At 47.4% G+C, this 268,614-nt stretch overlaps 8 protein-coding genes, 4 long non-coding RNA genes and 1 pseudogene across 25 annotated transcripts; 9 read left to right on the top strand and 4 right to left on the bottom strand.

Moving 5' to 3' along the window:
• The first annotated feature begins 80,520 nt into the window (after window positions 1–80,520).
• On the top strand, window positions 80,521–132,070 carry Slf2 (SMC5-SMC6 complex localization factor 2). 3 transcript variants are annotated; one of them, XM_052185113.1, is made up of 21 exons: window positions 80,728–80,822; window positions 81,725–81,833; window positions 83,799–83,842; window positions 84,293–85,029; window positions 86,813–86,867; window positions 90,718–91,685; window positions 92,711–92,781; window positions 97,275–97,397; window positions 98,420–98,587; window positions 101,080–101,182; window positions 109,992–110,067; window positions 111,934–112,075; window positions 118,387–118,489; window positions 118,904–119,080; window positions 120,688–120,785; window positions 122,753–122,840; window positions 124,344–124,475; window positions 125,008–125,085; window positions 126,853–126,939; window positions 130,159–130,227; window positions 131,939–132,070. In XM_052185113.1, the coding sequence occupies exons 4-21, from the start codon at window positions 84,301–84,303 to the stop codon at window positions 131,972–131,974; spliced, it is 3,303 nt and encodes a 1,100-aa protein (XP_052041073.1). In that variant the 5' UTR covers window positions 80,728–80,822; window positions 81,725–81,833; window positions 83,799–83,842; window positions 84,293–84,300; the 3' UTR covers window positions 131,975–132,070. The 3 variants fall into 3 exon arrangements, with proteins under 3 accessions (XP_052041064.1, XP_052041073.1, XP_052041084.1); XM_052185124.1 differs by lacking the exon at window positions 81,725–81,833 and adding an exon at window positions 82,661–82,692 and having other exon boundaries at window positions 80,729–80,822; XM_052185104.1 differs by lacking the exon at window positions 81,725–81,833 and having other exon boundaries at window positions 80,521–80,822.
• LOC127676643 (uncharacterized) lies at window positions 94,409–94,509 on the top strand (annotated as a pseudogene).
• A 7,899-nt stretch (window positions 132,071–139,969) lies between the features above and the next one.
• Window positions 139,970–153,130, top strand: Sema4g (semaphorin 4G). Of its 2 annotated transcripts, XR_007978301.1 has the most exons (16): window positions 139,970–140,025; window positions 143,024–143,521; window positions 143,610–143,758; window positions 143,982–144,044; window positions 147,183–147,281; window positions 147,394–147,487; window positions 147,631–147,744; window positions 148,001–148,164; window positions 148,238–148,407; window positions 148,568–148,712; window positions 148,839–149,061; window positions 149,280–149,395; window positions 149,487–149,647; window positions 149,795–149,856; window positions 151,756–152,818; window positions 152,947–153,130. XR_007978301.1 is itself a non-coding variant. In XM_052185042.1 (15 exons), exons 2-15 carry the CDS (start codon window positions 143,398–143,400, stop codon window positions 152,583–152,585), a joined length of 2,514 nt encoding a protein of 837 aa, XP_052041002.1. In that variant the 5' UTR covers window positions 139,970–140,025; window positions 143,024–143,397; the 3' UTR covers window positions 152,586–153,130. The 2 variants fall into 2 exon arrangements, 1 of the variants encoding a protein (XP_052041002.1); XM_052185042.1 differs by having other exon boundaries at window positions 151,756–153,130.
• Window positions 153,131–155,844: 2,714 nt separating this feature from the next.
• Mrpl43 (mitochondrial ribosomal protein L43) lies at window positions 155,845–156,851 on the bottom strand. Its single transcript, XM_052185090.1, has 3 exons — window positions 156,677–156,851; window positions 156,476–156,582; window positions 155,845–156,356 (listed from the first exon to the last, which is right to left on the bottom strand). Exons 1-3 carry the CDS (start codon window positions 156,805–156,807, stop codon window positions 156,115–156,117), a joined length of 480 nt encoding a protein of 159 aa, XP_052041050.1. The 5' UTR covers window positions 156,808–156,851; the 3' UTR covers window positions 155,845–156,114.
• Window positions 156,852–156,886: 35 nt separating this feature from the next.
• On the top strand, window positions 156,887–163,405 carry Twnk (twinkle mtDNA helicase). Of its 2 annotated transcripts, XM_052185074.1 has the most exons (6): window positions 156,887–158,524; window positions 158,645–158,771; window positions 159,945–160,185; window positions 160,788–160,895; window positions 161,079–161,220; window positions 162,153–163,405. In XM_052185074.1, the coding sequence occupies exons 1-6, from the start codon at window positions 157,526–157,528 to the stop codon at window positions 162,411–162,413; spliced, it is 1,878 nt and encodes a 625-aa protein (XP_052041034.1). In that variant the 5' UTR covers window positions 156,887–157,525; the 3' UTR covers window positions 162,414–163,405. The 2 variants fall into 2 exon arrangements, with proteins under 2 accessions (XP_052041034.1, XP_052041023.1); XM_052185063.1 differs by having other exon boundaries at window positions 156,887–158,771.
• Window positions 163,406–165,674: 2,269 nt separating this feature from the next.
• Lzts2 (leucine zipper tumor suppressor 2) lies at window positions 165,675–176,889 on the top strand. Of its 7 annotated transcripts, none has more exons than XM_052185031.1 (6): window positions 165,675–165,915; window positions 171,609–171,734; window positions 171,828–172,058; window positions 173,490–174,158; window positions 174,605–174,862; window positions 175,656–176,889. In XM_052185031.1, the coding sequence occupies exons 2-6, from the start codon at window positions 171,651–171,653 to the stop codon at window positions 176,337–176,339; spliced, it is 1,926 nt and encodes a 641-aa protein (XP_052040991.1). In that variant the 5' UTR covers window positions 165,675–165,915; window positions 171,609–171,650; the 3' UTR covers window positions 176,340–176,889. The 7 variants fall into 7 exon arrangements, with proteins under 7 accessions (XP_052040991.1, XP_052040968.1, XP_052040977.1 ...); XM_052185008.1 differs by adding an exon at window positions 170,880–171,025 and having other exon boundaries at window positions 165,677–165,915; window positions 171,609–172,058; XM_052185007.1 differs by lacking the exon at window positions 165,675–165,915 and adding exons at window positions 168,163–168,731; window positions 170,880–171,025 and having other exon boundaries at window positions 171,609–172,058.
• A 356-nt stretch (window positions 176,890–177,245) lies between these two features.
• On the bottom strand, window positions 177,246–194,601 carry Pdzd7 (PDZ domain containing 7). Its single transcript, XM_052172296.1, has 16 exons — window positions 194,376–194,601; window positions 189,381–189,521; window positions 188,975–189,149; window positions 188,354–188,530; window positions 187,932–188,079; window positions 186,656–186,716; window positions 186,127–186,522; window positions 185,422–185,619; window positions 183,387–183,437; window positions 182,769–182,944; window positions 180,033–180,124; window positions 179,804–179,895; window positions 179,548–179,619; window positions 178,517–179,119; window positions 178,183–178,283; window positions 177,246–177,787 (listed from the first exon to the last, which is right to left on the bottom strand). Exons 1-16 carry the CDS (start codon window positions 194,599–194,601, stop codon window positions 177,425–177,427), a joined length of 3,072 nt encoding a protein of 1,023 aa, XP_052028256.1. The 3' UTR covers window positions 177,246–177,424.
• Window positions 194,602–196,594: 1,993 nt separating this feature from the next.
• Window positions 196,595–205,064, top strand: Sfxn3 (sideroflexin 3). 2 transcript variants are annotated; one of them, XM_052184968.1, is made up of 11 exons: window positions 196,595–196,862; window positions 198,003–198,166; window positions 198,645–198,815; window positions 198,971–199,069; window positions 199,376–199,451; window positions 199,594–199,679; window positions 200,839–200,966; window positions 201,151–201,200; window positions 202,429–202,478; window positions 203,078–203,125; window positions 203,364–205,064. In XM_052184968.1, exons 2-11 carry the CDS (start codon window positions 198,006–198,008, stop codon window positions 203,458–203,460), a joined length of 966 nt encoding a protein of 321 aa, XP_052040928.1. In that variant the 5' UTR covers window positions 196,595–196,862; window positions 198,003–198,005; the 3' UTR covers window positions 203,461–205,064. The 2 variants fall into 2 exon arrangements, with proteins under 2 accessions (XP_052040928.1, XP_052040936.1); XM_052184976.1 differs by having other exon boundaries at window positions 196,855–196,894.
• Window positions 205,065–230,060: 24,996 nt separating this feature from the next.
• Window positions 230,061–233,223, top strand: Kazald1 (Kazal type serine peptidase inhibitor domain 1). 2 transcript variants are annotated; one of them, XM_052184957.1, is made up of 5 exons: window positions 230,061–230,206; window positions 230,644–231,193; window positions 232,249–232,409; window positions 232,492–232,634; window positions 232,820–232,874. In XM_052184957.1, exons 2-5 carry the CDS (start codon window positions 230,662–230,664, stop codon window positions 232,872–232,874), a joined length of 891 nt encoding a protein of 296 aa, XP_052040917.1. In that variant the 5' UTR covers window positions 230,061–230,206; window positions 230,644–230,661. The 2 variants fall into 2 exon arrangements, with proteins under 2 accessions (XP_052040917.1, XP_052040907.1); XM_052184947.1 differs by having other exon boundaries at window positions 230,062–230,206; window positions 232,492–232,639; window positions 232,820–233,223.
• Window positions 233,224–233,717: 494 nt separating this feature from the next.
• LOC127686905 (uncharacterized) lies at window positions 233,718–247,006 on the top strand. Of its 2 annotated transcripts, none has more exons than XR_007978266.1 (3): window positions 233,718–234,155; window positions 244,000–244,157; window positions 245,191–247,006. It is a non-coding gene; the product is annotated as an uncharacterized LOC127686905 (long non-coding RNA). The 2 variants fall into 2 exon arrangements; XR_007978267.1 differs by lacking the exon at window positions 233,718–234,155 and adding an exon at window positions 241,264–241,546.
• Window positions 247,007–254,304: 7,298 nt separating this feature from the next.
• LOC127676509 (uncharacterized) lies at window positions 254,305–257,453 on the top strand. Its single transcript, XR_007975988.1, has 3 exons — window positions 254,305–254,366; window positions 255,489–255,642; window positions 256,960–257,453. It is a non-coding gene; the product is annotated as an uncharacterized LOC127676509 (long non-coding RNA).
• A 1,121-nt stretch (window positions 257,454–258,574) lies between these two features.
• Window positions 258,575–261,215, bottom strand: LOC127676498 (uncharacterized). The gene is made up of 2 exons (XR_007975980.1): window positions 260,869–261,215; window positions 258,575–259,009 (listed from the first exon to the last, which is right to left on the bottom strand). It is a non-coding gene; the product is annotated as an uncharacterized LOC127676498 (long non-coding RNA).
• A 1,331-nt stretch (window positions 261,216–262,546) lies between these two features.
• LOC127676487 (uncharacterized) lies at window positions 262,547–266,675 on the bottom strand. The gene is made up of 3 exons (XR_007975969.1): window positions 266,285–266,675; window positions 264,274–264,364; window positions 262,547–262,676 (listed from the first exon to the last, which is right to left on the bottom strand). It is a non-coding gene; the product is annotated as an uncharacterized LOC127676487 (long non-coding RNA).
• Between the last annotated feature and the right edge of the window lie 1,939 nt (window positions 266,676–268,614).

The following is a 268,614-nucleotide window of genomic DNA, read 5'->3' as shown; positions in this document are numbered from 1 at the left end:
CCGCGGCCCCCGCGCGGGATTAATTATCAGAGGAGGAGAGGGCAGCCCGGCCTAGCCCAGCCGTCTGTCACCAATGAAGGCTGGAGTCACCCAGGCCTTGGGCCACCCTGGGTCCACTTCCAAGTCTCCAGATTTCCTGATTCTCAGCTTCCAGGCCTGTCCCAGCTCACTCAAGGCCCAATCACATTTAGTCACGGCCTTGCCACCAGCTGGCCCAACCAGAAAGACCTTCTCAACCACTTAACTGAGTTAGACACCATAACTCCTTATACTTCTGTTGTTACCCTCAGCCATCTTAGGTGACTGTGTGTAACCCAAAGCACAAGCGTCCCATTCATTGATCCTAATCTGAGGGAACGGTAGCACCATCCGTTCATCTGCACAAATCACATTCTGCCAGTCATCCTGACTCTTTCCTCTCACTCATCCCTCTTATCCAATCAGAAGCCAGATCTTAGGCGTTCAATGTCCTGCCAAAGTAACAAATCTAGTTCACTTCCTTCTGGCTCTCTTCTACCACTCAAGGCTGAGCCATCATGGCTTCTGTCTCCAATCCAGACTTAGAACTACTGTAATCATCATAAATGCAAGTAACATCCTGCCATGTCCTTCCATCACACACACACACACACACAAATGCACATACATGCACATGCATACACTAATGCTCTTTGGTAGGCTACCATGAGACTGCCCATTGCATCCTAACCCTTAAACAACATAACCACGTGCAATAGTCTCCTTCCCAAGTCAAACACATCTCTAGCAAGCTTTCCTGTGCTCTCCGCCTCCAGCCCCGCTAACCTTCCTTGCTGGCATTTGTAAGCTCTGTTCTCTTAGCATGAAATAACTCCTTCTGCCCTTGGACACAACCCCCCTTCAGTTAACTAACTCCTAGCTATTTTCCCAAACTCTGATTAAATATTTTGTAGGCGGGAAGTTTTTTCTGGTCCCTTGGTGTACCTTTATAGCTCCCCAGACGGCCATGATTCATTCATTCACTCACTGGTCACCCTAGCAACTGTGCATCTGTTCTTTCTTTTGTGTGTGTGTGTGTGTGTGTGTGTGTGTGTGTGTGTGTGTGTGTGTGTATGATTGCATGCCTTGTATGTGTAGGTCTCCACAGAGGCCAGAAGAGAGCTTCGGATCCCTTGGATCTGGAGTTACAGGTGGTTGTGAGTGTGTAATGTGGGTGTGAGAACAGAATTTGGGTCCTCTGGAAGAGCACACAAGCCCCCTCCCATGTGGAGCAATCTCTCTGGCCTCTCGTTTAGTCTTCTCACCAAAATGTTAAGTTACACGAGAATGGAGCCCATGGTTTTAGTCTCAGAACCCAGCACTTAATGGACATTAGAAGACACTTGGATGAATAAATGTCTGGCCCTGCCTTGGCTCAGCCCCTCGTCTGACATAAGAGCCTGGTTCCTCAGAATCAGGAGTCTATTGGTAACCTGGAACAAGCTCGGGGGCCAGAGACGGTGAGAAAATTTCCGAGACTTTTCAGCCATTTTGTGATTGCATGGCACACTGATCCAAACAACTGTGTTGAATAGGCTCGGATTGATTAGGGGAAGAAGTTATAGCCTCACAAAAAAGGGCCAGGGTTGGAGGTAGATGGGTTGGGGGTAATTGAGGGTAGTCAGGTTGGGAGTGATAGACTTCCTAGAGGAGCAAAGAGAGGGTCTGTGTAGCACAGGCTTTAATCAGAGCCTAGGCCATCTGAAACTATGTGTTGGCAAGAGACACAGTTGAAACATTCCGAAGCTGATGACAGAGTCATCGGCATGTTTTTGCCACTATGACACATGGTGATCTGCTAGAATTTCCTACCCTAAATGGGACTAAATCCCATGAAGCTGTGAGTTAAAGTGAATCTCTTCTCCCCTAAGTTGTTCCTGTGGAATACTGTGGACACAGCAGAACAGAAGTGATCAAAACAATAAGCAAAGAGGAGAGACAGAGAGAGAGAGAGAGACAGAGAGACAGAGATTCAGGTTGGCCTGTGAGCACTGACACCAAATATCTGGGTCCAGGAATGTCTTAGTGCAGACTCACTGGAGTAACAGATCTAGACTTGGTTACCAATTAGATATGAAGATGAAGAAATGAGGCAGAGCAAAAATGACTACCTCCAAGCTGTGTTCCATGAACCTGGATCCTGGCAGACCCATCCACAGAGATAAAGAGAGGGTCTGATTTGGGACTGGCAAAAAGGAGCATGCCTTTGTATATTGAGAATCCCATGCCTGAGTTGGGTGTGCCTGGGTGTGATGCCCCACAGAGTTATAGGAAACTGACTCAGGGGGTTGGGATACCCCAATCTTCTACCCACTACATTTGTATTTCAGTATGATTGGTCCTTATAATTCTTCAACTGAATAATAGTAAAACACCAAAGCACAATAATCCCATAATACAGCAAAGATGTTCCACCATAAAGGGGAAAGGGAAAATGCAGGGTAATGATACATCCTAGAAACAAGTTAACCATGTGGCAATTTAATACTATTAACCAGGAAAGGATGGGCCAATGTACTACAAGCTAACAACTGACAGTGTAATTGTGTAGCTCAGTGATGATGTACTGATACAATGTCATTATGGAAGATACTGTATTAATGTCATGTGACATGATGATAATCTCAACAACAGTAGAATGAAGGGGTTAGATATGTTAGACCAAGGCCCTAGAATCCTAGAAGAAAGCATTTGTAACTTTGGAAAAATGCTTCCTCGGAGTGCAACAGAGGCCTAAAAGTGGTAGCTGGAAGGATTCTCCATCCTGGGACAGAAAAAACTGAGTCAAGAAGAGAATTAGAGGAAGTAAGAAATGATGGTAGCTTTGAAAGGCAGGACCCAGCACTGTGGGCTGGCTGGCTGGGATGAAGGTGGGGCTTAAATCAGGACCATCTCTGCGTCTAAACATCCTTGATGGCTCACTCAATCGCTGGGAGATAAAAGAAAGGGAAAATTGGATTCAGTACTTGTAAGATCCTTGTAATCATCAAATTGACAAGAATAAGAAAGGAAATCCAGCTCTCACGAGAACACAATTGAAAACTTACATTTATCAAACCTACCATGTACTGACAACTCTGCTAAGTGCTCCTCCTGACTCCACAACGATAAATACCCTGAAAGGAGAGTTTTACTATTTCCACTTTATGGATGAGGATAAAGATGCCCAGAAAACCTATTTTGTTAAGTCACCTAGCAAGAAAGGAATAGAACCTTTTTGACATTATTTGCTCTAGGAAGTGTGTGATTGGCCAACATGAGTAAAATCAGGTGGCAGGTTGAGCCATAATACAAATATATAACATATTCTTATACATAACTGTTATTAAACAGCAAATATTAAAGTAAATAACTTATATATAATAGAAACCATTTATCTAAATAGGAGAAATATGAATATACTTATTCGCTTACAATTTATGAACTGAAGAGCTAAACAAAAAATTTTCAATCATTATTAGAGAAGAGAAGATACAAGGAGGAGAGAGGACAGAATAGAAGAGAGAGATCACTGAGTGCAGCTTATTTTATAGATCTGGTTTTAAAAGGATGGAAATACTTTACATGATGGTACAATAAAAATCAAGCAAATAAATAAATAAATAAACTCCAAAGCAAAATGAAATAAATGAACCTAACTATCTATTGAGTTGGTGTCATCATCACGTAGATAGAAACTATTTCAAGTAATTTAAAATCCAATAATTGACTCCACATCCATCCCTGGTGGGGTATGCACGGATAAAGCAAATACGTAATGATATTGATGTTCTTAGAAGCTTTGGGTGTGGGAGACAGAAACCAACAAAAAGAGATGGTAAGTGAGGATTAATAAAATATCCACAGACTTAGATTTGATTAGGGGTGATCAGTAGTAACTCTTGACGCATTTCAGTCTTAGAAGTATCTCTCTCAGCATTGACTCCACTGTGAAGTCAACCAACAGCAATAAACACCTCTAGTTCCAAGATTGTCGCCTTTGAATGCCACTTTGACTTGAAGAAGCCAGAGTTATTTAGGGGAAATGGAGGATTCCAGGTCTAAAACAAAATATGGAGAAGATGGTTTTGGAAGTCTTGTCTTATCAGAAAGCAAAAAATCTTTCAGGAAGCACTAGGGTCAGGTGAAAAGGACTTATTCACCAATTAAGGGCTCCTGTTGGCCAAAGATGAGGCAGAAGAGCATCACCAAGAACATTAACCGCAGTATTTAAATCTGAGCTCTTAAATATACTTAAAAGGAAGATCCTGTTGATCTTCCTCGAAAGGTGCCAGAGAAGCAACTCCTGGTTTGGAGAGCTGGTGAGGAAATCTTGACTGCCCTTCTTACAGGATTGGCATCTCCAGTAAACAACAGACGAACAGTTGCTCTTTACAAAGGTGTTTCAACAGGTGGAGATTATGCAGACAGAATTAGAACATCATCACTTCACACTTCCCAGTGACATGATGGTGCTTTCGGCTACCACTCACAGCTGGAAATTCTGGTAAAAGAGAAACTATAGAACACCAAGTTTCTTCTCCTGGAAACACAAGAGACAAACAGTCTTCTGAAAAATCAAGCCTTCTTTAATCTATTCAAGCCTCCAGGTGTAGCCACCAAATTACAGAAAATCCTATGGAAAAAGGAACCACAAGGATACAATTTAAACATCTCCAGATGATGACAGCACATATAACCTGGCTTGTCCTACTAATAGAAACAAGACAAATGGATAAATTAAAACATAGTTATGAGAACCAGAAATTAATCACATTATTTTTGCATCCTGTGAGTAGTTGGGGGTTGTTGTTATGAAGTAATAAATATATAACTTTAGTTGGACACTATGAAGCATAAAGTGTGCTAGTGATGTTATTTGAAATGTTCTCGTTTTAGAGATAAAACTGAAATATTTGCAGATGGAATGATACAGCATCTGGAATCTGTTATAATGAGATACTAGTTCTGATTGAATGAATATATGGAATGAAACTGGTCACAGTAGCCAGGTGTGGCTGTTCATGCCCACAATCCAAGATCTTAAGAGGTAGAGGTAGGAAGGTCAGGAGTTCAAATTCATACTTGGCTACACAGTAAATTCAGGGCTAGCCTGGGATTCACAAAATCTGCCTCAATGCCAAAAGAAAAACAAATAATCTAACAGGTTATAAGTTGATAATTGTTCACTCTGGGATCACTGTACCATTCACTAACTTTTATATATGCTTGAAGTTTTTAAAAACAACTGTTTGAACTAAGGCTATACTAAAATAAGCTGTTAAAATTTGGGGTAGCCAGGCTGGAGTTCAGCAATGGAGCCCTTATCTAGGATAGCTAATGTCCTAGGTCAAAAAGAAAGGAAGGAAGGAAGGAAGGAAAGGAAGGAAGGAAAGAAGGAAGGAAGGAAGGAAGGAGGGAGGGAAGGAAGGAAGGAAGGAAGGAAGGAAGGAGGGAGGGAGGGAGGGAGGGAAGGAAGGAAGGAAGGAAGGAAGGAAGGAAGGAAGGAAGGAAGGAAGGAAGGAAGGACGAAGGAGGGAGGGAGTAAAGGAAGGAAGGAGGGAGGGAGGGAGGGGGAAAAGGAAGGAAGGAAGAAAGAAGGAAGGAAGGAGAGAGGTAAGGAAGGAGGGAGAGAGGGAGGGAAAGGAGGAAGGAAGGAAGGAAAGAGAAATTGAGAGTAGACAACTTTCTAACATTGACTTTCAGAAAGTTGGCAGCTGCTCAGAGCTAGAGACACTGAAGAGGAGGTGCAAGAGAAAAGATTCCCTATATACTGGCTACGACTGCTCCTACAGATTTGGGTCTTCATCTCATCACTCTCCAGTCATATACAGTAACCAGTAAGTCTCAGACAAACAGCAATCTCAAAGCAATCTTTGTGTGCCTTACTTCTGTATGTTGATAATCAGAAAAGGATACTGTAATGGTTTGTATATGCTTGGGCCAGGGAGTAGCACTATAAGGAGGTGTGGCCTTGCTGGAGTAGGTGTGTCACTGTGGGTGTGGACTTTAATACCCTTGTCCTAGCTGCCTGGAAGGGTCAGTCTTCCACTAGCAGCCTTCAGATGAAAATGTAGAACTCAGCTCTGCCTCCTCCATGCCTGCCTGGACACTGCCATGCTCCTTGATGATAATGGACTGAACTTCTGAACCTGCAAACCAGCCTCAATTAAATGTTGTCATTATAAAAGTTGCTTTGGTCATGGTGTCTGTTCACAGTAGTAAAACCCTAACTAAAACAGATACCAATGATTTAAAAGGAATTTCTAGCATAAATGATAAAGTCCAAAATTAAATATTGCAAAAAGAAAAAAGTTCGAAAGAATAAAGACAATTCAGGAAAGAGAAGAAGACTTTAATATATATTTGACCAGCCCTAGGTCAAAATTTAAAAATAGAAATTTTTCAAAATAGAATTCAAGAAATCATTTTTAAAAAGGAGAACAAGGGGTTGCCTTCTAGTCACTTGCCTTGAGGGACTAATTGAAGGTTGACCCCGACACTCCAGAAAATAAACCTCTTGCTTTTGCATTGATAAATAAATAAATAAATAAATAAATGGAGAACAAGGGCTGGGCAGATGGCTCAGCAGTTAAGAATACTGACTACTCTTCTAAAGATCCTGAGTTCAAATTCCAGCAACCACATGGTGGTCCACAACCATTCTTTTTTTTTTTTAATATTTTTATTTTCTATATTATTTGTTTACATTCCAAATGATTTCCCCTTTCCCGGATCCCCTCTCCCCATATGTCCCATAAACCTTCTTCTCTCCATCCCTTCTCCAATCACCTCCCTCCTTTTTCTCTGTCCTTATATTCCCTTCCCATGCTAGATCAATCCTTTCCAGGATCAGGACCCTCTCCATACTTCTTCATGGGAGTCATTTGTTATGCAATTTGTGCCTTGGGTATTCAGAGCTTCTGGGCTAATTAATATCCACTTATCAGAGATTGCCCCTCAAAGGAGGAATGGATACAGAAAATGTGGTATATTTACACAACCATTCTTAATGATATCTGACACCCCCTTCTGGTGTGTCTGAAGACAGCTACAAGTGTACTTTCACATAATAATAAATAAATCTTTAAAAAATAAATAAAAAGAAGAATGAGTAGCCACAGAGATGAAAAGTGGGAAAAAGAAAAGAATTTAACAGTGGATGAGGAGACAATCAGTTGATAAAACCTTTGCCTCACAAGCACTAGAACATGAATTTGATCTCAGTTGCACTCATGTAAAAAGAGCATAAGTATTGTGGGGCACACTTATAATCCCATTACTGGGAAAACAGGGGCTTACAAATTATGCAGTGTAACCTACTTGTAAGTTTCATACCAGTAAGTCCCTGTCTAAAACAGCAACAAAAACAAAGAAAGACATTGCCTAAGGAACAATGCATGAAGTTGTCCTCTGTCTTCACACATACACATGTAAATGCTATTTTCATTAACATATGCACACACTCAAATTAAACTAGAGTATAAATATAGAAAGTCTTGAACATTTAACAAGAGGAGTGTCAGAAAAAGAACAAAAAGAAATGGGAGTGAGAAGATAAAATAATTCCAGAAAGTCTTACAAATGAATGTATTTTTAAATTGAAATGGCCAGGGCTATAGAGATGGCTCAACAGTTAAGAGCACTGGCTGCTTTTCCAAAGGTCATGAGTTCAATTCCCAGCAACCAATGGTGGCTTACAACCATCTGTAATTGGATTTGATTTCTTTATCTGGTGTGTCAAGGACAGTGTGCTCATATAAATAAAATAAATACATAAATCTTTAAAACAGAAAAAAGAAAGAGCCAAAGAAAGCAAGTACAACAGATTTAAAAATTCTCACACTAGAAGTACATTAGAATGAAATTACAGAACACCAAAGAAGAAATAGAAGCTTCCAGAATAAGCTGGGGATGGTGGCACATCCCTTAAATCCCAGAACTCTGGAGGCAGTGGCAGATGGGTCTTTGAGTTTGAGGCCAGCCTCTTCCACAGAACCAGGGCTATATAAAGAAACCTTGTTTCAGAAATGGGGGCTGGGGACACTTCCATATGACAGTTTGAAATAAGAGTGGCTTAAGGCTTCCCAGTAGCAACAACAGAAGCTATAATAATTAAATAATGCCTTCAAAGTTCCTAGGATGTTTCCTTGGCCTTTGGTAAATATCAAGTGAAAGCTTCTTGGGAAACATTTCAAATAAAATTTTATACCCAGCCAAAATATCAATCAACAGTGAAACTAAGATAATGTCACTAACATATACCCAAACTCTCCCAAAAGTTAACTCTCATGAATGTTATCTTGAAAAATTACTAGAAACAGTCCATCATTGACAAAGAATGGGTTTTCAGGCATAATAGTGCACACCTGTAATCTCAGTATCCAGGAGGCTGCAGCAGGTGGATAGAAAGTTCACCTTGGCTTACACTACATAGAGAAACTTTGTTGCAAAATAAAAAAAAAAAAAGTCTTCATTAACCAAAAGAGAAGACTACTTGAGACCCAATAAATAAATGATCTAACATAGGAGAGAGATGAGTAAAACCCTCAAAACTATGGAAAAAGAAAAGTTCAAAGTAAGAACTGTAAAACATGATTGTATCAAATAAGCTACCAGATATATTTATTACACCCTAAAGTGTCTGGTTCATAAGAGAGAGCCCAAATTCCTTTTTCAGTTTACTAGCTGTGCCAAGGTTCCAATGCAGGATTGCATCAAATTGTAGGGAAAGGAATTTCTTACTAATTTTTTCCTTAATTTTTAAAATTTGTCATCTTAGGGAGCACCTCTTTAAAATTCATTTATTCCTGGCAAGTACTTTTTTCTAGCTCACTCAAAATGGCCATTTGTATAAGTGGCAGCCCTTCATGGAAGTATTTAGGTCCCAAAAATATGCCTCTGGGAGGATTCACAGTTCAAGGCCAATTTGGAGTATGTAGCAAGTTCTACACCAGCCTGGACAATACAGCAAAACAAAGCAATCCCAGGAAGCATCTCACTTTAAATAGAATTATAGTACTATAGAATTAAATATACTATAGTAAATAGTATAGTATAGCAGAGATACATACAGATCAAATGCAGTATGTATTTGACAAAAGCAAAAGGAATTTCATTTCTGTAAGAGATAAATTAGAAATGAGTAGCTAGAAAATTTAACAACAGCAAAAACATAAAGTAATTATCAGCTCTCGGAGAAACAAGCATGAGAAACTAAATGTGACAAGACAGCATGGTGGCACACATCTGTAGTCCTAGCATTTGGAAGGCTGAGGTAAGAGGATTGCAAGTTAGAGGAGAGTCTGTTATAGAGTAAGACCGAAAAGAACAAAAGGAAAAATAGGAAGGAATGAAAAAACTAAAGGAGGGAAAGAAGGAATTAAATGTGATAAAATAACATTGAGCAACTGTTGAAATAGCTTTAATTTATATAAAGATGAAACACTGAGGTACTAGAAGGCCATAAACATAAAATGAATGTAGACAGTAACATAAGAAACTCTCATCTTGACCTTCCATAATTGGTGAACAGATTATATCTAAAAATAAAACATTAAAATGTTCATATAAGCATAGTCTATGAAAATAAGGAACAAAATATCAAATGATTTATCTAGACAATCTAGGAACGGTTGCTGACAAGTAGCTAATAGAAGATATTATATCCTGTACACCCCCCCCCCTGTTCCATGTTGAAATCTTAACAGGCTCCATCTTTTGTGGGTCATCTGCAGATAACAACATTTGCTGAAGTTCAGGAGATAAGTGTCACCTCCAGAAGACACAGTTTCAACTCCAATCCTCTAACTCTTAACAGTCTTTCCACCCTTGCTTCTGCCTTTTCCCTGATGGCCTTTGGCAGTTAACCCTTTAAATAACACTTAAATAATAACACACCACAAACATGTTCATCGCACGTGACAATTCTTGGGGCTATGTTTCTTTAAAGATTTGTTTATTTGTTTTATATTTTATTTTATGAGTGTTTCACCTTCCTGTAGGTACAAGAGTGGTGTGCGATACCTTTTGAGACTGGAACCTCTGAAACTGGAGTTACAGCCAGTAACTCACCAGGTGGTGACAGCCAGTTGGGAGTCACCAGGTGAGTGCTGGAAACCACATTCAGGTCCTCAGCTAGAGTAATAAATGCTCTTAACTATTGAGCCATTCTTCACTCCTCCGTGGGTTGTTATTTATTTGGTTTTCTTGTTGGAAGTGGTTTTTTTTTCTCCAGTGAGATCTCAAAGTTGAATGTCTGTACATTCTAATTATTAATAACATGGTTTTCCCTCTCAAAAGTGTCCTGATCTAAGGTTATAAATTTTATAATCACCCTAATTGTCAGAAGATTTTTAGGTTCCCCACTACTTGGAGTTGCCCTCCCTGGGGCTTGCTCTTTCTAAGGGGTTTCAGGAGCTAGAAAGACAGTCCAACAGACAAGAGAGTACATGCTGTTCTTCCAGAGCATCTGGGCTTGAGTCCCATCACTCACATGCCTGCCCATAACTGTTACTCCAGTGCCAGGTTATCTGACACCTTAGTCAGGCCACCCAGAGCATCGGGGGCATACACAATGCACAGACATATGTGCAGACAAAACACTTACACACATAAAATAAAAATAAATATTTTTGTTCTTGTTTTCTGAAACAGGGTTTTTCTGTGTGTCCCTGGCTGTCCTGGAACTCACTCTGTAAACCAGGTAGACCGCTAACTCAGAGATAGAATTATCTATCTCCTGCTCCTAGAGTTATCTGCTCCTGCTTCTGCCTCTCTAGTGCTGGGATTAAGGCATGTGCCAGTATGCCTGGCTAAAAATAAAATTTTAAGAGAGGGGTTCTCAGCTCTGAACACAGCAATGCATGGGGACCTTTCCTATTTCGGAATGCTTCCCTACTGAGACAGTCCGGGAGTCCATACGCTCCAGGCAATGCCACACGACTGACTCACGATGAATGTGTTTTGAGTGAATTCAGTCTTTTTCCCGTGACCCACCCCCCCAGCCTTTCAGCTCTACATATGCACCTCTGATCTTCGTCTGCCTGCAGGACTCCACATCCACCCTCCCCACACGTCATTTGCTCCTGAGGACCATTGTTCCAGCTTGTCGAGATCATTTCAAACATAACTTGTGTCATCCAATCTATTAGAATCCTCTTGCTCTCGGTGTCATCTGAAAGCACAGTGAACTGGACGCCTACATCTTCATCTGATTCACTGAGAAAGAAACCTCACATGGCCAGGGCTGAGTCCCAGGCTCGAAAAGCTCCTACCAGCAAGACACAAGACACATTGTTATTACTCTTTGGATTAGTTAACGTCTTTCAGGCAAGGCCATCCTGGAGCCCACACTCCTCACATCTACCAGGACAACAAGACAACAGACATATTTCTGCCCTGTTAAAAGAAAAACAGACACCAAAGAGGAAACCTCAGATTCTTTACCCACCATCAGTACTTATTCATCTGTTATCCTCATCAATGATAGAATTTGATAATAATTCCTTTGGTGTTTATTAATGGAGGAACCATTCTGGCTTTGGCCACACATCACTCTCCTTATCTGAGGATGATTTTGAACTTCTGATCATTTTGCCTGTACCTCCAGTGCCCAGTTTAAGCAATAGACACGGGACTCCTTGCATGCTTGGCAAGCACTGTACCAACTGAGCTGGATCTCTAGCCTCACATGGTTCCTGACACTCTACCAAATCTAATGCAAGCTAGCTTTGGATTCTTCTTATACCACTGTGTTTAGAACATCAAACTGAGTGAGATGAGAGGATGCACTTACTGTGCCTACTTTCCCATAAACAACAATCATTTCTAGAATTCTTCCATGGAATGGACATCTTGACAATCTTTTATTTCCAGATCTTATGTTCACGTGTTAGAGTTTGCATCTCCGAAGGCCGGTTCCAAACAATGGTGGTGGGAATTTGAGGGCTAGGATCCAGCTGGAGGAAGCAGGTCACAGGAAGCAAACCCTTGGGGGGTATTTTGAGACTCCGCTCCTTCCTCTGCTCTCCTTCTGCTTCCTGGCTGCCATGATGGGAAGCACATTCTTGCTTCACTTCCTACATGCTCTTCACCATGAGGTTTTGCCTCACCGTGGCCCAGAATCAGTGGAACCAAGTGACCATGGACTTTGAGCCAAAACTTGCCTCCTTTTACATCAATTTCTTTAGGGATTGCATCAAACCAATGAAAAGCCAGCACTATCTTGCTGGCTGTGGTGACTTTTCCATAGGATCCTTCCCATGAGTGTGATGACTATTCTAAGATTCTTCCCATCCCCCATGGGTCCCCAAAAGTCCCAGTCATCAGACTCTCAGTGTCATAGTTCGCTGAACCTTTTTATTTTTGAGACAGGCTTTCTCTATGCAACAGCCCTGGCTGTCCTGGAACTCCCTTTGTAGACTAGGTTGGCCTCGATCTCACAGAGATCCTACTGTCTCTACCTCCCGAGTGCCAGGATAAAAGATATGTGCCCCACCACACCCAGATATGTTTATTATTTGAAACATAGAACAAAGTTAAAGGGCCCTTAATTGTTTGGGATTAAAGATGTGTACTAAAAGTTTGATATTCTAAGTACAGCAGTATCCAGGAAGAATCACAAGCTACATTTCCAATCATTCACCTGAACACTCTGGAAATGTAGAGAAGAGTTAAAGGGCTCTTTCTCAGTTAATCCTATATAATAACCTTCTGTAAAAATAACTTTTATTCACCAGATCTAATTGTCATTCCAGAGGCTTACTGCTAAATAAGCTCATGCTTTCTACTTCTTTCTGAACCCTGATTGTCTGGTTTCAAATCTGCTGTTCTAGCTCAAAACTCCTCTCCAAGCTGACTGATTCAAACTGGCTTCTCTTGACTTCTCACTGAATTGCTCTGCTTGGCTTTATATGAACTTCACCAATATGTTCTAATCTTCTGGCTCTTCCTTATTCTCTGGTCGGTTCATTCCATCTTCACCTGTATCTAACTTCTTCCCTCTGCAACCTGTCTCTATAAAACTGTTGCAATAAACCCGTCTCTCTCTGCTCTACATGAACTGAACATGCTCTCTCACTGCACTAAATGGAACTAACTCAACAGAACTCAACACCACTGTACTGACTCTGCACTTGACTGAACCGCACTGCACTGCATTGCCTAAACTCAACTGACCTGCACTGTATTACCTGAACTCAACTGAACTGCCTGCCTCCCATTCCTGACTCACTCTGCACTACTGGTACCCAGAAAGCCATGTGTTATATACTTTAGATCCTAATGTAAGACTTTGTGTACTGGGGCCAGTGAGACGTCTCATGGGTAAAGGCACCTGACAAGCTGAGTTCTGTTCCCAGAATCCACATGGTGGAAGGAGAGAGCTGAATCCTGCAAGTTGTCTTCTGACTTTTACATGGGTACCATAGTATACACATGGACACACACACACACACACACAGAGAGAGAGAGAGAGAGAGAGAGAGAGAGAGAGAGAGAGAGAGAGAGAGAGAGAGAGATTTTAAAATACTGGTCTTTTTCTGGGTTTTAGTTACACTTTAAGAAGTCAGCTAAAGGATTTGAGCTGACACACACCGTGTTAACATTCTTCCCATTTGTAATAATGGAAAACAGACTCCCAGTTAGTATCTGCACACAGAACATCAATCTGAAGGAATGGATTTAAAGAAGAAAATGTCTTCACATCAATAGATGATTGGTGAAACGAAACATGGCCTAACCATACAACAGGACATGGCTCTGGCACAGGACAGGGGCTGGGATACATCATCCTCTACAGGGATGAACCCTGATGGCTCCAGTACAAAGGACAAATACATGAGCCCATGGACACAAAGTTCCCAGAGTACAAAAATTCAGATACAGATCGTGGAACAGGGATTATCAGGTGCTGGGGGGGGGGGGGGAGGGGATGGAGCAATATTGTTTACTGGGTATGACATTTTTATTAGTGGTGATTAAAACACTTTAGATAGTTGTTGTGGTTTCACAAAACACTAAATAATCAATAAGTCTTAACTGCACACTTTAAAGTCACTAAAATGGGGGCTAGAGAGATGGCTCAGTGGTTAACAGCACTGCACACTCTTGCAGACAACTCTGGTTAGATTCCCAGCACCCACATGGTGGCACACAACCATCTATAACTAGTTTTATGGACTCTGATACCCTCTCTGGCCTCTAAGGGTATGCATGTGGTATACAGATATACATGTAAATAAAACATATATTTTATATAAAATTATATGTGTAATTTAAAGAACTAAAATGGTATATTTCTTCTCTTTTACTTACCACGATGACACACAATGAAAGGGAAGGATTTTTAAAATTATTTTTAGCACCGGACTCTGTAAATAAGGAAAAACTCAAGGACAACGTTTTTATCTCATTAAAAAATTTAATTTCAGTCAGGTGGCAATGACTCACAACTTTAGTCCCAGTGCTCCGAGGCAGAGGCAGTTAGGTCTCTTGAGTTCAAGACATCCTGGTCTACAGAGTGAGTTTCAGCACAGTCAGGATTACATAGAAAACTTGTCTTTAACTTTTTTAAAATTAATTTCCTTGAAAAAAGGATGTATATACGTATATGCATGAATATGTATACACGCATACACATAACCATTGTTTTTTTATTCAGCAATATACTTTGGCAAGCCCTCTAGGTTTGGTCTGTCTGTACTTCTCTTTGTGGCTGCTGTGGAGTCCTTACCAGGGTAGATGCAGGTGTGCATGAGACTGGAGAGCATCCTCTGCTCCTGTCCAGCAGAGCTGGTGCCGGTTAGGCATTCCCTACCTTGGTCATTCATCACTCCTCTCATGGTAGACTTAAAACCTCAGCCAATCTGACCTCACCGGAAAACTCCCCATGCAGTCACGTTGGTTACAGTGACATCCTGTCATTCCTTTCTCAGATATAGACATGTAGATTCAGGAATGTTCCTTACATTATCATTTATAAGAGGATAAAGCATAGACAAGAGTCCACCAACAAAATATTACTCAATCCTTACAAGAGGCTATAATGTATCATTAGTAATAATTACTGCAGAGCTGTATTCACTGAGATGAAAAAGCCTTCACAATGTTATTAAGTGAGAAATAAAGCTTCCCAAACCACATACATTGTATAATCCAATTTTTTATTCGATATATTTTTTATTTACATTTCAAATGATTTCCCCTTTTCTGGCTCCTCACTCCCCAAAAGTCCCATAAGCCCTCTCCCTCCCCCTGTTCCCCCATCCAACCCTTCCCACTTCCCTGTCTGGTTTTGCCCTATACTGCTACACTGAGTCTTTCCAGAACCAGGGGCCACTCCTCCATTCTTCTTGTACCTCATTTGATATGTGGATTATGTTTTGGGTATTCCAATTTTCTAGGCTAATATCCACTTATTAGTGAGTGCATACCATGATTGATCTTTTGAGACTGGGTTACTTCACTTAGTATGATGTTCTCCAGCTCCATCCATTTGTCTAAGAATTTCATGAATTCGTTGTTTCTAATGGCCGAATAGTACTCCATTGTGTATATATACCACATTTTTTGTATCCATTCCTCCGTTGAGGGATACCTGGATTCTTTCTAGCTTCTGGCTATTACAAATAGGGCTGCTATGAACATAGTGGAGCACGTATCCTTATTACATGCTGGGAAATGCTCTGGGTATATGCCCAGGAGTGGTATAGCAGGATCCTCCAGAAGTGATGTGCCCAGTTTTCTGAGGAACCACCAGACTGATTTCCAGAGTGGTTATACCAATTTGCAACCCCACCAGCAGTGGAGGAGTGTTCCTCTTTCTCCACATCCTTGCCAACACCTGCTGTCTCCTGAGTTTTTAATCTTAGCCATTCTAATTCAATTTTTTATTCTAATTTCTTTAACTTTTAATGATTCTTTGTGAATTTCACATCATGCACCCCAGTCTCACTCATCTCCCCGTCCCAGAGTACAGATGTCCTAAAGATGTGTGGTGTCTGCATTGTGTGTCAGCTGACCACCCTGTTCTCACACGCTAGCCAGCTGAGGTCCAGAGAGGGAGAAGAGAATGCCTATTCAATAATATTCAACAGTAAGTTTCGCCAAACTAGACAGCCCTCCGGTACATAAATGGATGAATGAACCAACAATCAAATGAATGAATGAATGAATGAACATGAATAGGGCTAAAGTTCATGGAGAAGCATCATGAAACTAGAGATCGCCATTTCATCTTCTTGGAGGCACCAAAAGGAAATTTGATTAAAGTATTTCCTATTAACCAGCGCACAGGTCTGCAGTCAATGCACAACGGAGTGTGCCCTCACCGCACCCCAAAGCCCTCTGTCTTCCTTCACTAACTCTTCTCTCTTGCTCAGGCTGGTGCAGAAGCCTGTGAGGAAAGCACTTGCCTACCTGAGTCCCTCCTGGAGGACTTGGAGTTCCTCCCTAGAGCCCTCCTCCCAGAAGCCCTTCAAGCAGGAAAACAGTTATGACTGCCTCCCTCCTGCCCAGTTAGAGAGCCAGGCCAGCTATGGCAGCCCCTGGGAATCTGGCCAGCTATTCCATTATCAGACAAAAGCTATCTCCCCAAACCTTTGTGCAGAGACTCTTGGCCTTGCATCCTCTTAGCCATGTCCTGACTTGGTTCCCTAACCTCACAGCCCTTAGCTTCTCGGCTCCTAGGACCCCAGGTCCCAGGTCTAGCCCCTCCCCTGAGATTCTCTGTCATTATCTTTGGATAGTAAGGCTTGTGCATCATCATTAATGGGCTAAACAGCGAGGTCAGCGAGGCAGGTAGCAGTAAACGCGCCAATTACGGCCGCGCCTCCATCCCAGCGCCTTCGCTCCCAATCCATCTCCCCTCATCACCCAGTGGTGCTGAGCCGGCCCTGCCTTCATTACATTAATCAGGTTAATTCTAACTTAGAGTCCACATTCTAATCAAAAGGCAGTGTGGGGAGAGGGAAAAGCTGTCCTCCCAAGGAATGGGGTTGACAGCAGGGTCCAGGCATGGACTCCTAGCAGCCTGGCCTCCGGGGCCCGATCTCTTTCAGGGTCCGTTCCCTCTGCCAGGGCCTTTGCACCTAAGATTGCCTTTGCTTTCCTGATTCCAGGCAAGGCTGAGACTCTGTATTCAGGAGCCAAGGAACAATCCCATTCTTTCTTTCTAAACAAAGCAAACACAGCATATGCCCTTTCCATTTCTCTTTCCCCTGTATCGTTGGCAAGGCTGTGCACTGGGAACTCCCAAGAACTGGATTTGTATTGCAGGGTATGTAAGTAACACATCAGGGTGGTGCAGCTTACGGCTGGTCTAAGAGTGCAAAGAAGCTCGCAGGCCACCTCCAAGAGAACCAAGTGCCCAGGGACAGTGAGAAGACGGTGAAGGAGAGAGACAGAGGCCACAGAGCTTATTTAGAGGTCAAAAGAGATCAGCGGGGCCAGTCCGCACCCATAACTTCTCCACTAGCCCTAACGCCCTTCTCTGCCTCTTCCCGTCAGTCTGCCCTCAGCAATCTCCCTTGCTTCTGTATTTTCAGAGTAACCATGTTAGTGTGCAGCCCTGGATAGCTCAGCATAAATTCCTGTGACTGGGAGATATATATGTGTGTATGATATATATATATATATGCTTATTTATTTGAGACAGGAATTCTCTGTGTAGCTCTGGCTGTCCTGAAACTTGCTTTGTAGACCAGGCTGGTCTGGCATTCAGAGATATACCTGCTTTTGCCTCCTGAGTGTTGGAATTAAAGGTGTGTCCCACCACTGTCCGGCTGTTTTTGGTGTGAGTATGTGTGTGATTTTTTTTGGAGGGGGGAGGGCTGGTTTTTTGGTTTGTTTGTTGGTTTGTTGGTTTTCAAGACAGGGTTTCTCCGTGTAGCCCTGGCTGTCCTGAAACTCATTCTGTAGACCAAGCTGCCCTCAAACTCAGATCTGCCTCCCGGATCCAGAGTTCTGGACTAAAGGTATGTGTGTTAGTTGGAATCTAAAAGTAGAAGCAGCAAGACTCTGGCAAGGGTTACTGTCACAGTGGTGGCAGCTCACTGGGGAAAGAGTGGTCACGTGGTAAGACAGGAAGCCAGTGTGAAGGGAGGGCCTGTTCTTTTTATAACTGCAAGAGCCAACCAAGGGTTCTGGGAGAACTCCTTCGATCTGCTCACCAGTCTGTTCAGGAGGCACTGTCCCTGAGGCTGGGGAGATGGCTCAGCAGTTAAGAACACTGGCTGTTCTTCCAGAGGACCTGGGTTCTAGTCACAGCTTCAGGGGATCCTATGCCCTCTTGTGACCTACTCAGGAACCAGGCATGTAGTACACATATATACATGTAGGCAAAACACATAAAATAATATATATTATTATTATCTTAATTATATAATAATTAAATATTTAGTTAATTTAAATAATTTATTTAAATATTTGGTTACTTAATTATCATATAATTTCATTGTGTATATAATATTTTATTTTATATATATTATATATATATATATGGCAGCTATGAGTAGAAAGCCCACGACTCTGGTAGTTGCTCAGTCCCACAGGGCCTCGTGTTTCAGCCGGTCTTCTCTATAAGGTGGAATCCTGAAGTCGGCTCCACCAGAGTGTGCTAGCACAGTGAGTGCTAGCAGGCAAGAAGAACAACCCTCCTCCCTCCTCCTTCCACTTTCTTTCCATATAGGCCTCCAGCAGAAGGTACGGCCCAGATAAAGGTGTGCCTCACGGTCCAGATTAAAGGTGTGTGCTGATTGATGCAGATCGAAAGCATGTGTCTTCCTGCTTCAAGATCCAGATCACAAGTGTGGCTCCCTTCTGGATTGCCGCTCATCCCAGATATGGTCAAGTTGACAAGTGGGACTAGCTGTCACAGATTCCCTTTCACTTTTTAAATTATTAATTAATTAATTATTACTTTGCTGCTGTAACAGCTACCACATGATTAGTGACTTACCATAGCCCCAATTCATTATCTTTCAGTGTGGAGCCAAAGACATAGCTAGGCCTCACCAAACTCAAGTCAGAGTGTCGACGGGGCTAGTCTTTCCAGGAGGATTTAAGGGAGAACTCCTTCTCTGGCTTTTCGAAGCTTCGGGGGCACCTGCGTCCCTCAACTTGCGGCTCCTTCTCGTCTTCAGAGCCAGTGAAGAAGCATTCCGAGCCATGAGGGGTTCGCTGATCCTGTTTATAAGGGTTTCTGTGACACAGTGACCCTCAGCAGCCTTAATTCCCCCAGCTTTACAAGGTAATCACGGGTTCTCAGGACGAGGCTATTGGCAGGCCATTATTCTGCCTCTCACAAATGCTAACGTGGAGTTTATCTCCCAGTGCAATTCGCTTTATACTTTCAAGACAGCCCTGCCTCTCTCCAGCCCTTCCTTTCTTCATCTTGGATTGCCTAAGTAGTACAGTCTTCTTACTCCACCCAGCTCTGGCCCACTGCTTTTTTGAATGGTTTTTAATTAATATATAATTAATATATTAATATATATTTATTAATTTGTGGGGGGCATGCCTTTGATGCCAGCACTCAGGAGGCAGTTGTCTGTGAGTTCAAGGCCAGCCTGGTCTCTATAGTGAGTTCTAGGATAGCCAGGACTACACTGAAAGACCAGTCTCAAAAAATTAATGAACTTAATTAAGTGTATACATGTGTTAGTGGTGTGTAGCCATGACTGCATTACCACTCATAGAGGGCAGAGATGGCCTGGGATCTCCTAGACATGGAGTTGCAGGCAGTTGTCAGCCACCTGACATAGGAGCTGAGGACCAAACTCAGATCCTCTGCAAGAGCAACACAAGCTCTTAAAGACTGAGTTGTTTTTCCAACCCCTCTAATCTACTTTCGTTTGTCTGTCTCAGTATTAGCAGTCCAGTGGTCCTACTAATTGCTCCCCTCAGCCTACTTCAGGTGCCAGTACAACTAACCCAGGAAAAGATATGCCAAGGCCCAGACAGCAGCCTTCTAATGGGGACCTGACTGAGCAGGTAAAGTCCGGGATTCCTATCCCGTTAAGGGTCAGTTCTGAAGTTCAACCTGCACGCTTCCTCAGAGTATCCCTAACAAGTGTGCTTCAGTTGACTGCATGGGCCAACCAGCTTTCTTCTGTTTTGCTCTTTAATCCCTGCTTCCTGGAATCACCTCTGAAGCACTCTGCCTTTACCCCAGTCCAAGTCTCCAGCTCTGACTTCAGGGAGAATCAAGCAGAGAGTGATTGCTAAAATGTAGCCAGTCACTATCCTTGAGAACAGTCACCAGCGCCTGGTCACAGGTTAAAATACTAATAATGGCGTGGTATTCGAAACCCTGGACAGCCCAACTCACTTTCCAATGCCATCATCACCCCCGCACACCAGCCATGCCAGACTCCAGAGTGAATCTGACCATCCTCAGGCCTTCATGCATGCTGGGAGCTCGGAGCTCCACCTCCTGCCATTGGGAACTGACTCAAGGAGATCTCATGGCAAACTCCATCTGTAGAGTTCTAAAACCGGAGCTCAGTCCGGCTGTGCCATGCACTCCTGTATTCAGGCTGCCTCTGTGCTGTCCGGTTCTGCAGCATCTTCCCTGCCTCCTTTTCTTCTTCCTCTTGCATATCCACCAGCAGTCCAGGCTCTGTCCTGGACTCCTCTTTTTATTTACTTCTTGAAGCAAAGTCTCATGTAGCCCAAGCTAACCTAGAACTTGTTCCATAGCTAAGGATGACCATAAATTTCTTTTTAAAAAAAATATTTTCTTTTTAAAATTTGGGGGCCTGAAGAAATGGCTAATAGGTTAAGAGTACTGGCTACTCTTCCAAAGGTACTGAGTTCAATTCCCAGCAACCACATGGTGGCTCACAACCGTAATGCGATCTGATGCCCTCTTTTGGCCTGCAGGTGTACATTCAGATAGAGCACTCATGCATAAAATACATCATTAAAAAATAATTTACTTATTTTTATTTTATGTGCATTGGTATTTTTCCTGAATGGATATCTGTGTGAGGGTGTCAGATATTGGAGTTACAGACAGTTGTAAGCTGCCATGTGGGTGCTGGGAATTTACCCAAGTCCTCTGGAAGAACCACTGAGCCATCTCTCCAGCCTCTGACCATGACCTTCTGATCTACCTATTTCTACCTTCCAAGTGCTGGGATTATAGGCATGTGCTACTACAATCCCCCTTTTTTTGTGAGGAGCTAGAGGTTAAAACTAGGGCTTTGTGTGTACTAAGAAGCATGCATGCTACCAAACATGCTACAAACCCAGACTCTTTCCTTCTCTTTACTTTCTTTAAAGATTTATTTATTTATCATTTTTATTTTTATTTTCTTTAGTGTGTGTGTTTATGTACCTGTATGAGTATATGTATATTATGAGCAAGGTGCCTTCAGAGGCCAGGAGAGGGCATCAGGTTCCCTGGAACTGGAGTTACAGATAGTTGTAAATCGCTTGGTGTGGATTCTGAGACTGGAGTCCAGTTGTCTGCAAGAGCAATAAGTTTTTAACCGCTGATCCATCTCCCAGCCCCTCTTTTCTTCTTTAAGTCAGATTGATTTGTGAGGCTGTGTCCCTGTCATAGTATGCATGGTGAGATCAGAGGACAGCTGTCCAGAACTGGTCCTCTCCTTCCCTGGTGTGGGTCCTGGGATTGAACTCTGGTCATCTGACCTGGTAGCAAAATGCTTGTACCCACTGAACCATTTCTGACCCTTTCTTTTCACCCTCTGACCCCCAGAAGTTCACAGCCCTCCTTCCTCAGCCTCTTCAAGAAATACAGACACAGATCACCATGTACTGCCCTGGATAGTCTTCGGTTTAGGGCTTGGTTTGGGTTGGTTTTGGACTTTTCTTTGGACGCTGGTTTTTGATTTGTTCGTTTTGTTTGCGGAACTAGGGCTGGAACTTACACACGCCATGCACGAACTCTGCCACAAAGCTACGCACTCACCTTCTTTTGTCCTTTGAACCATGCGCACGCTCCTCTGCCCCAGTCATGTTCCAGTCATGTTCCCAGGCTGGTTCTCTCCGCTGAAGCCCAGTGCTCTATTTAGCTGCTCAGTGAGTCCTGGTAACTTAGGCTGCCGGGGTTCAAGGCTGAGCTGTGCTCAACCTCCAGTTGGCTCTCACGCCAGTGAGCGCCTTTAAGGAACCGCTGAGGCATCTCTGTTTAGAAACCTCTAACGTGTTCTGCCCTTCTCCCCTTCCCAACTCCTGCTCATCCTATCTAATCTAGTTCCTCTCCCCTCCTGTCTCAGGCCATTGTCCCTTCCCCCTGCATCCTTGAGAGATCTTGCCTCTGGTCTTGCTTCCCTAGCCCTCTCCATACATCAGCCCAACCCATCTTTTTAACATACATATCTGAGAGTTATTTCCTGTTTAAAGTCCACATTTTTTTTCAGCACCGTCAAGAGCAGCGGTTCTCAACCTGTGGGTCACAATGCCTCTAGAATCCAACAACTTTTTTGCAGGAGTTGCCTAAGACCATTGGAAAACAGGGGTTTTTTTTCACATTATGATTCATAACAGTAGCAAAATTACAGTTATGAAGTAGTAACAAAAATAATTTTATGGTTGGCGGGTTACCACAACATGAGGAACTGTATCAAAAGGTATCAACTGTATCACAGTATTAGAAAGGTTGAGAGCCATTGATCTAGAGTCCTTTCTGCTCCAGGGTCTGCCCTCCTGAAAAACCTCAGCTTCCTCTCATGCTACATAGACTGTTGGATCTGGCCACAGTGCCTACTATCGCGTATCCCGTGCCCAGCAATCCCGGCTCCACACAGACACTGTAGTGCCTTTTAAGCATCTCTTCTGAGAGCTTCCAGAATGGTGCTACTAGAGCAATCCATACAGTCTGTGCTGTTACCATGGCATTATTTACCAGTCTTCTCTGTGGCACTGCCGGCTTGCACATAAAGACCCTGACTCCTTCATCTCCCTGCAGTGCTGCGCCTGGCTCTGGCAGCAGCTCATTCAGTAGTGTCTGTGCAGCTCACACAGGGGGAAGCTCTTACCCACACAATGACACGCATACAGTCACTATGTTACTCATAGTTCCATGGGCTGTGACAGCCACCCTCTCTCACACCCTCGTGGCGGCATACGAGGAGTCTCTGACAGCCAATCATATGCCTCTAACGTCACATTCCTACAACCAGATACCAGCATTTGCCCACATACCCACCTCCACATCAACCGAATCACCCACAGTCACACCCACGCAAACATGCCTAGTTACAAACTCCCACATAGCCATATACACAAACACACAGAGCCCTGCATCCGCAGCTCCAAACGCCTCGAGGGCACACTTCATCTCCAATTGTGAGCAATTGCTGTTGGTTTTCATTAATCTGCAGTCTCTGTGTTTGCCAGTCTCTCTGGCTCCCCCTCTCCCACTTCTCTCTCTCTCTCTCTCTCTCTCTCTCTCTCTCTCTCTCTCTCTCTCTCTCTCTTTCTGCTCCAAGGCAGGTGAGCGCATCAATTTTCTCCTCGTCTGTGGCAGTTAAATTAAATGGAATCGGCCTGATTGCTGAAAATCAAAGGGAAGGCTGATAAAGCAATTAAATCCCTCTAATTCCTCGTCCTGAAAGGTGCAGTGGCTCTGAAGCTAATTAACTTCATAATGAAAATCCTTCTTCACCCTCTCAGGTTCTTCTCCCCGGGACCTCTCCTCTCCTCTCCTTCTGGGGAAAAGCCTGCTACTGAGGAAGCGCTGGATCAGCAGCATTGAAAGTCAGCACCCTGGAGAGGTCTCAAAGGCCCCTTTATGCTCCCGTATTCTCCTCACCCTGTCCTCACTTACCTGCCCCTAATACCTAGCACCCTGTTTCCTGTACCTTGTTTGCCTCTTAATGGTCCATTTATTTCTAGCATCACACCCAAGGCACCCAGCACTACACCATCACCAACTCCACCCCTATACTCAACCCACCTCCCCACCAGTCCTATTTAAACACCAGTCCTGCCCTTACCCCAAACACTGAGTCTCCTACATCAGCCAATCATGATACTAACTGAATGCCCAGCCTTGATCCTGATACCAGCCCAGCCTCGACCAACTGAAGCCCATTTTCCTACCAGCCTATGCTACTCCACCAACTAGAACTCTGAACACCTTCTCTCTGCCAGGAGCTATAAAGAGGAGCAAACCCCAAGCCCTACCAGAAGGATTTCTTTGCCCAGAGGCAAAGACAGACTCACAAAATGATAATCACTGTATGAACTACTAGGGGCTTCCGAAGAGAAACTGTTCATTTATTTGGGGTAATATTACAAAATGCCATAAATTTAGCATCTTATAAACAAAAATTGAGGGCTAGGTCTATATAGAACATTTGCCTAGCACACACAAAGACCAGGTTCAACTCCCAACACCATAAAAGAAAAACCTAGGTGTGGTAATATGTGCCTGTAATTAGTGGAGAATCAGGACAAGGTTAACCTAGTCTATATAAGCCAGCCTGAGCAACATGAAACCTTGTCTAAACAAGCAAACAAATAAACAAACACATCGTTAAAAAATATAAAAAAAAAAAAAAAAAAAAAGCGGGGCTGGAGAGATGGCTCAGAGGTTAAGAGCACTGACTACTCTTCCATAGGTCTTGAGTTCAATTCCCAGCAACCACATGGTGGCTCATAATCATCTATCATGTGATATGGTGCCCTCTTCTGGCCTGCGGGTGTCTATGCAGGTAGAACACTGTATACATAATAAATAAATCTTTCAAAAAAATTAGGAAAGCTGACATTGATTTCTCACTGCTGTGAAAGCGGAAACTTCATGGTCAGGAAACCAGCAGCTTGTGGCTAGTAAGGGCCTGTGTCTTCCTAAATGACAACTACTTGCTGTGTCCTAACATGGTGAAAGGGGCTCGCTAAGCAGGGAGTTCCTCTCATGAAGGTTTTCCCTTAAGACCTAATGACCAAAATAGTGCTTCCTGCTAACATAATATCTATGAGGGTCAATATTCCCACACAGATACCAGAGGCACTTATAGCCATTCAGACCAGTGAGCAGGAGCAGCAGGGGGGGCGTGCAGGCTTCTAGAGGCACCGGGAGCTTCCAGAGGGGAGTCCCTAGAGTCAGGTCACTGGATCCTCTGGGCTGACTGAAAGAGAGATGGTGTCAAGGGGAAGAATGTAAAATTCTGGGAGCTAGAGAGAGAGAGGCTGATGACAGCTCAGAAGTTGTCCTAGACAGGAATCACAGCCTAGGAGGTCTAGCCGTGGACAAGATGGGGGCCAGGCAGAGCCAGGTCAGTGAGAGCATTGAGGGCCCTACCTGGGGAGCCTTGGTTTCCTTCAGCATTGGGAGTTCGAGAAGGATCTGTGAGTAAGACAGAAACATTTTTGATTAATTCTGTTCTTCTCCAGGGCAGCAGGGAATCTGACCACCTCACAGGTGTTGGTGAGAATCCACAGCGCACTGAAGGAGAACTGGAGAACAGGGACTGCAGGAGATACCAACTCCGACCCTCTGGCTTCGCTCCTGTGCCGCCTGCCGACATCAGTACACGAGCATCTTCTTCACTCTCCTGGGAAGTGTCCCCATAGTCTTAAATATTGCTTATTCACTGATGGCTGTGAGCCTCACAAGGGCACAGGGGGATTCTTACCATAGCAACCTCAGACCAGTCTATTAGAGATATCTGTTGATTAATACAGAGAGATGAGCTGTGACTCCCAAATCTACAATCCCAGGCCCAGAGCTTGAAATCTACCACTGACCGAACATTTCCACATGTCTCCCTGTCTCACTCAACATATTCAAAATCAAACACAGGACTCTCAACCTCAGCCCTAATCCCTCTCTGCTAAGTTTCTCCAGTTAATGAACAGGACCACGTTTCTACTAAGGACCCAGGACTCAATCCTGGCTGCCTCTTCTCTCCCCCCTCCCCCCTTCCAGTCAGTTCTTCTTCCTCTTCATTCTGTCTTCTCTCCAGTTCTCCTCCCCTCTGCCATTGCACAACCCCAGTCATTACCTTTCATTACTTTTCTCTGTGGGTTTTTTTTTTTTTAACTTCTTAGGTCCTGTACTGGCTGGTTTTGTCAATTTGACACGGGCTGGAGTTAACACAGAGAAAGGAGCTTCAGTTTGGGAACTGCCTCCATGAGATCCAGCTGTGGGGCATTTTCTCAATTAGTGATCAAGGGGACAGGGTCCCTTGTGGGTGGTACCATCTCTGGGCTGGTGGTCCTGGGTTCTATAAACAAATCAAACTGAGCAAGTCAGGGGAAGCAAGCCAGTAAGGAACATCCCTCCATGGCCTCTGCATCAGCTCCTGCTTCCTGACCTGCTTGAGTTCCAGTCCTGACTTCCTTTAGTGATGAACAGCAACATGGAAGTGTAAGCTCAATAAACCCTTTCCTCCCCAACTTGCTTCTTGGTCATGATGTTTGTGCAGGAATAGAAACCTTGACTAAGACAGGTCCCAACCACCTCTCACCCATCCTTTAGAATCATCTAAAGAGGGAAATATGACCTCAGCAGTCACCTGCTTAATACCTACTCTTGGTGGGCAATGTTCCCTTGAAGACTGAACTCTTCAGTCAGCGCATAGGGCCCCAGCCTTCAGCTACAGCTTACTTACACTCAAACTTGCAAAATGCTGTCTGGACCCGTGGTCCCATATCTCTACCTGAAATTGTCTCTCCAAATTCCACTGCATCTGGGCTACTCCACCATCACATTCAATGCATAGCAGCACTCTGCCATCTCTTTCTCAGTGTGGCTATGCACACCTAGAACCCCAGCATTTAGGAGATAGAGGCAAGCAGATCTCTATGAGTTCAAACCCAGACTAGTCTAAAAATCCCAGGCCAGCAGGGCTATACAGTGAAACTCTGCCTAAATCACAAATTAATTAGCAAATTAAAATGTAAAACTCCACCATCACTCGAGATTCTCTAAAACCTTTTTTTTTACTTTGTAAACTTTATTTTTATTTTATGTATATATGTGTTTTGCTTACATATGTATCTGCATACCACATCGTGCCCAAGGAGGCCAGAACAGGGTGTCTAATCTCCTGGGACTCCAGTCACAGTATTGAACCACTATGTGACTGCTGGGAATGGAACCCCTCTCTTCTGGTAGATCAACCGGTGCTCTTAAACAGTAAGTCATCTCTCTCACCCGAATTTTTTCTTTAAAATGTTTGAGTCAATGCCGGGTGGTGGTGGCACACGCCTGTAATCCCAGCACTCTGGGAGGCAGAGGCAGGCAGATTTCTGAGTTCAAGGCCAGCCTGGTCTATATAGTGAGTTCCAGGACAGCCAAGGCTATACAAAGAAACCCTGTCTCGAAAAAAACCAAATCCAAAAAACCAAAAAGAAAAAAAAAATTGAGACAAGTATGACAGTGTATGCCCATAATCCCAACATTCCAAAAGCTAGGGTGAAGACAAGAAGACCAGGCTGGCTTGAATGACACAGAAGGTTCCAGGCCAGCCCAGGAGGCGCATTAAGAACCTGTCTCTAAAAACAAGTGATTTGGGGTTTTGTTTCAGTTGATTGGTTTTTTTGTCTTTTTGTTTTGTTTTTTATTTTTGTTTGTTTGTCATTGTTTTGGTTTGGGGGTCTTTTGCTTTGAGCTTTTTTTGTGCCTTTTAAGCATTCTACGTTGAGTGAATATTTGTTAGTAGAAAAAAAGAAATGCCAGGCTGGGATGTAACTCAGTTGTAGAGCACTGTCTTAGTGTATGCAGGGTCCTGGGTCTGATCGCCATTGAAGGGGGACAAGAGGAACAAAAAAATATGTTAAGTGTTTGTTTCTTTTCTCCTTTTGTAAGAAAGAAAATGTTTTAACCAGCGGAGAGCCACCTTCTTTGAAGCTCTCAGCCCCCTTGCTGAGAGCCCTCCTTCCCACCTCTTGGATGAATGGCATCCTGACTTGCTTGCACACATCTCCCTTACAAAGTGCGGCCCTGTGAACAAGGCTCTATCAGCGCCATGTTCCCATTCCCAGGTTGCCTAGCACAGTGCTTGGCTCATCAAATGTGCCCTATGGCTTTTTGTTTTGTTTCATTTTGGTGCTGGGGTTCAAACCCAGGGCCTTTGGGAATGCCTACCACTGAGCTCCACTGCCACTGAGACACACTGCTGTCTTCCATCCACACAGCCATGATTACTAGGGAGAAAAAAATTAATGACCAAGTGGCCTGAGAAGAAGCTCAGGATTTCTTTAAATCACAGCTCCTATGGGGATCGGAATGTTGCCCTTAAAGAAGAGACCAGCAGCCAGTGTGCCTGCCCAGCCCTGTTACACTCCCAACCAACAGCACGAGGTCTTCCTGCATCCTGGTGACTTGAAGGAACTATAAGAGGATTTCCCAAAGTAGAGGGTCACCCTGGGGGTCCATGACCCCACCCTAACCCAACCCTGATTCGTACCTCCAGGGACCCTCGGAAATAAGGCACAAGGAGAAAAAGGCAGGAAGAGAGAATGTGAGAAGGAGAGATAAAACGGGAAAGAGAGAGGCATGGGGCGGGGCAAGGAACATCAGAAATGAAAAGACTGTCTAGGGCAAGGTACCACAAAGATGTGAAAGGAAAACCAGAGTGGCAGCAAGACTCACAGGGAGCTGGGGCGGTAAGACAGCAGTCTCAGCACACAAAGCCAGTGCTGGAGTTGGGGGGTATGGATCATGAGGAGGCGGGAGAGGAAAGAGGGCTCCCAACCCTCTGCAGGTGCCAGCCCCTATTTCCAGAGCCAGCGGGCATCACCCAGCAGGAGGTAGATGAGGCTACAAAGTGAGTGATGGGCGCTGAATTGGGCCCAGATTCTTTGCTTGTGGGGGTTGGCACAGCCTTAAGACTACGAAGGCCCTGGGTAAGCAAATCAAGCTGGACTGGTGATGGGAAAGAGGCAGGTTATCTCTGTGGGAAAGGGCCTGCCACTCTTCTAGGAAGCACAGGCCTAGAGATGAATTAACCAGTGATGTGTGCCTAAAGCTGGGAGATTCGAGTAGGGACACCATGCAAAGTCTAAGGGGAAGTGTTCAAATATACTTTCCTGCACACACATATATACACACACACACACACACACACACACAGCATCCCCCCAGACCAGCATTTGCACCTAGAACAAACTTTTAGGAGATGGCAGCCTCCCCATTCCCAGGCACACTGTTGGAGCAAGCACTGTGTGCACAGCCATCTGAAAGCTCTGTATGCTCAGCTATCACCCTGCACAGCCCTCAACCTGCGGCCCCCACCCCAGATCCACTACCTACACACGGCCACATCTGCCCCATCCCTACCTAAGGTCGTGCTCACACCCATTCACACCCAGAAGTCACAGTCTCACCAGACCCAAGACACTGTCGCCGGCACCACTCAGATCCTCACAGCTACTCAAAGTGAAAGGGGACTTGCACAGATGTCACCCATCACACAGGCACGTGACATCCTCCCATGGACCCACAAGTAGATATGTGCGTGCGAGCACACACACACACACACACAAAAGTTTAGCACAAGTAACAGGATAGCCCCAGAGGTGTCTGGATTTTGGGTTTGAAAAGTGCAAAAGCCACCACTAGGTTACTGAAGACACAGGCTCAGCAACATGAAGTGGTGGTAGCCAAGGAGTCCAGGGCTCTTGGGATAGTTCTTCTCCTGTTTGATTTGGGCCCCACCCACACTGTATTCAGAAGTCCTCTACCCTGCCAGGGTCCAGTCCCCCCTCAGTCTGTACAGTCACCCCCTCCCTGGCCCCTTTCCTGTCATCTCATTCTCTTTCCATCTGCATCCTTTCTCCACCCCCCCCCCCGCAACAGCCCCCCCATCCCCACCCCTCCAGCCTTGGTGATAAAAGAACCAGATTGGAGCGGGTGCTACACAGCTTCATTCTCCACCATATGGGCCCAAAAGCCAAATCGTCAGCTAAGCGATTAAATCAAGTATGTCGAACAAAATGTTATGAACTGACATTATGGGTATATAATTTTATGCCATTTGTTGCCATCTGTTTATCTAAACAGCCCCCATTCCACACAGACGTACAGACTCACACCTTCCCTCCTACCCTGCATTCAGCAAATTCCCCACCCAGACAGGGCCAGAGGTCAGGGACAAGAAGACATGCCCATGGAAGTTAAAGAAGTGAGACATTTGAGAGTCTCAAGAATCCAAACGAATTGCGGGGAGCCAGGGTCCCTGGATGTCTGGGACAGAAGAGTAGGGGGTCATTACCACTCACTGACCTGAGAGCCAAGGCCCGCATATAAGTGGGGGTTAACAGGTCAGAGGTCGTGGCCATAAAGACTGTGACTGGGGCCCCAGCTCCGGACTGTGGACCAAAGCCGGGGAACCTCATTGGCAAGCCTCCAGCATGGCACGTGACACCTGTGTGGGAGCGTGTGTGCTGTCCAGAGCTGGCACAAGAGTGGCAGCTGTGCAGAGCCAAGGCTGTGGGCACTTCTCCGCCCTGCCTGCTCCGGACCTGAGGTCCCCCTCCAGACTAGGGGTCCCAAGACTTCAGCTGGATTCATCCACATCTCACCAGGAAGCCACAGGACAGGTGTCCTGTGCTCAGAAACAGGTAGTCCTTCCTGTACCCGCCCCCCCAGCCCCAGGTAGCCTTAATCAAATGGTCCCTTGGTGACAGGTCTAGATTCTCTGTGAGCTCAAGCATGAATTCCCAGTCACAGATATCCGTCCACTCTCTCCTTCCCGACTGTCCTCCATTGGAGTCCCGCTGCTTGTCTACCCCGTGTCTTACCACCCCTCCAGTGCTGAGTGTCTTTGACTCGCTGGACTTCTTGTTGGCTTTTGCTCTTTCTCAGTTGACTTCTGGCTGACTCTGTTTTGGTGGCTGCCTTGGTATAGACTCGGGCCTTAGAGCTTAGGACTTCAAAGGGATCTCCACGGGGGATATGGGCCCGGGTGAGGAGCCCTGATAAAGTAAAACACAGGGACGCAGGTGGTGTACAATCAGGTGGTCCTGGGAGCATTAAAAAGTCGTGGCGCTGTGCAGAGAGCCAATAGGAGGGTAGCTATGAGCCACGAAGTGTGAGGAAGGTGCTGGAACCTCACCTCACGTCCATATTGAAGTAGACCAAAAGTGCAGGAAAGTCTAACAGAAGAGATGGAAGACAGATTCTTGAACTTACACTATACTGCGCACGCGCATACACACACACACACACCCCGGATCTCTGATGCACACACAGTGATTCCTTCCAGATACACACCTTCACAGCCAAGGACAGGGTCACTGACAACATAGCTCTGCTCTCTGACCCAAGCCCGGCATCCCCAGCCCTTACAGGGCTATGTGCAGGTGTGTAAACCCAGGCCTCCTGAGATCAGCCTCCACTTCCACGGGGTCACCCAGCATGAGCAGGGACCCAAGTGTCCGTCACTGCTGCGGGACTCATTCAGGAGGGAGAAAGCCAGAAGTGAGAGACGGAACGCCAAGAATAAAGCAGATTCAGCCAAAGAGAGGCCTGAGGCTGAACCCAAGACCGAGAGAGAAAGGGGTGAGGAAGCCGAGACACTGGTCAAAGGACGGAAGAAGAACGAGAAAGACAAAGAGAAGAAAGAGACTCAAAGGCCAACCGGGAGAAAGCGGAACCGTAAGCCGCGCGAGGGACGCTGCGGGCGGGCGGAAGGGCGGGCGGGGGCGCTCGGGATGCGGGAGCCGGGCCTGCGCGGGTGGCGGCAGCGGCAGCGGCGGAGGCTGGAAAAGCTCATTTTGCCGGTAATTTACTCTCCTGCTTTTGGGCCGCTCCGCCTGCCGCTGCCGCCCGCCCGGGCTGCCTGTTCCAATATTAGATATAAACAAGTAAACTGTGTAATGGATCACATTAAGCAGGCCTTGCGTCTTGAGGCAGGATTTAATTTGCATGGCAGATTAGCTTGTCTTCCCAGCAAGGCACCCCGGGGCACCCCGAGCTGTAATAGGATCCCGCCTCTTAGAGCCCATTAAGGCAATTGAGAGCGCCTCCTAATCTCCCTCCCCGCCCTGCACCAGAATCCCCTCCTGCCGGACTGGGAGGGACTAGTGGTGGCCAGACCCCATCTTGTCACCCTGGGTGGTGCTCCATCTCAGGCCCCACCTCGCCCTTAAAGTGACAACCCCAAATCTTATGGGCTGCCCCTTTCTACCCCTGGCCTTGGCACCTAACCTCCGAGAAGTTTCCCTTTCCACACTCCCAACACACCTGAGCTAGGGGACCACTCCCATCTCACTTTGTCCACACTCCTCCAAATCTGCCCAAACTTCAAGCCAGCACCCCAACTTTCTTCTCCCCACATGGCTTCTAAACCTTCCACCACCACCCCAAAAAATGGACTTCTTAACTGATGTCAAACTCTATAGAATGTTCTATCCTGTTCTTCAGTTTCTCATAGAGCATCTATTTTGTGGAGGCGCCCTTATCCTCAGTGATGTAGTTAGCTGTCAAGATGGAGGTCAGAGCAGGACTCTGAACCTGCTTGGAAGCCAGTGCACAAGTTACAGTTGGTTCCAAGTTGTGGCTAAAGTGAGTTGTTGGGACTTTAAAGTTTATAAGTGGGAGCTGAAGAGATGGCTCAGTGGTTAAGAACACTGACTGCTCTTTCAGAGGTCCTGAGTTCAATTCCCAGCCACCACATGCTGGCTCACAACCATCTATCTGTAAGGGGATCTGATGCCCTCTTCTGGTGTGCATGAAGACAGGGCACTCATATACATATACATAAAATAATAAAGTTTATAAGTGGGCTCCACACTTGACCGTGAGTCCTCAAAGAAATTCTTTATATCAACCCCACTTTGAAGATAAAGGCAACTAACACTCGGAGAAAAATGACTTGCTCAAGGTCAGACAGCTAGGAATGGACAATTCTGGACTCAACCAGGCCTCCTGACCCTAGTGCATCAGCCTTGTGACACACAGGGAGTGGTAGAGGCATTGGCCCTGGGGTCCAGAAAAGAACAGACAAGTTTCAAGGACTACATCAGGGTCTACATCAAGATCAAGCCATCCATGGATGGCCCCACTCCACTGCAACCCCACCCTCCTACTGAATGGACCAGGCAAGCAGGAGCCCATGGCATGGGTTCCGTTAACAGGAAACGCTTGGGGCTGGAGGCATCAGTCAGAGGTGATTTGTGGTAGACTTCAGTTGGGAAGAGCTTCCTGTCTACGGGTGTGCCCCGCTGTACCTCCTTAGTGCTGGAGAGATGCTGGGATGGATGGACTAGGCTGAAGAACAGGCTATGGAGACTGGAAACTGGGCGTGGTGGCCCAGGGTGGGTGGGATGGAGCCAGGCTGCAGGAGAAGGGTCAGCACAGCTCTGCTCGGCTCACAAAGGGTCCTTGTTGTGGGTAATGGGACTCCCCTGGCAGCTTTATTTGCTGTCAGTGACTTTTATTAAAGTCTCCAGTTTCAGACCCGCCAACCTCCAACCATTGTGTGTGCCCCATGGGCCCTGGCCCCAGCCCCCAGCCCCTGGCTAAGCTGACTCCAAAGAGCCTCCTACTCTGCCCTGCCCTGCCCTGCCCTGCCCTGCCTCCCACCTCTACCTCCCAGGGTGAATCAAAAAAGCTGCCCACTCAGAGGGAACATCTCAGCCTTTACCCTCAACACCCAGACTGTCTCTAATCCACCATAGGTTGGGCTGGCACTGAAGGTTTGCCTGGAAGAATTCACAGTGATATACACATGCGTGCGCATAGATGTGTGTCCTGGAGGGGTGCACACCCTTGTGTTTCCTCTACCTTAGTCTGCACACAATAGGCTAGAATGTATACTGCTTGGTAATTGAGAAAGAGGTGGGCAGAGGTGCTACAGCTTGCTTCTCTTAGCATTTAGGGGTGCCCGCTAGACATACTGATCCAGTCCAGACTACAATCTGGATACCTTCTCCTGTTCCTTTCTCTCCTGCCCAGGGGTAGGAAGGAAGCAGTAGCCTCCTCCACCCTGACCTTGGGTAGCTAAGGGTCTCACATATACTGAACATCTGCCAGAAGTCTTACCTCACTTCACCCAGACCCAGGAATATAACGCAGAAGCCCAGGCTTGAGACCCAGCCCAGAACCCAGGCAGCTGTGGAAGGCCTGGTCCTCACATTCTTCTAGAAAACACACCTGGGGTTTGAGAGTGAAGAAACTTAGGCCAGGCTCTTCAGCATGAGTTTGGAATGAAAATGAATGGTTGGTCCCAGAAAGTCCTTACTAACCTGGGGAAACAGAAAAGGAATGTGGAGGGAGACTCAAACAGTCTCTGGTGAGGCCTGGGATGGAGGTGGAGTCAAAGGTAGGGGCTGGTGGGGAGTGGTCTCAGGTCCCTACCGAGTGCCATGTCCGATTCCACTCTGAAGGACCAAATGGGGAGATGGCTATTTCTCTTTGTACCCCACTATATGAGATATGCAGTGGACCTTGTGCGAAGCCTCTGAATGCCTTAGAAAGCCTTCCTCTGGGGCAGGGCAGACTCAGGGTGTTCCTGAGCTCTTTAAAGCTGAACTGAGGATTCATGCTCCCCCAGGTGGAGTCCCTAATGTCTGTCAGAAAGGAAGACCTTAGCTCTCTGTCCACCTATCTCTGCCCACCCCACCCCCCATAAAGCCCCTGCTTTAGAGAAAGCATCCCTGTCCACAGGCACAGCCTGTAGACATGTATGTAGACATGTATGTGCACATCCACATACATGTCCACATGTATGTGCACTCTGACTATGTATGCTGTAGGGTAGGAACCATGGGCAATCTTGTGTGAATGTGCGTGTGTGTGTGTGTGTGTGTGTGTGTGTGTGTGCATCTGTGTGACTGTTAGTGTGTAGGTGGGAGGTCTGAGTGTTTGGAATGAGTCAGGAAGTCAATTTGCACGCTTGTGTGTGTCTCTTCTGGGAGGTGCTACTTCAAGAGGACCAGTGTCATGTGTTTAAGTGGAAGGTATCTATGTTTGAAGGTGAATACATGTGCTGTCAGCTGTCAGTCGTACATACGTTGGAGTGTGTCAGAGAGGGGGAGGGCCGGAGGACCTGACAGCCCTCCCCAGGGTCTTCTAAGCTCCTGGCTCGACTTGTGCCAGGCCATTTGGGGAGCGCCCGTGCTTTATGGTGCGCGGGTGAAAAATGGGAATGCTAATAAGTAAGTCGTTAAGTTGTCTTGCAAAAATGTTAGATGATAAATTGGGTAATGTTATTGTTGAAATGAAATATGTAAAATAAATGAGTTATTTATTTCTAATAAATATTTTGTTTACGATATATTTGTAGGGATGTTAATTATTTTCCCCCTCAATCGGGGCAACTTATAAATTCTAATAAAGTGCAGGCTGTGGTGAGAACAGGAGGGTAGTGCTGGCTCCTCCAGGCCGGGCTGGTCCTCTCCCTTGATGGGTGTCATCAGGATGCTCTGCTGTCCCTGGCTCCACATAACATAAGGGAGAACAAAAAAGGAAGCCAAAGTAGGTAAGGCACGCCTGTGAACCACCAACCGGGTGGCTGAGGCAGGGGGATAGTGAGTTTTAAAGACTGCCTATGCTACATAGCAAAACCTTGTCTCAAAAAAGGAGAAGGGGTGAAAAAAAGAGAAAAGGAGAGAGACAGAGAAGCAAGCCAGGGAAGGAGATACTCAGACAGGGTCTCCATGATGAGATGATTAAATCTCCCTAGGCTGGGGCCTGCGCCTCAGCGAGCGAGCAAGCTGACGAGGCTCTGGGCTGTTCTGTCAGCACAGGAACAAGAGTCCTGCAAAGAACAGTAAATACCGACAGAAATCAAACAGCAATCCTTGTCACCTACACCTGTCAACAGCACTGAGTACTCACACTAGACTAGGTGCCCTCGGTGACCCCCACTCTCTCCTGTCCCTGCCAGGGATGCCCAGAAAGGCAGACTCTCCATCCACTCCTGTTTTCAGATTCCCCCACCCTCTTCTAATTAAACTTTCTCTTGTCTTCCTTCAAGGAAGCCTCCCCTCCCCCTTGGTCCCACCTCTCCCCCTCAGCCCTTTCTTCCCATCCCTTCCCCCAATGCAGGACTCTCTAGTACTGGAGGTGTCAGTGGCTTCTTCAGGGTAATCCTAGCTGAACCCCTTGAAGAGCCATCTGACCAGAAATCAAGCAAGGCCCAGGCCTGGGCCCCAAAGGCTGGCCCTTGGGGTTGGGGGTGGGGTTGCACATTCTCCTTCAGAACAAGCTAGCCCCTGCAGGCATGATCTCCCCGTGGGTAATAAAACTGCTGAGGCAGGACCACTTGGTGGGCAGGGACAAGTAGCACAGGGACCTGAGGGAGGACTGTTCTGTCCCTGCCCTGAGGCCTATCCAGTTCTCCCTTCAGTCTGCTCACCCAACTCCTGGGGCTCTACAGTGAGTTCCCACGATGAGCCTCCAGGCTGACCAGATAGAGGACTCAACCACTTAGAAAGCCTTCCTCTGGGGCAGGGCAGACTCAGGGTGTTCCTGAGCTCTTTAAAGCTGGACTGGGGATTCATGCCCCCCCAGGTGGAGTCCCTAATGTCTGTCAGAAAGGAAAACCTGTAGCTCTCTGTCCACCTATCTCTGCCCACCCCACTCCCATAAAGCCCCTGCTTTAGAGGAAGCATCCCTGTCCACAGGCACAGCCTGTGGACATGTATATGGACATGTTTGTGGGAGGATAGAGAGACCTTTGACCTTGACTAAGAGAAGGGAAATAATACCAGTCAACAGACACAGGTCACACGCATGGCCATATTCACAACTTCCACAGAGACATGCTTGTACACAACATAGCCTTGTGAGTTCCAGGAGTCCCAGTGTTGTACGAATCCAGCCACAAAGCCCCAGTCCCATATACCCAAAGTCCTACAGTGCTTCTTGTGGAGGAACTCGAATCAGGTCCAGGAGTTGCGAGAGAGGGATGACCAAACTAAAAGGATATATGAAATCATTGCCAACCCACCGAGGTAGAGGTAGGGGGTGTTGACATTGGGAGAGGGCGCCCCCTGCTGGACAGAACAGTCATGCACACTCCCCAAGTCAACCTTTCTCCCTTCAACCCAGGCATACTGAAAGCATTTGAACACCCAGTATACAAGTCCACCACCCAATGGACGAGGTCCAAGCAGACACTATAGCTCTAGGTTCTTTTCAAAACATGCAAAAATTTTGACCATCATTTGTTTAAATTGTATAAATAATTCACTGGGTTTTAATAAGATTTTTTTTCTATGAATCGGCAACAAAGCATGAAATGTGGTATTTTCACCATGAGTTGCTGGGAAATTTGGCTGGACATACCATCTTGTCCCTTCCTCCCTTCCACCTCAAGCTACACCGGGTTCTTCAGAATGCTACCCCTTCGGCTCCTGCCTTCCTTGGCTAACAGAAGAGGGAAATTCCAAGGAGCCCTTGAGTGAAAGTGAAGGTTGGGGACCCTGTACCCCGGTTCACACAGTCTCATCTGAGTTCAGAGCTTGAGTCCTGAGTCCCAGCATAAGTTCCAGTGAAGGCTGTCCCCAAATTCCAGATGAGCAGGCAGTGCAGGGATGTTTGTCTGGGACAGGAGTGTCTGTTGGTTTAAGAATAGAACAATTGGAGGGCTGGAGAGACAGCTCAGTGGTTAAGAGCACTGACTGCTCTTCTGAAGGTCCTGAATTCAAATCCCAGCAACCACATGGTGGCTCACAACCATCTGTAATGAGATCTGATGCCCTCTTCTGGAGTGTCTGAAGACAGCTACAGTGTACTCACATATACTAAATAAATAAATAGTTTTAAAAAAATTATAGAAAGATTGGTGTCCTAAACAGGAAGTATGGCCAAGTATTTGAGGAGTCCCAGATGGCCAGTATCCCCATTTTAGTGGTCAAGGCATACCTGCCTATTAATGAAGTCCTCTGGCTTCACCACCCACCTTTGATCCAATACTGGTGGCCAGGCCTCCCCCCAGTGATCCTGCCAGGCGACCCCTTTGACAACAGCAGCCGCCCCAACCAAGCGGTAGCCGAGACCCACAAGCGCAAAGGCCTGAAGGAGGGCATCCCAGCCTAGGTGGTGAGCTGGGAAGTCTCCTTGGTAGGTTCGTGGGTCTCACTCTCCTCAATGACTAGACACGGGTGTGCAGCACTGGACAACTTTCTGGACAAACTGTAGGCCTCCTGGTACTGCCACGTGCTGCAGAGGACACCTGAGACTGTCCCCAGGGCTTCCCCCTGGAGGCTGCCAGGGTCACCCTGACATCACTCAGCACTCACTTGGTACCAACTATATTTATTTATTTTGGAATTATAAGGGAGCAGGAATCGCTCTCTGCAGGTTGGACTAGCAGGCCGTGGGGTGGGCGGGAAACGCACGGCTCTTAACATTTTCAGAGGGAAACAAGCAGATGTCCAAAAGTCTAAATAAATGCATTCAGAGGTAAGATAAAATAAAATAAAATAAAGAAAAAAGAGAAAGAATAGAAAGATTAAGTTAGTCGCTATTTTCTCCAGGTGCCTCCCAGAGTTCTCAAACACGCCCCCAGGCTGCTGCACACCCGTGTCTAGTCATTGAGGAGAGTGAGACCCACGAACCTACCAAGGAGACTTCCCAGCTCACCACCTAGGCTGGCAGCAGAAGGCGCTGAGACAGGGGAACCACAGTTGGTTACAGGGAAAGTCAGCTCTAGGGAAGCGGAGAAGGGGGCCATCAAAGTCGGGAGCCCAGTAGACATTAGAGATGAAAGACTCGAGACAAGGTCAGACACAGGGAGGTGTGGGGGCAAGAAACTATCCAACACTGGAGAAAGGTTTTCCAGTCTACTTCCAGATGTCTCCTGACTTCTGATCCTTGGCACTGCCTACCACCAAGCCCTGCAGGCCCCAAACATCTCTTCCCTGCCTCGGGGTCCTGTCTGGAAAAGCCAACCACCCATGCCAGTGACCCGGGGCCTAGGAACAGAGCTGGCTGGCCCTGAGGCAGTCAGCCAAAGCCTGGTGGGACTCAGCCTCCAAGTTGGTCATGGGTCATGGGGGAGGGGAGGTGGGCCTCCTTCCGGCACCAAACGACTGTCCGTCCGTCCACGTGCTCCACACAGAGCAGGGCCCCTTCCTTTCTGCTCCCCTGCCCCTAGCCCTAGTTGAATAAAACTCAGGGGGTTAGGGGAGCTATTCATGGAACCAGAGAATGTATGAGCTGCCCAGCAGCCTCCTCTCATTAGGGGACCCCCGTCAGGTGGCGCTCATTAACTTCAAGTTGTCTCTTGTTTTAAAACTCGAGTTGAGGGGGCAGGGTGGCGGGCACATTGTCTGGCTACTGCCCCAAAGAGATTAGGCACCCAGGGGGAGGGGGCAGGCAAAGGCCCTTTAATTAGTTACTTTGAAAGGTTCCCTGTCCTCTTTCTCTCAGGTCCCCCTCCTAACACCCCCCCCCCCACGGCTGGACCCAGCTTCCAGGGGGGACAGTCTTTTCTGCTTAGTAGAGCTGCCTGGTCACTGGGTTTAAATCCGTAGTCTTTGTTCCTGCCTGGACAATGGGCCCAGGACATCAACCACAGAGGCCAGAGGCGAAGCAGAGCCATCTCCTGTGAGGTTGGACCCGGCTGAAGCACTGTATCCTGGCACCAGGGCACAGCAGGGGTTGGACATCATGGACCCTTTCTTGGCAGACAGGAAAAGGACAGGAGGGAGACGGACACACACACACACTCATACACTCACTCCTCAGCCTCAGAGCCTAGCTTTGGCACAGAGTAAATAAGACAGTCCTCAGGCCAGGGTCCTTTTACATAAGGATTTTCTTTAGGGAGGTGGGGTCCTAGGACCTAGCTTGAGAACAGGAAGGTCCTCTGCCTTTCTGTAAAACAGAAAGAATGGCTTGAGTCAGCAGAGCTGGGCTCCAATCTTTCTCTACTATCCCTGAACAAGTAGCTTCCCCAGCCTCTATTTTCCTCCCCATTAAATGGGGGCATAGAGGCAGACACAGTGACACACATCAGTAATCCGAGCACACGGAATGCTGAGGGAAGGGTAGTGAGTTCGAGGCAGACCTGGAATGTAGAGTGATTTCCAGGACAACTTGGGCTATATAGTAATAGCCTGTCTCAAGCCAAAACAAACCAGGGGCTAGGAGATGGCTCAGCAGGTGAAGGACCTCACCACTAAGCTTGACCTGATTTTGATGCCCTGAGCCTGTCGTGGGCTAGAAGAAGAAGACCAACTCTTGCAAGTTGTCCTCTGGCCTCCACACATCCACTGCGGCGCACACAGAGGCAAACACACAAAATAAATAAATGTAAATAAAACAAAAACAGGCAAGGGCTTGGGATGTAGCTCAGTCAGTAGAGTGGCCGACTGCCTGGCATGCAGGGCACCTGGGTTCCATCGCCAGCATGGCATAGACCCAGATGTGGTAGCACATACCTGAGATCCTAGGACTCAGCAGCTGGAGGAAAGGGGATTAGAAAGTCAAGGTCCTCAGCTACACGGTGCATTTGAGATAGCCTGGACTACATAAAACCCTGTCTCAAAAACAATGCCAGTACTAGCAATTTTTAAAAATGTGGAGGGCCAGGCAGTGGTGGCGCACGCCTTTAATCCCAGCACTCGGGAGGCAGAGGCAGGTAGATTTCTGAGTTTGAGGCCAGCCTGGTCTACAGAATGAGTTCCAGGACAGTCAGGGCTACAGAGAAACCCTGTCTTGAAAAACATACAATCAAAACAAAACAAAACAAAAATGTGGAGGAAATCGTGCACTCCTCTTAGGTCCCCAGTAAGCTGTGTAAAGGTGTCTAGCCCAATTACAACATTAATTTTGTAAACATGCCATCTGACCCCACACCCTCAGCTTTAAGGGGCAACCTCGTGGGACCCATTCTGCTTCTAGGTGGTGGTGGCAAGCATGAACTAGACAGACAAAATATGCCACACTTGGGAAAGGCTTACAGGACAGGAGTGAAGAGGAAGGAAGATGTGAGGAGGATGAGCTAGACAACAGAGGGGAGGGTTGAACAGGAGAGGATTTCTGCCTGGTCAGGAGTTGTCTGGGGAGGGGTGAGGCTGAGTTGCAGGAAGAGACGATGAATTGCCTGGGTCAGCAGATTAATGGTACTAACGAAGTTTCCAAGAGCACGGTGAGTTGGGGGGTCGGGGGCGTCCATGTGGAAAGGCACATGACAGGGGGTTGATCAGGCTGTAGATGAAACAGAGAGAGCTTCCCGGGCAGCGGGGGTAGGAAATGCCAAACCCAATTATGCCCCAATCCTTCTGGCCTCCAGAGCCCTCCTTCAGAGAGCTGGGAAGAGGCTGTGACCTCTCTCTGTGGGTGTGTGCGCTCCCTGACACACACGTAGACACACTGCTCACGCGGGTAAGTTATGTCATGTGTGCACAGGGGCAGACTTCTGGTAGGAAGGAACATAAGGATGTTGTTAGTATTAGTTTATGCATTGTCTACACACACACACACACAAACATACACACACACACAGATGCATGCACATTTTTGTATCGACATCATTTGATTCCTCAATGTTGTCCTTGTATATGCCTAAGTGTCTTTGTCTGGCCAGTACATGTGTCACAAGTTGGTGGTAGGAGAAACTAGGGAGTCTCTCCACAAATCTACTCTGGGCTCAGCCCTGGGTTTTGTCCTATCAAGCCATTTAGGTGACTAATTCTCTGAGCAGATAACTGAAAATCTATCAGCCTCTGGTTAATGGGAGTGTACCCTACTTTGGGGAAACCCTCCCTTACGGAAATCATCAATTAAATGGTTCCTTTTAACAACCCAAGTTTGTTGAATGAATAAGTGTGGCAGGCTGGGCACCCGCTCCAGTTTAAAGACTTCACAAAGGATATCAAAGAAGCAGATCAAAGGGTGAACAAACATCCCTTACAGGACCTGGGGAAGCCCTTGGTTAAAAATCAACAGTTGAGAGGCGATTAAGCTTGAGATAAACCCCTGAACTCATAACGGCAGCCCAAGAGCAGCGGCCCAGCACTCGGGGGTCTTTCAGGGAGATGGGGGTGAAATGGTGAACCACAGGCGCATGTAGGCTCGGAATTGACTACTGCATGAAGAGGAACAATTTCCTTTCAAGTGGTGTGTGTGTTGTGTGTGTGTGTGTGTGTGTGTGTGTGTGCTGTCAGCATTGGAACCCTCCAGACACAGGACAGAATTCACATCCTCTGCCATATGCTGAGTGGCGTTATTATAGTTATTAGCAACCATGCCTTATCATAAAGTTACTTTTCCTTAAATATGTAAGAAAAATGGCTATTCTTCAGCGTGAGTTCCAGCCAGCATATTCTCCTGGGAAATTATTTCCAGTTTTCTAACCTGAGAAAGACAACAAGTGCATGATCTAAGCACCCTGGACACTGACAGGAGGCCCTGTTGGAAGTTGATCCATGATGTAAGGGGCTCCCACCATACTGCTAGGATCCAGGATCCACATGGTGCCCTCTTTGGGGATCAAACTCCCAAGGTGCTGCACTGTCTTTGCTCCCCTTCGGGGAATCCTAGCCCATTCTCCTTAAACTCCAGTCTCACAGATTCAGTCACTGGGGCTCCTGACCCTAAGATGCCTCCCCCCATAACTATCCCGTGCCCCCACCGCAATGTCCATCAGGGAGACAGCTCCTCTTGGGGCCTGCAAGCTTTTGTTAGCGTTATGTGAGCCGCTAGTGACAAGGGCCCTGAAACCCAACTCGGCCAAACTCATAAAAGGGGTCACTGTCTCTTTAATTAAAGTTCCCTGTTTGGAGGTTAAAGACAAACCCGTTTGATGGCGCAGGTGTGTAGAGGTGGGGGTGGGGGAGAAGAGTGGAGGGGGCTGGAGGGAAATGGAATTCTATCCTCGGAGAAGAGCAAGGAGGGGCCTCTGTAGGGGCAGACTGGCTGACTGGACTGGAAGGTCCGACGGGGAGCTGAGGGTCCCTGGTGTGGGAAGGGTCACGGGGGAAGAAGCAAAACAGGGGCAGGGAGCCTACGGGGCCCAAGGGCAGCCGGCTCTGATCTCCTCAAGTATGCGTGCACTCCAGGCCCAGAGCCAAGCCTGTGCCCTCAGCCACCCTGCCCAACATTATGTCTCGCTGACCACTCCCCTTGCCCACTCTGGGATTTTCCCCACCTCTCCCACCCCAAAAGTTCTCCATTAAATGAGGGCCCAGGGCCTAATCCCATCTCCACACAGAAGCAACTTCATCACAGTTTAACATAAAAAGATCAGCTGGTATCGACCCGTAATTTGGACCCGTGCCACGCTATTGGCAGGAAGACAGAATAAGTTAGGGTGGCCATGTTTCAAAAATTCTCTGTGTGCACTCAATCACAGCCCAGGGAAGGCGGGCGGGTGCGTAATAACCCAGCCGCGCTCTCCATTTCCCCTGTAGATCAATGCTAATACCGGGAGGCCCCAGAAGATGGATGGAACCGACAGGAACCTTGAAATCCCGACACGGGGGGCTGGTGCCTCAACCGATAAAGGATTTCATTGCCACTGGGGCAGGGACATCAAAACCCTTGGGGTTGTGAGGGGACAGTCTGGTGGGGGCAAAGAAGCTAAAGAAGGAGCAGCTTCCTCCCTCACGATTACTCCATCACTTTCAGGCGTACGCACCAGCCCTGGATCTACCTTGGCTCCCACACTGCCAGCCCGAAGCTTGAACAACTTCTCAAGGAGGCCTAGCCTCTGAGAGGGCACTCACAAGGGCTCTCAGACTCACTCAAACCTCACTCAGATCTGCTGCAGTGAGACACACTCCCGCAGAGGCATCCACAGCTGACAAGGAGACAAGATGGCAAATACCCACGTGGTAGAGGCTTTTCTTCCTCCCATCTCTGCCTTCTGTGTGTTTCCTTCTGATATTGTTCAGAAAGCTGTTGGTTGGTGGGAAATTAGAGACCTTTCTAAGATGTAAAGTGGGAAGACCAAGGCATCTGGACAGGAGCTCCTATGCTGGGGTGAAGGCAGGGGTGCCAGCCCCACCCGACAGCTCAGCTGCAGGCCTCTGGGCCTGTCTCGCCGTCTATAAAGCCGGAAGCTTGCCTGTGCCATTTCCTCGCCCACTCCTCCCAGCCTTCCTCTTTCATTCTAAAATGTCTCCTCATGTAACCCCGAGGCTAGCCTGGAGCTCCCTAGGTAGTCCAGGCTGATCTCAAACTTTGGTGACCCTCCTGCCTCAGCCTCCTGAGTGAAGGGATTATGGGATCACAGGCATAAATTAACACTGCCAACTAGAAGAGAAACATTTTGGATTTTTTGTTTTGTTTTGTTTTGTTTTTGAGACAGGGTTTCTCTGTGTAGCCCTGGCTGTTCTGGAACTCATTCTGTAGACCAGACTGGCCTTGAACTCAGAAATCCACCTGCCTCTGCCTCCCAAGTGCTGGGATTACAGGCATGTGCCACCACTGCCTGGCTTGAACAGAAACATTTCTAAGGCCTTCCAGATCTGAATTTGTCTATGCAGACACAAATACTCGCAACATCCCCCACAAATTCAGGCACCCCAAAGCTGGCATTTTGAGTTTTGTTTGGTTTTAATTTTTTAAATTTAAGTGGTAGACTAAAACATAAAAGTTGTACCTAATAATGTGCCGTATTAATTCAATTAATTAATTAGTTCAATGCATTCATGTGCTGCAAAAAATTTTAAATGCATGTTTATTTCCTCAAAAAGTTATTTCTATATGATGAAAAAGTGTTCTAGTTTTTAAATGATATACATGTAATATATATCATTGTATTTGTGGAATAATAATAAATAATTATTAATTATTGGTTATTATTATTATTGGTACACTCTAACTTTTTAGGATGTCCTGAAGACACACACACACATGTGTGTGAATGTGCACACACAGATACTCACATACAGTGGGGTGGAGGATACTTTTCCACAGGCTCCCTACCTTTCCCAAAGCAAGATGCCAAGGACTCCCAGAAACTCAACCCTCCCATCCACCCCCTCCCCATCTGATGCAAAGAATCAGGAGCATGTAAAGATACAAAGAATTGTCAAGAGTTTGGAGAGGGAGAAGCTGAGGCCGAGGCTGGTACCTGGGCACCAATCAGGGTTGTTCCCCTGCCTGCTATCTGATTTCCTTCCTTCCAGCCTTTGCAGGACAGGAGCCATTTGTATGGCCTGGCACTGACATCTTGTGGCCACCCCTAAGGATTGCAGGCATCTCAATGAGGCACTTGGTCCGGTTCACAGGGGAACTTGGTCATGGTTTGGTCAGGGTTGCAGTTCCCATCCCTGGAAGCTTCCCCCAATTCTTAGCTGCCAGGAAACACTCAGGGGGATGGCATGTACCTCCTGGAGGGTGAGGTGACAGGACTGGAGGCTACCATGCAGAAAGGCTTCACTTGATAACAAAAGGGGCTGGGGAAAGTGGATGCTTCTGGGAACTTTAATCTGTGGCAGAGACAGAACTGTGACTTTCTGTAGCCCCCACCTGACACTGAGCTGGGGGCTGAAGCTGAGGGTGTAGATGGGACTTTCCCTAGGTAACCCTGCCAGAAAGAAGAGACTCCGCCCTAGCCTCGTCCACGTCCAGACTGCAGGGGAGTGTACACCCCGCTTTCAGCCTTAACCTGTTGCAGGGTGAGACAGGAAAGCATGGCTTCATCCTGGCAGAGCCTCTACCCCTGAGGAACAAGAAGACTCGGCTCCTTGCCAGTGCGTCAGCCCTAAGAATAACAGAAGCTGCTTGCCATCCCAGCCCTCTAGTCAAAGTGCTAGCCTGGAAGTCTAAAAGGAAGCTGGCTTCCACCGCCAACCTATGGCTAGTGAGAGAGCTAAAGGTAGAAAACTGGAGTTATCCTGTTCTCTGGAGCCAGCCTCCTCCATTCAGCGGAGATCTAAAATAGGGACAGAGGTAGCCATGACTGGAGTAAGGTCTGACCAGAGATTCCAGAACCCACATTTCCTCCTATCCCCCAGGGTCCCCTACCACCTCTGGAACCAAATCTCGGGCACCTAAAAAGTGACAAACCACACCCAGGCAGGGGCTATGAGTTCCCAGCTGCAGAACCCTGGAGGTGCTGGGGTGTTGAGTTTGTTATAAATTACAGACTCATTAAGAGAAGGTGTGAAGGGCTCAGTAACAGCTTTCGGGGGCCATCTTTTCGATTTCTTGTTCAGTTTGTTTATTGCAATTGTTCCTGTCTCATAAGCTTATTGCAAAACCAATAAAAATGATCTATTCCGAGAGGGGAACTGCTCTTTTGACTAGTAAGCTGCCACTTAGTAGGAGACCCTTCCCCCCTTCCCAATGGCTGCAGCACTAGCCTGGCTGACCAGCTGTCTCCTGCCGCGGGGTCAGCAGAGGGTGCCAGATTCCTGCTCACCAGAAACTGTGTCCACCTGCCACACAGCCACCCTGGGCTAGCCTCTGGCCTCCAACCTGGCCCCATCACACCCAGCACTGTGTACCCCAGCCCTCCAGCTCAGCTCGGTTACATGGGATGGTGGGAAGCCAGAACAGGATCCAAGGACAGTCACGGGAGCTTGGAATTTCAAGTGGAATTTTGTTGTTTCCACACTGTGCCTCAGGGAACCTGTGCGGTTAGCGTGAGCCTCCCTGCCTGGAGTAGCCTTGAAACGTAGTATTGTTAACAGAAAGGCCTTCAGAGGTTCCCTAAAATCAGAAGTCCCAGCTTTGACCTTGACATAACCAAAGTCATCACAGTCATAATTAAGGTAACAGAGATAAAAACCTTCAGCTAAGCCAGGCCGTATGTAGTGAAGTATTTCTTTAATCCCAGTTCTCAGGAGGCAGAGGCAGCCTGGTCTACATAGTAAGTTCAGGACACCCAGGGCTATACACAGAGAAACAGAGAAACCCTGTCTCCAAAACAAAACAAAACAAAACAAAAACAAAAACAACCAACCAAACAGAAAGAAGAAACCTCCGTCCTAAGGCAATTGGTTCTCCCCATACTGCAGCTTCAGAAATGATATCCGTTGCAGTTGGAGACCATAATAGTCTGATACATCCTGGATTTCTCTGTATTGCTGATGTTACGGTGGAGGTAGGGGGGCAGGGTAGAGGAGGCTCAGAGAAAACCCAGCAGAGCTGCACAATCTCACACAAAACTCCACGATGTCAGAGTGGGAGACTTGTAAAGTCTGTCTCCCCCATTCTTTTCTGTCTCAAATATAGAATGAAGGTCAGACCTGAAGTGACTTGGCTAAGGTCCCACAGTTGGTGGCAAAGTTAGGAGGGGGACCCAAGGTAACCAGCCTCTGCCTCACTGCTTGTTTACAAATCTCTCTGTCTTCAGTATCCTGCTTATGTCAAAGGGTGCGGTATCCCTCACTGAGTCCCTGCAGCCACCACAGCCCCCAGACTGACACACACACACACACACACACACACCAAGGAAGGAGAAGCTTGTTCTCTCTAGAGCACGATTGGTCTCTTTCCCCAAGGCCAATGCCCTGGCTCTCCTCCAGGGCCTGGAAGACAGAATAAACCTTGGGAGAAGCATTTGGACTTTCTCTACTACTTCCAAGAGATAGCATTTGTTGACCATTCTTTATCTATTTGGAGGAGGAGGACAAGGGCTGAAGGGGAGACAATGGGCAATAGTTCTCAGCAAGAGGAGCATCTCAAGGACTTGGCGTATCTTCAGAGAGTCCCAATAACATTGTCCCTTGATCTCTGTGGATTCGCTTATACCAGCCTTACTATGTGTCAGTACGCACAAATAGCCTTACTATGTGTCAGTACTCTTCTAAGCATATTACTTACTCATTTTCCAATTTCATTTTCTGTAAATGTAAGCTGGCCATGGTGGCACATGCCTGTAATACCACCGTATAGGAGGCAGAGGCAGGAGCATCAGGAGTTCAAGGTTTGCTTTCACTACCTATGAAGTCCCAGGCCAACCCTGGACTCCATGGCAAAACCATGTCTCAAAAATAACTAGTGTATTCAGTCCCCTAGAACTCAGTGTGTGTGAGTATGGGACAGGGGCGTCGGGGACAGAGGACAATGTCAGGCCTCCTGTTCTATCACTCTCTAACTTATTCCCTGAGATGATAGGATCTCTCCTCTCTCAGTGAGACTCTAACAGCTGGACTGGTGACCAGAAAACCCCAGTGAGGGTCTGGAGCTACCTAAGGAGTCCAGAGTGCTTTTCTACTTTTGCAGGGAACCTGGGTTCAACTTCCAGCACCCACATGGTAGTTCAATCTCAGGGGATCTGATGCTTCTGGATCGGATTTCTTCACCTGAGTCTTCTGCTGCTCTCCGCAGGCACAAACGTGGTACACACACATACACGCAGTCAAACACTCTCGCAAGCAAGCCTCAGCAATCTCCCTGTCTCTCTCTCTCTCTCTCTCTCTCTCTCTCTCTCTCTCTCTCACACACACACACACACACACACACACACACACACACACACACACACCGAAGGGCTGGGGTTGCAGCTGCCCTATGGGTGGCTTTTCATGTGGGATTTGCATATTTGAGATCCCACCAGTCTCTCCAACCCAATCCCTCCCCTCTTTCAACTTTAGATTTCACGTGGCTCTTGTCCGTGTGTCTGTAATACAGTAGCATCTCTTCAGTTGGTGTTTGTTGTTGGTTTACTTCCTAGACTAAAATATTGACCCTGCAGAAATGGGGTAAGGGAAATTCCCTCTGCCTCTGTATTTGCCTGCTGGAGAAGAGCCAGAGTGATTGGCTTTCAGTTCCTGCTCAACCAGATCCTAGCTGTGAAGCCTGGGGCAAGCTGTTTACACTCTCTGACTCAGTGGGACTAATAACAGTATCTACTTCAGAAGAGCAAGAGGCTTTAGTAGCTTAATCAAATGATAGAGAATTACTTAACAAATTAATATTTATCTTGATCCTCCTGTCTCAGCCTCCCTACTGATCAGATTTCACAAGAGTGCCCCCATACCCTTGTGAAATTTTTAGACCGTACATGAAAGAATTGGGACTTTGAGGCTCTTGGGAGACCACAGAGTGAGCTACCCAAGAGTGGGGGGAGGAACCGCTGAAAGCTGTTGTGCTAAAATGCAAGTGGAAATGTCTCAGGTAACAGCCCTCTCAAGAATGTGTGACATCCTGGGACTGCCGATCTCTGGGCAGGAGTGTGAACCTCAACCTTTCTTAGAGCCAGATAACGCAGATAAGGGAACTTGTTTACTTTCCTGAGGGCTAATGTGGATTTCCTCTCTAGACGCAAAGTACCCCAGAAAAGGACTGAAGTCAGAGATCGCCTTCTGTCCTGCTAAGCCTCCCAAGAGCTGGTGGGGAAATATCTACATAGCAGGCTTTGGAAGGGCACACTCCCATCGCCTGGGAATCTTCTCTTCACAGCTAGAACAAGGACTGGGGGCTCCCTGTGATAGGGAGGAAGGAAGATTCTGCACATTCCAGAGAGATATGATGTCCTTTGAGTCAGCACAACTCTTGTTTAGCACAATCTGGGTCACCTCTGCCCTTGGCTTCTTTGAAGACCATGTTTCCTGCTTGAGATAGGCAGCCTGGACCAAAGACAGCTCCCATACCATTCCTATCTAGAGGAGGCTTTCTGCTGCGTTCTGGAAGCCAGGGACCAGGGGCATAGTGCCAAGAACCCACGGCCTCGTGGCTCCCTCCCACACAACAGCCTGCACTGACGTCTCTGAGGCCTTTGATTAAAGAGACAAGTGACTTTGCCCATTCTATTGATCAGAATAAATTACTAGGAACTAATTTATGGGCCTCCCCACTGCCGATGACATGGTGGATTGTGCGCTATTGGTCAGTAAATTGGATTGTCAGGCTAGATTATTGGTTCGTATACAGTTATCTCTCATAGCAATATCAGGCAGCTCAGGTAGAGGAGTGAAATCCTTTCTCTGCTGCCAGGATGTCAGGCAGGAGGCCTTCTCCTTGGCTGCTGGGGAGGGGTGGGAAGGGAAGAGGAGGAGAGGGGAGGAGAGCTGAGCGAGGCCTCTGTGCTGGATGCTTATTAATTAGTGTAGCATCGCGGCATTAAAAGAACATTAGTGTGGAATCGTCTGCAGAGTGATGGGGAAATGACATGGTGGGCCTCCTCCTGATTCTCCAGCTATGGCTCTGCTGGGTAGCAGCAGGGAGGGGGTTGATGAGCAGACAGGGGGATGGGAAAGATAAAGGGTGAGGGGCAAAAGGGCCACGGGGAGGGGAAGGGAGAGGAAAGGCCATATTTGCTGGGAGTTGCAAGCAGAGCGGATCTGCTAAGTGCCAGCGTCGCCGAGCCACGCTGGGGAAATGGAGCTGCCGTTCTGCTCAGTACATCACAGCCAACGATGAAAAGTTCTAGAGCTGGGATTTCTCAGGCAATTTGGCCAGTGATGCATGGGGCAGTAGATCCTCGTGCACTCTTCCGTGCTTCTGCCAAGCCAGCAATAACAAAAACTTATTTTTTGCCAGGGAAACGGATATGAGTCAGGCAGCCCGTCAGGAGTAAGGGGGGCTTTACCACGCCACTGCGATTTGTACCGCTCCACTGTTTCCCTGAGCTCTAAAGACCTGCCAGGAGGAGACAAAGGCGAGACAATTTCGAGTTCATAGTCCTGTGTCCTCGAAGCATAACAGCGTGCCATAGATGGGGACTTTCTGGGCCTGTGGGTTGCAAAGTCAGCGGTCTTTCCTTCAAGCGCACTGAGGAGGGGGGAAGTGGGGTGACGGGGGTGAGCCGAGAGCTGGGGTGCAGCTACAGATTCCCGGGAAAAGGTTCACCTCCCAGCTCCAACCTCCCAAAAGCATGGCAGAAGGAGCCCAGAGTGCAAGAAGGGACCGGAAGAGGATGACAAGCAGGAAGGAATTTGGAATATCAATCTAGCCATGATTGATGAAAGTATTTCTATTTCCAGTTAAGACCATCTGTGCTCTCTCGTCATCTAAGACTGTCAGGGTCTTTCCCACCCACCCAGACCCCCCTGAGCTATCCAGTCCCTGAAGGGAGGGATTGGAAACCCTACTGAGTTCTCCTCTCTTTCTCTCTCTCAATCTCTCTCTCTCTCTCTCTCTCTCCCCCCCCCCCATTAGCCCTGAGGAGGTCTGTACCTCCTCTGAGGCATGATCAGGAACACAAGCAACCTGTTCCTGGAGCTTCAGACCCCAGGGCAAACGGTCCTGACTTTGGCTATCACTCATCTGACACCACCAGTGACCCAGTAAGTAAATTCCCTTGGGGCAGGGACCCAGGGTTCCCAGCTTGCTTGAGCTGCCCCAGAAAACTGCCTAGAGGAGGTCTCATTAGTATCTACAAAGACATCAATATCTTTCCTCTTCTTGGTGCTGTTGGGCATGCAGACTTGAGTTCTGAGAAGAGACTCACACCTTGAACTAAAAATAGTCTACACTTTCCAAAAGATAGAGGCTTCAAAGGTGAAAACCCCTGGCTAAGCCTCTGGGTGCATTTTATGCCTACCCACTGGTCACTCTGCTCTCTGAAAGTAAAACTGTGGGCCCTGGTGAGATGGTTCACTGGGTAACCGCTCTTGCTGCCAAGGCTGATGACCTGAGTTTGTTCCCTAGGACCCACATGGCAGAAGAGGACCAGCTCCCACAAGCTGTTCTCTGAGTTCTACATAGGTCCTGTGTACCTCCTCAAGACAGACAGACAGACAGAGACATGTGTGCGCATGTGCACATCAAACAAATAAATAGATGTGACTTTTTTCTTTTAATTAAAATTTGGTTCAGGGCCAGCCTGGTCTACAGAGTAAGTTCCAGGACAGCTAGGGCTACACAGAGAAACCCTGTCTCGAAAAAACAAAAATTAATTAATTAATTAATTAAAATTTGGCTTTCAGCATTTCCATATGAGTTCCTAGCCTAATTTTCTCCTATTCTATCCTCTGGCGACAAACATGAAGAAACGCGACTAGATCCAGCCTGGGCCAGCGCCAGGTCCTCTTGTGTGGTTCTGTCTCAGCTTGTATTACAGCAACCATATGGAAATGAGCCCGCCAGGGCCCAGAGCACCCCGGCCTCCAAAGATGGAAGAGTTTGCAAAGCTTGGAGAAAGAAAAGTAGGCCCACTGGCCGCTCTATAAATTAGAGACTCATTAAGAAGAGGCAGGAAGGGCTTTGGAGGCCTGAGCCTTTCGATTTCTTGTTGGGATAGTTTATTGCTATTGTTTCTATTTCATACGTTTATTGCAAAACCAATAAAAATTATCTATTAAGAGCAGGAAACTCATCTTTTGACTTCTTGGTGGAGGTTTCTACAGAATAAACTTTAACTGGTCTGGCATAGGTGCAGGAGAGGAGCCAGCCCTGTGGAGTCATGCCCTACCACAGGCCAGGCACAGAGCAGGAGTGTCCAGACCAGGGACGAAGAGGGGACAGACTGGGGAAGCCACACAATCACAGTCTTCTACAGAGCCCCTGTCAGCTGGATGTGTATTTACATCTGTTGCTTAGTGCCTGCAACCTGGGAGCTTCACAGCTCCTACTCCGGAGGGGAAACCTCACTTGGAAGGAGGAGATAGCCAAATGCTTGATTTATGGAACTATTCTTGAAGTGAAATTTTGTAGGGATGTTTCCAAACAGATGAATAAGATGGCCAAGATCCCAGGAAGAAGGTCGTGTCCAAGTGAAAAAGCCCAGAGCTGGCGTCTGTTATATCCTGCTCCGCCATGTTAGGCTCTACGCTACCACCCCTTTAGTTTCGTTTAATTGTACACCCCTTTATTAAAAGTCTTATTTATTACTGGTGTGGGGGGTGTGGGGGTCTCAAGACAACTCTGTAGGGATGGCTCTCTTCTTCCATCTTTGTGTGGGTCCCAGGTACTAAACTTGGTGCTCTAGGCTTGTGAGTACCTTTACTTGCTGGGTCATCTTGCTAGTCCCTGTAACCTACTTTTTAAGAAAGAAAGTATATTATCTTGAGCTAGGGATGTAGCTCAGTTGGTAGAGAGCTTGCATAATATTCAGAGCCTGAGTTTAATCCCAGCATTACATAAACCATCCGTGGTGGGTGACCTTAGTCCGAGCACTTGGGAGGTACAGGCAGGAGGATCAGAAGTTCAAGGTTATTCTTGGCTACATAGGGAATTTGGGGACAACCTTGGATACAGGAGACCTTGTCTTGAAATAAAAGTAACATTTTTAAAAAAGTATATATTCTCTCCATTTTTTTAAATGAGACACTGAAGATGGCAACATAAGAGATGTAACCAGGAACAAAAGACAATATAACCCCCAGACTGAGGACACTGGTCCTAGAAGTAGTTGCCACCTCTAGTAGTTGAAGAAAGAAAGAATAGGACATAGGTATTCTCCCCCGTGGGCCTCTAGGATGCCCTGGAAAAGATTTGCAATCAATTGAGGGAAGCCCACCCAACCATGACTCAAGTTCAAACTGGCCCGCAGAGTTCTCAACACCCCTAAATCTAGCGGGAAGAGCCACAGTGGCCGTCAATAACTGCTCTGTCAGGTCTCGGGATGGTGAGTAATGGGTCTAGAGGAGGAGACTGTGAAAAAACACCTAGGAAATAAATTTGGGTGATTAAATTTCAAGGCAGTTCATGGAACAGCAACCTGAGGCCTAAACTAAGTCATCAAGTTACTAAGAGAATCAAGATTTCACTTTAACCACAGCTGCCCGGGAACTGAGACTGCAGATTATTAGTGGGACCTGGGAAAGGTCCTCCCACCAAACACTGAGTGAAATGAAACCCTCCAAACCTTCCTTCCAAAAGGCGTGCTAGCGATAAGCTAAGTCCTTACTGCCTTCCCGTGGTCACCGTGTCACCTTTAAGGTAAAATAAACAAATACATAAATACATAAAGTAAAGATGATTGTCGCCCATGTTAGAAAGGTAGAAATGGGCTCCAAGTGGGCCCAGACAGAAGCACTCACAAATTTCTGAGCTATTCCCAGGTTACTAAAATAACAGAGGCCCAGATTCCTCTACTTCTTTCTGTTTCAACTAAATGTCATCTACCTTGATTGGATCTACCCCCCTCCAAGTCCCCAATAATCATGGTCTGGTGGCAGGGATGTAATCCACCAACACCCTCACACCCAGTCACACCCCGGGTGCTGTTAAGCCTCTCAAGTAAAGATTGCCTGCCCTGCCTCTAGTTGAGAGCCTCACAGCCACTGTTTATAGCCCATAGTGCTTCACTTTAACTTATTTGCTGCTTTGTGAATAAAGCCATGCAGCAGGAGAGTTGGAGCCCCAGCAGCCCCTGCTGGAAGGGCCCCAGCAGCCTCTGCGTGGAAGGGTCCAGGCAGGAAGGGCGGGAAGAGCTTATCAACTGCAGCTGCTTCCATCTTTCTCTTTCTCAATTTTCTTCCTCTCCTGAGACTTCACCTCTCTCTGCCCTGGCCCCACCAGCTGTTTCATGCAAATCCAGTCGAGACAGCTGCTAGCCCCATCCTGCTAAATGTGCGGGGGCCCCAGAGCCCCCTCAGCTCTCTTGGCCTAAAGCTGGGCAAATCTCTGGCGTCCAGACAAGGTTGAGATTGTTCAGAAAGTGCTTCAGTAGGAAACTCGGGGGGGGGGGGGGGGGACACAAAAAACCTGAATAACAAAAGGAGAGAAACAGACGGTGTACAGAGGCACAGATTATTCTTCTGAATAACTCTCATCGAGTCCTAGAAAAGTTTGTTGCAAGAAAAAAGGAGGCTGGACTCCAATAGCGGTGGTGTAGGCTTGAGATCCTGGTTACTCGGAGGGCTGAGGCAGGAGGAACACAGATTGAAGGCCTGTCTGGGCTGTAGATTGAGTTCAAGGACAGCATCCAGGGAAACTTGAACTTTTTCACAAAATGTAAAAGAGGACTGGATGTATAGTTCAGCTACCGGTAAAGCAATGACACATGCAAAGCACTAGGTTCAGTCTCTGCCACAACCTCTCTGCCCTACCTCAGAAAAGGAGAAAGCAAAAGAAGGAAGGAAAATGGGAGGAGCAGGAAAGGAGAAAAAAAGAAAGGTAGATCTGTCAGAATGGCAACTAAGGTCCATCGAGGGAAAACTGATCAAGGAACTTAAAATCTCTGGCCTGACTCAGTGACCATCCCCAGGAAGACAGGTCTCGCTACAGAGATAGGTGGGATAAATTACCCTTTCCATGGTGGCCGGGCAGTGGTGGTCCACGCCTTGAATCCCAGCACTTAGAAGGCAGAGAGAGAGAGAGGCAGATTTCTGAGCTCAGAGACCAGCCTGGTCTACAGAGTTCCTTCCCAGAATCCTTAATCCCTACTACAGTAGCTTATGCAGGGCCACAATTATGAGGCTGTGTTAGCTTGCCTGCTTTTGAAATTACTCAGGGGGGAAAAGTGTATTTTCTTTTCTTCCCTCTCTTTTCTAAGCATGCTTTCCCTAAGACTCTGGGTTTCCTTGCTCTAAAGCCTCCTCCCTGCCCCGTGGCTGTCTGGCTAAGCTGTGCTGTTTCAGGAGCATGGCCTCTGCCCTCCCCCTTCTCTCCTCCCGTCTCCTCTTCCTGGCAACTGCTGTGATTACAGCTTGCCTGCCCCGGGCTTGTCTTTTGTCCTCAAGCTTCCGGCAGAGTCTATTCTAAGTTATTGTATTAATAAGAACCTTAAGGGTAGACTCCCAAGTTCCCTGGCTGTCATCTGGCAACTCAGATGAGATTCCCCCCAATTCCCAATAACAGATCTTTTTCAGATACCCAGAATTCCTGTCTCCCTACTTCCAGATCTTTGAGGCTTGGTTACAGCGCATGCTCACGCTCTAGCTTCAGCGGGAGGTCAACTCCATTGCCAAAACCTGCCTTGCGGGCTCTTCTGAGGATCTGGCCCCCAGATCTGGAGTTTGCTACAAGCCTGCTCTGTATCCTGGAAGGAGGTACTCTCCAGGCCTCTGGACAGAAAGGTGCCTCCTTGTCCCTTTTCTCTACAGTCTTCTGTGTGTCTCTTCCGGAGTTCAGTGGACCTAATCCAACTACACTGGCCCCAAGGATTTATCTACATTTTCTTCCAATTAAGATCTTGGGTTCATGTGGTCCACTTGGATGATTTAAAGGCAGCCCCTTTAAAATGCCTGTCCTGTCCCATTCAAATGTCCCTGAGCCAGACTGAGCTTCCTATATTCTGTCACTCTATTGGACACCAGTATTTATCCACTGCCAGCAAGAGTCCAACACCCTTCTCTCAGAGAAGCTCCAGAAGAGAGGCATGTCGGGTGATACTCTGTCACCTCTAGATCGAGGCTCAGCCATGTTCTACTGCCACACGGCTCCTAGTTCCTGGGAAACTCCTAGGCTTGCCCACCAGCACCTCAGTCTCCAGTAGCCAAATTTCCTCCAATCTACCACCTGCACATTCCCAGACAACTAGGATCTATTAAGGCAACTTTGGAGTCAAGCCTTGGTTCTCTGATGTCTTGGCTGAGTAGCCTCAGTCAAATCATTGTGAAGGAATAAGAGTTAGACCCCAAATAAGCAGACAGAGAGATGGGCCCCAGACAGAGAATAAAGACAAGATGGCAAACTTCTGGTTCCTTCTTGACCTTTGACAAAGGCCTGACAGCTTAAGACTAAGGACTGGCTGGTTTTTTTCTCTTCCCCTTGCTGACAGACTGGGCTAATAAGTTCAAGGCCAGACCAAGACATGTTTACCCAAAAGTTGTATCTGGCTGCCTGTCTTTGTTTAATTTGAACAAACCTAACTTAGGAGACAAAGACCCCCTCAAAGATCATTTAAAGTCCCCAACCCTTGAAAAGAGACCAAATTTCAGGACCACCCCCACCCTCCCCACCACCTACCCCCACTTGTCAGTGGCCCTTCCTGTGTGCCTTGCTGTCTGTGTCTCTTTGTTCCTAACAAAGACTTTTTTCAACCCCTGATTCTGTGTGCTCTGTCTGAGATTTTCCCCCCGCTGCCACCTGTTGTATTCCAGAGTTTTTCTGCCTTTTAATATGGGGGTGAGGGAGTGAGATAGGGTTTCTCTGTGTGGTCCTGGCTATCCTAGACCAGGCTGACCTCAAAAAATGGACCCTATCAAGACCCCTAGAGGATGAAATTTAACCTAAACTGCTTAAAAGAAAACTTTTCTAGTTATTTTGTGTGGGGGAGTCAGAACAAATTGCAAAAGTTTTTTCTCTCCTTTCTCCATGTGGGTTCCTGTGATCAAACTCGGTTGTCTGGCTTGGTGGCAAGCTTCCTTATACACTGAGCCATCCTGATGGCCCTGAACTAATATTTTAACGAAATGTGCTTAAGTATTTGCCTTTCTCATAATTGATGTGGGAACTTAAATGTCATCTTGTAAATCATCTAACATTTTGCCTGACACATAATAGGAAGATTTTTTAAAAGTTGATATAAATAAATACTATTTTTTCTGAGACAGGGTTACTCTGTGTAACAGCCCTGACTAGCCTAGAAGTCTCTTTATAGATCAGGCTGGCCTCGAACTCAGAGATCCTGCCTCTGGAAAGCTGAGATTAAAGGTGTGTGCCACAAAGCCTGGCCATAAATCTTTCTTAAACAAACTGGTGTCCACTGAAGATCACTTATATCCTGTTTCCTGAAAATTCTGCCACCACAGAGCAAAAGCGATATCCTCTGAGAATCATTGAGGTTCATGTGATAGTCTCATTATAGACCAGTAAATTCAGTCTTCCAAACTTGATTAATACTCTTTTACTCCTAGGACTAGGGACTGTTTCTTGTTGCCTGTAAGATGTTTTCTGAGGGTAAGGTGGAGGGTGTCAGAACTTGAAACAAAGAAAATTCTCTAAGTTCATGTCAAGGCTGATAACAATTTTTCTTCTCTTGGAAGGGACTATCTTGAGAGTTCACAGGAAGGCAAGTCCAGGCCCTTGTTCAGAGAACCTTCCCAGATGGTTCGGCCATCATCCGTATAGCGTACTTGATCCCCTCTATAAGGAGCATCCGGGATTTTCTGCCTGTCCTCTCATTTGGAACTGATCTACACTGGGCACAGAGTTCACATACAATGAAGTTAAGGATCTACTCATTTTGCTGCTGGGTGGGAGGCTACATGATTCAGTGGGTCACTGAAAATGTGTATGTCTTTCCCAGACTGGGAAGAAACAGCAGCAGCCTAGCAACCAGGGAATCTGCCTAGCAACAAGGGTGAGAGGCAGCCCCTGCTGGAATTGTTTGGAATGGCTGACGAATAGGCAGAGAGGAAGACTTTTCCTGGATTTTGTCAAGCTGGGAGTCTCAAGCCAAGAGGAGAAGGGAGATCTCTAGGGATCCACAGAGCCGTGAGGGAGGCGGGGCAAACACAGAGTCAGCATGTCTGGAGATGTTTCAGACCCAAGCTAGAAAAAGCCTCATGCCTTTTCTTCAGGGTGCTTAGCAAAATGGTGGCCTTCCCACTGCTACCAGGAGGCTGCTGACGTCCCAGTGTGGACACATATGAGGAGTTTCCACCTCCCCTGTGCTCTGGTTTGCAAGGGCACATACAGCGTGTTCACGTGCGCTGCTGACCTGGAATTGTTCAACTCAGAAAACCACACATCCTTAGAAAGGATAAAGACCTACATTCCTTACAATGAGCCCACGGGCAACTTAAAGGACCTTCCAAACAGTCTGTCTAGTAAGGAACCATTAAGACCTCGAGACTGGTCTGGCTTCAATCATTTGTCCATCTCTCTCTATCCATCACAGAACAAGGGGCTGGCTATGCCCCACTGTGAACTCAAGACCCTCCCCTGAAGAGAAAAATTGTCATCTGCCTTTGACCTGATTAATAATTAAAACCGCTGAGTTTGAACTGCCCCTAACAGTGAGGTGCTCCAAAACCCCAGAAAACCTTAACAAATAAGCAGACTGCTGGGGGAGAGAGGAAGCTCTTTTCACTAGACAAACTGACAATTAGCCGCTATTGAAAATCCCCCTCCAGTCTTAGCATATTGGTTCTCCTTTGAAAGTGGCTCGGCATGGGGTAGAATTTTTGGCCTTGAGTTGGGAACTACTGTGCATAAAATCAAAGAATAGAAGCCAGCAGTTGAGAGAATAGAGGCTATTTGGGGATTAGTGATTTCAGGAGTTAGACTTCTAATAACTTGGTGAGTGGTGGGTTAGGAATGTCCTCCAGGAGCATCAGGCCGTCAACTCGGTGGGACACATCCTCACACTGAACTGGAAAGCACGAGTCACTCACTACCCCAGAGATCCGAAATACAAAATGGCAGGAAATCACCGCAACTCAGCAGCGCCACATGGCACGAGGCATTTTATAACGGCTGCAGGCAACATCTCAACGCTTGCAGTCTTGGGGTTACGTGTGAGACCCCAAGTTGGGCTCTGAGTTTTCTCCCCAAAGAGCCACAAATATAGAGCACTCCCCCCCATTTGGGAACACACTGATGGAGAACAAAGGAGAGCCGCCGAGATGGGAGATGGAGAAGGAGGGAGCAGGCATCCAAACTGCTCATTTTCCCCTAGGAAGCATAAGGCCCAGCCACTACGGTGTGCGAGCAAAGCACGCTGGTAATGGGCGATCCAGATTGCACTGCGGAGCCTCGCCTGCTTTCCAGGCGCTTACTGAACTTTTACAACTCTTTTGGGGGTAAGGCAGAAAAACCCATAGTTTCTTATTGACCAGTTGGTGAGAGGGAATCCAAGCTGGATGGCCCAAGTCCGTTGCTTCTCCACAAGGCAGTCCACCCAGGGATGCTTTTTAATACATGTATTAAGGGAGGAGGGGCTAGAAAATCATCATGTGATTAACAGCTGCAGAAGCTTCAAGACTGCAAAAGCCCAGTCTAGAAAGCACTAGAAAATATTTTTCCCTCAGAGAGGGAAAGAAGGCAGATACCACACAGACAACTCATTATCCCCAGCATGCAGGAGGGAGAGAAAGCCTTCATGGCAGAGAATTGCCTTTTTATTCTTATTTATCTTGATTGAAATACTGCTTTGAACAGTAAAACAAAAGTTCTTAAGTATAAGAGTTAAAAAATAGGTATGTGAATTCACACAATCCCTGGCCAGGAGAAAAACATAGCATAAGCCATCCCAGAAGGGCCCCTCGGCCCCTCGTGGCTAGTATGTATTCACCTCGCCAAAGGAGGAACTATTCTACCCTAATACAGCAGGCCTGACTTTGAAATCATAGAAGGGCAGTTACTAACTACTCTTCTATCTACCTTCCTGTGCTCAGCCTAACTGGGAGACTCGTTTATGTGGTCGCAGGTATCTAAAGTTCATTCCTTTCCATGGCTGTATGGTATCCCATAGTATAATAAAATATACCACTATTTCCTCCTGCTTCTATTGGGACGGTAGTGTTTTTGTTTATTGCATGGAGCTATTATGGGTATTCTTGTACTATCTTGTAGATGACAACACTCTTTCCTACTGAATATAGATATACATATTCATGAAGTAAGTACTCAGCAAATATCTTTGGAGATAATAAAAGAATACTGATAGAAAAATCAATTTTACCAGAATTAATGTATATATTTGATGTGATTTTAATTGGACGAGAAGATTTTTATTTGGAGAAAATGAATTAAATGATTTCAGAGTTACATGGCAGAATAAATGCCTGAGAAAGGCAAATAAAAATGTTAAAAATAAAAAGAGAAGAGTGAGACTTGTCTTCCCAGACACCAGACTGAACTATAAAACCTCTGTAATTAAATCAATTTGGTATTGGCATGGGAATAGATAAATGGATCTGTGGAATAAAATAGAGAGCCCAGAAATAGACCAAGTATACATATGAGAATTTACTATATGACAAAGTTGGTATTTCAATTCCATGAAAAAGAATGGATTATTTAATAAATGGTACCACGCCAACTTCCATCTAGAAGAAAATAAAAGTGGATTCCTATTTTATTCTTCCTACAAATACGAACTCTGTATAGATCAAAGACAAACATGAAAAAATAAGACAATAACAATCTTAGAAATTTAGGAAGCTACAAGCTCGATACAGAGACAGGGAGGGGTACTTAATAAACCAAGATGGGAAACCCAGAAGCTATAAAAAGAAAGAAAGAAAGAAAGAAAGAAAGAAAGAAAGAAAGAAAGAAAGAAAGAAAGAAAGATTTTACCTTGTAACAATTTTTTTTTAATTTTGTATGGTAGAATAAAAATAAAAACAATAGACAAAGGTCTAGTAAGACGGCTCAGTGGTTAAGAGTCCTGGTTGCTCTTCCAGAGGACCAGGGTTTGATTCCCAGCATCCACATGGTGGTTCACCACCATCTGTAACTCTACTTCCAAGACATCTGATGCCTTCTGGCTTCTGGTTTTGGCTTCTGTGGGCACTGCATGCACATGGTGCACAAACAGACATACAGGAAAAACATCCATACACATAAAGTAAAATAAATAACGTTTTAGACGGGCAAATGACAAACTTGAGAGAGCAGATGGATGATTAAAAGCACTAACAACCCACCACAACCCAACTGAAAAAGGAGCAAGTGATGGTGGTGGTGGTAGTGGTGGCGGTGGGGGGGGGGGGGGGGCGGCGGTGGCCGCAGTGACAGCAGCAGGCAAGTCCTGAAAGAGAGGTCAGTGTGCACAGGAGGAGACTCTCACAACTATGAATACGCATGGAAATGCAAATCAAAACGAGATGTTAGTTCATTTGTTTCAGACTGAAATTAAACCAAGGGTGGTTTCCATTGCCAGAATGAGGGACACACAGTTTTCGAACTAATAGCAGGCATGTACATTTCTATAATCCTTTGTAAACTGGCGACAGCTTCAGAAATTGCAAGTATGTATTCTTTGGGGTTTTTTGTTTTTGTTTTTTGTTTTTAGATACAGGGTTTCTCTGTGTAGCCCTGGCTGTCCTGGAACTCACTCTGTAGACCAGACTGGCCTCCAACTCAGAAATCCACCTGCCTCTGCCTCTGCCTCCCAAGTGCTGGGATTAAAGGCGTGCGACACCACTGCCCGGCTGAAGTATGTGTTCTTTTGATCCATCGATCCCACTCTTAGGAACCTAGAAGTGAAAACCCTGTTATGTAAGTATATGTATGTACATATTTATGCAAGTATATGTACATATGTACCTCAGTGTTTTGCATGAGCGCAAGAGCACACACACACACACACACACACACAATCAATGTTATTTGTACTAGTCATTTTCACACAACCAGGGGCCGGGATGGGGGAGATCAAACACTAATAGGGACAATGTAATCTGTAAGTTAGAAAAAAGTCCCCTTTAAAGATTTATTATTTTTTGTCTATGGGTGTTTTGCTTGCATGTTTGTGTACTATCTGTACACAGCACCCACAGAGGTCAGAAGTGGGGTGCGGATGGTTATGAACTGCCATGTGGATGCTGGGAATTGTGGGAAAGCAGTTCGAGGTCTTAACTGCTGCACCACCTCTGCAGCCCCCAAAGTGCCATCTTTAACGTCTAGAGATTTCTATGGTGTAAATCCTCCCTTCACGCCCAGTGTCCCTAAAATAAACAAACCAACAGGTTGAGAACAGACATGACAACCAGTCCTAAAGAAGTGAGAGTCCAACACACCCATCCTGTGGATAAGTTCTACCCCAGCTGCACATCTGTTGGTCAGGCACTGAGAAGAATGAGACAGTCCTTCAGAAGTCTTCTTAGTGACTTTTCAAGGGGTCTGTTGAGTGGAAAGAACATAAAACATATATTGATAAAACTTGCATTTGTCTGCATATTCAATTTGCACATGATTCTATGGATTAAGGAGGAGCTAAGAGAAAAGTTAAGAAGCCCATCGTTATGTATTACACGGGAATATACGTTAAAAATAAATAGAGGAGGTCCCACTACACAGCCCTCAGTGGCCTGGAACTGGCTATACAGACCACCATGAAGATCTGCCTGCCTCTGCCTCTGGGGGGCTGGGATCAAGGGCACGCACCGCCATACTTGTCTTATATAGAAATATCGTCAGCTAAGAAAGAAGGAAATGAAATACACTGAGCCTCTTACATTGGCCCAGCTGCTTATCGGCCTGTGACTAGCAGTACTTTGGAATATAGGAACACGTGAGCCATGGTTACGTCTGTTGGTTCAGCTAGAAATGTAAAAGCAAACTAATACAAGGAAATTTATTATCTGTAATTTGGTGTGAACTAAATACAATGTAGGAACAAATAAAATAAAGGTGGACATTTTACAAAAACCAAACCCCACTAGTCCTCCTTAGGCCTTCTTCGCCCTAAGCTCGCTGCCAGGACAGACACCCCCACTTCCAGAAAACAGCTCTGGATCCGGTCTGTCCCACTTTCTTCTCTGAGGGAATGACCTTGCAGGCCTCTTTAGCTCCCTGTGCCCTGCCTGCCCCTAAAGATATCTTTCAGCTTTTACTGTTTTACCGGTAACTGATTTACTGCTAATCACCATGGAAACAGGGGCAGAAAATGTGAAGAACAGAAACAGGAAGCCGCCCTGAGAAAAGAATTTTCCCAGTGATACCAAGCTTGGCCCTAGGGACTGGCTCTTCCTTTCCAGCACGGCTCCAGGAAGGCTTCTGTGGGTGTCCACTCAGAGCCCCGTGTTCCTCCCCATGTTCTCTCTCCTTGTGTGTCCGAGGGGAAGATCTATTGCTTCAAGGGGGTTCAGTTCTTCTAGGCCTCTCTTTCACTGGGGTTTTTGTCTTGAGATAGCACATGGAAAAAAAAAAAAGGCAGACAGCAATCTGTGTCTCCGAGTCAGGGCTTATTAGCTAAATCCCAGTAAATCCCAGTTGGCACCAGCAGCCTTTCTCCAGGAAGTCCCAGCTCCTGATGAATGCTGCACCCACAGAAGCCTCTCAGCTGGTTAAAATTCCTCCTGCCAGTAAATAGCTCCACCCCCGAAAACTGCAGTCTCCTTACTGCTGGCAGGGGCGACCTCACTGCAAGGGCCTAGTTTTCCATCACAAAACTGAGCACCATTAGCCGGAGAAGGGCTAGCTTACCTTCAAGTTTTTGTTTGTTTATTATTAATTTATTCATTGCTTTTGCTTAGCCTGTTTTTTATATATAAAAATTTTATTGATTGATTTTATGTATATCATGAGTACACTGTAGCTGTCTTCAGACACACCAGAAGAGGGCGTCAGATCCCATTTCAGATGGTTATGAGCCACTATGTGGTTGCTGGGAATTGAACTCAGCACCTCTGGAAGAGTACTTGGTGCTCTTAACTGCTGAGCCATCTCTCTCCAGCCCACTTAGCCTGTTTTTGAGACATGGTCTCATTATGTAGCTGTAACTGGCCTGGAACTTCTTATGTAGACCAGGCTGGCCTCAAACTCACAGAGATCAACCTGCCTCTGCCTCCTGAGTGCTGGGATTAAAGACCTGGGCCACCATACCGAGCTGTCTTGTTTTAAGACCCATTTTTTTTTTAATGTATATGGGTGTTTTGCTTGAATGTATGTCCCACATGCATGCAGTGCCCATGTAGGCAAAAAGAGGGTGTTGGGACACCTGAAACTAGAGATACGGGTGGCTGTGAGCTGCTGTGTGGGTGCTAGGAACCAAACTAAGTCTTACTGCTGATTCATCTCTCCAGTTCCTTTTTTTGTTTATGAGTCTCAGTATAGCGCAGGCTAACCTCCCACTTAAGATGCAGCCAAGGCTGGCCTTGAACTTCTGATTCTCTTGCCTCCACTTCAAGAATGCTGGAATTAGAAGCAAGTACTACAACGCCTGGTGTTAGCTCAAATTGAATCATGGCATGTCTTTGAGGGTTGGGGGATTGGTTGCACGTGCCACACACCGTAGGTCTGTGGAAGTCAGAGGACAGCTTGCCTGGGAGGTTCGTGCCTTCCACATTGAGCAGGGTTTCTCGTTTCTGCCAGTGCACAGTGTACCTGAGGCTGCCTGGACTTCCAGGCACTTCTCCTGTCTCTGCCGTCTGACTCACTGACTGTCGGAGTGTATGGTCTCAGAGGCTTACCACAGGTCAGCGTTCTTCATGGGTTCTTGGGATTAAATTCAGGTCATCAAGGTCTTGGAGACAAATGATTTTAGCTCGTGAGTCATCTCTCTGGCCCCCAGACTCAGCTTGTTTTTTGTAAATTCTCTGTGTTACATATATTTCATTGATTATATCCAAACTTTACATTTATCTAGCCTCCTCGGGCATTTAGATAAAGTACTAAATTGCACAAGAAACCATCCAGAAAGATTGTTGCTGTGGTTTTTCTTTTCCCCTGAGACAGGGTTTCCCTGTAGAGCCCAGGCTAGCCTCGAACTCAAGAAATCTTCCTGTCTCTGCTTCCCAAGTGCTGAAATTTAAGGTGTGCCTCACCTTCGCCTGGCAGAAGGATTGCTTACAGAGGCAAAAGACGTGGTGTCCTTAGTAGGTCCAAAGCAATGACCATTCAAGGGATTAGTAAGCTGAAAAAGGAAAATGGATTTTCCTTTGTCTTCTTTTGAAATAGCAGTCTATACAGTGCTTGGTATGCCAAACAATCCTCCTGCCTCTGCTTCCTGAGTAGTTGATGTCTACAGTTAAAATTATGGGCAATTGTTTTTTCAAGTCAGAGTTTAGAGTCTTAACAATCAGAATGCCAACCGAACCCAGTGGACTGGGCTGATGGTGGAGGGTGGGGCAGTAATGAGGGGTTGGGGAGACAGTGTGAAGAAAGATGCCATGGCTGTACTTGAAGCCTACACTGGAGGTCAAGACCACACACAAGGCCTTGTCGTGCAGTCAGCTATTCCTGGACAACTACCCACTGCTGGCAATTTGTTTTGGGTTTGTTTTTTGTTTTTTGTTTTTGTTTTGTTTTGTTTTGGATTTTGTTTTGTTTTGTTTTGTTTTGTTTTGTTTTGTTTTTCCAAGACAGGGTTTCTCTGTGTAGCCCTAGCTGTCCTGGAACTCACTCTGTAGACCAGGCTGGCCTCGAACTCAGAAATCTGCCTGCCTCTGCCTCCCAAGTGCTGGGATTTCAGGTGTGCACCACCCCCCGCCCGGCTCTTGTTTTGGTCTTAATCTTCAGTGTTACTGGCTACAAATGCTCACTATAAACATATCAAAAGTCATAGAAATAGGCAAAGTGAAGGTGGACCTCCCAGCCTCGGAGGTATGACTACAATGATGTCGAGTACTTGCAGCCATATTCGTTTCTCTGTATAAATGGACACACTTAGATGCACACATCTGTAAACTGTAACAAAATTCTTTTTTTTAAGATGTATTTATTTATTATATGTGAGCACACTGTAGCTGTCTTCAGACACACCAGAAGAGGGCGTCAGATCCCATTACAGATGGTTGTGAGCCACCATGTGGTTGGTGGGATTTGAACTCAGGACCCCTGGAAGGGCAGTCAGTGCTCTTAACCGCTGAGCCATCTCTCCAGCCCCTGTTACAAAATTCTTAAAGTAGAACTGTGACCGCTTGGCGGTTCTTAACCTGTGAGCTGCAACCTCTTTAAGAGTTAACAACCCTTTCTCAGGGGTCACCTAAGACCGTTGGATACCACAGATATTTACAGTATGATTCATAACAGCAGCAAAATTACAGTTATAAAGTAGCCGTGAAAAAATGTTATGGTTGGAAGTCACCAAAACATGAGAAACTGTGTTAAAGGGTTGCAGCACTAGGAAGACTGAGAACCACTGCTGGAGAGTTCGGCAGTCTTGGGCCTGCAGCTCCCTGGGCTCCCTCACCTCACCTGTGTATGAGGTAAAGATGCTAAGCAGAGCTGGGGATATGGCGCTGAGGTTTAGGGCACCTGCTGCTCTTCCAGAGGACCCAGGTTCCCAGCACCCACATGGTGGCTCAGCACCTCAGTCCAGGGGATAGATAGGATGGCCTCTTCTGACCTCCACTTGACACTGCATGTATTTGGTACACAGCCAAAACACCCTTCATGGTAAAATAAAAAGAAATATATCTTTTTAAAAATTCTAAACAATAAACAAGCAAAATGTTCAAGTTTCCACTTTTGCTCTTATGCTCTAAAAGACCTCAGTGCTCTTTTAGAAGATGTGTTCTCTCAAAACAATTATTGTTCTTCCTTCAGATCGTAGCCTGTCTATTGCAAGGCCTGGGTTTATCTCCAGCATCACAAATAAGTAACAGCAAAAGTTGTGGCTCTTCCCGCCTTTCTTGTCTAAAGTATACACAAAGTGGAAAATCTACCAAAGCATACAATATACATTACCCTGGAGTTGGCTGCGGTTTCTGGATTTGGGGTTTTGTTCCTTGTTTTTTTCCCCCCTCCTCACATAAGATGTCTTGGACATCTGTCCCTGTCAATATCTACGCATTATTGTGACTGGCAGGTGTGGAATCTCTCCAGAGAAAAACAGGATTCTTCAGGCATGCTTTAGAATGCTGGGAGAGTTTTTATGCTTTAGTAAATGTATATTACAACCACTGGTGAGGAGGGTTTCTTCAGATTCTGAATTCCACTTACAAGCGCCTGAACTGCCTTCAATCCATCACGGAAAGAGGTGAGATATAAACTGACTACTTGATCATTTATTCAGAGATATTTTAACAAAGGAGTGATGAGTTCTGCTGTCATAATTAGACGAGAAGGTTAAACAAAAACCAGGAACAGAGAAAATTTACCAGTACAAGTTTTTCCTTTCTTACCTCTGTTAAAAATGTATTTATACATTCGTTATTTAACTATTACTTAATGTGATACATTTTTTTAATCACTAAATCTTTTACATTATAAAACAGACAGAGCATTCTTTGCATGTTATCATCTTTGGGTTCTCTCTGGATCTTGCTAATTTTTTGTTTTGCAAATATTCTGTATGCGCCTGATAGGACTGTAAGTTAACACTGCAGTTTTGTCTACCATTGAAGGAAGAAATCAGAAGAGAAACGCCCACATTCCTAGCTACAGTTAACATCCCAAGCTCTGGTAGCAGCTCAGGGGAAGAACATTCATTTAGCTAGCATGTGTGGGGTCCTGTGTTCTGTCCTCAGCACTGCAGAGAGGAGATAGATGGATAATAGATAGATTAGATAGATGGATAGACAGACAGACAGATGGAATATTGCTGATAGGCAGACGGATGGAAGATAGATTATAGACAGACAGACACACAGGCAGGCAGGCAGATAATAGATCAGAGAGAGAGGGAAAAGTGAGAGGGAAGGAGGAAGAAAAGAAGAAATAGGAGGAAATATTTCAAGGTGAGTGGTTTCTCTGGATCCCCTCAGAAGCCACATCTAAAGTTGTTCAAGTCTCTTGTATTATTTGCACATAACACTTTAGGTCACTTCTAGATTATTTGTAATACCTCATACAATGTAAATGCCATATAATTAGTTGTGATATAGTTTAGAAGACAACAAAAAGTCGGCATACATTCAGAACAAAGGTTTCTTTTTCCTCAGCTATTTTCAATTCTCATAGAATTTAAATTGTTATTTATTTTTATCTGATGTGTGTAAAGTATTTTGCCTTCATGTAAGTATGTGTACTATATGTATAACTAATGTCCAAAGAGGCCATGGAGTGTTCTGGGCCACCTAGAACTAGAGTTACAGCCAGTTATGAGCCACATTGAGGATGACGGGAAGAGCAGCCTGTGCTCTTAACCCCAGAGCCATCTCTCCAGTCCCAACTTCATACAATTGAATCCACTGCTATGAATGGCCCACTATATTGGACATCCTGAAATTCACCTTGCTGAAATCATCAAAGCCTTTTTAAAACAGAAATTTTTTAAAGATTTATTTATTTATTTATTTATTTATTTATTTATTATATATAAGTACGCTGTCGCTGTCTTCAGACACCCCAGAAGAGGGCATTAGATCTCATTACAGGTAAGCCACCATGTGGTTGCTGGGATTTGAACTCACGACCTTGAGAAAAGCAAGTCAGTGCTCTTAACTACTGAGTCATCTCTCCAGCCCAAAAACAGATTTTCTTTTTTCTTTTCTTTTTTTTTTTTTGGTTTGTTTGTTTGTTTGTTTGTTTGTTTTCAAAACAGGGTTTTTCTGTGTAGCCCTGGCTGTCCTGGAACTCACTCTGTAGACCAGGCTGGCCTGGAACTCAGAAATCCTCCTGCCTCTGCTTCCCAAGTACTGGGATTAAAGATGTGGGCTACTACTGCCCAGTTAGAATTTTCTTAAACAGTAAAAATGTTGTTTAAATTTGTCAATCCAAGGGGCTGGAGAGTTGGGTCCGTGGTTAAGAGCACCTACTGCTTGTGGTAGTTGTTCCTGATTGTCAACTTGACTACATCTGGAATAAATTATAACCCAGGAACGGAGGGCACATCTGTGATCCAGACCTTGAGGCTGGAAGACAGAGGTTTCTGACCTGGACCTTGACATGGAGATCTTGGGCATAGTGGCCATGAAAAGTTTAGGCCCAGGCAAGGCAGTACATACCTTTAATCCCAGAAGACAGAGGCAAGCAGATCTATGAGTTCAAGGTCAGCCTGAAACAAAGCAAGTCCCAGAGTCAGCCGTGGTGGCACACATCTTTAATTTGGGCCACACCTTCTGCTGGAGGCCTACTTAGAGATTTTAGAAGAAGGAAGATTTACTCTTCGACTGTTTGCACTTACTTGCCAGAAGACTTAGTTCTACAGAAGACCAGCTCAAACAACTAGCCTTGTGGTACTGAGCTAAATCTTTGGACTTCCTCTTCACAGCTGCCCATTGTTGGGTCAGCTGTACTGCAAGACTGTAGGTCATTACAATAAATTCCCTTAATATACAGAGACATTCCATAAGTTCTGTGACCCTAAAGAACCCTAATACATTGCTCTTCTAGCTGACTCAGGTTCAATTCCCCACTCTCACATGGTTGGCTTATAGGCAGTTCCAGAGACGCTAAAGTCCTTTTCTGGCTTTCTTGGACACTAGGCACTTACATGGTACACAGACACACATGCAAATATAATACCTGTACACATTAAAAAAGTGGCAAGCCACATAAATACTACAAAGTTGAAAGTAACAATTCCCTGATTCCTCTCTTTCAGCCCAGTCAGGGCAAGGTGGAAGAGGCTCTGTCAACTGTGTGGTGTGCTAACGGCCTCTGATTTATGGTGGTTCTACTTAATGGTTTTAGACTTTATGACAATGTCAAAGCAACACACATTCTGTGTTCACTGGGATTTTGATCTTTTCCTGGCCTAGCAATACCCTACTCAATACTCTCTGGCAGGAGTTGGGCAGGGGCTGTGAACTGATCACTGACAGCTCCTCATCAGCCAGATGATGTAAAGCAGCACTCTACAGTGGACTGTGTTGCTAGACTGTAATGTACGACGTGTATTTCACACTTTCATTGGTTTCGATTCACCCTGAGTTTAGCAGGCTGTACCACGTCTGTCAGTCAAAGACATTACTTTATATCCTTGTGGACCTCACCTATGTACATATAGAATATGCTGGTAAATATTACATGCATACTTTAGTACACTGTGCTTTTTCACCTTTTTCTCGAGGTATCTTTTTTGTATCAACACACTTGTATCTTCTCCAGTGTTTTTAATGGTTATATGGCTGGATAAAGTTGTTCTATGAGGTACCTAATGATCATCCTTTGATGGACACTTGGAGTATTTCCAGTTGGCAGTTATGAGAACTACTGATATAGGCAGCTTTCCTTTGTAAATGGATGTCACGGCTGCGTACTGCCTCTCTTCAGCTGTCTCCTACAGTGCTCCTCACCCAAGCCTTCCTCCTTCCACCACTCTGCTGTACAGCAAGGTATCCAACCTGATTCCTTCCCTTTAGTGATGCTATTTGTCCTTTGAGGTTGTCTGACTCTAAGCCTCACTAAAGAGCAACCTTCTGTCCCTAAGCTCTCCTGCCTGATAATCAATACGGGGAAGGGGAGGAGGGCCTTTCGGTTTTAAGTGGTCTTTGCTGTCACTCCACAGTGTGAGCAGGGACAACAAAACTCATAAAGTCTGATTTCCCTAGTAAGCTCCGGTTCCTGTTCACCTTGGGCAAGAGTAAGGGAAATGCCCTTACAGAGTTCACCAGCCCAATTTCCACCTTCAATATTGGGAGAGATCAGATTAGTTCTTCTTCCCATAATATGCCTGCTTGTTAAGTGGGAGAGTGCTGTATTTTCAGAGTAATCTCAGTGTCTTGAGCACCCTAGATGTGGGATCTCCATTCAAGGGGCCCCGTGTCCTTCCTGTCAGTTCTGTTGGCTCTAACCGTGTGCTCAAACCAACAAGTCTCTCTTAATTACTGTGCAACTAGATGGCTGCAGTGTTCTGTGACCAACAAACAGCCCACACCTAACCTCCAAGTACCTGTGACCAAGGCTGGCAGAGGTAAAATCCTCAGGATGCAGAATTTCTGGAACGCCGTGTAGAAGCAGCGTGTGCCCAGGCGGGGGAGGGTGTCACAAAGAAGGGACTGATGTCATGAGAATTCAGTCTCAAAGTGAGCTGTGGGTGCAAGTATCCCAAGGGTTGGTACATCTGCGGACACCTGTTGTTCCCCATTTGCTCTGAAACGAGAGCAGCTCAGAATCCCCCAGGCTGATCCCCTGACTTTCACAGCTGTCCGTGTCTAAGTGCTTTGTGGCGATGGAAGCCAGCAGTCAGGGCCTCTGGAAAATCAGGCACAGCACTTCTTGGCTCTGCTCTACCACACAAACATCAAGCTAATTTTTCTGCTCCTGGCAGCTCAGAAGGCTGCTTTCTGCCCAAATGGTAAGAATACAAAGTCAAAATTTTGTGCTTGGAAGAGTTCCTAAAGAGGAACAAGATGGCGTGGAACACGTGAGCCTCTGACACGGGACACTGGATTTTGGAGAAACGTTGGCCCAGATGTTTGGAGCTTGCCACCCCTTGAGAGCTCAGGCTTGAGGCCTGCTTCAAGGGTGGAGGCGGACTTGGTGAGTGGGATGGAGAAGACTGGCGTAGGGACAGTCCAGAGTGGCTGAGCAGGGTTTTTCAAATACCAAGAATGTTCCCAGGCTTCTTTGATAACAGTGTGTTTTCCTGTGCCTCTAGCTGTTCCTATGAGAAAGCTAAGTGACTGGGATGGCGGGTCAAGGAACATAGGCGAGGAACAAAATCATCACTGTCGGGAACCCTAGCCAAGAGTAAGTGACTCCTGGGTCACTCCTGGACCTTCAGCTGGGGAGGCCCAGGTGTTTCCTAGACTAGCACAGCTTCTGCCTTGGGTACATCTTCCTGCCAAGTGTCATCCATAATGATATAAATAAATGATAGCTATTAGTAACTAGTTAATAACAGTGATCATCCGAATGAAGATTTATTGAGTACTTACTAGATGCTGCCAGGCGCTATTACGAGACCTTTGTATGTATTAACTCAATTAATACAAACCAATGAAACTGGCGCTGCTGCTATGTCCACTTCACAAGCGAGAACTCTGGGGCATGGAGGGGTTAAGTGACTTCCGGAGTAAGAAAGGTGTTTCAGACCCAGGAAGGCTGCCTTCAGAGTGTACACTCCTAGACACCTGCCATTCTGCCTCTTGAGACAATCAGAGCCTTGTCCTCCTGGAGCTTTTAACCTAGAGAAACTACTTCAGCGTGAGGCCACATGCAGCACAGTGAACCAAGGGCTTATAAGGCTTGGGCAAGGAACAACGGGTCTCTTTAGGGCTAGGACAAGTTGCAGCACAAATGGCTTGTACAAAAGCCCAGCAGCAGTGTGAGGGTGACATGCTTAAGGGTGCTAAACGCCATTCCTGTGACTGCTCAGTCTAGGGAGCACCAGGAACAAAGATGGTCTACATGGAAGATAGCGAGGGTGTCATATCTGGCGTGGCAAATCAAAAGCTGGCAGTGAGGCAGGGGAGAGTCATGTCTTGTATGATATTTCCTTTTGTTTCCTTGAGCATGATGAATGTACGTGATGAGTTCTTGTACATAAATGTCATGGTCAGAATGGCTTAGGAGAGATAGTGGAGGTTTCAATGTGGAAAGTGGATTAAAGCAAAGCAAGAGTCTAGGAGGCCACCATGGAAGCTGTTACAAGAAACTCTGAGAACTGGTCGACCTGTAGGGGGGCAGCTAAAGGATTTTTGAGTATTCAAAATATGGATTCTTCTAAAGCAAATTAAAACATAAACCATTTAAAAGAACATGGGCAAAATATAAAAATATGTAATTGACAAAAATATTAAAGTTGTCCCCCCAATACATAGATATTAAACCAAATAATTAATGTTAATGTAAAATAAAATAATGAAATATTGGTGGCTGAACTTGGAAAAGTGATACTCTGATATGTGTCTGAACAGTAAATTAGTTCAGCCATTTATGGAAAGCAATTTGGAAGCATATAATAAACTTTAATACAATTACCCCACCATAGTCTAATAATTTCCCTTCTGGTTACACAACCCATAGAGGTCCTTGCACATAGACAGAAAGACTTGTGAGCAGACATGTCCACAGCAGCATGGTGTGTCATGGGCAAATAAAAATGCAGACTAGCCGGGCGGTGGTGGCGCACGCCTGTAATCCCAGCACTCTGGGAGGCAGAGGCAGGCGGATTTCTGAGTTCGAGGCCAGCCTGGTCTACAGAGTGAGTTCCAGGACAGCCAGGACTATACAGAAAAACCCTGTCTCGAAAAAACCAAATCCGAAAAACCAAAAAAAAAAAAAAAAAAAAAAAAAGCAGACTGTTGACATAGAACAAAAACATACATCATGTGCATATTTTTTAAAGATTTAATTTATTTATTATATGTATGTACACTGTAGCTGTCTTCAGACACTCCAGAAGAGGGAGTCAGATCTCATTACAGATGGTTGTGAGCCGCCATGTGGTTCCTGGGATTTGAACTCAGGACCTTCAGAAGAGCAGTCAGTGTTCTTAACCGCTGAGTTGTCTCTCCAGCCCCAACATGTGCATATTTCTTAAGATGTACAGAAAGTAACCCTATATATTCTTGTTGACTAAATATGCATGAGAGAGAGCCTTTCAGTTGACATCAAAGCCACTATAGAGGGGAATTAAAATGGGGTGGCTGTTTAACAACAAACTAGCCCGGCGGTGGTGGCGCACGCCTGTAATCCCAGCACTCTGGGAGGCAGAGGCAGGCAGATTTCTGAGTTCGAGGCCAGCCTGAGCTACAGAGTGAGTTCCAGGACAGCCAGGGCTATACAGAGAAACCCTGTCTCGAAAAAAACAAACCAAAAAAGAAAAAATAAAACCAAAAGAAAAAAAAAAAAAAACAACCAACAAACTAAGGGACCAGAAAAGAAGTAGCTAGAGAAACGATTAACAGTTGGGAATGAAAACTAGTGAATGTGTCTGTATATTATTCTTTGTATGTATCTATAGACTTTATGTTTGTTAAGAACAAGAGGGGTTTATAAAGGTACTTGAGGTGCTAAGTCAGGAAGACTGGCTGACTAGTACTACAAAAAGGCTAAGACAGAGAAGGAAGGCTAGGTGGCCATGGACATGTTAACTGCAGCACATCCTGTGCATGGAACTCACTGCCTGGTAGTGTACCGGGTAGCTCTAGCCTCGTTTGTTTAACTAGTCAGTTTCCTTTCAATGTTTTGCTACTAATAATATGGCAAGAGATGCCTTCGTACATTCATCATTATGAATGTTCCAGTATATCTGTAAATGGGTCAGAGAACGTGAGCAGTTTATATTTTTTCCTTGTGGATGACTATAGGTATTGGTGCATGTGGTACTTTCTTTAAATAAGAACTCGTGAGGAATAGGGATGTAATCAGTTAGTAGAATGCTTGCCTAGCATAGAAAACCCTGTGGATTCTAAGTACAAACCTGGTATGGGGATGTATGTCACCTTGTTTACGTAGGAGTTCAAGGCCAGCCTGGGACGCATGAGACCTAGTCTTTTTCTTGAGTAAGGATTTTGCCTACACTCTGGAGCAATCTTCTAGGAGCCAAAAGCACTCAGCGAGGTACATGTGGAGGGTGAACATGATCTCACAGAAATAAACAAGTATTGGGGTATATATGAAATCACTGCTAATTGCCTGCTTTGACAGCACGCCTGTCATGTCTCACTCACGGTTCCCCAGGGTTTGGTACTGAGAGGAGAGGCACAAGACCCACATTCCCAAGTGCTCTGGAGACACTGCCCTCATTTAGTCAGGAATGTGCCCTTCAATGCCCCCGTCCCACCTCCTTCCACTCCAAGGCTGAATACCAGTTACCATTTATCACCATGCTGATAGGGACACTGGAAAAGGACAGCTTTCCTAATTTGTAAAAATGTGGTGATTAAATGAGTCAGAGCCAGAAACTTAGGAGGATCTGATCCACAACAGGTCCAATAAGTGCTTGGTATGGGCATCACTAGTGGTAAAGAATATTCTGGGACTCCATGTTTCTATAAGAGGTAGGAAAATAGATCTGATTTGATTTTCTTTTAATTACTTTTATTTATTTATTTATTTATTTAATAAAAATTTTTTGAGACAGAGTCTCACTGTGTAGTTCTAGTTGTCCTAGAATGCTTGCCTAGAGCAAGGTGGCCTTGAACTTACAAAGCTATGCCTGCTTTTAACTCTGCAGTGCTGAGATTAAAGGCAGTTGCCCAGAAAATGTCATTATTTACCTAGTCCCTACAAGGCTAAGTGTTAAGAATCTTGATTGTACTACGCAAAACAAAATATAGATGTTTGTATGGAATCCCTTGAATTTTAAATATTGTTCTTTGTCTTTAAAAAATTACTTAGGGCTTGATAAAGCAATATAGGATTATAATCCCACCCTCTGTGATCATGAATTTAAGTCCTAGAGTGCACATAGTAGCTCATCTGCAATTTCAATTCCAGGGGATCTAGTACCCTCTTCTGGACTCTGCATATTTGTGGTACAGACATATATACAGGCAAAATACCCATACACACACACACACACACACACACACACCCCACAACATCACAGTGTGTTGAATTCTGGTAAGGGCATTGCAAACGACTGAGATCAAATTATCAAGTTCTTCATGAAGGACAGTCTGAACAGGGGATATAGGATCTCTTTCTGCCTGTCATTTTCCCTTCTCACCCATATCTTTCTTGTAGGCACTCGATTGTTGAAGACCCAGGACAGGTTACATCAGCCTCCTCTCTGTCTAGAAGCTGTTATAGTACAGGAAGGAAAAGACACAATATCAGAAAACAACAACAACAAAACAGAATCAGTGTCTCTCAGTATATTCAGTGAAACGTACAGGGATTTCTCCATGTCAGCAAGTCAGCATTCAATTCTTCAGGAAAGACAATCTGTAACTCAAATCAGTTCTGAGCTCACACACCATGTGTGCTGTACCGGCATTCTATGCCCCTCATCCACGGGCAGTCATTATTGTACGTAGTCTGTGACTCATCACTCGGTTTCAAAACCCTCTAATGGCTTGCTAAGCATGCGTGAGAAATGCCTGCCTGCAGGCTGGCGTCTCTAAAACCAATTATTCCCCAAAATTTCTTGTACATTTTTAGATGGACAAATAGACTAGCATTGTTAATACTTGGACTCTTCTCCTTCCTCCTATATGTATACACACAAACACAGGTATATATATTACAAAGGGGAAAAAAGCCCATTGAATGTGTGTGTGTGTGTGTGTGTGTGTGTGTGTATGTGTGCTGTGTATGTTACATGTTAAAGTCAGAATAGCTGTGATGACACACAATCCTGGTTCTTAAAAGGCAGAGGCAGGAGGATTGTGGAGAAGATGAGCTATCTAGTGGATTCAAGGATGGCAGAAACTGTTAGATATGTCAAAAATCACAAGTATGCTTCTAATATCTAGGTTTCGAAACATTCCATGGTGGAATAAGAGGAAGCAGGGGTCCTTGGCCTCAGGTTTGGCAGTTTGCTACTAGCTTCCTAGGACGATTGCTTGGCGTTATATTAAATTGGCATCTCCCAGGTAGCCCCTGAAGCTAAACTGGTGCTTTCCCAACACATTTGCTCAGCCCGGCTGAGTTCAACATCTGTTTGCAAAGGTGGTTTCTCCTTCCTTTCTTCCTTTCTTCCTTTCTTTCTTCTTTTCTTTTTGACTGAGTCTCTAGCCATGGTGAGCTCACCTTCCCTTCTGTGGTCCCTCCTGTGGTCTGTTTTTCCTCTGTCAGGCTTTCAAGTTAATTATTTCCTGTTTCTGCAGTCTGTTCCTTATCCCCCTCTCAGACCACCCTCCACACACTCCTACCCCCATCCACTGCCCAGCACATGGGCCTTTGTCTCTGGGCCTGCCCTTGAGTACCCTCTGAGGACCTTGGAGTTAATTTAAATCTGTATAGCAATCTCAACACAAAAACATGCCTTTCTTGTAAAAGCCAGAAGCTGCCATCCCAAGTTTGCAGCTTTTTAGCAAGTCTCTGTTACATACTGATAGTCTCTGTTCTCTTAATGCCTGAGCCCTGAGCCCTGTCTGAGGTCTCTGGCATTCCTTCTATACAGTAAGCCTCTCAGGACTCCCACCCTGAGCCTGCCTGGCCTAGCAAACTTGTTCCACAGTTCATGCAACAGTGTTTCCCTCAGTATCTCTCCCATTCCCTCTGATCAATATCAGAGCCTGCTGGCTTCCTTGGTGTAGCTACAGAGGGCTGAGCTGTAGTTCAAAATACTCTTAAGTACAGAAGCTGCTGGGTGGGCAGGGCCAGAGACATGGTTCAGAGCACTGGCTGCTCTTCCAGAGTTCAATTCCCAGAACCCACATGGTGCCTCACAACTGTCTGTAACTCCAGTTCCAGGGGATTCAGTGCTGCCTTCTAGCCTCTGTAAGCACCAGCCTTGCAAGTGACGTACAGACAAACATGTGAACAAAATACCCACATATATAAAGTAAATAATTTTTAAAAAGCCACTCCAGGTCCTGGAACTTTGCTTCCTTTTCCCATGCTCAGAAATCTCACCAAACCAGCTTTTTACAGTCCACCCTTCCTTTTTCCAAATCCTGCTTCCAGCACCGCCTGGGGATGTGTTTTAGCTCTCTCACCTAGTCTTGCTGACGGTGTTTATCATCATGGCTCCTGCCTGTACCTCAGCGGTTCTCTCCTGTCTTCTCACCTCATGAGAGCATACATAAGCTCTTCTGGCAGCTTTTACAGTCTACGGTTTCCCGGCCGCCTGGTTCCAGACTGATAGAAAGTAAAAGAGGGGAAAAAAAGAAAGAAAAAAAAAAAAGCTCTCACGAAGCTGGGGATGGCTTAGTGGCCTGTGCTTGCCTCACATGTATGAGATCCAGAATTCCAGCCTCAGTACTTCAATACAGGTTAGAAAATAAATGTTTGTTCATAGTGTACACATACATTTAAAGTGGAAACATGCGTCTAAACAGAAAGCAGAGGCTCAGTTCTCTTTGAAGGGGAGGAGCGTCTCAGGCTCCAGCCATCCGCTTGTTCACTGTGTCTCAGCCCGCAGCCCAAGTCTGTATGCTTTTCCCGTGCAGCTTAAACTAAGAGAAGCCTTGATATTTATTGAGGATTTAGGTAACTACTTCCCAGTTAAGAAGAGATTTTTTAAACTGTGCTTTCATTATGACTCCATCTCCGTTTATTGATCAAGGGATTTCTTGCCTCACTTAACTCCATAATCTGCTGATCAGATTAAGAAAATGTGAAAAGTATTGTTTGGCAGCAGGAACAGAGACCTAAAAGTGATGCTTGGAAGGGGGGAGACTCAGATACTATAATCCAAGAAAAGTGACTAATTGATCATGTGGAACATGTTTTTATGCTTTATTCTTTTTATGCACTGAGCATGGAATGGAACGAATCAGATTAAAAGTTTTGTGGATAGGACTGTTCAGGAGTTCCTAGTGTAGGAATATCCAACACAAAGTACTAAATCAACAAAGGGATAGGAAATAATCCACATTAAAAGGTATAAACATATGTATGTCATTATTCAACACATTTTTGGCACATATTGTGCTCCTTTTAAATGTAAAGAATAATACATACTAGCAGTACAGTAAATTCTCAGTTCCGAGATGCCCCTGACTTGGGTGTTTCTTTCCTTACATTGTTACTACCTAGTATATAGCTGCATGTACTGGAGAGACCTGTGTTCACTCTTTACCTCCTACCTGCCAGCCTACTGGTCACTTTATTCTCATTAAGTCTTCCTCTTGAGGGATACCAGGGAAGAGAAAAGGGGTGAATTTCAGGTCAGTCTAGTGTGCTTAGCAACAGAAGCAATTCAATCCCAGTACAATAAATTTGGAAGACCTGTTCAATTTTTTTGTGTGTCATTTAGGAATTTGCTCTATCCAACTGAGAGAACATTCCTCTCGGTTAGAGGCTGGACATTTTTGAGATTGATAGGGTTTTTTTTTTGTTTTGTTTTGTTTTTCCCTTGGGAGATTTTTATTTAGTTCCTTTCAGACAGGATCTTGATACACAGTCAAGGCTGGACTCAACATCTATTTCTTTCTCTCTTTAAAAAAAATATGTCTTTTATTTCATTCATTTCATGTGTGTATATGCTGATAGAAGTCATAGGACAACTGACTGAATTGAATCAGTTCTCTTCTTCTGCCATGTGGTCCTGGGTCATGAAAGCACTTCCCTTTAGACCCTGAACTATCAGCACAGCCACAGCCTCCATCTCCTGACCTTCCACCTCAGACTCCCGAGTGCTAGGATTACAGGCCTTCCCTAAAACAACTGGCCTGCTACTGCAGGAAATCTGAAGACCAAAGGAAAGAGAATCACGTATTTGTACCAATTACATGAGAGACTCTAAACCTGTTTACATTGCTGGGTTTTATTACTTAAAATTACCCAGAGAAGTGAGTAATTATACCCATTCTATACACATGGGAAGTGAAAATTTAAATTACTCTGACCAGTTTCTCAGACTGCAAATAAATAAATAAATAAATAAATAAAAAACAGTCTAGGGTTGGAGAGATGGCTCAGCAATTAAGAGCACTAGTTGCTCTTCCAGAGGTTCTAAGTTCAATTCCCACCAACCCCACGGTGGCTCACAACCATATACAATAGGATCTGATGCTCTATTGTCATGCAGGTATATATGCAAACTGAGCACTCATATACATAAATAAAAATTCAAAGAAAGAAACCCAACCTAACAGCCTTCAAAGCACAAGTCCTTTGCGGATATGTAAAAGAAGTCTATTTGCAGGGACTTCATGGGAAACCCATTACAGACAAAAACGCTTTTACAGAATAAAAATGTCTAATTCAATGAGTAAGTGCTCCCCCCACCTCCTCCCTTAAGAAAAAAAAAAAAAAAGGACAGAACAACTATATCACAGTATAGAAGATCCCTCACAGAACGGTTAAATCACATTGCAAAAGAAGGAACGGAGAGGAAATGCTGACAGCATTATGGCATTTTGGCCTAGGATGCTAAAGTGACTATGTAATATTAGCGCAGCTGTGTACTTCTGTAGCACAATCGTGACAAGTGTTGGCCATCTTCACTGCAGGCAGCTGCAGGCGCGGGTTTGCTTCTGCAAACCTCACCCCCAGCCCTCGATCGGGCGGGTGTCGCCAGCTGTCGTAGCACCCGCCACAGGCTCTTCTTTCCCACTCCCACGCACCCGCCAAGGCCGCCGCGGCCCCGACGAAGAGGCGCGCGCCCCAGGCGCACGTGACGGGCCTGGGGAGGGCAGTTTTCACTCTCCCCTCCCCCTTCCAAAAAACCCGCCCTCTCCTGGCAGGCCGAGGCTTTCTATTGCGCGACCATCAGAGTGACCTTCAGTTCAACCAATCGAGACGCGGCACCTCAAGTAAGGCCCGCCCCCTGATGGTCCTCAGGTTCCTTCCCGCTCACACCGGAGTCACTTCCGAAGAGAGAACCGCCATGAAGAGAGTAGGGGGTGCCGCCCACCTCTGCACCGACAGCCTCCCCGAGTCCCAGCAGCAAGACGGCAACCACGCACCCAGCTTCTCCAGCCACAGCTCATGCCGCCGTCGCCAGCGGCGCCGACATGACAAGGCGCTGCATGCCCGCTAGGCCAGGTTTCCCCTCATCCCCAGCCCCGGGGTCGTCGCCCCCGCGCTGCCATCTGAGACCCGGTAGTACCACCCCTGCTGCAGCGGGAAAAAGAACAGAGAGTCCTGGGGACAGGTACCGTGCAGAGGGCTTGAGAAGGGGCTGGGTCGCGGGGGCACGGGTATAAGGGAGGACTGCGGACGGCTGCTCTTCAGTTCCCGCCATCCTCAGCGAGCTCAGGCCTTAATGTTCTGGGGCCTGCAAGCCCTCGCCCCGCCTCCGCGCGGGGGCTTCTGGGAGTTGGAGTCTCCTTTTCTGTAGTTGGGGTGTTGCTTTTGGTCTAGTGACCACCAGCCTAGATGGCTGCAGAGAGCCCGCTTTAGGTAGAAGGTTGTTTTTCTCCTTTTCGAGCGCTTGCCCTGGGGCCCTCCCTTCTCGAAGCCTCTATTTAGATCGTTCTGGCCCTGGTGGTTTGTACAGAGTTTAATTATGTAAGATGTGATAAGGAAACCCCACGAATTACTTAATAGTACAGTGTACACGACCATTCATACTAAAAACATTTTTGGAATGCACCTGTTTTCTCTTTGAGTGACTTTCTCCCTCCCCAACAGACCTTTCTTTTTTTCTTTTCTTTTTTTCCTTTTTCTTTCTTTCTTTTTTTTTTTTTAAATATGGTAAAGATTTTCTGGGAGCTATGTTAATGATTGAGAATTTCATCAAATGACATCCTCTGACAATAAAACATATTCAAATTATCTACGAACTTGGTACTGTCATTTTTTTATTTTTAATTTTAAGATGTGGTAGCAGACATATAAGTTTATGCTTTAATTGTGCGGCACAGACTCACAATCCTTTATTTTAATTCTGAAAGCCAGAAAGCTATGAAAAGCAAACGTTTTCATTAAGTTTTCTACCACAGCTTACTCGGTAGCTAAGCCAGGTTGACCAGAGCTAATATAAGGCTGTGGGTGGTCTTTATTCTACTGAGAGTGCTAAGCTTTACTGAAGAAATATTAATATTTTGGCTACAGGTTGCAGCTCTAGATCCTGCTGGGGGCTGTATATAATACGTTCAGGTTACTTCCTCTCCGAAATCCAATAAATTGAGAATTCTAACACATTTGGTCCCAGGACATTGAGGTAAAGGTTTGTGAAGCTGTCATAACTTTTTTTTTGAACCAATTATACATAAGTAATGGACATTTCTGTGTGCTTGAACTTAGGAAACAATTATTTTTACCTCTGCAGAGTTCATTTACACTTTCATGGTTTACCCAAGCCACTTTTTCCTTTTGGATGTATTGAAGAATAGTATTAGGTTTAATACTTTAGGGAAGGGATGTGATGTTAAAGATTATAAGTATGTCTTGGTTTTAATTTGCTGCTTCGGGGTTCTTTTGCACCTCTCCACTGCCAGTAATAGGACATCATTTGTCTTCCCTTTGCAGGTTAGCATTTCTTGACTCAGCGGTGGTGTTAATTTATCTAATGTAATTTACTTTCTGTAAACAAATGCATGTATTCTCTCATAACCTGCAACCTCATATTTCTCATAATCATTTAGGTTCTCTCAACATACTGGTGGGGTCTAGGTAAACCAGTGAAGATGTGCACTGTTCTGATGTGACCAGTAAAATATACACTAGAGGAGGTCAGCTGAGTACTGGCTCAGTGGAGGAGCGTTTAGAGACACTGCTTGTTTGCTTCTCTTTCAACAAAATGGATACATTTCAGGAAAAAATAATGTACTGAATTTTTTTCTACATGTAACATCTCAACATGCTTAAACAGATCAGAGTATAGGTTCTGGTAATACGTGTATGCTTGTATGCCCATGTTAGGGTGCCATAATCCATACACATTACACATTATTAAAGGTTATTTGATTTGGGTTTTTTGGGGGTTTGCTTTTTTTTTTTTTTTTTTTTAACTTGTTAACTGTCCGATTCCCTTTTTATTTTACTTAGGTAGTGTGCTGCTTTTGTAAAAATATCTTAAGGTTTGTTTTTGTTTTTTTATATATTTCACTTATATTTATTTTATGCGAATGAGTGGTTTTGGCTGCATGTATATCTGCACCATGATGTGTGCCTGGTGTGAGGAGACTAGAAGATGGCTTCACATAGCCCTGGAACTGGAGTTAGTCATTTGTGAATAGCCATGTGGGTGCAGAACCCTGACTTCTTTGCAAGAGCAGCATGTGTTCTTAACCAGTGAGCCGTCTCTTCCGCCCCTTGAATCTTTGTTTCTTGTTTATGTAGGGTTTTGTGTTGTTTGGGATTTTTTTGTTGTTGTTTTTGTTTTTGTTTATTTTTCAAGACAGGGTCTTGTTGTGTAGCCCTTACCGGGCCTAGAATTGACTCCATAGACCAGACTGGTCTGGAATTCACATAAATATATCTGTCTTGTCTCCTAAGTGCTGGAATTAAGAGGTGTGTGCTACTGCTCCTGGCTAATCTTTTTTTTTTTTTTTTAAGATTTATTTACTTTATGTATATGAGTACATCGTAGCTCAATTCAGACACACTAGATGAGAGCATCAGACCCCATTACAGATGGTTGTGAGCCACCATGTGGTTGCTGGGGTTTGAACTCAGGACCTCTGGAAGAACAATCAGTGCTCTGAACCATTAAGCCATCCCTCCAGCCCGCTCCTGGCTAATCTTAAGGAATCTTAGATCTTTAAAAAAAAAATTGAAACACAAGTTGTGGCTCATTCTAGTTTTTGCTGTTAGTTTTGGATCTTATAAAAATGTAAGAGATTAGTGTAAGAGTCATGAATCCTTTTCTGATCAACCTAATTGTTCATTCTCTCAACCGCTCTTCTCCTGTTGCAAGTCTCTGTTAAACAGGTCTATGATCTCTGTATTTATCAGGTTTCTGTATAAGGCTCAATTGTGTTTACAAACTTAGCAAAATATGGTTATATTTTTAATTTTCTTGAGGTTTAGCAAACTATGATTGATGCTTTCAGAACTCAATTGGTTAAATGAGAAAGTGGAATTCAGCCCATATTATAAATCTAACATTCCCTACTTAATCTAGAATACTAAGTTTTTAACACTTGGTCTTGTGATGTCATATTAGTTGTGCTTTTATTTTCAGGAAGCAGTCAATCATAGATTTCTTCAAGCCAGCTTCAAAACAAGGTATGGATGGTAATGTATTTTTGATGGGTTGTTTAAGAGGTGAAGAGCCTCCAAACTTTTGATTATACTGTTCAGAATTAAGAAATGTTTGTTATAGCGAAAAAGTGGTAAACAGTAAAGCATCATTTCTACATTCTTAACATTAAAAATATTCCAGCTTATAGTGCTTATATTATTTGTATTCTCTAGTAAAGTAGCTCACAAATAAAGCCCTAGGGAGATTAGTTGATGTAGCAGAAGGGATTCATGAAACTTCATAAAAGATAACCCTATCTCTTAACTTCTCTCTCTTACCCTAAAATATATTTTATCACCACATATAAATTGGCTTGAATTTTTTAATAGCTTCAGTACAGTTAAAAGCTAATAGTTAATATAAACATATAAAGACACATCAGTTTATTTTTAATAATATGTGGTTTGTATGTGTTTTAATTATGGCTGTTTTAGACAAACATATGTTGGATTCTCCTCAAAAATCAAACATCAAATTCAGAGGAAATGGATTATCCATCACTGGGACAGAGCAATTTGAAAGGAAATTATCTCCACCAAAAAAGCCTAAACCCAAGAGAATGTCATCAGAAGAAAGTCCTATTGTAGAAGCGTTCATGAAAGGTGGGAAAGAGCAGCACAAAGATCGTGGTGTCCATGAGTCCCGTCGGCCTTGTATGTCTCTAAGCACCAAATATTTACCCAAAGGAGCGGGCATCTATGCTCCTTCCTCTTATCGATTGCCCAAAGAGATCAAGGTACGGAAGAAAAAACATCGGTCTCCTGAGAGAAGGAAGTCATTGTTCATTCATGAAAGTAACAGGGAGAAGAATGACAGAGATCGAGTCAAGAACAGTGAAGACTCCAGAAAACAGGCCCCGGCCACAGAAGGTGACATCTTCAAGAACAGCTCCAGAAGTGTTAGTAGCAGAAGCAGCCTATCCAGGCACCATCCAGGAGAAAGCCCACTGGGGGCGAGGTTCCAGTTGTCATTAGCTTCTTACTGCCGAGAACGAGAACAGAAGAAGTTGAGAAAGGAACAGTTGGAGCAGAGAATCAACTCGGAAAATTCTTTCTCAGAAACAAGCAATCTTTCCTTAAAGTCCTCTGGTGTAGGGAAAAAATGTAAGCCAAGGCATGAGCACAGCAAACACAGTGAGGCTGTACCTGGGAAGAGCAATCTCTCAAATCTGGTATGTACAGTAACTACTGAGGTAGCTTCGTTATATCTGTACCGTGCTAGACCTAAGTCTAAATATACTTATTAATCCATAACATTTAAGGAAATACAGGTGAACAACTTGGGCTGGTGCTGGTTTTATTAGGTTATCTCTACCCTTCATTGAATTCTTTATTTATTTTGTTTTTTTCTAGACAGGGTTTCTCTGTGTAGCTCTTATTTTCCTGGATCTTCCTTTTTGACCAGGCTGACCTTAAACTCTCAGAGCTCCACCTGCCTGTGCTCCTGGGTGCTGAGATGAAAGCCTTGTACCACCACTGCCTGGCTATATTCAATCTTTACCCTGATTTTTACAGACCAGGAGCAAAGATCTTTTAACAATATTTTTTAATGATTCCTCTTCATTTTTTTATGTGCATTGGTGTTTTGCCTGCATGTATGTCTGTTTGAGGGTGTCAGATATCCTGGAGTTACAGTTGTGAGTGCCATGTGGGTGCTAGGAATTGAACCCAGGTCCTCTGAGCTATCTCTCCAGTCCCACAAAGATCTTTTCTAATGAAACATTAGAAAAGAATGAAACATTCTTTCAGGCAAGTATTGTAATTTTTTAAGTATTTGCCAAAAGGAGGTACTTAAGGAATGGCAAATATAGAAGAACAGGAAACAACTTAGAGCAGTGCTTCTCAAAATGACCTCAGAGCAGTAGCAGCAAAGGCCCTTGGGAATTTGTCTGAAATGCACTCTCTGTCACAGTAACAAACAGTGGAGTCAGAGCACAGAAATCTTCAGTTAAAAAACCTCCAGATGACTGCCCTCTAAAAGTTCAAGAACCACCGTTTCAGATTATATATAAATCTTTGATTTATTTACTTTATTTGAACCTATATGTGGAGGCCAAAAGAAGCCCCCAGGTCCTCTAGAGTTAGGGTTACAGGTGGTCGTGAGCTGTGCTGTATGTGCAATAGGAATCGATCTCAAAGCTGGGAATGCACCTAACTGGTTGAACACTTGCCAAGCATGTGAGAAGCAGTCAAATCTCCAGCACTGCAGAGAAGTGCTATGTTGATTTGAAAATTTGAAATCACGTAAACAAAAAATAAACTGTAATGTTGTAGGTGTGAATAAAAAGAAATCTCTGTATATTACTAGAAGGTATTTGTGAATCTAGAGGCCTCTTTGTAATAAAATTGTACCTTCTGAGGTTGCTGATGATAAAAGATGTAATATTTGGTTCATATAGCAATAGTCTATTATATTAATTTTTTTAAGATTTATTTATTTATTTTATGTGAGTATACTATCACTGCATTCAGACAGACCAGAAGAGGGCATTGGATCCCATTACAGGTGGTTGTGAGCCGCCATGTAGTCGCTGGGAATTAAACTCAGAACCTCTGGAAGAGCAGTGAGTGTTCTTAACCACTGAGCCATCCATCTCTCCAGTATTAAGTTTTAAATTCTAAATCACCATGAGCTTATGAAACAAGGACTTTATTTTTGGATTTCTTTAATAATACTGATAGCCCTGTGAGAGATTGAGAGTGTGCGTGTGCGTGTCTCCCTAGTACTAGGTATTGCATTTGGGCTTTGTGTGTCTGAACAAGCACTCTACCCCGGAGTTATATCTCCAGCATACTTTTCATTTTAAGATCTTTATAAAGGTTTTTGGTTTTGGTTTTGGTTTTTAAAGCTACCTCTGACTATAAGTGCTTACTCTATTTGTCTAGAAGTCTGTTCAGGTGTATGTTCATATTCTTTACTTCTTAAAATTCCTAATTTTCTCCTTTTCCTTATAGGAAAATGGACATCTCTCAAGAAAAAGATCATCTTCAGACTCATGGGAACTTTCAGGTAGGTAGCATCAGACTTAAACATAGAATATCTAAGTGAGTTTGTATCTTTTTCATACCAGTTTTTAAATAAATTTGTTTCAATATTCAGTTCCCTTCCTAGAGTTAAATGTCTCAAATAGTTAAGAGTGTGATACAATTACATCCCAAAAGAATAATATTCAGAGCTAGGTATAGTGACACACTTCTGTAATCTCAAGTATTTGAGAAGCTGAGACAGGAGGCTCTAGAGATTGAAATCAGCCTGAACTACAGAGCAATACCTGACCTCAAAAAATAAATGCTTGAATTTATTCTGCATAGTCTGTTTTCTTGACTGCTCTCTGCCTTCTTCAGGAGTTCCTAATAGTGTGTTTTAACAGTGTATTTTTTATACTGGTATTGAGTGTTTCACTTCTGAATCTTTGTCTACATCAAGAAACTTAATCTTGATATGGCATAATGGCACAAATCTGTGATTCTAACACTCAGTAGGCTGAGGGAAGAAGATTGCAAGTTTGGGGCTTGCTTGAGCTACAGTGGAATGATGTCCTAGAACAGATGAGCATAATCTTGTATTTTGGGGTACTGTTAAAGATGCTTATATTAAGTTAAAACAAGATCCAAATATTCCAAATACAAAGGTGCTTTTCTAATATTACATCTCAAGGACGTCTACGAGATTTAATTGATACTTTAATCACAAATAGCTGTTAGCTCAGGAATTCTTTTTGGTTGTTTTTGAGACAGATTCTCTCTTTATAGCCCTGGCTGTCCTGGAACCCTGTGTAGCCCAGGGTGGCCTCAAACTCAACAAACTACATCTGCCTCTGTGCTGGGATTGCATGCACAACCACAATCCACTAACTCAGTTCTTTAAGGTATCTTTTCTTAATTGAAAAAATAGAACTTTAAACTCTGAACACTGCAAGTGAGCCTGGGAGAGCCTGGTTTATTGTTTAGGAGTCTGGAACACCGTTTATATGTTAAATCTCTCGTGCCCACAGAAAGATCTGAAGCAACTTGAGGTGACAACCATGGTTAAGAAGATCTGAAGTAGGGATCCAGAACTAAAATATTAAAAATTAACACTGCAGAATTTTATTCCTGAGGAAATGAAAGACTTCTAGAAATAACCTTATTCATCTAGTGTGTCGGCTTTTTCTGCCATAACCTCTAACTTTGAAAAATGAACTTTGCAGGTTATTCCTACATTTGGGAAGATGTAGTGAACACAGAAACAGCTAACACTTACTGATAACTTACTGTGTTCCTTGTGCTATTTATGTGATGATTTAAAAATGCCTCTGTACATGTTCTATGCCTGTAATTTAGGCTGCAGAGCAAGACCCTGCCTCAGAAACAAAACTGCAGGGGGTAAAGAAATGGCTCCGATCTCTAGTGTCTGTGTGTAGAAACCCAGCATGGTGGTGCTCACCTATAATCAGAGGACTATGAAACCAATAGCCCACTCATAGGCTATCTAAGAAGTACAGCAGAACTGAAAATCCTGCCATTCCTCTACTTAGAAAGTTTAGAAAATGAGTCTCAGACTTGGGCGGGGCAGGGGGGAGCATCACATTTGGCTAGCTTCATTTTTAAAATTGCATTTTCCAGATTATGTGTTCATAAAGGTAACCCCTAAGATTATTTATTTTGAGGGCTTTTTGTTTTGGTTTATGTTTTGAGGCAGGGTTTCACTATATAGCCATGGCTGCCCTAGCAATTAATCAGTGTAGACCAGACTCATGAAGATATGTCTGACTATGTCTCCTGCCACCATGCTGATCACTTAGTAGGTTGAGGCAGGAAGATCAGGAGTTCAAGGTCATCCTCAGCTACATGAGTTCCAGACCAACCCTGTTTCATCCCTCCTCCCAAACTCAAAACAAGCAAACTCAAAAATGGTAAGAAATCAGTACGTGTACACACACACACACACACACACACACACACACAGATTTAGGCAAATTTGATTTTGAGAATACAGCTTATGTACATTATTGGTGTTCTTTGTCTTCCTGAGCCTTAAGCATGGGCTAGACAAGTATCTACTACTACCAGTCTTCATGAATTTTTTTTTCTTCATGAATTTTAAATGAATGATTAAAGTTTAGGTCAATATTTTTTTTTTCAAGACAGGATCTCTTGTCTAGCTGTCTGGAACTCACTATATAGACCAAGCTGGCCTTGAACCTAGAGATTGGCGTGCCTCTGCTTCCCAAGTGCTGGGACTACAGTCATTTGCCACCACAACAGGCTCAATGAAATTTTTTTTTAGCATAATGTAAATTTTAAAGATTGATTAACTTAGGATGAGGAGATGGCTCACTGGGTAAAGTACACATATGTGCTGGGCAAGTGCCACATCCCACCTGTAACCCAGGTGCTCTAAAGGAAGAGACAGGATCCCCAGGGTACGTAGGCAAACTAGACTAGTTGAATTGGTAAGATCCATGTTCAGCTAGAGACCTTGCTCAAGTAAATAAAGTGGGGGTGATTGAGGATACACCCAACAGCCTCTACTCAAACATGCATATAAACCAGAACTCAGAAAATATATAATTTTTTGTTTGTTTTGGAGAGTTTGTGGAGTGTCAAGACAGGGTTTCTCTGTGTAGCTCTAGCTGTTTCGAACCTTGTTTTATGGACCAGGCTGGCCTTGAACTCAAGAGATCTGCCTGCCTCTGCCTCCCAAGTGCTGGTATTAAAGACTTACACCACTGCCCAGAAAATATATACTTATTAAAGTGTTTCTGGTTGCAGTTGTTAATGAATACAGGCATCTGTAACAGCTAGGAGAGCTTAAAACAGCAGAAAGTATTACCTCATAGTTCTAGTAAGCTGAAGTCTAAAGTTAGTGCATTGGTAAGGCCCTCCTGATAACTCTAGGGGAAGAATGCTTCTTTATGTCTTAAAGATTCAAGTGTGTGCTTGTAGTATTCAGCATTCCTTGACTTGTAACTAACTATACCACTCAGTCACATGGTATCTCATCCTGTATTGCTGAAGGTCAGTACTTGAACATATTTGTGAAGACACAGTTAAACCTATCACAGCTGAAACTGTGATTCAGTTTCAGAGAGACATACAAGAATTAGTGGTAATCATTAGATGGAAATACTTGGGTAAGTCTATTTACTTAATGATTTTGGGGGGGGTTGTTTGGTTGATTGGCTGAGGAGGTGGTGGTGGCTGTTTTAAGACTGTATTGTCCAACCTTCCTACCCTCTTCCAGGACAGGCTAGCCTTATATTAATGATCCTCCTACCTAAGACTGGGATTATAGTTATGCACTACCACGCAAGGTAGAATTTACTTATTTATTATTAATTTAGAGATAAGATCTCTCTATGTAGCTTTCTGGAACTCTCTATGTAGACCAGACTGGCTTTATATTAAAAAAGATCCCCTTGCCTCTCTGCTGATTGCTCAGATTGAAGACATGTGTTACCACCACCTAGCCCAATGAATTTATTTTTAAATAAGTTATTTATATGCCTTTTTATTACTATATTTGCTTATTAGCTAAAATCTAGATGCCTGTGGATGTAAAAGTATTTTATTTCTAGAACCAGGTATTCCAATATGTAGTATCAGTGTCTAATGTTTTAGGGAGTGATACTTTTGGTAAGATAGTAATCTAATAGACTAGCAATAAAAAAGAGCATATGTCATTAGCTCTAAATTTCTTGGACATCACTGTCAGTTGGTGTAAAATGACAGCATTAGTTCTTTTTCTTCACTACATAAATAGTGAGTAATCTTAGCCTAACCTTAGAATTTAAACATTTCTTCAGAGTGTTCTGTGAATAAGCTTGACCCAGACAGAAGAGTATACTTCTCACTGATGTAACAAAAATTAATTTTAGGCTCTAAACAGAATAAATTCTCCGACAAAAGAAAAAGGAACTCTGTGGACTCAGACCTGAAAAGCACAAAAGAACCTGTCATACCAAAAGCAAAAGAGTCCTTCCTGGAGAAGCGCCCAGACACATCCCATCAGAGAGAAAAGTTTATAAGGCACATTGCACTGAAGACTCCTGGTGGTGTTCTGCGCTTGGAAGATATAGCCAAGGAGCCTGATGACGAAACAGATCACTCTTCTGCAGACTTGGCACCCTCAAATTCTGGCCACCATTCTTCCAGGAATAGTGACCAAGGCCACTCAGCAAGTACCAAAGAGACTAAAACACAGAAACCCCACTTACCTTTACCTCAGGAGAAGTCTACAATTAAAAGAGCTAGCAGCCTTCAGAAAAGCAAACCGCCTGCCTCTGTGACAGCAAAGGAGACAAAGCTGCCTTTCCTCTCCCATGTTCCAAGTGCTGTTTCCTCTCGAGTACCACTAAATACTAAAAATTGCACTCTTCCAGTTCCTAAAAAAGATAAAGAGCGTTCCTCCTCAAAAGAACGTTCTGGGCATTCTACAGAATCCTCCAAACACAAGGAACACAAAGCAAAGACTATTAAGGCTGTTTCTAATGAATCTTCAGGGAAAAATTCTGGGGGATCTTTGCCTTCAGAGTACGCCCCTCCAACAGCGTCTCCCCCAGCTGCCTTGGAAGTTGTGCCGAGTGTCCCAAGCCCTGCAGCACCTTCAGATAAAGAGAGTTCAGGAAATTCCAATGCAGGTAGCAATGCACTGAAAAGGAAATTCAGGGGTGATTTTGATAGTGATGAAGAAAGTTTAGGTTACAACTTAGAGAGTGATGAGGAAGAGGAAACACTAAAATCACTGGAAGAAATAATGGCTCTGAACTTCAGTCAGACTCCTACAACTTCAGCAAAGCCTCCTGCATTTTCCAAGGGGCTTAGATCCCAGTCGTCCGACTACATGGTAAGAAGTTCTATGATAACTTGTCTTCACTTGTGGCGGGGGGGGGGGGAAGATGGATTAATTAAAGAAGATAGATTGTTAACTTACTTTAAAATTCAGTGTTTACTACAACTCACAATTGGACTGACATGGGTGTGAATTCTTGTTTGGTAACTGAGTTCCCCATATCTTCAATTTTATTATTGTTAATCAGTGGTCTCCAAACTTTTTTGATCACATGTACTTTTTTATTAAAAGGAAACTTTAAGCATGTTCCCCAGTATATATATGTAACTTATATTCTATACATGTACCACTATAATACTGTGTACTTTTCATATACAGAAAACAGATTTAGAAGGAAAAAGAAAAATTAAGTATTTCCTGTGGCAGTTACATAGAAGTTACTATAGATTAAGTTCTACTGGAGTTTCTATAGACGTTCCATATAAATAGAAGTTCTATTATTTTCTTCCTGCACCCCAATGGATCACCTTGCACACCCCCTGCTTTGGAGACCACTGCTGTAAATGAAGGTAGAGTGTAGAAATGTTGTTAATTGTGGTGTGCAATTTTATTTATAAAGTGCTTCATTCTATCTTGGGAGTAAACTGTATTAATTTTAAGATTTCTGTAAAGTTTGGTGGGGAAAGTGTAATATTCCATGGTAAAACCTAAAAACTAGTAATAGTAATTGGAAGTAAGTAGAAGTCAATTAGAAGTAAATTGACTTCACTAAAAAAGAATGCAGAAGCAAAGATAGAGTCACCACTGAGCCCTTGGGTATTTGCATTCAGATCCTGAGGCTGTCAGGGTTTTACAGGTAGTGTCCCTCCTTCTAATGGATATTGAGATCAAATTGCCTGAAGTATAGAATACTAGATTTAAAGCATGATGATGAAATTTTTCCTTTACAAAGGATGTCATCCAGACCCAGGTTACTGACATAGAAAATAGTCATTAGTACTCTGAACAACTTTAAAATATTCCAGTTCTTCTACTAAGGTAAGTTATAAAGTATTTTTTAAACTTTCTTTTTGTTTTAGGAATATGCTCAGACTGGAACTTACACAAATACCTTAGAGCGACTGGTAAAGGAGATGGAAGATACACAGAGGTTGGTTAAATCATAATCTGTTACATGTAACAAACTGCTTTGCTATGGATTTGGCTTTAATTTACCTTAGAATAGTATATTAGTATATATGGGGTTGGGGATTTAGCTCAGTGTCAAGTGATTGCCAAGCAAGTACAAAGCTGTGACTTCTGTCCACAGTCCACCAAAAATCCCAAGAGAACTAGAAATTAACATGCATTTTGTAGGGGTACTATTATTCTAATTCTCTTGTCAACTGTTTTAGAAATAAGGTGTGTTCTCTTGTTCAAGAGACATCAAAAAATACAGGTTTTTACCGTATGCTGTATATTACATTTTTAATATAAACTCCTTTTTGCTTGTTATATCAGTATCTTACTGTATCCTTGATGAAAAGCATGAATAGAATGTATTTTCATTATATGTGTGCACGTACAGTATATGCATGAGGGTGCTAGTGCATGTTTGCTGTAGCATGCGTGTGAAGATCTGAGGACAGTCCTCCCCTTCTGTTGTGTTTGAGGCAGGCTCAAACTACTGTGTATGCCAGCCTTAGCTGACCCGTGAGCTTCATCAGCATCTCCTTTCTCTGCTTCCCATTTTCCTATTGAAGCACTGGGATTACAGACACTTGTGCTATGCAGCCAGTGCCCTTTTTTTAGAGATAGGATCTTGCTGTATAACTCTGGCTGGCCTCAAACTTACAGAATTCTGCCTGCCTCTGCCTACTGGGTTTTGGAATTAAGGGCATGCACCAACACACCTGGTATATGCATGCAGCTTTATGTGGGTTTTGAGAATTCAAACTCTGGGCCTGATTCTGTGCAGGAGGTACTTTATGCACTGAGTCATCACCACAATCCTATATCATTCTCAATAGTTTGGGTTGTATTAGCACACTGACATCACTACCACCTAGCTCCAGAGTGTTCTTCATCCTCTCAAACTGAACTCCATGTCCCTTTCCGTTCTGCTCTGCCTCCTTGCCTTTGACAAACTACCATTTGTATTTTTCTTCCTGTTCCTATGAAGTTGACTACTCTAGATATTTCATGTGAGATCATTTATTGGTTTTCTTACTATATCTATAGTATTGTAATTAGCATGATATTTTCATTGTTTGTAGTGAAGGTTGGGTCATATTTCCTTCTTCAGGTTGACTGTTGTGTCTTGCATACATGCCACAATTTTGTTCACTTATCCATTAATAGCCACTTGGATAGTGCCCATTTTTCAGCTCTTGTAGAAAAAAACGCTATGATGATTTCTATATTTTGAGTCTGGACCTACACCAGGACTTACTGAACTTGAGGTAATTGTTGGGATTTGGGACAACTGCCACACTGTCTTTTGTAGCAAGTACAACATTTTACATTACCATCTGCAGTGCATTAGGATTTCTCTTCTCCACATTTTTTCTAGCACTTGCTATTCATTCATATTCATATCCCACATACACACCCAGCCATCTTAAAGGACATGGAATGGTATGGTTTCTCATCATGGTTTTGATTGGCATTTTTAATACATTTTTGTATGGTTTTAGGCCTCTTGATAATTTTGGAGTAATGTCTATTGAGAGCCACTGCCTGGTTTTTATTAGTTTTTATTGATAGCACAGAAGTAGGACCTTGATTTTTATGTTTGGTTACTTCAGCAGCACATATACTAACATTGGAGCAATACAGGGACAATTAGCTTGACCCTGTACAGGATGACAAGCAGATTCATGAAGCATCCCATAATTTTAAAAAATTAGCAACATTTGACTCTTAAAAAAACCCAGTTTTCATAGAATATGGATATAAACTACTCTAAGTAAAGAACCATAGTTATTTATTCTTTATTATAAATAAATTGATTTCACTTAGGGAAATAAATATTTTAAAATCCAAACTTTTTTTTTTTTTTATATGTTTACCAATTTCAGACATTTTTTACTGTTTTCTTGGACTGGAGGAAAGGTTACTTGCTTAATTAAACATGATCTCAGTATATTGTTACGGTTGGCCTCAAAGATTGGATTCTTCTGCTCTGTCTCCCCAAATTTTGGGATTACAGTTGTATACCACCATACCTAACATTAAGAATGAGTTTTGAAACCAAGATAGCCATACATGTTTTCTGTGTCATGTTAATTTTGGACGAAATAGTTCAAAATAATAAGCAACCTACATTATACACATCAAGAAATTGAGGGTAGTGATTTTCCTAATGATGCTTATGTGACTAGCTGAATGTATTTGTCGTTGTAATTCAAGAACTTGGGAATCAGAGTCAGGAAGAGTGCTATGAATTTAGTTCATCTCAATAAATACATGGCCAGTGAGATGGTGCAGTGGGTAAAGGCGTTTGCTGAGCTTACCATCCAGAGTTCAAGGCCTAAGACTTACATGGGGAAAGGAAAGAATGGACTCTTTAGTCTCACACACACACACACACACACACACACACACACACACAAGGAAGTAAATGTAATTTTGTTTGTTTACTTTTGGTTTTTTGAGGTAGGGTCTCACTATGTAGCTCTAGCTGTCCTAGAACTCACTGTGTAGATGAGGCTGACCTCAAACTCACAGAGATCTACCTTCCTCTGCCTCCTGAGTTCTGGGGTTAAAGGCATACTCCACTATGCCTAGCTTAAATATAATTTTAAAAATTAAAGCACATATAAAAGTTTTAAACAATGAGCCTAGAGATAGGGCTCACTGGCTAAGAGCATCTGCTGTGCTTCGAAAGGGCCTGAGTTTGTTTACCAAAACCCAAGTCTGGGATCTCACAACCGCCTGTGCCTATAGCTCAAAGGGCTTCAACACCCTTCTCTGGCTTCCTTGGAAACACACAAATATGTGGACACACATAATCACATGTGCACATAAATTAAGCGTTGAGTTAAAAAATTATGTATGTGATTGCAGACTTACTGTTAATGACATCAGAACAGCATGTCTGCTCATGTACTAGCCCAGAAAACTTCATTTAAAGGTTAGCTGATGACTGGAGCCTGTGAGAGCACTTGCCACCAAAAACTGATGACATGAGTTCGGTCTTGAGAATCCCCATGGTAGAATCCTATAAGTTGACCTCTGGCCTTCAAGCATGCACTGTGACACATACTTGCCAACCACCTCCATGACCACAATCCATAAATAAGTTAGTAAGTAAATAAATAGTGTTTCTTTAAAAAGCTTGTTGTGGGGGGCAGAGAGATGGCTCCTTGATAAAGAAGACTTGCTGTTTTTGCAGAGGACTACAGTTGAGTTGCCAGCACCCACCACACTGGACAACCCACAACTGTTGAAAGCTTCAGTTCCAATGTTTTTCTAGCCACCACAGTCACACCCACACAAATGAAAAAAAAATATTTTTCTAAGTAACTTTAAAAGGAAGTTTATATAACTGAATTACATAGAAGTTAAAAATCTTAACCTTGTTAAACATATAACTATAGGAAATCTTCAGACGTTTAGGTTAAAAGTTTTTCCCTGTGAATTTAGAGAAATTATTTAAAATTAAGCATTGCTACATGTGGTCACACACACACACACACACACACACACACACACTGTCAGATCAGCCTAGGATATATCAAAAGACCTGTTTCAACATGCACACAAACACAAAAATAATGGTAAAAATGGCAATAATATTGAGTGTTCTCATACCAATGACAGAAGTAATATTTGGTGTGATAATTGACCCATTGATAATGAGAGAACAGTGAGTCTATTGATCATTTATTTTCCTTTAATCTCACCAAGAATTTGTGGTTTGGTGTTCCATAGTAAATGCACATCAAGTGTTACATGTGGTAATCATAATAATCATGTGACCACGATGAAGACAAAAACCAATTTAACATTATAAGGGTGTTGGTCTAAAAGATGTCAGTGAGTGTTAACGATTAGAGAAGACAATCAAATTTGGTCATTATTTACTATTTTTTTCTTTTTCTATTTCTGGTTTGGATAGATCATTCTTAAAATTTCTAGTTGTAAAGAAATGCTGAAAGGGCTGGAGAGATGGCTCAGTGATTAAGAGCACTGGTTGCTCTTCCAGAGGACCCATGTTTGCTTCTCAGTGCCCACGTGATTCCTCACAATCATTTGTGACTCTAGTGCCAGGAGATCCAACCCCCTCTTCTGGCCTCTGTGGGTACTGCACAAACATGCATTTAGGCAAAAAACATATAAAGTAGAACTTTTTAAAAATTGTGTAATATATTTTAGAGATATGATTTACCCTACATTATAGCATAACTTGTTATCTAACAGTACTTGGTAAGAGTTTTCCTTGGTGTCGCTTTTAGATCACAGCAAAAGTTGTCTGTTTTTAAATAAATCATAAGCTTGGCCTGGTGTGCATGCCTTTACTCCCAATACTCAGAAGGCAGGTGGATCTGAATTTAAGGCCAGGTTGGTCTATATAGAGAGTTCCAGAACTACATAGAGAGACCCTGTCTCAAGAATGAATGAATATGAATTATTTATTATGACATTCTTTTCACTTTTCAGGCTAGATGAACTACAGAAACAGCTACAGGAAGACATAAGACAGGGCCGTGGCATTAAATCTCCTATCAGAATTGGTGACCAGGATAGTACAGATGATGAGGATGGCCTTTTGGAGGAACACAGGTAGCGTCTTTCTTTCTTTCTTTCTTTCTTTCTTTCTTTCTTTCTTTCTTTCTTTCTTTCTTTCTTATTTATTTATTTATTTATTTAGGTGGTTTTTGGTTTTTGGTTTTTTTTGAGACAGGGTTTCTCCGTATAGCCCTGGCTTTCCTGGGACTCACTCTGTAGACCAGGCTGGCCTCGAACTCAGAAATCCGCCTGCCTCTGCCTCCCAGAGTGCTGGGATTACAGGCGTGCGCCACCACTGCCCAGCTTATTTCACCATTTTTTAAATTTGATTTTTATAAAATAGCTGCTGGCCCTTTGGCTGGCTGCTCAGTGACTGAGATACAATTGGGTTTCATTGAAAGGCAAACATTAAAACCAAATTACATCTCATTCTTAACACTAAGATTCAGTGGTTTTTACTACTGAAAATGTGAAATGGGTAGCCATAAGAAGGACTGCAAAACATTCTGTCTGTCTGTGCCCCTCCCTCACTTCCTTCCTCCCCACTCCAACCCCCCTTCTTCTTGAGACAGGATTTTTCTGTGTAAGAGCCCTGTCTGGCCTGGAATTCTCTGTAGACCAGGCTGGACTGGAACTCAACAGAGATCCTGCAGCCACTGCCTCTAGAATGCTGGGATCAAAGTCATGTACCACCACACTAGCTAAAATATTCTTAAACCAGTCTTACAGTCTGAAATCAATACTTTACCTACTGTGCCATCTCCTCAGCCTGAGTTAATCAATTTTTAAAATTTATAATATGCTTAAAATTTTTTCATTGAGCCTGTCATGTTAGCACATGTCATTAATTCCAGCCTGCGGGAGGCAGAAACAGACAGATCTCTGAGGTCTCGAGATCAGCCTGGTCTACAGAGCAAGTTTCAGGACAGCCAGGATTGCACAGAGAAACCCTGTCTCAAAAAAGCACACACAAAATGCTGATTCTTCAGAGTTTGCCAAGTGTTTTGCCTTCATATTTTAAGTATAAAGTCATGTATGTCCTAACTCTTTGATATTCAATGATCCTTGTATTTCAGGGAATTTCTAAAGAAATTTTCAGTTACAGTTGATGCTATTCCTGATCATCATCCAGGTGAAGAAATATTTAATTTCCTCAATTCTGGAAAAATTTTCAATCAATATACCTTAGATTTAAGAGACTCTGGTTTTATTGGAGAAAGTGCTGTGGAAAAGCTTATTCTCAAGTAAGTAAATCATAAACGTTTGGATTTTTTTTCCTGTATAAAAATTTGTTCTAAGGGATGGAAAGATAATTCAGTGGTTAAGAGCACTTAACTGCTCTTGCAGAGGGCCCAGGTTCAATTCCCAGCACCTGCATGGTAGCTCAGAACTGTACATAACTCCAGTTCCAGTACCAGTTCCAGAGGATCTAACATTGTTCTGACCTTTGTGGATACCAGGCATGTATGTGTAGTACGTGCATGCAGGTATAGTAGTCAGGGTGCCCTAGAGCAGTGTAACCTATGAGTCATGAGCTCTTTAGGGATCACCTAAGACCATTGGATAGCACAGATAGTTACATTACAACTCAAAAGTAGTAAAACTACAGTTATGAAGTACCTATAAGAATAATTTTATGGTTGGGATCACTACAACTTAAGCTGTATTAAAAGGTCACAGCAGTAGGAAGGTTGAGAACCATTGGTCTAGAGAAACAGAACTTACAATGTGAATGTGTAGGTATAGAAAGGGGATTTAGTAGAATGGTTTACAGGCTGTGGTCCAGTGGCTGTCTACAAAAGGAAGGTCTAGAAGTCCAGTTATTCAGTCCAAGAGGTTAGATGTCTCAACTGGCATCCTGAAGAAGTAAGCTTTAATGCCTGTGAATGAATGAACTTCCTAGGAAAACAAGAGCCAAAGCAAGGGGATGGGGGGGGGGGTGTAATCATTCTATCGTTCTTCTTCTCTGTTCTTTATATAGGCTGGGAGGTAGGGAGAACCTAAACTTTAATCCCAGCACTAGGGAAGCTGAAGCAGGCAGATCTCTGTGAGGTTGAGGCCAGTGTCATCTACAGAGTGAGGTGCAGGTCAGGCAGGCTTACACAGAGAAACCCTGTCTCAAACAATAAAAGAAAAAGAAATGGGTCTTCTTCCTACTTCAGATGGCTTTATTAAGGGGAAAAATCCCAAACAGGGCTGGAGAGATGGCTCAGCAGCTAAGAGCACTGGCTGTTCTTCCAGAGAACCCAGATTCAATTCCAAGTACCCATGTGGCAGCTCGACTAGGGGATCTGGCATCTTTATGTAGACATATTCATGTTGGCAAAACACCAATCAATGCACATGAAAATAAATAAATCTTTAAAAAAAATGAAAAAGAAAAAACCCCTCACGGGTATGCCCAGTCATTTGGGTTTTAGTTAAGTCCATGAATAGTCAAATTGACAACCAAGAATATCCATCACAGAGGCAAAAACACTTATACACATAACATCTTTTTTTCAAAAATTGCTCTTAAAAGTTTTTGATTAGGGCCCAGTAAAAGTTTGCCACTGCCTTGTAGGTGACAGCTTAGGTTTTCCTACTGTTTACAGTGCTAGAAATAAAACCAAAGGCCTTAAGCATAGTACATCCCATACTTTCTTTTTTTTTTTTTCCCGTCCCATACTTTCATCAGATAGGATTAAATACATGAGGAATGTCTGGAACTGTAGCTTAGTTGCTAGAGTGATTATGTAGCATATACAGAGCCCTGGGCTCTTTGCTCTTCAGCACCACGTAAAGCAGAGGTGATGGCACACACTGGGTAAGGAAAAGTGAAAAAACTTTCCAAGTCATCTTCAACTTGCAAGTTTGAGGCTTGCCTGAGCTACAAGAGATACTATCTCAAAGTAGAGAATTGAGTGTAAAATCTAGCCATGACAGTTCACTGTAACCCTAGAGTGGCTGGGGCAGGAAGATCACAGGTTTGAAGTCACCCTGAACCTGCAGAGCAGGACTTTTTCTCCAAAAACATATTCTCAGTACCACAAAAGGAAAGGGACAGCAGTGACAACAGTAGTTACAGTGGCTGTCAGAATAGCTGGGGTTTGACCAAGGTTTGTTTTACTTCATGGCTAGGGAGTCCTGGCTCTGGTCTACTGTTTTTCCCATGTTTTTTCCCCACTAGTACTATCTTACTGCTTTATTATATTCTAACTTCCTGTTCAGATTCTCAAAAGGCACGTACAACCTGAGCATGCTTTTGCTGGTGGCTGATTGGGTGGACTTCTGTCAGCAGTTCCACATAGAGCAAGTGATTTCCCCAGCTAAAAGTCAGAATGTAGGTACTATCAAGAAAGACAAAAAAAACAGATACTGAGGTGGACAGCTCTTAGGCTCTGCCCAGTACTAGACTAGGATAACCGTTCTGGGGGGTGCGGCATTTCAGGTCTACGAAGACCATGTGGATTCTGGTGCTGCACTTTAGGAAGTTCATCCCTGAACTGACAAAAGCTCATGTCCTCAGACTCGGTGCACTCTGAGTGCTGCATACAAATGTGTCTTTGTCCACAGAGGAGTGTGGGGCCCACAGAGTGAGTCAAATCACCATCAGTTATGTGAAAACCTGTTCCATGTAAAGTGTGGACTCCACCTCCTTCAACTGAAGTTTGCTTACTCGTTTCTCTGATTATGTCAAATATGTTTGTGCTAGAGGTTTTTTTTCCCTAACAATCACTGATTTTTCTGTTTCTAGATCAGGAAAAACAGATCAGATTTTTTTGACAACACAAGGCTTCCTTACCACTGCATACCACTACGTCCAATGTCCTGTACCTGTGTTAAAGTGGCTGTTTCGGGTAAGAGAATTGTTTGGGGCTTATAGTGGGTACCTACTATATTTCCTACTCAATAACCTCCTAGGTTCTAGCAAAATGGCTTAGGAGTGAAAGTGTTTGCCACCAAGCCTCACAACATGAGTTCAATGCCCAGACCTCACAGGGTAGAAGGAAAGAACCACCTCGAGAAAATTATGTCTGGCCTCTACTTAGATCATGCACATACCCCGTATACACTAATTAAATGGGTAAATGAATTTTTCTTTTCTTTTTTTTTTTCACTTTAAGCAGAAAAACATCATTCCAGTCATATTAAATCCATGATTTCTGGGGGAATAAAATGAGGCAGGAAGAGCCAATGCTCTTTCTTTCTCTTTTTTTTATTACTTTTTAAAGATTTATTTTATACACACACACACATACCATTACACCATTGCTGTTTTCAGACACGCCAGAAGAGGGTGTTGGATTCCATTATGGATAGTTGTGAGCCACCATGTGGTTGTTGGGAATGGAACTTAGGTCCTCCGGAAGAGCAGTCAGAGCTTTTAACCACAAGAGTACCTATGTTCTGATATTACCTATTCATAGATGTCTAAGTATTGAGTATGTGCCTGTGAGCACAAGCACCTGTGGTGGCCAGAAGTGTCAGATCCCTTGAAGCTGGCATTACAGGTGACTGAGTCACTGGACATGCATGCCAGGAACTGAATTCTAGTTCTCTGTGAGAGCAGTACAAGATCTTACTCTTAACCGCTCAGCCTTGTTGGCAGCCCCCATGTATTTATTTTTTTTTTTTATGCAATCTCAATGTTTCTCTTCCATGTCCATATTTAATACTTAAATTCATTTATAAGTCTTTGTTTCTGTTTAAATGATGTAGATTTTATATATTGCTTTGGTGTTCCTCTAGATATGTTAGACATGAATGTAGATGTTTATTGCTCTGGACATATCAAGAAGACAGTAATTTAGTATTTAATATAGTGGATTTGGTTAAGTGCCCAGTTAAGATACAATTCTCCTTCCAAGGACAAGATTCACGTCAAGTTTTGTTGCTTGCTTGCTTGCTTGGTTTTGGTTTTTGAACACAGGGTTTGTCTTTGTAGCCCTAGCCAGCCTGGAACTATAGACCAGGTTGTCCTCCAACTCAAAAACATGAGAGTGCCTCTGCCTCCCAGTGCTGAGATTTGTTTTTCTTTAATGGAATGTAGTCATGTTTTTGGATTTTGCTTTTGTTTTCATGGCTTTTTCTCACAGGGAAACAGGGCTTCTCTCTGTGTAGCCCTGGCTGTGCTGGAACTTGCTCTGTAGACCAGGCTGGCCTTGATCCACTTGCCTCAACCTCCACCACCACCCTGCTATGAGACATTTCTAGTAAGGTGAAATCAGAGGACCAAAGTTGGTTGAATGGGCCCTCACCCTTGTCACCATACAAAAGAAATTGAAAGGGAGCTTCCGGCTACGTGGGAGAGGAGCTTTGTCCACAGTGACAGCTGGTAGTAGAAAGACCACAGAGCAGCATTTGCCTGAAATGGTTAACAGTTTTGATCTGCTGGTACTAATTATCTTTTCTGTCGCTCCCACAGTAAAACTCATTCGCCTTAAATTATATTAAAATACTCATGACCCTCATGATCCTTCTCCGTATTTCCCATTGGCCTCCTTGCTGCCTTGGTGCTATCTCTGAACAGGCTTTAGCTTGTTAATGTCACTCTTACAGTGTTCCTCTCGTCATACTATGGGTGCACATCTGAAGATAACTGTCTGCTCAGCAGTTTTCAGTGAAACATCTACACATCTACCTCACCTGCATATTTGTATTTATAATTTTAAACTTGACTGGGGTTTCCATAGTCCCTGATTACATATTTTTCTATATTTTTATGTTGTTGATATGGACTGTCACACATACAAGCATTCTTCCACTAAGTAGATTTCTATACCTTGCTGAATCATTCTTTGGAAATTAAGATAATAAATATTTTATCTGTAAAACACATTTTCTCATCTCTGTTTTTCAATTCCCTTACAATGATTAGACAACCTTGACTGTTACCGTTTGCAAATTAGATACATTTTAATGTTAATAGTCCTGACTGTGTTGGATGTTTTTGAAGACCAAGGTCAGGCTGGGTAGCTCAGTGCTGGGTTATACATTTGTGCCACCATACTCTGCCCAGATGCCTTTTTTTTTCCCCTAAAATGTAATAAAAATGAGCCAGGCATTCTGTTTTGTACCTCTAATAATAGCGACTTCAGAGACTGAGGCAGGAACAGCTCAAGTTCAAGACCTTTTCATGCTGCCAAGAGAGTTTGAAACCAGCCTAAGCTAAACATTGTTGAAATCCTTAATTAATTAATAAAAGCTGGAGAGGTGACTTAGTGGTTAAGAACACTTCCTGTTCTTTCAGAGGATAAAAGAAAAAATTTTTTTAATTTGCTTATTAAGTTAGAGAAAGGGTCTTACTAGCTTTAGCTGTCCAGGAATTCACTATATAGACAGGCTGGCCTCGAACTAACAGGTCCAACTTTCTCTGTCTTCTGAGGACTGAGATTAAAGACATGCTCCACCCCAGCCAGCTTGTTGTTTTTTTGTTTTGTTTTGTTGTATTATCATGTATGTCCAAATGTAGTAGACCAGAAAGAGTTCACTACTTAAGTTTTATTTTTTTTTCATTTCAAAGAGAATTCAAAGAGAAATGTTTTGTTGTATAAGATTCAAATTATAAAAAGCAGACTAAATTTATTCCAAGTCTTTATTTCCACCTGCTGTTGACATTGTGGTCAATGTTTTCTCAATGATTGTCTGCATACAAAATTAATGACTTGCCTAGAAAGCACGAATCCCTATATTTGATCCCCGGTCTTGAATAAATTGAGCACAGTGCCACATGCCTGTAATTCCTGTGTTCAGTACCCAGAATCATGTTCACTGAACACAGGGGCATGTGCCTGTCATCCCAACACCTGAAAGAGGTAAAGGCCAAATTACAAGGTCATCCTCAGATACAGTTCAGCTGTAACTATGTGAAACCCTGTCTCAAAACAAACAAATTGACTATGAGCCAGGTCTGATGGCATACATCTGTGATCTCAGTTACCCACAGGATTAGGCAGGAGGGTCATAAATTGGTCATAAGGCCAATTGAAAATGAAATATGACCTGGATGGAGATGGAATTGGGAGTACTTTCTAAATGGATAGGCCCTGTCCTAGGTTCAGTCCCCCATACTGCAAAGAAAAAAAAATACTGTGTCAGTCAGAGTAAATGAACATGTCTATTTGCTATGTAAATCATTTATTCTGATAACAAATAATTGAGTATCTTCCTCTCAGTATACGACTATTATCCTTTTTAATAGCTTTGTCAAATTCCTTTGTTTTTCTATACTATGATTTGTTTAAACCAGCCTCTGATCATAGGCAGTCTTATTGTATACGTACTGTGTTACATCTCCTTGCCTCCCCTCTCAGAATGCTTCCCCTATCCCCCACTCCTGTTCTCCAATGAAAGGTGTATCCCCCTACCCTAGTACATCAGATGGTGGGGGTGGGGTGGGGTGGGGATATCCTTTCCCACTGAGGCCAGACAAGGCAGCCAGCTAGAAGAACATATCCTACAAATAGGCAATGGGTTTTGGAATAGCCCCTGTTCCAGTTGTTAGAGACCCACATTAAAACCAAGCTGTACATCTGTTACATATGGGTTGGGGGCCTAAGTCCAGCCCAGCCTGTGTATGCTCTTTGGTTGGTGGTTCAGTCTCTGAGAACCTCAAGGGTCCAGGTTAGTTGACTCTGTTGGTCTTCCTATAGTTCCTGTCCCCTTTAGGGCCCTCAATCCTTACCCTAACTCTTCTATAAGAGTCCCCAAGCTCCACCCACTGTTTGGCTATGGGTGTTTGCATCATCTGAGTTAGCTGCTGGGTGGAACCTCTCACTCCACTGGGGTTCCTGCCTAGCTTCAAGTGGCCTCTTCAAGCTCTCTATGCCCAATACTGTGAGTCACAGAGAAGGTCACCCTCATTGACTCTTGAGCACCTCTCATCTCCTCGAGATGACCCCACCTCCCGCCCATGTGGAGCATGTCTTTGAGTGTTACTTTCTCTTGATAGGCGAGCTTAAAACAGACACAACAAAGATGTTCTTTTTTTTTTTTAAGATTTATTTATTATTATATGTAAGTACATTATAGCTGTCTTCAGGCACACCAGAAGAAGGCATCAGATCTCATTACGGAGTATGGTTGCAAACCACCATGTGGTTGCTGGGATTTGAACTCAGGACCTTCGGAAGAGCAATCAGTGCTCTTAACTGCAGAGCCATCTCACCAGCCCCCAAAGACATTCTTAAAGTAGTTTTTTTTTTTTTTTTAAATTGGCTTAAGCTGTGTACCTGGCTGAGCAGATTTTGGTTTATTCCTTGTAGTTTAGATTTAAATTTATTGTGGTTACAATCTATGGTTCTGGGTAGAAGGATAGCAGTTGAAGTAGTGTGTGTTCTACAAACATTTTTACAGTTGGGTTTATTTTTGTTTTTGTTTTAATGAGAGAGAGAGGAAGGGAGAGAATGAATGAGAATATGTTGGTTCTAGGAGTTGGTTCTCTTATTCTACCTTCTGAGTGAGTTCCAGAGATCCAGTTAGGCCCTTGTGAATTTTCTGAGACAAGGAATTTCACTACATAGCCTAGGCTGCCCTCAGTCCTGGTGCTGAGCGCACAGTATCCGAAACAGCCACAGGTTTTTGAAGCTTGTATTATTTGTCTCTGGATCTAAATTCCTATATCTTGTTAAACGATTGACTAGATCAGTGATTCTCAACCTGTGAGTTGTGACCCCTTAGGGGCCCTTTTCACAGACATCGTCACTTACAACCATCTGTATGCCATTTACATTAGGATTCATAACAGCAAAATTACAGTTATAAAATAGCAACAAAATAATGTTATGATTGGGAGTCACCACAACATAGGGAACTGTATTAAGGGGTCGCAGCATTAGGAAGGTTGAGAAGCACTGTACTAGATAAAAGTATAATTTCACCAAGTATTGATAGCCTTTACATTTTTACTGAGTTACCAGTTATACTGAGCATAAGACTCTTGCTTTTCTAATACCCTGATTTGTTAGGATAAAGCAGTGAAGGGTGCCTTGGCTTGCTGGAGCCAAGGAACGCCACAGTCACATTATGCAACATACCTAGCACAGGAGGAAGAGGAGCAAAAGACTATCTCAGAGTGGAGGCATCAGAGAGACAGACAGGGAATGAGAACGCCTTGATGTCCAGAGGGACTTTTGTAGCCATAGTGGAAATGCAGTCATTGAGTGATGACATAAGCTCCTGCCGTTGAAAGACAGGCTAGAAGAGCACCAAATTATAATACTAATGAACACAGATTGTCCTCTCTTTTGTGTGGAGTGGGTGTGGGTGTTGAAATAGTGTGTAACACTGGCTGTCCTAGAACTTATTCTGTACATCAGACTAGTTTTAACCTCAGAGGTCCACCTGTCTGCCTCCAGAGTGCTGTGTTTAAATGAGTGCACCGCTATCACCTGGCTATCCTATCCTGTCATGAAGGTAGCTAATTCCTAGTTACTGTTCTTCCTTTGTCTCTGGTGACAACTGAACATCTTTGGTACCTTAGTTGGGCCTGGAAAGATGGTGTAGTGGTCAAGTGCTTCCTTCCCAAGCGTGAGGATCTAGCTCAGATCCCAGCAGTCACAGAAAAGCTGTGCAGAGTGGTATGCATCTGTAACCCCAGGAGTGTCAGGATGAGGGTAGAGGCAGTAAATAAATGGCTGACTACTCGATCTAGCCAAGATGGTGAGCCAAGATAGAGACCCTATGGTCTCTCATTAGGATAATTTGAACTAGAAGACATGAAACCCTGTCTGAGAACTAAATGAGTAAGTGCTGTTTCATGAGTGTAGTGCAGTGTGACTAGCCTGACTTGCTTCTGTGCCTCCTCTACTGTGATAGGGTGGTCTCCTAAAACCATAAGCCAAGATAAGCCCTTCCTTAAAAAGAAAATTAGAGAGTGACTAGGTATGGTAGTACCACCTATAAACATATCTGTACTGGCTGGTTTTGTGTGTCAACTTGACACAGACTGGCATTATCAAAGAGAAAGGAGCTTCAGGTGAGGAAGTGCCTCCATGAGATCCAGCTGTAAGGCATTTTCTTAATTAGCGATCAAGAGGGGAGGGCCCATTGAGGATGGTGCCATCGCTGGGCTGGTAGTCTTGGGTTCTATAAGAAAGCAAGCCAGTAAGTCACATCCCTCCATGGCCTCTGCATCAGCTCCTGTTTCCTGACCTGCTTGAGTTCCAGTCCTGACCTCCTTTGGTGATGAACAGCAATGTGGAAGTGTAAGCTGAATAAACCCTTTCCTCCCCAACTTGCTTCTTGGTCATGATGTTTTGTGCAGCAATAGAAACCCTGACTAAGACAATAACCTTAGGAGATGGAAGCAAGAGGCTCAAGAGTCTTGGATGCATAACTAGTTTGAGTCCAGCTGGGGCTACATGTACCCACATTCAAGTCCCCTCACCTAATTAAAAATGTATGGGTATATTATTTATTTGTAACTTCAATTACTAATTTGTGGTTTGACTCTCCTGTATGGGTGCTTAAATGTAGAGGCCAGAGGTAAACCTGGGATGTTCTTTTAGGCCTCCGCTTGCTTTGTAGGCTAGACTCCATGGCCAGTGTTTTAGGGTTTTATTGCTGTGAGGAAACACCATGACGATGACAACTCTTATAAAGGAAAACATTTGGTTGGGGCCGACTTAACAAGTTCAGATGTTTAGTCCATCATGGTGGGAAGCAGGGCAGCTCACTGGAGAAGGAACAATCTTCTACATCTGAATTGGGAATTCTATATTTGGATTGGCAGGCAGCTGGAAAAGAGTGACACTGGACTTGGCTTGAACTTCTGAAACCTTAAAGCCCACCCCAAGTGATACACTTCCTCCAACAAGGCCCCTCCTAGTGTTACTACTCCCTGTGAACCTTTGGGGGCCATTTTCATTCAAATCACCATATCCAGCAAGTTAGAGGAATTCACCTCTCAGCCTTACTAGCACCATGATTAAATACACATGACACTGCACCTGGCTTTTTCTTTTTTCTTTCTTTTTTTTTTTTTTTAACATAAGTTCTGGCGATTGATCTCAGGTTCTCTTCTTGAACAGCAAACACTTTACCAACTAAACTATCTTCTCACCCTCTATGATTTTTGCCTATTGATCATCTTAGAAGCACTCTTTTTCTTTATGTTTGATTTGGGGGGGGTGTCTAGTAGGGCTGCTGGGGGCACAGTTGTAGAGGCAGTATGTATACGCATGTGTTGGCTTGGGATTGACAAGGATGTCCTCAGTTACTTTCCACTTAAGGTTCTGAGACAGTCTTTCACACCTATTATCTAGTGTGAGCTTCAGGGTTCCTTCCTTCTGTTTCCCCAGAGCTGGGAATTACAAATGCACACGGCTCGCCTGGAGAGATGGCTCACTGGTTAAGAGTACTTCTACAGGACCCAGATTAAATTCCCAGCACCTACATGGCAGCACTCAACAACCTGTATAATTCTAGTCCCAGGAGATCTGGTGCTCTCTTGGTTTTCATGGGAACTGCGTGTGTGTCATGCACAGACATAAATACAAACAAAACACTGACATGCAGAAAAGTAACAAAATATAAAAAAAAAAAAAAAGCAAATATACTGAGTTTGAGGCCAGCCTGGTCTACAGAGTGAGTTCCAGGACAGCAAGGGCTACACAGAGAAACCCTGTCTCGGAAAAAACCAAATTCAAAAAACCAAAAAAACAAATATATACCTCCATACTTGAATTTGTTTGTTTGTATTTTGAGGTGAGGTTTCACTATATAGGCCTAGATGGTCTGAACTCTATAAGCCAGGCTGCCTTCAACTCAGAGATCTGCCTACCTTTGCCTCCCAAATTCTGGGATTAAAGGTGTGCACATGACCAGCCATACTTGGGTTTTAGTTGGATACTAAGGGAGGACTTCAGGTCCTCACCCTTGTTCACTAATACTATAACAACAAGTCGTCTTTCAAGTCCCACTTATATATACATTTAATTTGGAGTGGTGCTATTGTTCCAAGTGGTATTTACTTATTAATTACAGGTAAAAGTTGTAAAGATAGGAAACAACAGAAACCAAGTAGCCTGTTAGAATGGAAAGAGGCCTGACCTGAAACTAGACCTGTGTGTGGGTCCACTTCCTATGTATCTATTTTGTATACCCATTGGTAAGCAGTTGGTAAGGAATTGTTTACACATGTAATAAAACCCTCTTTTTAGTGAAGTGTATGTGAAATCCTTTGTGAAATGGGATGTCACTGCTTTGCCCAGGCTGGACTCAAATTCACAGTCTTCCTGACTTAGCCTCCTAAAGAGATAGGATTAAAAACAATATTTACAACTGCATGTGGTGGCATATGCCTTTAATCTCAGCACTTGGGAGGCAGGGGCAGCTGGATCCTGGTCTACATAGAGAAACCCTGTTTTCAAAAACCAAAAATGGGGGCTGGAGCAATGGCTCAGTGGTTAAGACCACTGACTGCTCATCCTGAGTTCAATTACCAGCAACCACATGGTGGCTTACAACCATCAGTAATGGGATCTGATGCCCTCTTCTGGTATGTCTGAAGACAGCTACATATAAATTTCATATAAATAAAATAAATAAATCTTTAAGAAAAAAAAAAAAACACGGAAGTTCTTCTCATGACCAGACTCAAAGTAGCTTCATTTGGACCTAGCAAATACTAAACTTTCCTTTCTAATATTTATCTGTTTTTGGCAGATGATGTCGGTTCACACAGATTGTATTGTGTCGGTGCAGATTTTAAGTACATTGATGGAAATAACCATTAGAAATGGTAAGTATAAGTTTCTGTAGTGTGTGCTGTTGCTTATTACATACTCTCATATTGCTTGATATTAAAGTCATGATTTTGTTAGCTTTGATTTTTGCTGGTACTAGAATTAAACATGATCTTAACAGATGATAATCCTTAGTATTTAACATATAAAGATTGGAGAAGTAGCTCAGTGGTTAAGAGTATTGACTGCTCTTGCAGAGGACTCTGGTTCAATTCCACATGGCAGCTCACAACTGTCTGAAACTCTAGTTACTGGGGATTCAGGGCATCAGGCATTCATGTCCTAAATCTTAAAAAAATATATAACATGAGTAATTTTATACGGTTGATAGAAATAGTTGAAAATGTGTTAAATTACCCAATTAAAAAAATTTTTTTTTTTATTTTTTGTTTTTGAGACAGGGTTTCTCTATATAGCCCTGGCTGTCCTGGAACTCACTCTGAAGACCAGGCTGGCCTCAAACTCAGAAATCCACCTGCCTCTGCCTCCCAAGTGCTGGGATTACAGGCATGCGCCATCCCTGCCTGGCTAAAAAATTATTATTATTTAGACTTAATGTTTTATTGTTTGACATACTCTTATGAAGCTCAGGCTATCCTCAAACTAACTTTGTTTGTAACCTGGGCTGGCCTTGAAATCTTTTTTTTTTTTTTTAAGATTTATTTACTTATTTTATGTATGTGAATACACTGTAGCTATTTTCAGACTCATCAGAAGAGGGCATAGGATCCCATTACAGATGGTTGTGAGCTACCATGTGGTTGCTGGGAATTAAACTTAGGACCTCTGGATCTGGAAGGTAGACAGTGCTCTTAACCTCTGAGCCATCTCTTCAGCCCTGCCTTCAATTCTTGATCATCTTGCCTCAGCCCTCCAAGTGCTGTTAGGATTACAGGATACACCACTGGACACCACTGGGCTCAGTTTGAACCACCTGATGCTAACTGGCATTTGGATGAGCAACGGTATTGTGTTAATGTTTGCACATAGTGCATTAAGGCGGATTGAAACCTTTGATTGTAAGTCTGGGGACTTTCTCGCCTTTGAAAGCCCTTTTACTAAAAGAAGCATTATGGTTTAACCAGCCCTTTATTTGAGGGATGAAGATTTGTAAAGGCACTGAAGATGATAAAGTCTTCCAGTGTTGATGGTGTTATGGATTTTAACCAGTATTGTGTCTGGTCATTTCAAAACACATTACTTCCTTACTATTTACACTTTATGATGGATCACTCATATCTTGTATTATGTAGTTCACACAGTCTGAGAAGTTATACTTATGATGATCCATAGCTTAACTATATTATGAAAAACATCATTAGCAGCTATCATTTCTGTGAAATCATTGTGATAAAAGCCAAGTATGGTGGCATATGCCTTAAATCAGTATGCATGGGCTGCAAGCTGAACTTTTGTCTGAAAATGAAGAGAAATGGAAGGAAGGAAGGGAAAAAATAATAATCTGTTTCACAGATGGTGTCTTAGTTAGAATTGTACTGCTGTGAACAGACACCATGATCAAGGCAACTCTTATGAAGACAGCATGTAGTTGAGGATAGCTTACTGGTTCAGAGGTTCAGACCATTATCATCAAAGTGGGAACATAGCAATGTCCAGGCAGGCATGGTACAGGAGGAACTGAGAGTTCAAAATCTTCATCTGAAGGCCCCTAGGAAAAGACTGACATGGTTAGGAGGAGGGTCTTAAAGCCCATGGCCACACCTACTCCAACAAGGCCACACCTTCTAATAGTGTCACTCCCTAGGACAAGCATACTCAAACCACCTGAGATGGATTATCACGATTCATTATGGCTTTGTGAATGAGAGGTTTGAATTAAAATAATTTCTTGTGTTAACCAGATACTTTCAGTGACTCTCCGGTTTGGCCCTGGATCCCATCATTGTCTGATATAGCAGCTGTATTCTTCAACATGGGTGTTGGGTTTGGATCTTTGTTTCCTCTGGAAACTCTTCAGCCTGACTTTAATGAAGACAATCTAATGTAAGTTTTCTTCACATGGTAAATACCAAGATTTTTTTTTTTTTTTTTTTTTTTTGAGATAGTATCTTACTTTGTGGCTGTACCTGGCCAGGAACTTGCTGTGTAGAACAGGTTGGCCTTGAATTAACAGAAACCCACTTGCCTCCGCCTCCGCCTCCACCTTCGCCTCCGCCTCCGCCTCTTCTGGGCTGAGTTTAAAGTGTATGCTACAAAACGAGGCTCAAAAAGATTTTTTTGTTGGTTTTTTGTTGTTGTTGTTGTTGTTGTTTTGGTTTTTTTTGTTGTTGTTGTTGGTTTTTTGAGACAGGGTTTCTCTGTGCAGCCCTGGCTGTCCTAGAACTCACTCTGTAGACCAGGCTGGCCTCAAACTCAGAAATCCACCTGCCTCTGCCTCCCAAGTGCTAGGATTACAGGTGTGCGCCACCACCACCCGGCTCAAAAAGATTTTTAATGGTTGCTATTCTTTCCTTGTCATTATGATTGATTTAATAAATTCAGTATTCATTCAAAGCTGAGAACAGTCTTGAAACACTTACATTCTCGGTACTTGCCCTAATGTAAAAGTTACCTTCATGTTTAATGACTAAATAATATAAACAATCCTATAAAGGGTTTGAAAGTCTTCTCATTGTTATTTAACATTGTTTTACTAGGCCATCAAAATATGCAAACCTAATAACCTTGCCCCCAGTAGATAACGTACACCCAGGAGAAGGAAATAACTTGACTCCCAAAAGATGTCCTCTGTCCTCTATATCAGGGCCTTGGCACATGCATCCAAACTCTGCCACCTACATACCCTACTGCACCCTCAATACATCTAATTTTTAAAAAATCATATGTATTATTGGGCAAAGCAGTTAGATAGAAGAAGAAAGTCATAAAAATTGGAAAGAACTTGGTAAAAAATAACTTGATAAATGATTCAGTCTGTGCATAAAGGCCTAAGAGTCAGCTGAGTGACTATGATAAACAGATTTTGTATTGATGCCAGGGTATAAAATGAGAAAGAAAGCCAGTAACCTTTATGTATCTGATTAGCAACTACTCAAAAGTATGCCATAGAAAGGAACTTTCTTAGTGACAGGAGGGGGATAAAAAAAAAAAATCTAGAAATAAACCTAACTAGAGGGCTGGAGAGATGGCTCAGAGGTTAAGAGCACTGTCTGCTCTTCCAGAGGTCCTGAGTTCACTTCCTAGCAACCACATGGTGGCTCACAACCATCTGTAATGGGATCTGATACTCTCTTCTGGTGTGTCTGAAGACAGTGTACTCACATAAATAAGATAAATCAATCTTTAAAGGGGGGGGGGATAACATTTGAAATGTAAATAAAGAAAATATCTAATTAAAAAATAACTAAAAAAGGGAAAACTGAAAATTCAAATATCTATGTAGCAACAAAAAATGTTCTATTTTTTCATAATTGTTTTGATTTAATGTATGTATATTATGAAATCAATGAATAATAATTAACACTGACTTTAAAAAAAAGAAACTTACTTAAAAAAAAAACTAACTAGAAATGTGTGTATGTAAATTACTAAAGGCAAAGATGGTAAGCCAAAAGCCTACTGTGCATTCCAACACGAAATTCTCACATGGGTACTCAGATCTGGGGCAGGACGTCAGCAGGAATCGGGGACACTGGAAGAAGTTGGACCATACAGCTGATTTGAAATTCATAAAAATCAGAAATATGAGGGAAAACTGGCCTCAGCAGATTTTTACCAAATGGGAAAAACATTTTACCAATGGTAAAGGTCTAAAGGAGTCCCAAATACACACTTGTGTTTAGTATACACCAAAGGTATAAGTTAGGAGAGGGTGTTCCCCAGGGCCTTCAAAGCTCAGTAGCCATTTAGGAGGGCAATGGACTTATATCTCAAGTTGACAGATCATGGGTTTCAACATATACAGTGAAAATAAGTAATAGAAGAAACTAGCAGAATTGTTTTATTCTAGAAGAGAAGATGGTTTTATATGTAAAGTAAAACCCTCCATGAAAGGAAATGTGAATTTGATTATATTTTTTGAAGTCTTGATGGTAAAGATTATTTTAAGTAATGTTAAAGAAAACCTTCAAAATGAAGGGAAACAAAGAGATGTGGGGAAGAGGCAGCACAAGTAAGAGCCAGTCACGCCTGGCTGGTCACGGACAGGCTGGATTCACATAAGAACGAGAAAGATCAACAGTTCACTACCAAATGGGCAAAAGAATGACTGACTGCAGAAAAAGAAGCAAAAATAAATCTAAAAAATTTTAGACCTGCTCTAATAATTTAAATACAGTGCCTTCCTCACCCATCCAAAAATCTTATATTATTAGGACGTTCTATTTGTGGTTTGTCCTGAACTTGAACAAATCCTCCTGCCTTTGACTCCTGAGTTATGGGATTGCAGGTATGTGCCACTGTACCCAGACAGCTAAATACCTCTTCCTACCCCACTACTAACCGCCTTAGACAGGGTTTCACTCTGGGCCGTGGCTGACCTGGAACTTGCTTGGTAGACCAGCTGGCCTTGAAGTCACAAGAGATTTGCTTGTCTCTGTTTCCTGAGTGTTTGGATCAAAGACATGCACCATCACCACACCCAAGTAACTACCCATTTAAAAATACCTCATCCATCTGAATAATGCAAACAGTTAAAGGACTAAAGTGATGTTTCAGCGGTTAAGAGTTTGTACTGCTCTTACAGAGGATCCAAGTTTGGTTCCCAGGACCCATGGTCATTGGTTGACAACTAGCTGTAACTCCAGCTCAAAGGGAACCAATGTATCTCATTCCTGTGACACAGGGATACACTCATCCACACAACAAGAAATACATATATAAACATTTAAAATATCAACTACATTGTTTTTAATGAACTCAATAGTGTGTAGTCATTTTGTATATTATATACATTTAAATTTTTGATTGTAGTAAGCATGTACAATAGTATAATTGAATAATTGTTCTAATACGTGAATAATACCTAGCCATATACTTTGGAGGGGTTTCTGGAGCTCTAGCTCTGTGGTTAAGAGTGCTTGCTGCTCTTCCAGAGGTCCTAGGTTGGGTTGCCAACACCGGCATCAGGCTCTTTACAACTCCCTGTAACTCCAGCTCCCCAAGACCCAGTCTCTTCTGAACTTTGGGCATTGCACCCACATATATACATAACTAAAAATAAAGTAACTTCAAAATGATAGTCTTGATTAATTAACTCTGGTTGAGTAACTAGACAATGGTGCATAATGGTCAGGGAAGGTGGAAGCAGGTAAATGAGCATGCCGTGAGTGTCATGAAGAATAAGCGAGGTGTTCAGAGAAGACTCAAAAGCTGCCACAGGGCTGACTGTGGCTTCTAGATGCACACACTTACGTTTGAGCCTGAAGAACATTCCACCTCAAGCAGTGGTGGGAACACCTTGAATCTCGGCACTTGGGAGACAAACAGGCAGATCTCTGAGTTTGAAGCCAGCCTGAGCTAGCTCCAGGACAGCCAGGGCTAACCTCTTGGGTGGGGGGCAATGTGCCATTTTCAGTTGAATGCCCATACTATTTCTTCCTGTATATGCCTAGTATCAGTCTTAAGATGCTCTTTTCTATGCATATCTGCCAAAAATCTTTTTCCTAGCATTTTTCTCCAAAATTCTTCACTATTAGAAGAAATGTCTGTACACATACATCATATATTTCAGTTTACAATTTTACTGATCTATTTTTATTTTTCCTATATTTTCCTCTTGAGACAAGAATCACTATGTTACTTCAGTCTAGATTCAAACTGAAGGTATTCCAGCTTAAACTTAAGAGCTGGGAAATACTAGGCCTCTGACCAATTTTTTATCTAGTTGTTTACCAAATTGATCTGCTCTTACTTTTACTTTTTCTTTTCTTTTTTTTTCTTTTTTTTTTTTTTTTTGTTTTTTTGTTTTGTTTTGTTTTGTTTTGCTTTGTTTTGCTTGAGACACGGTTTCTCTGTATAGCCCTGGCTGTCCTGGAACTCACTCTGTAGACCACGCTGGCCTCAAACTCAGAAATCCACCTGCCTCTGCCTCCCAAGTGCTGGGATTGAAGGCATGCACCACCACTGCCCTGCTGCTTTTACCTTTTCAGATCATTTCATCCCAGCTGGGAAGGTTTATATCGGACTTGCCGTTTGTCAGACCCAGCTGAGGGTTTGATACAGTACCTTTCTGTAGTTAACAACAGATATTACTAGTAATTCTTGAAAGTTGTACAGAGGTGGGGAGGCGTTTATGTCTGTCTTAGGTGAACAGTGACTCCAAGCCAGCCACTACTGTATTCCCCCTGCTTTGTGCTTGTTTTGTTTTTTCTTTTTCATTTTTCTTTTACAAGAAGGTGGTGCTTCATATTTGTAATCCCAGCATGTAAGGATCACCACAGAGGAGAGACTAGCTTGGGCTACATAATTCTAGGCCAGCCTGAACTATAGAATAAAATTATCTCAAAAGCAAAAATGCTCCAAAGCCCAGGGACCATCGCAGATGGAGGACCGAGGTGTGTGAGAACTGGAGGGTGGGAGGCGTTGAATGCCATCTTCAAAGCATGGCTGTTGTAGCTGAAGCTTAGCGTGCTGCTTACCTGTGCAAGACTACAAGGGCCTGCCCCTCCTTCAAGAGTGGTAGGCAGTGTGTGATTGCAGGAGATTCCTCTCCTTGAGTCATCTTACTCTTCGTGTGGCCACTGGTAACAGCTTTGCCAGAGAACTAAACCCCTACTCATGCTCATGCAATCAGCTCCGTTAAAGGTAATGGGCACAAAAGAAAAAAGAGAATTGCTTACATTCAGGTGTGGAAGGATATTCAAGGTACATTGATAAGAACAGTACATAGTATGCTACTGATCGTGGTAAAGTGGATGCAGAGGGCATTGTGAAAGGCTGAACGCTCTATTCTTATACCAGATAAGTGAGTTTGCCACCTACACAGAGGCCTGAATAGGGTGGGTGTCTGATCTCCTGGCGCTGGCGTGAAAGGTGGTCGTGAGCCACCTAGTATGGGTGCTGGGAAACAAACTCCAGTCCCTTCTAAAAGCCATCTCTCCAGTCCAACTGAAGACTTCAAGTTTGCATTACACATGGATGGTGGATGAAAACGTTGGCCATTTGATGATCAATTTGATCTCTAGACCCTCTGTGTGGAACTTAATTTTTAAACCTCTAATCACAGGTTAAATAAATACAGTTGTCTTCATGAGTCACCTCATCTGCATGAAGGGAGTTTTCAGCTGTTAAGAGCACTGACTGGGACCTGGTCACAAAGACCAGATACATGTTCTCAAAGCACAGGGTCCTATGTTCACATATGCTTTTTATATGTAAAATGCTCATGGAATGAAGGACAGAAGCCACTAGTCCTTCCACAGTAGTTGCATAAGTATGTTGCATAAGTCAAATGCAGAGTCTACAGAGATGGCTCAGTGGTTAAGAAAGCACATAATGCTCTTAAAACCCGGTTTGGTTCTCTGTAGTCTGTAATTTTATCTTCAGGAGTTCCTATGCCCCTATGTCTGGCCTTCGTTGGCATTGCACCTGTGTGTATAAACCCACATATACAAATAACTAAAATAAAAAAGCCAAGTTCATGTATTTTTCTTTTTTCATGAACCGTTACAAAAGTCAGATACTTGAAATTGGTATGTGTGTGTACTCACATGTATGTGTATTATTCTTTATGTATACATGCACATGCCTGTACCTACTCCTCTGTGCATGTTCAGGCCAGAACAGGAGGTCGAGTATCTTCCTCTATGACTTCCTACCCTATTGCCTTGAGGAAAAATCTCCTCACTGAACCAGAAGTTTATCCCTCAGCTAGGCTGGCTAGTGAGCTCTTGGTATATGCCTGGTTCCATCTCTCAAGTGTTGGAATTTCTGACACAGCATGCCTAGATTTTTACACAGTTGTTGGAGATTCAAACATAACACTGAGCTGTCTCCTTAGTCTCTAAAATTGTTTCCGTATATCAGTTTGGTAGTTTATTTAGGTCACTCGTAGGGTCTATAATAATTATAAGTTCGTTGTTGTTTTATTCACCCAGTTTTACATAGCTTTCTGACACCAGGAGCATTAAGGAAAATAACCATTTCAGATGACAACTAAGCTAGGTACAGTGGCATGATCTGTAATCCCAGCTTCTCAGGAGGCTGAGGCAGGGCGGGTGTACATTTGGGGCTTGCCTGGGCAGCATAGTTAGACCCTGACAAAGTGTAGCTGTTCAGAGTTTTCTACAGTGAGTATTGATTGCATACTGCTTTCTCATGATTCTGAAACACATGCTTTATTTTCTTCTCAATAGTTCTGAAACACAGAAAACACTGGGGGGAAAAGGAAGTGAAGATTCATCTTATAATCCAGTATTTTCAGCTCTTCCTGAAACCAACATTTTAAATGTGGTTAAGGTAGGAAAGACTTTGTATACACTTAGCAAACAGCCAGAACCAGTTTTGGTTAATTGTTTAAAAGTCCACTGGGTTACCAGGTGAAATGTCTTAGCAATTATCTTTCCGTTATAAATGCATTTTTCTGTCTTTATTTTTGTTTTAGTAAAACAAAAGGGATCTTCAGGTCAGAGTTTTATGGTTAAAGTGTTACAATGTAATTTAGTGACCAAGTAACTGTAGCCTGAGACATTTTAGTTGCTGACTCCAGCCTGAGAATGGAGAAGAGAACACTTAGTCTTTCCTTCTCCTGTTTGTGTTACATTCCTGCCTACTTGTTATCTGGGTCATCCTTTTTTTTTTTTTTTTTTTAATCTTTTGTCAAGAATACAATCTAACTCTTGATGTAATTTTTCCTTTGTCCATTTCTGGCAGTTCCTGGGCTTGTGTACATCCATACACCCAGAAGGTTACCAAGACGGAGAGTTAATGTTGCTGATTTTAATGCTGTTTAAAATGAGTTTGGAAAAAGAGCTTAAACAGATTCCATTAGTAGACTTCCAGAGCCTCCTGATAAATCTTATGAAAAACATCAGAGATTGGAACACAAAGGTAATGTCTCTTAAAATTTAGGTGTTGCAGCCCAGGACAGTGGTGCATGCCTTACATTCTAGCCTTTAGGAGTAAAGGCAGGAAGTTGAAAAGCTAAGAGGGTTATCTTCAGCTACCTGGTAGCTACAGGACAGTCTACAAAGCCCTGGGTGTTAGGGCCTTATATGTACAGCAGTGTTTCATATGTATTAAGAGTTCAAGGATTCTAAACTCAGTTAAGACTGATGGTAAGAGGAAGGCTCTATTTGCTGGAACTCTTATTTAAGTTAATAACTGATTTTTTTCCCCCTTAAAGCAGCTGTTTGTGTTTTTTTTGAGACAGGGTTTCTCTGTGTAGCCCTGGCTGTCCTGGAACTGATCTGTAGACCAGGCTGGCCTTGAACTCACAGAGATCCACCTGCCTCTGCCTCCCAAGTAAGTGCTAGGATCAAAGGTGTGAGTCACCATGGCCCATCAAGTAACTGTCATTGCAACAATTTATTGGGGGTTTACTATGTCTCAGCATTTACAGGTTCTAGCAACCCAATCAATACCTTTGCCCTTGTTAGGCTGCCTTCTCATTCACTGCAGATGTCTTAACACTCAAGTTGTAATTAAATGTTGCAAATTAAGATAGAGGTGACCAATATAAAAAAGGGGGGGGGGCTGGAGAGATGGCTCAGTGGTTAAGAGCACTGGCTGCTCTTCCAGAGGTCCTGAGTTCAATTCCCAGCAACCACATGGTGGCTCACAACCATCTATAATGGGATCCGATGCCCTCTTCTGGTATTACTCATATACATATAATAAATAAATAAATTTAAAAAAAAAAAAGATAGAGGTGACCAGGGTGGCATGACTAGCACAGCAGGGCTACAGTGACATCAGCTGAGGCCTTGAAGAAAGGCCTTTCTGAAACAGCCTCTGAGCATGACAGACGCGGTTGTCATGCCTGCAGCCAGGATTGGGGTGGGCTTCAGTAGCCAGATGAGGGCTGCACATGGGTGATTTTAGTAAGCCTTTTTGAACATTTTCAGATAAACTTTGGCTACACTGGAGCACAGAAAAGTGTTAATAACTATCACTAAATTCCAGAAATTATCAAGAGACAATCCAACTTGTTTGATTATACCCAACACTTCCTTCGCTTACTCACCAGCTCCTTTTGAAGCAGCAGTTAGTTTTTAATAGTATTAAGATAGAGAGCTAGCGGCATAGTTCAGTGGTTGTATACTAGCCTGGCAAGTATATGGCTGGACTTTGTCTCCAGAAGAAAAGAAAAATACTGTAACAGAATCTAAGAGCACAAGAATTTCAGGTCCTGAGTATATGTGGTCTTGTGGATATGTTTTTATGGACGCTTGGGGAACAGGTTAGAATGCTGTATTCTGTCAAGATTCACCACCAAGTGTAAATAAGTCAAGGTACCAAGAGCATGAGAATGACTTGGCCTCCGAGTAGAGTGTATTACCGGGTCACAGTACCTTACAAAAACCAGAATTCATATTGTGTTCACTTGTAGTAGGTCCTAAATGACAAGTGTTTTTAACTTTCAGAATTCTTTTTTAGTGATTTATATTAAGGCAAGAAGTAGATCTGATTCTGGGCTGATTCTCTTTTTTTTTCAGGTTCATGAACTCTGTCTGGGCATAAATGAACTCTCCAGTCATCCCCATAACCTTCTTTGGTTGGTACAGCTAGTCCCTAACTGGACATCTCGTGGAAGGTATTGAAAAGTGAGATAAACATCAAACTGTTTTATAATGCTGACACTGGTTACGTGCTTTGGAGCTTATTTTGAGATAGGGTCTTACTTTGTAACCCAGGTTGGCCTCAAACTCAACAGTCTTTCTGTTGTGGGAAATATTAAAAATGAACCTGCCTTTCTGCCTCAGCCTCTCCCGAATGTTAGTTTACCAGGCTCGGCCACCATCCCCACCTTGGGACTTTTGTTGCTATTCTTCATTTCTTTGACTGTTCTTTTATTGAAGAGAACGGTGCAGAAATCCTGATTGTGATGGTTTGTATATGCTTGGCCCAGGAAGTGCACTATTAGGAGGCGTGGCCTTGTTGGAGTGGGTGTCTCACTTGGGCATGGGCTTTAAGACCCTCATCCACTAGCTGTCTTCAGATAAAGTTGTAGAACTCTCAGCTCCTCCTGCACTATGTCTGCCTAGATGCTGCCATGTTCCTGCCTTGATGATAATTGACTGAACCTCTGAACCTGTAAGCCAGCCCCAATTAAATGTTGGTTGTCTTTACAAGAGTTACCTTGATCATGATGTCTGTTCACAGCAGTAGAAGCCTAATAAAGACAGAAGTTGGTACCAGAGACTGGGGTATTGCTGTGATAGGCCTGACCATGCTTTTGTTTGGAAGAATGTGGATTTGGGGACTTTGGATTTGGAAAGCAGTGGAATGCTTTAAGTGGGGCTTAATGGGCCATCCTAGTAGGAATATGGAAGACTTTATTGCTGAGGGTGATTTGAACTGTGAAAGCCTGGTTCTAGAGGTTTCAGAGAAGGATTTTAGTATGTGGCTGAGAGACTGTTCTTATGCTTGAAGAATTCTTTGGTAAAGAATGTGGCTGCTTTTGCCATTGTTCAAATAATGTGAAGAGACTTATTAATTGCACTGACAAAGGAAGACTCAGAAGCACCCATCATAGACATTGCTCTCTGGTTAAGTCTCTTGAAGATCATTTCAAACAAGCGTAGCAAGCTGAGAAAGGAAAAATATAAAATATATGGTTCGAGTGTTAAAGGGGCACCAGAAAGTGAAATGGAGCTGAATTCTATGTTCAAGGATATTAAATTGAGTTAAGGGGGAGTAGTGACCTTGGGGCAAGATCCTACCCAGCTAAATTTAGATCCAGACCTGGGAGTAGAAGACTTTAATTGCAGGAGGCAAAAACACACGGATCTCTTGAGTTCAAGGCCAGCCTAGATCAGAGCAAATTCTAGCTTGAAAAAAAAAATTTAAATCGAAGTTTAGGCTTGGTGGACCATACCTTTAATCCCAATGTTTAGAATACAGGTCTGCAGGTCTCTTGAGTTCAAAGTCTACAGAGTAAGTTCTGGGACAGTGAAAGAATCAGAAAATGATAATGTAATAGAACAAGAGGGCCATCCATGTTCCAGCTTCAGCAAGCAGCAGAACATGACAGCTTTAGCCACATGGCTCTAGCTTTAGAGTCCAGAATAGAAGGAACTACTGGGACAATGGATGCTGGTTAGCTGGAGCTAAAACATTAGCGGTGATTAAGAAGAGACCAGCATTACTGAGGAACTCTGGGAAGTGTTTTTCTGAGCCATAGCCATCACACTCAGCCTTTTCTACTTTTTTTTTTTTTTTTTTTTGAGACAAGTTCTTAATAGCCAAGCTAAGTCTGCCCTCAACATGTGATAGCGGATGATCTTGAACTCCTGACATCCTGCTGAGCACTAAGATTGCAGGTGTGCACTACCATATCCCTTGGTGCATGCTAGGCAGGCACTCTACCAACTGAACTGTATCCCCAGCCAGAGGCAGTTCTAACTTTATATGTGTATTTCTTATATGAATATATTGCAGCTCTGTAACAGTTGTTTCTTCTACAACCCTGAAAGACTGAGACTTCTTTGGGCTCATTTATTTGTCTGTCAAGGAGAATTGTTTAAACACATTATAAATGCTTTTAATTTTTAATTCCAGGCAGCTGAGGCAGTGCCTCAGTCTGGTGATTATTTCAAAGCTTTTGGATGAAAAACATGAAGATATTCCTAATGCCAGTAACCTTCAGGTACAAATATATTTTTGTTTCTAATAAATGGGAGAATTAGATGAAATAAAAATTTATGAGTTCTAAATCAGAATTTGGGAAATATATATTTATGAATTCTAAATCAGATGTCCTAATTAGCTAGGTGTGGTGGCTCATGCCTTTAATCCTAGCACTCTGAAGGCAGAAGCAGCTGCACCTCCAAGTTTGAGGGCAATCTAATGTACACAATCCAGGACGACTAGTGCTACACAGAGAAACCTACCTCAAACACAAAACAAGAGAAAGTCCTTATTAAATGTCAACTTTCAAGTGGGATACTGTTGATACAAACTTTAGCATGATACCTAATAAAGATTCAGGTTTTTTTATCTGTAATGAAGATGGTATAGCCTCTACCCTATATGACAGACAGATGAATTAATCTGTAAATAAACTATTGAGAAAATCATAATTGCCATTAACAGTTATGACATTGAGAATTTATTCAGTTTCCCAAGACTAGCAGTGTGATGATAGGATTAGAAGTTTCGGAGCTATTAACCACATCTTATACAAGTGGTCTCCATAGATTAACCACATCTTTTACCTATGTTAATACAAGTGGTCTCTATAGATCATAAAGCTTAATGTGGTTTGACTGCAGTCTTTGTCAATAGAGATCTATATGGATATGCATAAATAGAAACATGGGAGTACCACTCTGGGCTCTGGTGACGGCAGTTTACGGGGCTGCCTTTTGTTGGATCTGAAAAAATCACAAAACCTCACCTGGGTGTGTCTGTATTGTTTGAATTGCAGTTCACTGTAAGGTAATAAGTTACAACCTAGGAATGAATAAAAATGATACTCTGATCTGGGAGACATAATCTAGTCGTATAAACCAACATGTAAGAATGCACAGGATGCTATAGGACAGAACTGATTACTGCCCTAGTCAGGTGGACATGGATTTGATTATATAGATACATTGGCTTGATTCCTGAGCCATTAGGATAATTAAAAGCCCTCAATGCATTTATCAATATTTATAGCATCAAAAGATCTGGATAGTATTTCTGCTGTTGGTCTTATTAACGTGTGTATCTATCACATTTTTCCTTTATATCTGTATAAAAGAGAACTGAATGAATAATTACCCATCAGGCTTAGTGCTCAGTGTCAACCAGACCTGCCGCTCACTAATAGCCCAGTCAGCCTTGAACTCCCAGTGATACCTCCTACTTCAGCCTCAGGGGTTGAGAGTGCAAGTATAAGCCACCACATTGGATTCTGCTTCTTTTTTAGAATTCAATGACCTCTATTGTAGTATCATTTGATCTGGTCCTAAGCATTTATCCTGCATTACCAAATTTGTAACATAAACTACCTTAAGCATTTCAGGACTTTCAAGTAAACAGAAAAATGGATATAATAGACCTGTCGAGCCAGGAAAAGGAGCAGGAATGAGAATGGGCACACTGGAAATAGCTCAAGAAAGAACACTGCACTGCTGGAATTGACCAGTCTCTCTTCTCTTGATAGGTCTCAGTCCTGCATCGATATCTAGTGCAGATGAAGCCTTCTGATTTGTTGAAGAAAATGGTCTTGAAGAAAAGGGCCGAACAGCCAAATGAAACTATTGATGACAGTCTTCATTTAGAACTTGAAAAGCAGGTATCCAGAGCTAGACCTCAGAGAATAAACACACAGGGCATATAGTAAATCATGTACAGTTTATTGCTTTCTGGAAGCTTTTCAGAATAGAGTGAGATTGGGGTGGGAGGGTTGTTAGTGATATAACACTCTTTTCTGTGGCCCCGCACTATGTAAGAATGCGCAGGATGCCAGGCAGTGGTGACCACGCACGCCTGTAATCCTAGCACTTGGGAGACAGAGGCAGGTGGATTTCTGAGTTCAAGGCCAGCCTGGTCTACAGAATGAGTTCCAGGACAGCCAGGGCTATACAGAGAAACCCTGTCTCAAAAAAAACACACCAAAAAAAAAAAAAAAAAAAAGCACAGGATGCATACGTGTATAAGAAGCACTTAGATTAGAAATCAGAACATCTGGTTTAAGTACACAACTTCCCTTTCCCACAGACCAAGTGAAACCCTGTCTTTCCTGGGCAGCTCTGCTAGTCTGTAGACTGAGATGGTGTTTATACTAGCTTTTTCATGGGTAGTAATTTTCTTCATCTCTCTAACAGGCGTATTACCTGACCTACATTCTTCTTCATTTAGTTGGGGAAGTTAGTTGTTCTCATTCTTTTTCTTCTGGACAACGGGTAGGTAATATTTAGTGTTATTATAAATAGGTGTTTGCATTTGTGAAATGAATGAGCATACTTAAAAGTTGACTGGTTTTGCTCCAGAAATCAGAGTGCTCTGGAAGATGGGAAGTCATGGTACCCTGCAGCTATACCTTAGAGACAAGAGTTATTTCTCACCAGCTTTGCTGGAGTAGAGCTCAGTGAGCATAACTGGGCAGTAGTATAATGTATTCACAGCATACCGGGGCGCCGAGGGGACTGGGCAGTGGACTGGGCAGTAGTATAATGTGTTCACAGCATACCGGGGCACTGAGGGGACTGGGCAGTAGACTGGGCAGTAGTATAATGTATTCACAGCATACCGGGGCGCCGAGGGGACTGGCTGAGATGGTGTATTCCCTCTTTCTTCCTTTGAACCTCCTCTTTTCTTTTCCTTTAGAAAAACTAAAATGCTTTAAAAATGCTTATTTAGAGGAACCAGGGAGGTGCTTAGTGGTGTAAGGTGCTTGCTGCCAGGTTTGACAACCTGAGCTCAATCCCCAAGGCCAACATAGTAAAAGGAGAAAGCCAACCTATGCATGTGTCTGACTGCCACATTTATGTATTTGGGAAATATGTATTTCCCAAATTCTTATTTAGAACTCATAATTTTTTTTTTTAAGATTTATGCATTTTGTGTATATAAGTGCTTTATCTACACATACCCCTGCATGTGAGTGCTGGAGTTAAAGGCATGCACTACCTTGCAAACATTTGATTCTCTATTAATAAAAGCCTATGCTTGCTGGCCAAACTGGCTCATACCTATAATCCGGAATTTTGAGGCTGAGAAAGAAATAATAGCATGAGTTTCTGCCTGGACTATATAGTAATTTCCAGACTAGACTAGAACAGTGCTGCTCAACCTTCCTAATGCTGTGACACTCTTAATACAGTTCCTCGTGCTGTGGTGACCCCAACTATAAAATTATTTTGTTGCTGCTAAATCATAGCCATAAACTTTGCTACTGTTATTGAATTGTCATATAAATATCTAATGTGCAGGATATCCCCAAGGGGTCTCAACCCATAGATTGAGAGTGGCTGCTATAGAGTCATATCCTGTCTCAGAAATAGAAACAAAACAAAAAGACTGAAAAGGTGTTTTAGCAGGTAAAGAGCTTACTAAATGCAAGCCTGATAACCTGAATTCACTTCCCAGAATCCATGGAAAGGGAGGAGAGAATTCTATAAAGCTGTCTTCCGACCCCAACCCATGCACCATGGTATACACACCCATACGTTCCTTCATGAAGGTGTGCACAGTTGCGTGCAGGTGCCCTTGAAGGCTAAGACCCCAGATCCATTGAAGCTATAGTTAACAGATTGTAAGATGCCTAATATGGATTCTAGAGCTAAAATCTACTGAACCATCTCTCCAAATACAATAAAGGCCAAAGATACAGGTATTCTCTTAAAGTGAGAGCAGAGAGTACAGCATATTCCTGTAGATGCCCGTTCTCTGCAGTCACGAGGGGGAGGGAAATTATTATGAATTAAATTGTGTGCATACGAATGCTAAACCCATGTGGCAGTCAGGGCTCATTCCACCTTATGGGGACTCAGGTTAAGTTAACCAGCACTGAATCAAAACCATTGTGTTCTTATGGAAGTCAACACCTTTCATAGGTGGGACTCCAGCAAATAAGCTTTAAGCAATTTAGTTTTTTTAACTGCATTGTCTGTTGTTTTGTAAGACTTCATGATTGTTTTCATCTATTGCGTTTGTTTTGTTTTATATAGAAACACTTCGTGCTGCTTTGTGGGGCTTTGGAAAAGCATGTGAAGTGTGATATTAGGGAAGATGCGAGACTTTTCTACAGAACTAAAGTAAGTATATTATTTATGGTGGGACAATTATGAGTGTCAATCTTTGCTTTCTTATACCTGATTTAAAACACAGTCTAGTTGGCCTTAGAGTTTCCAGTTATTACAGATGTGTACTGCTGTAACTGGCTGACACTGATTTTGGGAATTCAAACTCCAGCCTCAGGCTTACATACACAGCAAGCACTTTACCCAGTAAGTGCCCTGCCTCCTGTTCTTATGTATTGTTGGCAATGGCAGCACTTGGGAGACTATAGCAGGAAGACCTGGGTCCTAGGCCTTCATGTGCAACAGAGTAAGGCCCCATTGGAAGAAAAGAAAATGGAAGCAAGAGAAACATACAAGCTGCTCTTGGGGTGGGGTGAGGGGTGTGTGTGTGTGCGTGTATAGGCTTGTGGGATAGCTTAGTAATACTGTGCTTAAGGGTAATTATTTCAAAGAACATAAAAAGGGCTTTTTAAAGTAAAGACAGTTTACAGGATCTCACTTTGTAGCCCTGCTGGCCTGGAATTCATTGTATAGAGCAGGCTATCTCTGAACTTACAAATCCACCCACCTCTGCCTTCCAAGTGTTTATCACAGGCATCTACCACTGTGCCTAGCTTTCCTCAGGCTTTTGGAGGTTATTTTACATTCATTTATTTCGTGTGTGTGTGTGTGTGTGTGTGTGTGTGTGTGTGTGTGTATTGGTTGGGGTGTAGAGGTCACAAGAAAACTTGCAGGACTTGGTCCTTTTATTCAGCCATGTGGATCCTGAGGCCCAAACTTAGGTTATTAGGCTTCCTGGCAAATAACTTTATTTTCTGGTCCTCTTGCCTCAGCCTCTTGAGTACCAGGAATGTTACTTACCACTCTAGGTTAGGACTTGGATAAGTGCTTTCTTTGCTAGCTATGTTGAAAGTACAAGTAAAAAGTAATCTCAAAGTAAATATATTTTTCACTTTACTGTTCTGAAATTTCTGACACTCAAAAGAGAAAATTTCTTTAGCACTATTAGGACTTTTGTTTTTCTCATTATACAAATGAAATCCCTTATACAGGGTGTCATTCAGAATCTGCTGAGCAAGCCAGAAACCCCCGAACTTGGATCGCAGCCCCCACATAGACGAGTGCTAGCACACAGCTGTAGCTGGAAGGGTCTGTGTGTGCTTACCAGTCTGCAGCTAGCCATTCTGTGAACTCTAAAGTTCAGTGAGTCATCTTGTCTCAAAAGCTAAGGTTGAAAATAATGAAAATACTCTGTCCTCCACACACATTTGGTCTCAGACACAAAGCCTTAGCCTCAGAAGTATATTCTGGAGTGTGACTAGTTACTGACCTGTACATACAGTGCTTTTAGCTGTTGCTAACATATATTCTAGAAAGGAGCACTAAGGTTTAGATTTCATTCTTTTTATTTTTTCCTCTTACATTTTATTTCCTACCTAGGAATGAGTGTGTATGCCACATTGATAATGTTGGGGGGGGTTGTGGGACAACTCACAAGAATGGGGGTCACTGTTTCCATGATGTGGGTTCCACAGGTGGAACTCAGGCCACCATTCTTACACAGCAAGTGCTTTTATCCACTGAGCCATGTCCCTGACCTGAGTTTTGTTTGTTAAAGCTGGCCCAGCAGGGTTGTCGCCAGAGCCTCCCTTAAGAGACTGAGCCTCTGGCCCTATAAACTGCTGCAGGGCTTGATCTTCTTGAAGTAGGCTAGTAGCTTCCTGCTTCCCCAGAACTTCTAAAGACAATAATGGTTGTCATTGAGACAGTTTGCTAAACTTTACATAGAGTGGGGAAAATGGACATTTTAACTTTGTTTGTTTGTTTGTTTGTTTGTTTTTGAGATAGGGTTTCTCTGTGTAGCCCTGGCTATCTCTGGCCTCAGATTCAGAGAACCGCTTGACTCTGCCTCCTGTGTCTTCCTGACTTATGGCCAGGAATGGTGGATCACTTCTTTAATATCAGCACTTAAACAGATCTCAGTGAGTTTGAGACCAGCCTGATCTACATTAACCAGTTTTAGGCCACAGAGGTACATAGTGAAAATATGTCTCAAAAACTGTTTCTGGCTTATTTAAATAACCTTATCCTAGGTGTGGTAGAGCATGCCTGCCTTGCCAGTGCTTGACCAGTGGAGGTAATAAGGAGTCAAGCAGCCAGCTACAGGGAAAGGAGAAAGGTCTTTGAAGGCAGAGTTGTGATTCTCAGGACCATCTTCAGTAACAGGAAATCAGGCATGGTGGTGCATTGCTGTAACCCCTGCACTCAGGAGGCAGAGGCAAAAAATTGCTTTAAATTTAATGTTAACTGGGCTCAGCAGTTAAATTAAGAGCACTGACTGTTCTTCCTGAGATTCTGAGTTCCATTCCCAGCAACCACATGGTGGCTCACAACCATCTGTAAAGGGATCAGTTATTAACTAAGGCTACATAGAGCAACCCTATCTCATAAAATAATTTATAAAAAGGAAATTAAGGGCCGGAGAGGTGGCTTACTCTTAAGAGAACTGACTGACCTTCCAGAGGATCTGGATTAGATTTCTAGCGCTGACATAGCAGTTCACAAGGATCTGTATGTGATAACTCCAGATCCCAGGGATCTTAAGCTCAGTGACCAGTGAACACATGTGCGTGGGGGTAAAACACACATACACAAAATAAAAGAAAATTAAGGATGGGCGTGATGGCTCAAATCTTTAATCCTGGCACTCAGGAGGCAGGGGCACGTGGATCTCTTGAGATTTAGGCCAGCCTGGTCTACATAGGTAGTTACAGAATAGCCATGGTTATATTGAGACACCCTGTCTCTAAAAGCAAATAAGCAATTAAGTCATAATCATTTCACATTTTAGATTATAAAAAAATTAATTATGGTAATAAAAGAAAATACATTATCATTTAAAAGCGTCCCCAAAAGATGGGTAGCTTTTTTTTTTTTTTTTTTTTTTTTTTTTTTTTTTGACAGAAAAAAATTAGAATTGTTGGGTACAGGCCTGTGATAGCTATGAGATATGTGTTGGGGGGGGTGTATTTAATTTTGTTGTGACTGTTTTGTTTTGTTGAAGCAGATCTCCCAGCAGCTCAGAATGCCCTTTGACTTTGAGCAGACTTTCTAAGTGCTAGGTGCACAGTGTGCATCTCCATTGTAGTGACTGTGAGCGCTTTCTGTTATGCTGAACTGATTGTAAGTGAGGAAACTTTGATCTGATATCTCTCTCTTTTTGTTATTTTTAAGGTCAAAGACTTGGTTGCCAGGATACATGGAAAATGGCAGGAAATAATCCAGAACTGTCGGCCTACTCAGGTGTCATTTCATTTAAATTTTATTTATTATGAAACTCCTGCATGATGTATGATTTGTGTCTGAATTTTAGAGTTTGTTTTTTTTCCTGTCCATTATTTTTAGAAATGGCTTGCCCCCATGTAAAAGTCACGGTGAATTAAGTGCAGGAGGCTAGCTCATGAGTACTTCTAACAGTTGTGAAGATCATGGGCACAGTGCGCACTTTGACACACTTTTCTGCAGTCCCTTCCCGTTGCTCCACCACCTCCAGGCTTCTCTTTGCTCCCTTTAAGATCCTATATGTTTTCTGTGGAGATTTTCCTCTGTAGATATTTCCTACACATGAATGAAGTATGTGGGCTTTCATGATCAGCTTCTTTCATCTGACAATGGTAAATCCATGTTGTAATATGTATATCCTTTCTATTGCTAAATGACATATATATAGCATTTAATTTATCCACTTACAAAATGAGCATGAGTTGTTTCTTCTTTTTGACCATTAAGAATATCTCCATGGACATTTATATTCAAGGTTTTTGGGTTTTTTTTTTTTTTTTTTTTTCACTTTTTTGTTTTTTGTTTGTTTCTTTTGTCTTTTCAAGACAGGGTTTCTCTGTGTAGTCTTGGCTGTCCTGGAACTCACTCTGTAGACTAAGCTGGCCTCAAACTCAGAAATCCACCTATCTCTGCCTCCCAAGTACTGGGATTAAAGGTGTGCGCCACCACTGCCCAGCTATATTCAAGTTTTCGTGAGTATATTTTCAAAGGAAAGCATCTTGAGCATATTGTTTGGTAGAATCCTGTATTTTACCGCATTTCAGTGGTGTTTGTGTGCTTACAGTGTGGTCTGTAGTAGCTGTAGCAGGTGTACTTGCACCCAGTGTTACCTCTTCCTCTGCGGCTAGCATTAGAGGTATGCATCACCACCCTTGTTCATCTGAACTTAGGATCAAACCCAGGACCCTGTGCATGCTAGGAAGACTTCTATCAGCTGAGCTTGAATATGGCCTCAAGCTCCCTGTGCGCAGTGTGGGACTTTTTGTTGTTAATTAAATATTTTATTTTGCATGTATGAGTATTTTATGTTTTGCATGTATGAGTGTTTTATGTACCACTTCTATGCCCAGTAACCTTGGTGACCGGAATAGTATGTCAGATCTCAGGATTAGAGTTATAGACATTTGTTCGCTGTCATTTAGTGCTGGGAATTAAATTCAGGTCCTCTTAATTACTGATTCATCTAGCCAGTTCCCTCAAATCTTTTAAGGCTAATTTGCTGTGATACTGTGACATTAATAGCAAAACTTAATATTAATCAGTTTAACACATTAATTTCCTTAAATACATCCCTCTGTGGGTGTGCCCATGAGAAAAATGTTTGTATTATGCATTTTTGCTGCTAGATCATAAAATGTAAAGGTTATAAAATTAGAAGAAATTTTCAACTGCATATGGTTGTTTCGTGCTTTTAGTCCCAGCACTTGAAAGGCAGATGCAGGCAGGTATCTGTGAGTTCAAGGTCAGCTAGAGCTACATAGTAAGACCCTGTCCCAAAAAGAAAAAAGATTTGTTTTCAGAGATGTGTATATATAATAGTTTTATTAACTTTCATTATCAAGGCCTTCTGTCCAATGATTAATAGTTTTAGAAGGATTAATTTATAATATGATTAAATATTTCCTTTTTTCTTTTTTCTTTTTTCTTTTTTTTTTTTAACCTCTTCTCTAAGGGGCAGCTTCATGACTTCTGGGTACCAGATTCCTAACAGAAGTTACAACAGCAAATCTACAAACGGAGAAGGGCCTTTCCAAGAGGATTGCTGTGGGATCCCAGATGCTGAGGCGCGCGCTGTGGGCCACTTGCATGTGTGCTGAGAGGCTGGTGATGAAGACTTTCCCGTTTCTGAAGCAGATAGGAAATGCCCTCTGCAGCTGACTGTAGAGGAAAGCCAGGGGCCGAGGAACGGAGGGAGGGGAGAAGCAGCTGGCAGCTGCAGATGCAGCCTGCCTCTCCTTGCTAAGTTTTCAGCAGTTATCTTGTAAGGTGGCTTCATAACACTTGGACCATCACAGAAAATAAGGAAGAAAAGTATGGACCAGCTTGAGTTGGACATTGAAATGAAGGCCTAAGTCCAACTGGTTTTCATTTCCCTTCTGGTTATTTTAGGGTGCAAAGGGAAGGCTTAGAATAGAGCCCTGTAATTAGAAGTGTTGGTCTCTTTTATAACCCCATAAACCATAGGCAGTTTCAGCCCATATATATCCTTTAGTAGTCAAGATTTTAAATCTGAGATTTTTAAATATATTTAAAATCAAGGAACAGACATCTGGTATGTTATCAGACTGCCCTTAGAGGAGGAGATTAAGCTACAATGTAGTGACTGTTTTTAAAATGCCAGAACATTCATAGGCAGTTTGTTTAGGGTTTCTTGTAATGCATATATTTTTAAATACTGGTTTAATCACAAAATCTCAGCTCAGCTAGAATTCTGGCCATTGGTAGCTATATTACAGAAATCTCTGTAAAAAGGCTTAAAAATCTGGAAGTTTCCAAAATCCTTGTTTCCACAAGTATATAATTTAGCAGAGGCCTTGATGGTGTTTATTTTGGTGTGTGTGTGTGTGTGTGTGTGTGTGTGTGTACACATGTACGTGCACATGTGCACGTGAGTGCACACTTGGGTTTGTATCTTGAAGTTGTTGCACTTGAAAACCACAGCTGCTCTAAATTCTTTAAACACTGGAAAGCCATCCTGTAGTTGAGATGGTCGAGGGTTGGCAGAGGTGCACGTGCTGGATTGAGCCTTGAGCCCTTTGAAAGCTTTGGTATTGCTGTGCCTGCTGACCCATGCAGTTGAGGAGGGTTCGCCTTCTACAAAGGCTGCCACCTGCTTTTTCTTTGAACATTGGCTGGAGTGGTGTGCTCCCTCCTGAGCATGCTCATGTCTGTGTGGGTCCTGGTCGGGGTGGTGGAAAAGGGAACTGGGCTCAGTCTTATGGTTTGAGAGGAGAAAATCAGTTCTGAGAGCTAACTTTCTACCTCTAAACTGAGGCTTAGGAATAAAAACCATTGTATCTTCAATTCATCGTTTAAAATAGCATTAGCAGCTTTAGAGCTCATGTCAAGCATTGGGCGGTTAGAGATTTTATAGGGAAGACTACACAAATCACATTTTCAAGAATTGAGGCTGATCGAGGCTCCAAGAGTCAGACCAACAAAAGTTTTATTCTGTGTTGAGTTTCCTGGTAAGAATATTGTCTTGATGCTACCTCTCAAGGGTATTGTTACAAATGCCACTGTGGTTAAAGAGATAGATACAAAGAGTTATATTTGATTGAAGCTTGAAACTCCGGCATCTATCTGCCCAACAGTGGGGCTTTCACTCTGTAATTTAATACCTTGTAGATACATTATTTGTGTGTAATTTTATAAGTGTTCATATTTTCTCATTTTGCATTGTGTAAAGTGTACAAAATCTCAAAGTATAAAAATCTGCTTATATTGCTTGTAATTACAGTGTGTAAATATTTTCTATTGTGTACATTGACGGGGACAAGTGGGTTATTCAGGTTTTTAAGTGATCCTTTTATATTGCAGTTTCAACCAATAACCACCCATCAAATTTAAAACCACTTTGATACATTCTTATTTAGCAGTTCCAATAAGAATAAAATCTCTATTTTCAATTGTCTTTCTCCATTAGAGAAAAATACTTTTTCTGTCCCTTTAAAATACATGGCCAGACATCAGTTGAGGCCTCTGTATTTGTGACTCTGGTAGCAGTCTGCAGTCTCCGGGTCATAGTCCAGTCAGTATTTACATTCGGGTTCTTGTGGAAATGTTGTGGTTCTATTTTAGCACAAGTAGCTCATGGTTCTTCTCCCAAATCAAGTATTTTCCATCTCCTTCTGAGTCCCTATGCGTTGTCTCCCTCTGCCTGTTGTTGCCCAGAAAATGGGATGGTGGAGAGGGAGGAAATGCTCATTGCACAGAGACTGTCAGGCCATATTTGGGACTTGGCAAACAAAGCTTGCACTGAGTGGTGGTGTGTTTGGCAATATTACTGTGCCAAAAATAATCCTTGTCTAATTTTCTGGATGTGTAATGTCAAACTTTTTACCCTTACTGCAAGCTGAAAATTAAAGTACTTGTGTTTATGCTTTTGTGTGTAACTGTTTGCCTTTTCTGACCTGCTTTCCTTGTTATCTGAAAATACAGTTCTGTAATACATGTTAAGTGAAGAGGCTTTCTGTGCACAAAATCACCTGTGTAGCACTGAAGCCAGTGTTGTGCATTGTTTTGTCTATGTCCTGATGGCAACGGTGCCTTTGTCACCTTTCAGAAGGTTGGCTTTTTTTTTTAAATGCAAGTAGTAGCTTGCTTTTGACTTCAAAAAAAAAAAAAAAAAGAAAGAAAAAGAAAAATGAAATACATATATATATATATATCCCCAGTAATGATAGATAAGATAGTTACCACCCAGGCTCAGTTGAGGCATTTGGGGTTTGTTTGTTTTGTTTTGTTTTGTTTTTGTTTTTTATTCCCCTATCCCCCCAATCAGAATAGATAAAGTTGGTGGGGACAGTAATAATGTGTGGAGTCTTGAAACCAGGAGTATTTTTAAATTTAAAAACTGACTCATTGACAAGCAGCTGAGTTGGAGAGCTTGGCTTGTCTCTCAGGAGGCAAGGATCAGGTACAGGTGGTGGGTGTGTGAGTCAGTCAGCACAATTCGATCTCATGGGTATGCCTACTCTATGGTACAGGCGCACCTGCTCTGTGCCTCAGTTTCCCTGGGGCATTCTTTTCAGCCAGTTAATCTACTAGCTCTTAGGCAGTAAATGCAATGTGTTTTTCTTTTCCTTTAAAATTTTATACTGTCTTGTTTAAAGTCTTCTGAATGTATGTGTATGTGTTATTAAAACTTTTTTCTCAGCTTAAACGTGTCTGGCAACATTTGATTGAGTAGTAGAAGTGGTTGAGTATCTGAAATACCCTGTTTTAAACTTGTTTTTAACTTGATGCCTTTTTTCAATCAGTGGGAAACAAAGCCACAGTTCATGTTTACATAACCCAAGTAATTTGCTATATACTTTACAGTCAGGAATTTAATAATCTCCTTAGCTCATTCTACAGAACCGTTTGGCCACTCTTGCCTACCTACATGTTAGGGTTTGGTGGTGAGCAACGCAGAGTCATGATCTTACCTGCTTATCCGGGGAAACAGTGGAGAGGAAGAAATACCCTTATCCCGGTTTGTCTCTAAAATTCTAGAATAATCAAAATAGATGGTGCTAAACAGCGCAGGAGGGCTCAGAGCCGCCTGTGACCTGGCATGCCAGCGGTGCAAAGGCTGACACCTCATAGGAGAAACTGAGGCCTTCAGTGGGCTTAGGCATGGTTGCCAGGGCCATAGTGCTGCAGCTGATATTTCTCCTTTAGGGCAGACTAGGCTGGAAAGATGGATGCTGACAGCACAGGGAGAAGCAGGCATGGGCACAAACTCTAGGGCTAGTCACTGTGTTGAAGGAAATGACCTAGGCTTGGCTCAAGATTCGCCATACTGGCCATTTGAACTTTGTTGGCATCTGAATTTCTTCTATCTGTTGAGTAACTCTATCTCATGTTTTGTGAGGATTCACATACATGGCAGTCACTCAGCACAATGCCTGGCGTGAAGGGGACAAGGTTGAGGCTGGGCGTGGTGATCACCTTTATCCCAGCACTCATGGAGCTCTGAGTTCAAGGACACCAGTTCCAGGGACAGCCAGGGCTACATGGAGAAACCTGTCTCAAATAGTAATTTTTTAAAAAGAAATTGAATGAAGCTGGAGAAGGTAGTTTAAGTTAATATGGTTGTTCTTCCAGAGGCTCTGGGTTCAATTCCCAGGACCCACGTGATGGCTAACAACTGTAACTCTAGTCCCAAAGGCTCCTGTGCCCTTTTCTAGCCGTTACAGGCAAAAACACCCACACGCATAAAATATTAAGTTAATTTTTAAAAGAAAATTGACCAGAAGCAGGCACCTGTGGGTGTGCTTACTTCTGTTCCTTCTGACTCTGGGAACTCTGGATGCTTCCCTGTGCCTGCTGCCAAAAATATGTTAAATAAACCAAGCATGGTGGCTTGGTGTGATAACTCATACCTATGATCCCAGCACATGGGAAGCAGAAGGATCACAAATTTGAGGCCATCCTGAGCTACAGCATGAGACAGATCGTTTTAACCACCAGGAGTGTGGATGGCTTCCCTATATCTGCAGACATGTCCTGACACTATACTCCCTTCTGGCTAACCAGGGCTGGAATCAGGAGAAGGCAAACCAGAAGGTCCAGCTTTGGATCTAACTCCATGACAAGTTGCTAGGATTCTGGAAAACTTAACAGGCAAAACAGGCTTCTGGGGCACAGTCAGACTACAGCATTGTTGGACAGGTGTCAGCCACTACTGCGGAAGTACCATGTGGCCAAAAGATCACACTCTCCATAAGGCTAGTGCTGGGCAACCAGAGGTGGCAAAGGCCACCACAGTGAACAAGAAACAGGACATCTTGACTAGGGCAGGGTTCTCCTGCCTCAGGGACCTCTGAGGTCCGTCCTCTTCCTGGGTCACCAACACAATGTAAGTTTTGTGTGCCAACCCTAGAGCCAAGCCAGGATAGGTAACGCCCCACTTAACAAATGATCTGCTTTGTCTCCAAGGGCAGAAAGTTACTACTCTATTAGAACTAATTGCTTTTAATTTTGTTTTGTTTTGTTTTACTTTTTTGATAAGATCTTAAAGCCCAGGCTGGTCATGAAATTATTATATAGCTGAGGATGACCTTGAACTGATCCTCCTGCCTCCACAGCTGAGATCAGGCAGGTGTGCCCCACCAGACCTGTTTAAATTAGTGCTAGCTTATTTGTTTTGGCTTCAAGTCTTATCTCTTTCACTGTAAGGAATTTTCCTTTTATCAGTTTGTTGCAATGAGTAAGAGCTGTGTGTTTAGGGAGTTTCCTCTAGAAAGGTGGGATGCTGACATGACGTGGGAAAAGAACAGGAATGGATTGGGTACTGAATCTGTCTTACCAGCAGTACTGATATGAATGCCCCTGGCACTTTCACAAGTGCCATCCTAGGACTTGGCTTCAAAGTCACACATTTTACTTATTTTAAAAGAAACCCAGTGCTGTGGTTAAGCAAGCCTTGGACCTGGAAACCTGACTTGGGTAGAGAAAGCTAAGAAAGGATGTACACACTCCTACGGAAGAGCTGGGGTAGGTGGGCTGTGCTCACGCTGATGGAGCAGCACTCCAGGCGCCAACAACTGGATTGATTTTCCATGCACAGAGGGGAGTAAGCTCATCTCCGCAGGCCGTCAATTGGCGAGCAAACTCAGATTACAGCCACACAGGAGGAGGAAGCTACAGTTGCTAGATTTTGCACACACTGGTCAATTATTCCTAGTTGCGCACACTATTGTACTTGCACAAGCTCCCAACATCTGCGCAGGACCAAGTGAGGGCTCAGGCCACCCAAGGGCATCTGAGGTACTGAGGTCCTCAACACACCATGTGCATGTCAAATAATATGCATTCGCTCAGGACTCTGTCTGCATGTTCCACATTACTGAAGGCTTCCTCCGCTCCCTCCAGGTCAGTGAGCTGCAGAACCTGCCACACTGGCCTACTTGCTTCCTCCTGAGGGAAGTACAGTCAGCACAGCAAGTGCTGACTTGGCGAGCCAGGCTTCTTAGCCTAGTGGTCCCTGCAGTTTCTCCACAATGCCAGGTACCAGGGCTGGCAGTCCCCCGCCCGCTTCCTTCCAATCCATGTCTCACGAAGCCTACATGTCCTTTTGCCACATCTTGATTCAATCTGTACTGAGGCTCTCAGCTCTTCCGATGTTTTTCCAAGTCATTAGCTAACTTCTCTCCCCCTCTGTCCACTGTCTTCCACCGAGAAGCCCCCACCCGCGCCGTCCTGTCAGATCAAACCCGCCAACCTTTTGTATGCCCCTTCTCCTCCCACCAGACAAGCCTGTCTATTCTAGTCATTTTCCCCAGGCTTGCCTGGCCCACCCTTCTTAGACTTCTCCAAGCCTGTCCTCCATAAATTCATCAGAGTTCAAGGCAAGTTACAAGCTGCTTAGAACCTGTTCTCCCAGCTATAAAATGAAACTACTGCTTCCTCAGAATGGGATGGGGGGCACAGAGAAAGAAGGGAACCAGAGCAATCTAGAAAGTGTGTGCTTGGCGTGGGTAGGTGAGACGATCTGGCAGGACCAGGGTGTCTGCCAACCAAGTCTAACAACCTCTGAGTTTGAAACCTAGGCCCCATGTGCTGGAAAGAAAGCAGACTCCCTTTCGTACAAAATAATTGTAATAAACGTTTAAAGTGTGTGCACTTTTTAATGTAAGCATTTCTCCCAGTCTCCCCCGCCGCACCACACACTATCCTGCTTGCAGAGTGCCAGGAGACATTCTAACAGGGGGGTGGAAGTGTGATCTGGGCCCTTCTGTCTAGCAGTCTGCAGCCACACACACACAGTCCAAACTCTGAGAGTGTATGAGATCGAGTGCCAAACTGTATGAGCTTTGGGGAATCCTGGAAGAGGAAAGAAGTTTCTTCCCAGGCTCCCGTCAGTTTCATACGCCACTAGAAGCCGACTCAAACCCCTAGGCACGGTGCAAGAGTCTGCTTCTTAGACTCTTATTTTTGGTCCACTTTGCCCGTTATTATTGTCATGGATTTTTTTTTTTTTTTGAAAGGTGGAGAGAGGTCAGAGAGGTCAGGTTTCACTAGGATTTAAAGCTGAGTTCACTGTTGCTTTTGTTTTTACTTTTCTGTGGTGCTGGGGATGAAACCAAAGTGTCCTACCTTGAGCCCCAACCCAAATCCTAGATTCGCTCTAATAGCGCTGGGAAAGGAGGAGAGCCCGAGTTTTCAGGGAAAACCATCCTAAAGGAGTTAGGGAAGGAGGCTAAGGAGGCTGAACCGGCAAGCACAGACCATTTGGCTGCCTAGGAACTGAAAGTTTGGAGATAAGATGAAGATGGAAAATGAGAAACGCAATCCCTAAGGTGAGCCCGGCTTTGGACTAAGATTTGTTGAGTGATCCATTCGTAGGCACATGGGATCCATTCGTAGGCGCACGGCTTACTTTGTGCATAAAGAGCATTCTCTGTGTGCTGTCCTTTCTCCAGGCCCCCATCTCACTGGCTCCGACCTCAAGCTGAATGCCTGTAGCGAGCGGGGAGTGAGGAATCACACCTTGGACTGGGAACCAAGAGCCACGCAGAAATCTGATACTGTCGTCCCCATCAGCACACCCGCTCTATAGACCAAAGGCAGGAGGGCATGGTAAACATGTTTTGCAAGAAGTGAGGTGCAGGTTAGAGAGCAGAGTACAAGACTCTGGGACCGGAGGTTTACGCGTCCCTGCAGTAGGTAAATGGGAGGGGTCTTAGGACCAGAGCAGACCCGCAGGACCAGCCTGTTTTAGGGCGCACGCGGTGGTGAGCCCCCCCCCCCCACCAGGGGGCGGGCGATACCAAGACCGACTGAGCCTGGAAGAAAGGGGACGCCAGGAGCCGTGGGCCTCGAGCATCTCCCACAAATCGGGTCTATTGTGCGTGGTTGGGGGCGCAAAGGAGGGCAGGCACCCTTCCCCGCCCCCCGCCTCCGGCCCGCCTCCGGCCCCCGCCCCACCCCCGGCTCCGCCTCCACCCCGCCTCGCTCCGGCTAGCCGCGGCCCCTTCCTCCCGCAGCTGGTGCCGTGGGGCCGCGGAGCCGCACGTTGCTGTCTCTATGGGCCCGGATCCCAGCGCAAAGGTGAGGGAGGCGGGGAGTGCGGGCGGTGGCGGGGCCGGGGGCTGCAGCCGGGCAAAGCCTGGTCCACGTCCATTCCACCCTCCAAGCTAGGCCAGGCCTTTTTCACCACCGAGACCCCCAATCCCGCATAAAAGGTTCGAGAGGGGCGCGGGCCAGGCCTCGGGTCGCGCAGGGCGCAGACCGGCCTTCTCGGAGTCGGGGACCCCAGCGTGGCAGGGACCCGCGTGGAGAACAGTGTTCCCCTGGATCTGGGTCATGTCTCCTGGCGTCCGGCGGGATCGAAGGAGAGCTTGTCCTCGAGACGCAGCAGTAGATACTGAGGTTAGATCTGATCAAAGGAAAGAACCGTGGACTGTCCAGGATGGTGGAGGGAGGGGACGACGAGGGAAAGACGCCCTCAAACCTGGAGAGACCTCCATCCTGCTGGACAGAGGCAAATACCGCTAAACCCAGGCAGATGGACATCAGGGATGAAGGTTGAGAGCCTATTGATCTTTGTGGGGGGAGATCCTCCCCTCCCCAGTTGTCTCCACCCTAGGATCTAACAGAAGATGATCAGAGTTCAGCGGGCAAGACCTGGGAAGGAACCCAAACTTGGAGTGAAGTGTGGGGCGTGAATTGGAGACCTTGAACCCGCTTAGTACTGGGGGGAGGGGTGGCATGCTCCACCCCCTGGCCATTAACCCGGCCCTCCCAACAGGTTAAGTGGGGCTGAAAGCTTTAGCCCAGTTCTCCAGATCTAGAAATGCAATCTGTGGGGGAAAGAGGGCTGCTAAGATAGCATTTCACCTTCTATTTGCTAAATTCGAGGATCTCCTCCCCCCTGGGTTAGTTAGCCATTCTCCTTTACAGTCACTCACCCCAGGTCAGAATCTGCCGCCGCCCCCCCCCCCAACACACACACACACACACACACACACACACACACACACACACACGGGCGGGGGGGGGGGGCATGGAGAGGCAGAGAGAGAGAGAGAACTGGCCTTGGGAGGACCAGGACTTTCAGGAAAGGCCACAGGATTCTGCTGTGCCGCTCACCCCAGCAGACACTGTCAGCTGCTAAGCCTGCAGCCAGTCAGACCCCTTGATGTGCTTTCTTTATGAGTACTTGTCTCTGCCTGGATGTAATTGCGTTTGAGGACTCAGAACACATGTGTGCACTATGCCTGGCCCACTATCAACAATTTTGTGTGAATGCCTCTATACAAATGTTTTTTGAACAAGACCCTCCTGTTGAATAGGAAGGCAGCTGTCTAGCCCTGCTTGTTCACCTCTGAGGGTTTATGATTCACTGAATGGATAACAGGGAAACACAACCTTATGTGGCCTTGGCCCTGTGTGCTCTCTCCCTCTCCCCTCTTACCCTCTCTCCCTCTCCCTCTCCTTCCCTCTGTGTGTGTGTGTGTGTGTGTGTGTGTGTATGTATGTACACATGACTCCTATAAATGCATGTGTTCTCGGCCCTACACTGTCTGCAAGTGTGTCACAGTCTTGGAGACCCACATGACTCACAATAAATGCACACACATACCATTCACTTCACACTGAGGTTCCTCTGACCTAGGATGTGTTCTTCCTGCCTCACCCTGAACAGACTTCCCTGGCCACAGGACTCCCCCTTCGGTGCTGAACAAACAGGAGGCCCAGCATGTAAACAGGTGTGCTTTCACAGTGAGCCTGGCACCTCCGGCTGCCCCAGCCCTCAAAACAAGAATTTGATGCCCTTTCTGTGGCTCAGAGACTCTCTCTCCCTCTTGTGACAGTGCTAACCTTTACCTCTTGAACAAACCCTCCAAATGCTTGCTGTTCCCCGACCAGCTCCAGATCCCTCCCCTCTCTTTACAGCCAAATGGTTAATATTTGACCGAGAAGGAAAAGGAGAGGCCAGCAACACCCTCTGACCCTGCCTATGGCTGTCTGATGACACTGGGAGGATTAGACATCCTCCACACCTCGCCCAGCCTAGGAAATCTTCAGAAGTCCCCTGGAGATAAGAGGGAGGCCTATCAATCGCTTCCACCTCGGGTGTGGACTAGTCTTTAAAATGTGCCACAAATGGTGGCCACAAGTTTCAGGATCCTGTAGTTAGTTCACTGTCTCCATATAATGCTTAAATCTTTTTTTTTTTGTTTGTTTGTTTTTTGTTTTTTACGAGACAGGGTTTCTCTGTGTAGCCCTGGCTGTCCTGGAACTCACTTTGTAGACCTGGCTGGCCTAGAACTCAGAAATCTGCCTGCATCTGCCTTCCAAGTGCTGGGATTAAAGGCGTGTGCCACCACCGCTTGGCTAATGCTTAAATCTTAACTGGTCTTTCACACCGCAGTCTCCTGCACAGAAATTACACCTGTGCAGCACAGGAACCCAAACTGCACCTCACCCCCAAGCCCCTCATGCCTGTGCTTCCTGCCAGCAGGTAGGTCTAGCAGGCAGGGACTCGCGTAGATGCCCAGCCAGAGGGTGCAGTATGGACTCGCACGGGCAAGGCAGAGATGTGTACCCCTTAGAGAGAAATGCCAGAGAGAAGTGTCTAATTAAAGAGAAATTCCAGAGGGAGCTCTTAGGCCAAGGGAAAGAAAAAAAAACAAAGGGAAAACAGAACAAAATTAACAAAGGCCCATTAACTGACTGCCCAGGCCTTCCAGCAGAAGGCTCCCCCGCAGTCAGCACTGCTAGAGGATCAGGCCTCTCTACCAACTGGGGCCCAAGCAGTCTCTTGACTGGAAGAGAGCTGTTACCCTGGTATAGCTTAAAGCTAGTCTATGGTCTTAAAGAAGACAGAAACTTTGCCACAACCTTCTGCACCAGAGCGGAGCTGGGCAGAACGCTGTGAGTCTTTCCTTCTGTGGGAGTTCTGTGGATGTCCAGTCTTTGACTTGCAGTGCCACCTCAAGTCTGGGTGGTACTGTCCCTCTTAGGCCCAGACACAGATCAAAGGGTTTCCATTTTGGAGGGATTATTTATTTATTGTTTTGGTTTGTGTTTTTTCCTCCTTCAGAGAACAGACTGAGAACTGGAACTTGCCCTGAGGTTGGGGGCAAGGTGACCCCTTCAGTACCCTACAACCCTGCTTCGACCCCACAATGCCCAGTCTCCAAGGAATTTGCATTTGACCCAGAAAGGCACGTGACCCACCCCTCCCTCTGACTTCTTACCTGTGATTCCATGGCCACACAACCCTGTGGCTCCATGTCCCCCCCATTCCAGGATCCTCCATGGCCCCATGACTACTTGATCCCCATGACCTCATGACCTCTGACCTCCATGTGATCACACCCTGGACTTTGAACCCAGTGATTGCTCTTCCCCTCCCTTCCTGTGATTCTACTGGGCTGCCCTTGGGGTCTTGTTGGTCTGAACTTCCCCAGGAAGATGTGGGGGAGGCTCTGGCCCCTCCTCTTCAGCTTCTTCACAGTGACAGCAGTGCCTGGACCCTCGCTGCGGAGACCGTCCCGAGAACTAGATGCCACCCCACGGTTGACCATCTCCTATGACGGTTAGACCCCAACCTTTAAAGACTGTGGTTGTCAGAGTTGGGGACAGGATGTAGCCCCCAGGTGGCTCACTGCCTCTCTTGTTCCTAGAGCTCTCCCAGATTCGGCACTTCAAGGGCCAAGCCCAGAACTATTCAACACTGCTGCTGGAGGAGGCTTCAGAGAGGCTGCTGGTGGGGGCTCGAGGCGCCCTGTTCTCTCTCAGTGCCCGTGACATAGGAGATAGGACTCATAAGGAGGTCAGTCCCTGGCATCTGGACCAACCACAGGGTCTCCAGCTATCCGGAGACCTGGCCCCCAGTCTTCTGACCTCGGGACAGCACTGTCCTTCGCAGCCCAGGGCTCCTTCAGAAATCCACCCCACTTCAGTTCCCCTGTATTGTGGAGCACCACTGTTTGACTCTCTGGGTAGGTAGTGGCTACCGAGGTCAGCATAGCAGTCTGTCCCTTTACTCTCTCTAGATCCACTGGGAGGCCTCCCCAGAAATGCAAAGCAAGTGTCATCAGAAAGGGAAGAACAACCAGGTATGTGTTCTCCCTGTCTCCAGTTCTCCTTTCTTCCTCCTCAGCCAGGGGTGCCAGAGTTGGAGGGGCACAGGTGGAGTGGGACAGATGTGCATCCAAGTGCACAAATGCAATGGGTAGTGTGAGTGGCAGGTCTTAGGGTAACCCTTCGACTATCTGTGGTGTATAGCTTGGCCTGTCACAGTAACTTAATCCCTTTCCCAGGGGGGATCTCAAAGTATAATCATAGCAGTAGGTAACTGCTAATAAGTGACAACTAGATCTAGTTCTAAAATAATCTGATGAAGCATTGTTATACCCATTTCACAGTTAGGAAAAAAACGAGACTTTGCTGGTCTTGTAGCCTAAGTACCTGGTGTTCATGGAAAGACATTAGTCAAATATTAGTCCTTTTTAGCTATAAGGCAGAGTGTCTATGAGGGGCTCGGGGGTCATTTCTGGTTAGGTAACAACCATGTAGAGAGTCTTTTAGTTTTTTTGTATCTATTTTTGAGTTTTTGAGACAGAGTCTTACTGTGTATCTTTGGCTGGCCTGCAACTCACTCTGTAGACCAGGCTGGCCTCCCACCTCACAGAGATTTGCCTGCTTGTGCCTCCCGAGTGCTGGCGTTAAAGCTTGGAGAGATTTTTAAGAATACATATTCTTGGAGCAACGACATGGCTCAGCATAGGTACACACATAAACCCACAAATTTAATAGCTATAAAACAAAAATACATATTCTAAGCTAGTTATAGTGGCAGATGCCTATAATTCCAGCCCTTGGGAGTTTGCATATGTATATGTATGTGTATGTATATGTGTATATGTATAGTGTGTGTATGTGTATGTGTGTGAAACAAAAAGTACACATTCACACTGGACATGATGGTGGCATGTGCCTATGCTCACAGTTGGGATTTAGAGGTAAGAGGATTAGAAATTCAGGGAAAGGGCTGAAGAGATGGCTCAGTGGTTAAGGGCACTGACTGCTCTTCTGGAGGTCCTGAGTTCAAATCCCAGCAACCACATGGTGGCTCACAACCATCCATAATGAGATCTGATGGCTTCTTCTGGTGTGTCTGAAGACAGTTACAGTATACTTACTTACATATAATAAATAAATAAATCTTTAAAAAAAAAAGAAATTCAAGGAAAGCCTTGGCCCCAAACAAGTCTGAGGCTAGCCTGGGCTGTTATCAGATTTTTGTTTCAAACTAAAAGCAGTATACATCCCAAAGTCCACCAACATAGAATTCTGACTCAACAAGTCAGTGGTGTGTCCCTCTAAAATTGTCTATGAGAGGTTCCCTCAGTGCATTGTGGGTAATAAACAGAGGTAGTGGGACAGGTGAACCTAGGTCGCAAAGTCTCATAAATGCCCAATGGAGGGTTTGGACTTTATTGTGACAATGACACTCATACTGTTTGATGCCTTAGTGGCCCTCACATGTGACTCAGAGGTTTCAGGTCAGTTGGTGTACACAGGCCCTAAGATGTGCTGCTCGTGACAGCCGAGGAAGGCTACATCTCTGCTTCCCAGACTACTTTGAGCAGTTAGGTATCAGAGAACATTTCCCAAAGCCTTGTCCTGAAGGATACTCATTTTCAAAAGAGGGACTGAAGTGCTCTAGTGTGTTTGCAAAGGGTGACATTCCCATCCCACAGTACACAGTGACATCCTTAATGCTCTGAGAAGTCACCCAGGAGAGATAGATTGACTGCTTCCCAGCCTCGCTGACTACACAGTTCTTCCCAAGCTGCCTTTTTTCTGCCTTATGGAGCTACTCGAGGAATGTCTGTTTCACCCCACGTGCCATGTGAATTAAAATAGACTGAGTCTAGAGGCAGGAAGAACGGTAGGAAGTTGGGGACATCCTAGAGCTGAATGGGCTGACACAAGGAACAGACATAGGTGACAGCGGGTGATAGCATATGAGTGGAGATAAGAAGGCTTCCATAGATTCCACCTCTGGATAACAGACGGGGATGATCAGAGAGAGCTGGACAGCAGCCTAGGGCACCCGAGGAACGGAGGGGCCAGTGTGACTGGAGTGGATGGAATGAACAGACGGGGAAGATCAGGGGCGTGTGGGCCTGTGTGGGCCCGTGTGCTCGGAGCATTGGTGAGCTGCGGCCATGCCATGGTCTGTTTTACATCTGTGGTGCTTTGGAGAGTGGCTGGCTGGGCACAAGAGGGCACTGACAGATGGACCGTCTCTGGAGGGACACTTTGGACATGGTGTCTACAGGCCCCTTCTCAGGCCACCTGGGAGACAGGAACACATGACAGGCTGTTGACAACAGATCCCCTTGTCTGTTTGAATTTTACACTCTGAGTATCTTTCACTCATTGAGTAAGCGGCTGTTATGAAGAGTAGCATAGGTTAGGAGGGGGTCAGGTGGCTGCTGGGCTAGAGGAAGAGGTAATGGTTGTCTGGACCGGGTGAGAACAGTGAAGTGGCCGAGTAGAGTGGCACAGTGACTCATGGAGCGGGACTGGGTGTGGGGGCAAGGGAGCGGGCTGCAGCAAAGATGCTCCTGGAGCAGAGCAGGGGGCAGAGGGGGGAAAGGCTGGATAAACAGGCTTAAGAGGGATGGTGTGGGCCAGGGGAATGGGAGCTTCCTTTAGGACAATGTGAGATTGACGTTGCTTGAGATAACAGAGAGCTAGGATTTGTGGGAGCTTCAGGGTTAGGGGGAACGTTGCTCAGAAGTAACTTTTTTTCCATAAGTGCATTAGTGTTTTGCCCTACACAGGTCTGTGTGAGGGTCTCATACCTCTTGGAGTTACGGACAGTTGTGACCTGCAATGTGGGTACTGGGAAGTGATCCTGGGTCCTCTGGAAGAACAGTTAATGTTCTTAACCGCTGAGCCATCTCTCCAGCCCCTCAAAAGTAACATTTGAGCTCATGTCAAGCCCCCATTCTCCTGAAATGCTCCTCTATCTTTGAGCTCTGATGGTGCCTGAAAATTAGGCGGAAGGGATTGCAGGAGTCAGACACAGGAGTTGCTGGAAGAATGCTGTCAGGTAATCAGAGCCATCTTGGGAAGTATAGCCTACAGGTGAGGGCAGGAATCAGACTACACAGCTAGACTGATGGAGGTGGCTTATATCTGGGCAGGCGAGTTATATCACTGCCTTTCTCTTTCTGTAGACAGAGTGTTTCAACCACGTGCGATTTCTACAGCGGCTCAATGCCACCCACTTCTATGCTTGTGGGACCCACGCCTTCCAGCCCCTCTGTGCAGCTATTGTGAGTGTCCCTGCCCCTAGCCCTGACTCCTAACCCCAGACTGGCCTGACATTGAGCTGCAGCCCTTGCCTGTCCTCAGGACCACTGACCAATTGGGACCCTTATTCTCCAGGATGCTGAGGCCTTCATCTTGCCTACTAGCTTTGAGGAGGGAAAGGAGAAATGTCCTTATGACCCAGCCCGTGGCTTCACAGGCCTTATCATTGGTGAGCAGACACTCCTGCAGTCAGCCCTCAGCCACAGGATTCTATGATCTGAATGTGGATCCTGTTGCTAGGACTTGCCATTTGTGTATGCCATGTTCCCTATTGCACATGACATGTATTTCATGTGGGGATGTTCGTCCTAGATGGAGGGCTCTACACAGCCACACGGTATGAGTTCCGGAGCATTCCTGATATCCGCCGGAGCCGCCACCCACACTCTCTGAGAACTGAAGAGGCACCCATGCACTGGCTCAATGGTTAGAATGAGGTGCAGGATGATGGGGGTCCGGGGGCAGTCTATTTTTCACTGTTTGTTCGTTTGGGCAGCTGACCATCCCATTTTCAAGTCTGCAGGTGAGCCTGTCCATTCTGCACCTGTGTATTATGGAAGAAGTTTGTGTGTGTGTGTGAGGTGTTGTGTGTGGCTGTGAGGGGGTGTGGCTTGAGGGTGAGATTATGGGAGAGAGCTTAACCTGCTTCATAAGCCCACCCAAATAAACACTCAACCCACAGATGCTGAGTTTGTGTTCTCTGTGCTGGTGCGGGAGAGCAAGACCAGCGCCATGGGTGACGATGACAAGATTTACTATTTCTTCATGGAGCGTGAGGAAGGCTCCAGCAGCTTCACTCAGAGTCGCAGCAGCCACCGTGTGGCTAGAGTGGCCCGTGTGTGCAAGGTGCATATGACACAGTCAGGGGATGGGGAGAGGCTAGACCTCTGATCCTGATCCTGTGTTCCTACCTCCCCAGGGAGATCTGGGAGGGAAGAAGATCCTACAGAAGAAGTGGACATCCTTCCTGAAGGCTCGTCTCATCTGCCACATCCCACAGTACGAGACACTACGTGGGGTCTGCAGCCTGGATGCGGACACATCATCCCACACACATTTCTATGCAGTCTTCACACTGACAACGCAGTGGTAAGCACAGAGGTGGTGGGAAAGGAAAGGAACTGATGTCATTGATGAGCTGGGGAGGGGGAGGGCTGGCTACAAAATGAGGTCAGGCATGTCAAGCTATCCTAGGGACAGAGGGCAGTGTGGCCCACTGATACAATCCTCCACTATGTCTCATTCCTAGGAAGACGCTGGAGGCCTCAGCCATCTGCCGCTATGACCTGACTGAAATTCAGGCTGTCTTCACAGGCCCTTTTATGGAGTACCAGGATGGTGCCCGGCGCTGGGGCCGCTATGAGGGTGGGGTGCCTGAACCCCGGCCTGGCTCGGTGAGCACCCAGGCCTGGACCCTAGGTTGAGTGGACCAAGCTCAGGGGTGGGGTGGGGTTCAGCCTTATAGGAGGGAGGCAGGTGGTGGTGGAATCCTGAGTCTCACCACCCATCCCCCAACCCAGTGCATCACAGATTCATTGCGCAGCCGAGGCTACAACTCATCCCAAGACTTGCCATCCCTGGTTCTGGACTTTGTGAAGTTGCACCCACTGATGGCTCGGCCTGTGGCGCCCACACGTGGGCGGCCCCTGCTGTTGAAGCGCAATGTACGCTACACACATCTCACGGGGACACACGTCCGCACACCTGCTGGACCCACCTATGACCTGCTCTTTCTGGGCACAGGTGCTTCTGACCCAAATCCCTGTTCCCTAATGGCCTTGGTTACTGATGTTTCTGAAGCCACACTGGCTTGGAGTACCCCATGTCCTGAGGGACCACTGCTGGTGGCTGATTCCTCATCTCTAACCTTATGATTCCTGAGCTGTTCCCATTGGGCCTCCTGTTGGGTACTGATTGCATAACACACTGCTGGTTTCTGACGTCTGCCCTTTTCACATCAGCTGATGGCTGGATCCACAAGGCCGTCGTCCTGGGTTCTGGGATGCACATTATTGAAGAGATACAAGTGTTCAGGGAGCCCCAGTCTGTGGACAATCTAGTTATCTCACCGATCCAGGTAGTCTGGCTTCAATATGTTGACAGAAAAAGGTGCTGGGGAGGCTGGGCAGAGACTCGGGTTGCTGACTGACTGTCCTCTCTGCTTCCAGCACAGCCTCTACGTGGGGGCTGCAAGTGGAGTCATCCAGTTTCCTCTGTCTAACTGCTCACGCTATCGTTCCTGCTATGACTGCATCCTGGCACGGGACCCCTACTGTGGCTGGGACTCCAGCACCCACGCCTGCATGGTGGCCACCACCATAGCCAACAGGTCCCAGGGTAGAGGCTGGGCGTAGGGATGGGGTAGATGTGCCTTAAATAGAGGGAGAAGGGAAGAAGGCCCACCAGCCTGTAAGGTAGTATGGTAATCCTAATGCCCATTTCCTGGTGTTCATGAATTTTGATTTTCTATCTGCAGGACAGCATTGGTACAGGACATTGAGAGAGGAAATCGAGGCTGCGAGGGTAGCAGGGATGCAGGTAAGTGGAACTCATGGATGTGTGTGGATGTTTCTGAGCTGCTGTGCTTGGGTGGTTTTGGAGAGTGCTGGATGGATATTTATTTCCCAAGTATAAGTAATGACATAAGCTCAAGACTTGGAGACAGGTGGGGTGAGGCTCACTGATAGAGAACTTTCCTTACTCTCCTTGACTTACTGTGTAAAGGCCTTGGGTTTGCTCTCTGGTGCCACACCACACACGGAGATAGATAGATAGATAGATAGATAGATAGATAGATAGATAGATAGATAGATAGACAGACAGACAGATGAGGGGAGTTAATGAGTTAGTTATGGTTCTATGATCATATCTAAAGTATATGCCTAAGTGGGGGAATATAAGCACAAATAACTGTGATTACTAATTATAGCAACTACAACAAGGTGCAGAAGGTTAATGTGTTTTTCTCCAAACAAAATCACATAGCAGAGCCAATATGTGTAGAAAGAACAAAAGTCAGCAGTCAGAGCTGCCGTGGACTGAGCACTAGGTGCCAAGCACTGGTCTAAATACTGCTGTGTGTTTATTTTCACAACACTCCGTGTGAGCAGCACCGATACCATCCCCATGAGGGACAGCCCCTGAGGCATGGGCAACGGAAGGAAACTGTTCTGGTTACTCAGCTACCAAGCAGCAGATGCAGGATCAACCTGGCCCGAAGCATCACTAAGCAGTGCCATGTCCAAGCTCTTGAGGCAGGTGGGGGGCATGAGGGGAGCAGTGGCACCAAGCAGGGGTCAGCATGGTCAGAGAGTTCAGGAGGAAGAGGCTGGTGAGGTGAGCAGGGACCCTGTTCACAGCGGTGGTCCTCACAGTGTTTTACACCAAGAAGTAGTATGATCAGATTTGGGTTAGTTTTTTTTTTTTTTTTTTTTTTTTTTTTTGCTTTTTTAAAAATCTGGACAGGGTAGCCCTGGCTGTCCTGGAATTAGCACTGTAGATCAGGCTGGCCTTGAATTCAGAGATCTGCTTGCCTCTGCCTCTCAAGTGCTGGATTAAAGGCCTCCCTTATCTATATTTTTAAAAAAATATTTTGAGTGCATTTTGCCCACATGTATGCATGTGCACCACGTGCATGCCTGGTGTCTGTGGGAGGCAGAAGAGTGTTGTATTCCTGGAACTGGGGTCGTGATGCTTGTGCCCAGCCATGAATGCTGGGAGCCAAACTCAGGTTCTCTGCAAGAGCAACAACTGCTCTTAATCACTGAGCCAGCTCTCCAGTTCCTGTGCTCAGATTCTTAAAGCGTAATCTGTTCACAAGCATGTGTTTTCTCCTTCCTACATGTGGATCCAGAGACTGAAATCAGCAGTCAAGTTCAGCAGCTAGCACCTACACTCACTGACCCATCTCCTCAGTCTAGATTTGTTTTCAAGGATCACCTTTAGTTGCAAGAGATTGAACAAGGGCCCTAGAGGGCAGGCAGCAATGGAAGGAGAGAAAGGAACAGGTCTGAGAGTCTCATGAGGGTAGCCACAAAGATGAGGGAGAGAGGCAACGGAGCCTCCAGGCTCCTGATGCAAACTGCTGAGCAGCTGGTGATAGCAATGTAAAGAAAGGACCTGGTGTGGGTGGTGAGTGAAATTTTGGCCTTATTGAGATGCCCAGCACATGGTGAACAGCCAGGAAAGGAAGCTGTGCTGAAGGTAAGATTAGGAGTCCTTTGGTAAATGGTAAGCACTGAAAGCACAGGGGAGAAGAGCTGCTAGAGAGGGAAAAAGGCCCAAGACACGGCCAATATGCATCCTGAGAAGCAGGCACGCACAGGTTTGCTTAGGTGTCACCAATTCTAGACTCTGTGCTTCTAGACAGCTATCTTGCCGTTTCCAATGCTTTCTGGGATAGGCAGGTATTGATCTTTCCTCCCGTATCCTCGCCAGGACCACCACCACCACTCAAGACGCGATCTGTGCTCCGGGGTGATGATGTCCTCTTGCCCTGTGACCAGTTGTCTAACCTGGCCCGAGCCTTGTGGCTACTCAATGGGAGCAAGAGCCTGAGTGACGGGCAGGATGGCTACCGTGTGGGAGTGGATGGGCTGCTGGTGACAGACACACAACTGGAGCACAGTGGCAACTATGGCTGCTATGCCGAGGAGAACGGCCTCCGTATGCTGCTGGCTTCCTATAGCCTCACAGTTCGGCCAGCCACCCCTGCCCCAGCTCCACAAGCCCCTGCCACACCTGGGGCACAGCTGGCACATGACATGAGGCTGTTCTATGTGGTAGCCATTGCGATACTTGGTGGCCTCTGCCTCATCTTGGCATCTTCCCTCCTCTATGTGGCTTGTCTACGGGGAGGCAGCCGAGGTCGAAGACGAAAATACTCATTGGGTCGGGCTGGCCGGGCAGGGGGCTCGGCTGTGCAGCTGCAGACTGTCTCAGGCCAGTGTCCTGGAGAGGAAGATGAAGGTGATGATGGAGAGGGAGCTGGAGGTCTGGCGAGTGGCTGCCTCCAGATCATCCCTGGGGAAGGAGCCCCAGCTCCACCACCTCCACCACCCCCACCCCCACCAGCTGAGCTGACCAATGGGCTGGTGGCACTGCCCAGCCGGCTGCGAAGGATGAATGGCAACAGTTATGTGCTCTTGAGGCAGAGCAACAACGGAGTGCCGGCAGGACCCTGCTCCTTTGCAGAGGAGCTCAGTCGCATCCTGGAGAAGAGGAAGCACACACAGCTTGTAGAGCAGCTAGATGAGAGCTCTGTCTGAACCTAGCCTCCCAAACAAATGCTCTTCCAAGCCAGCCTGTCTGTCCTAGGCTGGGCACTAGGTGCCACTGCCTCCCCAACACATCCACCCTCCTTCATGCTTCCAAATCCATTTCCTTCCAACTTTTTGATGTCTCTGTAGGGCTGGCCAGAATCATGGTTAGCCAAAGTCCCCTCTTCAGTCTCCAAGACACATGTGAGCAGCCCAGGCCCACCGGTGCTCCTCAAAGGTAGGTGCTCCCCCAGAACCAAGTACTCTGCAAACCCAGACCTACTTTCTATCCCTTGACCTAAAGACTTGGGAGGAGAAAATTGTCTTCTTATCCCGTTATCTGCCCAACCTTCCTCTTCTTCTCAGGTAGGGCTCTGCAGGTCCAGATGGCCTCAATGTCACCACCCTCTGCACAGGTGTGTGCTGGGTAGTCCTGAATTCAGACAAGACCTCTCTCTACCAGCCACCTGAGTCCTGCTTCCATTCCCATGTGCACATGGAAGGATGTTTATCAGCTGGGCTGCAGTGTCCTCCTCCTCCTCCTCCTGGGGCATCCTTGTCTCTCTCATCTTAGGTTCAGGCACTCTCCTCCTAACTGTCACCTTGTTATCTATCTATCCTCTTTCCAGCCCTAGCCCCAGCCCCATGTGGTAACCCTTTGGCAGGAGACTGGGAACAGGCCAGCTTGGGAGGAAAGAAGCATCACTCCTCCCTTTTCCTCCTAGCCGTGAGTCACCCCCCCTCCTCCTCTCATTCACATGCAAGGGTGCCAGAGCTCCAGGCATGTCCTTTCCCCGTGCATAAACGGTAGCACATGCGCTTACATTTCCACCCACATGTACATTCTGAGCCTCTCCCTGGCTGCCTCAGTCAGACCTGTGTCTACTAGGTTTGGTCCATGGATATTTCAAAGGAAGATTTCCCTTCCCATTTTTTAACTGTCCTCACTGAACTAGGACAAGTGGCCAACACTGCACTCAATGAGCCAGCTTCCCTCTTAGGGACCAAGCAATTGCTTCTCCTAGAGCAGAGCAGGAGGAAGTAACCTGATATCTTACCTGGCACATGAAGCCCATTCCTGGAACTATGCAAAGGGCAGAGGCTGGGAGTTTGGATGCTTGGCTCCCATTCCTGTCCTACCTCACCAGGGCACTTTCAAGGTCCAAGGGCCTCAGATGTTTCCAGGCCCACATGGGACAATCAACCCTGACTGAGCTCTCCCACTCTCCTTGGGTGAGGATGACTGTTATTTTTGTAGCTGAGAACGTGGAACTCCACAAGTTTTTACTGCCCTCACCCATACCTCTCCCACCTCCACCCCACAATGAATGTATTTATTGTGAGAATGGCTGTACTTCTTCAGGAATGCCCCCCACTCATCACCCAGGTGGGTGGAGCAGGCATGTGATGGAAGTGGGAGCCTGGGCTCTGCCCCTCCTGGAGTTGGCTAATAAATGCCCTCTTTCCCCACAGCTTTGAGTGTCTGCTTGATTTAGACTGGCTTTACCAGCAGGAGGTTTCTGGCTTATGGAATAGTTGCTCCAGAGATTTCTTCATCTAGGGTTGGCTTTGCTCCACATGAAAATATTTACATAAGGAATGAGATCTTCTGCTTCTGCCTTTGCTGAGCTGGGCAGGCACAGAGGCCAAGGGTTAGGGACTCATTTACTCACTGATGAAGCTAAGGGGGACAAAATCAGAGCAGCTCAAGAAGTCACACAGACTCCCAGCCTTTGCTCCTGGCCCTCTTCCTCTGGCTTTATCTTTGCAGATAGGGAATCTCACTGTTGCTCAAGCTGGTTGCTCACTCTTGGATGTGTGCGACTATTGACACACACTAAGAGCTCCTTGCTTTAAAAATGTGCTGTGTGTGCACACATGCTTGAACATGCCAGGGTACACATGTGGAGGTCAGAGGACAACTTCAAAGAATCTGCTTGCTTCTTCTTCCACTATGTGAATTCTGGGGAGCAAACTCAAGTGGCCAGGCTTGCCAGTGATTGCCTTTACATACTGAGCCATTTACTTACTGATGATGCTAAGGGGGACAAAATCAAAGCAGCTCTGATTTTTTTTTTTTTTTATAAGACATGGTCTTATTGTGGAGCCCTCACTGGCTTGGAACCCTCTAGGTAGACTAGGCTGGCTTTGAACTCCTCTATCTGGATGCCTCTGCCTTCCAAGTGCTGGTGACTTAAAGTGGTACCACCACACGAAGGCCCTCTCCCCTTTCCCTCCTTGACTCCCTGCTGCTGGATACCCTTAGAGACCAGGAACCCTGGAACCATCACAGATGGTCACTGGTTGCCTTGTGGTTGCTGAGAATTGAACCTGAGGCCTCTGGAAGAGCAGCAAGTGATCTTAATGCTTGAGCCATCTCTGTAGCCCTTGCCTGACTAAAGCAAGCCTGGAAGATCCTTTGCCAGCCCTTGTGGTCCTCCCCAAGCTTTTCGGCAAGTCCCACTTCTCCATCTAGGGAGCGACTCGGGCTCAGTTGTGTGGGGGACCTGCTCTGAGACACTGAGCCACACTGCCTTTGACACTAACCACTGGAAGGTTTTATTAAAGTATGACTTATGCTTAAAATATGCATACATTTTGAGCCAAGCACCTTTAGTCCCAGTACTTGGGAAACAGAGGCAGGCAGGTCTCTGTGAGTTTGAAGTCAGCCTGGTCTACATAGCAACCCTGGACAGCCAGAGCTACATAGTGAGATCCCACATCTTGAAAAAAAAGTACAAATTTTTGAATTGTGACTTTGAGAGGCTAGAGAGGCTCAAGTGGATAAAAGCCCTGACTGTTCTTTCAAAAGACACAAGTTCAATTCCCACCGTCAACATGGGGGCTCACAATTGCCTGGAACTCCAGTTCTAGGGGACCCTATACTGTCTTCTGGATTTCACCAGCACTGCATGTGCATGGTGCACAGAAATACAGGCAGGCAAAACCCTTATGCACATGATAATCAATTTTCAAATATGGTCTTCGGTGAGTTCAATGACTTCGGTTTCTTTTTCTTCTTTTTTCTTTTGAGACCTGGCTGTCCTGTGACTCACTCTGCAGATCAAGCAGGCCTTAAACTCAGAAATTCACCTGCCTCTGCCAACCAAATGCTGGGATTAAAGGCATGCACCACCAACGCCAGGCTGGACTTCAATTTCCTAAACTGCACAGAAACATGGACATAAGGTGCCTCGCCCAATGCCATACTGAGCAAGAGCAACAGGACTTTCCGTGTCCTTCAGAAGACAACCTTCAGACTCTTCACTGTGTTTTGAAATCATTATTATTTGTATTTCAGAAAACAAGGTCCTTGCACAACAAGTGTTGTACACGTCTCACATCTCAGCTTGCAAGGCCAATTGAATCAGAATTAGGGTATTCACAAGGTCACTGCACCTAGCTACAAGTGGGCAAAGGAAAAAGCTCTTCTTTAACCCGGGCCACGCCCCGGCTGGTAGGCTCCACCTACTTGGCCTGAGCTTGAAATCCGAAGAGGAACCAATCCTAGCACTTTCATGGTCCAAAGCCAGGTTCTCTACTGTGCTTGTATGGAAGCTGGAGCAGAATCCTGGAGTTCTCTGGGCCGCAGCCTGTGGAGGGCAGTCCGTTTGTTGGTGAAAGGGTGCCACTGGCCCTGGATGCTAGGGTTGTCCGTGTGGAAGGGCTTGCGAATGCGGATCACATCCAAGCCGGACTGGTCTGCCAGCTTCTCCACCAGCGACGTGATCTCCTCCACCGACTTGTTGTTGACGTTTTCCTCGCGTACAGCCCCATTAACTGGCAGAGGGACGTGGGAATGAGTGGAAGCCGCCAGGTCGGAAGTCAAACAAGTAGAACTCAACGGGCAAGCCGGGATCACCCCCACCCCCGCCCCGGCCCGGCCCGGCCCCACTCACGGTATTCCGCCACTATTCTTGGCATGGTGCACGGGCGCGGGTTCACGTATATTACGACTCCTGGGTTCCGTCGGGCGAAGTCGGTTACTTCGCGTTCCACAAACTCCCTGCGAGACCCAGCGAAGGTGAGGACGGTGGCCCGAACCCAGGCCCACCGTTCCCGGCTTCCCTTTCCGGTCCTCCCGCTCCCGCGTGCCTCACCTGGCGCCACGGGACGAGGGCGCATCCCGACTGAGGCTGAGGCTGAGGCGCTGCAGCTGCTGCACGTAGCGACCTAGACCATTATGGAGGACGCTGGTCAGAAAGCGGCTCGGAGTCCCGCGGCCGGTCATGGCTACCGTTAGCCAGGATAGAGCTGGAAGGCGGGACTAACCGTCGACTTCCGGTTCCGGGGGCTTGGACTCCCTGGAGAGTTTTGCTTCCGGAGTCACAGCGAGAGGCGCGTGCGGGCGACCCACGTTGCGGGCAGAACTCTAGAAAGGAGAGTAGTGACGCGAAGCTGGGGGCGGGAGCGTGGAGAGCAGAGCCCGGAGCCACTGAGGAAACCCGGCCTGAGCGCGTGACCTCCAGCTGCGTGGAGGGTCCCTGTGAGCGCAAGGAGCTAAGCGTGCCTGGAGTTGGGGTTCAGACAGGATGCAGAAAGCTGTAAGGATGTGGTTGGCGAGGAGAGGCTGTAGAGGGGTAGTAGACGTGAAGAGATGATACAGAGAAGCCGTTTAGATTGAGGGACCGTAGAAGGCCCTAGAAGCGAGCTGGTGGAGAAATCGTAAAGGATCTAGAGATAGGAGAATCTAAAGAGAGGGGCGTAGACGCGAAAGGGTTAGTATAGGAGTATAGGGATGAACATTAGGATAGGGGCGAAGTAGCAATATACAGGCAGCCAAGGGGATTAAGGATTGTGTTCCTAAAGAAGTTTGAGAGAGGACGAAAAGAGGCACCAGTAGTGAGTTCTGTGAGTGCCTTGTGGAAGGTTCCTAGGGTCTTGCCTAGTGAAGGCACTAAACCAGACACCAAAAGTTTTTGCAGTAGTGGCATCCCACTGCATTTGGAATGTGGCTTCTTCTCCGACGTGCATATCCCCTCCGGATCTTACTGCCACTGCGTGGGGAGTGGGTGGGTAGGAGGGGCCTGCCCCGAAGCTTGGCTCCAGGCCCTCCCCGCCGAAGGTACCGGAAAGAAGCGCTCCCAGCCTTAGAGATACCAGTGTCGCCTGTAACTACAACTGAAATCCGCCAATATTTACGTGCACATGGGATCCCCTTCCAGGATGGCCATAGCTGCCTTCGAGCGCCAAGTCCCTATGTGGCGTCTTCAGACATCAAAAATCAGAAAAATGATGCCACCACTTCCTTCTGCCTCTTCATTGACAAGACCACAGGACACTTTCTCTGTATGACCAGCCTAGCAGAAGGGAGCTGGGAAGACTTCCAGGCCAGTGTGGAGGGACGAGGGGATGGGGCCAAAGAGGGAGTCCTACTTAGGGAGGGGCCTGAAGCTGAGGACAGGGAGGAGGTCTTGAGAATCTGGAACCGAGCCATACCTCTTTGGGAGCTGCCTGACCCTGAGGAAGCCCAGCTAGCTCGTGTGATGTTTGGCCTTACCAAGGTGACAGATGACACACTCAGGAAATTCAGTGTCCGCTATCTTCGATCTACTAAAAGTCTGGTCTTCCCTTGGTTCACCCCTGGGAGTTTAGGAGTACGTGGCCTGAAGCTACTAGGAGCTGAGGGTCAGGAAAATGGAGTACAGTACATAGAGACCACCATTCCCCGGCCTGGTGTCTATCACAACCTCTTTGGATTACCACTGATCAGCCGTAGAGACACTGAGGTGGTCCTGACAAGCCGTGAGCTGGACAGCCTAGCCTTGAGCCAGGCCACGGGGCTGCCAACCCTTTCCCTACCCCGAGGCACGGTCTGCTTACCCCCAGCCCTACTCCCTTACCTTGAACAGTTCCGTCGGATTGTGTTCTGGCTAGGGGATGACCTTCGATCCTGGGAAGCTGCCAAACTGTTTGCCCGAAAACTCAACCCCAAGCGATGCTCTTTAGTGAGACCTGGGAACCAACAGCCTCGTCCCCTGGAGGCCTTAAACCAAGGCTTAAGTCTTCCCCGTATCCTCCGCACTGCCCTCCCTGCCTGGCACAAGTCTATTGTGTCTTTTCGCCAGCTCCGAGAAGAGGTATTAGGAGAACTGTCCAATGTGGAGCAAGCAGCTGGTGTCCGTTGGAGCCGCTTCCCAGACCTGAACCGTCTGCTCAAGGGGCATCGGAAGGGCGAGCTGACGGTCTTTACAGGTGAGTCTATAAAATTACTGCTTTGGGGGTTGGAGAAATGGCTCAGTGGTTAAGAGCACTGGCCACTCTTGTAGAGGACTTGAAATTCAATTCCCATCACCCATATAGTGGCTCACAACTGTTGTGGCTTCAGTTCCAGGGGAATCTGATGACCTCCGAGGACACCAAGCATGCATATGATCCGTAGCCATGCATCCAGATGAAAACACCCACATCCATAAAATAACAGTGTAAAAATATCAGAGTTTAGGTAAAGGATTAGGCAGTATGTTTACAAAGTGTGTGGGTTTTGGCCACTGGCGGTGTCTGTTGGTTTATTTCAGATTTATTTATTATTACAAGCATGAATGCTTTGCCTACATCTGGATGTGCATAACATACATGCCTGATGCCCTCAAAGGCCAGAACTCTTTATATCACTTGGAACTGGACTTGCAGGTGGTTGTGAGCCCTCATGTTGGCGCTGGAAATCCAGTCCAGGTCTTCTGAGAACAAGTGCTCTTAAGTACTGCCTCATCTTTCCAGCACCCTGCTGCCAGTGTTAAAAGGAGGCTTCCCCTCCCAACTTTGACTGGAATCTTGGTTCAAAGACCAGATTTTTATCTCTTTTTTGTTTGTTTTTAAGATTTTATTTTAGCTGGGCCGCGGTGGCCCACACCTTTAATCCCAGCACTTGGGAGGCAGGAGCAGGCACATTTCTGAATTCAAGGCCAGCCTGGTCTATAGAGTGAGTTCCAGGACAGGCAGGGGTATACAGAGAAACCCTGTCTCGAAAAACCGAAAAAAAAAAAAAAGATTTTATGAGTACACTATAACTGTCTTCACACACACCAGAAGAGGGCATCAGATCCCATTATAGCTGGTTGTGAGCCACGTTGTGGTTGCTGGGAATTGAACTCAGGACCTCTGGAAGAGCAGTCAGTGCTCTTAACTGCTGAGCCATCTCTCTAGCACCTCTTTTTTTTTTTTTATTTGTTTTGTTTTGTGTTTTGTTTTTTGGTTGTTCCAGACAGGGTCTTCTGTGTAGCCCTGACTGTCCTGGAACTCACCCTATAGGCCAGGTTGGCCTTGAACTGAGACACACACACACACACACACACACACACACACCCCTGCCTCTCATGTATTACCAGACTTTGCTCTTAACTCAGAGCTTTGTGCATTCCCCCACAGGGCCAACAGGCAGTGGCAAGACGACATTCATCAGTGAGTATGCCCTGGACTTGTGCACCCAGGGAGTGAACACACTGTGGGGCAGCTTTGAGATCAGCAACGTGAGACTGGCCCGGGTCATGCTGACTCAGTTTGCTGTGACGCGACTGGAAGAGCAACTGGACAAGTATGAAGAGTGGGCAGACCGTTTTGAGGACCTGCCTCTCTACTTCATGACTTTCCACGGACAACAGAGCATCAGGTAAGACCTTCAGAGCCCAGTTACTTTTTAAGGAGATAATTAATTAATTAGAATCAGGTCTCTCTTGATAGCTCTGGCTGTCCTGGATTCCATTATGTAGACCAGGCTGCCCTTGAATTCAAGAGATCTGAAGATAGAGACCTGCCTCTATCTTCAGAGTGCTGGGATTAAAAGGTGGGTGTCGGAACTCAGAGGTTAAGAGCACTGGCTGCTTTTCCAGAGGTCCTAAGTTCAATACCCAGCAACCACATGGTGGTTCACAACCATCTGTAATAGGATCTGATGCCCTCTTCTGGTGTGTCTGAAGACAGCGATGACAGTGTAGTCATACAAATAAAATAAATCTTTTCTTTTAAAAAATAATGTGTGTGTCACCATTCCTGGCCCTTCCTTTCATTTTTGTGAGACCACATCATATTTTTTATTCCTTTTCCAGCTCCAGTGAGAGTGCCTTCCAGTCTCTTTACACAGGCTTGGGGTTTTCAGAGAACAGGAAGTCAGAAGAGCAGGTCTTCATCAGTGTTTTCAGAATGCAAGCTCTTCCCCCTCGAGTGTCCTGAGGCTACTTGTTGACTATTTAAATGGCTGCTTCTCTTTCCCAGGTCTGTCATAGACACAATGCAACACGCTGTCTATGTTTATGACGTCTGTCATGTAGTCATTGACAACTTGCAGTTCATGATGGGTCACGAGCAGCTCTCTACTGACAGGTGAGTTCTTCTTGTCTAACTCAAACACACTTGTCTCCTCTAGAAGCTGTCCAGGGACTTGAGTGTGAATCCTTCAGTAGAAAGCGTGATAGGGCTGGGATAGTTTGTATGGAGTGACTTGCTCAAGAGTTTGTGTATGTCCTACCCGATAACCGCTTTTATGGCCGAACTTTGTTGCTGCAGGATTGCAGCTCAAGATTACATTGTTGGAGCCTTTCGGAAGTTTGCTACAGACAACAGCTGCCATGTGACTCTGGTAATTCACCCTCGGAAAGAAGATGACGACAAGGAACTGCAGACAGCATCCATTTTTGGCTCAGCCAAAGTGAGTTGGCTTTAAGGCACTCAAGCTTTGAGGAGTTAGAGAGTTATAACTAGAAGTACTCCCCATTCGGCATGAAGGCCTCATGACTGTCCTGAACAAAAGAAAGACATGGGGTTCTGGAGCCATGGTGTGAGAGATACGAGGGATGGTGGTTGGTTCTTTGCAGTCTAGGAACTCACATCTGCTAGCAGCAGGAAGTGTGAGCTGGTGACTGCAGCTCCGTGGGCAGGTTGAGCTATGATGGGCAGCAAAACTACAGAAGAATGGTCTGGGGGTCATTCTGACATCTGGGGACACTTCCCAGCAGACATCCCAATAAGTCATACTGAGGGTTCCAGATAAAAAGTATCAGATTAGTAAATAAGTGAGACCAGCCCCATCCTGATATCTCCAGTGGTCTCCTGAGTTCCTTTTACATCTCAGCTAGGCAAGGGGAGTTTAGGCTGAGCTGCAAAAACTCTATCACTGAAACAAGCATGGAACAAGAATAATGCAGAAGTTAAAGCATGGTGGTACTGTAGGGGAGGAGGAGAGGCACCAAGTCTGAGACAGCGGCAAGTTTGTTACAGCTGGGAGATTCAGCAGCTCCAGCATCGATTATGATTAGTTGTGTAAAGAGCTTGGTGATGAGGGGGTACTTTTTCCTTTCTTTAACATTTAATTTATTTAACGTGTATGGATGTTTTGCCTGCATGTCTGTCTGTGAACCACATGCTCATTGGTGCTCACAAAGGCCAGAAGGAGGCGTTGCATTCCCTGGGACTGGAGTTATAGACATTTGTAAACTATCCCGGAGGTCCTCTGAACGAGCAGCCAGTGCTCTTAACTGCTGGGCCATCTCTTAAGCCCACCTCCCCCCCATCTTGCCACGCCTCCCTGCACCCTCTCAGCCTTTCACTCATGTCTTTTTTCTCCTGCCCCCTCTCCTTTAGGCAAGCCAAGAAGCAGACAATGTTCTGATCTTGCAGGATAGGAAGCTGGTGACTGGGCCTGGGAAACGGTATCTGCAGGTGTCCAAGAATCGCTTTGATGGAGATGTAGGTGTCTTCCCACTTGAGTTCAACAAGAGTTCCCTTACCTTCTCCATCCCACCCAAGAGCAAAGCCCGACTCAAGAAGATCAAGGATGACAATGGACTAGTAGCCAAAAAGTCCTCTTCCGGCAAAAAAAGGGGCTGTGCACCAGAACTCTGAGACTTGCTTGGGCCAGGACCACAGCCCCTGCCAGCCAGATACCTCCAAGTCCTCAAGGTGAAAGCAGTGCAGAGCTGCTTGCTAAAATGAGCCTGGTGGAGCAGGCTGACGCTGGACTCTCAGCCTTCTGCTGGGGCTCTTCCAAACAGTCCCGAGCTAGCGAGCCTTTCCCAGCCTGGGTTCCATGGCGAAGAATTTTAATTTAGCAGCTACTGAGGATCTCCTATATGTTGGTTTGTTTTTTTTTCCCCCACAGGTTTTGATGTATAGCACTGAAAAGACAAGGTCTGTTTCCAAAGAACCAGCATTTTGGTGAAAGAAACAAAGCAAAGGGAAGAATGCTAGACTGCTCAGCTAGGCTTGTTTGTTTTGTGTTCTTTAACGATTTATTTCATTTATTTGAGTGCACTTTAGCTGTCTTCAGACACACCAGAAGAGGGCATCGGATCCCGTTACAGCTAGTGAGCCACCATGTGATTGCAGGGAATTGAATTCAGGACCTCTGAAAGAGGTCTTAACCACTGAACCATCTCTCCAGCCCAGCTCAGCTAGTTTTGATTAATCAGTCTAAAAAGGTATTTGAGCAGGTTGCATGTGAGAACTAGATGTGGGCCTTGTGAACCTCTGGAGAAAGGGATAACAGGTGGGGAAACACCAAAACTTCAGGTGGGAGGGAGCAAGTCAGATGGGGGGGGCACCGAACCCGCTGTGAAACAGGAGGCTTGCTGAAACTTCCCCATGCCGAAGAATGATGCAGTGGGCACCAAGCCTCTGCTCTGTTTTCTAGAGCCAGGCGTAAGAATTGATGTGAGGTGCTTATTCTGTACCATCAGGGCCTGGGAGATGGGAGCTGCTTCCCACTGGGCCATAGGAAGAAACTGGAAGCCTGCGGTGCCTGCCCCTGGGTACCAGTCCACTGTGTGCTGCCTGACAGCTGCAGCTACTACTCTAGAGCCTTTTCCAGTTTGAATGAAACATTTCTATTGCCTTTGTTCCTGCGCTTTTTTTTATTTGTCCACCAGGTGTCTCCCCACACTAATTGGATTCCTTCTCTGAATTGGGAGTAAGTGAGTCCTTTTCCCCACTTCAACCCTTGAGCCACAGGCTCCCAGATCGGGAGCAGTACAGGGCCTTCACGGTCCACCGCCTGAATATGCACCTTCCTTGGCTTTAGGGGAAACGGTGGTCTGTTAACTTCCCTGAGGACTCCATAGAATTCCTGACAGAGGTGTGGGTCATTGGGCCACTTGCCTGACCAGCTGTCCCTCTTCACCTGTGATCTGAGCCATTCACATTTCTCAATGTAGACTCAAGAGTTGGCCCTAGCTGGGTGTGGTGAATGCCTTTAATGCCAACACCTGGGAGGTAGAGAGAGGTAGGAAGACCAGGAGTTCAAAGTATCCTAAACTACACAGTTTATGCCAGACTGAGCTACTCAAAACCGTGTCTCAAAAGTAGTTTATTATCTCTTTACCTTTGCTCTCATTCGTTTCCTCTGGAATCCTTCCACTTCTCCTTAACATGTGCTGGGGCTCCTGGGAAGTAGTTAAACCACCAGAGCTTAGGGCAGTCTCCCCAGCCTGTGCACACTCTAGTGAGTGTTGGAGTGGCGTCTGGATGCCTCAGTTTAGCACCACAGAAGGCTGTAGAAGACTGACCCACAGTCTGTGGGGCATATTGCTAAACGACCTTTAATTTTACTTCCTTTGATACCCTAAAGGACCGACTTCAAGATGTTCAAATTGGGGGCGTTAGAAAGCCTCTGCTATAGGTTGATGGGTGTTTTTTTTTTTACTCCCTAGAGGAAGAGCAACCTTTTCAAATCAACCCAAGAGGAAGCTTTTAGAACCGGATGGTAGAGTCCAGGGTTTCTGAGAACTCTAGCCACAAAGCCCTGTAACAATTGCTTGCAAAGCTGTTGGTGGTGGGGAAGAACCTAGGGGTGGGGGTAGCGCCTCCAGGGTCTGCCTTCTTGGGGGTCTCTCCCAGACTGGCTGGAGCCAGGCCTCTCTAATCCTGCAGTAATCATTACCAGCAGTTTGCTGCTCTAGGCCTCAACCAGGGTCTAAAATATTTAAGTCAGCCATGCCTTCCAGATGTACAGAGATCATTTCTACCTATAATGGATTCTATATTCTACCCTCGCTAAAATGCCTGGTGTGTTCTCAGAAAAATCCTTTAGTTTCTAGTTTGGGAGGGCTGTACAGTCACCTGAGAGAAACAGATAGACGTTTGTCTGTTTGTCTTGCTCCACCCTCCCGGAGCACACCCCCACACAGCACAAACCTGGAGGAGGAGGAGGAAGGCAAGCTGACACACCCCCTACACAAACACATTCCACTTCATACCTACCCTAAACTCCCCACAGCAAGGTCTAGCACAAGGTGTGCTCAGTAGCCCTTGGAGCCCGGAAGCCAGGAAGGGCCAGTTCCTATATCCTTATCCACATACTCCAAGTGGCTTGATGCAAATCACCTAGGATGAGACGTGTAACCCTGTGTGCCACTCACTTAATGTCCCAGAGACCTCCCGGAAAGATCTGGCCTCGCAGGGTCAGATCAAATCTGCAGCCCTGTGTTCAGACTGACATTGTGTTTCACATGGCTGTGAGGGGGGCAGCTTTAGGTCTTCAACAGCCGGACTGTGGGTGAGTTGGAGAAGAGGCCAAACTCACCTTGGTCTCCTGCAGCCCTAGCTACTGAGGCAGTGTCTGGCTCAAAGAGCTGTAAACTTGAGCCTTTCCACAGTATACCTGCAAGGCAGGGAAGAAGGGAGCCTTGGGTACCTCCCTGAAATACAGGCCAACTTCCTGTTTGCTCCTGTGGGTGGGACTTTATGAGTCTAAGGAAACCTGGCCAAGCCCTATGGGGGGCCAGGACTAGCAAGCAGCCTTCTCACCTGGGTCGTAACTACTCCAGGGAAGGAGGCGGTACTAGATCTGCCAGGACAGCCCAAGCCCTAATGAGTGGTGTGTATGTGTGTTAATTATGAAACTCGATACTTCTTTGTCTGCTTCATAGGGATTTCCCCTCTTCTGGTTGTGAGCAGAGTGGACCGGATTGAGTTCCCTACAGAGCAGGAGGAGAGAGTCAAGCTCTATAGTGCCTTAGTTAAGGCTTCCAATTAGCTTAACCTGTCAGTTACAACTGCCCTCCCCTTAGGTCAAAAGTCAGTATACAGTGCAGTCAAAAGGCCGGAGAGACAGCCTTAGGCCACCATCAGGCTACTTTTGGACTGGGTACTGGGTCGGACTACTTTCGGACTGGGTACTAGGTTAGCTGTTTGGAGGTGCGGGGCAGACCACTCCCCTCTCTGGGTGGTGGGGGGCGCGGCTTCAGCCGCCCCGCCCCACTCTTCCAGGGCCGGCCAGGCGGGAGCGGGGAGCCGGGAGCGCTGAGTCCCCGGAGCCCGGTGGAGAACCAGAGTTCTATCGCGGCGAGGAAGTAGGCACGCTGGAGCAGGAGCCGGGCCAAGAAGGGAGCAGCGGCGCAGGTGACGCTGGGTGAGTGGCGGGGCAGACGGGGCGCAGGAGCTCCGGCCTCCCGCAGGTTCTTACTTTTGGAGAGAACTTTACGCGTCTTAAAAAACGGGATTGGGATGAGGAAGGGGTCCGCACTCTGGGGAGCGCAGGCGAAACCTGAACAGCAGAGGGGCAGGGAAACTTGCACGGACGCACCGACACACGCACACATGCACACACACGCACAGGCACGCATGCACAGAACCATGCATTCACTTAGGACACGAACACACACGTGTGCTCAGGAAAGGACAAGCACAGCGAGCTACCCTTGCTGTCCCAGAGGCTGTGCCACCAGCTCGCGCGACTCCCCAACCCCTTCCCACCCTACCCCACCCCACCCCACCCCACCCCACCCCACCCCACCCCACCCCGCGACTTGGACGCAGAGTTTTTCTGCCCAAGGCTGAGGGAAAGGGGACGCCCTGAGACTGTCGGCGCGGGGGCGGGCGGGGTTTGTCGCACCAGGCGGTTCCTGCTTCCCAGCCGGCTGCCCGCAGGTGAAGACCGAGACGTAAACAGGCGTGGAGCACGTGATTGCTTCACCGACGGGTGGGCAGTGCTCCCCAACTCCTGTCTAGGCAGGGACACCCCCCTCTCTCTCTCTCATCCACCCGTCCGCTGGTCCTAGCATGTTTGTTTCGCCCTGCACAGGGCTTCCACTCTTCACCTGGAATGGTGATAAATGCTCTCACCCAGAATGGGAGCTCAACGCCCCTGGGGGCCTGGGTGGTCCAGGGGCCTGGAGAGGGTTGGGGTTAATTTAGGTTCCTTGCTTTGAAGCCCATTAGCACGTTCTTGGAACCCGTATCCTTGAAAGGTATCCGAGAAGGGACCTTGATGGCCCCGGACAGCTGCCCGGGTCTCATACCCAGCCCCGGGAGCAGCTGTCTATAAGTCCTCTTCCTACCGCCACCTGCACTCCTTGCAGGACTGGGCACAAATAGCCCACCCATGCAAGGACAGTCTCCCCACAGCCCTCCTCACAGGGAATGCACAAAGAGTGAATATACCCTTAAACCTGAGGCGAGTTAGCCGCCTCTAGGTGGAAGAAGAACCAGAATCCCCTCTCGGAAAATGAAAGAGGGGGCTGTAGCCCTAGGCCTCTCCCCCCCCCCTTCATTCCCCACCCCTCACCCCGCCACACGCTGAGCCCAGCTGCTGCCTGAGCTTCTGGGCAGGAGGCCAGAGAGGGGAGGAGGTTTTCGGTGCCCCAGGAGGCAGGGATCAGAGCAAGGCCAGAGGAGGGGGTTTCTGTTGGGGAGAGGGGTTCAGCTTGTTCTTGTAAAGCTGAGGGGCTGGAGTGGGCCCGAGGGTGGCTAGGCTATGTTTTCCTTTCCAGGGAAAAAGAAAGAAAAACAACCCTTTCCATGGAGCTAAAAATAGAGCTGAGCGCAGGCCAGACTGTGGCCTGGAAGGGGGGGTGCTTCTTCCTGGGGCTGAGCCCGGCTCTGGCAGGCCTTGGCCCTGGGGGTGGGGGGGCATCGAGGAAGGGAGGATGGCCTTGCCAGAAGATGTGAATGTCAGCTGACCTGACCAGGTCACAGAGACCCCCTCAGGGAAAGTGGGTAGTTTGTGAATGTGACGTAATAAGTTTCCTGAGTGGCTGAATACGGCTGTCACTGCACGGAAGAGGATTGGGAGACTGAGTGTATTTAAAGAATGTGACTGGATGCAAAGGACTGTTGTGCACTCTCACAGACACGAAACACCAAGTCTTGTGTGAGTTGGCCTCAAGGATTATGGAGTGAAGGACTGTGGAGTCACGTGATGGATGAGACTGACTGTGGCTGCCTGAGACGGAATGTGGGAAAGGTCGTGTGGGTGTTTAAGACTGTTGTTTTCCAGAGGGTAAAAAATATTTGTGACCCTGAGAAAGACTTTGGGATGTCTGCTGCGGAGCCAGTGTAGATTTGAGCTGTTCATTCTTGAGATTATTGGGGGGGGGGTCAGGTACCCCCTTCTTTGAGCAGCGACCTTTCGCATAGAAAATGACCCCGAGAGGTTCGGCTGGGGAGCCTGCAGCCGTGCCCGGGACAAGCCTGGGCTCGCGGCCCGAGGGCGCTGCGCTGGAAAGGGAGTGGGATTGATGGATTGATTGGTAGGGGGCTTTACGGTGCTGGGGTGGCTGAAAAGTTGCTGGAAGGGGCCGCCAGGTGGCGCCGCTTCGGAAAATCCAAGTATGGTGACCTCCAGCCAGCCTGGGGGTGGGACAGACAGCCACCAGGCCAGTCCCTCAACTTGTGCCCGGGAGCCGGCAACCGGAGGGGGACGGCTGACCCCTAGGTCTCCCCTTGGACCGGGAGGCTGGAAACCGAGGAGGGAAGCTTCTCCTAGAGGAGCGGAGGGGGAGGGGCGGGCGCCGCGCCTTGGCTCTTTGTGCTGGAACAATGACCAGCTGCCGCCGGCCCTCGGGCTCGGCAGGGATAGCCGATGACCCGCTCGACGAGCCTCGAGCCGGCCGAGCCTCCGAACACACTCACAGTCGCTAGGCCACGGCGCGAGGAATCCCGAGCACCGCCGAGCAGCCCCCGCGTGCGCCCTGGCGGGCACGCGTGACGTGGGTTACTTGCGCGTGTCCGCGCCCTGGGGCGGGGACGCTCCTCGGACCCCTCCCCCCGATCGGCGCGCACCGCCCACTCGGGCCGGGCGGGGGCTGGTCAGGGCCGGGGGCGCCGGCTAGGCGGAGGCGGGGCCGAGCCGGGCAGCTCCGAGTGGCCGCGCGCGGGCTGGAGCGGGCGGCGCGCCTGTGGAGTGCTGGGGCGGCCCGGGGCTGAGCATGGAGCCGCGCGGCGGAGGTGAGGGGTCCAGGGCTGAGGGCGCCCCAACTTCAAAGCGATGCAATCCGGTGGGGAGGTGGCATTCCTTAGACGCCCCCAGTTTATGGATGGAGCAGACTGTTGGTGGGTGGGCCCGGGCACTCTGGGCTTTCCGTCTTGGAATGGGAACTCGTGATCCCAGACTGGATCCTGCTTGACTGGTCTCTGGAGTTTGAGTGTGTGTGTTGGGGGGACTTTCCCCAACTCTCCGACACCAGACCTGAGGTCAGAGAGTTGGGACGTGAGCCAGACTTATTTCAGGCCCTGGCGCGGCCCCAGACTCCAGAACCCCCAGCCTACTTGCTGGGGTGGGGGCGCAGGGGTCTGTGTATGATAGCGATAGGTCAAGGAGTGCTGGGGAGAACCAGGGGTTTCTTTTTCCCACAGCTACAAACGCATTTCTCAAAATGGAGCCGCTTGCCCCTCCTTCTCTCTTGGGCCTCAAGAGCGGGAGCCAGGCTGGCTAGGCCTGGCTTTCCAGACGCCTGGCCCTCAGAGCCCAGCTTAGGTTCCTCTGGCTTTAGGGGTCCTCGCCTGCGTAGCTTCAGCGACCAACTCATGGGTCTGCCTCTGGCTCCTCGTGTCTGAGCCTCTTGGCCTTTGTCTCTTCAGTCTTCTGTCTCTCTGAGTGTCTACCCCGGCCCTTGCCCTTCCTTCTGGGTCTCACTTTCTGTGTCCCCTGGAGTAGGAACAGGAGTGCCAGCCCTTTCTCACTCTTCTTTCTATACTGTGGAGCAGTCTCCATCCCTAGGTAAGACCTTGTTGGGGCGATCTCAGTACCTAGCCCTACAGAGAAGTATGTAGTTGCTTCTCGTACCCGGTTCAGTTCCTACCCTAGTTCTCAGCAACTCCTTCCTCAAGCGGGACTCCTGTGATCTCTGGTCTTAACACTTAGAGGCACTTAATGGAGAACAATATACAAAGATAAGATGGGGCAAGGGTGTCAGACACTGTGATCTCATCTTTCTTCAAACTCTTAAGTTTAAAAAAAAAAAGTTTTAGGGAGGAGCTCCCATTCACTCTGGTGGCCTTGAATGTCATCCAGGTCCCAACAAACTCCCAGAACAGCCACTCATACAGATTGGTCCAGATGAGCTTTCAAACACTTGCCTTGTGTAAAATACACAGATAGGAATCCATGTAACTTTACTGAAGAAATGCAGGCGTTCTATAGAGATCTTTGTGTCTCTCAATCTGTGAGAGGTTTGACTCAATGGACCCAAAGAAATAAAGATTTCCATAGGAATTCATGCTGAGAGAAGAAAATGGCTTAATGAGAATGGGAACTGAAGAACTTGGTATTTGCTCAAAACTCACATATATGTGAACAAACTGGTATATCTACCCAAATATTTCCTTTTTGTCATATAGTGACATCCAGAGCCCACAGATTCAGTTGTTACACATTAATAACATTTGTGTGCCTTAAAAGTTATGAAACCCATAGCCTTGTAAAACACAAGAATTCACACATACAGCCTGGCAGTGGTAACACACGCCTTTAATTCCAGTACTCAGAAGGCAGAAATAGGTGGATCTCTGAGTTCAAGACCAGCCTGCTCTACAGAGCAAGTTTCAGGGCAGCCAGGGCTACACAGAGAAACTGTCTTGGAAAAACAAACAAAACAAAAAAGAATTCTCATAGATAGCTGGGCATAGTAGCACAAGGTTAGAGTCCCAGCTCTCTGAGGCAGGGGGATCCCTGAGTTTGAGGCCCACCTGTGGTACATAGCAAAACCCTGTTTTTTGTCATGTCCCCCTACATCACACACACACACACACAAACGTACTAACATCTGTCTAGACCCACATCGACTCACGGTGCATATTTTTATGCACATTTTCACAGATACTGTTCATTTTTATGATCCTGTCTACATACTCACACACACAAATGTACACATGCACACTCCTCTCATGGAATCCTCTGACCACTTCTTGGCCCCTGTGCTACATGATGACTTCAGCAGATGCCTAAGTCTTGGTCATCGGCAGCCTTGGGACTGGGAGGGAGTTCCGGGTGCAGGCTTGCTATCCTTTCCGGAAGGAGCAAGAGGAGGGGAGGTGGAGCCATCTTACTTGAGCGCCTACCAGCCGTGGTAATGGGCTCCTGCTCGAATTCCATAGGGGTTATTCTGAAGATCAACTAAAGCGGGAAGGTTTATAAAGGTTGGCAGTGGGACAGGGCCTGTGTAGGCTCCCTTAGTCCCGACTGATGGCAGAAGCTAAGAGTTGACATGGAAACAAGCACAGCCTGCGGCAGCCTCTGGGAGGTAGGAGACCCCAGAGGGCACCTGTGGGTTCCTAAGACCTGTAAGGTTTCCTGTTTGGCCAGCTCCACCCTCGACGCCGCCTGAGTGTCTGGGAGAAACTGAGGCCCAGCGGTGGGAGGCTGGACAGTGCCTGGCTTTGGCTCTTTGTTCCCTAATTACCATCTGAGTTGCTGATTGCATCCCTGACGTGTCCTCTGCCCAAACAGCCCAGGAATGAGGCCACCTGTCCCAGGAGAGTAGGGACCTGTACTGGGAGCTGGTAGTTAGGGATCTCTGCCCAATCTGAGTCCTTGGCTATATAGGGGATACAGGTTTGGGCTGAAACTGGGTCTTCTCTGCCAAGAAACCCTGTATAACCTCTTAGGTCTCCCATTCTTTCGTCTCTGTTTGGTCAAGTTATTCCTTAGCCTTGTTCCAGACTAGAGTGGAGGCCCAGAGGAACTTGAGGTTCTTGCCAGTTCTTGGAGGGGAAGCCTTTTTACTATATGGGGAATGTTCTATCTGGAAGAGGGGGTCAGGAGAAGGCCTACAGGGGGAGGATCCTCAAGGTGCAGGGGCTCTGACACCAATGCCCTGCTCACAGGTTGCCCCGGAGGCCCCTGGCCAGGCCTGAGCCTCTGCCAGCATGGCCATTGTGCATACTCTGCCAGTGCCGCTGGAGCCCGCACGTGAGACGGCCACTGCCCCACAAACTCCAGCAATGGGCAGCGTGAGTAGCCTTATCTCAGGCCGGCCCTGTCCTGGGGGACCTGCTCCTCAACGCCACCATGGAGTCCCTGGGCCCACCTTCTTCCGCCAGCAGGATGGGCTGCTACGGGGTGGCTATGAGGCACAGGAACCACTCTGCCCAGCTGTGCCACCCAGGAAGGCTGTCCCAGGCAACAGCTTTACCTATGTCAATGAAGACTTCCGGACAGAGTCACCTCCCAGCCCAAGCAGTGACGTCGAAGATCCCCGAGAACATCAGGCACACAATGCCCACCTCCGTGGGCCCCCACCGAAGCTCATCCCTGTCTCTGGAAAGCTGGAAAAGGTAAGGGGCAGCCCTCTTGGGAGGATCTGGGTGGGATTAGGAGCCCCTTAGGGAAGCTAGAATTTGGAAGCATGTGTAGAGCAAAAAATATGAGTTCTGTCTTATCGCTCCTTCTGGCTCAGGGAAATAACCTGTCTGAGCCCCGTTTTCTGTGTTTATCGTTAAGGTTAGAGGCTAATCTTTGTAGGCTCCTGTTAGAATTAATACTTAGTATAGTACCCAACACCCTCAAATGAACAATATAGTAGTTGTTTCAATTAATTTTTTGGTTTGTTTGTTTGTTTTTTTTTTTTTTTTTGAGACATGGTTTCTCTCTGTAGCCTTGGCTGTCCTGGAACTCACTGTACAGACTGGGCAGCCCTTGAATTCACAGAGATTTGCTTGCTTCTGCCTCCCTAGTACTGGGATTAAAGGCATTTGTTACTACCTCTAGCCTAGTTGCTTTTGTTATTACAGAGGTGTGTGTGTGTGTGTTTGGGCAAAACCTTTAACTTTACTCTGGGCCTCTACATCCTCACTTTTAATAGGAGACGAGGGTAATGTTTTGCTTTCATGGCTATTACAGTGATTAAAAATGAGCATTTTGAATTGCTTAACATAAGCGGACAGTTAGGGGCCTGCTGCCAATGGGACTGATTGTTTTTAATCTCTTGGGGTTGAGGACCCTGTACAGGAGAGCGCGTGGCATGACAGTTCTGAAAGATCCAGGCTGGGGCTTAAGGAGATAGCTAAGTGTATAAGACACTTGCTGCGCACACACCAGGGTCTGAGTTCGGATCCCCAGTACCCATGAAAAAGGTTGGCCATTGTGGCATAGGACTGGAATCTCAGCACTTGTTGGGCAGGGTCAGGCCATCCCTGGGGCTTGCTGGCCAGCCAGACCAGCTGGATTGACGCTCAGGTTCAGAGACTGTATAAACAATCAGGTGGAAAGTAATTGAGGAAAGCCCCTGACTTTGACATCTGGTCTTCACACACAGTCACCAGTGTGTGCACACGTGCACACTCATACACATACAACACACACACACACACACACACACACACACACACACACACAGTGCTTTGAAAGAGCAAGCAAGCAAACTGGAAGTGGTATCACACACATAATCTTTTTCTGTTCGAGTAGCCCTGGCTGTCCTGGAACTCACTCTGTAGACAGGCCAGCCTCAGAACTCAGAAATCCACCTGCCTCTGCCTCCCAAGTGCTGGGATTAACGGCGTGGGCCACCACTGCCCCGCCACGCCTATAATCTTAATGGCAGAACCCTGGCTTGTGTTCAAAGCTTGCGTGGGAATATATAGTGAGTGAGCTCAGGCCAATAGAGTAAAACCCTGTATCAAAAAAAAACAACAACAAAAATAAAATTTTTAAAAAGGAAAGGGATCGGGCAGACCATCCTCACAGTGTCACGTGGTACCTCTTTCCAGAATATGGAGAAGATCCTGATCCGGCCAACAGCCTTCAAGCCGGTGCTGCCCAAACCTCGGGGGGCACCATCCCTACCTGGCTTCCTTGGTCCTCGAGCTGCTGGGCTATCTGGGAGCCAGGGCAGCCTGACACAGCTGTTTGGGGGGCCAGCCTCTTCCTCCTCCTCTTCCTCTTCCTCCTCTGCTGCTGACAAACCCTTGCCACTGAGTGGCTGGGCCAGCGGCTGCCCTTCAGGAACACTCTCAGACTCTGGCCGGAATTCTTTATCCAGCTTACCCACCTATAGCACCGGAGGTGCCGAGCCAACCACCAACTCCCCAGGTGGGCACCTGCCCTCCCACGGCCCTGGCCGAGGGGCACTGCCTGGTCCAGCCCGAGGGGTCCCTACTGGGCCCTCCCATTCAGACAGTGGCCGGTCCTCCTCCAGCAAAAGCACGGGTTCCTTGGGGGGTCGTGTAGCTGGGGGGCTCTTGGGCAGTGGCGCCCGGGCCTCCTCTGACAGCAGTTCCGGTGGAGACCGCTCTCCACCCCCTCCCCCTCCGCCACCTCCACCCCCTTCGGATGAGGCCTTGCTACACTGTGTCCTGGAAGGGAAGCTCCGAGACCGGGAGGCGGAGCTGCAGCACCTGCGGGACAGCATGGATGAGAGTGAGGCCACCGTGAGTCAGGTGCGGCCAGTGGCATTCCTGGGGTGGTGTGGCTGAATACCCTGAGGCCTAAAAACAGTGCATGGAGCAGTGCTGTTGGGGAGGAAGAGGGTCAAGAGGTGTGACAGCCCCAAGGTTGTTAACATAACCCTGAAAGCAGTGAGGAGGCGGGGAATGGGAATTGAATCCTGCACTGGTTTGTAGGGTGTTGGATATGAGCAAGCTGCTTAACCTCGCCCAGCCCAGTCTCCCTAAATGGGGATAGCTGTGACTCCCTAGGGGGTTTATGAAGATTGAGTAAGACGAAAGGGATAAGGTGCTTAGAATAATGCCTGATACCTAGGAAAGGCCACAGAAGGGCCTGCTTTTATGGTTGTCATAATTCACTGGATTCGGGCCAGGTAGGAGATGGTAGCACTCACGATCTGGGGGACTGGGCCGTTTCTAGCTTGACCATCTTTCCCTAGGCATTCGGGGCCCGGCAGCGGCGCTGGCCACGCGAGCGGGAGGACTGTGCAGCCCAGGCACAGCAGGCCACGCAGCGTGTCCAGCGGGCCCAACAGCTGCTGCAGCTGCAGGTGCTCCAGCTGCAGCAGGAGAAGCGCCAGCTGCAGGATGACTTCGCCCAGCTGCTGCAGGAGCGAGAGCAGCTGGAGCGCCGCTGTGCCACCTTTGAACGGGAGCAGCGGGAACTTGGGCCGCGGCTGGAGGAGACCAAGTGGGAGGTATGCAAGATGGCTGCCGGGCAGGCTGAAGTGGGTCAGGCTCTGCACAGGTGTCCCAGGGTAGCTTCCTTAGAGGTGCTGTCTGTCCTTCCTTGACTTTCTAGGTTGGGGGTTTCCTCGTGCCTCTGCTGGGTCTCACCTTGTGATCTAGCGCCCACATACCTAGTGGCATTTCCTTCTCTGTTAGATGGGTACGTTTCATAAACGAGGAAAATTGAGCTAGAGCCTAGAATTAAAACTAGCAGTGGCTGGGCTGAGGTACGAACCTCAGTTTGTTTTTAATGCCCTCTCTTACCCAAGATGACTTGCCTTTCACATGACATGTGGGAATTGCCCTGGACCATCTCCAGGCCTGGGTACTGTTTATACGGCATCTGGTATAAGGATCCTAGCATGAAAGGGAAAGATCTGGGTCTCTGTTCTCCTTTTGTCTTTTACTAGAAATATATAACTATGGACTGTCATTAGGGTCACCCCCTGCTGTGCATGGTTTTGTTTTGTTTTTGTTTTTGTTTTTTTTTGGTTTTGGTTTTTTGAGACAGGGTTTCTCTGTGTAGCCCTGACTGTCCTGTCCTGGAACTCACTCTGTAGACCAGGCTGGCCTCGAACTTAGAAATACCTGCCTCTGCCTCCCAAGTGCTGGAATTAAAGGCATGCGCCACCACCGCCCAGCTTCCTGCTGTCCTTCCATGCATAAACTCACAGAATTGCTTTTCCTTGAGTGCCCAGCATACTGCCCAGTGCCCCACACCCAGAGGCCTCACCAGCTTTCCTCAATACTTTTCACCCACAGGTGTGTCAGAAATCAGGTGAGATCTCCCTGCTGAAGCAGCAACTGAAGGAATCTCAGGCAGAGCTGGTCCAGAAGGGCAGTGAGCTGGTGGCGCTGCGGGTGGCCCTCCGTGAGGCCCGGGCTGCCTTGCGGGTCAGTGAGGGCCGAGCCAGGGGCCTGCAGGAGGCGGCCCGCGCTCGCGAGCTGGAGCTGGAGGCCTGCTCGCAGGAGCTACAGCGGTACCGCCAGGAGGCTGACCGGCTCCGGGAGAAGGCCGGGCATTTGGATGCTGAAGCGTCAGGACTCCGGGAGCCCTCTGTACCCACTGCCGCCGCCGACCCGTTCCTCCTGGCGGAGAGTGACGAGGCTAAGGTGCAGCGGGCAGCAGCTGGGGCCGGGGGCAGCCTGCGGGCTCAGGTGGAACGGCTGCGCCAAGAACTGCAGCGGGAGCAGCGGCGAGGGGACGAGCAACGGGACAGCTTTGAGGGAGAGCGGCTGGCCTGGCAGGCGGAGAAGGAACAGGTGATCCGCTACCAGAAGCAGCTGCAGCACAACTATATCCAGATGTACCGGAGAAACCGGCAACTGGAGCAGGAACTGCAGCAACTGAGCCTGGAGCTGGAGGCCCGCGAGCTTGCAGACCTGGGCCTGGCAGAGCCGGCCCCCTGCATCTGTCTGGAGGAGATTACTGCCACTGAGATCTAGGGCTCTGCCGGGGTGCGAGCCCACCTACCCCGGGATCCACTGAGCGCGCACTCCAGGTCTCAGAGCCAAAGGGCCTCTGCCAAGCGTTCGGGTGGCCCAGTAACTTGGAGAAATAGAATCAACCCTCCGTGTCACCGTCACCCAGAGGTTCCTGCCCACTCTGCCATTTCACTCCCCCACTGTCGCCACTGCCAGCCCACTGGGAAAGGAAAGGGGCTACCCTGTCTCCACATTCTACCTGCCTGAAGCCAGAGAGAGCCAGATGGCACCAGCTGCTCCAGATGTGCCTGCCCTCAACATGCCCGCGTGGAGGGGCAGGGCTAGGAATGGGGCTGATCCCCATGTCCAGCTCTGCAAGCCTCCTCTGGGCTGAGGGGGCTGAAGTCAGACCAAAGGAAGAACTCAGCAGTGTCTTGTTTATTTGTGTTTGTGACCAAGCCGCCCTCCCCAGTTCCAGGGGTACGGCCTCGTTTCCACTTGTATATTTTTCACACTGTAAATTTCTTGTACAAACCCAAAGAAAAAAATTAAAAAAAAAAAGTTTCGTTTTTAAAAAATTGTGTGATAGATAAAGAAATCCCACGGGAATCTGTTTGACATCCATCTCCTGCCTGTTGGCTGCTCGCCTACCTGTGATGGAGTTCTTAGGGCTAATCCAGTAGAATCCCAGCCCTAGTGGACCACACCGTGAGTCTTGTAGAACTAGAAAAGCCTTCCATCCCGTCCTTTGCACTGAACCCTGCTTGAGGCTGGGGGATGACTGCAGTGACCTCCTTGAGGACTCTGGGGTTTAAGCCCCTCAGATTATCGTGGGCCTGGTCCATTGTGAAAAACCTCAAACCAGTTACAGGCTCCAGACTTGAGCCTCTGTCTCCTCACTGGGAAGCAGGCCTGGATTAGGGAACACATGCCACAGGTGCCCACTGTGCCCCTTGGTCTCAGACATCCTGCTCATCTTGAAAGGCCAGAGCCCTTTCGACAGCCGGGATGATCAGAGCCCCCAGTCTGGTGGTGGTGCTCTCAGTGGTCAAACGGATAGGACAGAAGTGCAGGGAACCTGGAGGCAGCAGGAGGACTTGAGGTCACTAGGAAGGGTCATGGGGATCCTTGAGGATAGCGGAGAGTTTAGGGGTACTTTGAGGGACCTTTAGGGCTGAGCTGAGAGCATTCTGGAGTGTCCCAGCCTCAGTGTGAGGTAGCTGGGTGGAAATTGGAGCAACTCCAATGGGTCCGTGGGTGGAGGAACTGTCAGCAGCAGCAAGGCTCTGGTCCTTACCAGCTCGATGGTCAGAGCACAGGGGCAGCAGGCCAGGCCCAGGGACCCTCACCACAAGTTCCATAGGCTCCCGGGCCTTGTTTCGATAGGCCCTGCGGATGGTGTCCACAGCTCGCTGGTGGGTTACCTGTTCCAGGCTTTCTCCATCCACTGCCACCAGCTCAAAGCCAGCCTGGCAGAGAGATGGAATATTCAGTTCTGAGTCACTCCCACCCACCACCCAACCTGAAGGCAGCGGCCTTTCACCTCTGCTAGCTAGGACACTCCTACCCCATCTGGGTGCTGGGAGTGGACAATAGGACTTTTGTTCCTGGAGCTGTTGGGGGCAGGGTGGGGCCCAGACAATGGCCCTTTGTCCCTTGGGACTTGAGGTGGAACAGGATGGGCCATTCTCAGGCCAAGGCTAGCATGAGGGGACACATTCTTCTCTAGGACTGCCCATCTTACAGGCCTGACCCCCATACTCCCCAGCCACCTTTGTCCCGGTCTGAACATGCCCAGCTGGAAGTGTGGAACTGTCTTACATACTTCAGCCCTGGGCCCAGAGAGGCTGGGCACATCACCCACCTGCAGAGCCCCGCAGAGGAAAGCCGCACCGCCTGGAAAGATCTTCTCTATCTTCACCATGGGCTGCACCTTGGACTCGATGCCCCCGGAGATGCTGATGCCTGAGAAAGATCCAAAACTGAGTGGCTGCCCTACCCCAAACCTTGAGCTCCAGGGAGGAGCCCAAAAGCCCGTCCCAGATCCAGCCCTTCCTTCTTCGCACCTCTGACTTCTCTCTGGTCTCAGCTTCAAACAGATTCTCCAACTATTATACCTAAGTACTCAGATTCCTTTTCTGGCCCACCAACCTCCCTCAAACCCAAGGAGTCTGTCTACCCTGCTTAATAGAGCTCACCCAAAGACTGCTTCATCTTGGAGAGTGTAACGGTCCTCAGCTCTCCAGTGCAGACATTCCCGGAGGCTTCCTCAGCTATCCGACCATTCCCATTCTCCAAGGGCCCTTGCCTGGCTTCCACCTTGGCCACCTGCCCATCCAGAGGTCGTGGAAGCAGGGGCCTTGCTTTCCGAGGCCTGTGGTAACGCCCATTGGCTGTGGCGGCAGTGGTGATGGGTGCCGGGGAAGGGGAGCGCCTGCGCCCTGGGGACTTGCCTCGACCTCGGCTGCGGCTGCGGCTGCGGCTGCGGCTGCGACTGCAGCTTTGGACTGGGGTCTGGCTCTGGTTCTGCTGAGTGTCCTCTCTGCTTGGGGCTTCTGTCAGTAGCCAGTTAGGCCTGGGAGGCCGGGGAGCCACAGGAGGTGGCTGGGGAGGAGGTGCGCATGCACCTCGGCGCGACGAAAAGGCATCGACAGGCACATCTTGTAGAGGCGGAATTCCCTTGTGATGAGGCTCAGAGGCACCAAGGGAGACCTGAAGGCCCCCTAGCCTCTCCCTTATCTCTCCATCTTCATCCTCTGAGCAGCTGTTCACTGGCAGCAAGTAAAAGCCTCCACGGCTATCTGGGAAACATGGTCAAGGCTATGGGGCTCTTGACCGTCCATCCCAGGACACCTCTCCAGACCCTGGTTCTCACTGTGGCCTGTAGGATGCTTGAGTGTGTGCCAACAAGGCCTAGATTTGCTCAGGTCTATTGTTAGGTGCCCCATGGTAAAGGGGCACTGGGTCAGGTGGACAAACAGGACTTATTATTAATAGTATTTTGTATGTAACATAGTTCTACTTTGGCAGAGCCAAGAGACCAGATTTAAAAACATGGAGTGTTAAAATGTCCCGTACAGGCATGCGTGAATAAGCAATGGCCTGGAGGCCAGCGCTTTCCTTCCTGACTACAGTGATCCTGCTTGGAGGCAGGATGGAAGGCCTGTTCTCCCTGTTCCAATGTCCCCAGGCTTGTCCCCTTTCCCCAGGTTATAGGACTCTGACTGACCAGGCACAGGGGTGATGAGGTGACGCTTGGGTGGCGTGTCTTGCCTGGTAGGTCTCAAAGCAGAAGGCCCGACTGGTTGGAGAAGAGAGCAGGTCAGAGGTCAGACACCCCTGGGGGGCTCCCAGATAGCTCTGCCAATGACCCCAACAACCTCTGCCCCTCTCCACTCCCACCCCACCCCCGACTGGAGCTCCACCTCCCCCGTCCCCCATTCCCCTCCCCCATCCCCCTTTCCCCACCCCCACACACTGCTGACCTGCCCTGCTTTTAAGAGCCTCAAAAGCCTCCAGTTCTACAGGCATCACCATGCTATCGAAGCGGCCAAGGTCTGTGGGGGCCACCACGCTCCTGGGGGAAGGCAGGGATGTGGGGTAAGCAGGGCTTAGTTCTAGCGGGTGCGGTCATGAAAAAACTTCAGCCCTAAGGTCACTGGGGCTTCTTGCCCCGCCCCCACCCCACCCCACCCTGCTCAAGCCTCTTCCAACCTGATGTCCCTCAGCAACAGCAGCTTCGCAGGCCTGTCGAGGATGGCCAGCAGGGGGCGCACCAGGTCCTCCACACCACCCTCATGGACATACTGCATGTAGAGACGTCGCAGGTCAGACAGCAGCAGCAACGCTAGGGCTGGGTGTGGGGAGACACCAGGGCACACAGGGTCCCTGGGGCCCATCCAGCCATCTGCACTCTAAAATAGGTTCGCCCTGCCTAAGGTGCACAAGTTGGTGTGTCAATGACCTTGTGGATGCCTGGAATGATCAGCAGATCTGCAACAAGTACCAACATCAATAATGGCAGCTGAACAGGCAACTCTAAGCCTTTTACACACACTCTCTCTCACTTAGCAGCTACTCTGAGATGATTCTTGTTTTACAGACCGAGGAACTGAAGCTCGGAGAATTTGCTCAAAGCCACACAGATAAAGATATGTGGGGGGAAGCAGAAACCCAAGCATCTACCTAGTGCAGGAAAAGAATGTTCAGGAGCGAGACTTCCCCACCCCCCACCCCCCACCCCGACGACTTTGCCCAGGCAGAGGAAATGCAAGCCCAACACTAGGCTGTGGGCCTGGCTGTTCCCATCCTTTGTTCTGGGCTAGAATGGGGACCTTGGCAGATGGATGACTCTACAGCCTCTCTAGTCAGAACCCTTCTGCCTGGTACGGCCAGGATGTCACCGGCTTGGATGCCACACCCCATGGATTCTAGAAAACTGAATACTGAGAGCCAAATGACTTGAGCAGCACACCGCCCCCTGGTGGTGAAAGGGAGCCGACTTCAGAGAGCTCCTCGGATAGTTACCACGTATGGACATAGACACAGAAATAGCTGGCACTCTGGTCGTTAGAATGAATCATCAATAAATATTTAGGAATAAATGAAAAAGTGTGTGTGTGCCCCCAACCTACGCAGATGATTACAGGGACTCACATCAACAATACGCTGCCATATATGTGCATGTGTCTCAAGTCCACAAACACAAATTCAGCCTCTACTGTTAGACCCTGGGTGGCAAAAGAAGCACAATAAGTCCCTCTCCCAGAGCCTCGGGGACTCTGGTGGAAACAACGGCAGATGGCCTCATGCGACAGTCAACCGTAAGCCACTGCAATGGGACATTGCAAGCTTCTGAGAAGGGTAAAGGGTCATAACGGGTGCCTCGGAAGTAGAGACCACTCCACTAACTCTTCCGGAGTGGACGCAAGGACCAGCACAGAAGCTGGGGAGGAAAGTGTTCTGGGGGGCGGGCAGGAGAGCGAGTAAACAAAGGTTTCATGTGGCATTGAGGCCCCAGGGAAACCCTCCTGCAGGGCTGTACAGGCAGGCTGAGAACACGTGACTAGCACCCCAAATGCTGTGCGGCTCAAAATTTACATCAACTATGTGATAGCCCTGGAAGATCCCAGAAAAGCTGGGGATGGCAGATTGGGGTGTCGCATCAGGAAGGCCTAGAATGTGGGAAAAGCACTCTGTTCTGCCTTATAAGGGAAGTGTAAATCACTAAGAGAGGTATTTAAATTCCTGACCTGAGGAGTGTGGAAGGATGGCTCAGGGGAGAGAGAGCTCAGGGCATGGCCCTGATCAGATCCTAATCATGATCAGGTCATAATCGCTAGGGAACTTTGCCTCTCTCAGGCCCCAGCTCCGTTTCAGAGGGTGTGGGGCGGGACATTGGGTTGGCAGTGGACAGCAGGTTCAGCCTACAGGGTAAATAGAACCACAGTGAAAAGAAGTCCCGGTTTGAAGAAGGCTGGGGAAAGGAGGAGGGTATGGAAAAGGAGCTGGTCAAAGATACAGACACAGAGCCCCTCCTAGTGGCCATATCTCAGAGTTGCAGGCTCACCAGAGCTGGAGCACACAGCTCACTTAAAGTTCAGAACTGAGAATGACAGAGCCCAAGCTTAGCAGGACCCTATGTCTACATTTCTGTTGAAAACCAGACCTTGGAAAAGAGAATGTGTGGATGACCCCATCTTAGCCTTTGCGTGATATGCTACATCGTATATGGGCGCAGACGTGCATGCTATGCACAGGTACATGCATGTGGGCATGTCAACACAACACCTCACAGACATGACAGTGTACACATCACACAGTCCCATCACGAGCCAGATTAAGGTAGGAACAAGTGGCTTTCTGAAAATGCCCAACTTGCCTACAGTGTACACGGATGCATACGCCCTCCAGGGAACCCGCCCCAGGACCCTTGGGGTCCCGGGGGAAAAATGATAGTAAAGGACTTCACAGTTCTCCTGGAGGGGTGAGCAGTGCCCCTTGGCCTCCTCAGCACTTAGGCTCCAGGAAGCCCTCCAAAACTGACTCCCTCTGGTGCTGGTCAAAGAGAAAGGAGAGAGAATAGTGTGGGCATTGGAGATGGCTGAGATGGGAGCAATGGCTACCTGACTTGGGAAACAGGAACTGGCCCTTGGTAGAAAGTCATGTCTGCTGGCTCCCCCAAGCACAGAGGCTCAATCATTTGCTTACAAGGATTTTCTCCCCCTGTTTATCACCTGATTTCCTCTTCCTCAACTTAAATGTCACCTCTGAGAGGCCTTCCCAGATCTCCTGGGTTACCCACATCTGTCTTCACCGGGCTCTGTATAAGGGTCTCCCTCTCCTTCCTGCCTGGAAGCTTACTGACCTCTGTCCTCCCAGCCACAAACTCAGGTACTGGTCAATGGACAGTAGCCTCAAATGAGGACCAGGCCTTGGGCAGAGACTTACCCGGGAGCAGTGTCGCGTGACTGCCAGGACCTCGTCGTCTGTCAGCAGCCTCCGGGCCAGGTCCTGAATGAGGGGCCGTCGACTTTCCCAGGCCTGCACCTGCTCATCCACATTGGGCGCCTGGCCAGAGGGGCTTCCAGACCTGGCGGAGAGCAGAGCCCGGCCCCTCTCCCGGTCTGTAGGGCAGGGGCGAGAGGATGTGTGAAGGTGGCAAGAGCTAGTAAGGTAAGGTAGAGTTTCTCTTGGGGGGGGGGCGAGGCTCCAAAGAAGCCAGCCGAGAGACTGAGCATGCTGGGCAGAATCCCACCAGGCCCCGGTTCCCAAACATGGCCTTCCTAACAAACTGTCGTCAAGGGAGAGGCAACTCCAGCGTCTGTCACTGTCAACTGAATCCCCCCATTTGGAGTACAGACAAGCTCCCTCATCCCAGATCCCTGTGGGGACCCCAAGAAGTCCTGTTCTCTGTCCTCCTTATACTTTCCAGTAAGCTAGCCAAGTTCCCTGTCGGACTCCTCAGGCTCAGCTCTAAATGAGCGCTGTTCAGAGCCGCTAAGCTGGTCTCAGGCCGTAACCCCCATCGGCTGCTTTCCTGTGGGGCCCTTGGGATACTGGATTTACCTCGTCTTAGTCTCCAGGTGACAAACTTCTGCACAGGCCCCACGCTCCCTGCTGTAAGGAAGAAAGAGGTCCAGTTCAGCAGGACCAAGGGTTCCAGTTAGAAGTCGTCAGGGTAGGGATGAGAGCCACCAAGGGCCTTCAAGATCACACCCAGCTAGGGGCTGATCTCGCAGGCAATGGGGAGTCAGCGGAGGCTGTGGAAGAGGAGGCAGGATGAGCACTGCTTGTGGAGTTCATTTGGAAATGAATGAGGGGAAGAACCCTGAGGACTGCTTAGTGCTGCCTACCTTCAAGAAACAGAGAGGGAAAGCGAGCCCTTGGAAGAAGAGCACACTGGCCAGAGAAGTGGGCTGAGAACCACAAGAAACCAGCATCTGAGAGACTAAGAGAGGAGAAAGCAGCTGAGGAAAGGGGTTCCCCTGACTGGAGAGCCGTCTCCCCCACTGGCCCATCCCCTGAGGCCTCCGGGCCACTCAACTCTGAGGCATCACAACATAAGATGTCCCATCCTCCCGCTTGCTTCCACCTACCTGACGTTCACTCCCTGTCTGTCTCCTGGGTGAGCCCCTCCATTCTTAGCACACGCATTCTGACTGGGCGTGTGGCCCAGGGTGAGCTGCGAAATCACCTGTCTACCGTGTCGGACTCCTGCCTTGCCTTTCCCTTACATCACAGTGGTTTGCTCAGCATGAGAGACCCAAGAGGGCCCGGCAGACCCCTTCAGCTGAAGTGTTTAAAAATATTCCTTTAGACCAGGTAGGGTAGCTTATGCCTTTAATCCCAGCACTCGGGAGACAGAGGCACATCTGAGACCAAACAAACGTTTGAGATGCCGTCTCAAACAAAATGAGATTTTTTTTTTGTCTCAAAAACAAACACTAAAACAAACAAACAAAAAAGCCCCTAACAACAACAAAACCCCTCTCTGCCCCCAGGGTTGCTAAGGGACTGTGGCCATTGCATCTCTAAGTTGGCACAGCCTTCTACAGCAAAGGCACAGGCTTGAGCAGATATGTCCGCTGGTGTTGTTCCTGCCCTCAGACAGGAACAGTGTGTTGCTGAGCCTAGAGACAAGCTAGCTGGACTTGAGTTTCTGTCCCATGCAATAGTATTAAGGCGTCCATGTTGACTCTGGATTCTAGCCTCAGCAGGGTTGACAGGCTTCTTGTGAAAATGCTTAGGAAATGATACCTGGGGCTGGGTCTTGAGGTCCTCAGATTCAATTATTATGACATGGGGGTGCGGGTATAGTGTGTGTGTGTGTGTGTGTGTGTATGTGTGTGAGTGTAATAGAGAGGGGGGATGTGATGTGTGATGTATGTGTGATATGTGATAGATGTGTGGTGTGTGTGGTACATGTGTGTGGTGTGGCATGTGTGTGTGTGTGATATGTATATGGTGTGGTATGTGTGTGGTGTGGTATGTGTGAGTGTGTTTGTGTGGTGTGTGTGAGTGTGTTTGGGTGTGGTGTGTGTCATATGTGTATGAGTTTATGTATGTGAGTGTGTGAGTATGAGTGTGTGATGTGATGTGTGTATGTGATATGTGTGTGATGTGTGTATGTGTTTGGGTGTGGTGTGTGTGTGTGTGTGTGATGTTTGTATGAGTGTGTGTGTGTGTGTGTGTACATGCATGTCTCTATCATCTGAGCCCTGATGAAGAAGTAGCTTTCCTCAGGGATAATTCTAGAACTGCACAGGGCCCGTGGAGCTCTGTATGGAGGATGTGAGACCAGCATCCTGTCAAGGGGGCCTTCCACTGCCACCACCGCCAAGACCACATGACCCCAAGCTGAGCTCAATCACTTCTTGCTGTGCCTCAAGCCTGTCACTTTGCATTTCAGAGATGGAATCCAACAGTGTGACAGTGGCCACCCCATTTTCAGAGCACCATCTAGGAGCTGACAAAGTGTTAACTTATACTCCATTTCACTTGGTCGTCGCCATATGCCTAACGAAGTGGCTTTCAGTCCCTGTGAGAGGCGGGGCAGGGTGGGATTTCAGCCTGGAACTGCCAGATGGATCCCAGCACCTACCTTTCTCCAGGTCCAGGCGAGGGCGGACTTTGGTGGGGCTTCTGCTGTCCAGTGTCCAGGCCTCTCTGTGCCCTTCCCCTGCTGGCCGCCCCTGCCGCCCCCCCTTGAAGAAGAGGTTCATCACTGTCTTGGAGCGCTGCAAGGCCCCCTTCTCCCCAGAGGAGCCTGACTTCTCCTTCTTCCGCTGCTTCTTCTCTTCTGTAGATATGAGGGAGCCCCCGGGCAGGCTGGAGGGCGGGCTGGAGGGTGGGCAGAAGAGGAGGGGGCGGGGCATGGAAAGGGCAGAGAGAAGGAAAGGAGGCAGAAGGGAAAGGAGGTAGGGTGGGGGTCTTCTTCCTGCCTTCCACCTCTCCCCAACCACACAGTTCCAGGGATGTATGGAGACTCATATGTATCTGTAACTAAACAGGCCTGGACATCCCAAGCTGGAGAAACTGCAGTTAGGGCTGGTTTGGGGCCCAGAGCTTATCAGTTTGGGACCTGGCCATGTATGAAGTGAAGTCTAGAACAGGGAATGTTCTGGGGCTGGACTTGGGACAAAGGCAGATTTGGGATTGCTCCCTGGAGTGTGAGACAGGTTTGTTTGGACTAGAACCTGTGGGAAAAGTGGCACACGTACCCCTACCTCCCTCCCTCCGCCCCTCCCCCCGACACAGACACACATACACACACACACACACACACACACACACACACACAACATACCCCACAGTGTCAGGTGGCTCTGAGATCGTGTGATGGGAGGCCTGGGGCGGCTGAGGGCCAGAAGCAGAGCAGTCTTGGGGGACTCGGAAAGTGCACAATCAAGGTGTCGGGTAGATGGGGGACCATCAGAGCGGATGGCCGTGTCCCTGAGGATGACGGTTGGCCTCACGCTGCACCAAGTTTCCACACGGCCGCCCACATCAGGCTCAGTCTGCATGGCTGTGTCTGCCCGCCCCCAGCCTGGGCCATGGCCAGTGGGCTCCTCTGCCCCCAGGCAGACATCCTTGCGGTCAGAGGGCAGGGAGCCCGAGCTGCAGGGGGCGCTGGAGGCATAGGAGGAGACGCTGGAGCTGCTCTCGGAGGCTGGCGCCAGCTGCTGCAGTACCCCACTGCTCACTGCAAGGGAGAGCTTATAAGCATCTCTGGCTGTGAGAAGGTCCTGGGGCATCCTGATACTCCCCCACCTCGCCCAGCAAGCCCCGCCCTGCCGATGGGCCTCAGCCCTTCCCTTCCATCTCTGCAGACTTACATCTATCCAGCCAGCAATACTCAGAAACCATCTCTTTGTAGGCAGGGTACCGGCCGGTCTCCTGAAGAAGACATGGCGGGCGTGGGAGGAGCAGGTGAGGACTAGGTGGGGAATGGGGCGGGGCAGGGCAGGGCAGGGCAATACTTTGCAGCTCCTTTCCCCTCCTCTGGGTCCAGCAGGCTTACTTCCTAAACATGCTAATTTCCTTTGTAGCTCAGGCCTTTGCTCTAAAGCTTGTCACATGACCAGCTTGGTCCCTCTTTGACTGTCACTGCTCCTCTTGCCTTGAAGGCCCTGCCTCAGTTTCCCCCTCTCTTGCTGATTTCCTCACAGCATTTGTCAAAATCTGATGGTTACTGTCTCCCAGAAGCGGGGAGGCCTTGTTGGTCTATGCTAATCTCTGTGCATCCCAGCACCTGGACTCACAGGGACCTCAAAAAACACTGTTGGACAGTCAGGTGGCTCGCACCTAGAATTCTAGTGTGTGAGTACTTGAGGCAGGGGGATCTAGAGTTTGAGGCCAGCCACGGCTACATAGGAAAACCTAGCCTGGGCTACACAGGAGAATCTACAAAAACAAGAACAACACATGCGTGTGCGCACACTCTCACACACAAGGGACAGAGTTAACAAATGAATTGGGGAAGAGCTGGAGTTGAGAATGCTGCTGCTAATTAGAGAAGGGAGGACGATGTGAGAAAGATGGCAAAATGGAGGCACTAGTGGAGTAGGGAGGGGCCACAGAAGAGCTCAGCGAAGCTGAGGGACAAGGCAGGGAAAGAGCCCGGTAGAGCCGGGAGTCGCATGGACCTGGACAGGAAGAGTACACAAAGACCTGATCTTTAAAGTAGGCGTGACCACCACGTGAATAAAGAAAGCAACCACCTCCCAGGCAACCCAGCCTCTGCCGTAGCCCCGTCTCTTTTGGCCTGTGCCCCAGAGATCCCCACAACCCCGGTCTGGCACAGAGCTCTAGCTCCTAGCCTGGACAGTAGCCCTTCGCCTTGAGGCCTTCCCCCACGCTGAGGAAGAGCTACTGTGCTGGAAATAGGGGAAGCCAGACCGGAGCCAGGCCAGGCTGCTGAGCAGCTGAGCCACTGACTGGGCCTCTTTGAGCCTCAGTTCCCTCTTTTGCCAAGTGGGTGTGAAAAGAGCTGCTGCTCTCTCTTGAGTGCCGAGCTGGTGGCTGAAGAAGGAGCCTGACTAAGAACTTGGTGTTCTGAGAAGTTCCTCCCCCAGTCTGGCCTCCCCCTTGCTCCCACATGGTCTGGCGCACCTTGATGGTCAACATGATGTGCGTTTGGCCCTTCAGCACCTCCACGGCCTGGCTGTGGCTGATGTCATCGAACCTGACACCGTTGGCCGCCAGGACCTGGTCCCCCACTTTGATGCCATTCTCCTCAGCCAGCCCACCGTGGTCCACTCTGGGGACAGACAGGTGTTGGTTGATAAGCCCCTGACCTGTGTTTCCCTCCCGTCACCCAGACCCCTTCCCTTGGCTTTGGCAGTGCCCACCTTCATTCCTTGGCCCTTTCCTGTTGACAACACCCTCTCCCCAGGCCCTCTCCTGAAGGGACCTTCACTCCGACCTTAGTCGGTCAAACCTCATGTGTTGACCCATCCCCCAACTCCACTTCCAGCCCTGCCCCCCGCCCCCCAGCCCGATACCCGGTTTTCCCATTTTACCCCAACACTCACTTGGACACATAGATGCCCAGGCCAAACTCCTTGCCCCCTCGGATGTTGAAACCTAGGCAGAAGTCGTCGGAGGTTGTATAGAGATGGACGATGCGGCGCACACTGTCTTCTGAGCTGCGGTCCGATGGCGTTGAACTGCATTTCTCTACCACCAGCCGCCGGTTCACTACATCCACCCTGCCACAGCACAAGACGCCCTGATCCCTTCGCCTCCAGGAACACCCCGTCTAAAAACCCTGGCGACTAATCGGGAAAAGGGTGATGATTCCTTTGTGTGAAGGGTCGGGGGGTGGGGGCGGTCTTCTCCTGGCTCAGAATCTTCAGCAGAATGTAGGTTTCATCAAACATATGAAACGATCCGAACCACCCCATCACCTGTCTCTACTGAGCTGCCACAACATGTGGAGGCCCATTTCCCTTGTCTGTTTTGCTTTAGATGCTCTGGATGAAACCCAAGGCCTCTGCGCCTGCCTGAGTCACAGCACCCCATCTCTATTCCTTACAAAGCCCCCTGGGGAGATGGATGCCCAGAGAGGTAGGTGGTTCAGTCCCCCAGAGTCACTGGGCCCGGGCAGGGAAGACACCGGGCAGGGAGTCTGGGCTAGGCCAGGTGCTACTCACCATGTGGTCTTCTCCTTGGAGAACTTGATGCCGGGCACACGGCCCATGCGCCGCACCATCATGTGCAGGCAGCTGCTACTGGTCAGCAGGCGCACAGCACTACCCATCGTGGTGCTCTCTAGACTCAGCCCGTTCACCTCCGTGATCTTGTCTCCCACACACAGGCCAGCCCTCTCTGTGCAGGAGCAGGGAAGGGTGAATCTTCAAAGTGGGCTGCGCATGGTCAACAACGGCTGCGTACTAGGCTCTGTCCCCTAATCCACTCAGCAAGAATGGGCTCTACCTCCCATCAGTCCCCGCCCTCTGAGCAGAGGTGATTCCTATCCTTGTACACCTAGCTTCTGCTCCCCACTAGAGAGGGAGGCATATCCCGCGTCATGCTCGCCCTAAGGCGTCCCCTGCTCACCTGCGCTGCTCCCCTCCTCCACCTTGCTGACGAAGATGCCCAAACCATGCTCGGAGCCACCTCTCACGCTGAAACCCAGCCTCCCTGAAGGGCTCTTCTCCACACGAACTGCGTGGATGATGTCACTTTCATCACTGTTGGCTGTGAGGATAACCACACAGGAATGACCTCCATGTTAGTTTTGGCCACCGAGCCTCTGGGGTCCCCAGCTTGGTATCTGCAAAGGCTAGGCTGCTGTGCGGGGCTGCCGGCATGATACTCAGGGTCCTAAATGCAGATGGTTCCCTCTGGGCAATTCTGAAACCATAGGCCACTGGTGGACAGTGTGGGAACAAGCGACAACGGCCTGATTAGATTCCATGCTCTGCCTTCCTCCCCCACTGTGTGTGTGTCTCTGTGTGTGTGTCTGTGTGAGTCTGATGTTTTCTGAACTCTTATGTGCAATCTCTGAAAACCTGCCCTTCTGAGTGGCAGATGGCAAAAAGGAAGATTCAAGATTCCATTGTGGGGAGTCTGGGCTCTTGGTTTGCAACCAAATGAGCTTCCACAGACGGCATCAGATACTCTGTAAGTTAAGGGCAGAACCAAGCGAGCACAGGGGAGTTACACAGAGACAGATTTTCTTTTGTGCTGGGACAGATGGTGGGCTTCCTGTCTGGAGGCATGAGAATTGAAACTTGATAAATTCTTGACCAGGATCTAAATTCTTGACCAGGATCTAATGATAGAACCGCCGAAGCCTCTTCCACCCCAGAGGTTCTGATTCTAGGGGTAGAGCGGTAGGAACTACCTGGCTACCCGAGGACAGAACCTCTAATTCAGCACGCTGTAGTGTGTCCTGAGAGTTCATAGCAGGGGCCAGGGAAGAAGCAGGGCAGCTGGTGCATTAGAGAAATGAAAGGGGAGAGATTTGGGCAGTGAAAAGAGAGGTTATGTGTGAGCCTGAGAGGCACCTGCTCTCTGAAAATTAACAAGAGAGCTAGGCAAGCTGGTCCCACACAAGAGGGGGAAATTTATTTTTCCTTCAGGCAAGGTTTACTCCAGAGGTGTTTGAAAGGGAGAAAATACACGCAAGGACGGACACACATACACACACACACACACACTCACTTCAATTTGGTCTATCAGGTTACAATGTGTCATCAGGGCAGATGGGGCTGAAATCCCCTAGGACAGCCTGGACAGGGGTGGTACAGGACAGAGACAGGGACCCTGGGGCTTCCAACCCAGTTGTCATCATACAGTTCTCAGGCCCCATCACATCTCAGCTAAAAAGCGTTTAGATTTCTGCCTTCAGCCCACTTCCTTCACAGTTCCTCCTTGGGGACAGACCCCTATGCCCTGGGACATTGGGATGTCACATCTGAGCTTTTGTTTGTTTTAGTTTTAGGGGTGTGTGTGACAACGTCTCAATATGTTGTTCTGGAACTCACTCTGTAGAGCAGGCTGACCTCAAATTCAGAGTCTGCCTCCCAGGTGCTGGGACTAAAGGTGTGGGCTACCATGCCCTGTCGCATCTGAGCTTTGAGAATAGGGATATGGATTCTACCAGGATGGAATCGTCTCTCCCTCATCTGACCTGACTAGGCACTGGCTCTCCCCGCAGCTCTCTAACAATCTTCTGGTTTCCATCGGTATCCAGGAATTGCGTGAACTTTATCAGGCGTTCCTGTCTGCTTTAGGGAACTCTAGGCTAGCCTTGGTCCTGTATCCCTCCCTGTATGGTCTTCCGTGTCTTCCTCAGTCACCTCTGGAGGCTTTTTCCTCCTTCAGTCGCCTTCAGACATTCTGACCTGTGTGTGTGTGTGTGTGTGTGTGTGTGTGTGTGTGTGTGTGTGTGACTAGAAAATGTCCTCTCCTGTAATGTTCTCACTTTGGCTTTGTTTCCGGGAGTGGCAAGGGCTTGCTCCTTAGCCCATCTCCTCTCATCTTGGGCATAACTTTCTCCGAGAAGCTTGGCCCAGGGCATGGTACCAACAGCAGACACAACGTCACTGGAAACTTGTTAAAACGAGAATCCTAAAGGGCTCCCGGGAAGACTCCTGAGGGTGAGGAACTTGGGGCCTAGTGTGTTAGGCCCTCACTCTGCTCTGCTGAGCAGAATTTATTATGCTGTAAACCATGTTGACCTTGAAGAGACCATTGCAAGTGCAGGGATTGTGAGTAGGCACCACCTCCTCTGGCTATAATGTTTGATTGTTTTGGGTTTTTGTTTTAAATGTGAGAGCTAGGTACAGTAGCCCAGACATTAAATCTTATCACCTAGAAGACTGTGGGTGGAGAATTCAAGGTCAGTGAAACATTGTGGCAAAGGAAACAAGTCAGGTGTAGCGCCTGGGTGGGTAATCTCAACACTCAGGAGCTAAGGCACTAAGGCAAGGTTGCCACACCTTGAGGCTGGTTTGGCCTATATAGCAAGTTCTGGACCAGCCAGTACTCTATCTTGAGAGTTTATCTTTAAAAGAAACAACAAAGGTTAAAGAAAAAAAGCAAGCTAAAATAGCCAAACCACACACACCACAGCTTATATCCTGGATGCCAATAAAATAAAATAAGAAAATCCAGACATGATGGCACACACCTTTATCCCCAGCACTCGGGAGGCAGAGGCAAGTGGATCTCTGAGCTCAAGGCCAGCTTGGTCTATCACTGTGAGTCCCAGGACAGCCAGGGATAAACAAAGAAACATTGTCCCAAAAAAGTATGTCTTTTATGTATATGAGTCCTCTGCATGCACACAGAGAGAAGAATGGATCCTATGTGGATGGTTAGAAGGCACCATGTGGATGCTGGGAAATGAACTCAGGACCTCTGGAAGAGCATCCAGTACTTTTTAACTGCTGAGCCACCTCTCCATCCCCCTCCCAATCAATCTTCTAAAAAAGTTACATGTGTTTACTTATTTATTTAGTATGTGCATATATCTGCCTATGTGTATGTCATGGGACATGTATGGAGGTCAGAGGACAACTTTCAAGAGTCAGTTCTTTCCTGCAGCATGGGGCCTGGACTCTCAGGTCATCAGGTTTAGCAGCAGATGCCTTTCATACTGAATCGTCTCACCAGACACACACACCCCCAAAAGTCTATACTCTAGATGTCTTCTTGGGCATTTCTGGCCTGAGTCTGGCTTGCAAGTTCTAGGAACATTCTCATGTCTACCAGTCACCATGATTTTTCCTTCAGAATTGTTCTATCTTGTGTCTTACTGTTTGTGTGTTGCTTACTGTTGTTTGGAAGTCTGCAAGCCTCATCATGGGCCTTTGCACTTCTTTCCCACCAATACATCCCTAGTTCTTGCACCGTGCATAGCATCTGACAGGGATTTTTGGATAAATGAACAGATGAGTCAACGAATGACAAAAAATTAAATGAACAAACTAGGAGAGGAGAAAGGGGTGGTTAGAAAGGGTCACGCCAGGCGGGTGGTTAGAAAGGGTCGTGCCAGGCGGGTGGTTAGAAAGGGTCACGCCAGGCGGGTGGTTAGAAAGGGCCGTGCCAGGCGGGTGGTTAGAAAGGGTCACGCCAGGCAGGTGGTTAGAAAGGGTCACGCCAGGCGGGCAGTGGTGGCAACATGCCTTTAATCCCCAGCACTCAAAGCAGAGGCTGGAGAATCTCTGAGCTCAAAGCCAGCTTGGTCTACAGATCAAGTTCTAGGACAAACTTGTCTCGAACAAACCAAAACCAAACAAAAACGAAGGAAGGAAGAAAGGAAGGAAAAAGGGAATGAAGGAAAGAAGGAAGGAGTGAGAGAGAAAGGGAAAGAAAGAAAGAAAGAAAGAAAGAAAGGAAAAAGGGAATGAAGGAAAGAAGGAAGGAGTGAGAGAGAAAGGGAAAGAAAGAAAGAAGGAAGGAGTGAGAGAGAAAGGGAAAGAAAGAAAGAAAGAAAGAAAGAAAGAAAGAAAGGATCATCTTTCCTGTTTTCTAGCTCCTCTGGGGGTCTCTGCTTCTTGGTCAGAATGGCATTGATGACCTCAACAGTGACTTGATGCTCGCCCAAGGGTGGGGCCTATAGTGGTCATTGGCAGTAATGGAAGTGATCGTGCCAACCATATCCTGGGCAGCTGCCTTTGGAGGGGAACAGAGACTTGTAGTTGCATCAGAAGAAACACCAGACCTGAAAAGTCCAGTCTGGGATCCAGCCAGAGGAACCGTGCTGCCTCAGAAAGAGGAGAGGGGTTGGAGATAGAGATCGATCGGTCCTGTCCACAGAGAGCCAGTCCCACAGGGCCTCGCCCCCCTCCTGGCATTCAAGGCTCTGTCTTGCTCACAGGCTCTTGGTCGCCTCACATCTGTCACTGTAGTCTAAGCACCTGCCTCATCATGCTTCCCGCTGTTCACGTCTGACTTTTGTGGGGCTATAGCTGCAACCCCCGCCCCCCACCAGCTGTTCTTGTTCCTTGAAGGTTGACTATGCTTCATGTTTCTGTGAGGTGAAAACTGAGCTTTATCTCTCTAGGTCCCCTACAAGACAGCCATCCAGTCCTTCTCTCCCAGTTCGGGGACTCTCACTCCCTGCCTCAGCCTCTCATTACTAGCTCCACTCCCAGCCCCCGACCCCCGCCTTTTCGTGGACATTTGCTGCTGTGTTTGGGCCCCTCCCCCACACTCTGAAGCCTGAGCACTGATGCTCTACAGTTCCCCACTGGTCACACGCAGCTGACTGTTTGATGGGTGATCTCTCCATCCTGCTTCACTCCCTAAGATGCACACAGATGGGTCAGGAGAAAGACCGAGTTCAAGAGATGGAGGGCCTGATTGAGCATGCCGCTGTGTGAATCCCAGGGGCTCCCGTAAGCCTTTTCCTTAGACTATGGTTCCATCTCCCACCTCTGCTCTTTCTACAGCCCGACGCCTTAAAATAGTGGCTTTGGGCTACACAAGGATAGATGAAAGATGATCCTGTTCCTTAAGCCTCCCGGCTCTTGAATTCCCCTAACCATGCTGGCTCTGCAAGTTACTCCCATCCAAGCCTCTCCTGGGCCCCACACCCACCTTCGATAGGGGAGTTGATGAGGATGACGCGGCCCATGGGTGAGGAGGCTCGAATTGCTCGGGAGGGCCCATTCAGCAGGCGCTGCTGCTTCCTCAGCAGGTATCGTGTTGCTGTGGAGCCCGAGTCTCCACCCAGGTGGCCTCGGGAGGAGAGGGAGCTCAGGGAGCCAGAGCTGAGTTCTCCTAGACCCAGAGGGTCAATGCCTACTGTGAAACCACGTGCCATGGTGGTGAGGCTGGGGCAGGGCCCTAGAGATCTGGACAGAGTCCGCCTGCCCTCCAAAGCTTGGCTCTTGGTGTTCCAGGCTCCATGAGCTTTCTCCGTAGGACTGGAGTCTTGATAAGGCAGATCTCGCTGAGTCAGGAAAAAAATGTTTCTCTGGCCACCCTGTTCTGGAAAGTTTGCAAGACAGAGCAGGTGATCTCAGGACACTTGGAAGAGAGGGATCTTTCTGATGCGGGCTCAGTCTGAACGCTTCTTAGGAGTATGAGTTTTAAATCTGTGTAGGGAGCACAGGGTTTGGGGGGGAGGAGGAGTGCTGTCCCATTGCCCCAGCTTCCACACCTCCCCCTGCCTCAAGCATCCTGTTCTCTTATATCTTGGGTCCCTCGCATCTGGGGCCAGAGGAGATCTGCTCAGCTCTGCACCATCTTGGATTTGGGGAGCTGTTTCTACAAGGCCACTGGGGAACTTTCCTTCCCCTCTCTAACCCTCCATCGCTGCTCTTACCCAGTCTCCAGTCCTCAGCAGACGCTCAGAGACTAGCTCTTTTGAATTTTTAAAAGAGAGAGGAATATGGGTGTCACGACAGTTTATTGTAGCATCTTTCCCGTGTATATGCACATGGGTGGGGGCTAGCCTCCCGAACTGGACTTCAGGACCTGGGACAGCTGCAGCCGAGCTTGCCCCCCACCGCCACCCCCAGGTGACAGGCTCCAGTCGGCTGCTGTGGGTCTAAAGTCGCTGCAAAAACCCTGGGTCTCCTGGAGAGAGCCCTATAAATCGCTAGTGCAAAACCAGGGTCACGCCCTCCAGAACATTTCTGTGAACCAAAAAGCAGACTCCCCCATGTCGGACCTCCTGCTCGCCCGCTCCCTACTGGGTCCGCTCACCTGGTCGCGTGTGCTGCTGCTCTTGTTGTCCGCCCGCGAGACAGTGAACTAAGGACTCCGCCCACACTCGGTGCGGCTGCTGGAATAGGGCTGCCCTGTGTGGTCCTGGGATCCCATTGGCTACTGAGACCGTCAGTCATTCTCTTCTGGCACCTTTGGTAGCCTGTCCAGGATTGTAGCACCTCACCTGCCTGATACCTCTGGGCTCTGCCCGCCCCAACTCTGAAGCCCCACTGGTAGCTGGAGCCTAGGAATTGGCTCTGGAACTCCGCACTGGCTACTAGAATCACGTCTTCTCCGGGCCACGCTAGCTTCCTGGGTTCGTGAAATTGCCATCCCTTCCGAAATCACTCCTGAGGTCTCTGTGGGAGAATGTCACAGACGAAAGAGCTAAACGTGAGCCTGAGACGAGCAGGAATGAAAGCTGGAACCTGGCTGTGTCGCGGCCGTGCTCTGGGTGCTCATGGATAAGGGGCGTGTGTGTAATGCCTTCTTCACCTTCTGAGTCGGGAAAAAAAAAATGTTTCTCTGAGCACCCTGTTCTGGAAAGGCCGCATGACAGAGCAGCTGATTCCGGGACACTAGGAGAGGACTCTTTCTGATGCGCCTGCTTGGATGCCGGCAGAGATCACGGGAAAGTCTGGTTGTGCACATCCCAGGGACTGGGGCGTCAGTCTGTGTACGGATAAGTGTTGGGGGTGCAAACAAACAAACAAACAAACAAACAAAAACAAACCTGCTGGCACAATGGAGCTGGGGATTAGGTGGCAAAGGGGACTGGGAACACAAAGGGGCACAGACACTACAACAATGTGGCTGGGAAGGGATGCGAATGATGAGGATCTGCGAGAGGAGCCTCTAGGACCTGGAGTAGCAGATCAGGGTGCAGGCAAGGAGAGCCCATTGCCAAGGCAGTCACCAAGTAAACAAGCGGTAATCCGAATCCCTCCGGGCGGGCGGCGCACCATCAGAGGCCCGCCCTCCACGCCGCTCACCCGCACCCAGCGCACCTAGACAGGGTGCTGCCGGGTTGGGTGCCTCCAGAGGCAAGCTAAGGGACTGCAAGCGAAAGAGGCAAGTGGGGCGGCTCCTCCCCTTTTCTCCCTGGTTGGGAGGGCGGCCAGAACTGCTTCCCACGACTGGGTCGGGTCTGGTCTCAACAGCCTGGTCTGGGGGAGTCGTTCCATATGACATCCACTACCCCGGAACTCTGCCAAGAGGGGGGTGGGTCAGGCGAACGAGCTTAGGGAGGCCCCCCGCCCTTCCCTGCTGCTCAGCGTCACGCGTGACGTCCCGGTGATGGCTGGGAGGAGAGCGGAGAGCGGTGAGGAAGGCGGGTCTGAGAGCTTCTAGAGGCTGAAAACCCCGGAAAGCGTGAGTGCTGGCTGCCTGGGAATCAGCAAAGGGTAGGGGTGAGGGCTTCGGGTCAGAAGAGGAGGCTTGCCTTGAAAGGAGCGCTCTCTCTTGTGGGAATTCCTTATTGCGTGGTCTATTAGGATCTGTAGGGCACAAGGAGGGGTTGGTTGGGTGAGGGTGTGTGTTAGGCATGCTTTCAGATGTCTGCAACTAATAGCTATGGCTGAGCTGTGTGTGTGTGTGTGTGTGTGTGTGTAACGGTATTCTGACTGGTTGGCTAGTGTATACAGTGTGGGTCTAACCTGTTTGTGTGCTGGGGAGGGCGTGCCTGTCTTTGTGTATAAGTATGTGAGAGTCGGGTGGGGACGGTGTCTACTGTGTGGGAGGAAGTGGGGTTGGAGGGTATTAGTCATTCTGCAGGATTTTTGCCTAACACAGCCAGATGGCTGTTGTTGGCATTCCTTTTTGTACTGGGCGGAGGGGCATCCATTGAATCTCGCCCTTTCCTGAGGTTTTTCCTAAGGCTCAGAGAGAGCTGGGTGGGTGTCTGCGTCAGCTCTATTCAACCCAGGACCAGGGAGGGCCCAGGGTTATTGTGCAGCAGTTGAAGTGAGGGGGTTTGAGGGGGATCTGTGCTTGCTCACATGTTTACAAATGGCTGCCCCTCCAGTGCTGCTTGAGATCTGGTACGGATCAGCCCTCAGGTGCCTAATGACCCTCGTCTCCTCCAATCGGGGCCTTGAGTGTGGGATGTCTTTTGTCATTTTTCCAAACAGCCTTGGAAGTTTTTTTATCTAAGTCTTGGGACAGCTGGGGCCTGAAGCTGAAATGGACTTGGGTGTGTGAGCCATGTTTTATGTTCCTACAGCGGGAGCTCAAGATAGCTGCCCTGGATTAGCTGCTGCCAGTGAGCCAGCCACACACATGTAAATCCTGCATCAGCCACAGAGTGCGGAAAGCTATATTCCCAGTTCTGGTCTTCCCTCCCACTCTTGAGTGGCCGTAGGTCCCTGGCTAAAACACTACCTTGGGAGCAACTCCTCCCCCGCCTTATGGCTCTGGAGTCACCTTGAGCATCCGCAGGCACTGCACAGTTTCAAAGTTTCTCCCAAGTGAATGAAGTCCTTGGACCTGATTCTTATTCTTGCTGCCTTGCAGAAGATGGGTGACTTGCCCTTAAACATCAACATCCAGGAACCTCGATGGGACCAAAGCACATTCCTAGGCAGAGCCCGACACTTCTTCACAGTCACTGACCCCCGAAATCTGCTGCTGTCCGGGGAACAGCTGGAAGCTTCGCGGAACATCGTGCAGAATTACAGGTGAGCCTGCCTCAAATCACACCACGGTGACACAGCACTTTAGCTCAGCGGATCTGAGGACATTTGGTCTGAGGAGACAGCATGGGTGTTATGGGTAGGCGGTAGCTCTGCAGATCCTCAGTAATGACACTTCCCAGTGCTGTCTACTCTACAAGGACAAAGAGAGTCCCACACAGATAGGCAATCCTCTTCAGGAGATCTAATTCTTGGAAAGTCCTCCAGTTATTCCAACTCCCCTGGAAACCACTATCACTGTGACCCTGGAGAAAACATGGGACCACCTAGGATGTAGAAATAGAAAAGGCACACCTATGAGACACTTTGACCTCCCTCAGGGGACAGGGAGGTCCTTTACTCTGAGGCTGGGTGCCAAACTGCCTGATCCTTTGCCCAGAGTTCCCTGAGGCAAGCAGCAGAGACTAGAAGGGCAGGTCTGACCCCCTGCAACTGCCTGCTGGCTTCTTGCCAATTTCTACAGGGCTGGTGTGGTAACCCCAGGGCTCACTGAGGACCAGCTATGGAGAGCCAAATACGTGTATGACTCGGCGTTCCATCCGGACACAGGGGAGAAGGTGGTCCTGATTGGCCGCATGTCGGCCCAGGTGCCCATGAACATGACCATCACTGGCTGCATGCTCACCTTCTACAGGTAAATCCTGCCCCACGTCCCCTTCCTGAGTGTTGTGTCCCAGAGCGTGGCTGGGCGACTAGAAGTCTCCTCTCTGTACCCTTTTCATTGGGGGTTCAAGGATGGAGGAATATTGTGGAGGGACAGATACAAGGAGTCCATCTCTGTACCCTCAGGAAGACTCCAACTGTGGTGTTCTGGCAGTGGGTGAATCAGTCCTTCAACGCTATTGTGAACTACTCTAATCGCAGTGGGGATGCGCCCATCACTGTGCGGTGAGTGTCCTGCATCCCCAGCCATTCCTGGTCCCCATGGACCCCTGTGCCAGCGATTTGGCTCTCCTACCTGCCTGTTCCGTTTGTCTCCCACCTGAGGGCACTCAGTCCTTTTGTATCTGTTTTGCGGAATCCGCTGTCTTTTTAAAGAAGGAGGAAGACTTTCACAGAAGTTTACTGGAGCAGGGGAGGGCTTTCAGTGAGGTACCCTCTGACACCCGCTGCCCTGGGAACCCATAATGTCCCTACAGGAAACACGGGCTGGGCTCTTCATCTCTCCCTGTGACCTAGCCTTTTCCTCCACAGGCAGTTGGGAACAGCCTATGTGAGCGCCACCACTGGGGCTGTGGCTACTGCTCTGGGACTCAAGTCCCTCACCAAGGTAAAGTTTCCTTACCACTACTGGCCTCTCACAAATCCTTGTCTTCCTCCCTGTTACCCTCTCATGAGGCCTCTCCATATCCACCCTGAGTTCCTCCCTACCCATGGTCCTCAGAGCCACTCAACGGCCTTTCCTCCCCCAGCACCTGCCCCCGCTAGTCGGTCGATTCGTGCCTTTTGCGGCTGTGGCTGCTGCTAACTGTATCAACATCCCCCTGATGAGGCAGAGGTGAGTGGTCCTGGCTCCCAGCACAGGAGTGTCCAGGGCGTACATGGTCGTGCAAGCCATCAAGGTACAGGGGCAGTCTTCTCCATCCCTGGGTATGAGTGGCTGGGCCCTGATTTATGCTGGCTGACCCTGTGTTTGAGAACAACCAGTTCCCACTCTGTGAGAACTTGCCCCGAGGTGAGGTGAGACTGAAGGGGGCAGGGCTTTAGAAAGGGCACTTCACTGGGAACTTGCTGATAGGGCCGAGGTGTTGGGCAGCAGCAAAACCAGCTCTCCATGGCTGGAATGAGAAGAAACACTGCATTTGATAGTCAGGTTGAAGGTGACTTTCAATAAACAAAAATGTACCCTGAGGTATCTCATGCCACCATCAAGGAAACCACATTTCGGGCAGTAGCGACATCAGTGTGTTGGTTATAAAACTCTATATGCCTTTTTGTTTTGTTTTGTTTTGTTTTGTTTTGTTTTGTTTTGTTTTGTTTTGTTTTGAGGCAGGGTTTCTCTGTGTAGGCCTGGGACTCACTCTGTAGACCAGGCTGGCCTTGAATTCAGAGATCCACCTGCCTCTGCCTTCTGAGTGCTGAGATTACAGGCTTGGCTCACCCAACATTCTTCATAGTTTTGTTTGTTTGTTTGTTATTTTATGTATGTGAGTACATTGTCGCTGTCTTCAGACACACCAGAAGAGGGCATCAGATCCCGTTACAGATGGTTATGAGCCACCATGTGGTTGCTGGGAATTGAACTCAGGATCTCTGGAAGAGCAGTCAGTGCTCTTAACTGCTAAGCCATCTGATCCATCTCTCCAGCTCCAGTTTTGTTTGTTTATCTGGGATGCTGTGTGAAGAAACCTTACCTGGGCTACTTGGGGGCATTTGTGGTAATTAGGATGGTTGTCCCTGTCGTGCTGGATCACAGGACCTTGGAAATTACCCTACACCCTGGCTCCTCTCCAAACCCTCTTCTTCAACCAATTGAACAACCCAGAACTTACCCCCGTCCCCTGGGTTGGCCAGGGCTAGCACAGGCCTCTATCTATTCTCTGGGATCTACCCTACACCCTGGGAGTGGTTCAGAACTAGCCTTTGAGTGGGGGAAGGTAAAGGGTCACCAGAGATCTGATGCCTAGAATCTGGCCCCAGCCTCTTTCTCTTCTTAGGGAGCTACAGGTGGGCATCCCAGTGACTGATGAGGCTGGCCAGAGGCTTGGCTACTCGGTGACTGCGGCCAAGCAGGGAATCTTCCAGGTGGTGATATCGAGGATTGGAATGGCGATTCCTGCCATGGGTGAGGCGGGGATGGCTGGGTGGAGCTCAGGAGGCTCAGAGAGAGGAGGGCTTGGGGATCTCAGGGTTTTCTGATAACTCAGTCAGCAAGTGTGGGAAGAATGGGAGGAGCTGGGATGGAGGCCTTCCCTCAGGCTCCTGCAGTTTGTTCCATGATCTCTCTCACTGTCCTACTCTCCCCTCAGCCATTCCCCCGGTGATCATGAACACTCTGGAGAAGAAAGACTTCCTGAAGGTAAATAACTCACCTTTTACCTATTCTGTCCCAGATGGACTGGGGTCAGGGAGAAATGACTGTCCCCAGTCCTCTCTCCAGCCTGGCCGAAGTCTAAGATTTGTGGTCCTTCCCTGTCTCCGTATCTTCATTCATTCATGAATAAAGACTGGGCTGGAGGGAAGGAACAGTGAGGGAGAGACAGAAGGAAGGAGATGGTGTCCATCCCGAGGAAACTAGGTTAACTCCAGAGGTCTCTGACATACACAAGATGACTGTCACCCACAGGCTTGATGGGATACTCGTGATGTCACACGCTGCGTCCCCACTGATAGGCACACATACACCCTCATGAATGCACAAACAAGGTTGGGAAGCAAGGTTCAGGAATACAGTCTCCAGGTCATTCATCAAATCGTTTATACACCAGTCAGTATTAGGCGCCGACTGTGCACCAGACATGCTAAGCAGAACTAACATGGCTGTGGACCCTCTCCCCCAAGGCTTACAGTCAAGCACAGAAACCGAAAAAGGAGCAAGCAATAGGGCTGGATGTGGTGGCTCACATCTTTAACTCCAGCACTCTGGAAGCAGAGGCAAGTGGGTCTCTGTGAGTTTGAGGCCAGCCCGGTCTCCACAGCAAGTTCCAGGCCAGCCAGGGCTACACAGTGAGACCTTTTCTCAAAAAACAAAACAAACAGAGGTCAAACATATTGTTGTAAGTTATGAAATGTGCTCTGTAGAATCCAGTGGGGCAGTGTCAGTGAGACGACCTGGGGACAGTTTAGTCAAGCACAGGCCTTGGGAGACCCAAGGAATGAGGTGAGTCAGTTGAAGAGTGTTTCAGATAGAGAGAACAGCTAGTGCAAAGGCCCAGGAACAGATGCATTTAAAGGGCAAAACAATGGTCGCCATGGCTGAAGAAGATGCAGGAGGGTGTGGAGAGGGACATATTTATGCCACTGGGATGACAGGAAGTGAGTGGAGGCTCAAGGGAGGCTCCCTGAAGAAAGTAGCTTCTGGAGAAAGCGAGGTAAGAGAAAGATGGTCAGAGAGTTACCATGGGAACCGATTCTGAGAGGCAAGATAGGCAGCAGGTCTGGTTGGGGTCGGGTGTGTGCAGGTCCCAGCTACTCATTGGCTGGGAAAAAACAAAGGCTGCTAGCTAGAACCATGGTGCAGAATAGATGGGGTTAGGGAAAAAAAAAACAGGACACAAGCGATTCTATTGTCTCTGTCTCCCCCACAGCGCCGCCCCTGGCTGGGGGCTCCCCTGCAGGTGGGACTGGTAGGCTTCTGGTAAGTGTGCAAAGAGGTCAGTGGGGGAACATGGGGGAGCCTTTATCATTCTGGGTGTGGGTTGGCACGCACTATCTTTGAGATGCTTACATCATAATTCAGTTCTATAAGTACTGCACGCTAACCGATTACACCACTGGAGCACCCCATACATTCCGTTCTAATGGATACCCATAGTGCAAAATATGCCTGTGTGTGTGTGTGTGCACGCGCGCGCGCGCGTGTGTATATCTGTGTGTGTGTTGGGGGAATCTAGGGGTTCTTGCCTTTGAAAATCAATAGTTTAGTTGACACCACACAAATCAACTCTTCGGTACAATCCAGGAGTTGCATCCCATCCCATTTTATCCCTGGTCCTGCTGCTCCCTGATCATGGGACTTTGGATCGATGCTTGGGAGGCTCTTTCCTGGGGCAGAATCTAAAATCAGGACTGAGTTCAGCATCCCTGAATGGTCCTTTGACTCCATTTTCCAACCTTTATGACTGGGATAGAGCTCAACAAAAGGCCTTGTTCTTGGGGCTATTTCTGTGAGGTGGGGTCCAGGGAGGGGACACTCCAGCCAGTGTCTCAGACATTTTCTGTGCTCTTCTTCTCTAGCTTGGTATTCGCCACACCTCTGTGCTGCGCTCTGTTCCCTCAGAGAAGGTGAGTGACACTGGTGGACCTGACCAGAGCCTCTGCACGGGACTCTGCATGTCAGACCCTTAGCGTGGGCCAGGGAGGCCTGATAGGAGTATGTGGGAGCTGGGGGATGACAGTGAAGCATCCCTTCTGTAAGCAGGGAGGATTCTTCATGTGGGAGTGGCGGGAAGACAGGTCCTGGGTCTGAGACGCTGAGCCGAGAGGTATATTCACCGGCCCTGTGCTGTCTGTCCTATTACAGCTCCATACACGTGACCAGGCTGGAGCCGGAGCTCAGAGCTCAGATCCAAGCACAAAACCCCAGCATCGACGTGGTTTACTACAACAAGGGGCTTTGAGGGGAGTCGGCCTCTGTCCCTGTCCTTACTTCCTTAGACTGCTTCTCTGGTGCCACTACTGCTGCAAAACTACCACCTGTTTATCTTCCGGGTACTGGGCAGGGGGCTTGACAGAGGCAGCAGTCACTGAGACCAGCAACCTTAGACTGGGGAGGCGCCCCTATAAGCCTCTTCTCTCCTCTCTGGTGTCAAAGAGCAAGTCACAAAACCCATCCCTCCTGTGTGTGTGTGTGTATGTGCGTGCAGATACTTAATGCAGCACATGTAAGTGTTTATGCATTTGGTCCTGGAAGCTAAGAGCAGAAACGCTGTTCTAAGATGTCCTGATATCTGCCATATTTGTCTTCTCTCTTCAGTCTGTCTACTCCTGCCCACCTAACAGCCTGATTATGGGTGAGACTTCCTTCCCTAAACTGTTCCTCGGGCCAAGTCATTTCTGATAGCATCTTAGCCTTCTGCACCCAAGATAAGCCCCAGGATCCCAGAACACTGAACTGAAGGACATTGGCAGGCCACCCAGAGCTTAACCCTTCAGGTTTCGAATAGCTAGCTGGCTCTAAAAGCTGGCTCAGGACCTGGGCTGGCAGAGGAAGCAGTGCCGGCTCAGGGAGGCAGGGGGCTCGTGCTTGCTGGACCCCACACCCTAGAACAGCTTCACTCCTCTCTTTTAATAGGACATGGGGGATATCAGTAGCCTGCACGGCTCTCCGCACTGCAGTGCGGGTGCTTTTAGAGACGGTCTTGAGCATTCTTGGTCTGTTCTGATGAGTCATGTCATGACCCAGACAGAAACTCCACCCTTCCAATTCCATCCCCAATCAGGAAGCCACACAGGCAGAGCAAGCATTCCCTTCAGGAACTGCCACCACCTGTACCCACTTACGGGGGGACCGGTGTGGGAACGGTGCTTAAACACAGGCCTCAAGCGCACAGTATCAAGACAGGTAATCCTGTGTTTCACTGATTCTTCTTAGACACACCCCCACCTCAGCTCTTTCCATTCCATCTACCCCATCTCTGGAAGAGCCCAGGGCGTCATATATGCTAGGCAAATGCTCCACCACTGAGCCACATCCACAGTGCCCTCTTCCTTCCTTCCTTCCTTCCTTCCTTCCTTCCTTCCTTCCTTCCTTCCTTCCTTCCATCCTTCCTTTTTTCCTTCCTTCCTTCCTTTTTCTTGTTTGTTTTTGTTTTTCAAATATGATTTCTCTGTGTAGCCCTGGCTGCCCTGGCACTCAGAGCTCTGACTGCCTATGGCACTGAGTGGGATTAAAGGCATATGCCACCATTGCCAGCAGCCCTTCTCTTTCTTAAGACATGGCCCTTCCCTCCCTCTGCCCTTAAGTTCAAAAGGAGGAGGGACCCAGGCCCTAACAGCTGGACCCAGTCCTAACAGCCGGACCAAATGGAAAATGGGTTCAGGAATGGCGTGGCCGGTAGTGACTCCAGGGCGTAGAGTTATATCTCCACTCCAAATCCATGACTTCTAGCTAAAAGTGATGGGGTCCCCAGTGACATCCATGGAGACCACTTTCACTAGCTTCCTCCTCCAGTGACAACAGCTGTCACGTCCTGGTGTCAATAAACTGCAATCCTGTCTGGTTCTTGATCTTTAGTTATTCCATGTCCCACCTAAGTCGTCCGCCTTCAGCTTCTCCTTCCCTGCTGTCTGCAGGGAGTCTCGTCTCCCAGCAGAGGGCTCTCTGAACTTACACAATGGGTCCTCTGGCCTCTCTTGGAAGCTGAGCCTTGGCCCCATTCTTTCTTCACTAAGAGGACTGCTCACATATATATTAATTGAAGCTCATGGCCTTTTGGTTTCTTTGAAGAATCTGGCATAGGGTGGTGACCTCAGTCTCTAGAGAAGGGAGAGGAGGCCAACAAGTGCCTGCCCCACCACAGTGAAGCTGGTAGGGACTGGGACATCCTCTGTGGTTAGCAGGGCACTGTGGGAACTGGCCTGACAGAATCCCTTCCCATCACCCAGGGTTCTTCATTCCCTCCTTGTGCTTATGCCTGTGTGCTCAGAAATCTGCCTGCCTCTGCCTCCCAAGTGCTGGATCAAAGGTGTGTGTGTGTGTGTGTGTGTGTGTGTGTGTGAGAGAGAGAGAGAGAGAGAGAGAGAGAGAAGGGGGGTAGAAAGTGCCTTTATAGCCAGGCGGTGGTGGCGCACGCCTGTAATCCCAGGACTTGGGAGGCAGAGGCAGGTGGATTTCTGATTTTGAGGCCAGCCTGGTCTACAAAGTGAGCTCCAGGACAGCCAGGGCTACACAGAGAAACCCTGTCTCAAAAAAAAAAAAAAAAAAAAAAAAAAAAAAGAAAGAAACCACCAAAAAAAAAGGGGGGGGGGAGGGAAGTGCCTTTATCCACTGAGCCATCTCACCAGCCTCCTTCCTTTTATAATGCTTTGCTGCCCTGGAGAAGGTGAGGTAGGAAATGTGTGCTTGTATACAGGTGGTGAGAGTTATTAAAGGTCACCCTTAACTGCACAACACACTCGAGACCAGCCTGGGTTACATGAGACCCTGTTTCAAATAACAAACAAAAATAGCAACAAGATGCTGGGTATAGCAGTGCACACCTTTAATCCCAGCACTTGGGAGGCATGGCCTGCAGATCTCTGTGTTCAAGGCCATTCTGGTCTGCAGTGTGAGTTGTAGTACATGCAGGGCTTCAGAAAATTCGGTCTCAAAAAAAAAAAAAAAAAGCAGAAGAGAAAAAGCAACAAGAAAACTTGACCAAAGGACGGAGATGGAGTCTGATTCCAGCAGAGCTGTGACCCCTGCCACCGTGCTTCCTTTCCTTTGCCAGCTGCCAGCTAAACCCAGTCCCTCTGACATTCAAGAGCACCTTCTCCCTGGACCCAGTTTGTTTACAGACCAGTAAAACTTAACAGGTCCACAACTTTACACAAGCCTTTTCCTTTTTGGGGGAGGAGGGGATGGTGGTTTCGAGACAGGGCTTCTCTGTAGACCAGGCTGGCCTTGAACTCAGAAATCCATCTGCCTCTGCCTCCCAAGCACTGGGATTAAAGGCATGTACCACCACTGCCCAGCCACAAGCCTTTTCCTAAAGCCACCAAGAAAGCTAGACCAGAAGCCCTGCTGTTTATGTAGCCCGGGGAGCCTTAGGTCACAAGCTAGCTCATGGTCAGTCTGGACAACTCTGTGAGACAGCATCTTGGAGTAAACAGCAAACAGAGGGATTGTAGCTCAGTGGTGGAGTGCTTGCCTAACAAGAGCAAAACCCTAGGTTCAGTCTTCAACACGCTATCAAAAAGAAAAAGCCTCAGCCACTACAGGCTTTCCAAAACTGAGTCTTAGAGCTTGCACACATAAGCAAATCACTTCATTAAATATGGGACACTTAGGTGGCCAGTTTCGATTTTGTTCCATCCTGGGCCAATCTGGGCCTCCAATCACACCGAGGCCTCCTTCCCAGCCGCGAGAGCCCTGGGCCAATTCTAGTTTCTCTTAGCAGTTAAGCTTTGGTCTTTGGGCACTGCCTTGAAAAGAGGTCTTGAGCTTTTACTGGTGAATCCATGAAAGATACACTCATTTGTCGGGGGAGGGAAGCAATCTGGGCATGATAAGATTATTAAGAATGTTTTATAACAACTACCTGTGCTCTGCAGACTATACTTGGCCTCTTCAAAGCCTGGTAGGTCATCTGAGGAGGGCTCACTTTCCTGTCTTTCCCTTCTATTGTCACACCAGTTTCTCAAACGCTGTTTAGAGTTAGCAATAGGGCATATTACAGGTTCTCCCAACTTTCACCAGAACCCCTAGCCTAAGGGCCAGAGAAAAACCCCTTTGTTTCCTAAGTAAGCCAATCAGCTTCATGCTCCGCCCTCGAGACCTATCAATCAAAGGGAAGCCACGCCTCCTTCACGTAGCCTGTCCGGAAATACGACCGCTTCTGGCGTTGTTCCTGTCCCTCAAAAATTAGACTTGACTCCACCCACTTCCGTTTTCCCTGGCAACGGCTGGCTTTGGCACTCCACGCCCCTTTCCGGCCAGAGCCCTGAGCTGCTTTTCTCCCTTGCGCTTGATCCTGGAACGCTCAATCCGCTAAATCCCCTCCTTCCTCTCCAGTTTCTAAACCCTAGAGCCACAGAACGCCCGCCCTCTGACTTCCTGCTCGGAAATCCCGAGGTTTTCGAGGAATCACGCGAGCTCTCTGCCCAGGATGATGTAGGCTCTTGGTCTCCGGGGCCGCTCTCCATCTTCCCCACCCCATCCACCCACCCGCGTCCTCGTAACTGACAGAACCGGGACCCTTTCCTGAACACCATGGGTCTGTGCCCCATGAGAAGTAGAAAGTGAACAGAGCAGAAGAGCTGCCTTCCCACGTACAGGATAGTTCCCGTACCAGACAGGCATCCAGGCACCCAGCTGCATCCCCTCTTAATCTTGTAACATGTAGCGACCTTCAGGACCAGGGTTCGGGGTGGAAGCCGAGAAAACTCACTTTAGAGACAGAAGCTTCAAAAACAAAAGCTTTATTTTCTGAGCGGTCAGGGAGGCGGCCAGCTCTGGGTCTGAACGTCCTGTCCCAGATAGGAGGCTGTAGTGCTTTTTTTTTTTTTTTAATATGTGAGTACACTGTAGCTGTCTTTAGACACACCAGAAGGGGGCATCAGATCTCATTACGGATGGTTGTGAGCCACCATGTGGTTGCTGGGATTTGAACTGAGAACCTCTGGAAGAGCAGTCGGTGCTCTTAACCGCTGAGCCATCTCTCCAGCCCCTGTATTGCATTTTTAAAGGGTGAAACTGCAAGAGAGGCGAGGCTTGGGTGAGTTGTGGTGCTACCCAATAAAGTTTTTACTTTGTGGGGTAAGCAAGGGAGTACCCGTTGGAGACTGGGCCTTATTCAGGGCACCTGGCTTCAAGGTTCTTAATTCATTCTCCTAGACATTAATTAGGTCTGGAGCTCAGAGTGATACGGAAACAAAAGAGATGGTCAGCTGCATGTAGTTAGGGTATAACAAGCAGTTATATATATATATATGTGTGTGTGTGTGTATGTATGTATATATGTATAAACATTTGGGAAAGTGGGATAGAAGTTTGTTCCTAGGCCTGGGAACATGAACTTGTTTGACTCTGCCAGCAAGATGGACAGGTTGTCCCTGATATGTCTGGACTCCTATAACTGCTTACAACAGAAGCTGTTCAGCTATTGGGAAGTCCTCAGCTCTCTTAGGTTCTGGGACCTTGAATTTAGTTTTTCCCTGTGATTAAAAGGTGCAGAGAACTAGCCTCTGCTTAGAGAGGAGTTCCTGAGGGAAGGGGTGTTTGGGAGTGGGACAAAAGTAACAACTCAAGGTCAAATCACGGGTCCAATCTGACAGCCTGCGTCCTGCTTGAGACAGCTTTTTAGACTGTTTACCCCTCCCCTCCCTCCCCCTTCCCCTCCCTCCCCCCTTCCCCTCCCTCTCCCTCTCTCATCTCTGCCAGAGCCTGAACCTAAACTCCCTCTGTCCCAGGCTGACCTTGATCTCAGGAATCTGTCTGCCTTTGTAAGCATAAGCAAAAAACTTAGCTGGGTGGGATCTTCCCTGTGATCGTTACTCCTAAATATCTCCTTCCTTAGTATCTTTCTGACAAGCTGGCTCATAGTGCAGAGCTGCCTCTCTTCCTTTAGATCTGTGAGGCTCCTTCACAGACCTAACATTCACATTGCTTCCTTCCCTTTGTCTCCTGGACTCAGTGCTGTCTCTGACTATCGTGGAATCATTAACCTTGGCAGAAAGGGACAAAGTAAAGGAAGGAAGGAAGGAAGGAAGAACATAAAGTAAAAAATATATATTTTTATGCAAACAAGCCTTATGCCCACAGCAACTGCTGACACTTCCGGAGGCCCACACCCTGCTGGCTCTGTTCTAGGGTGGGAGCCACGTCACAATGCCCCTGCCGTGGCCAAGCAGGAGTTGGCCAAAAGGAATCTGAAAACAAAATGGCAGTATTGAGAATAAGTTTCTTTTGCTTATTCCCAACAAAATATGTAGCTAAGGATGACTTTGAATTCCTGATCTTCCTGCCTCTCCCTCCCAAATGCTGAAATTATAGGCATGTACCACCATGAAAGTGAAATCCAGTGTTCTTTAAGGATAGCTGAATGTGGAATCCCAAAGCATTCTCAAACCTTCCCTACATGTTGGCTCTAGGTATGGTCATGAACACGGTGCTTCTCAGTCCATATCTCAGCAAACCTAAAAGGTTGATACACTCACAAGAGACAACAGGATTCACAGCCCTGGTGATTTCAGGAGCAGTGTCTCCCTTCAGCAAGCATGCCAGAATCTCGGAAGACAGTTTTATTTGAAAAGTCCCCTGGACAACATGAAGCTCATACCTAGATAGGAGAACTTGTAAAAGGATGAATTCAGGGCCTGGTGAAGAGGCTCAGCAGTTAAGAGCAGCGACTGCTCTTCCAGGTATCATGAGTTCAAATCCCAGCAACCACATGGTGGCTCACAATCATCTTGTAATGGGGCCAGGAGAAAGGGATGGGAGGAAAAAAATGATGAGTCCAGCTCTCTTCACAGACGTCTAGAATTGAGTGCAGGATAAGGTGGGGTGGGCATCATATATGGAATAGCCCTGAGTGTTTTGCTTAACTTCTCTCTATACCGCTGCAGCTATCTCTTTTGCAGTTTTCTGGGGCTGACTACTCTCTCTATCCCTGCATTTTCCTGCGTTGGGCTCCAAGCTGCTTTCACTTATACAAGCTTGCAAGGAGACGGGTCACACCATTGCCCATTGCTGTAGCGTGGCCCCGGAGGAAGGTTGTTTGGGCCTTAGTGTGATAAAGACTTGTGTTTACGTCTTTCTCCCCAGGGCACCATTGTGCACTGAAATGGGAATGTGGTGCCGTGTAATTGTGGTATAAGAGAAATCCAATCCAATAGTCCTGGAAAGATCGCTTACTGAATTATTCAAATCTGCTGATCTCTCCTGGCTGACCTCACTGCTCCTGGTGTCCTCTCTGGGGCTCTTCCACCTCCTTTCATAAGCTTGCTTTTCTTAAAGATGTGTTGTATTTTTATTAGTTGAGGATTTCATACCCTGTGTTTTCACGTCACACTCACCCCTCCCCTACACACCCAACTTTACGTCCTTTTATTCCCCCATTCATCACATCCAGTTTGTGATACTGATATGTTCTTGGATATGTGGCTTCCTGCTGGAGCATGTTTGACTCACTGAAGGTAAAACTATTAACTGACATCTCCCAGTGGCTATCAGTTGCCAGTAGCTCCTTGGCTAGGTACAGGACTTTTTGCCTACCTCCCTCCCTGTTTGGATTTGGTATTGTTTGAGCTTTACACAGAATTACTGTCTTAATTCTTGTGGTTTTTAATTCTTTGGGGAGGGGGGTTGTTGTTGTTGTTATTGTTGTTTTGTTGTTGTTTGAGACAGGGTTTCTCTGTGTAGCCTTGGTAGTCCTGGAACTCTCTCTGTCTGTCCTGAAGCCTCAGACTCAGAGATCTGCCTGCCTCTGCCTCCCAAGTGCTGGGATTAGAGACATGCACTACGACTGCCTGGCTTGTCATGTGTTTTTAAATTCTATTTCTGTGTATAAGTGCTTTACTTGAATGTATATACCTGCATCACGTGCATGTCTAGTGCCTGAGGAAGCCAGAAGTGGGTGTCTGATCCCCTGAAATTGGAATAACAAAAGATTGTGAGGCACCATGTGGGCGCTGGGAACTGAATCCACATCTTCTACTGCTGGGAACTGGATCCACATCTTCTACAATAACAGCAAATATTGTTAAGGGCTGAGCCATCTCTCCATTCTTCTTAAAGTTTTTATTTCCAAAAATGTTAAAGATGTATTTATGTGTGTGTGTGTCTGTGTGTGCCCAGAGGACAGCAGAGAGAGGTATCCTCTCTCACTCTCCGCACATTCCTTTGAGGCAAGGTCTCTCCTTGAACCTAGGCTCGTGCCTTCTTGGCCAGGCTGGGGTTACAGGCATTTTGGGAGATGCTCAGCTTGTCCTATGGGTTCTGAAATCTAAACTTCTGTCCTTACAACCCCAAAGCAGCCATTTGTAACCACACAGCCGCCCAACTAGCCTAACATTTCATTAGGACGTTTTCGTAACTCTGACTTGGACTCTTGCTCTGCCTTCACCCACCACTTCCCTGTCCTGTTCCCCTTTCCTTCCTGTTCCTCAGGGCCTCTTTTTCCCGTCTCACGATTCCTTTTCATGTTTCATGACCTGTCACGCACTCCCCACACACATTCACATAGATGAAAATGAAAATCCCAGGATCTGGTGGTGAGAGGCGGTTTCTGGTCTTTGTCTTTCTCAGTCTGGGTCACTTTACCTAAAACGGTAATTTTTAGATCCATCCACTGTACTGTAAATTCTATGACTTAATTTTTCTTTATGGCTGAATAGAATTCCATGGTATATATGTTCCATATTTTCTTCATTCATGTACTGATGGGTATTTAGGCTGGTTCTATCTTTTTGATATTGTGATCAGTGCATCTGTAACCATGCATGTACAAATGTACGTGTGGTAGGACTTAGGGGTTCTCTGAGTATATACTAGCAGTGGTATAACTTAGCTCTATGGTTGCTGCATTTTTAGGGTTTTTGTTTTGGAATTTCTTAAAACTAATTTTCATAGTACCTGTACCAGTTTAATTCCTAGAGGGCATAGGATCCCATTACAGATGGCTGTGAGCCACCATGTTGTTGCTGGGAATTGAATTCAGGACTTCTTGAAGAGCAGTCAGTGCTCTTAGCCACTGAGTCATCTCTCCAACCCTGTCATTTGTTTTTTAAAAAGATTTAAAAAGATTTTAGTGTGTGTGTGTGTGTGTGTGTGTGCGCGCGCGCATAGCAGACTTCAAACACAGAAAGTGGTTGGTTAACTCCATAGCAATTACGCCATTTCTGCTCTAGGGAGCGCATCTTACCTCCCAGGTCAATGCTGTAGCATGGATGTCCACCTCTAGGTAAGATCATTCATGACTTTTCTCCCCTCGCAGCCTGCAGAGGACCTTTGAGTGCAACAAAAGCTGAGATCGAGTTTCTAGACAAGTTCCAGTTTAAGTTCTTTATCCTTTGCAACCAAAGTGTGTGGTGTTTTCGGTGTTAGGGTCTTACCACTTAGCCATGGTGGACAGCCAAGAGCAACGGCAGCAGCTGCATTGTTATCCGAGGCCCTCATAGCTCCCTGACCAATAGGGATATGGAGGTGTCCCACACCTAGCAATAATACAGGGCTTCTGGGAGCAGCCTTATCTATGCACTCAGGGTATTTCCATTCAAAGTCCTTCACAAGTGTGTGTGTGTGTGTGTGTGTTCATGTATGTATGTGTTTGTGTGTGTATGTATGCATATATATGCATACATGCCACAGCAGCATGTATGTGGAGGCCAGGGACAGCTTTAGGAGTTGATTCTCTCCTACCATGTGGATCCCAGAGCTGAACTCAGGTTGTCAAGCTTTGAAGCAAGTGCCTCTGCCTGATGGGTCTCCGCACTATCCTCCAGCAGTCTTTTCTCTCCCTCGACCATGTGGGTCCTAGGGATGAAACTCAGGTCATCAGGCTTGAAGTCAAGTGTCCCAAATGGCTGAGCCATCCTGCCAGCCCTTTAGCTATGTTTTTAAGTTAGCATACAAAGCAATGGGTTTTCATAAGGCTTTTCATACGTCTTTAGTTCTGATTACTTTCCCCCCTTTTCCCATTTCCCCTTCCTTACCCCCTCTAAAGCCTTTCCATCCCTTATCCCTTATTTTATCCCCTTATATTTATGTCTCTGTCTTCTACCATCCCCCTCCCCTCTTAAGGCCAGTCCTCAGGCTCCATATGGTGGAAAGAGAGAACCAGCTCTTCCTGTTAGAATTCTGATCTCTACAGCTATGTTGATAATCTCATGTGACCACACAGGGACATGCATATAACGTAAATGTAAAAAAAAAAAAAAAAAAAAGGAGCTAGGGCTGGAGAGATGGCTCAGAGGTTAGAGCACTGACTGCTCTTGAACTCAGAGGTCCTGAGTTCAAATCCCAGCAACCACATGGTGGCTCACAACCACCATTTGTATTGAGATCAATGTTCTCTTCTGGTGTGTCTGAAGACAGCAACAGTGTACTCATTACATAAAATTAAAAAGAAAACTTTAAAAAAATTGAAGAGCTAAATAAAATCAGTGAACAGGAAGTGAGGTGGCAATACTGAAAGTTAATGTACAGGTTTTGAAGTTCAGTAGAACTCAGTAGGTGCACACATCCCATTAGTAAGTTAAGTAGGGTTCCTTTGTGACAAAAAACTTCCTTGAGGAAATGTCAGCAGATGCTGTCATAGGTCTGGGGTCCTTCAGAGATTCACCAGTCTGACCATTCATACATAATGACAAAGAAGGGGTTTTTATTCATATACTGGCAGCAGGTCTACATCTGGACTCAGGATCCCTCAGGATGGCAGTCCTATCAGGGACTTTTAAAGGCAAAGAACACAAAGTTACACTTTGTCCACTGCAAGCAGAAGGTCCTCTCCTACAAAGCCAGCTTTTGGTTACAGAAGCAGAAATAGCAGTTTTGCTAAAGTGGTACAAGACCAGGGGAATCACAAACTTAACCCTTAGCAGCCCTGAATATTTGAGAGTCCAATTTTGCTTTATAGTTTTCATAGGCACAGAAAAAGTGCCATCATCACAATGATAGTCACCACCTGTGTCTACTCATTCCAGACAGAGAGCCCACAGCCGACCAGGCAGACCAAAGTACACATAACACCAGAGCCCACCTTGGTGAACCATGAGTTTATTGAGGTCACTTACAGGAATATGGACGAGGGGTTATTTATCAGAGACAGCTGCATTGTCAAAGCCCACCCCAGCATGGGTGACAGCTTGCAAAACTGGGACTGTAGAGCTCACTGCACAGCTTGCAGGCAGCTCAACAGGTTGGAGAGTGTCCTTTTCCAGTGCCTAGAAACCTCTTGTAGAGGCTCAGCACGTTTCGGCTTCTTTCGGGCAGCTGTTCTGGTTTCAGAGTGTTTGTAATTTTCTCCTGTGAGGCAGACTCTTAGCTTTTACTGCTTACTCTGACAGGGAGGGGCCTAGTGAATCTGGTAAATTTCAGGGACTTCCTGAAGCTATTTTGAGTTGTTTATCTTCCTGTTCAAAGAGCTTCCTGCAGCAGAATATTTCAACCTTCCTAGGAAACTGTTATGCAAGAGAATAAAGATTAAGAATGTGTAGGCTTGTATTTTTTAAAAATCTAATAAGGGTTTTTAAACCCTTCAACCTTCCTTACAGCCCAGCGACCAAAGGTAGGGGAGGAAGATGGCTAGTAGAACAAGAAGGGGAGCGTGGACCTTGTTTAGAACGCCCCTGTTCGTTGGGGTGATCCCAATCTTCCGTTGTCAGCAGTCCAGTCCCCTAGCAAAACACCAAACACAAATCAGCACCAAGGACCAGATCCCGAAGAAGCCTTGAGACTCTGCTGGTCAGCACCAGTCTGCTGAAGCAGCAAGAAACAGCCCGACCGCCACCAGAAGTTCTTTGGTGCGTTTCTCTCTACAAAGTCCTAACAAGTGAAGATCAGCGAAGAAAGCAAGGTGAGCTGATGGCTGTTGAGTTTTACGCATCCTCTCAAGTCAGCTCCACAAAACAACACAGCCTCCAGAAAACCACCACCAGTCTGTTCTGGGCAAAACATGCTCTCATAAGATAGTTTCCAGAAAAATATCACATGACACAACTGAGTCTTCAAGGAAACCAGAAATGACCACTTCAGGAATGATTCTTTCTTTCTTTCTTTCTTTCTTTCTTTCTTTCTTTCTTTCTTTCTTTCTTTCTTTCTTTCTTTCTTTCTTTCTTTCTTTTTCTGTTTGTTTCTTTTTCTTTGTTTTCACAAAGCAAGATCTAATGAGATTAGGATTCTTTTTGTTTTGATTTGTTTTTTTGAGACAGGGTTTCTCTGTGTAGCCCTGGCTGTCCTGGAACTCACTCTGTAGACCAAGCTGGCCTGGAACTCAGAAATCTGCTTGCCTCTGCCTCCCAGAGTGCTGGGATTACAGGCGTGCGCCATCACTGCCCGGCTTTTTTTGTTTGTTTTTTCTTTTCTTTTGCCTTCTTTCTTTCTTTCTTTCTTTCTTTCTTTCTTTCTTTCTTTCTTTCTTTCTTTCTTTCTTTCTTTCTTTCTTTCTTTCTTTCTTTCTTTCTTGACAGGGTTTTTCTATGTAGTACTGGCTGCCTTGGGACTTAGCTGGTTTCAGACTCAGGGATCCTCCCTCCTCTGTCTCATGAGTCCTGGGATTCAAGGTATGCACCGCCATACCCTGCAAGAATGAATTTTAAAATATTCATTTGGGAGGCCAAGGAATGACTTATTTGTGCCCAAGTCTGATTCCCATGTGAAAATGCCAGGTGCTTGCAATTTCAGCACGACAAAGGTATGTACGAGGGTATGCCTGGTGCCTGCTGGCCGGCCAGCCAGCCTAATTTAACTGATGAATTTTGGACCAACAAGAGCCACTGTCTCAAAAATGGGGGACAGTGTTCTTGAAGGTGACTCTGGAAGATGTCCTCAGGCCTGCACACACACACACATACATGAACATGTATACATGGGATTAAACATACACAGAACGTGTACACATGGGGACTTTAAAAAATCCACTTTTTATCCCCAATCTACCTACTTTAGTTTTTCAAACAGTTATGTGTTACAGAGTTATTTATGTGTAAGAATTTAGGGGGTCTTTTTGGCCCTAATCAAGGGCCAAATTTTTAATATTTCAGAGAACTTTTATACATTTTGGGGGCCTTTTCCTAAATAAATGTGGGAAGGAACATCAGTGCAATGGTTTTCCACTCTCAGAACTGTGAAATCATCCAATGTTGTCTCTGCACAAAACACGCCCTTACTGGATTCCTTTTTCCCTCTCGTGTTGCCAGCAAAGGGTCTTTCTGCATGCTGGGCAAGGGCTCTCCATTGGTCTGCACCTCCAGCCAATCCATTGGATTCTGACCTCCATCTGGGACACTGAACCCTTGCTTGGTCCACATTGTGATCTGAAGGTATGGGGGTGGGAGGAGAGGCTCTAAGGACTGGTTGTGGACAATGATGGAAATTGGAAATCAGAACTTCACTGCCCAGGTCACCTCCAGCCCCAGAATCAGAACCCAAAAGAGAGATCAAGGACAGAGGGGCCCCTCTTCACAAAGCTCTGCTAGCTAGCTATACTATTTACTGGTATCCTTGGCAATCTGCCTTACAATGCGCCCCTTGGAGGCTACAACCAGTCTGATGGACTGGACAGATTAGCAGTCTTTCAACCACTGGACATCTGAGAGGAAGGGAGACAGTGGGCGCCCCCTGGGCCTCACTAGATCCACGATCCTCCCTCCCTCCACCACCAGCATCCTCAGGTGGTTAGCAGGCGCCATTAGGGCGCGAACACTGCAGGACCCGCGGGTGCCTAGCTCCCTGCCTCATACATTAAAGATGTGGAGCCGCCAGGGCTGCAGCGCCACGAACATGAAGACAAATTTTTAATCCCGAGCAAGAAGATGCCTGGAGATTGGGGGCACGGGAGAAAAATGAATTAGGTTTTTATTATGTGTTTTATTATGCTGCAATTGAACAGGATTAGGTGAGAATACAATATATTTCTGATAAGGCAGGAGGCTGCGGGGGAGAGGCTGACAGCAGGCCCGAGAAGGTGAAACTCTCAGAGGAGGAGTCGGGGAGGGGGGGTCCTGGATGCAGCAGTCCCAAGGGAGAGGCCAAGGAGAGGTGTATTTGGCTGGGCGGGCTCTGCCTCGTGCCCCTAGGAAAGCTTGACTCTGGATTCCTTTGGAAAGATGGTATTAAAGCTTGCTAAAGGAAGAATAGGCTTTGAAGGAGTGTGTGTGTGTGTGTGTGTGTGTGTGAGAGAGAGAGAGAGAGAGAGAGAGAGAGAGAGAGATGCTTCTGAAGGGAAAGTGAGTCACAGATGGGAATGAAGACTATCCGTCTGGGACACTGGGGTCCGAAGGCCAGGGATTTACACTGGCTCTTTTGAGACTCGTCTCTAGACTCAGGCCCTGTGAGTCATTTTTCTTCGACACCCCTGTCTCCTTTCTTCTTTTTTGCCCACGCTTAAATTTTTACCTTCCTGTTTGTCGCGGCACAGTCCTGGCACCTTTGTATCTTTAATGCATGAGCTAGGGAGCTAGGGATCTGTAGGTTACCTTGACTTCGGCAGTGCCCACTGTTTGCTGAGTCCTAGCTTATTGCAAGGCAACCTTGCTCTAGGGTCCTCCCTCTTCCCCCACTCCTCAAATCCCACCCAATTGGCTACCACCATCTCTTTCCTCTCACCCTCTGCACGGCGGCGCTCCAAGAAGACTTCCTGGGATGGAAGGCTCCCAGCTGAACTCCCGAGCTGGACTGTCAGCTGAGGGGTGGAGCACCCCCTTCTCAGCTGGAACCGTGCCCCCCCCCTTGGATCTTCCCTCCGAGCACCCCAGCCCAGGCAGCTTCATTAAAGGGCCGCCGGCCCCGTCTCACCTGCTGCAGCGCCCTCGCGCTCCGCCAGGGACCGGTTCCTGGCGGTGATGGAGAGGCCCATTAGCCGCTTCTACCTTTAGGGCGGACTGAGCCGCTCCCTCCACCTCCCAATTAGGACGTGAGAAACCGTCAACCAAGATTAATAGTTGCCCGGCCCCGGGGCAGGGAGATGAGCCCAGAATCTGGGCCGCCGCCGCTCGCTCTGTTGGGGGGGGGGAAGGGGGGCAAGCCGGCGCGGGTGGGGCGCCCCACCTGGCCGCACTCCCCTTCTCCCTGGCCCTTGGTGCATCTTGGACTCTCAGATGAGTCCAAAAAACAGGGTGGCCAGTGTCCGTGTTTCCCACTGCGTCCCAGATGTGGGCCAGCTCCAAAGAAAGACATTGTTGGCCGGGCGGTGGTGGCGCACGCCTGTAATCCCAGCACTCTGGGAGGCAGAGGCAGGCGAATTTCTGAGTTCGAGGCCAGCCTGGTCTACAGAGTGAGTTCCAGGACAGCCAGGGCTACACAGAGAAACCCTGTCTCGGAAAAAAAAACAAATTAAAAAAAAAAACCCAAAAAACCAAAACCCAAAACAAAAAAACCCAAAACAAACAAACCCAGAAAGACATTGTTGGAGCAGGGGAGAGGAAAGATGGGGATGTGGGCCAGCTATGAAGACTACCCCTCTGGGACTCTCTTCAAACACTCTCTTCAAACACTTCCTCAGTTCTTCTAGATACTCAAATCTTAAACCATGAACTGACCATAGGATTTCTAACAATCACTCTCACAGGTTTTCATCATAGATACTGTATTTGCGCCATTAGAGCTTTGGTGTCTGTCTCCTCGACTAGACTGGGAGTTTGGGTGGGAGGGAAAGTGGTTTTGCATACCATGTGCCATCAGAAACTGGGTGTTGCATGGGCTGTTTGTCTGAGCATCTGCTTCCTGTGCACGCACGCACGCACGCACACACGCACGCACGCCCGACACTCACAGCACCTGCAGGCTTATGATTCACATTGGGATGATAATTTAGTGTTTCTTTTTAAAAGTCACCTTTGTTTAAAAAATTTACCCCCCCCCAGTCCACTCCCACCCCCACCCCTGTTTGTGTAGCCCTGGCTTGCTTTGTAGACCAGGCTGGCCTTGAACTCACAGAAATCTGCCTGCCTCTACCTCCCCTGTGCTGGGATTAAAGGCATGCACTGCTGTCACCCAACCAAAAGATATACTTTTTAATGTATGTATTTGGATGTCTTCCTGTGTAGGGGTCAGTAGAGGGAGTGGGGCCCCCTGAAACTGAAGTTACAAGAGGTTGAGAGGTACCCCATGTGGGTGCTGAGAACTGAACTTGGTCCTTTGGGAGAGCAACGAGTACTTTTAGCCACTGAGCCGTCTCTCCAGCCATCTCTCCTCTTATTTCTTATTATTTCTTATTATTTCTCTTATTATTTCTTATTATCAGTTCTGTATCTTCTCTTCTGCAAGGCCAGTAGCTCTTGAAAGTGCATTGCTGCATCTCAGTGCCAGCAAGAAGGAGTCCTAGGCACTTAGACAGACTGTATGGTGTCCAAGGCCAAGAGCCTCAGGACTCCTCCAGCCCTATAAAATCACCCGACCTTGCCTAAGGCCCACAGGCAGTTTAAAAATAACTTTATCTCCCAACACTTTTTTTTTTCTTCTTCTGATTTTAGAAAGCCGTGGGGAGTCTGTAGGCAGTTCCCACGTGTCCTTTGGCCATGATCAGCACCAAGAACTAAGCCTTTCCCCCCTCCCCTCTCCCAGGTTAGGATTTGGGGAACCAGAAATGCCTTGTATTTTGTATTAAGAGAAAATTCTACTAAGACTCAGGCACTGGTAGCCAGTGTCTACATTACCAGATGAGGCAGGAGAATGACTTAAAACAAGAAGTTTGCAGGCGCATGCCTGTAATCCCAGCACTCTGGGAGGCAGAGGCAGGCAGATTTCTGAGTTCGAGGTCAGCCTGGTCTACAGAGTGAGTTCCAGGACAGCCAGGGCTACACAGAGAAACCCTGTCTCAAAAACAAAACAAAACAAAACAAAACAAAAAGTTGGAGGTTAGTCAGGGAAAACAAGGACAATCAGGTCAACAAATAAATAAATAAATAAATAAATGCAGGAAACCAAAGAAGATCAGGCAATAAATAAATAAATAAATGCAGGAAACCAAGGAAGATCAGGCAATAAAGAAAGAAAGACACCAAGGAAGATCAGGTAAACAAACAAACAAATAAATAAATGGCAAGCCAGCCAGCCTGCCTCAGCTCTGGTTTCTCTCCGTTGGATGTAATGCCTAGGACATCTGTCTAGCAGTTTGTGACCTGTCGCTGCCCAGACCCGCAGAACTATCAAGGAGAAACTGAGAACTAAAGAGACCCTGCTAAGGAGTGTATGGGGTGGGTGTCCACGCCCACTGTTACTCTCCCTCTCATCACGCCCCTGGTGTCATCTCTCTAGAACCTACTTATTCCATAAAAGAGGGTCAGGAACAGATTTGGGACAAGATCGATACTTCTCTGGACGTGGATGACCGCAGGCTTTCACCTTGCAGATAATGGGGTGAGCAGCGGTAAATTCACTCCGACAGAGCCGGCTCCCCGGGCCTTAATGAGATAATCAATACTTGTTCTCGGCTTAATTTCCATCTAATTGCTCTTTAACGACGCCGGATAATGGGCCGCCTCCTGTGAGGTGGGAGCTGGCTGGGAATCCGACCCGACTTGGACTCCCTCCTTCTCACACCCCGCCCCCCCCCCCGTGGGGTGCCCTAACGCAGGTGGAAAGGGGGCGCACCGCCTGGCTTGCAACTAGAGCTCCTGTGCGGGCTTTCCCGCCTGCCTGTGCTGCCAACCTTTGACGCAGGATGCCAGAAAAGGATCAGATTGGTCCTACGAGCCACCCACCTGACGGGCAGCCTCGGGACTTGTCCAGGGGTCCTCTGGGCAAGTCCTTCGTTCCTTTTGCTTCCCAACCAAAGGAAATTGTTGACTTCCTTAGGTCTTGGGGTGCCGAGGGAAGACTCCAATCATCTATTTTTCCTGTGAAAAAGCTGAGCCCACCTGGAGAAGAATCTAGCTGGATTAGAGGCCTGTATCCCAGGCCCATCTCCAGATAAGAATACTGTTTACCCTACCTACATTTTTTTTCTTTTTTGAAAATTTTGTGGTTCTGAGGATCAAAATCCAAGGCCTTGAGGCAACTATACCACTGAGTTACACCCTGACCTCTCTTGGTTCCGGTCCTGAAGCACCTTAGGCTCAATGCTGAGAAAACTGATTCACAAAGTTTCTTATCACCTTCCTTCTTTTTTATTTTTTATCTTCCGAGCCAGCGGTTCTCCGCCCCCCTAATGCCGGGACCTTTTAAAACAGTTCCTCCTGTGGCGGTGACCCCCCAACCATAAAGTTATTTTGTTCCTACTTTATGTAATTTTGCTACAAATCACAATGTAATATCTCTGTTTTCAGATGGTCTTTGGTGACCTCTGAAAGGGTTGTTTGACCCCCGAAGGTTCGCTACCCACAGGTTGAGGATGGCTGACCTGGGCTCATGCATCCCTGCATCTCCGCAGCAGGGCAGTTGAGAGTCTTATAAACATCCACTCTGGGCTGCGGAGACGGCTCGGAGGCTGAGAGTATTGCTGCTCTTCCAGAGGACCAAAGTTGGGTTCCCAGCCCTCACACCAGCAGGCCCGTAACTGTCTATAACTCCAGCTCCGAGGAATCCAACATCTCTGGCTTCTGTGGTAACTGCATTCACACACACATACCCACACACAGACACACAGTACACATAATAAATATGTATTTAAAATGTATTGCAGTATAATACAGAGTGGTGGTTCGTGCCTTTAGTTCCAAATCTTTGAAGGCAAATGCAGTTTGAGGCTAGCCTGGTCTACAGAGTAACCCCCACCCCAGATAGCTAAGACCACACAGACAACAACATCAAACGAAAATAAAAATTTAAAATGTACTGCAGTTTTGATTCAATTCCAGCTGCAGGCTGACAAGTAATATCAGGATAGTGACGTGCTGAGAATCACGTCTTAGACTCGGGCAGTTCCAAGATCAAGTCTTACCTAGGTTGGTCTCTAGCCAGTGCTGACATTGGGCAAACTTATCCAGAGATCTGGACCTCAGTTTGCATCTAAAAAGTTAAGCTAGCAATCTTAGCTTGCAGTTGCTTTTTTTTTTTTTTTTTAACAAGTCCGAGACAAGCTAACATATGTAATTTGTTAACATTGTGCTTGGCCCCATGAACTATTTGCTAAGTGAAACCTATTATTACCATTGCAGAGTTATAGCAGAGGGAAACATCTAGCCCAAGGAATACAACAGCAAGGCTACAGGGGCAGGCAGGAATCTTAAATGAGGGAAGCAGGCCAGGAAGAGATCGCAGCAGGCTAGAGAAGGCCAGCTTTATCCAAAAGAGCACACAGTATTCACTCGGATTTGTAGGTCAGGAAGTACACATGTGGATCAGGTATTATTTCGCAAGAGCTATCCTTTCTTTTCTCTTTGCTGCCTGCCCTCCCCACTCTAGATAGAATCTCTCCATGGGACTTAGTGCTTGCCAGTTAGACAGAGCTGGATAACCAGAGAGTCCTGGGAGATCCATCATGCCTGACCTTTTTCTTGATGCTGGGGATTTAATTCAGATCTTCTCGGTTTTTTGCAAAAAGCAATTTACCAACAGAGCTATCTTCCTATACCCCTAGGACTCGCTTTTGCTGTTGCTGGATAGGATCAATTCTCTATTTTTGTTTGTTGTTTACCCTTAAAACAATTGGGCAGCGTCAGTGACTTAGGTGTCAGCTCTAATTTTTCTTTCTCCCTAGCTCCACAATAGCTGGAAATTCCCTTTAAGAGATCTGCAGGGGCTGGAGAGATGACTCAGTGGTTAAGAGCACTGACTATTCTTCCAGAGGCCCTGAGTTCAAATCCCAGCAACCACACAGTGGCTCACAGCTCTCTGTAATGGAATCCAATGCCCTTTTCTGGTGTGTCTGAAGACAGTGATGGCATACACACATTAAATTAATCAATCAATCAACCAATCAATCAATCTTTTAAAAAGAGAGAGAGATCTCTAAATATCTTAACCTGACAATTCTGACCCCAAATTCTGGGTTTTTATATACATTTCTCTATGTTTAGTAGTTAAGGGAAAACTTTAAAGACAGTGCCAGGGGCTGAAGAGATGGCTCAGCAGTTAAGAGCACTGGCTATCTTTCCAGAAGACCTGGGTTCATTTTCCAGCACGAATGTGATGGTTCTCAATCTGTAACCCCAACTTCAGGGGATACCACACCCTCATACATACACTCAGGTGAAATACCAATGCAAATGAAATAAAAGTAAGGCACACAAAGATATATTTTAAGAAAACAATGACCAATTCAGTGTCTGAAGGCTGAATTCACCCCAATATTTTCCAAAGAAACAATCTAGATAAGTGACAGTTACCAGCAAATTCTGGTAGCCTAGACCTTTTTTTTTTCCTATGGAAAAAGATTTATTTATTATTATATCTAAGTACACTGTAGCTATCCTCAGACACATCAGAAGAAGGCATCAGATCTCATTATGGATGGTTGTGAGCTACCATGTGGTTGCTGGGATTTGAACTCAGGATCTTCAGAAGAGCAGTCAGTGCTCTTAACCAATCAGCCACCTCATCAACTACAGACTTAATTTTATTCACATGCATGTGTCTGAATGCAGTTGTCCATGGAGGCCAGAAGGGGGCATTCGATTCCCAGGGTGGATTCGCAGGGAACTGTGAGTGGTTGGATAGGAGGACTGTGAACCTGCTCTGGTACTCTGTGAGGGCCCCAAGTGTGGAATCACTGAATAACCTTTGTAGCCCCAAGGAATCTAAGTCAAAATAACTTTTCCTAAGAGACCCTTCCTAGACGTTGGGGCCTCTTTGGCTCCACCCAGTCCACAGGCGAGGCCCCACTGGCTGGTGGCTGGGCTTGAAGGAGCTTAGCTCCGCAAGCGCTAGATCTAGGCCACAGCAGCCTTGTCTCTTGTCTGTCCATCTTGCCTTTGAAGTCTGTAGAGAGAGATGTGACTGCAGATCAAGCCCCAGATCCCAGGAGGCTTTAGTCCCCTTTTCAAAGCCTGGCAGTTCTGCTCTCTTTGTGAGCACAACGTTGATGTGAGGTTACATGTTCCTCACTTGGACGATAATGATCAGGGGACACAGCAAGCAGTTTTGCTGAGCATCGTTCTGCTTGCCTCCTTGTTACCTCCCTTCCTATGTCTTACCTTTGGGAAAATAAACAGTGCTGCTGGAAATATTAAAAAAATGATCTCACTATCTCTCCCGCCCTGCCGGGCCGGAACACCATGACCCCGGTGGGGGTCCTTCTTGGGGTGTTCTCACCACTGCCTAGCTAGTCACTCCTTGCTAGCTCCCACAGCATCCCAGCTGTGTGACCTCTCTGCCATTGGCAGACCCACATTCCAGTAACCAAATACATCAAAACTCTAACGCTTAATTTATGTATAAATAATATCACAATAATATTACAAGAGGCCAATAAAGTAATTTAAGAGCCAATTGATAATGATAAAAGTCTTAACCCAATATTTCTAACCATATTAAAAACTTATTTATGGCTAGTAAATGCCACATGGGTCCAAGTCTGAAGCTATCTCAGTACTTGCCCTTCTCTGCCTGCGACCTCTGTCCTCCCAACTCCTAGCCCCGCCTCCCTTCTCCTGTCCAATCACACTTTCCACTGCCCTAATATGATTGGACATGGAAAATCCTGCACCAGGACAGAAAAGGTACAAAGTAACACTGGGGTTTGTGAGGCTGAGAATAATTCTATGTAAGGTTTACAAACTTCTGGGAGTGCTTGGTTAGTGTAACAGTTATAGTAAGCTGTAAGGATCAGGAGTCTCCATGGCTTCGGCTACCTACAATCCATAGAGGACATGACCAGTTCTCCTTAGCCCTTGAGAAAGCACACGCCTTTTCCTGTTTGGAGTTGTTCTGAGTACAGTTTGCAGGGACTTTTGTTTCAGCAAGCTGGGCAGTGCCAGGGAAGCTTGCGTGGTAACTTATGCCCCAATTCTCCTCAGAAACCAACATTAGTCCCATATATATTAATATGTATATATGAATGTATGTTTTTTGAATGAGGGAATTATGGACCCAGCATTCTTTATGTTTCTTGTTGGCCACTGTCACCTGTCACCTGAGTCTGTCACCCTATCATGGTCTTTTGCCACCATTTTCAACCCCTCCTGGGCTTGGAGGACCCTGTGGGCCAGTCTTAGAGCTTCTGCTGAGGTGGCCTGGCCTGAGGGCATTTCTCTATATCCTCATAGAGCCTGGTCACGGAGCCAGTCCTTTCTGCTACTCTTCTTTCTTTCTTTTTCTTTCTTCTCTCTTTTTTCTTCCTTCCTTCCTTCCTTCCTTCCTTCCTTTCTTTCTTCTTTCTTTCTTTCTGTTTTTCAAGACAGGGTCTCTCTGTGTAGCCCTGGCTGTCCTGGAACTCACACTGTAGACCAGGCTGGCCTCGAACTCAGAAATCCGCCTGCCTCTGCCTCCCAAATGCTGGGATTAAAGGTGTGCGCCACCGCTGCCCGGCCTTTGTGGTACTCTTGATGTATAGATGCCATGCTGTAAAAGAAGCACACGTGTAGAACCTGTGCGCATCCGAGGGAGCAAGCTCTTTATTCATGGCCAACATGAAAGTGTCCCTCTATTTGGGGACATTTTGGCTTCGAGACTCTTTGAGGAAGGCTACCTGATGGTTAATGGTCTTTTACCATAACTCCAGGATTGACTAGCCTGTGTGCTCACAGCCAGGGGAAAAGGGCCAGACTTTATTATATCATAAGAGAAAAGGATGGAGGTAGGACTGTTAACAAACATATATGGAGAAAAAGATTTCTTACTGGCCCGTGTGGTCTTGGTAGGGCTTTCAGGAAGACGGCCTCTTCCCTTTCAGGGACTTAGAGAATCTAATTTTCAGTGCTAGGGATAAAGGGTGCATTATGGAATAAGTTGTCGTCATCTATGAGTTTGAGGCAAGCCTATTCTACATGGCAGGTTCCAAGTCATCCGGGCCTACACAGTGAGATCCTGTTGAAAGAGAACAAGGGAGCTAGAACAGCAGATGCAGGAGGGCGGGCTGGCGAGACGCCCAGCGGGGAAAGCACTTGCTGGACAAGCCTGGCATGCTGAGTTCAGTCCCCACACCTGATGGCAGGACAAAGGAAACCAACTCCCCAGAGTTGTTCTTTGGCTTCCACTACTCATCTGTACAGACAGACAGACAGCACTTACACATAGTAACTGTAACCTTAAGGAAATGTAGACTACTTTAAATATCCCTTTTAACTTTATTCTTACGATTGGTTACCAGGTGGTCAGAAGCAGAAGAGCTATTGAAGGTCGGGTGTGGGTGAGAGAAAGAAACTGCCCCGAGGAGGAAGAAGATAAAGAAACTGTTGGCCTGGTGTCTGTCTAGGACGTCTTGAAATCCATTCAGCTTGCCTGAGTATCTAGGTATTCCAGAAGCAAGTTCCTGGCTAGTCTAGTTCCATTTTGTAGCATTACTTATAGATAAATTACAATATTTATCTTCCTGTCTTGCTGACCCTGCTTTCTATATTTATTTCAACATTCTAATTTACCTAAAAAATAGTCTCTATTCATTACTTTGGGCGGTATGGGAGATTGGCCTCTACTCTTTCATTATGAAAATAATTTTACAGAATAAAGGATAGTGAGCATTACACTCAAGCTCATTCCAAATTCTCTCAGAGTGTTTACTGATATTTATGATACAACTTTATACAGTCGTGGTATCTATATACTTATCTTAATCTTATTTTCTACTTTAATGAGAACATCTATTCATCATAGTAGGCCAATATAAAGCATTTTGTCTTAATTATCGGTCTTGAGCCTTTCTGACTTAATTGATTCTAATATTCATAGGAAGAAGAGTTCATCTATATCCATTTTGTCACTGTGGACCATGGGTTTCATTTCCTCCTTAAAATGATAACCCACTAGACTCCACAACTGTGCCAAACCAAAGTTTATGACGTAGAGGCTATAGAGTCCTTCCTTTCCAGTCATCCTAAGGGTTTTTCCTGTTGTTTGATGTGTGGAGACAGGGCATTGTGTAGCCCATCTGGCCTTAAACTCCCTAGGTCCCTATAGATGACCTTGAACTTCTGATTCTCCTGCCTATACCTCCTGAGTTCTGGGATTACAGGCATGTATCACCACTCCTGCCTTCCACCATATTTAATTAAAGGGGGGACTAGAGAGATGGCTCAGTGGTTAAGAGCACCAGTTGCTCTTCCAGAGGACCTGGGTTCCATTCCCAGCACCCATATGGCAGCTCACAACTGTCTGTAACTCCAGTTCCAGGGGATCTGATATGCTCACACAGGCACACTAAACACCAATGCACATTAAAAAAAAAAAGTTAAGGGTTTGGAGAGAGGGCTCAAAGGCAGGACATTTGCACCGACCATGATGGCCTGATTCAATTCCTAGGGCTCACAGGGTGGAACAGACTCCCACAAGTTGCTCTCTGACCTCTATTCATGTGCACATAGTGTGTACAATGCACCAAAACACGTGCGTGCACACAAATAGATTAATGTTGAAAAAAGATTCAGGAGCAGCAAGATGGTTCATCAGGTAAGGGTGCTTGCACTGCAAGTCTGATGATGACTTCAAGATGGAGGGAGATGATCTGAGTCCTGAAAATCATCCCGAACTTTAACACCAATGTGCCTACACACAAACACACACACACACACACACACACACACACACACACCACACCACACCATATAGACAACACAGTGATAACTATTTTAGAAAAATAGTTTTTAACTATCAGGACTTCATCTGAATCTCACCTGAATCACTGATATGCAAAGGATGCTGCCTGCTGGTAACCACATCATCTGGACTAGAACTAATTTCCTTTGGCTCAACAATAGGAAGCTTGTCAAACCATGTCAACGTTTTAAAGTGTAAGTAACTCCTTTTCTCTTTCTGATGCTCGCGATTGCTGCTTAACATGTTTTAGAGCTTCAACAAATAAAGTGCCAGATGTTCACAGGGAAACACGAGTAGCTAGGCTTTCAAATTGTCTTATGCGAACAAACTCCCTTCTAGAATATTATTATAGGGCTGGAGATACAGCTCGGAGACACAGTTCTGGCTTAACTATAAAAGTCCCGGGTTTAATCACCAGCAACGCAAGACTACTATAAGAACTTTTTCAAAGTTACAGTGGATCCCTAGTATAGACACTAATCTCAGCTGCTGCAAACCCACCAGAGGGCGCTCGTCCTCCGTCGATTTAATCCCTAGCCTCTCATTAGTGACAGAAGATTCAACAGGGACTTTCACTTTTAATGCACAAACGCTTCCCAAGAACTTACTTAGCAGCCAGTAGCGGGGGTACAGAGACGTACAATATAGTGGTGAATTAGTCGTGATTCCTACTAGAGGCGCGAAGTATAGCAAAGACTAAAAGTAAACCCAGGCAGCGACTAATTTGGAAGGGATGTCTAGGAGCCTGATGCTGGGGATTTTGACAGTGGCCCCTAGGTCTGGAAGTTCACAGGTCCTCATTTAGACCTGGACAGCTCCCACTCGACCTCGGGCGACGATCGTCGTCCCCAGGCTCGCTATCAGTCACAGCTAGGGAACTCCTCTAGAGGGTCTCCATTCCTCCAAAAGGCAAGCCTTCCTCGCGCTTTTTCCAGAACATCCTGCAAACCTCGGTTCACTTCTGCTCTCAGGCCAACAGTTTATTTGTCCTCGCATCAAGAGGTTGCCTAGCACCGCCATCAGTATCTGCCTGTTCTTTCCTGGCTTAAAAGCCGCGGGCTTTTCCTTTTAAACGTCTAGCTCGCCGTTCTGATTCTCGCGACAGTCCTGAAACCTCGCGTGAAATTAGCTTCCTGTCTCCTCGGAGTTTGGGACAGCTCTCGTCCATATCGTTAGAACCCCTCTGGCCAGGAGCAGCGTCTCTGCTAACTGAGCGCTCCTTTGAGGAGGGCTCGGCCAAAGTCAGAACTGCGCAGTCTGTGGTACTACCGGTCGCCCTGGAAAACTAAGCCACCGCGGGCCGCTGGCGCACGCGCAGTCAGAGTCTATGATGCATACTGGGCGTGGCCTATATAAGCCCCTCCCCTCCCTAGCCTGAAAACTAGGTTTCCTCCTGTTCCTCCTCTTCTTCTTAAGGATCTTGGATTGCGGTTTCTGGAAGCTGTTTAGGGGCCGGCAGGGGCGGGGCCTGCCATTCTCAGGATGGTGGGCGGGCCTTCGGGGATGCTTTGCTTCCTGCCCCTAGCCCAAAGTGCCACCGTGGCGTTGGTGGAGGTCTCCAGACTGAACACTTTTGGCCCCGACATGCTCGAATTTGCAACCTGTAATCCGGACTCCAGAGACGCCCCACGGGGAGTCACCCGCCGGCCGCAGCAGGCCGCTAGTCAGTTCCGACCTCTAATCACCAGGCTCTTCCGCCGGTTCGAGCACCTGCCCTATAGTGGGAGGGAGATAGCCAGATGTGGATGGCAGCTGGAAACGTTTAGTCTGCGCCCCAGTGGACAGACTGGGTGAGCACAGCTGCAAACCGTGCCCAGAGGAAGCTGGTCCCGAGCTTGCCGTCCAGAAACGCCCATACTGTTGAAGTAAATTTTACATTAAGTAAAATTTCTTAGCACTAGAACCCCTTCTTTCTTTCTATATTGCAGCTGTTTGCCGCTCTTCGGAACTAAATCAGATGAGACAGGACCTGGGGTTCAGCCAACAGTTTGAGCTCCTCGGTCATCCCATCCCTACCCTCTTCTCATAGCTTTGCTTTCCCAGCTGCGGAGTCTGGTTATGGCGGCTCCGTACACTCATTGTGACTTTGGCCTAGGGTTGAAGTGAAGGCCCAGGAGGGTCCTTGTGAGACTGGATAAAATTATCGGCCTCAGGGCCTGGGAAGAAGGCGGGTATTCGGCATCTAGGGGCGGGGAGAAGGGGCGGAGGCTTCTCTTTGAATCTTAAGTCTGGGCTGCCAGCGATCCCCCCCCCATCCCCCGACAGAAGCAGAGGTGGCCTGCGGGTCTGGCTGGCCGTGCATGCGACCTTTTTCGTTCCCCTACCGGTTCTTTAGGATTGGAAATCACAGCTGTTAAGGGCCTAGTCCAAGGCACTAGGTGAGTCGCTGGGATGCCCCCAGCACCATCGCCCCCACCTGAAGTTTTTACATCAGGTGTAGTTTTATCCATCTCTGGGGCAAAGGTGCATCAAAGTTGGGTGGTTTCTGGAGGTGGTGCTGGTGTGTGTGCATGTATGTATGCATGTGTGTATACGCGTATGTGTGTATGGGTGCGTGCATATGTGCAGTGCATGGGTGTTAGCGATCATACCCGAGACACTGTTTCTTTACTCCCTAGTCCCCAAGACCAGCGTAATAAATTACATTACCAACTGGCATTACCCCAGGCCATTTTGTTAGGGCTTCTGGTTGGCTCCAGGCTAGGAGAAGAGAGGTCAGTGTTCGAATCAAGCTTTTATACAGGGAGCAGTGAGGCTGGGCTTTCTGCCTTGACTTTATCTCTGACCTCCAGACCTGGCTTCCCTCTTCTGGCAGGGTGCCACCTACGCGCTGATGCCCCGAGTGTTCACAGGGCTTCCAGCTAACCATGCTGAACCTACCTCGGCTCTGCCTTTGCTACTACTATTATTGCTGGTGGTGTGGACCCAGCTACCCGTTAGCGCGAGGCCGTCCACAGGCCCAGATTACCTGCGGCGAGGCTGGCTGAGGCTGCTAGCCGAGGGCGAGGGTTGTGCTCCCTGCCGGCCAGAAGAGTGCGCTGCGCCGCGGGGCTGCCTAGCAGGCCAGGTGCGGGATGCGTGCGACTGCTGCTGGGAATGCGCCAACCTGGAGGGCCAGCTCTGCGATCTGGACCCCAGCGCTAACTTCTACGGGCGCTGCGGCGAGCAGCTCGAGTGCAGGCTGGACGCGGGCGGTGACCTGAGCCGAGGAGAGGTGCCGGAGCCGCTGTGTGTCTGCCGCTCGCAGCGTCCGCAGTGCGGTTCCGACGGCCGTACCTACCCGCAGATCTGCCGCCTGCAGGAGGCCGCCCGCGCTCGGCCAGACGCTAACCTCACTGTGGTGCATCCGGGGCCCTGCGAATCCGGTACGCAAGCTCAGGGCTCTTAGTACCAGGACCCTGGCTTCCCAAAGGCACTGCTCCCGGATCCCCGACAGCCTTGGTCTATGGTCAGCAGAATGGATAGATGGGAGAGACCAAGAGCCTTAAAGACTGCCGACTAAAATGCAGGTTGAGATTTGTTGGCAGGTTTGGGCTGCCTGAGAGCCCTATCCAGACTTGCAGGGACCGGCCCTTCCAAGGAACAGGCACATAGCCAATAGCTGGGTCAGAACTGAAAGGACCCCCTACGTCTTTGCCCAGACTGCTGAAGCCCAGGCCGAGGGAGTCCTGTGAGATGCACCCTGTTAACCCCGGCTCCCGCCTATCCGTTTTCTCTCACATTTAGGAATTAGAGAGGGGAAGATGGCTTCTCGCCTCTCTTGTCCTCATCCTTTGGGTTGGGGTTGGGGATGTCCATGCTTGAGGTTTTCTTTGGCCACCCTCACTTCCTCAGCTTTTACCTACTCTGGTCTGGCTGGGCTGGAGTTGCAGCGGAAGCAAACGCACTAGCAGGGGGCTCCCAACAGTTTTCTGTTTTCTGCCGTGCAACAAGGTGGTTTCAGGTTCCCCCGGCCTCCTCCGTGCTAGACCCACCTCCTCCCTCTCAGGGCCCAGATCGTGTCACATTTGGAATGTGGCTGCTTTTCAAACCTTTGGGAACTGGGCCTAGTTAGAGAAAGGGGAAGGGGAGAGGGAGGTGTTGGTTACATGGCCCGCAGGAAAGGGGCCCTCGGGTAGAATGAGGGCAGCGGAGCAGTCCAGGACAGAGCACAGTCGGTTATCCAGCTGCGCCATGGCTCTGTGTAATGTATACTGCTCTGTGCGCCTGTGCGCCTCTGGATTTGCTTTTGTGCCCTTGTGTGCCTCTGCACCTGCATGTAGCCCGGCTTGTGGCATATTTGATTTGCAGATGCGTGTTGATTTTGGCATGCTCTGTGTCCTGCTCCAGACGTGTCCACATTAATTTGTAAATTGTGTCCATGCTGAGCTGGATACAGCTTCCTGTTGTCAAGTCTCATATTTCCATCCCCCTGCCCCAGAGCCCCAGATCCTGTCGCAGCCTCACAATATCTGGAATGTGACTGGACAGGATGTGATCTTCGGCTGTGAGGTGTTTGCCTACCCCATGGCCTCGATTGAGTGGAGGAAAGACGGCTTGGCCGTCCAGTTGCCCGGGGACGACCCCCACATCTCTGTGCAGGTAGGGGCAGCGAGCAGGGCACGCTCCCGGAAAACCCAGGACTTTCTCCAGATGACCTTGCTGACAGCACATCTGTCTCCAGTTTAGGGGTGGACCTCAGAAGTTTGAGGTGACTGGCTGGCTACAGATTCAGACTTTGCGCCCGAGTGATGAGGGCACCTACCGCTGCCTTGCCCGCAACGCTTTGGGCCAAGTCGAAGCTTCTGCTACCCTCACAGTGCTCACGCTAGGTAAGGGAGCCCCAAGCTCTGAGCACCAGGAAGATGGGGTGCATTAGGACCCTTGAATGCCTGTAAGGAACATTCTGCATGTGACTTGTACACACACACACACACACACACACACACACACGCCTTCCCACACACCAAGTCTCTTCCTTGACCCTTTTCCTTTATTGTATATGTTTGCAGACCAGCTGAACGCCACAGGATTCTCCCAGCTGCAATCCTGGAGTTTGGTTCCTGAGGAGGAGGCAGAGAGTGAAGAGATGGAGGACTACTACTAGTTCCAGATCTCTGGTTTGCCGGTGTGGGTGTGTGGCTCTAGCACCGCACCCCTGCTGTTGAGAAAGGCTGGAAAGGGCGAGCAGTGTCCTTTCATGGAGTTTAACGCTCAGTGTAGCCTTAGTTCACCGTTCCTCAAAACTCATCTTCCAGAAGCTTCTGCGGTAGAGATGAGTGCAGCGGAACTGATTTAGTTCAGTACAGGGAGACGGGTGGGGCAGCTCCATGCTTTATTCCTTCTAGGGGACAAAAGCCACCTAGCGTACAACTAGACACAGTGGGCACCAATAAAAAAATTATAAACAAACCAAGCCACACTGCTGCGGACAATTCTTACAGATGCGCACCTAACAGACTCTGGCTTCTAGTGATTGCAGGCCCTAAAGGAAGGCCTGTTGTGTGTGTGTGTGTGTGTGTGTGTGTGTGTGTGTGTGTGTGTGAGAAAGCTTCACTAGGGCCTATACTGCCCTCTCCTGTCCTCTAGTGAGGGAGCCTACAGCAATCTGACTGGAGAGAGGAAGAAGTTATCCCAGCCCCCATCCAAAGCCCCCTCCACCCTCCACCCCCATCCCCCCACCCCCATTCCCCCCCCCCCGCTGGTATCTCCAGCCCTCATTCTTGTCTCCTCTCCAGGCAGAGTGGGAAACTGGGTCTATGTTGGTGGGACCCCTGTATAGACGCATCAACCGAGTGGTGGGGGCACCTGTGTTACCCACACCCTTCCTCTTCTCCCTCCTTTCCTCTCCACTTTCCAGACGTAAAGTCGTAGTTATCCTCTTTCTAACTGTCCCAGCTGTGAGCTGTCTTTTCTGACTTGAGGTCCTTCACAGAAGTACTCTTTGGCCTAGATCTCTCCACATATTCTCTGTACCTAGCCCGGGGACATCGAGGAGTTTATGAAATTGTTTTAAGGGTAGGGTGGAGTTAGTCACCAGGCCAAGATGCTGTGTGTGGAAAGCGACATCCTCCTACGCGCCGGGACTGCGCCCGGAGCTGGCGCCACCGCGGGGAGGGACGGCGTTTGGCTCAGCGTCTGTGTTTGCGGTGTGAGACCCGACGCAGATGGCTGGGCCCCCTGGAAGGGGCGAGGCCGGGAACCCCGTGCTCCAGGCCTGGCCACCCCGCCTGCCTGTATGAACTTCATCTCCAACTGCCTCTGCCTGGCTGCGGCCACTTTTCCAATACGATTCTGACAGTGATCCCCGGTAGCCGCGCTGCGGCCTTTGAGAACTGACAGCAAATTGTAAGGCGCCTGCAGAAGCAGGACAGTGGGAGGTGGGCCGAGTGGGTGTGGGAGCGTCTTGCTGCAAGGTTTCAAAAAGGTCCTCTCCAACCTGTGAGAGCGGACCTGGGTCGGGGTCCCTGTGCTCATCATCGCTTTTTTTCTGCTCTGCGGGTCTCCAAGGAGTCCTGTGGCCTGCCTGTCCCCTTGCACCTACCTGCAGAGCACAGGCTGGCTCTCCCCCAAACCCGAATCTGCAGACTCTATAGGGAGTAACCTCCTCGACCCCTCAGTTTCCCCCTCTGCAGCCTTGAGGGTTTGGGCCCCGCAGCCTGGAGTGGAAGGATGCTCTGCCGCCCACCGCCTGCACCCTCCCCGCACCCCGCCTCTGCTGCAGCGGACGGGGTTTAATAATGTCGCCGGAAAGTGACACGCGATTTATTATTAAAGTAATGCGGGCGCGGGGACGGGAAAGGTTTAATAAACGCGCTGAGATGCCTAGGATTATTCACCGCAAATAAATGAGAGCGCGGGCGGTGTTTTAATAAATAATTTCCCGCCGCTCCCGAGGGAGGAGGGCGGGGGGGGGAATGGAGAAACTGAGCGGCTGCAGGCACTCTCGGCTCCTCATGCCCACGGGTTTTAAAGCCTTTTCCACTAAACGGCTCATGGCCAAGGTGTGCGGTTCCTTTCCTGGAGAACAGAACCAGAGAGGCCCAGGCCTGGCGGTGGGGCGTTCCCCATGCTCCGTCCCCAGTGCCCACCTCTGGGACTTTAAGTCGTTTGCGTAAGATGTAGCAAATGGGTTCCCTTTTGCTCCCACCCGGAGGTTGTGAGTCAGGGAGAGGGAACCAACTGTATTAACACGAGCCACCCCCCCCCCCCCACCTCACCCCCAAACTTGTAGTCCTGGTCTCTGACCTTCGACCTTCAGGAAGGGCTGCTCTCTTGCTTATGGCTGCCCTGGCTGCGTTTCTCCTCCATTCCGAGTAGGGTGTGTGGAGAAAACCAAAGGGGACTGTGTGGACAGGTGTGTATGACGCGGTGTGCTAAAGGCACCGACGCCACCATCCTCTTTGGAGTGTTAGTAACACGGACGGACGCTGCTGCTTCTGACCACTTCTGCTTAAGGTTCTAGGATTCTCTCATCCGCGCTGGTCGGAATCGAGGGCGTGGGACTTAGTCAAGTCGCATTCGCCCCATAGGGGTCGATCTGAGGACTGAACAGAACCGAAGACCCCATGGGGAGTCCGCCCATCCAATAAAAGCCTGGAGGATTGAGAGGAGAGGGAGAACTTGATTTTGGAGAGGCCAAAATTGCAGGCGTTGGGGACCAAGGATGCATTCACCATACTGAGGATGGTGATGGAGGCCGAGTCTGCACCGGCCACTAAGAATGGTGCCTTAGTAGGAGGAAACGGCGACCTCTCTGGCAAGTCTTAGGAGTACAGGAGCTGGGGAAAGGCTGCCATCTGGTGGATACGTCTGGCAGTGCCAGCCGGGCCTGGGCTAAGGGGCTTTGAGAATTTTCGTTTGATGGAAAAACTCTTGTAAAAAGATTTCCTCAAGGGGGACTGGAAAGATGGCTCAGCAGTTAAGAGCACTAGTTACTCTTCCAGAGGACCAGGGTTAAATTCCTAGCACTCACATGGCAGTTTACAACTGTCACTCCAGGCGATCTGACACTCTCCCATAGACATAAATGCAGGTAAAACACCAACGCACATAAAATAAAAATAAATAAATTCTCAATAAGAGACTTTTAAAAAGAGATTATTTTATTAGGGGTGTGGAGGAGCATGCCTTTAATCCCAGCACAGGTCCTAGCTAGGCCTGGTTCTCATGGAGGTCAGAAATGGGGCATCAGAGTCCCTGAAACCAGAGTTACAGATGATTGTGAGCTACTGTGGAGTGTGGGTGCTGAATCAAACCCAGTTCCTCCAGAAGAGCAGTCGGTGCTTCTAACTGCTGAGCCATCTCTCCAGCACCCGTCTCCCCATTCTTTCTTAAAGCAAAGTACCCTTTCAAGAAAGGGTCACAGGAAGGAGACAGGCTTGCCTACAGTGTAAGGGATCCCTTAGAGAGAGACTGGCAGGGATCTCTCTGAATGGTATCAAACTCTGGGAATCAGTTGCAGAACAGGTGGAAAACACTTGGGATGCTGTAGTTGAATTAAGAAGGGCCCGAGGGAAGAAATGAAGCCAGGTTAGGAGATAGAGTTAAGTTAGGGACCAGACAGATGTGATTGAATTAAGGGACCAGACGGATGCTCTGGTACAGGGATGCATGAGTATCGAGCAGAGCTCAGAAACCAGCTCAGACAAGTCCCATTCCCCTCTTCTCTCGCTAGGGGGCTCCAACCCACCCTAGGCCTTTCTGTGTTTAAGCTGGGTTCCAGATGTGCTGGGGGGAGGGGGCGAGAAAAGGAGAGCTTTAAAAGCTTCAGGGCGTGGCCTAGCTTAGGTGACTCATTGGTGGGTAAGGTGGGGCAGGTGCTCAACCCCAGTGTTCCATGAAACATTGTTCCTAACTCCTGGGACGTTTTCTACCACGCCATCATTATCGTCATTATCGTTCTGGTTTAAACTCAGTCCAGGGGCCCCAAATGAGGGTGGGCGTCGCTCTGGAGGAGAATGTAATCCCCTCAAGCATACTCCTAGGGCTGAATCAGGAAAGGTGCTTCTTCCCTCTTCCCTTCATTTGCTACACGGATGCTGTTGAGGCCCACTTAGCAGACTACTACCTGAGCCTGTCTGTGGAAACAGACATTTCCCCTTCCTCCTTGTTTCTTTTGCTGAGTTTCTTGTCCTCACCAGTTCCCTTTTCTGAAGTCCTCCCTCTTCCTAGGGTTGAGGTCTTTGGGGGTAGCTGGGAGGGGGGACGGGAGGAGGACAAGGTCTCACTATGTAGCCTTGGTTATCCTGGAACTCACTATGTAAACCAGGCTAGCCTTGATCCATCAAGATCTGCCCACTTCCATCTGCAGAGTTCTAGGATTGCAGGCAGGTAACACCACACCTAGACTGAGCACTGAGATTTTAGCTGGGCTTTCCCCTCAAAGGTCAGGAGGGGTTACAGAGGCGGGATGAATTTATTTTTGACATTTTCTCGGCCGTCTAGGTCTCCCTGGACGGAGTGGATAGACGTGAAACACAAGCTTTAGGTCAAGCGTGTCCACGCTTAGGTCTCATTCAGGTGGAGTGTGGAGCTCCTCAGGAGAGAGCATAGACTTTGAGGAACTTAAAAAATACCCAGAATCCCCTGGGAGAAAGAGAAAGCACCCCTAAGAGAAATAGGGAAGGGATGGACCTTCCGGGAATGATGGCTGAAGACTGTAGGGCCAATGGCGTCCTGTCTCTCATCTGCTCCTGATCCTAGGGAACTGAGCTAAGGCACAAGTTCCCATATGCCTGCTCTGGCTGAAATGGCTTCTCAGTAAGCCAGGTCCTAACATGACTTTCCCTAGATCTCCTGCCCCTTGTCACTGTGTGCACTAATATTAGGGGGCTGGCTTCTGAGGCAAGATCTCTGAGGACACTGACTCTGAAGGGTAAAGACAGGTCCTACGAGCAGAGCCGGGGGCTCTACGAAAGAGCTCAAAAGTGGACATGGGGTTTGCATAATGGCTCCACAATCCAGTTCTGCTCCTTTTTTAGATCATGCCGCCACCTCCTCCTTCTTTTTTTCTTAAAACCTTGCCGGTATCAGATTCCATGGAGCTGGAGTTACAGGCAGTTGTGAGCCTTTGCCTGGGTGCTGGGAGCGGAAGTCAGGTCTTCTGGAAGAGCAGCAAGTACTCACTCTCAATGGCTGACTCCTCTCCTCTCTCCAGAGCTGGTTCTTCACCTTCCTTCATCTCTGCCATCTTCTGCAAGATACTGATAACAGTTCACAGGCACTAGCGCTCCTATAAATGGCTCGTCTAGAGCAAATAAGTGTTCTGCAAATGGTCACAACCTTACCAAGATTATTTCTAGGCCTGTGATTGGCTGGAAAGGGGTGGTACCCAGTGCAGTTTCTCCTTTGAAGTACGATGCAACATTGTGTCTGCCTGGAAGAGGCCTTAGGAACATGGCCTTCAGAAGAATGGCGGGCTGAGGCAAGATGGAGGTGCTCAGGGACCTGACTTCCAAAGAGCTTAGCTGTGTCACCCCTACTCCAGTCCTCCACAGAGAGCTCCTGTCAGAACTCCAGGCTCTAGCTCTGGCTTGTGGGGAGGGGCATCCCCCCCAAACTCACATCCATCCATCTCTTTTTATCTGGGCTGCTGAGTTCCAACGGGGCCTCTGATGGGGAACAGATACAGCCCGGGCGGAAGCTGCCAGCTCTACACTGAGCTGGGGCTGAGGACAAGGCCAGGGGTCAGTGAAGACAGATAAAGCTCAGAGCAGCTGGGGGCTCAGGGGACTCTTGAGGAGGCCTAGCAGGGACCGTGGCCTGGTTTCATCCTGGGAGGAGGCGGGGCCGGAAACCTCTTGATGGCCAGTGACCATCAAGGGCTTCAGATAGCCAGACAAGGCCTTTGATGACTCTTTAGGAGGAGGGGAAGGATAAAGTCCCCTTCTGAAGAGAGGGTGCAAGAAAGCCGGGGTTCTCACGAGGAATGAGGGCGGCTCCTACAGAAGCTAGCACAAGCTGGGCAGCTCCAGGGGCAGGCCTGGGGCAGGCCTGGGGCAGGTTCTGGGGCTGCTTTACCTTGAAGGCAGAGATGGGAAACTGGTTTACTAAGTGAATCTGTGATTTTTTAGTTCCTGTTTTAATTAACTTTGAAGGGCCTGGGAACTCCCTGAACACCAGGGAGGGGAGCAGAGAGGATGTTCATTTTCCTCTTCTCCCTTTTAAAGACATTTTTATTAAATCACTTTGTTTTCATTCTGGCTTGAACATGGGGCGTTTAAATGGAAAAGTAATTATTTCACCTTGTTTGCTTATGGAGAGAGAAGATCAGGGAAGGAGAGGGCCACCGGCAAGAGGCCGCAGCCTTAGACTAGTGCACATGTCTGCAGCATGCAAGCACACATACCTCGTCCATACACCAACGCCCACATACCCTCCTACGCTGACACACTTGGTAAGCTCCCCACCCCCAATAAAGGCACCTCAATGCTTGCAAACGTTCCTCCATATTCTCCCAAGGACACACCTTCATGGTTGTGCCAGTTTTTCTGTCCCACACTGACACCACAAGTGTGTATTTTCTGTCTCTGTATCGGTCTCTCTCTCTCTCTCTCTCTCTCTCTCTCTCTCTGTCTCTCTCTCTGTCTTCCTCTCTCTTTGTACTATCAAGCTTATTGAGTTACATCACCACAAGAACACCTGGGTTCAGCCACATAGCCACACAACCACACACTCTTTCTGAAACACACACCCTGATCGGGACTCTTGGGGACAGACTCGTGTGAGGGGAGAAGGCAGACATGTATCATCAGACGCCTAAACTACTCAGGCTTCTCCAGACATCGGGGCTCAGACTCTGCTGCAAGCTTCTCTCCATGGCTTTGTGGCCTTGATTCCAGAGTCTTCTGCAGAATCCTTCCTATGCATTGCCGTCCATCCTGATGGTTGAGGCAGGCACGAGGAGGCCCTACAGGTTTCCGAGCCTCAGTTGGCCTTTGCCAGGTTTCAAGTCCAGCTTTCCTCTTGCTCAACGACTGTGCGCCACACCGGCACCAGAGGGGTTAAAACTTCTGTAGCCCCCCCCCCCCACCTCAACCAGGCTGGTACACGAAGGCCGGGTGCGCAGGAGCCTACCTGTACTTTGTCTTCATCTGTCACCCCTTCTGACAGTCAGATACATCTTGTGGGGGGCGTGGGGGGCGGGGGAACAATAATTAACCTCTCCCGCCTCAGCCCCCAAATGCTGCTGCTTGTATGCGGGTTGTAGCTGGGTCTGCAGGCTGCGGTGGAGGGAGGGAGCAAGGGAGGGAGGGAGTGGGGGGAGATGGAGGGGCAAGGGAGGAGAAGACAGTGGAGAGCAGCCTGCACTCTGGAAAGGCCCTGACTCCTTCATTACCCCGCCAACTGCTTCCCTCCTCTCCCTTGCTGGTCCTGGGGAATCAATGGCAGATGGGAGAAGGATGGGGAAAGCCTAAGTCCAGACTCCCCCACTCTCCCTTCCAGAGGCCCCTGCTGAAGGGGGCAGATGGGGGTCAGTGGGTGTCAAGGAGAGCATCCAGGTGTTACCAGGGGCACACAGCGCCACTGGAAAGAGACTTTCGTTGGCCTTGTGTAGGGGAGGTTGGGGACACTGGTGCTGATGGCAAGTGACTAGAGATTGTTAAGGACCAGTGTCTCATCCAAGCAGTCAAGGGTGAAGTGTGTGTGGATCAAGGAGATGTCAGACTTAGGTGGTACACAGAGGGCGCTGTAAAAACAAACCAAGCCTCTGGGAAGTGGATGGAATGGCAAAATAAGAGAACAGATTTGTCATGGGCCAGGTCTTGGAGGAGACAGATGGGACCGGAAGTGCAGAGGACTCTCAGCCTTCCTGAGCTGCCCTCCAGAGAGGGAGCTGGTCCAGGAGTCTCCCCTGCAGGGGAGAAGGTCAAGAATAGGTGCCCTTGCCACGGGGGCTGGAAGAGGTGCAGAGAGACCGCGCCCTGCCCTGTGAAGCCTGAAGGCCACAGGCCTCTAGCTTCCTCCACTCTTCGAGAACTTGTTATTCAAATCTGTCTTCTTTATAATCTCAACCAGGAATTGGAATCTTAGGGTTCTAATTCTGGTTCAGCCATTAGCTAACTCTGGTACAGGAAATAGTTCCCTTAACTTCTCTGGACCTCAGGTTTCTCATTTATCAGAGGAGGTGGGGAGTGCTGATGAGATATGGCCTTTAGATGCTACGCACAAACATGTCCTGAAATCACACCAAGATAGAGACCAACGGGAGCTTCCTGGTCCTCTCTTCCCCTCGTCTGTGCTCCTTATCCATCATCTGTAAAATTTTCTGGGAGCCCCAGCAGAGAGAGAGCTGACTCTATGCCTTCTCTTTGAAATAGAAAGAAGAAAATAACCTAGGAGCTGGGGAGGGTGCAGAGCAACAGGAAGTTAGCCCTGGGGAGGGCTTGCCATGGGGGTGGGGTGGGGGGTGGAGGGAAGGACAGTGGAGAAAGCGAAGACACTCAGTCTTGGAGAGGCAGCCTTGAGAGAGAAGAATAAGAAACCCCAGAGAGGCTGCCAGGGGCTGCAGCTGAGAGCCGAGCCTGGGAGAAAGGAGCTGACAGACCTGCCAGCTCAGTTCAGGAGCCTCATGCTCTCTGGTCCCAAGGAGAGGAGCCTCGAATCAGAGCCTTGCTGCCCCGCACCTCCCACCCAGCACACACACACACAGGCTTTCTCCGAAGATGCAGCTCATTACTGGCTATTATTTTCTTCACCCGGAGAAACACCGGGACTCTTGACAGCAGCGGGGAGAGGTAGGGAGAGAAAGGAAGGCTGCCCGGGTAGGGCTTCCTCTGCTGCCGCTGGGTCACCTGTGCAGTGATGCCTGAGATTGAGCTAGTCTTCCGGGCCATGATGAAGATACGTGAGGGGTTTCTCCTGGCAGCCGGAGTCGAATCCCTGACACACTGGGACCCTGTGGATAAAACTGGGCTCTTGTGGAGAACCAGAGCCCAGGAAGGGAAGGCAACCGTGGGGCCTTTCATTTATGGAGTAGACTTTGCATAGCTCCTGCCTTAAGGGTCTGAAGTCCCACCCTGGCCTTCTTTTTGCCTCCCTATGTCTCCCAGCCTCCCCCTCTGTGAGAATGAATCTCAGGTTTGAACTTCATCTTTGCTTTTTTTTTTCCCCTCCAACCATTATTTAGCAAGATGATTTCTTAGTTTGTCTTTTAAAAAGTTATTTTTTAATTGTCCTCGAGTTTTTATTTTATTGTCTGTCGTTGGCTTTTGTCTGTTTTATTTTATTTTAATTTTTAGACAGGGTTTCTCTGTGTAATCCTGGCTGTCCTGGAACTCGGTTTGTAGACCAAACTTTACCTTATTTTCTTTTATTTTTAAAATGTACCCTATGAGCATATGCCTGCTATGGTTCAAAACTGTGTGTAGAAATAAGACCTTTGTGCCTTACGTCATGGTCCCTGCTTTTTTGTTTTATTTTGTTTGTTAGTTTCTTTGTTTTTTTTCAAGACAGGGTTTCTCTGTGTAGCCCTGGCTGTCCTGGAACTCAGTCTGTAGACCAGGCTGGCCTGGAACTCAGAAATCCACCTGCCTCTGCCTCCCAAATGCTGGGATTAAAGGTGTGTGCCACCACCGCATGGCTCGGTCCCTGCTTTTTAATGGACCCTTAAATTGTTTCCAAGTGGTACAAATAATGCTACTCTGGCATCCTTGGCATGTTATTTAGCACAAGGGTGAGTATTTCTGTGCTTCTGTGTTCTAGAAATGGCATTAGTGGGGCCAGAAGATTGGCACCAGGACTGTGTATGTAGCTTAGTATTTGACATAAAAACCACAACAAAAACAAAACAGGCCAGGGAGGGGGGCAGGGGAAGTATTTTGTTAAGCCTGACTTGACATTTAAGTTTGTTTCCTTGTTTCGATTTTGTCCCTCCTGAGGACTGAGCCAAGGGTCCACCTGCTCTTACAAGGCAAACACCAGCACTGAGCTAAACCCTCAGCCCTCTCTCAGAGTTCCTCTTGTTTTGTTTTCCAAGACAGGGTTTCTCTTGTGCAGCCCTGGCTGTCCTAGAGCTTGCTCTGTAGACCAGGCTGGCCTCGAACTCAGAGATCTACCTGCTTCTGCCTCCCAAGTTCTGGGATTAAAGGCGTGCGCCCGCCACACTTGGCTCTCTTCCAAGTCTTCCGCACATCTTTCTCTCTGAATGTCTTTCATTTTTTCTTTGACAGTTTCAACCTGTTTATAGTTTATCTGAAACCCAGATGTTAAAGCAAGCACTCGTGGATGCCTGGAGGAGGGCAGCCCGCCAGTAGGTGATGTCACTAAGCTTTCATTTTAGCAAGTTCATTGCCTCCTTCCCTCCATCCTTTCCACTTTCCCTCCTTGCTCTGGCCAGCATTGTCCCTGTGTCCCTGAAGATGCTGTTACCCGAGCACCATATTTGTTACCATCTTTAGAAAGAAAAGATTCGTTAATTCATTGTATGTTGTTTGCATGCATTTGTGCCTGAATGAACATACGTGGACCACATTCACGTAGGTTCCTTTGAAGGCCAGAAGAGGGCATTGGGCCCTTGGGACTGGAATTACAGGTGGCTGTGAGCCTCCTAACTGGGTGCTAGGATCCGAAACCCAGGTCTTCTACAAGAACAGGAAGTACTCTTAACCTCCGAGCCTTCTCATCAAAGCCCCGCCCCAAAACATTTACTTAAGCAGGGCAGTCATGGCACATGCCTTTGATCCCAGCACTCCAAGAGGCAGAGACAGGCAGATCTACAGAGAGAATTCCAGGACAGTCAGGGCTACACAGAGAATCCCTGTCTCAAAACAAAAACAAAAACCCAAAACAAAACAAACAAACCCCCCCCCCAAAAATCCCAAGCCATGTATTTAATTCTCTATGTAACTATCTGTCTGTCTGTCTGTTGTCTATCTGTTTGTCTGTCTGTCTGTCTCCTGTATGTTCATAAACAAGCACTTGCCACGGTATGCATGTGGAGGCCAGAGGGCAGTTTGCAGTAGTGGAGTCTCTCCTACCATCAAACTCGGATTATCAGCCTTGTGGATAAGCACCTTTAACCACTGAGTGGCGGCGTGTGTCTCTCTGAATTCAGCTAGGAAGTGCCTTAGAGAGAGGCCTGCCAGGGCAGTGTACCTTCCAGCTGTGCTGTCTCTCCTGCTCATCTGCGTTGTTCCCCTGATTCCAACATAATCTTAGCTGGTCTCCATCTCCATTGACCCTGTTCCAGGGCTGGAGTCTCCAGCAATGTCTCTATGTGGTGGGGGCAGGGCTCCCAATTGGATCCCACTTGACAGTTGACTGTCCCCTGCGCTGCACACCAACTCTGAGCCCTGTCAGAAGTCATCGAAATCCAGGAACACCCAGTCTGCGATCAGGAGTGGGGAGGTAAGGTAGAACCATTCAATGTTTTAAGAACTGGCCCTCAAGTCACTCGCAGACACACCCAGGGGCTGGCTATTCAGGGAGGTCTGGTGTGAGATTCCTATTCTTCCCTCAAGTTGCCCCCACCTGCCTGAGTCATTAGGACAAGGCTCTGGAGTTCTCTATCCAGCCCAAGGGCACCTGAAGCCTCTCCACTCTTTCCCTGGCATTTCCTCTCTCACTTGGAGGTTGCCAAATGGATAGCAAGCTTGGATGGGTCTTGGTGGCCAAACTCCAAACAGAGGGGGAGGTATCCTGGCCTCTTGCCAGCGTTCTGTCCATGGTAATTTGGCAGCAGAGCACCAGCTGCATATATCTGCACATCTGTTTATGCCTCTGGCTTGTTATTTAGTCCCTGCCTTTCACTGGCAGCAGAGCCAGAACACACCTCAACTCTTCCCAAGTTAGATTAACTGGGAGAGAAGGCTAGGACACTCAGTCACCACAATGGCTGAGCCTCGTCGAAGGGCCCGCCTTCTCCAGCAGCTGCTGCCACTTTTCAAAGAAACGCAGTGGGAAGGGGAGGAGGAGAGGAGGGGAGTGAAAAGGAAGGGAAAGAGTGTGAGGAGAAGGGAGCAGAAGAGAGGGCTGTGAAGTTAGAGCCTTGGACATGCTGAGGGTGGTCAGGTAACCTGGCCCTAGGCCCCACTGGGGGCCAGCACTCTGTAGTCTTTTGGAAAACAGCCATCTGAACCTTCTTTCCTGCTCAACACTTGAATGCTTGATTTCGATGTGTGTGTGTGTGTGTGTGTGTGTGTGTTCTTGCAAAGTTGGGAAGATTCGGTCATGGGAATGAAGTTTTCAACAGTCTACTCTAGGGGGAGCTTGGCTAACTGAGCTTGGGGGGTTTCTGGGGTGAAGAATGAAGGTACCAGATTCTGTCCTTGGGATTAGGGACGAGAAGTGAGTAGAGGCGTGGTGGGAGGAAGATAAAGAGGAATAATGGGAAGGAGAAGAGAAAGAGATGGGTAAGCAAGCGGGGAAATATGTTTTCCAGAGAAGGACGAGTGGAGTGGAGAACCTTGAGCTGCCAGTGGCGCTGTCCTTGGTCCTGACAAAGTCTTATGCGTGAACCCGAACACTAGCCTATGTGGACCCCACCCCCAAACTCCCCACTGTTTCCTTTGAAGGTTACTGAATGGTTCTGGATGAAGAACCAATGGGCTGAAGCTGTACCTCACCAGCACTCAATCCCAGATTGGACTTCTCTCCTACACCATCTCCCTTTTCTCAAAGCAACTCCCCGTCCAATCAACGTTCCTTGAGGAAATCAGACTGGTATGGACTCAAAAGTTACCTGTACAGAGCTCCCCGAGAAAGATTCCCCAGGTCCCAGGAGACGGCCTGAGCAGTCTCATGAGATAAATGGACTGGATGTGGGGGTGGGGCTCTGTGGTGACCGTAAGTGTTGACGCCCATCCAACTAAAAGCAATATGGTGCACATGCCTTTAATTGCAGCACTGGGAGTCAGGGGGCTGAGGCAGTGGTGGGCAAAAGCAGGCAGTCTCTGTGAGTTCCAGGACAGCCTGGTCTACCAAGTAAACTCTAGATCGACCCAGGGTATTTATTGAAACCCTGTCTCAAACAAACAAATCAAACGTTTTTCCTTTGACTTGTCATCCCATCTGTCCTCCTCAAACAATAGTGTTTGGGTTCCGTGGTAGAACACTTGCCCACTCATCACAAGTTACTGGGTTCAGCCCCCAGCACTGGTGGTGGGGCGGGGATGTTAAACCAAAAACCAAAAGCAGGTCTGGAGAGATGGCTCAGCGGCTAAGGGAGAGCACACTGTTCTTCCAGAGGACCTGAGTCAGTACCCAGTACCCAAGTCAGGTGGCTCACAAATACTTGGAATTCTATCTCCAGGGGACCCGATGCCCACTTCTGGACTTCACTGGTACCCACACACAAATACACACTCTCACACATGAACACATACACACATACGCGTGTTCACACACTCATACACACAGAGGCATACATGTAGAAGTTTGAATACGCTTGGATCACACTATTAGGAGGTGTGTCCTTGTTGGAATAGGTGTGCCCTTATTGGAGGAAGGGTGTCACTGTGAGTGTGGGCTTAGCCAGTGTAGCAGCTGTTCAGCCGGTTGTCAACTTGACTAGATCTGGAATGAACTACAATCCAGAATTGGAAAGCTCACCTATGATCCTAATCTGGAGGCTCAGAGATACAAGTTTCTGACCTCGATCTTGTCGATCTTGTCGTGGAGATCTTGAAGCATAGTGGCTATGAATTCCAGAAGATTAAGACAGGGAGATCTCTGAGTTCAAGGTCATCTGGAATTAAAGGCGTGGGGGGGGGCACATGCCTCTAATCTGGAGACTTACATAAGGACTTTGGAAGAAGGAAGACTGACTCACTCTTCCTTGCCTGCTTGCCTTGTGGGCCTGAGCAACTGCTAGATCCTTGGACTTCCATCCACAGCTGCTGCTGACCATTGTTGGGGAGTTGGACCACAGGCTGTAAGTCATCAACAAATTCCCTTACTATATAGAGACTACCCACACGTTCTGTGACTCTAGAGAACCCTGACTAATACAGCCAGTTTTCTCTTGTTTGTCTTTGGAACAAGATGTTGAACTCTCAGCTTCTCCTGCACCATACCTGCCTGGATACTGCAATGCTTCCTGCCTTGATGCTAATGCACTGAACTTGTGAGCCTGTAAGCCGGCCCCAATTAAATGTCGTCCTTTGAAAGAGTTGCCATGGTCATGGTGTCTCTTCACAGCCATAGAAACCCTAAGACAATATACATAACTAAAAATAAAATAAATCTTTAAAATAAAAATAAACATCAGTAACAAAACAAACTCAGTAGTAACATTGTTTTGTGTCCTTTAAAAATTATATGCGCACTTAAACAAGACTAAACAGCGACAATACCAGCTGACATTTTAATGTGTGTGTGTGTGGGGGGGGGAATCTTACAAGGACCCAGTCCTAGATTTAGAACTGTAGAGAGGGGAAATCTGTCTTCCTCAAGGATGAGTCCCCCTAGGTTATCAAATCCTAAGCGGTCAGCTAGAAACATGCATACGTATGAGCAACACTAACTGGTTTGATTTTATATGCACACACGGATCCCTAAGTACACATGTGTAACAATTAAAGAAGAGGTCGTGAATTTTAGTGAGCATCGGGGCATTGGAAGAGTTGGAGGAGAGAGATGGAAATTGTATAAATACAGTATTCATGTCTGAAATTCTAAAAAAAAAAAAAAATCCATATGAGGAAATGTAATCCACCAATGATAAAAACTAAGCCAGCTGAACAAAACCACTATATAGTAGTTTTACAGAAACATATAAAGATGACAAAAAAGAAGTAAAAATGAGATGTAATGAGCTATTCCCAGGCAGGCCTCGGGCAGATGGGGGTTTAATCAGTGAGAGTCTAAACACACGGGCATCCCAGCTAATTCAATTCCCATCCACTCATTAGGGGGAAATATTCATCATCCAGAGATTACAGCAGGGCCAAAACTCTGAATGGATTCTAAAGAGCTGTCAATGAAGTGGTCGCTACAGCAGCCAGGCATGTCCCGCTGACATGACCGCTGACATGACCGCGCCCACACCTTTCCTTCTACCAGGTCCTTTGGGAACATCTGTTTGCAGACCTCAGGGACAGGCACTGAGGAGAAAGAAGTAAAATCAAGGCCCTGTTTATGTGTTTATTTAGGTATGTCTGAATCAAAAGCTAGGCGTTCACAGGGCTAGACTTCGGCCCTCGATGTCCATAGCACTTCCTGACACTCCTGTCTGTGGACTTCAATCCCAGCTGTGATCCCGAGAGCTAATGAACCACGCATGCTTTAAAAGGGAAAACCAGTGTTTTGAAGGCCTGTGATAGACTTTGGGCACTCTCAGCTCCATGTCTGTAGACAGGAATCAGAGAGCAGCAAGAGATAGAACAGGAAGACTCTTGGGGGTGGCAAGATCCAGAGAGGAAAGGAGAACTGACCTGAACCACAGGGACACTTAGTTACCTGCTGGCTGCATGTTACCTGTCTCAATGCTATGGTTCAACATGCACAAGAGGCAAACTTAGGGGGTTGGAAAGATGGCTCAGTGGTTAGAAATGTGTACTGCTCTTGAAGAGGACCTGAACCATGTTGGGCAGCCAGTCTCAGGGGATCCAATGCTCTCTTCTGGACTCTGAGGGTACTTCTTAAGTGCGCACACACCTGCTCTCATATATTCATAATTAAAAATAACTTTAAAAGGGGAAGCTAATTTAAAGAAAAGGTTATGTTGGCAGGGATTTGAGGAGGCTAGTCATACTGTTGTGTGTGCACAGTAAACCACAGAGGGGTGAATGCTAGTGGCTAGCTAGGGTTCTCCTTTTTACTTGGAGACCAGTCCATGAATTGGTACCTCCACATGTAGGCCAAGACTTTCCACCACAATTAACTTAGTCTAGATAATCTCACACAGATGCTCTCAGAAAATAACCTAATCTGCATAATCTCCCACGACACACCCAGAGGCTTGTCTCCTTGATGATTCTAGATCCTGTTAAGTTGACATTGTTAAACATCACGCAGGTATAGCCTACCTTGGACTTGCCACCCAATAGTCAGCAGTACTATGACTGGTGGACTGGTTTCCAACCTTATCTTCCAGTTCACTAGCTCTGGAACCTGCTTAGTGATAGAATCTGTTTTAGATCTGATTCCAGTTTCCTAGTTTCTCATAGGAATGTTAACGGTTGGTCTGAGAACCAGGACACATATGTGTTACAAAGGGTAGCACGGCCGTGGAAATTATATGATTGTTGCTCTGCCTCCTTCCTTAGAAGGCGGGCCTTACAGGACAGAGCCCATATATAAAATACCAACTAATGAACCAGCAACGCATGCTTCATACTGTAAGGGTTAAGGATGTGGCTCTGTGGTGGAGGGTGTTTGCCAGAATATGCAAGGTCTTGGGTTCAATCTCCCGGCGCTGCCAAAAACATCTATTAAAATGCTAACAATGTCATCTTCTCAAAGAATTATCTTACTCAGTTGTTGGCTAAGTCAGTCTGAAATGCACAGAGTAGAGACTGAGAAAGTAAAGACCAGGGACAAGATGGAACCTCCTGGGCACTGACAAAGGTACTGTTCACAAACAGCCAGGCTGGGAATCTAGCAGGAAGAGCCGTGGTAGATCCACCTATTCTTTGGAGTTTGCTTGATGAAGGAGAGCCCAGACCCTTTTAAGGGCTCACCTGAATGGAAACAGACCCATGGAAAACAATCTCCCCACTTTAAAGCCAACTGATTAAGGGCTTAGATTACATCTTCTGAACCCCTTTACAGAGGACACAGATGCGTGTAGGCTGAATAACCAGGAACTCTCTGTAAGCTACAGAATGTCTCTGCCCTCCTGTTTTTATCTCGAAGCTTTGTCTAGTCTGACAACGAAACAAAACAACAGACCACCAGGGGAAATTCTGTGTGACCCTTAGCAGACTAGACTGTCTTTGAGAAAGTTTCTGATGTTCAAGAGTCATCCAGTGGAGGTCGTGCAAACCTACCTGTCAGGAGTTCTACTCCCTGAGGAAGCGGAGATACCTTTTAGAGAGTAGAGACTAGAGAAGGGTTGGTCTTTGTTTCCCTTGATCAGAAATCAGGGCGTCTTGCTGGGGCTCCTCAAGTTGGTTGTCATGGAGAGGAGCTGGGACCCCTTGCTCTGGCTGTTGGGGCCACCAGAGCCATAGCAGCAGGTGGTAAGAGTGGCCTCAGTGACCAATGGGGCTTCCGTAGGTAATTACCCAGCAGAAGCTGGGAACTGACAGGGTTAATTATTAACTTCTAATTGCAGGGCAAACTCAGGCCGGAATCCTCCTCTCCAAAGCAGAGGGCATTACTATTTGCATAGCAATTAATTACTTTGGGAGCTACAGAATTTAATTACCCACTAGTCCGCAGGAGCCAATAATTAAATTACTCTCAGAAACAGGGTATTTATTTCCCAGTTAGCTGAGCAGGTAGCCTCTACCTTGGGGACTGTGCCTGGGTGATGACCCCTGGCCTGGTGGCAGGACCTTGGCTTGAGAAGCAACCTCAGTGCCCAGCAGATGGGCAGGCAAGCATCCACAGTTAGACGGCCTCTAGAAGCCCGAGACCACAGGGCACCATATGCCTACTACACCCCACAGTGGGCAACCACACGTGTGGCCAGGAAGTGGGAAGTGAGACTAAAGAGAACCCTTGGGCTCAAGTCACAAACGGTCATTTCCTTTACCATCTTCAACTGTGTAAGGTTGTCGATGTCTTATTTTGGGACTATGTGCTTTGGTCCTCTATGACTCTGAGCCCCTCTGGAATCTCTCTCCATGGCTGCCACCTCGCTGGCATGGGCTTTGGACCGAGGCACGCTTAGGACAAGTTTAGGTTCTAGAGCAGCTTGGGGGAGTATCTCTTTGGACAGCACTTGCTAATGCAAGTTTTTAAAACCTTGAACTGAGTTGGGTGTCCTGAAACCAAAGCATCCATGTCAAAATGCTGTATGTTGCCGAGAGCGATACTCGCTAGTAAAAAAACGCCCCGATCGGAGTATCTGGATGCTTCCTGATTGACAGTGACCCACTGGAGCTGGGTTGTATTGGCTTTAGCCCTGTTTCCCTGTTTCTCCTTTCATGGTTTAAAAAAAAAAAAAGGTTAACTGAGAGGTGTAGAGGAAAGAAGGAGGGGGGGGGGGACAGGGGATGGGAAGCCATCAGCAAATGTTTGGGTTGGCTTACAGTCTAGAGAGGAGGACTCCTTTGGGTTAGTTTACTCTCCAGAGACAGGACTCCTGTCCCCCTCGGCCTAAGAAAACCGTGACACTAAGCATGTCTAACTTCACTCTTTCCTCAGCCCCTCAGACTCCTCCTCTACCTCCTGGATCATCACTGTCCTGAGGGTCAGGGTCATGGAGCCAGGGGGCAGCTGAGGTGAGACACTTTTCATCTCCATCCTAGATGGAGGTGACTTCTGCTCAACCTCTGGGCTAGCAAAGCTGGTGTCATGGCCCATGGTCCCTCTCTGAGGAAAGATGGGAGAGGAGAGCTTACTTCCTTGTTCTCTCCCTTCACCCTGGTGAGGGTCTCAGGCGGATCACTAACTTCAAAGGTGCCATTTTGTTTTACTTCTATCAAGTTTTAGATGTGACTGTCAGATTCCTGCTGTAAGCAGCTCCAGAGCTCCGCCCCGCGCCCCCCACTCTCTTCCTGTCACCTCCCCTCCCCAATGCCCCCACACAGTCTTAACCAACATTAGCTCCCAAGGCTGACACACCTTGGAACACGCCCTCTCTCAAGCCTCAAGCCTCAAGCCTCAAGCTGAGCTCCGATCCCCACCTCAGACAGGATCTTGTGGATACTTCTAATGAAGTTCTCTCTGACTCTGTCTGCGCACCCACCACGCGAGGAAAGGAGCTGCGGCCGCCGGCCCTCAGCCCCGGCTGCTGACAGCAGCGATCCATCTCCATCACCATAATGGCGTCCCCATTAATCGGCCATAAACTAATAAAGCAAGCACTTTCCACCCCTCAGCCCCCCCCCCCCAACTTCATTAAGTCTTTAGTACATTAATATGTCTTACTTAGTGTCAGCTAAGCCTCTTCCTCTGTTTGGGGCGGAGCTTGATAGGGTGGGTATCTCACCCAGTGGATGGGAGACATGACCCATTCCTGGCCTGGGCAGAGGGGCTGCAGACTCCGGGCCACCCACTCCTCCCTCCCTTTTCCTGCTCCAATTGCTGCTCCCTTGGAGGTGCCTGATAACTTCAGAAAGGAGGGAGGGCATGGAGAACAGAAAACACAGGAGCACGAGGGGTAGGCAGAAAACTGAGGACGGGGTCAGGACAGGAAGAAGGCCGGAAGAATGGGACGCGGGGGAAGAAAGAAGAGGAGACGGAATGGGGGAGGAGCCGCACACCTCCAAATTAAATTTGTGATTCAGGCATCAGATGGGCCGACAGCCAGAGATTAATTCGAATGATCGAGTTATAAAGAGCGGGAGGCCTGGGTAATCAATCTTACAGCTGTCAGGCTGACAGGCAGGAGTATTAACCTGGCGAGACGGCATGTACAGAGGACTTCATTTCACTCGCCCCAACCGCGTCCCTGACCACCTCTGGCCCATCTCTCTAAATAATAATAATTGTGGCTGTTAACGATGACAGAGATAGGGTGAAGCCTTTCCTCCTGGCGCTCCCATCCTTCCCTCAGCATGACCCTCCCAGGAAGTAGAGCTGGCTCCCCTTGGAAGGAGGACATTCCAAGGAAACCTTCAGACAGGTCTGAAGTGGGTCAGGGTTCTCGCGGGCAGAGTTGTGCCCATCCTGCACCGTCCCTGCCAACCAGGCGTCTTAGCCTCTCAGCTCCAGTCAAGAAAAATGGGGTTCAGAAGGTCTGAGCAAATCTTCTGGGTGCTAACACTTCTGACCACGAATCCAGGCTCTGGGCAGGGTAGCTGGGGGCCCCATCCCTGGCACGATCCCCTGGGCTGCAGCCCTGTTCTTCCTGGCAAGCCATCTCCTTCCTCCACTTCAGCCTGACAGTTTCAGCCCACACCTGGGGGTGGGGTGGGGGTCCCCCTGCAGAGACTTGTGGAAATACCATCCCTAGGGCAAAGAAGGGCTGGGGTGGGGTGGGGGTGCCGCCTTGAAGTTGACACCTCTCTCAGCTCCAGCTAATTTTCACATCCTTCAAAGCTGATGTCTTCTCTTAGCTCCAGGGAAAGGAAGAGGGAGAGAGAAGGAGGGAAGGAGGGAGAGAGGAAGGGAGAGATGGAGGGAGAGAAAGGAGGGCAGGGAGAAAGAGCATGAATACAGGTTTGGCAGTGGGCCAGGGCCTGGTCAGCTGTCTGAGGTGGTTGGCTACAGGCATGAGTGGTAGGGTCGGGGAGGATGGGAGAAGACATGAGGCTAGAGTTGAGGTGAGCTGATATGAGCTCTTCCCTCCTCAGTAAGAACCAGGCACAGGGCTGTGGTCCCTGTAATGGTCTAACAATGCTATATGTGCATTTTCACAAATTAAATATGATAATTTGTTTCGAGGCAAACTAGCCTTGGGCTCATAGCCCGGCGTTGCCATGGTTGCTGGGGTTACAGGCATGTGCCTCTGTGTCGGGCCCTAACAATGCTACTTTCCCATTTATTATCACTATTATTACTAATCCAGGAACCCTGCCTCCCAGCAGACAGCAGTTCCACATGGCTAACTCCAGCCAATTGCGTTCCAAGGGCCAGGATCCTGCTAAGGGCTTGCTGTATTTTACTATTACTGGGTTAGTATCCCCAAAAAGTCCTACGAAGCTGATTCTATTTTTACCCCCATTTTACAGACGAAAACCTCAGGTTCAGAAAGGTTAGAAATTCATAGAGTCAGAAAACAGTGCAGCCAACATGCGCTTCCCAACTGGAGTCGCAAGGTGACTTAACTTTCCCGGGAACCCTGATTTCACCCATCGGCCACCGGAGATTCTTGTTGCTTCGTTCCATCTCCACTCGAGGTTACCCAGACATCTGCTTACTTTTTCAGGCACAGTGCTTGGGTAGGGGGTACTTCTGTTTGCTTAGAGGGTGGTCCTGGGGGACCTAGCGTCAGAGAACACCCTGGGCAAAGAAAAGAGTGGGGGCCAGGCCCGGGGAGACTTCCCAGTGCCTAGCCCTAGAGTAACCCCAGGGAGTAGCATTTGACCCCTGTTGGAGCCGTGGCCTCCTGGGAAAGAGGAGGGAGGCAAAGGCAGGGACCATCCCCACCTCTTTATAGGTCAGGGCTCAGCTGGACAAGCCTAGAGAAAAGGCTCTTGGTTCCACCCCTGACCCCCTGCTGGGACTGTCCTGGAGGGGGAGCTGTAGACGCTGGCTTCTTGGCTTCTCTGAGGTGGTAGCAGTTGGAGGCTGGAGCCAAGCCAGCCCCTCTCCCTGTCTCCCAGGGCTCATTTCAAGTGGCTTCTTCCAGGCCTGGCCTGCCTGGGGGAGGGAGTCGGGAATGGAGAGTCTTCTTCCAAGCAAGGGTTCAAGGGTCTTTGTTCCTGGGCCTGACCCTTTGCTCAGGGCAGACACTGATTTTTCTCTGTCAATCTTAGTATTTACTTCTTATCTCCGGCCACGGCCAACCAAGAGGCCCAAGTTCCTGGAGACGTTGTCTGGATCACCAGTGCTCTGCTTGAGGTAGTTTCTTTTCTTTCTTTCCTTCTTTCTTTTCTATATTAAAAAAGATGTATGTACTCTGTGTGTGTGTGTGTCTGTGTGTGTATTTAATGTATATGAGTGCTCTTTACATGCACACCTGCCTGCCACAAGAGGGCATCAGATCCCATTACAGATGGCTGGGAGCCACCATGTGGGTGCTGGGAATCGAACTCAGGACCTCTGGCAGAGCAGACAGTACCCTTAACCGCTGAGCCATCCAGCCTGAGGGGGAATCTTGAGCCTAAAGCAGAGATGGATGAAGAGGCGGAGCACTGACAGTCCTGCAGAGTTAAGGTGTTTTTGTTTTGTTTTGGGCAGTACTGGAGGTCAAGCCCAGGACCTAGGTCACATCACACAGCATTCTACCGAAGAACTACAACCCCAGGCCCAGCCTTCTGGTTTCCTTTCCTTGTTAACATTTTAATGAACTTAACTTTTATTTTTGATTATGTGTATGGGGGGACTAGTGTGGGCGGATAGGTGGGTATGTGTGGGGAGCACGGGGACCTGCAGAGACCAGAGGAGCTGGAGTTACAGTAAACCACCTGATGTGGGTGCTGGGAATTGAACTTGGGACCTCTGGAAGAACAGTGTCATCCAGAGCCATCCCTCCAACCCCTTACTCATTATTTATTTTACTTATTTATTTTTGTTTTGTTTTAAGACAGGGTGTTTCTACATATCCCTGGCTATCCTGGAAGTCACTGTGTAGACCAGGCTGGCCTTGAAATCACAAAGAACTGCCTGCCTCTGCCTCCTGAGAGTACTGGCATTACAGGCATGTGCCACCACACCTGGCCTATTAGTGTGTGTGTGTGTGTGTGTGTGTGTGCTTGTGTGTACATGACATGAACAGGCACATGCACTTGGGTGGCGTTTAGAGGACAACTTGTAGGTTGTAGGAGTCAACTCTCTCCTTATACCTGTATATGGGTCCTGTAACTCAGGCTGTCTGGCTGGGTGGCAAGTGTCCTGACCCCTGAGCCATCTCCACCAGGCTCCTATCTTAAGGGTTTGACCTTTGACATGGCTGGGGGTGCTGACTGGGATGGCTGGTCTGTTTACCCTCCGCTGGCTTCATTAGCCTTCTCTTTCACACAGGACTCTATGGTAGGCACTGGAGTGTCCTTTGGGATCTCTGCCCCATCAAGGCTCATATGGAACATGGACCTGGTGACGTAGGGTTCAACTCCCTTCTTCCCCAGGAGGCAGAGACAGTAAGGATCTCAAGCCTAAGACAAAAGTGTACCATACAGTGAGTTCAAAGCCAGCTGGGGCAGCTTAGCAAGACCTTGTCTCAAATTACAGGGATAAAAGGGTTATAGCGCAGGGGGTAGAGAGCCCTGCTTAGCAAGCGTGTGGCTCTGGCTTTGGTGCGGAATCAGAGCTGGGAGCTTACCACATCCCCATGATTGTCCTCATGGTATCTGTAGCTTGGCATCTAGGTGAGGAGCACTAGTCCAGTTTTTCTCTGCCTTTTGTTTTTTAGGGCAGAGGAAAGAGAGAGGGGAGGTGTGTGTGTGTGTGTGTGTGTGTGTTTTGTTTTGTTTTAGACAGAGCCTCACTATGTAGTCCTGGACAGCCTTGAATTCACAAAGAGCTACCTACCTCTCTCTGCCTCAAGGGGAAATCTTTGAGATAAATCACAGAAAGCACCTCCTGCATGATACTTGCCGTTAGGGCCGGGAAGATGGTTCAGTGGGTAAGGTGCCTGAGGGACACGTGTAAGGAGCTGAGTTAAGCTCTTAGGAACTGATTTAAAAATCAGATACAGGTAGGGTGCTGAAGCTTGCGTTAACCGGAACCCTCAGGAGACACGGGCAGGGAGGCAAGGGAGGCTAGCCTGGTCAGCAGCGCGTTCCAGGTAAACCGGAGCTGGGGTAGGGGACAGTTGTGTCTGTTTGCATCTGCAGTGGCTGCCCCGGGGACAGGAGAGAGGCAGATCCTTTAGCTCACTGAACAGCCAGTATACCCTGGTGGGGAGGGGGTAGCTCCAGGTTCCGTGAAAGGCCCTGTCTTGAGAATCCCTGGACAAGCTGGCTGATAATAGCTGGTTGAATTAGTGAGCTCTGGGGTCATCAGGAAACTGCCTAAGTTTAAAAAAACAAGTGGAAAGAGTGCTTGAAAAAGACATCCAACATCAGCCTCCGCCTGCCACACACAATTATGCAAACCCATAATTGGGTTCATACACACATACACATATACACATTTTTAAAAAAAAGAGCCTTTGTCTCGAAAACTACGATCGAAAGCAATTGTGGAAGACACCAAACGTTGACCTCTGGTCTCCACGTGGTTGTGTGCACATGTGCACATACCCGCGTGAACACATCCATCCACCCCGCACATGCACAAGACTGGTTATCTTTGTGTGACTCTGGCTCTTCACCTAAAAACTGGGGAAAGGACACCTGCTTCCTTGGGCTGTGGTAATGGGAAGGGCCTGGGAAGGCCTGGGTGCTGTATAAACGTTGGTAATGATCAGCAAGATCGGGCAACGCCTGGGGTATCAGGAGGGTGTGGGCTCCGGGGAGACATTCTCTCTCCGGTGTTTTTTCTCTCTTCCCAGCTCTCCCATCCTACACTCTGGGGCAAGCCCAGGCAGAGACCTTCAACTTGAACATTCTCTGCTCTGAGATGCTCTTGGACAAGAAGAACATCCGTGTGCTGGACATGGGTACGCTTGGGGAAGGAGTGTGCTCCACGTCTCTGTTTTGAAAAAGAAGCTACTTGGATATCCGCCAGGCTGTTTTTTTCTTTTTGTTTTTTTGTTTCCTGTGTGTGTGTGTGTGTGTGTGTGTGTGTGTGTGTGTGTGTGTGTGTCTGTGTAGGCAGTGGCTGGCACCAAAATACTTGCTGATTAATCTTTGTCTTCAGCATACCCGGCTTCAGTCCCTGGGAAGCTCCAGGCCCGAGCTGGTGTCCAATGGGCCTGAGGGGGCAGAATCAGGCCCAGGAAGATGGATTTCCCTGTCCCTTTGGCGTGTGCCCAGCAGGGGAAGGGGGAAAGGCTGTTTCATTATGTTTAATGGGATTATTGGGGAGGGGGACAGTAGTCATGGGGCATTAGCTGCTAATTGGGTCCATAATAAAGTTAATAAAGCTCTTATGGTCTTTGCCATTAAGTATAATTAAGGGGGTGCTCTGTGGTGAGGAGGGGGTGTTGGCGGGGAGTGGGCACAGGGCTCTCAATGGCAGAAAGGTGGTAGAGGGGCAGTGCTGAAGCTGGCATCCATGCCAGAGCTGGGATCCATATTGACTTCCAGAGCCACCCTGGCTGGGGCCCCCAGCACCCCTCCTGGGACCTGGAGTGGGCAAGGTGGACGGGAAGAAGGGTGCCCACATATGCCTCCAGAGTGGAAGTTATTAACTCCAGCCCCAGACACTCCCTCCCGTAAGTCAGGAAGCTCAGGACAGGGAAGAAATGCTATCTCTGCAGACAGAGGGCAGAAAGAACGTGACTCTGGCTTGTGATGTTGTGTGAGCTGCCTCAGTTTCCCATTCTGTAACATGAGAACCATGCTGCGGTTGCAAGGACTCCAGAGGCTCTGTGATGGGAGAAAACTAGGCAGTGAACCATAGACCTCCCCTCTGTTCAACCGCTTTTCCCCACCTCATTTTGTGGTCACACGGGGCACGGGAAATGCTAGATGCCCTTCTGCTGGGTATGTAGAAACACACGGAGACTCCCCGCCAGTGAGTCCCTGCTCTTCAATTGGGGATTATTGTTTTTGCCCTCCCTTCCTCAGATAAGGTGGTGTGTTTTACATACTTTATAAATTTTTCATTTATATTTGTCTTTGTAGTCTTTTCTAGGGAGCGCCGTAGCCTCTCTCTAGTCTTTGGCCACTCGGTATTGTTTGTTTTTGTTTGAGACACGTTCTTGATATGTAGCCCAGTCTGGCCTTGAACTCAAGATCTTCTCGCTGTATTACAGGTTCATGCCCCACTGGGCTCCTGGATGCTGGGCGTTCTACAGTTAGAGATGAACCACCATTTATTTAAACAGTTACTTAGGAATAAGCACATAGGTTGTGAAAGGACTTTCAGCACCAAGATGAAAGGGCTTAAAAGGGGGGAGTATAGGGGGTTAGGTGAGTGTGGCTAGGCGACGTGGGGGAAGGTGTCCAGGCGGGCCCTTGCCTGGGCACCTCTGCCCCTGAGGGACCACACACACACAGACATGGTATAGAATAGAGTTTATTCAGAGTAGGGGATGGGAGTTAGTGGTAGAGAGAGGCAGAGAGAGAGGGAAAGAGAAAAAAAAGAGAGAGAGAGAGATAGAGAGAGAGAAAATAGAGAGAGAGTGGAGGCCGGCCATGACCATGTGGAGGGGGGAAGAGCCCCAGGGGCAGAGAGGTGAGAGAGTGTGGGAGAGCAGAGAGCAAAGAGGGAAAGGAGGAACAAGTAGCCCCTCTTATAGTGGGGCCAGATCTCTGGGGCGGGGCATACCTGGCTATTGCCAGGTAGGTGTGTGGTGGAGCTTAGACAAAACCCCAACATGTTGTTTGCAGAATTTTCCCACTTGGACATCCGATCATTCTTGTATGGTCTTTGCTTCTTTGTGTAATTCTGCAAGCTAGAGGCGGAGGGGGTGGCCCGGTGCTGGATGTCCGCCTCTGTAAGAGCAGTAAGTTCTTTAATGCTGTGCTCTAGCACAGTGGGCCCCCAATGTTCCTAATGCTGTTCGTCATGTTGAGGTGACTCCCAACCATAAATTTCTTTTGTTTTTACTTTGTAACTGTAATTTTGCTACTGTTATGAATCGTAATATAAATATCTTCTTATATAGGATATTTGTTATGTGACCCCCCAAAGGGTGGAGACCCACCAGTTGAAGACTACTGCTGGTCATTCTATGTGGAAAAACGTGCTTCTGTGTGTGTGTGTGTGTGTGTGTGTGTGTGTGTGTGTGTGTACGCGCGCACGCGAGTGCATGTGAGTGTACATGTGCATGTGTAGAGACAGGGTTTCTCTGTGTAGCCTTGGCTGACTTAAAACTTACTCTGTAGATCAGGTGAGCCTCAAAACTCATAGAGAGCCGCCTGCCTCTGCCTTCTGAGTTCAGGGATTAAAGGCAAGCACCTCTCTTAAATGGCTGCGTAGTGTTTGTTCTGTTCAAGGCTGTTTGGTTGGGTCTGTCCATAGCTGCACTCCTAGGTTGTTTCCAGCCCTCACCATGGGGCAATAAATATATACACGATTTCCTAGGAATGCAGTTTTTAGGTCAAAATGTGAGCCAGGCACGTTGGTGCATGTGTTTAGTTCCACCACTTGGGAGGCAGAGAGGCAGGTGGGTCTCTAGAGTTTGAGGCCAGCCTGGTCTAAAGGGGTTGGATGTGTGGCTCAATGGTAGGACATATGCTTAGTAGGACATATGTTTGAGGCCCTGGTTTCAACCTCTAGTATGAGAGACGGAGATCATGAGCCAATTTGCTCTTCTTTTAAGCTGATGTTGACGAGTAAGGGCTCATCCCCATAGCTCCGTAGAATCCTGGAGTCTCAAGAAAAGCACACCAGCAAGAACAAAACTAGGGGGTGGGGGAGTAAGGGAGTGGGAGTGAGGGGCAGGAGGGAAATGCATCAGAGAAAGCCACCGGGTAAACAAAGTTGTCAGAAGGGAGGGAGAGTTACAGCTGGGGTCAGGGGTTAATGCGGACAGAGCTACTGGGACGCGCTGAGCAAAGCAAACAAAACAAGTTGGGGGGAGGGGAGGGAAGCGGGAGGAGCCCGTTGTCTGCTGGGGAGCGGATGTGCCTCTAGCCTGGGTTTGGCGCTGCCTTTTCAAGACTCAGGCTCCGAGGTTCTGAGGACCCTGCGGCCAGCTGTGGGGACCTGCGCAAAGTGTGTGTGTGTGTTGGGGGGGTGGATCTTTCTGCTGCCTAAGGCCTCCCCACGGCAGGGCTGGCAGGGTGGGCTTGTCCAGAGACCTGCACTACACACTTCGAGGGCCCCTGGGGTAATCCCCCTGTAGCCTGTCTGAAGGCTTTGTGAGGAATTAGAGGTGAGCCGAGTGGCTGCCCTGGAGCCAGTCACAGCTTTTAGAGCATTCCTGGGCATTAGGCCTCCGTTCCAGCCAAGCCTCACCTACACCCCACTGAGCCCCCAGGGCTTCCGTGTGCAGCGGCTCACGGCCTAATTACAGGTGTCCGTGTCAGGGTCAGCAGCAGGGTTAATTTGGGACTTGTCCTGGGGTGGCCAGGGCTCATTAATGGAGACCAAGCAGTCTAAGGGATGAGCCAGCCAAGCAGGGGATTAGAGACGAGGAGTGTTGTGGAGGGGCCTGCGTTAATCAGGCCGGGAGCTGAGACCAGCCTTGGCTATGTTCGTGATACGGGTTGGAGATGGTCTCATTGGCCCAGGCATGCACACTATTGGGACTTAGAACTGGCTTCACGGTTCTTTTGGGTACACAAGATAGTCTTGGGAGAGATGACCCCCCCTACCAGCCTTTTAAGCCCCATCAGGCTACTCTTACCAGTCCCTTCTCTTGTCCCCTCAGGCTCCAGCCAGGCTGTGAGAGTCCTCTTCCAGCGCCTTTCCAGCTCCAGTCCTGGGATGCTAAAACACTGGTTTGTCCACATAGCTCAGAGCAGTCTGTAGGGCTGTCTCTAGCGGTGTGCCCCCACATCTTGCAGTGGTGTCCCCCACATCCTGCAGTGGTGTCCCCCACATCCTGCAGTGGTGTCTCCATATCTTACAATCCAACCTGGACCAGAGGTTCTCCTGAAGCCCATCTGTAAGCCCAGTTCCCAGAAGAATTCCCATATCCACACTGGGCCTCATGACAACCCTGGATGTTGAGGGGAGACAAGGCCACAAGGCCCAGAGGTCACCAAAGAGGAGGGGCAGGGGGAGGGAGACACTGATGGGAGCCAGGACAAGGAGGGGCAGGGAGAAATCACTTAACCCCAAAGCCACCATTCATCTTTGGGACCCGGGCACTGATGGGGGCCAGCTGGAGCTGGCTGAAGACCCAGAGGCTCAAGTGTGGGAATTTGGGAAGGTGGCCTCGCAGAGCTTCCTGGGTCAGCTGGGAGGGAAAGAGTGCGGCCCTCCTTCCCCAGCATGTCATTCCTCCCTGGGGTGTGGAGACAGGACCTGTCTCCTTGGCTGTGCTGTCTACAGGAATGTTTCCCAACACTGGGTCATCCCTCAGGCTCCAAGCTGACTGCCTAAAGCTATTTCACGTCTTGTTGCGAGGTGGGGTAGGGGATGGGAGGGTGGCGGAGGGGGAGCTCAGAAACCCACCCTTTAATGGTGGACTGGACGAGCCATATTCCTAACAATGACTTTGATCCCCGTGTTCTCTTCCCTGGGGACAGCCTTGGCTAACATTTACAAGTGACATGAGGTGATGTGTTTATAAAAAAATAAAGGGTGTGTGTGTGTGTGTGTGTGTGTGTGTGTTTTATGGAGGTGTGGGGGAGGGGATATTATCTCAGCGGACCCATGCTGAAACATCCCTTCCCCCTGAGGGACCAGCCACATGGTGGTATAGTATAGAATAGAGTTTATTCAGGGCATGGAGAGGGGAGTTAAGAGGGTAATAGAGGCAGAGGAAGACAGAGAGGAGAGAGAGAGAGAGAGAGAGAGAGAGAGAGAGAGAGAGAGAGAGAGAGAGAGAGAGGTAAAGAAGCAGAGAAGTAGGGGCTGGTCATGAGCATGTGGGGGGAAGGGGATAGGGAGGGGAAAGGGGCGAGGGAACAGAACTGGAGCAAGAGAGGAGCAAGGGGTGGGGGCAAGCAGACTTTTTTTTATGGTGTCAGGCATACCTGGCTGTTGCCAGGTAACTGTGGGGCGGAGCTTGGAAAGAATGCTAACAATAGGAATCAAATGACCCCCCCCCCCATTACACAACTAGCCACAACTCTGCCCCAGCAATTTAATGTCTCATGGTAAAGGCGCCCACCCTCAGGACCAGGCTGCCACCTGTGGTCACCTCACTTTTGATCGTAGGCATCTAACACTCCCTCCTCACACTTCTAGCCTTGCCTGTGCCACCAGCAAGGACCCCACACGCACTCCAAGCCCATAATTGAATATAAAGGCCCAGAATCAAATGCAAACGGCAGCATTAATCACCAGCAACCTGGCAGCCTCCTGCCATAGATCTTTCTCACACATAAAATAGCTCATGTTAATCATTGCTGCTGATTTATTGTCTTCTCCACCTTGTACATAAATTATTCACCGTGGCCGGGCTGCTTGGAGAAATCTGTAACGATGACTTCTGTTCTTCCATCTCTGATCCTGAGATCCTCTCAGTCCACCCATCTGTGGAGGCTCATTGGCCAAAGAAAGAAGGGATGACTGATGGTGTGTGTATATGTGTGTGTGTGTGTGTGTGTGTGCGTTCATATTCAAGAGTTTCCATCTGCCCAGGGGCCCTTACAGGATTTTTCAGCTCCAGGAAAAATGGGGGCTATGCTTTTAGAAATTCCCCAGCTGTGGACAAGGAATGCAGGCAGAATGATGGGTGTGCTTCTGGGTGGCTCTGAGTGGTTTTCCAAGGCTCTGGCAGATATAGCAACCTTTTTCTGCAGGTTCCTGTCCTCCACCTGCCAATCAAACCTAGCTCCTGAGAGTTCCGTATCCTGGAAACAGAACGTGAGCAGGCCAGTGCAGTTGGAAAACCTGCGCACATGCATCTCCTACCCAATGCCAACATCCCGCGCTAGGGTATTGGTTGTTGTCTCCAGCTAAGTTGGCCTTGGAGAAGGCCACGAGGGCCTCAGAAGATGGTGGCAGTAGTTAATGGAAATGTCCACCAGATGGCAGTCCTAAAACCAAGACACTGGCAGAAGACCTAGAGGAGAAACTGGGTAGGAACTGTGTCAGCTCCACCAGGCAGGGGGATTAGGGAAATGGGAAGCTGGTAGAAATGGGGGTTTCACTGAAGCGACAGGTCTCAGCAGCTTCAGTGGGACCCAGAGGACAAAACATGTCCCACACATGTATCATATCCCCATCAAATGTGACCATCTCAGAAGATCTGGGTCTATGTAGATAGTGGGACCAAGGAGTCGCTTGTCCCAGCCTGACTCCCCTGTAGAGCATCCAGCCAGTTTGTCAGGGCTCTTCCTCTCAGGCTCAGTTCCATTGCCTCCCAGATCTCCCAGCCGCCACGTGAATTACCAGTGTGGTGGTCAGTGGAGCCCAGTAAAGCCTATAGCTTAGCATCTGGAGCGTCAATTGTCTCATGAGAGCAGTGTAACCCTGAGTGTCCAGCCAGATCCCATTCCTTCATCCCTTCCCTGACTGGAGAGTAGTGAGCTTCCCAAAGATGCCATTGGATTCAGGGGGCTTGTTGCTTCAACTTGCGATTGCCTGAGGGCCCAAAGCCTCACACTTCGCCAGCCCTCATCTCCCAGACACTCTTGGATTACCGGTATGATCTTCTCTCTTCCAAGGGGACTATGACCAGCACTACAGTTTGGTGGTGTGCAGAGCATTACATGGCCAACTAGCAAAAGCTTGCATCCTCCACCAAGATGGAAGACTCTGGTCAATGAAATACTGGGACCTTGGAGTACGTACGTAGCTGGCTCTGAAGAAGTCAGGTGACCTCTTGTAGCCTCAGCTGCCTTGGGGCTGGTCTGAACTTTACAATCTGTAGGTCCTACTTGCCTATACACCCAGTCTCTAAGCTCTTCCCCAAGCTCTCTGGGTATATTAACTGAGTTATGGGGCATTGACTCCTAGCAGGGCTTTGAGGACTTTTTTTTTTAAAGATTTATTTATTTATTATATGTAAGTATACTGTAGCTGTCTTCAGACACCAGAAGAGGGCGTCAGATATCTTTACGGATGGTTGTGAGCCATCATGTGGGTGCTGGGATTTGAACTCATGACCATTAAAAAAAGCAGTCGGTGCACTTACCGGCTAAACCATCTCTCCAGCCCAGGCTTTGGTGGTCTTAACGAACTCAGTCCATTCAGGATGCTTTCTCCAGCTCTCAGGCTCCTTGAAGCTAAGATCAAATTGAATCATCCCTTCAATGAAGACCAACATTTTCCCAGATATGATTTCTATGCCTGCTTCAAGACTTTTGAGACTGTGGTTTTGGGGATCTAGGGGGAGTAAGTGAATTTGACAACCAAAGCATGAAGGACCATAGGACCAGGCAAAGGCCTTCCTCAACCTCCGGTAGCTTGCAGAGGGTAACCCAGAGCTGTGACTGGAAGCTTTGGAAGCTGGCTTCAGAGTGCTGACCTCCCGCAGTGGCTGCTCTGGGCCTAGGCACCTTCCTGGCCTTTCATCAGGGTCCCTCCTTCTCTGCCAGCCTCCGGCCTTTCCATACCAGCTTGTCTGTCTGCCCAGCCCCACTGTCTTCACATCTTTCCTCACATTTGCTTCAAGGCCGCCCCAGGCCAACTTGTTTATCCATCAGGGGGTCTGAGTGTGTATTTCAGCCCCAATTATGCTCTGGCCACAGCCACCACAGATACCAAAACAAACGGCCTGGGCGTCAGAGGTGGGGGAGGCTCAGACAGGCTGGTGCCAGGGGGGCTGATAAAGGGGGATCCGCTTGGGCTTGGAAGTGATGAGAGCTGTTCCTAGTGATGGGGCCCTAGGGATTAGAGGCTCGTGGGTAATTGGTCTCCTTGGCTAGCCCACAGAGGGGACAGCATCTTGGTCTCAGTGATTCCTCTGCCATTTCCAGTGTCCCCGCGGTGTCATCTAACAGAAGCTTGGGAGTGTGGTGACTTGGAGAAAGCTGGCCTCACTTCTATATAACAAAAAGTTTGACTCCTGAACCCGGGCCAGCCCATAGAGACCATTTACCCCATCCTCAGACTGCAGTCTGGGTCTGTGGGAAGAAGAGTGAGGCCGCTCCCTTTCCCACTTTGCCTCAGCTCTGTGCAGAACTCAACAGTTTCCCGGGGGACATGGCCAGAACGTCTGGAGCCCAGAGCTGTGGATGCTTGTGGGCCCTAGGAATACACCCCTGCCTCCACATCCCCTGATTCCTTGCTATGTTCCTCCCTTTGGCTAGTGAACACCCACAGTCGGGTGGAGCCACAGGTCTGACATGGGAGGAAGCCCGTTCTCATCATGGGACAGCTCCAGTCTCCTCGGCTGGCCTAGTGCTTGTGAGGACTGTGGTCCTTCAGCACTGTGCCTGTTTCTCACTGGAAGGTGAATAGACGGAAAATGACCTCATTTTAACTGTATGTAGACAGGGGGAAAATCCTGATTTGCTACCAAGCACTCAGAAATGTACAAGGAAACTGGCAGGCAGCAACGGGAAGGATAGAGCCACTGGGACTACTGGGCGGTGACAGGGAGAATTGGGGGGTCCTTGATGTGTGCATCCCATCTTCCAGCTAGTTTCCTTCCTATCTCCCTTCCTTCCTTCCTATCTCCCTTCCTTCCTTCCTTCTCCTCCCCCCCTTTTCCTTTTTTATTCTTTTGAGACTGGGTCTCACTATATACCTCTGGCTGGCCCAGAACTCACTCTATAGACCAGACTGCTCCTTGAACTCACAGAGATCTGCTTGCCTCTGCCTCCTGAGTACCAGGATTAAAGCTGTGTGCCACCACGTAGTGCCTTCCTAGGGTTTCTGAGGCTAGGTTAGCCAGCATGCAGGAATCATGAAGAGACTCTGAGACCGTTGGAAATTGTGATGGGACATCAGGGATTCTTGCTCACATCTAGGGATACTCCCTAGCTGTGTATCCCAGGTGGGAGACACCCTCCCTGATTACCACTGCCCTCTAAATTCTCATCTAGCGCTTACATGCACCCCATCCTGGGCTTTCCTCTGTATCCTGGAAAGGCCTGCTGAGCCAGATTGCCCATTGGCCTGTCTGTTCCACAGGGCGCATCTGGGAAGATCTTGAACAATAATTGGCACTGGGGAAATGGCTCAATGGGTAACCTACTTACTGTGCAGACATGGGGACCCGAGTCTAGATCCACAGCACTCACATAGGACACCATCTATGGCAGCAAGTGTTTGTAAGGGAGACAAAGACAGAGGAATCCCTGGTGCTCGCCGTCCAGCTAGCCTGATCAAATTGATGAGCTCTGGATTCAGTGATGGGCTCTACCTCAAAAAATAAGGCAGAGGGTGATTAAGGAAGATAACTGGTATGGACCTGTGTCTGGCACACACAGGTAATGCTAACACACACACATACGCACGCGCGCGCACACATACACACACACACACACATACACACGCACGCATGCACACACGTCATCAGTGTTGCACATGAGAGATGGTGTTTGTCACGACTGTGAGTAGATATGTGCCCATGAGCTGCCCATGTGCACCAGTGAGAGTGTGGAAGAGTGGCTCTTTGAAAAATAAGGTTACCGGGGCTGAAGAGATGGCTCCGTGGTTAAGAGCATTTGCTGCTGCTTTTCCAGGGGACCTGGGCTCAATTCCCAGCACCCACATGGCAGCCCATACCTGCCTGTAACGACAGTTCCAGGGGATCCAAGACCCTCACACAGACATAGACATGCAGGCAAACCACCAATGCACATAAAATAAAAAATAAATTATCTAGAAAAAAAGAAAGAAAAGGTAGGGTGGCCAAGAAGATGCACTGGTGTGATTGTGTGGGACATGAGGGCTTAGTAGTGTAACTGAGAGCACTCAGGTGTGAGTGTGAAAACAAGTGTGCAATGGGTGATTGCTCTCAGTGTGTCTTAGAGGGAAAACCTCAGATGTCTAGAGGCTATGCAACAAATATGGAGGATACCCCTCCCAGAGCAGTACTGAGAGCTAAGAACAGATGTTCTAGGAAACACTTTATAATGTGTTGTAGTAATTATTTAATCTTGGTCAGGGGTTTACCTTTGGTCATTTGGTTCCCAGATAAAAGACACACAAGCTTTATATTTATGATAAACCTTTGATGGCACTGAAACTGGGTGGATATCTACCCTCTAAGCAATTATCATCTACGTCCCTATCAATAACCCTGAGTTATTCCTTGGCGTGTTCCGTCCTCAGGGCAGTTCTTAACTCTAATTGGCCAGCCCTTGTGGCCATGTTTTCATGACTCACCCCATGACATCTTCTCTCTCTCACTTCTCTTCTCCCTCGAGGTCCTCTCCAGAACCCAATGGAAACTCCACCTACCTCTCTTCTGCCCAGCTATAGGCTGTGGGCATCTTTATTCAACAATAGTTTAAAACTAAGGAGCAAGGTCACATAGCATCATTTTCATCCCTGAGGCAGCCAGGGCCAGTATTTAGCATTATAATACATAGCAACAAACCACACCTCAACAACAACATGTCTGCTCTCTGTCCCTGAGAAGGCCAAATGCACTCTTGGCCTCTGCTGCCATTCTTACCCTATCATATCATATCCGTGTCCCCACCAAGTGCTAGGATGGAGTGGTGTTCTAGAACTGCAGCTCACAACAGAGATTGGGGTTCCAGGCTCAGGGTGACCAGTAGGGGACAGGGAGAGTGAGTAGGTGTAGCCACTGTACCTGTTCTTGTCAGCTCTGTGAGACTGTATCTGCATCTATATCTCCTTGCTCTGCTTGAGATTTGAGAAGCATCTCCTTTACTTCACCAAGGCTACACAACTAGTTCTGATGCCTTCTTTATAGACTGGAGGCCAAGGGACAGAGTAGCCTATTCCCCAAGATACCAGGTTTCAGGCCCCATCTCATGGCCTCCTGCAGCTTCTGTGAAGCTCTCAGATGATCTGGTGGCACTAATTGTGCACTGTGTCCCGAAACCATCTCCTGCATGCAGTAGATCTTAACTCTGCTATGGAGTTGATATCTTATAGCAGTGGTTCTGAGCCTTCCTAATGCTCTGACCCTTAAATACAGTTCCTCATGCTGTAGTGCCCCTCCCCAACAAACACAAAATTATTTTTGTTGCTACCTCGTAACTGTAATTTTACTACTGTTATGGATCGTAATGTAAATATCTGATATGCAGGATATCTGATATGCAACACCCAAAGTGGTCTGCCTCCACAGGTTGAGAACTGCTGTCTTAGAGGGTCCTGTCCTGCCGCTGGGGTGATTCCTAGCCAGCAGCCACGAAAATGGAGACTGCTTCAGGGACTCAGTCTTCTGACCATCTTCAGTCTCCACCTTCAGCGACCGCTCTCTAAACAAGGGTGGGATGCAGGAATCGATGGGTTTGAAAAGCATCTTGTCCTTGGACCTATCTAACTTGCCAGTGACAAACCCTGAGTATTCTTCACAGACCTCCAGACATGGCCTGGATTTCTGCTT

The sequence above is a fragment of the Apodemus sylvaticus genome, chromosome 1, assembly GCF_947179515.1.
Source record: "Apodemus sylvaticus chromosome 1, mApoSyl1.1, whole genome shotgun sequence".
Classification (NCBI taxonomy): Eukaryota; Metazoa; Chordata; class Mammalia; order Rodentia; family Muridae; genus Apodemus; species Apodemus sylvaticus.
This window is presented reverse-complemented; position numbering and strand designations above follow the sequence as displayed.

Coding starts and splice junctions, on each gene's coding strand:
- Mrpl43 (XM_052185090.1), bottom strand. CDS start 156,807: ATGACCGGCCGCGGGACTCCGAGCCGCTTTCTGACCAGCGTCCTCCAT. Junction 156,583..156,676: donor CCCTCGTCCCGTGGCGCCAG/GTGAGGCACGCG, acceptor TGGGTCTCGCAG/GGAGTTTGTGGAACGCGAAG. Junction 156,357..156,475: donor AAGAATAGTGGCGGAATACC/GTGAGTGGGGCC, acceptor TCCCTCTGCCAG/TTAATGGGGCTGTACGCGAG.
- Twnk (XM_052185063.1), top strand. CDS start 157,526: ATGTGGCTTCTTCTCCGACGTGCATATCCCCTCCGGATCTTACTGCCA. Junction 158,772..159,944: donor CGAGCTGACGGTCTTTACAG/GTGAGTCTATAA, acceptor ATTCCCCCACAG/GGCCAACAGGCAGTGGCAAG. Junction 160,186..160,787: donor CACGGACAACAGAGCATCAG/GTAAGACCTTCA, acceptor TCTCTTTCCCAG/GTCTGTCATAGACACAATGC.
- Sema4g (XM_052185042.1), top strand. CDS start 143,398: ATGTGGGGGAGGCTCTGGCCCCTCCTCTTCAGCTTCTTCACAGTGACA. Junction 147,745..148,000: donor ACCCATGCACTGGCTCAATG/GTTAGAATGAGG, acceptor CTCAACCCACAG/ATGCTGAGTTTGTGTTCTCT. Junction 149,648..149,794: donor GCCACCACCATAGCCAACAG/GTCCCAGGGTAG, acceptor TTCTATCTGCAG/GACAGCATTGGTACAGGACA.
- Lzts2 (XM_052185017.1), top strand. CDS start 171,651: ATGGCCATTGTGCATACTCTGCCAGTGCCGCTGGAGCCCGCACGTGAG. Junction 172,059..173,489: donor TCTCTGGAAAGCTGGAAAAG/GTAAGGGGCAGC, acceptor ACCTCTTTCCAG/AATATGGAGAAGATCCTGAT. Junction 174,863..175,655: donor TGGAGGAGACCAAGTGGGAG/GTATGCAAGATG, acceptor TTTCACCCACAG/GTGTGTCAGAAATCAGGTGA.
- Sfxn3 (XM_052184968.1), top strand. CDS start 198,006: ATGGGTGACTTGCCCTTAAACATCAACATCCAGGAACCTCGATGGGAC. Junction 199,452..199,593: donor GACTCAAGTCCCTCACCAAG/GTAAAGTTTCCT, acceptor TTCCTCCCCCAG/CACCTGCCCCCGCTAGTCGG. Junction 200,967..201,150: donor AATGGCGATTCCTGCCATGG/GTGAGGCGGGGA, acceptor CTCTCCCCTCAG/CCATTCCCCCGGTGATCATG.
- Kazald1 (XM_052184947.1), top strand. CDS start 230,662: ATGCCCCGAGTGTTCACAGGGCTTCCAGCTAACCATGCTGAACCTACC. Junction 231,194..232,248: donor TCCGGGGCCCTGCGAATCCG/GTACGCAAGCTC, acceptor CCCCTGCCCCAG/AGCCCCAGATCCTGTCGCAG. Junction 232,640..232,819: donor CCTCACAGTGCTCACGCTAG/GTAAGGGAGCCC, acceptor ATATGTTTGCAG/ACCAGCTGAACGCCACAGGA.
- Slf2 (XM_052185104.1), top strand. CDS start 80,683: ATGACAAGGCGCTGCATGCCCGCTAGGCCAGGTTTCCCCTCATCCCCA. Junction 92,782..97,274: donor GAGATGGAAGATACACAGAG/GTTGGTTAAATC, acceptor TTCACTTTTCAG/GCTAGATGAACTACAGAAAC. Junction 98,588..101,079: donor GTGGAAAAGCTTATTCTCAA/GTAAGTAAATCA, acceptor TTCTGTTTCTAG/ATCAGGAAAAACAGATCAGA.
- Pdzd7 (XM_052172296.1), bottom strand. CDS start 194,601: ATGGCACGTGGTTTCACAGTAGGCATTGACCCTCTGGGTCTAGGAGAA. Junction 188,531..188,974: donor TCCAAGGAGAAGACCACATG/GTGAGTAGCACC, acceptor GTGCTGTGGCAG/GGTGGATGTAGTGAACCGGC. Junction 179,120..179,547: donor CCTCATCACCCCTGTGCCTG/GTCAGTCAGAGT, acceptor CATGTTTCCCAG/ATAGCCGTGGAGGCTTTTAC.